This window comes from Schistocerca serialis, chromosome 2 (genome assembly GCF_023864345.2).
Source record: "Schistocerca serialis cubense isolate TAMUIC-IGC-003099 chromosome 2, iqSchSeri2.2, whole genome shotgun sequence".
In the NCBI taxonomy this organism is placed as follows: domain Eukaryota; kingdom Metazoa; phylum Arthropoda; class Insecta; order Orthoptera; family Acrididae; genus Schistocerca; species Schistocerca serialis.
The window spans coordinates 941,967,416-942,255,773 of NC_064639.1; the positions used below are offsets into that span (position 1 = coordinate 941,967,416).

The 288,358-nt window shown below is 42.9% G+C and overlaps 1 protein-coding gene across 1 annotated transcript; it reads left to right on the forward strand.

Annotated features, from left to right (window-relative positions):
* The first annotated feature begins 65,677 nt into the window (after positions 1-65,677).
* On the forward strand, positions 65,678-189,982 carry LOC126456534 (homeobox protein unc-4-like). The gene is made up of 5 exons (XM_050092284.1): positions 65,678-65,860; positions 80,363-80,408; positions 179,706-179,905; positions 189,347-189,636; positions 189,724-189,982. Exons 1-5 carry the CDS (start codon positions 65,678-65,680, stop codon positions 189,980-189,982), a joined length of 978 nt encoding a protein of 325 aa, XP_049948241.1.
* Positions 189,983-288,358: the final 98,376 nt, after the last annotated feature.

The window sequence follows — 288,358 nt, forward strand, 5'->3', positions numbered from 1 at the left end:
TCAGCTACCAATGACAGGCTTTAAAGAGGTGTTCTGCAACTACACTACTAATGGAATTTGTAATGACTTTAAAGAGTAGAAACTGTTTGGTTATTTTATCAACAGACGAAGTATTGAAGGGACACAGCATCTCCAAGGTAGCGATGAAGTGGGGTTTGTCCCGTACGGCCATTTCATGAGTATACCGTAAATATCAGGAATCCAGTAAAACATCAAATCTTCGACATTGTTCCGGTTGGAAAAAGATCCTGCAAGAACAGGCCCAACGATGATTGAAGAGAATCATTCTACGTGACGGAAGTGCAACCCTAGCGCAAACTGCTGCAGAATTCAGTGCTGGGCCATCAAGTGTCAGCTTGTGAATCATTCAACGAAACATCATCGATATGGGCTTTCGGAGTCGAAGGCCCACTCGTGTACCCTTGATGACTGCACGACACAGAGCTTTAGGCCTCACCTGGATCCGTCAACACTGACATTGGATTCTTGACGTCTGGAAACATGCTGCCTGGTTAGACGAATTTCGTTTCAGATTGTATCGAGCAGATGGACGTGTACGGGTATGGAGACAACCTCATGAATCCATGGACCATGCATGTCAGCAGGGGACTGTTCAGGCTGATGGACTCTGACAGGTGACATGTACGTAAACATCCTGTCTGCCCACCTGCATCCATTCATGTCCGTTGTTCATTCCGACGGACTTGCACAATTCCAGCTTGACAATCCAACACCCCAGAAGTCCAGAATTGCTACAGAGTGGTTCCAAGAACGCTCTTCTGAGTTTAAACATTTCCGCTGGCCACCAAACACTCCGGACATGAACATTATTGACCATGTCTGTGATGCCTTGTAATGGGCTGTTCAGAAGAGATCTCCACCCCCTCGTACTCTTACGGATTTATGGTCAGTCCTGCAGGATTCATGGTGTCAGTTCCCTCCAGCACTACTTCAGATCTGGTCACATCGTGTTGTGGTACTCCTCCGTGCTCGCGGGGGCCCTACACGATATTAGGCAGGTGTACCAGTTTCCTTGGCTCTTCAATGTATAACTGACAATTTATTTCAGTGACAATTTTGATTCATTGTAGTTGTTAAAATTAAGCAGTATATGCTGAGACATTCATATAATTACGTTCACTCATTACTCTGAAACTAAGTTGACACTTTACACTGTAAATAAGCTGGCATGTTACGCCATAAATAAGTTCACTTGTTCCACAGTAGCTAAGTTGTCATGTAGCATTGTAACTCAGTTACACTATGCACTGTAACTGTTGTGGCGTAACAAGACAGCTACGCCACACTGAAGTAGCCGAAAGGCACGCGTAATCTCACGTAGGCTAGATAGAGGTCTGAAACAGGATACGTAATGAATGGTAGCAAGAAAAGTACGTAGCTGCTTTAATACTTAACTTTTAATCCTTCATGTGAATACAGCATTCCTTGATGATACAAGTGAGACTCTATCGTAAAATGGTTAATGGCGCCTTGCTAGGTCGTAGCCATTGACTTAGCTGAAGGCTATTCTAACAGTCTCTCGGCAAATGAGAGAAAGGCTTCGTCAGTGTAGTCGCTAGCAAAGTCGTCCTACAACTGGGGCGAGTGCTATTCCGTATCTCGAGACCTGCCTTGTGGTGGCGCTCGGTCTGCGATCACACAGTGGCGACACGCGGGTCCGACATGTACTAAGGGACCGCGGCCGATTTAAGCTACCACCTAGCAAGTGTGGTGTCTGGCGGTGACACCACAGTAACCACGTTGATGAGTTACATTGTAACTAAGTTGACATGTTACACTGCAGCATTACACTGCAACTAAATTGATACTTTACCCTGTGATGAAGTTGACGGTTTACATTGTGACCAAGTTCACGCATTACACTATAACAAACTTTGCATATTACATTGTAACGAAGTTGATTCATTACAGTGTAACTAATTTCAGGCATTGCACTGTAACTAACTTGGTACGTTACTCCACAACTAAGTTGACACTTCACACTATAACTTAGCTGATGTTTCCCACTGTAGCTAAGTTACTGCATTACAACGTAACTAAAGTGACAATTACACTGTAACTAACCTGACTTCATTTGCACTTTAACTGGGTTGAATCGTTACACAGTAACTAAACTGGCACATTAAACTGTTACTAAATTTATGTGTTACAATGCAAGTAAGTTGGCCCTTTAGACTGTAACTAAGTTGGTATTTCATAATGCAGCTAACTTGAGCTTTACGCAGGAACTAAACTGGCGCGTTATACTGTAACTAATTTGATGTATTACACGGTAACTAAGCTGGCGCATTACACCGTAAATAAACTGACACATTACCTTTTAAATAAGCTGACCTTCTACTTTGTAACTAAGTTGAAAAGATCTGAAGATGGCCAAAAATGACTGGATCTGGTAATTGCTTATGCTAAGTTATAACTGTTACTAAATATTTTTATACAGATATGCCATAATACGCCGGCCGTGGTGGCCAAGCGGTTAAAGGCGCTACAGTCTGGAACCGCGCGGCCGCTACGGTCGCAGGTTCGAATCCTGTCTCGGGCATGGATGTGTGTGATGTCCTTAGGTTAGTTAGGATTAAGTAATTCTAAGTTCTAGGGGACTGATGACCTTAGCAGTTAAGTCCCATAGTGCTCAGAGCCATTTTATTTGCCATAATACAGGAACAGAGTAGTGATTATCAGTTGTGTAGAAACTCTATTCACAGCCACAAACACATATGGCATTCAGTTGTTGGAGTTTTCACTTCTGAGCATGCTGTTACAGCTGTGTAAATAGTAACATCACACGCGTCCACTGAGGGAAGCAAGAGGGGTTACTTGAACCCTCCTGGAACCTGGTCACTGACTTATTATTCGTTACAGACTTCTCTCGGAACTCTAATAATCGTTGTCTGCTACTCCACTGAATGCCTGATCCAACATTGCTAACCGCGGCAATAAGCAGCTTTAGCATGCACTATACAGGGTGGACATTAATAAAACCGATGGACTGCAGGGACGGATTCCTGACTGAAATGGGGTAAAAAAGGTCCTGCAAAAATGTGTCCAGAAATAGCGCTGACGAATGAAACATACTCTGACCACGTGCCGTGTGTTCTTGAGTGTTTCTGTGTGACTGACGCAGCGTACTGGCAGCAGCAGAATGGTCCGGTGTTCATATCGAGAACATTCCGATGTGGTGTTTGCGTACGGCCAAGCAGATGGAAACGGCCGAGGGGTAGCACGTCACCAAAACAAGTACTCTCACAGACACCGACCACATCACAAAACATTTCAAGCCCTTTCAGACAGACGAAAGTGCAGGGAGGCGACGGACTGTGCGTACACCAGATTTGGAGGACTGGGTTCTGTAGGAAACTGAGTACAAGCTTTAGGCTCGTGACCCGCCAGTATGGTGTAAACCGAAGTACGGTTATGTGTTTGCTGTATGACAACCCATGATGGGATGTGTGGACGCGTGCGTTGTATCCCATGGAGCGCACTCTTAACATGTGTTGTGACGTGGATGCGATGCAGCTCTGTTCTGTGTTCCGGGACGATTTGTCGTCGTTGCATAGGATCTTTTTTCCTCCATTTCCAGTAAGGAGTCAATCCCTGCAGTTTGTCGGTGTTATTAGTGTTCACCCTGCATATTGTGGTCTTCCTTAATTATCACTATGTTCACGCGAATTACGCCAATTCCTTTGTGCGGCTGCAGTTTCGCTGCTGATTTGCAGCCGGCCGCTGTGGCCGAGCGGTTCTAGGCGCTTCATTCTGGAACCACGCGACCGCTACGGTCGCAGGTTCGAATCCTGCCTCGGGCATGGATGTGTGTGATGTCCTAAGGCTAGTTACGTTTAAGTAGTTCTATGTTGTAGGCGACTGATGACCACAGCCGTTAAGTCCCATAGTGCTCAGAGCCATTTGAACCATTTGCTGACTTGCAATCAAGACGGATACTAACCTGTACGGAACTGCCCTGAAGTAACGCTTGTAGTCTGTCGCTTCCTCGTTCAGCCCTTACCCATCTGCGGAAAGGATCCGGTGTAACACTGTGGTGCATGGATTCCGCCACCGATTCCCAACATATAAACGTGGAAGAGTATACGTGTCACTCATCCGTCCCTAATTCCCATAAGGACACCCTTCCCCCTGATGCACGACGGAATCTCAACAGTAATTTACCATTCGTCTGTGGAAAAAGAAAAACCACGATGACCCGCTGATTCTGCATTCAGGTTTACACAGCAGAGTTGTTGTAATACACTTCATACATTACACCACCTTCACAGTTCTCTATTATTCCAATCTCGTATAGCACGCGGAAATAATGAACACTTATATCTTTCCGTACGAGCTCTGATTTCCCTTATTTTATCGTGGTGACCGTTCATCCCTATGTAGGTCGGTGTCAACGAAATATTTTCGCATTCGGAGGAGAAAGTTGGTGGTAGGAATTTCGTAAGGAGATTCCGTCGCAACGAGAAACGCCTCGCTTTTAATCCCTGTATCATTTATGTGACACTCTCTCCCATATTTCGCGATAACACAAAACGTCCTGCCTTTCTTTGAACTTTTTCGATGTACTCCGTCAATCCTCTCTGGTAAGGATCTCACACCGAGCAGCAGTATTCTAAAAGAGGACGGACAAGCTTAGTGTAGGCAGTCTCTTTGGTAGGTCCGTTACATTTTCTAAGTGTCCTGCCAATAAAACGCAGTCTTTGGTTAGCCTTCCCCACAACATTTTCTATGTGTTTCTTCCAATTTAAGTTGTTCGTAATAGCAATACCTAGGTATTTAGTTGAATTTACAGCTTTTAGATTAGACTGATTTATCATGTAACCGAAGTTTAACGAGTTCCTTTTAGCACTAATGTGGATGACCTCAAACTTTTCGTTAATTAAGGTCAACTGCCACTTTTCGCATCATTCAGATATCTTTTCTAAATCGTTTTTCAGTTTGTTTTGATCTTCTGATGACTTTATTAGTCTATAAACGACAGCGTCATCTGCAAACAACTGAAGACGGTTCCTACGATTGTCCCCAATATCGTTTATATACACTCCTGGAAATTGAAATAAGAACACCGTGAATTCATTGTCCCAGGAAGGGGAAACTTTATTGACACATTCCTGGGGTCAGATACATCACATGATCACACTGACAGAACCACAGGCACATAGACACAGGCAAAAGAGCATGCACAATGTCGGCACTAGTACAGTGTATATCCACCTTTCGCAGCAATGCAGGCTGCTATTCTCCCATGGAGACGATCGTAGAGATGCTGGATGTAGTCCTGTGGAACGGCTTGCCATGCCATTTCCACCTGGCGCCTCAGCTGGACCAGCGTTCGTGCTGGACGTGCAGACCGCGTGAGACGACGCTTCATCCACTCCCAAACATGCTCAATGGGGGACAGATCCGGAGATCTTGCTGGCCAGGGTAGTTGACTTACACCTTCTAGAGCACGTTGGGTGGCACGGGATACATGCGGACGTGCATTGTCCTGTTGGAACAGCAAGTTCCCTTGCCGGTCTAGGAATGGTAGAACGATGGGTTCGATGACGGTTTGGATGTACCGTGCACTATTCAGTGTCCCCTCGACGATCACCAGTGGTGTACGGCCAGTGTAGGAGATCGCTCCCCACACCATGATGCCGTGTGTTGGCCCTGTGTGCCTCGGTCGTATGCAGTCCTGATTGTGGCGCTCACCTGCACGGCGCCAAACACGCATACGACCATCATTGGCACCAAGGCAGAAGCGACTCTCATCGCTGAAGACGACACGTCTCCATTCGTCCCTCCATTCACGCCTGTCGCGACACCACTGGAGGCGGGCTGCACGATGTTGGGGCGTGAGCGGAAGACGGCCTAACGGTGTGCGGGACCGTAGCCCAGCTTCATGGAGACGGTTGCGAATGGTCCTCGCCGATACCCCAGGAGCAACAGTGTCCCTAATTTGCTGGGAAGTGGCGGTGCGGTCCCCTACGGCACTGCGTAGGATCCTACGGTCTTGGCGTGCATCCGTGCGTCGCTGCGGTCCGGTCCCAGGTCGACGGGCACGTGGACCTTTCGCTGACCACTGGCGACAACATCGATGTACTGTGGAGACCTCACGCCCCACGTGTTGAGCAATTCGGCGGTACGTCCACCCGGCCTCCCGCATGCCCACTATACGCCCTCGCTCAAAGTCCGTCAACTGCACATACGGTTCACGTCCACGCTGTCGCGGCATGCTACCAGTGCTAAAGACTGCGATGGAGCTCCGTATGCCACGGCAAACTGGCTGACACTGACGGCGGCGGTGCACAAATGCTGCGCAGCTAGCGCCATTCGACGGCCAACACCGCGGTTCCTGGTGTGTCCGCTGTGCCGTGCGTGTGATCATTGCTTGTACAGCCCTCTCGCAGTGTCCGGAGCAAGTATGGTGGGTCTGACACACCGGTGTCAATGTGTTCTTTTTTCCATTTGCAGGAGTGTATATAAGGAACAGCTAAGGGCCTATAACACTACCTTGAGGAACGCCTGAAATCACTTCTGTTTTACTCCATGACTTTCCGTCAGTTACTACGAACTATGACCTCTCTGACAGGAAATCACAAATCCAGTCACATAACTCAGACGATATTCCATAAGCACGCAATTTCACTACGAGCCGCTTGTGTGGTACAGTGTCAAAAGCCTTCCGGAAATCCAGAAATACGGAATCGATCTGAAATCCCATGTCAATAGCACTCAACACTTCATGTGAATAAGAGCTAGTTGTGTGTCCCAGGAACGATGTTTTCTAAACCCATGTTGACTGTGTGTCAATAGACCGTTTTCTTCGTGGTAATTCATTATGTTCGAGCACAATATATGTTTGAAAATCCTGCTGCATATCGACGTTAACGAAATTTGCCTGTAATTTAGTGGATTACTCCAACTACCTTTCTTGAATATTGGTGAGACCTGTGCAACTTTCCAGTCTTTGGGACGGATCTTCCGTCGAGCGAATGGTTGTGTATGATTGTTAAGTATGGAGCTAATGCATCAACACACTCCGAAAGGAACCTAATTGGTATACAGTCTGGACCAGAAGACTTGCTTTTATTAAGTGATTTAAGTTGATTCACTACTCGGAGGATATTTACTTCTTCGTTACTCATGTTGGCAGCTGTTCTCGATTCGAATTCTGGAATATTTGCTTCGTCTTCTTTTGTGAAGGCATTTCGGAACGCTGTGATTGGTAACTCTGCTTTGGCAGCACTGTCTTCGATAGTATCTCCATTGCTATCGCGCAGAGAAGGCATTGATTGTTTCTTGCCGCTAACATACTTCACATACGACTAGAATCTCTTTGGATTTTCTGCCAGGTTTCGAGACAAAGTTTCGTTGTGGAAACTGTTATAGTCATCTCGCATTGAAGTCCGTGCTAAATTTCGAGCTTCTGTAAAAGATCGCCAATCTGGGTGATTTTGCTTCTGTTTAAATTTGGCATGTTTGTTTCATTGTTTCTGCACTAGTGTTCTAAACCGTTTTGTGTACCAAAGAGGATTAGCTCCGTCGTTTGTTAATTTATTTGGCATAAATCTCTCAATTGCTGAAGATACCATTTCTTTGAATTTAAGCCACATCTGGTCTACACTTATATTATTAATTTGGAATGAATGGAGATTGTCTCTTAGGAAGGCGTCAAGCGAATTTTTATCTGCTTCTTTGAATAGGTATATTTTTCGAGGATTTGGGGATCACAATATTCAATCACGCTCGACAACTCTGTGTTCACTAATCCCTGAATCGGTTCTGATGCTCGTTATTAACTCAGGATTATTTGTTGCTAAGAGGTCAGGTGTGTACAACTATGCTTAATCCCAAACACATCAGACAAAAATGAGATAAATAAATAAATATTTTCAGCACTAAAGAGGGAAAAACGTGTGATATTTCAAGGTCTCCAAGACTGGGAGCTTCTCAATGTCTGTGGGTGCAACAAAGCGCCACATCTAATCATAGAGCTACGAATTCTGCATTCCAGCTGGCATCCTTTGCAATGGTGCGATACACTGGAGAGACGAGGACTGTCTTGGAGCAGCCACTGGTACATTCAACTATGGGTTTGGGAGGAATCTCATGTTCGTTTAATCGTCTATCGATTCTGGTCTATACTTTATCTAGCCAACCCAAAAAATTTAGCTTTCAAAACACATTCTGTTTAACTTCAATTATGCCACTCAGTACTGAAAGGCAATAAATCCAATAACACGAAAAATGTGAAGTTGTAAAAGCTTGCATCAGCGTTGAATGAGCCTTTCTGGAAATTTGTTCCTCCCTTCTCTACTTTCAGAGAGAGTAATGTAGCAGTTTCGTTGATATCCAGCAGGGTTTTCGCAAACATTCTGAACGTTTCTCCTATTTCAGATTTTTAGTTTTCATTTTCAACCTAACATCATGGGTGTATGAATAAATTATTTTTGCGAATATTTTCTATTTTTATTTCATAACCCGTTGGATAACCTTGATTAAATCATATGGGGATGACATTTCAGATCGTTAAATCAAGAAGGTGTCATCCATATCTACATTAACAGCGTAAAAAGATGTACGTTGCATATGCTACTGAAATATATTACATTTCTGTACCTGAGTGAACTACCTGAAAATACTAAGTAGATAACTAACTAGCAATATTTTGAAATACATTTTGTTTACGTATTGTCATACTTAGTTCTTGGGGCATGGCATGTTTTTAAACTCATAGAATGATTTATTATCAAGACTGGCAACCTATGAATCATGCCCCCTCTCGGAAAAATTTCTGCGGATATCCATGAGTACCATGCATTACAATTTTGAGTTACTACACAATGTCTATAACCTTTGTAGATGTAATTTAAATTTCTTATATTGTCCAAGAATGTATATGACACCTACTGAAAATGATACCTTTTTCCTCATTAGTACCGTAGTAAGTGTTTAGCACAATCAGACGTTTTGTGAGATCATCGCGTTCTTTTCTTACGTACGTAATACATATCAGGATCCATCACTCAATTTTTTTTGTCGTAAAAGTGTGCGATTATGCTGCTGTGGGTGGAAACTAAAATAAAAACCGTTAACGTCCCAAGTGAAGTATCTGTGCTGTATGTTTGTACACAGCTTCGTAAAATTAGGAAAGTAAGATTGTCAGTACATTTGCTCTAATGGACTTACCCTATCAACATTTATATTTACATTTAATATTATTTAAAATTGTTTTTCACTGTAGTGGATGACTGCACTAGTGCGCTCAGTGGGAAATTTCATGCAGGTAGTGGCCCGCAGCTGGGAAACATGTATTCTGCAATGTAATTGAGTTTTGCATGTAAATCTGGGTCAATATCAGTTCAGATACGCTTAGTTTATAAGTAAAAGAGGGCAGCACAAACTGTTGGATGGTGATGGAAATGTTCTTAAGCAAGCAAGTTGATTCAGGGACAATTTGTATTTACTGTAGAATGCGGCAGAAAAGCTTCCGTCAAGTTGGATGGCAGTCTGAGAGCGTTCTCACGGCCTGCTCTGAAGTTGAAGCTTCTGGCTTACCTTACGTGCAGCCACAAGGATGGCTTAGCCCGCAAGTGAATACAGCAGATGCAGCAAGTATATATTCAGTACGGATGTTAACAATTCCGCATTTTCTTCCCATGAAACGTGAAAAACTTCGTACCATCTCAATAGTATATCTGTTTTCCCAGTTCTTATTGTATCCCCTAATACACAGTGTGTGTGCTACTTCAGCCAAAGGTAAAAGCCCGTTCGAACTTCGTACCAGCCTAGTAAATAGTTTGCGCACTTTTATACGCCATATCAGGAAACTTTTGGAGTGTTCCGTCTTTATGCTGCGACACTTTCACGTTTGCCGAACTGGCTACAAGCATTCTGTCGCCTCTCCAACAGAGTTTCGATTGAGAAAGGAGATCTTACAATTCTATTGACACGCCTTCTGCCTATCTTCCCTTGCTGACTATGAAGTGTGAAGATGTATCGCCTTTTGCCCTAGCATGAGGTGTTAGTTTCATATCTCAGAGTCTGTACCCTGAGCAACGCGCATTTATCTGTTTGTGCATCTTGGATGTGGAGTGCGTTGGGTTATTTCTCTTGTTTATTTAAAATGTCTGTTTTCGGTGATTTTGTTTTCCAAGAGCCACCCTGCAATAAAAATACATGACAGTTTTGAATTTGAACAAATGTTTGGTAATTGTGATGTCGACTTCCGTTTGTGAATTTTACTTAGTATGACTTCTCCCAAGACTAGGCGAATCTTATTTAACAAATATAATGAGGAATACACTAAGCTGTTGCTACAATGTGAGTTTGTTATCGCTGTGTGCAGCTGTCAAATTATGAGTGGGATGCTGCATTGTATAGAAAGCTGATAACTGTAGAGACGAGTGAGCACGTGAAACCAGTTACTAATGCACGTTTGTTTCAAGCGTTATGGCGATGCTGAACGCACTCAGACACTACAAGAGACGTGTTGCTCGAGATGGAGAAGTCGAAATTTCAAAAGCGTTATTTCCAGGAATATTCGAGAAAAATACTACTTCGTCCTTCATAGGTCTCGCTACGAGAAAATCAAATAAGTTGGAACTAATCCGGAGTTTTACCGACAACCATTCTTCCCACACATATTCATCTACTTCTAAATATACATAGATTATCTGCAAATCACATTTAACTGCCTGGCAGAGGGTTCATCGAACCACATTCACAAAGCTCTATTATTCCAATCTCATACAGAGCGCGGAAAGAAAGAACGAATACCTAAATCTTTCCGTACGAGCTCTGATGTCCCTTATTTTATCTTGGTGATCGTTTCTCCCTATGTAAGTCGGCGCCAACAAAATATTTTCGCAGGCGGAAGAGAAGTTGGTGATTAGAATTTCGTGAGAAGATTCCTCCGCAACGAAAACAAATGGTTCAAATGGCTCTGAGCACTATGGGACTTAACATCTGAGGTCATCGATTCGAACCTGCGACCGTAGCAGCAGCGGGGGTCCGGACTGAAGCGTCTAGAACCTCTCGGCCACAGCGGCCGACCGCAACGAAAAACACCTTCGTTTTAATGATGTTCATCCCAAATCCTGAATCATTTCAGTGACACTCTCTCCCCTATTTTGTGATAATACAAAACGTCCTGCCTTTCTTTGAACTTTTTCGATGTACTCCGTCAGTCCTATCTGGTAAGGATCTCACACCGAGCAGCAGTATTCTAAAAGAGGACGGACAACCTTAGTGTAGGCAGTCTCTTTGGTAGGTCCGTTACATTTTCTAAGTGTCCTGCACAATAAAACGCTGTCCTTGGTTACACTTCCCCACAATATTTTCTATGTGTTCCTTCCAATTTTAGTTGTTCTTAATTGTAATTCCTAGGTATTTAGTTGGATTTATTGCCTTTAGATTTGAGTGATTTATCGTGTAACCGAAGTTTAACGGAGTCCTTTTAGCACTCATGTGGATGATCTCACACTTTTCGTTATTTAGGGTCGATTGCCAATTTCGCACCGTACAGAGATCGTTTCTAAATCGTTTTGCAATTTGTTTTGATCTTCTGATGGCTTTAATAGTCGATAAATGACGACAGTGTCATCTGCAGACAACCTAAGACGGCTCCTCAAATTGTTTCCCAAATCGTTTATATAGATAAGGAACAGCAAACGGCCTATAACACTCCCTTGGGGAACGCCAGAAATCACGTCTGTTTTACTCTATGACTTTCCGTCAATTACTACGAACTGTGACCTCTCTGACAAGAAATCACGAATCCAGTTGCATGACCGAGACGATATTCCATAAGCACGTAATTTCACTTCAGGCCGCTTGTGTGGTACAGTGTCAAAAGCCTTCCGCAAATCAAGAAGTGGTGAGTGGAATAGTGGGGGGAGGGGGAGAACAGATGGTGGTGCAAGAAGTACCAGGTGGCTTGTGGAGTATTTTCTTTTAGCGTCGCACACGTTGTAAATGGGGCAGTGGTCGTAGCTAACTTTACTGCCCTGTTGAGTGTGGAGCTGACACACTGGTACAGTCAGAATATTCTCACGTGTGGTTTATTCTCAACTGTCGTTTCAGCCAGTGAAACCTACACTGTCGAAGATCTTTTAGCTCTATATTCAAGTGCGTGTTCTTCTTTAGGAACGCATTTCCGGCCACATATCCAGTTGGCCTTTGTTTGCTCCTTATACGCTCAAGGTTCGTTTCTTGCAGTTTTTGCCCATTTAGGAAAATCACCCTGTATATATTGTAACATTTATGTCGAGTGTAACGTTTGTGTCTAAAGTAAGGTGTGATGTTTATGTCTAACAAAAAACAGTTATATCAAGTGGTGTGCTGACTGTGTATCTGATTGCGTGTATTTGTACATTTACCTGACCCTGTTTTAAACAGTTTCTCTACTAGCAAGAAAGCAATACCAGTAAAGACAAGCTGATTAAAACATATGCCCGATAATGACAAGTGGGAGGTAAGTGCATTCAAATCTACTCGATCTTACTACGGCCCTGTAACTCTCAATAAGTACAAAAGTGTTCCCCGTGCGGAAATCCATAAACTGTGCGAAATAAATTTCTTGCCCCGTATCGGTGTCGCGTTGGATAATGCGTTTTCGGAGCATCGCGACACGGCCAGCCTCTGGCGCGCTCCCTGCTACTTCTGAATAACAACTGCCTACTACTGGACGACCTAAGTTCTTTGCTGCACATACTCCGCCTCAGCGATAGCTGCCCCGCAGCGTTCTTTCACACGCACATCTTTGTAATCGATATGTACCTTATGCTCTTGGATAATAGGATAAAATTTACAATTTTCATTGTATGTGCCTATTTCAAAATGCACTGACGTGCACAACTTAAGGACGAAAGTGACTTTCATATGATGTATCAATTACAAGTAGCATAGCACGATGAAAAACTTATACCATTCACAGAAAGAACTGCTGTAGTACAGTGTCGTACAGTACAGAAGGTAACACAGAGAAATACTCAATGAGGCGAACAGAAAAGACATTTTTATCAAAGATAGTAATAACACTGAAGTCACAGTGATTTGTAATGATCACTTGCACATAACAAGAGGCTGGACATGGTTCTTAAATAGAATAGGCCACAACGACGCACGGCACTGCATGCTCTACAACCTGCACTCATGCTGGCCACAAGACTGGTAAGGAGTTACCGTGGTGGGACGGTCGTTGGCGGGAGGTGGAACACGTATTGTAAAACGTCCGCGTGCACCAACGACAACCCAACAGTTAACAGCGTGGCAGAGGAGTAGAACAGCCTACCATATGAGCTCCTTACCAACCTTGTGGCCAGTATGGGAGTACGTTAGAGAGTATGTCTTGCCTCCGTGGTAACCCCACACCCTGTTAACAACTACGTCCCCCCTTTTGCCTTGCATAGCGGACCTTCATAAATCGCGGTGACTTCATTGTAACTATTGTCTTTGAATAAAAGTATAATTGTCGTTCGTCACATTGCGTACTTGTTTCAGTTACCTTCTCTACTGTACTATAGCACTTCTTTCTATGTATTGTCGAAGTTTCACCGAGCTGTGTTGCTTGGCAGCGACACATCAAGAGAAAATTACACACATTCTGGAACCTGTAGAGAAAATTGGAACAGAGATGAACGTAAGCATCATTTCTGCCCTTTTTATTACTCATGAAAACCACACATTGCATGTTGTACCACCATACAGCGAGACCTTCAGAGGTGGTGGTCCAGATTGCTGTACACACCGGTACCTCTAATACCCAGTAGCGCGTCCTCTTGCACTGATGCATGCGTGTATTCGTCGTGGCATATTATCAACAAGTTGATCAAGGCACTGTTGGTCCAGATTTTCCCTATCCTCAACGGCGATTCGGCGTAGATCCCTCAGATTGGTTGGTGGGGCAAGTCGTCCATCAACAGCCCTTTTCAATCCATCAAAATCAAGTTCGATAGGAGAACATGCTGGTCAGCGATTTCGTTATCTTGAAGGAACTCATTCAGAAGATGTGCACGATGGGGGCGCTAATTGTCGTCCATGAAGACGAATGCCTCGCCAGTATGCTGCCGATATGGTTGCACTGTCGATCGGAGGATGGCATTCACGTATCGTACAGCCGTTACGGCGCCTTTCATGACCACCAGCGGCGTACGTCGGGCTCACATAAGCCTCCCCAAAACAGCAGGAAACCTCCACCTTGCTGCACTCGCTGGAGAGTGCGACTAAGGCGTTCAGCCTGACCGAGTTGTCTGGTTGAAGGCATGTGCGACAATCATCGGTGAAGAGAATGTGATGCCAATCCTGAGCGGTCCACTCGGCATGTCGTGGGGCCCATCTGATCCGCGCTTCATGGTGTCGTGGTTGCAAAGATGGACCTCGCCATGGACGTCCGTAGGTAGCGGTCATCCACTGCAGTAGTATCCCTTGGGCGGCCTGAGCGAGGGATGACATCGACAGTTCCTGTCTCTTTGTATCTCCCCCATGTCTGAACAACATCGCTTTGGTTCACTCCGAGACGCCTGGTCACTTCCCTTGTTGAGAGTCCTTCCTGGCACAAAGTAACAATGCGGACGCGATCGAAACGCGGTATTGACCGTCTAGGCATGGTTGAACTACAGACAACGCGACCCGTATACCTTATTCCTGGTGGAATGACTGGAACTGATCGGCTGTCGAACCCCTTTCTCTAATAGGCGTTTCTCAAGCATGTTTGCTTACATCTTTGGGCGGGTTTAGTGACATCTCAGAACAGTCAACGTCTGTCTTCGGTTCTGGGAACCGGGGTGATGCAAAACTTTTTTTGATGTGTGTATTTTCGTCCTTAACTTTAACGCTTCATATACATAGTGTCCCAGAAATGTTGCGACACACTTCGCGGGGTTGTGGAGGCGTCTTGAGAAACAAGTCGAGGATAGGAACCCGTGCCTGGAAACATCATCCAACGACGCTGCAGAGCGTCGAAGTTACAGGAGCCAACGCGTGCCACTACGTCACCAATTCGGCAGCAAACGCGACTTTCTATGCTGACGGATCATAGGCGGAAAGTCTCACAGTGTTGTTCATTATTCAGTGATCGCGATTGATTGCCACGATCGCTAGTGGAGAAGATGGAGCTAGCTACTGCGTAGACAGGCCTTGCCTCCTGTGAATCCGATGCTCCGTTACCTTAGTGGATAACCGTTTTGGACACGGATTTCCATTTGCAGTTTATTTTTCTCCTGTATGCCGAAAAACATCTACATCTACATCTACATCTATACTACGCGAGCCACCTTACGGTGTGTGGCGGAGGGTACTTATTGTACCACTATCTGATCCCCCCTTCCCTGTTCCATTCACGAATTGTGCGTGGGAAGAACGACTGCTTGTAAGTCTCCGTATTTGCTCTAATTTCTCGGATCTTTTCGTTGTGATCATTACGCGAGATATATGTGGGCGGTAGTAATATGTTGCCCATCTCTTCCCGGAATGTGCTCTCTCGTAATTTCGATAATAAACCTCTCCGTATTGCGTAACGCCTTTATTGAAGTGTCCGCCACTGGAGCTTGTTCAGCATCTCCGTAACGCTCTCGCGCTGACTAAATGTCCCCATGACGAATTGCGCTGCTTTTCGCTGGATCATGTCTATCTTTTCTATTAATCCAACCTGGTAAGGGTCCCATACTGATGAGCAATACTCAAGAGTCGGACGAACAAGCGTTTTGTAAGCTACTTCTTTCGTCGATGAGTCACATTTTCTTAGAATTCTTCCTATGAATCTCAACCTGGCGCCTGCTTTTCCCACTATTTGTTTTATGTGATCATTCCACTTCAGATCGCTCCGGATAGTAACTCCTAAGTATTTTACGGTCGTTACCGCTTCCAATGATTTACCACCTATGGCATAATCGTACTGGAATGGATTTCTGCCCCTATGTATGCGCATTATATTACATTTATCTACGTTTAGGGAAAGCTGCCAGCTGTCGCACCATGCATTAATCCTCTGCAGGTCCTCCTGGAGTACGTAAGAGTCTTCTGATGTTGCTACTTTCTTGTAGACAACCGTGTCATCTGCAAATAGCCTCACGGAGCTACCGATGTTGTCAACTAAGTCATTTATGTATATTGTAAACAATAAAGGTCCTATCACGCTTCCCTGCGGTACTCCCGAAATTACCTCTACATCTGCAGATTTTGAACCGTTAAGAATGACATGTTGTGTTCTTTCTTCTAGGAAATCCTGAATCCAATCACAAACCTGGTCCGATATTCCGTAAGCTCGTATTTTTTTCACTAAACGTAAGTGCGGAACCGTATCAAATGCCTTCCTGAAGTCCAGGAATACGGCATCAATCTGCTCGCCAGTGTCTACGGCACTGTGAATTTCTTGGGCAAATAGGGCGAGCTGAGTTTCACATGATCTCTGTTTGCGGAATCCATGTTGGTTATGATGAAGGAGATTTTAGAGGGTTCAAGAAGAAAAATTATCTGCCGATGGAAAACTCGTGTCTGAAGCCGTCATCCACTGAGGCAACAGAGCATCGCATACATAGGATACACGCAGCAGCTAGTTCCATCTTCTTCACCGGCGATCATGGGAATCCATCACGATGACTGAATAACAGACAATGCTGCGAGACGTTCCCCCAATAGGCTGTCAGCGTACGGTGCCAAGTTTGCTGCCGAAGGGGTGGACTGGTGGCAGGCGACGGTGCCTATAACTCCGACGCTCTGTAGCATCGTTAGATGACATTTCCGGACGCGGGTTCCTGTTCTCCATTTCTTGCTCAAGACACCCTTTACAAACCCTCGAAGTTCGTCGCAACATTTCTGGGATACCCTACACACAGGGTATAACCCTACCACAACTACTGTAATTTAGTATGCTTTTACCAAAATGACAGAAAACCCTGTCTCTATGCCGCACTTATAACCCCCTTACTAAATTTAGTTTAGTTTCCAAATAAAGTACACTATGGGAGGACTGTTCTGTTAATAGTAAAAGCTAATCAATAGAGTCACCCTTTTTACAGGATTTGGCTGTGTGTAAGTAAATCAGACTATTCACTTCTTTTCCTAAGATCTTACCCAGCGGTCAGACAGAAACGCAGTATGAATTATATTATAATGAAGCTAGGACAGCTCAGTTCCAGTTCCAGTTCATTTAGTGGTTTACAACATGCAATAATCGTCGCCAGCCTATCCAGGCAATGAAACAGTGAAGTATTGGAAAAGCAGAAGTATGTTTTTGCCTACTTTCTTGCTACTGTTTAATTTGGTTCTTCAAATTAATATCACTCCACTGAAACAATGTTGGGCTACACTCTTATATATTTTACGTTTTTAAAGAGAAAAAGCCCAGTAGGTAACTCAAAGGAAGTTAAAAAAATTGGCCAAGTGGGACATTCGGAGAAGCACTTTCCATAATCAACCAAGTTAAATACTAAAATACTTAGCTACTAAAGCACTCACTTTTTATGCTGAACATTTCACTTCAAGAAAACCTCTTTCTTAGTGGAATTTACTTTAAAAAGCTATTACTCTTTGAACTAACTCTGTATATTCATTTAATAGATTTCAGCAACTTTGCTTCACTCTGACTTAATTTTGCGTAAGCAAACTTTAGCTATAACACTCTGCAGTAGTTAAGACAACTTTATCATTATTTACACAAAAACAATTTAAATGGTGCCTCTTTATATTAACTTGGCACTTCATAAGTCTGTAAAACAGGATACTCGGCTTAATTAAACACCAGGAAGGAACCCTATATAAGTGTATGATTAGGATGAAACAACAGGGTGAACCACTTTCTTTAAAGTTCAAGAATGATTATTAAAACACGGTTTAAATTAATAGTTCACGCTGTACAAAAGTAAAATACAAATAAATCTTATCTGGTGGCTGTAGGCTTGGGTGTAGCGAACTATTATGACGGCTACACTACCCACAGTACGGCCTGCTGTATGGGTTCACTTTCTCTTCTTGGCGTCGTTCAGTTTTACATACAGTAGCCCAACAACTAGCAACTACGCCGTAAGCCGTTTGCAGTCTTCATCCTAGGAATTTTTGTGCAAATTTGCAGGCAAATTTTCTCCTTTTACGCCATGGGTGTTACCTCTGTCACTGCTGCCTACAGACCGTGTGACTTACTTCCCGCGCTTGCTCTATGTAGCGGGCCAGTTCGCCCTTGCCACCTTTTCCACTCCCCAGAGCCACTTTCGTTTCAAACAAAAGCACACTGGCTTTTACATAACACCTATTTCTTACGTTGTTCCTAAGCGTGGCCATTTCTTACAATAATTTTAAATACAAAATGTCATCAGAAAATTATTTAATTTAATAAACAATTTACCTAATAATTTACATACATTACTCACATGCAACGCAAAGATTTTCGTCTTCCAGTATAGTTCGCTTTACATATACAGAAAATATAGCACCAATATGCGAAAATTTTAAAGCAAAAAATTATAAAGATTTAGATGAATCATAAACAAATAGTGGTATAAGGGTACCTCTCATACGGGCCATCAGGCCCATTTTCTCTGGTGTTTCAGCAGATATTTGCAATTTCTTTTTTGTATTGTGTAGCTGGAGTCAGCCCAAAAGAATAGTGCTCATCAAATCTTTCTAAGGGTCGTTATCTTACTGCAAGACAAACCCTTCACCAATCTGATTCAAACCAAATATCTTGCAGTCGCTAGAGAATGTCTTGATAATCCTTTCACCAAATTGCCGACTTTATTCCATCCAAAAGCTCCCCATATCCCCATACCAACTCAGAATCCCCTCCATGCTTCACAGTTGCAATTACGCACTTCAAGCGTTCATGAGGTAAACAGCGTGAGAATTGACGGCTTTTACTTCCAGATATTTCTAACTTCAGTTCATCAGCGAATAAGACTTTTTCCCAATTTACTGATCTCCAGTGTTGGTGTGTCGTAGCCCATCGAAGCCTTTTCTTCTTGTCAACAGGAAGCAACAAGGTCTTCTTGCTGCTACATAACCTTGGAGGTTATTCTCTTCCAGGTGCCGTCCCACTGCTGACTCACTCACTGGTGTATCCCTAGTCGTGTTTAGTTCAGCACTCAGTTCGAACCTATTACGTTTACTGATTACTACCAAATACATTTCCTGGCGTTCTGATATAGTCGTGGATGCTCCTGAGCGAGGACGGTCATCATTGGAGTCTGCACCTCGATACCGGTGTATGCTCTTGACAACTCCGCAGACGTAAACCTTCAATTTCTTTGATGTTTGTCGGTCAGTGATGCCTTCTTGGTGCAAAGTGAGTGTCTTTACCGTGAATCATAAGGAATCGCATTTTGCGGCCATTTTTAATTACTTTCACTGCGAGTAGTACCTTCTTTCGTGGCGTGTCCCACCTTCATAAAAATGGAACTAAAATTGAACATAACTGTAAGAAACGTACCTCTGCTCAGTCATACCTTCTACTGACTCCAACTGGCGTTTTTAGTAGAACAGGTAAAGTCAGTTTATATAAAGCTGAGCAATACCAATATCCAATATATATGTGAATGTAGCCTAAAACAGTTATCTATAAAATACCGTACGTGTCCTTATTAATTGTTTAATACTATTCTGTATTCCAGTCACTTATTTCCTTTAGAGCACTCCCTTCCTTCTCCATTGTAATACACAGCACGGTGTTTCCAAACTTAAGGAGGTAGTGTGGATCATTTTCATCAATAAGCCGCGCGGGGTTGTCGCGTGGTCTAGGGCCCTTTCCACCGTTCGTTCGGCTCCCCCATCGGAGGTTCGAGTCCTCCCTCGGGCATGTGTGTGTGTGTGTGTGTGTGTGTTGTGTGTTGTCCTTAGCGTAAGTCAGTTTAAGTTAGATTAAGTAGTGCGCAAGGCTAGGGAGCGATGACATCAGCGGTTTGGTCCCATAGGAACTTACCACAAATTTCCAAATTTTTAATCAATAACTGGGAATAACTCGGAATAGAGGTGAGGTACAGGAAAATGTTTTGGATAAAAGTTGTAGGTGCAAACAGGGTCACGCATTTCTGCTAATGGCCTTGACATTGAGCGTTATTTTCTAGGTGATCTGGAGTAAAGAGATCTTTTTCAAACGGGAACCATAATATTTAATGTAGGATTTGAAAAGTGTGGCACATTTTACGCATAAAATGATACATTATTCAGTCATTTCTAGTTTCAGTGACGGTCAAATAAGCAAATATGTTTTTAGACCTGTTAGGGATTCAGCAAAATACGATGTTAGATACAATTTAGAAGGGCCATCGCGAGGAATGAGAGGTCAGGAGACTCACTCAGCGGCTTGTAAATGAATGATATATTTATGTGTGTCCTGTCTTGCAAATGCTACAATAACATTTATATTTTGTGATCTATTATATTTGCCAATAAAAAAATGGTTCAAATGGCTCTGAGCACTATGGGACTTAACATCTGAGGTCATCAGTCCCCTAGAACGTAGAAATACGTAAACCTAACTAACCTAAGGACATCACACACATCCATGCCCGAGGCAGGGTTCGAACCTGCGACCGTAGCGGTCGCGCGGTTCCAGACTGAAGCGCCTAGAACCGCTCGGCCACAACAGGCGGCATTTGCCAATAAACACCTTAATTAAAACTCAATGTTGAAATCTCTGTTCGTCTTTCCAAATACTACGTCAGAAATAGGGGTTTTCATAAAACAAAACTCAACCTTAGAATGAGCTTCGATAATTACCTTTAATGTCATGGTTTTCTTTCTTTGGGCCTTTGTCCGCTTCAACGCGGGGTCGGCCGTGTTATTCTTGATTTGGCAGTTTTAGTTGCAGAGGGTGCCCGGATGCCCTTCCTTCCACCACCCCAAACCCCCCGGGACAGAATTAGCGTACCCCAGCAGTCTGTGTCTAGTGTAAGCCATGGAATAGTGCAAACGTTTTCAAATGTCTGCGAGTCGTGTAACTGAGGTGGCACGTGGGGACCAGCCCGATATTCAACAAGCGGGATGTGGGAAACCGCCTAAAAACCACATCCGGGCTGGACGGCCTACCGGCCCTCGTCGTTAAGCCGCGGGGCGGATTCGATCCGGGCCGGCGCGCCTACCCGAGTCCAGGAAGCTTCGTATTAGCGCTCTCGGCTACCCTGGCGGGTACTTTTAAGACCATTGTTATTGCTAACGAGATGCGACCCCTTATGCCCCTTCCAATTTATTTCAAACACTGTATTTTGCTGTATCCCTCCTCTATTCCGAGTTAAGCCCTACTAGAACTAAAACTGTATTCGCTTATTTGACCTTCATGACCTTGAGTAATGTATCATTTTAAAAGTAAAATGTGCCGCTATTTTCAGATTTCAGACCAAATATTAGGGTGTCTATTTAAAAAAAAAACATCATTTTAACCTTCAAATCACCTTGAAAATCGCAGTTGATGTCACGGTCACTCGTAGCAATGAGTGACTCTCTTTTCCAACTACAACTATTATCTGAAACATTTTGCTGAATCTCATCTCTATCCCAAGTTAAGCCCCCTTACGGATTGAAAAGGTAAACCCTGTATACAGGGTGTCGCAAAAACCCTGACAAGCTTTAGAGGCAGGTTCCCTACATCAAAACAAGAAAAAATGTCTAGTGAACATGGTCCCTAAGACGCGTACGTCGAGAACTATGAGCACATCTTCGCCTACAAAATGTTCAAATGTGTTTGAATTCCTAAGGGACCAAACTACTGAGGTCATCGGTCCCTAGACTTACACACTACTTAAACTAACTTAAATTAACTTATGCTAACAACAACACAAACACCCATGCCCGAGGGAGTACTCGAACCTCCGGCGGGAGGTCTTCGTCTTCGATACTGTGAAATAGATTTCTTCTACTGCTTTCATTATTTTGTCAGGAGGTAGTATGGACAAAACCAAGAAAAAAAGCCCGTAAACATAGGGCGTAAAACGCGTGCTTTAAGAGCTATGAGTACCTGTTACTCTTCGCTAATGTGAAACACGTCTCTTCTACTGCGATGATCTGAGGATGAGTTGTACTGATTCGAGAAGAACATATGGATAGTGAAAACAGTGTGGAGTTTCATTGCAGAGAACTGTGGATCAACATGGAAGGGAAGGAAAACGGGAGGAGCATCTACACAACCGACAAGCATGCCAGAGATCGATAACAGGGAAGAATAAAGAAAAAGAATAGTGTTAACAATAGAGCAGGCAAGAGAGGTCGAGACTGAACTTGTCGTAATAAGAGTGGGAGAGAAAAGACACGGATGAAGAATTTCTGGGAAGAGAAAGGAAAGGGGACTACCAATGGTCCCACAGAGGCCGCAACTCAAGAAGAAGAAGGCGAAGGAGAAGAAGAAGGTGTATAGAGTCGCTGCCTTCTGGTGTATGTAAATGCGTGTGTGAATTTGAATTTAACTATAAAGAAGGACGTATCGAGAGATCAGATGCTTACGAGTTGGTAGTACATTTTTTATTTTTGTGATTAACTTCTGACTTACACTGTCCTGTTGATTGGCAATACGTTGTTTCTATACTGCAGCGATTTAAAGGCTGTTAGTTCTTTTACAAATTTCTTCTGAGTAAATGTGTTCCGTGCGCTTCTAAGTAGAGAATTTGATAGGAATAATCAGCCAAGAGCTTCAGTAAGTCTTCATTCGTTAGAAGTATGTAGAGCGCTACCTATGGATTCAGGGGCGGTTCGATAACACTTTTCCACATGACAGATATTAGTTGCGTTTCCTTGGGGTATTGCTAAAACCTGTAAAAATTGTAAATCTGGTGATCATGGCTTGATTTCTCTTTTAAAATAAGTGCTACAGGGAAATTCCCCTGTAACAGAAATAAATTTGTAAATCTTATTCCAATGATAAATATTACAAGAAGAAACAATTTATTTCCATTTAAGGTAATCCTGAGCTTTCTAAAAGCTTTTAGTGAAGGCAGAAAGTACTAGACGCATGGTATTGTTCTAGCATCACTGATAATGTGCTATCTATTAAACAGGCTGGAAAGAATGAACAGGTAAAATTTTCATTTTCTTAGTTTAATAACGGAAATTTTTCATTCTATAATTTAATAATTATTTCACTTATCATTGGGAAGTAAGATGGAATTACAAAAAAATTAATTAATTTATAATTTTGTTAAACATAAGGCACTGTTTAACTGCGTAAGTTATGCGTCACCTGTGAAGAAAATTCACTATAAAGACTCTAAATGTTAGAAAGTTTTCCATGAAAGTAGTTGAAAACTGATATACGTGGAGAAAATATTTATATATGCAACTATAAAGAAAAAAACTGTGTGTGTCATACGAAATAAATAGAGTACATTAATAAAGTCACAAATAATCCGCTCAGTTCTTCAGCACTTGTAGGCTACTAACAAATTTTTACATGTGTAGAAACATTACGTCGGCGTATTTCTAGTCTTTGTGTTACATAATATTTCAATATAGAATCTGAACCTATTGCCCGCAAGCTATCGCAGTCAGTGACTTAATGTTGACAGTTCCACGCAATCGGTTTTGATAATATGTCGACCTATTGTGCTTCGTTATGAATTTGAGTTGTGATGAACTACTTTCACCACTAACTACAGATGTAAATAAACTCACGAGGATTCGTAAGCTTAAAAATTATTGTGAAATAATCAGTAAAACTGCTTTGTGTAATATAAGCTAATGACATTTGTGCTGAAGTTACAGCAAAAGGAGTGGGTGCTGCTGAGATCTAAACTTCTTCGTCTGATGAAATTTGAGCGTAATTACGAAGAGAATTAAACGAAAAGTTTGCATTTCAATTTTATTTATAATAACTGAAGTTAGTGTTGGCTGGCAACCGCACATCTGTGTTAACTGGAACCATTTTTTCCTTCTATTTCCTATAGTTCCGGCCTTGTCAGTTCCCTAGAGTAAAACACAGATCTCCTACTGAACAAACCTCTTAAGCTATGCATTTTAGAATCCATATTTACTGGAGCGTAATTACGAAGAGAATTAAACGAAAAGTTTGCATTTCAATTTTATTTATAATAACTGAAGTTAGTGTTGGCTGGCAACCGCACATCTGTGTTAACTGGAACCATTTTTTCCTTCTATTTCCTATAGTTCCGGCCTTGTCAGTTCCCTAGAGTAAAACACAGATCTCCTACTGAACAAACCTCTTAAGCTATGCATTTTAGAATCCATATTTACTGGACTTCTTTCTTTTTTTGCTCCATTCTACCGCCTCTGAAAGTTGTCTAGCAATAACAGTACCGGTACATGAATTCCACTGGCAGAGGTATCAGAAGGTTTCTCTATAATCCCCGAAAGTTTGAAACATCATGACGGGATCAGTCTGTACACTGAGTAACATTATTGTGTGGAAATAAATCAGCTTTTGCCTTCAGCTGCAACACTTACGCAGTAATTAGAAAAAAAAAAAAAACTGACGTCCATTTAGACAGCTTCCGACACATGGACCTCGAAAACAATGTAATATGCTAACTCTATGAAGTATAGTGTTTTAAGCTTCCGTAATGTCAGAAGATTCTGTATACGTCAGCTAATAAAGAGTTCAAGAACGGATAGTGAATATATTTTCGTTACTCTCGTTTCCTTTCCATTCCACTCAACTTTATTTAATGATGCCTTGTTTACATGCTATCAATATTGGTCAGAAATGGTTTCTTTTTATGACATTTGTACGAGGACGAAGGAGCAACGTACGTCTCCTCCTAACACAGAATGCGTCCAAACTGTTTTTAATTCAACAACGCAAACACGAAGAAATAACTTTTATATTAACCTGTCATCAGTATAATTGTTAGCGATACGTCAGTTGCCGATTCTACATCCCCAAAAGGTTATAGATAGTTCGGTTGCGTCAATCAGTATGTGTCACGCTGTCTTAGTTGTCTTTCGAGTAAATTTGTTCATGAATGCCTCTTGAATTTATTCACTTCTCATACACAATTTTCAAACTGTTGTAAGTTTTATTTATATACATGTCGTAATTAAAAAGTGTCAGATATCAAGAATTTTATTCTTGAGCAATTCTCGTCAATTTCATGCTTAAGCCATTATTTTGTTATTTATTAACAGGTATTTCCACTCTGCATTAAACACAATTGTGGTTAATTCCGTTTATCCCCATTTATAAATTTGCTTTTTTAATTAAAAAAGTAGTGGCGTATATTTATTAGTACAAGGACGTGAATTTGGCACCGATTAATCATTCTGTAGTGTCATGTGCGCATCATAATACCCCATCTACGTGGGTGATTAAGGGGGGAAACCACATTACGAGCTTAAAAAAAATCCGATTTTTTACTGCATAAATCGTTAGCTTAACTATCCATGAATACGCTGTCAAAAAGCGAAATTCGCATTCGATTAGATTCGAAGACATATAGATAGTGTGCAAGACATGAAACGGCAATTATGACGACATAGTAGCATATAATTTCTACGGATGAAAATCCTCGACACGAATATTGCCCAAAGAGAAGAAAGCTGGTGCGAGTGGCAGAAACGAACAGCCCTTGGAATGGAAGATGAACCGCACGCTACTCCAATGCATATACTGACGTATAGAAGGAAATTCTTCCAACATACGAAGATTTATCAAGGGATGTTTAGGTGGCCACACACAAAATACGAAGAAAGTTTTAATTCCACTATTTGGCGATTAGCTCCTAAACACTTGCACTCCGGACTAAAAGTCCTTGAATTGGCATAGTATTTAGCAGCGGGCTTATTCAATGAAGAAAATTCATCCCTCCTGAAGGTCATGAAAGAGGCAGGAATTGTAGTAGGCACGCTAAGCTTCAATTATGCCGAACAAGTGGATAACCAGCGCGTGAGGCGGCAGAATCGGCGTAGTTCATTGGAATCGAAGCGAGGTCGGAAAGTACTGCTGCAAGCGGAAAATGAAGTCTATGAGGAAGAAGCAGGATTACTATACGGTGCTGGAATCGCAGATTATTGACTTCCTTGAATTTCTAGTTTCCGAGAATTTATTTTTCAAACGCGTTTATCTGGAAATGACTTCTTTCACATTTGCGTGCGGTCTAACTCAAAAAGTACATAACCTATCATTATGAAATATTGATAGTATGATTCCTATAAAATTACGATTATGAACCAACTTGTGTGATGGTATCATGATGTTAATGGTATTTTTCTTTGCATAATTAGAAAAAAAACGTGAAAATCGAAGTAAATTGTTCCAGTGCCAGAAAAATTTTTAATTTCCATTCTTTTTACCTGCATTGAGGCTGATATTCTTAGAAAATAAGTTACTCATGTAAAATCAAAACCTTTTTGATTCCAGATGAAAATCGTAATGCCTTACACTGCATGCGATTGGAGAACTATAGTCACAACCTTCAGCGGACATCCCAGCGTAACTTTCTTATTTTTGGCTGAAATTAGTAAAAAAAAATTACAAAAACTGTTCGAAATATGAATGAAACGATGTCAAAATTTGATTAAATTCTAATTAATTCTTCCCACCCAAAAATATCCAAAAAAAGATCAAACAGCCTCCTAATATAGGAGACTAAATGCATTTGCAACTTTATTCACAAGTATCCCATCTTGTCATTTCCTGTAGTATCTATCGTAGTTGTTGTACGACTGCACACTCGTGTGAAGTGCAGGTACGAGGTGTGAGGAAGTCTTTCGTAGATAATTAAGAATGAATGCTTTTCTCCTATGAAACTGTCTAACGCCTACCGAATATATTTCAGTTTGTTTCTTCTTTCAAGATATCCTGTTATATGCCGATAGTGTGTGTATCAAAAAAGCTTCAAATGCATTTACTATGGATACATTAATGTTTATTGCCGTACACTATTGTATAAAAATGAACGACAATACTGTTTCAGGCGCAGTTTTCAACTAAGAATATTGCTTTATTAGTGAACAGATATTTTCATGTTACAATCAATATTCATTATCAGGAAGAATATAACAGCATCAGAATATTGAATAACTGAGCAAGTAATTCTGCGGTTCAGTTATAGAATGAGTGAAACGCAAACAACAAAACTAATCTTAAACTACTGACCAAAAGATTAAAGTTTGTATAGAGAAAGTAAACAGGAAGCTAGAGAAAGAACGCAGAGATTGTACGCGGCATGGCTGCCCTTCGATAACGTAACAAAAGTATTCAGAACAGTTGTTTTACGTTAATGCATTCCTTTTCTTAAGTTACGCTTTTTTCTTCTAAAAAGTGATATGTGTCGAGAATGGTTTTGACGAATTTTCATTTTACCAAACGTGAGAAGACACACGTAGCCCCAAATGTCTGATACTTTTTAAAGGTAAAGAAAATGTAATGACAAAAGCATACATTCTACCAGGCATTTCTTCATATTGGTTTCTTATTGATGATAGTTTCTTGCGATATATTGCACGCGAAAGAACTATACACCTCTGCTATTAATTCAAGATTCGTACACACCGAGAGTCATAACAGAATCGTCACTTATTCTCCATGAAAGATTTCACTCTGTGTACGAAAAAGAAGTTTTCGCCGTCTTCGTTCCACTTTTGTATTCTGTAGATGCTTCGGTATATTATACGAATGGCTTGTGTCTGAGAAAATAGGTGTGTTAATTTCGAGGTGTCTGTTTTCGACATTTTGTCTGAACTCAGAAGTGGCCTAGTCTAAAATCTCGCGAGAGACTGAGATATTATGGGGCGGTCAGTTTACGAGCGGAGTTGAGAGTGGAAGTGATTTAGCTGCCACAACGGCCGCCACTTAGCGCGCGATTAAATTATAATTGCAGGTTGTTTTAGGCCCCTCCCAGAACACACACCATTAACATTACTAAACAGCTTCCCTCCCGCCCCTCCACAACAATAATTCCCACTAAAACCGTGCCGCAACAAACACAAACAGGAATAAAAACACGTGTTCGTTCCTCTCTGAAGAAAAGAAAAGAAAAAAAGCAGAGCGAGAAGCGGCAGGCGGGAGAGAGATCGTTTTATTTTGCTGGTACTCTTCTCGTCAATTTCGCGTACTCCCCTCCCGGCGCTGCGGAGGGTGGGGACGGCGAGGTGGGGGGGGTGAGGGGGCGTGGCCCGCACCAGTCCGGGGGCGACGGCCAACGGCGGGCGGGCGCCCCCGCTCGGCGCGCGACGCTATTGGCCGTGACGTCACCGTGGCGACGGCGTGGAGGGGCGGCGCCCCCACGTGACGACGGCGGAGCGGACTCGGCGCAACAATAGGCACTGTGCGGCCGCCTCGCCCGCCGTCGCCACGGCCGCCCACACGCAGGTGAGTCTCCGCCAGGCCGCGCGCGCGAGTGAGTGCCCCCGCTGCACTTCCGCATGGAAGGTTCCGCTGTGACAACGTGAGGGACGAGGTGCGGAGTTTCGAACCGGTGAGGGAATCGCTGTCAGTCGCGCTGAAGCCGGTACTATGCGACGAACGATCGTCTAGACTACGGATGGATAGTACGTCTGGCGTATAAACTGGTCAAAAGGCCATGCACATTTCTTAGAAGGGTATGCGCGTACCAGTTTGCACACCAGGTTTGTTATGTAATTAATGTAACTTTCGTTGCTTTTTTTTTCTCACTCATATGAGTGTAGTAGTAGTGATACGGCAGGCGTTTCCGTCTAGCCAGACAACCTGAGATAAAAATAAAATAAATACTATCCATCGGCGATCTAGACTATCGCTCTCTCGTTCGCTTTGCGGCACAGGCTTCATTTATGAACAGTACGCTGCCTAACAGTCCGATATCTGCGGAAGACATACACAGTAATTCGAAATGTTGTCGAAGTGCTTAGTATATCTGACACGATTATTCGGCCGCCCGGACGAAAATGTACGTCTAGATGAACTGGTGAATCTCGTTCACTCTCCTCCCTTATTTACTTTAGCAGTAGTTACTATCGACTGTAGCCTTGGCGTACGTCTTAAGTCGACTTCGTCCTCTTTTATATTCGTGGAGTGCTTTCTTGAGCATTGCACTGTCAGTGCTAAAACTAATCAGTAGCAAAATTCAGAATAGCGTCACCGTCAATGTGAATAAATACAAGTATTATACAAATAGAACAAAGTGAATAAATCCAGTATCAGTGGTTACGCTCTGGACTCGGTTATGTCGATTCACCTATAGATTGCCTTACAAATGATAGAAAATGCAAGGAACGTCCTTTATCGATTTTATGGAAAAAGATTTCTACTTATTAAATGAATTTAGCGAATTTGTAAATTATTTATAAGATGATCGCGTTCCTTAGTCGTCAGTGCATCAGACAGATATTAAGAAGAAGGAAGGAGAAATGAATGACATTCAGACGTGCTGCCTCAACTGCAACCGTCAGATCTAATTCTGTACGGCATTATTACCAAAGTGCTATGCCAAGCTAGAAGGGTGAATAGTTGGAGGAAAGGATATTTTTTTTCACGAGAAATGCTAGAGTTAGATAAAATGAATCTGCTGGCTCTGTTGTCCTTTTAAAGCAAAATAGAATGCAACCGTTGGCGGACGTGTTGACATCACTTTTACTCCACTCAGTTCGGAAATAATACAGGAGAATAAATGATCAATTGTCGTACGAAATACGCTTTGTCGTTCATCGCAGAATATGTCATATTACTCTTATATACTACGCTGTGACAATTTCTCTGGCAGGACAGGTGAAAATAAATATACGCAAATCAACTTATTTGTATGTATCTTCTGTAACATCGAAACAAAAGTACGCTACTGTCGCCATAAAATGAATACGTTGCGGAAAACCTGCATCACTTGCAAAGACAGAGAATATCGCAAAGTCGAAGTCGATGCATAACTTGAATTCGGGGATGGCACGGTTTAAATAGACGACAACGTTACGGGATGAAATTCTCAATAGACTAAGGACTGGTTTTATTTCCTGTCATCCTGAGGTCTATTTAACCGTGTGACACTTTAAAATAGTAGTTTCTGAATTGCCTCAAAGATGCGAAGTTCTGGAAAACAACCTCAGAACAAGCAAACGTCCGATACATGATTGACAATCGTGCAGTGTTCTGAAACTAATGTATATTTTCATCGTGTTGTTATTTGACTCCTCTTCCTTCATGGTCTCGTTTGTGAATTTCGTTATCTTCGACTCGTACAATTCACGCAGCACGTCAAATTTCTCGTAAAATTGATGGCTAACATTATTTCGCCAAATGATTCACGTGACATACTAACAATGTAATACCTTCGTGCGACCGATGTCGGAGAGAAGAAAGTTTACCGGGGCAAACAGGCTGATACAATTTTGAACTACACCAACAGATAATAGGATGTGCGAGTCAAAAACAAGATAGACCGTAGTGATGCAATTGGAACTAGGCCTATATACTGTTTAGTCTCCTCACTGACGTGGCATCTACGAACATATCTGTCTTTGCGTTTTTCTCTATCCGATATGGTCTTGTGTGTGTATCAGGAGAATTGATGTAGAACTTTACTTCGCCTGGAAATATAATTTTTTCATCAGCGCGGTGGAGACAGGTTTTTGTTTTATCATCTTTTTCTGGAACACAGCTGCATTTAAAGCGATAATGGTACTTATAAGGCATGATATTTTGCTACACTTTCCCACCAGCGCGATACTTTCTTTCTCGAGATAATAACACTGCTATTTTTGCACGTAAATGAAGACTGTGTGGATATTGGCACATGTATGGCTGAGGGTTCTGTGTTAATTACTATTTGTAAGGTACGAACATCATTGCCGGAAACTTCTGGAATAGCACTGGACTGCCCAAGGTCAGCGGTGCAGCAGTCAGAAGATAAAATTTGCTTTAAATTACGTTTAATGAAAAATTACAGCTCCTTTAATTTTATTTGTTGAAAATGTGCTCTACGTTTACTCAGGGCAGTAAACTTTGCACTTGTCTGTTACTCTTTATGGGAATTTAATTACAACACTTGACCACAAATTGTCTGAAAATGCACTGCAACTGGTTTACGTTTAAAAAAAGCGTCTCTTTGTTGTCGGGTTCCGTCATCGACGAAGACCGAGGTCGGAACTCATTGTGATTTTTAAATTATATCTCTGAAAGACACGTAGTTAATAGAAGCGGTCTGTGTTAACTTTTTACTGTACAGCACATTATAGTAACTGGCTTATGACAGCTGTTAATACTAGTGTTTACTACTATGTCGAAAATGCTGTATGAGTTATGACGGAAAATTTTGAATTTCTCTATGGTTATACGTAAAGAAGTAATTACATTCTTTGCATCTGTGTTATTTCCTCGTCAAAATTTATAGTTAAGGCTGATTTTGTATACCTTTGAAAATTTAAATTTTGAGATCGTGTTATTTCGTCTCTTCTATAAAATAATAAAATAGCGGAACTTGAGCCTAAGTCTGAAATTTTTACAATCATAGTCCTTTGGAAAAATGTGTACATGTCATGAAGAGACAAAGTGTTGTATATATACTTTACGATGAATTATTAAGACTTTTCAGTCGATACAACCAAGTTACTGTTTAAAAATTTCATGTAGTCTGCTTTCGTCCATAGAGACCTCATCTATGGCAGAAAATATTGTTCGTTAAACGTATTGTCAATGGAAGTGTTTTGTCCTCAAGTAAATGTTTCAGTGTGAAACAATCCTCTTTGTGTGATTAAAGAAATATCGCTTACGGTACCTGAGTCCTCACAGACAAAATTATATGGAAAGTGGTGAAAATATTTCAAGAGCTCTTAACGATATTTTTATTTATGAATACGCAGTGAGCTTTTTTTGAAGATGGACTGATAGTAACATCGAGGCACTGGTTGTTTATTTCGTGTTGTTACACATTTTTGGTTGCTTAGTGCAGTCTTTAATTTTTTAAACGATGATCTTAGAGTTTTGAGAAATTTTTTGTGTATTACTGATTATATGTGTACTTATGTTTTCGTGTATTTTCAAGAGAAGTGTGGTTGTTAGATGGTTTACGTGTAGTACTAATGACGACTAATTCGGTTCTCTCATTTCCAGTATTTTACTCGATCATTTCAAACATAGTGTGTTGAAAGACTTTTGTAGAACATTTTTGTTTAATTAACATCACTCAGTTAAACGTACTGCACAAGGCAAAACAAATCCTTGAACTATTCTTTTACACTTACGAAAAAAATATTTAAAAAGCGGCAGTAATAATAATAATAATGACAATGTTAATAAAGTTTATTGTTTGAAATATTACACGACACTGCTTCTCCCATTACCTGATATTCGGATTACCAGACAAGACGGTCGCGAATGCACACTATATGACGGTGGTAAACAACCTGGATACATAGAGTAGAGCTCAAAGGTAATGTGAAAAAATTGCAGTGTAAAAAGTATATTTAGCAATGAAAAGATAACACTAACAAATAGATCACTGGGAATTTTCCAACGCGACATTCAAATTTTATATCTATTTTTATAGTTTGTTTATAACCTTACTCTCGTGTTCCTAGACAACAGTCAGTTTTGTTTCTGAGGAATAACAAATAGGAAGACAAACAGATCTTGCAGATTTGCAATTTGTGATCTTGATACATAGACGCGTGACTGTTCTACCAGTGAGCAATGGGAGGATAAAAAAACTGAAAGTTTGGGAATAAATTTGACTATGAATGTTTTCAAATAGCTGTGCTATGCGGTTCAGCCACATAATTGGCCAAGATCAATGTGCGATGTCTCAGTTCACTGATGCACACCGAATTATCGCACCCTTTTATATAGTATTTCTATTAAGACCAGATCGCCTATCGACCAAGTGTGCGTCTACCATATTGTAATACGTTTCTACAAACCAACCCGAATGATAAATCACGCGTTGTTACCTCAAATGGCGATTAGCGACCATTACAATAGTCAGCCTATTTTCCATTGATCTTTGTAGTCTAGTGTCGCTACAGGAAACTCTCTCTTACTGTCATAAACAAAATCTGAAATGCTCGCGATACTGAAACAAGGCTTTCGGCAAATGATAATGCGACCAGGTGCACCTGTTAGACTATTATTATTGTTAATTCCTGTATTGATCGAAATATTAAGCCAAAATTAAACGGTATACATATCTGAATGATACTCGAAGTGTGCGGTGACTTACCTCTTGTTGGCCTCAAAATGTTTCTCAAAAATATGTTCGAAAAGTGTTAATCTGGGAAAGGGTTTCATGTCTGACTGCGTCGTTACATGCTGCGTGTATGAGGGACTAAATATGAAGAAATACATGTATTTCAGGTAGTGTTGCTAATACACTTGTAAGCAGCTAAATGTTGACGTGCGATCTCATTTTTAAAAAAATCGTAGCTGAAACTGTACCTCCGTCGTGTAAACAAGGACCTACAAGAAATACTTCTCAGCAACCTCGACCTATCTTCTTGTTTCAACATAACATAGGAACCACCCGACATTTCTCAGTTACTTTGTTAAAGTTTTCAATGCCAACGTTAACAAGCGTCATTGCACGACTCACCTGAATGTCGCTAAACGTCATGTACCGATCCATTTAAAATTAACATATTCGGTTCAATATGTCACTTGATGCAAAATCGAACGAAGGGCACAACGGTCAAGATAATCGATTAGCATTCTGTTCAAACCTCCGTCGTATCAACATGCTTTACGTTTTCCGCGAGCTCCCATAATCAGACTGAGGCAACTGCAACTATGGTTCGTACGAGAAATGTGCCTATTATACTTCGCCACCTTCCCTAGTGCGAATTTATGCTTTGTGTCTAATGACGTCATCGTCGACTGGCGTCAGATACTAATCTCCTTTCTTGGGTTGATTTAAGAGATAGAGAACGTCCAAAGAAAGAAAATGAGCTAAGTTAGTACTCATGCATACGTTTACCGACAGTCATTCTTCCCCCCATGCACCATTCGCCAGTGAAGCAGGTGTTAAGGAACGGAGGGGGTGGGGGTGGATTATAGAGGTAACGTAAAGAGACTTAGGGAGCATAGATATAAACCGCTTCACTCATAAAATTTTGTTGACTCGAATTATTTAACGGAGCAACATGTTTCGACGTACAAACCTCACAATCGCAACATAAAATACATTTTAGAAAAGCACACATAAATATTAAAAAATTGTTCTTCACAGTCTTGGACTTTTCTGTAGGCATATTTGTGCATATGAAATGGCTGTTTCCAGTGATTTGTTGAGTTAACTCCACTACTATTGCTCCTTGGACCTTGTTAATCACCATCCATTAATTTGCAGAGGACGCATTAAACACTACACAATCAGCTCTACTGTCCACCAGAAACAAGTTGGCTATGACTGGTAGCGGCTTCTGAAAAACCTATTCATATTTTTTATACAGCGAAGGTCAATTAACAGTGAATATGGCTTTAAAGTACTTTATTAACTTAGCTCGAGACGTAGCAAGGGTAAGCTTTTGCCTTTGCGTCACCGTCTAAGAAAATTACATGCCCTTCTGCGCAAAAAGTTTCGTCGAGAATCTCGTACAGATTTAGTGAATCGTATGAGTACGAGGAATAAAAGGAGTGTTGCATCTTAATGAGGATATTTGTACAGATCTGAGGCAAGAGCGTCGTTCTTTAACCCTGACACGTCTCGCTAATTCAACTGGATAAGACGAAGTTTTCCGTATGCTTACTTAGCTCGCGCCTTAGCCAATGTAAACAGATGGCTTTTCGCCGTGTGTTTTGTCTCTACTCAGTGCTACTGGGATTTAAATTACTCTCACAAGTGGCGCCTTATCTGGCGCGAAAAAGGCCTTGTGGAACATATGAGCCGGGTCTCTGCTGGCGTTATCGAATGTTTTGCTTTCGCCACTCCAGCCAAAATAAGGTGCAGATAAATCGTCTCGTGTCATTAATCAGAGAAACAGATGGGTCTCCGTCGCGAGACAATAAACAAAAAAACGGGAGTGCTGAGACACGGATAGTGGGTGGGGGTGCTTTTAATCCGCCCTGGCGGGCTGGTCTTGCTTATCCGTCAGCTCGCGCGCTGGGAACCCGTCCCGGCGTTTATTTTTTTGCTCTCCTGGGAGCCGGCCGTCCCGTTAGCAGGCCGGTTGATAATGACGGCTCATTACGGACACATCGCAGGCTGTGGTCTGCCTAGACGGCCGCTGCAGAGCCATAAGCCGGTAAGCTTTTCGCGGGTCGCGCCTAAGTTGCGAAGTCGTCTGTTCAGGGCTGCGTCCTAGCTTTCTGCAAGCGCATTTACTTGACCAGTTTTGTAATCAATGTCTTCCCGTGATACGAGAATAAATTGTAGAAAATGTTGGACAAAGAAGAAAATTCCCAAGGACTGGTATTAACTGCAAAAATACTTATTTTCAATAAAGAAGACGTAGGTAGGGACAGGAAACCTTCGCGAAAATGATAACGCGAAAAAATATCGCGATGTTGGCGTTTTTTAGCGTAATAATACGAAATCGGCGGTTTCTTCGAAATATCGTGAAATCCGTCTTTTTCCCGAATAAAAATGTTAAAAATCTGGGAATGACAGTTTAACAATATTCGTAGCTGATAGTTACTGAACACTGAAATCGCATTTACCTTCTTTTTTTTCTCAACGCTTAGCTTCATGTGTAGCCTTTTTTAATGAAAGTTTATTTCCCATGTGTCCAAGTTTGATGTGACGTCAAAAGTAGCACCGAGATAGCAAAAAAAGCAATGAAAAGGGTAAAAAATACTACCGAAATTGCCAAAAATAACACCGAAATTGCCAAAAATCACCGAATTCGTGAGTAAATACACCGAATCTGGCAAGAAATAACATCGGATTTAACAAAAAAGTAGCACAAAATTTGGCAGAAAGTAACGCCTATTTTGGCAAAAAGTTGCGCCGAATTTGGAAAAATTAACTCCAAATTCGGCAAAAAGTAACCCGAATTTGGCTGTAAAATAAACCGATTTGTTCCTGTCCCTCGGCATAAGTTATTGCGAAAGCTATAGGGGTATCTCCCTGCTAAACACGGAGTGTAAAATATATTCTAGAATAGTACCACAAAAGTAATTGGTCATTTTTTCCGCTTTTTCATAGTTTCTTAGTTGCTTCAGAATTTATGGAAGTTTGTTTCGTCTTCGCTACTAAATGCAAGGCACTTTGTTTTTTATCACATGCATTTCGCTTCTTTTATTTATGAAGAATCTTCAGTGGCCTGTAATATATGTTTGCTTTATACACATAATTATTGCATTATGTAATACTTCCGAGTATGTCCGTAATTAATTGAAAAAATTCTCTTAGAAGAGCAAACGGGCCTTAAGAAAACACAGAAAATTCTTTTACTTTTAGACAAGTCACTGAGAAACACGGAAACTTCAACAGAGAGACCCATGTGCTACACATAATTTCGATAGAGTAAACAGAGGAAAACAATGCGAGATAACTAGTAAATGAGGAATAACTCTCACATAATAAAGGTAGTTGGAAGTATGTGCAGAATCAAAAATGGTCATTGCAGTAAATGGAAAACCTAAAGCCAAGACAAATTTTGGAGTAGTACAAGAATGCAGTCTGCCTCCGATTCATTTTAATATTTTTACTGACGACATGCTGAGGCAATGCATAAGTAAATTAAGTTTTTGTACCTCTGACTCCAACGAAAGGAATTATTCGATGACATTATTCCTTATCGGTGATCAAATGGTAATTACTGATAGTGAGAACACACTCCAAACAGCTGCTCATATTTTATTCACAACAACTAAATTACATAAACTATTAGTATCTTTAAAGAACACAAAATTTATGGCGTTTAGAGGCAAGGAGCCAATTTCCAGCAATTAATTGATCAGAAAATAGAAAGAGTAAACTCGTCCAGCTTTTCACGGAGTACTATTTCATTCATGACAGAAATGGAAACACAGAAGTAAGCAATGTCCGCAGAAAGACTTGCAGAGGTTAAAAAAAATGGTTCAAATGGCTCTGAGCACTATGGGACTTAACATCTGTGGTCATCAGTCCCCTAGAACTTAGAACTACTTAAACCTAACTAACCTAAGGACATCACACACATCCATGCCCGAGGCAGGATTCGAACTTGCGACCGCAGCAGTCGCGCGGTTCCGGACTGAGCGCCTAGAACCGCTAGACCACCGCGGCCGGCATTGCAGAGGTTCAAGGTTTGTTGCAGTGAGTGGCAACTGTCAGGAACTCTCAGAAACAAATCACCACTTCCACGCTCTAGTTTCAGTAAGCAATGATTTCTTTCTCGGTGACGAGATCTTCTTGCGAAATGCTGTTCATTTCCATATTCTGAAGCCTTGACTCAAGAACTGCTTTCCAACACGGGACAACACGTAGCAACAAGCAATTATAATGTGGGCGTGCGCTTTTGCACTTCCGCGGAAGATCGACGTAGAGCTCAGTTACGCAGTGTTATTTCTTCAGCTAAGGTAGATGTTTTATTAAAATTGTCCTGGCGGCAGTATAATGCCAGAGTTGACGAATTTCGAATGCTAAGCATTCATCGCCAGAACTCTGTCCGGCACTTTACATGGTAACGAGTCAGAGCCATAATGTGTTCTTCTCGGACACACAGTAAATTAGTATTATCTGACCCAGCTATACACACCATGGATGTGGCTCGTTACTCTGTAACACGCGGGACGGAATTCTAGTGATGGAAGCTGAGCAGACGAAAACCGTCAACTTTGTCATTGTACTACCTTTAAGACAATTTTGATAAAAACACATCTGAATAAGTCAGATCGCGTGCTCCAAGTAATTTATTTATTTATTTAATTCTTTATTTCACCTGTCAAGATTAGTTCGTTCAGGCTACCTCTTACATGTCCTACCCAGTCAACATTACAAATGTGCGTAGTACACAGTACACGAACATTTCATGATAACAAATATGCAGAGGAATTTTTGAAACCAGATATTGCCAAAATAGAGAGGGTTAAAAACTTTGAATATTTTGGGGAGATAATCCAAGAAAAAGGTTTGGAAAAAGTCGTTATAGAAGAAAGAATATATAAAATGGAAAGGGCACATCGTACAACAAAAGACCTTTTCAACACGAAACGCCTGAATAAAAATGCAAAAATAACAAATTACTAAGTAGCGAACCCAGAATGTCTATATGCAAACGAATGTCTACCATTAATTTATAACTTAGATGCATTAGAAATACTAGAAACGCTAATTACTAGGAAAATATTAGGTACACGAGAAACTATTCAGAGTTGGAAATTAGGAAGTAACGATGAAATTTATCGAGACACAGAAAACATATCAGAAATAACGAGAAGAAAGAGTGGTATGCTTCCGGGAATTTATATCGAATGAAAGACAGTAGACTAAGCAAAAAGATCTTGAAATATTTACGGAATAATAATCCAACAACAAACTTGAACCACGAAGTAGAAACGTATTTGCAAAAAAAACCTGAAAACACAAATGACAGAGAGGTGTTTAGGGGAAAGGTATTGAATACAGAAGGATTCCAAGGCAGAAACTGATCTGAAGTGATTAACATAGTGAGCACATGAAAGAGTATCGGAAGAAAAGGAAAGAACAACGAATAAGGAAATGATATGTATTGTAATGAATATGTGGAACTTAAGAAATGCAAGCACTGATGAAATGATATGTATTGTAATGTATATGTAGAACTTACGAAGTGCAAGGACTAAGCAATTTCCTCATTACGGTCTTGTGGAATGTCAGCAAAATGTCTGAACCGTAAAGCAGGAACCAATCTGGAGAAGTTGACTGTCAGAGAAAGGGCGAGAAACAAGAGTAAGATCAGGAGATGAGGTGCAGTGGGGTGTCGGATGAGACGCAGATTACAACTTACAGTTACAGTCTGTTCCATAATCATATAACTGAGATGTAGAAGGCGTTGGAAAAAGACTTAGCGTTATGCACGTGAACAGCCAAGATGCTGGGCGTATCGATCTAGTATTGAAGTTATGTTACGATGTAAAGTATTTGATATGTGAGGAGACGAAATATCACGGTCTCTATGTTGTCGCATCCAACCTAAGTATAGGACTTACTTCACTTCTCTGTATCTTCTTTCATCCTAATATTTAGAAATTTCTTACGTTACGGATAGTTCTCCTACAATTCCTCTCTGTCTCACACTTTTTTTATTCAGTATTGTCTACTGTCTTATCGGTTCAATATCGTTCTCGTAAATATTCTCTTAAGGGGGTCTCTCCTTGTGACTATAAGCATTGGCGTTTCCCAGTAATATAAAAAATGCATAATGTTCACATTAGCCCGTTTCATCAAACTATATATAATAACAAACGTGTTCTTCATTTCTACAAAAGCAAAGGCAAAAAAGAAAACATATATTTTCGTTAATTTATAATTTCTACGAGATTTGTTAGTTTAAACGGCTGAAGCTATACTACAGAATTAAAAAAGAGAATCTGCACAAGAGGTACAGTTCTAAATTTGAAATGTTCAGAGATTTTCCTCATTCGCTCTGATGGACTTAGAAAGTGGAATAACCCGGAAATCCTGGATGTGGACAGTCGCATTTATGGAGTGTAGTTTGCTTAGGCTAGGATTCCCGTGTTTTCCCCTTAGTCGATTAGAATCGAATAGCGCGGTGGTTCCTTTAAAAAGCACACAGCTAATTTCCTTCTCTATTCGAGCTTGTGCTCCTCCGTCTCTAGTGACCAGGTCGCCGACCGGATATTAAATCTTAGCATCCCATCAGTCACACGAGTAAAATCAGTGACATACATCGAGCCCGAAAATTTACAAATGCTTATGTTTTAACATGCGTCGTGGTGATAAGTTTCTACATCTCGTATTTATATTATTCAAGAAATTGCCAGCCGGCCACTGTGGCCGAGTGGTCCTAGGCGCTTCAGTCCGGAACCTCGCTGTTGCTACGGTCGCAGGTTCGAATCCTGCCTCGGGCATGGATGTGTGTGATGTACTTAGGTTAGTTAGGTTTAAGTAGTTCTAAGTCTATAGGACTGATGACCTCAGGTGTCAAGTCCCATAATGCTGAGAACCATTTGAACCATTTTGAAGAAATCGCCAATAGCAATGTAGAAGACGTTACTTCCTGCGTTATTTTCCTACGAGTACCCAGGTAGGTAGAAAGTAATACTTGCGCTGTTTGCTTCGAAAACACGTGTCTCGACAGCAATTAATTTCAAATTTTAGGCTTCCATTTTGCAAGTGCATAAAAGACATACAACCCCTCAGTCCAAAAAAAGTTTCGAAATTGAATTAATAAAAAATGGAGAAAGCTAAGGTGGTGGTGTTAATGCTTCAGATGTTTTATACACTCTCCCCCAACTCGAGTGCAACGCACTGAACGTTCACACAATCACGTTAAACTCTCAGAAAAGCCCTTCTTTGGAATGTTGCTCAACTCACGCGTCACATTCTCTTGAAGGTCCATTAGAATTTATGCACTTTGTCGTTGTGTAGTAGGCTCGTAATGATAAAACCAACTGTCGTCAACCGTGATGATTTTTTTCCAAAAAAGTATTGTCCGCATTGTGTATTTCAACCAAGTCGCGGCAGGCGTCCACAAGTCGTTGTTTTCTTTCAAGAGCCAAGGTGTGTGGAACAAACTTTAAACAAACTTTTCTCTGCTTCAAAGCATTCTGGAGAACGATTTGAAAAGTAGATTTAGAAATTTTGCTACATTGCTATTTGTGACGCGAGAACGCTGAAACACTGCGGCTGAACATCCATTACTGAACGCTGCCCCCTCGCAATTACTGAATGGTCGTTTGCACATATGTTGTTTACAGCTGTTACTTGAGGCTTTAGCGTAGTTGCTGGGCTGAGTTCACTCACGAAATTTGTTGGACGCAAGATGTACCACTCAGGAATGTGTGAAACAAACCACCTCAAAGAAAATGTCTGTTATATTGAGCATTGTTTTTAATAAATTGTATGATCATTTTTAGTACATTTGCATCTGTATTCTGCGAATCAGTGACAATTGCGTAGCAAAGACCACTTACATCTCAAGAGTGATTAATTATTATCTTAATTATCTTAATATTCAAGATCTCTACCGGAACAGGCTGAAAATTCGCAGATTCTGTCTCAAAAACCGTTTCTTTGATCTCGCGAAGTATTAGCTGAATTTCTCGGTTTCTAATAGTAGAGACTTTTCAACAATTCCGTTACACTTCCTTGCAGAAAAAACAAACATGTGGCCATACATGATACAGTTCTTTGCATAAGATAAACATCTCTTGTTATTCCGGTCTGATATGGATCACATACATGTGAGTAGGATCCAAGTAAATGCCGAGCAGATGTTTTGTACGCCATCTTTTAGGCAGACACATCTGTTCCTCTGTATATTATCTACAAAATGAAGTTTGCGATTTGATTTGATGCAGGTTTAGGCTACAAAAGAGCCAAAATCGAGATGTATTCTAGAAAATCTAGAATATTGCAATGGTACACCCTCGGGAATGTAGAATTCTACCTGTAGAAGAAGATTCCAATATCTATATACTTCTTCAGTTACGCTTTTTGCCTGTTCTTTTCTACTTTGTCTCTTTTTATCTTTTCTTGTCTCCAGTCGAGGCATCTCTTCCATCATCTGCTCGAATTCATATAATTTATACTCTTTTAAAATTTTTCTCTATCTTACTCTATGCACGCCAATACTTTAAAATTTCCTCTGCTACTGTCGCTTTGTCAGACTTACTTTATGGGCCGGGTAGATAACAATATAATAATAATAACCATAACGTCTGAGACAGGAAAGAGAAATAATAATAATATTGCCACTACGTGTTTCGCTATTGGTACTGTTACTATTATTATGATCCTAAAATAATAACTCTTATTACTAGTATTAGCACCATGGTTGTATCAGTATAAACTGTTTCGTGCTGCATAACGTTCTATTACACAGAAAACCTAATTTTGAAAACAAGAAGAGGTTAAATGGTTCAGGCACAGGAGAAATAACATAGTAAATGAATAATCAATAAATTAGGAAGCGCATGAAACAGTACATAAATATACGCGAATAAATATGATTTTAGAGACCTCAAAACGGAAAAGATTTTAAAAGCAAGGAAAAAAGATTATCATTTAACGCTCCGTTGATGACGAGGTCATGAGAGGCGGGCCAGAAACTAGGATTAGGGAAGGATGAGCAAGGAAATCGTCTGTACCGTTTTAAAGGAACCATCCTGACACTTGCCTTAAGCGATTTAGAAGAAACACTTTAGCTGAAGAACTGAGTCTGCTCAGATAAAAATGTGCGTTCTGTGACGGTAAATGCAGAGGCATAAATGAAATATTGCCGATTTTTTGCTGGAGACGAGAATGTGCAAGAACGTGTTCTGGCTTTCTCTGTAGAAGTGTTGCGGTAAAAATTTTCTCCCTCGTCTCCCCAATTCATGTGTAATCGGCGAACTTAATTTCTCATAATGGCTCCTTACTCGCTCCTTCGAAGATTCTCCCCCGCCCCCAGTCAAGTTCAACTGCTATAAACTGAAATGAGATTCCCCTAACACACAATTATTCAGCTCCGAGGCAATTTTACATTGAACTTTTTTACTTTTTAATGCTGTCTTTCTTCTCGTCCGATTTACATTATTTTACTTCTTGGCAAAGAGAATTATTACTTTACTACTTTTACTACTCACATTCAGATTCCATTATTCATTCGAAAGTTTTTTTTTTTGAGTCGATCCTTATAGATATTTTACGACGATTAGAACCGCAAATCAATTTTTGTTTCTTTAGACAGCAAAATTTTATTCATTCATGTTGGCGTGACTGTTCTATACTCTCTGCCTCAATTTCAGTTTGAGGCGTTTAGGTTTTGCGTTGTTTCCCTAAATCGTTACAAGGAAAGGCACGAAAGGGTCCTTGCTAAAAACTGTAGCAATAACGTCTCATTGGTACTAATCAATATACTGCCATACAATTTTCGTATATATATTATCACTGGCTTGGTGTATATAGACTTTTTACCGACGACAGCGTCACTAAAGCGGTGTTCCTAAATCCCTTCACCAAAGAACAAAGAAGACGAAGTAAATATTCCATAATTATAAACAAGAACTGCTGCCAACATGAATAACTTAGAAGTAGATATCCTCGATGTACCGATACAACTCAAATCACTTAATAAAGGCAAGTTTTGTGGACCAGATTGTACACCAATGAGATTCCTTTCGGAGAACGCTGATATAACAGCTCCATACTTAGCAATCATATATAATCTTTCGCTCGACGAAAGACCCGTAAAAAGGCTGGAAAATTGTACAGGTCAAATCAATACCCAAGAAAGTGAATAGGAGTTATCCGCGGAATTATGGACCCATATCACTGACGTCGATTTCCAGTAGGATTTTGGAACGTGTACTGTATTGTAACATTGTGAATTACTTCTAAGGAAACGACCTATTGAAAAAGTCAGCACGGATTCAGAGAGTATTCTCATGAAGTAATGAGACCTACCGGCAGTTGATCTCAAGTTGATTACATACTTATAGATTTCCAGAAGCTGCATTTAATCACATTGTTTGCCCGTGGAATAGTGTCTCTGTTGTTCCACTGGATTCCCGGTTTCCTGTCAGAAAGGTTACAGTTCGTAGTACTCGACGGAAAAATCATCTAGTAAAACAGAAAAGAAATCTGTTCCCAAGAAAGTATCATGGGCCCTCTGGTGTTTCTAATCTGTATAAATGATTCAGGAGACAACGTGAGGAGGCATCTTAAGTTGTTTCCAGATGATGCTATCATTCATCGACTAGTAAAGTCATCGGAAGATCAACACTAATTATAAAATCATTTAGACAAAATATGTATGTTACCAAAAGTGGCAGTTGGACCTAAATAACGAAACGCTCGAGTTCCTTCATAAGAGAACTAAAAGAGATACGTTAAATTTCAGTTACACGATAAATCACACAATTCAAATAAATAACTCGGGATTACAATTACGAACTACTTAAACTGGAAACATCACATAGATAACATTATGGGTGATGCGAACCAAGGACTGCGGTTTATTGGTAGAACACTTAGAAAATGCAACAGGACTACTAAAGGGATTACCTACTCTATGGTACTATTGGTGGGCTTTGTGGAATCCACGTCACGTAGGAACGACGGAGGACATCGAAAAAATTCAAAGAACGGCGGCTCGGTTTGTTTTGTCACGAAATAGGGAAGAGTGTGCCACGGATATGGTACTCGAATTGGGGTGGCAATCATAAAACAAAGGCAGGATCTCATGAAATTTCAGTCTCCAACTCCATGCCCGGAAATGGAAATGGAAATCCTTAGAAGAAAGACGCCACAGTTCTCACGAAACCGCGTTAAATGTATTTAGAGATCCTATATTCGAAGAACTGCGTCGCAATCGCACACATCGCGTAGGGAGAAGAGAGACTGGGGCGCATACGAATGCTTTTAGGCAGTCATTTTCCTTCCCGCTAAATAAGTGAATAAATCACACAGATAACCGCTAATAACGTTACAAAGTACCCTTCATCATTCACTGCTCAAGGGCTTACTAGTATATAGGTAGATGTAACTGTGGAAGGAACATTAAATGCTAATCTTTCTGCAAATTTCCTTTCTTTACGGTGCAGTTTACACACAGAACGTACTTAGCAACAGCATTGGAGCAAATCGTGTTAGCTCTGTCAGTAAATATTTGCAGTTTTTCTCACTTTATCCCTTGTTCAAAATGAAGTGTTCGTGTGGGATCGTCGTACACAGCGAAATTTACAGCGATGTAGAAGATCGGCTGCCTGCAGAACATGTGTTGTCGTAATTCATTGCCAGGATGCTTGTTCTCCCGGACCGATTCATTTCTTCCAGTCAATATTACTTCGTAAGTGACACGAACAGCATGACTTTTTTGCAAGCTATGTAATCCTAGAGAAGTTACACCGATCTAGAATCATAAGGCGACTGTCAGGCTTCCATATTATCATTTTCAGATTATGATATTCCTATCGTGATATCCGCTCTAAACGGAAAGGGTGCCGGCCGGTGTGGCCGTGCGGTTCTAAGCGCGTCAGTTTGGAACCGCGTGACCACTACGGTCGCAGGTTCGAATCCTGCCTCGGGCATGGATGTGTGTGATGTCCTTAGGTTAGTTAGGTTTAAGTAGTTCTAAGTTCTAGGGGACTGATGACCTCAGTAGTTCAGTCCCATAGTGCTCAGAGCCATTTGAACCATTTTTGAACGGACAGGGTAATATAATTTAAATATGTCGTGCCTATGGTAAATGATCACTGATCACCACAGACATGGACTACTATTGATATTGTATATAGTGTAATATCTACTTGTGTTTGGAGCAGATTGACAATCGCTGCACGGATTACTTCCTCCAAAATCTTCCTGAGTCTCGCAACATGCTTGTATTTCCGGACTACCCGTTTTCTTCCGCACACGATCTTGAAGATGTACTCACACCATCTCCTAATTCGCGTACATTAAGCGTTAGTTTTGGGGTACTCATGATGTTGTTAGAAGTGTTTCGTATCTACATAAGACTTGAATTTTGAACATATGAAGACAGGTTATGTTCTGTTTTCGAACAACGGAAGGTCGAGTGTCAAGGATAAAAACAAGAGAAAGCATGACAAGAACATGGTTGTGCCGCTTCAAAGAGAAGTGCTATTCATTCAAAAAGATCATCTGGCATTCATGAAGATATTCTACACACATTAAAATAAGATGACGACAGATAATAGACCAGTGGAGCATCGGTTAACACCTTACATCAGGTAGAACATTCTGGTACATCAGTACCGAACACTACAGATAAAACTCACGAGAATCAGAAGGACATTATTTAAGCGTACCTACTTGTTCAATACATTATGTAGTCTTCATGTCAAATCCCAAAATAAGAATGGAAGCGCTGACTTCTAATGAAACCCAGAACATAAGTTTATGATCATCCGCAAAAGAGAATGTTACCGGCGTATAGTCATAAAATCTAAAGGCTGTAGCCGAAAAAAGAAAACATCGAAACCTATAACGCTCTATAATAATGCAGCACACATCATTTGAAATTTTAAACCAGCTATCCTGGGACATGGCTAGAAGGTATTCACGTGTTCTAACGTCTTGTCACGGTCCGGGCGGCTGCCCCCGTAGGCGGATCGAGTCCTCCATGAGGCATGAGTGTGTGTGTTGTACTTAGGGTTAGTTAGTTGAAGTTAGATTAAGTAGTGAGTAAGCTTAGGGACCGATGACTTCAACAGTTTGGTCCCATAAGACCTTACCACAAATTTAAATTTTTTGTTCTAACGATTTAAGAACTTATAAAGTTACTTTAAATCCGTCTTGATTGCAAATTTTTTTTTTTATTATTCATATGACCGGTTTCGGTTCATTCAGAACCATCTTCAGATCTGATATTTAAGTTACAGGAGTAACCCGTCCAATTCAGCAACTTTCACATGCTACGTCACATGTGAAAGTTGCTGAATTGGACGGGTTACTCCTGTAACTTAAATATCAGATCTGAAGATGGTTCTGAATGAACCGAAACCGGTCATATGAATAATAAAAAAAAAATTTGCAACCAAGACGGATTTAAAGTAACTTTATAAAATCACTGATTGCTGTTATCCCATAAGACATTATGTCTGTTTTTGCTAAGAACTTATACTTGTCCTTTTGCGATCCTCAGACCATGATTCGCCGAATAAACTCCTTCGAGAACACACAAGATTTTAAAATTTTGCCTGAAAAGTACATGAATAATGTATTAAAAAGATACAGACTAGCCCTGGCGACAAATTAACCCAGGGTATCAGGACATACACAGATAACTGAGGAGACTATTTACCGATTACGTTATGGAGCTCAAAGAAACTTATCACACTCAGAAAACGATAGGAAATTTTGCTTCTCACATTCATTTCCTACGATGGACCGCTATATTGGATAATAATCCAATTTTAATTGCGAAGATATTTTTACTGTAGTCGTATATCCAAACGAATACACCACAATGTGACTTTGCCAAAGCACACTTCTGTACGTGAATGTTCTAGGAAGAGACAATGGGATATATTTAAAGATCTTAATGACATCCCCTCATCTGCAGTGGAGTTACCAGACAATAGCTTTGAGGTCACTTCGAGTACCTAAACACTGACACAAACACACGCACGCATTCATAGACGCAAATAAAATTTTAGCTTTTCTCAGAGACAGTGAACAGTTTGATCCCAGAAATAATTCAGTTTTGACTTCCAAGCCCACAGTTCCGACTGAAGCCAGAACTGGGCGTCCCGTCGCAAACGTTCCCAGTTGGGGTTCCCATCACTCTACTCCATCCCATTTGGAAAACTGGGATGAAACAGCTCCGACTTTTTAATGGAGCGAATATCAAACAACTTTATTTACTCCCAGAGGAAAGAAACAAACAACCAAAAACAAAAGAGAAAAAAGCTATGAAATATCTCTGATCCTCTGTCGCCTGAAGACTCATTCTTGTTTGGTTACACGGTCAGTTTGGTATAATTTGTGGTTTATTACAGCTACATCGCGGTAACAAAAATCATGGGACAGTGATATGTACACATGCAGTTGGCGGCTGTATCGCGTACACAAGGTATGAAGGGGCAGTGAGTGCATTGGCGGAGCTGTCATTTGGCGTTAATAGGCAGTGGAAGTAGCCTTTGCTAACATCACGACATCGCCTGCGGCGCCTCTCATGGGCTCGAGACCTTAGACGAGTGGAAAATTGTGGCCTGGTCAGTTGAGTCCTGATTTCAGTTGGGTTAGAATTAATGGTAGGGTTCGAGTGTGGTGCAGACCCCACGAATCCATCGCCCCAAGTTGACAACAAGGCACCGTACAATTTGGCGCTGCGTTTACATGGAACCGATTCGATCATTGATTGGAAATATTTATTTTCAACTACTTAAAGACCATTTTCAGCCATCCATCGCCTTCATATTCCCAAACAACGATGGAATTTTCATGGTTGCCATGTCGACGGGAAAATGTCGTTCGTAATTGGTTTGAAGAACATTCTGGACAATTCGAGCCAGTGATTTGGCCACCCAGACCGCCCGACATGAAACCCATCGAACATTTATGTGACATAATCGAGATGTCGGTTCGTGGACAAGATCCTGCACCGGTAACACTTCCGCAATTATGGACGGCTCTAGAGGCAGTATGGCGCAATATTTTTTTTTTTAATGAAATTATCGTGAGGCATTGTCGGCCGGGGAAGTTCGGCCACCGAGTGCAAGTCTTATTTTAGTCGACGCTACATTGGGCGTTGCCGGTGGTGAGGATGAAATTATGATGAGGACAACACACCACCCAGTCCACACGAGCGGAGAAAATCTCCAATCCGGCCGGGAATCGAACCTGGGCTCACTGCTTAGAAGGCAAGCACGTTACCACTCGGGGGACATCCAACGACTTGTTGAGTCCATTTCACGTCCAGTTATTACAGTTCGCCGGACAAAAGGAGGTCCGACACGATATTAGGAGGTATTCCATGAGTTTTGTCACATCAATGTATAGTAGTTACAAATCTGAGAATAGCGCATGCTTCGAGCCAAATTAGCCTGTCCTATTAAATGAAAGTCTTGTTTGCAATATATTACGGTTCTGCACTATATTCACTGTAAACTCTATTGCTAGATGTTAGTCTTGTAGGTTCATGAACACATCGCCGAACACTCTCTCCGTCTTTCTCCCGCCCTCTCTCCCTCACTCCTCTCTCTCTCTCTCTCTCTCTCTCTCTCTCTCTATCTCTCTCTTTCTCTCTCCCTCTGTGTCTGTCTCCCCTTCCCATCTAAAAAAAAAAAAAAAGAGCGAAGCTGTCACGACGCGATGAATCAGCAACGTTTTTAACCTTTTTAACTCTCATTAAATCAAAGGTCGCAGAAATATGAGCGGACGTTTCATCCTGAGTAATGATGAACATTTTGCTTCTGCCTTTACAAAGTATATTGCCTGGAAGATAAATGTCGCTGCTTAATTTCCTCTGTATGAGTGCCAACTATACAGAGTCTGCACTACTATAACACCACTAAAACAGTCTAGAAAGTAAAACAGAAGATCTACTCTCGAGTATTACTGTTTGTCCCAAGGCGTTCCTGGACCCTGGGCTTAAGAAACTAATTAGATCAACGGTACACGCATTTTCAGTGTGTGATGGATCGCTCGAAAGACTTCGGTGCCGGCAGCACATCCGAAACCTACGAGACGATATACAGAAAACGACGTCATACATTAATTTAAAAAACCAAAAAAATGTAGGCTACAACTTTTCGTTTACGCTGCTATAGTCTTTACAGAATATCCAGTGAAAACGAACGACCGAAGCAATGTAAATTACAAAGTAACGCAGTTGTCTAAGGACAGGCCCTACGAAAATTCTGATTAATTGCACTTTCAAATTTATGGTATTTTTAAAAGGATAGAAACACTATTTTAATGCTCGTGTGTTACATTTTTGGTGCTTAAAACAAATTCCTCCGGAACAACACACGTGAGATACCACGCGAAACTTTTGACGCTGGCTTATGATACACCATGCTATCTAAGATATTTATCTTTCTATTTGTGTCTAAGTTTCAGGTGGACAGTACGGACAGCGGGAAAAAATTAGTAGCGAAGACAAACATCAAATAACTGAATACCAAAACTTTCGATGACATTGTACGGTTATTTGAGTTTAAAAACCGACTTACTTACAAATGTGAGGTCGTGCTGAAAAGTAAAATCACACTCTTAGAGCTTTTTAAATAAAACAAAGGTTATTAACATTCGACATGTGTACATATTTATTCCTCAACATAATCAACCTGGGGAAGAACACATTTAGCCCAACAACAGAACAGTATGTTGATACCGTCACTGTAGAATGCTTGATTTTGTCGACCGAGCCACAACCTCACCTTTGCCTGCACCGCTTCGCCACTACCAAACTGATGCCCTCGAAGGTGTTCTTTAAGTTCTGGTAACTGAAGGACATCGGATGGGACCAAGTCGGGACTAAATGGAGGACGATGGATGACAGTGATCCCAAGGCGTAGGATTTTTGCGGATGTCGCAGCGTTCGTGTGTGGTCTGGAATTCTCATGCTGAAGGAGATGTTCCATGTGTGGACGAACTCTTCGCATTCGAAACTCGATCACAGCACGCTGTTTCTCATGCACTGACATGGCTAAGTTATACACATCCATGTTACACGTGACAATTCGGAGTCCTCTAGCGGCAAAGGAATGCAAATATGTAGACATGAAGAATAAAGACATAGAATGTTAATTTCGTTTGTGCTGTTTGAAAAGCTTTAAGATTTCTTACATAAAAGTCCGGAGGCACGACTTTTCAGCATGTCCTCTTAGTTTCAGTAAAACGTCCGCTGGTATAAGATTGACAATACTACTATCGATTTTTGCTCTAATGTTCGTAGTCAGCCTTCAAAAAGTACGGAAACACGTATTTAGTACACTAAAAAAACGTTCTTACGCTTTTCTATTTCAGTTTTCTTTATTCCTTTGCGAAACACGAAAGTAAAGCGCTTGACAAGCTGCTGAGAGAAACCGATAATACTGATACAATGGTCCACGGGTATAGTAGTATTTTCCCCAACGTCAAACAGGGCAATAATAGCATGGTTTCTTTGAGAAAGACTCAGTCAGTCTCTTCCGCGGCCAGCACGAAACTATCGTCTACCTGAAAATAATGGTAGCCCTCTTGATATAGTGATACCGTTTTCTGACGGAACCTCGAACACTGACGACAAAAGATGAGTCTGACGGTAAATCATCTTATAACACATGTGCTTCCGGAACAAATACCCTCGGCGTCTCATAAGGGAGGTACACTATGTGATCAAAAGCATCAGGACACTGGCTGAAAATGAGTTACAAGTTCGTGCGCCCTCCATCGGTAATGCTGGAATTCAACATGGTGTTTGCCAACCCTTAGCCTTGATGACAGCTTCCAGTTTCGAAGGGATACGTTCAGTCAGGTGCTGGAAGGTCTCTTGGGAAATGGCAGACCATTCTTCACGGAGTGCTGCACTGAGGAGAGGCACCGATGTCGGTCGGTGACGCCTGGCACGAAGTCGGCGTTCCAAAACATCCCAAAGGTGTTCTGTAGGATTCAGGTCAGGACTCTGGGCAGGCCAGTCCTTTACAGGGATGTTATTGTCGTGTAACCACTCCGCTACAGATTGCGCATTATGAACAGGTGCTCGATTGTGTTGAAAAATGCAATCGCCATCCCCGTATTGCTCTTCAACCGTGGGAAGCAAGAGGTTGCTTAAAACATCAATGTAGGCCTGTGCTGTGATAGTGTCACGCAAAACAACAAGGGGTGCAAGCTCCCTCCATGAAAAACACGTCTACACCGTAACACCACCACCTCCGAATTTTACTGTTGGCACTACACATGCTGGCAGATGACGTTCACCGGGCATTCGTCATACCCACACCCTGCCATCGGATCGCCACATCGTGTACCGTGATTCGTCATTCCACACAACGTTTTTCCGCTGTTCAATCGTCCAATGTTTACGCTGCTTATAACAAGCGAGGCGTCGTTTGGCATTTACCGGCGTGATGTGTGGCTTATGAGCAGCCGCTCGACCATGAAATCCAAGTTCTCTCACCTCCCGCCAACTGTGATAGTACTTGCAGTGGATCCTGATGCAGTTTGGAGTTCCTATGTGATGGTCTGGATAGATGTCTGCTTATTATACATAACGACAGTCTTGAACTGTCGGCGGTCTCTGTCAGTCAACAGAGGTCGGCCTGTACGCTTTTGTGCTGTACGTGTCCCTTCACGTTTCCACTTCATTATCACATCGGGAACAGTGGACCTAGGGATTTTTAGGAGCGTGGAAATCTCACGTACAGAGGTATGACAGAAGTGATACCCGATCACCTGACCACGTCTGAAGTCCATGAGTTTCGCGGAGCGGCCCGTTCTGCTCTCTTACGATGTCTAATGACTACTGAGGTCGCTGATATGGAGTACCTGGCAGTAGGTGGCAGCACAATGCACCTCATATGAAAAACATATGTTTCTGGGTGTGTCCGGATACTTTTGATCACATAGTGTATATGCAGTCGTATGGCTAGCTAAATCGTCGGATGTCATTCCTATCTACTGTTTTCCTTGTAGGATTTTTTCAGTGAATTCGACTGGCGACGCTGAAGTGGGGGTGATTGAGAGGGATCATAGCTGCCTGTCTAATTGTACAACAGCCAACAGCAAAATTTTCCGCGCCATTAGAACGCAATGAAAATTAAGTGCGAGAACTATCACACAAGCAGCTTAACAGCTCATGCACCCAATTTTATGACACGAATAACATACACTAGTGGAAAAAAACACTGACGATCTGTTACGAGACGACCGGTTTGGCTTTCGGAAAGGTAAAGGCACCAGTGAGGCAGTTCTGACGCTGCGCTTGGTGGTGGAAGGAAGACTTAAGAAAACTCAAGAGACGATCATGGGACTTATCGACCGAGAAATTGTGTTAGATAATATAAAATGGTGCAAAATGTATGAAATTGTGAGAAAAATAAAGCTATAGGGGACTACGGGTGATATACAGTACGTACAAGAACCAAGAGGGAATAATGGGAATCAGACATATGTTAGTGAATCAGGGACTGTCGGTAAATCGAGATAAAGGAGAATCGAAGCATTGGGGATGTGCTGTAGAAAGAGCAGAAAATTAGATAGGCTTATAAGATAAGGAATGAGAAACGTCTGTCAAATCGGCGAACATGTGGAAAACACTGACCAGAACGATGGACAGGATAATCGGAGATGTGTTGAGAAAAGAGTGAATAACTTCCATGGCTCTAGAGGGAGCTGCAGAGAGTAGAAACTGTAGGAGAAAGACAGAGGCTAGACTAAATCCAACAACTAATTGACGACGTTGGATGCAAGTGCTACTCTGAGTTGAAGATTTTGGCAAATGAAAAAGAATGCATGCACTGAGACTGGAAGTCGACACACGCTGTGTGATTAAGTTGATGCTGTAAGGCGTAAGTTATTTACATAAATAAAGAAGTACGTATTTATTTCCAACCATTAGTTAGTTATCGGAAGGAGCTGAGATCATCTATGATTCATAGAGTTTTTGACATATAGGATTTGAGGGTCCCTGTACGTCAGGAATGTTACATCATTTTTTACAAATTTAAGAGTACATTCCCTGTAACCAAAAAGAATCTTTTCTCCGAACGAATATTTCACACTGCAGGGCAGTATGCGATGTTGTGAAACTTTCTGCCAGGTTAAAACTGTATGCGTGTAACACTCTATGAAAAGTGCCCAGGGGTGGGCAATTTTTTTGAACCCGCCTCTACGGTGGTGTAGGTTAGGTTTCCCTGCAGCCATTCGCCCTCGTGAACCCTCGTTTGGCAGTAATTGACAAAATCTCAACAGCACTTGTCATTGCCTAGAGGCATGTAATTAGGAGTAATCTCAAAGCGGCTCCTAAGCGAATCGACTAAGTTATTCAATTGGTGTGCTGAAGTTGGAGGTCTGAATCACGTCAGGTATAATCTACTTTTTTTATCGAAACTACCGCTGTCATTGTAATTAATCAATTAGTTGATTTACATATAATTTGTTTCATTTGTAATCCTTTGCAACATCTTTTTAATCACCATAGTGGCTTATTTATTTGTTCTCATTATTTACTTCTTTTTATTCGTTTTTCATTTGGAATCTTTGTCCATATTATTTTATATATCTGTCGTAATATTTATATGCTGGAAAATATCGACCAAATGAAAAACTAAAGAAATAATCTATTTATATTGGATGTGGAATAGTGTCAAATATTTATTTTCGTTGCAAGCCGTCCATTTTTTCCGATGTAATGGATAAAATAACGCAAAATATGATTTCAACGGAGCAAAGCTTATAAATAAAATGAAATTCAAGCAAAATATGTAACAGAAATACGGAGTAGAAATAACGATTATGATAAAATGGACTGAAATGTAAAATGAGGAAAAGAAAGAAATGTTATCGAAGTAAATACATGCAAGTATTTAAAATCACATGGATAAAGAAACAGGTAAAAAGCGAATAAAAAGAAGTAAGAAATGACAGCAAATAAAAAAAAAAATAATACTGTGATTAAAATGATGCGTCAAAAGATTATAAATTAAACAAATAATATTTAAACCAATTAAATTAGCACGTCACCGCCCCCCCCCCTCCCTCACACAGCTGTTCTTCCGCCAGTATCTCATTTACCTTACAAACATCTTAGAGCACCTGCGTCAGTGAGAGGCAAAGGTCTCAGATTCGATAATCGGTCGAGCACACAATGTTAATCAAGCAGGAAGTCTCAAATCAGCGCAAACTCCGCTGCAATGAAAATTCGTCCTGGAAACAACTCCTCAGGCTGTGGCTAAGCCATGTCTCCGCAATATCCTTTCTCCCAGGAGTGCTGGTCCCGCAAGTTCCCCAAGCGAACTTCTGTGAAATCTGGAGGGTATGAGATGGCCTTTATTCGAGGGATCTGTGGAAGACCATGGTTGAAAGAGCGGCTAACACAGTCGGTATAGGTTCTGATAGAAGCTGCCTCAGCATCAGGTTCTGGGATTTTCTTCACTCTTAGTGAAATTTAGCAGCTTTTCAATGCCGTTGGTACTCACCTCTGTGGTGATACAGGAATACACTAGGGCAGTACTCCTCGATTTTACTTCATAAAGAACATTTCAAAATAGGGTTCGACATTTCCGCTATTACTCTGCTGGTCTCGATTTCATTTCCTATGTCATCCTCGAATTTCCGGACACTTTCGTGCCGTTGATAGCATTTAATAAAGTATCCTTGAATTTCTGTCATAAAGCTTTATTAAAATTTATGTCTGGAGTCAGAGCTGAGGACTTATGGAAGTGAGTTTCTTCCGGATCCTAAGGTCACATGCAACTTCCCAGTGATTTACTAGGCGTATATTCATTGGTATACCTATGTCTTACCTAACTCCCGCATCACAGAGTCACATGACTGGGCAATACATTACTGAAAGTAGAAATCAAATTACTCGACAACTATAATATTCTTCACTTTCCTCTATACTATTTCGTTACATCGTACAGGTTGGAAGTTAGGTCAGTCAACTTCAACCATAATATATATCTATAATTAACAGCAATTTTGGGAAATACTTATTCGATAATCTTTATGAAATACAGAAAAATGAGATAAAACAATACAAATACTCTGTATAATATTAGACTATTAGTCCTTGAAGCCGGCCAGGGTGACCGAGCGGTTCTAGGCGCTACAGTCTGAAACCGTGCGACGGCTACGGTCGCAGGTTCGAATCCTGCCTCGGACATGGATGTGTGTGATGTCCTTAGGTTAGTTAGGTTTAAGTAGTTTTAAGTTCTAGGGGACTGATGACCTCAGAAGTGAAGTCCCATAGTGCTCAGAGCCATTTGAACCATTTTTTTAGTCCTTGAAAATTTAATCTTGTATTTTATAGAATATATGTTACGGAATAGCACGTGTTTACCATCTCATATCGATTCATAGCATTACCGCTATACAGGGGTGCACAAAAACGGTGTACGAAAACATTTTGCATCCAGAACAGCTTCCGGATGCCTCGGAGTCAATAAATACAGCTTGGGTATGGTTTTCAAGGGAATCTTTTCACCTCTCTTCCTACAAAATAGTGGAAAGTTCAGTTAACGAAGATGGCGGTGGATAGTGATCACGCACCTTTCCGTGCAAGGTAGACCACAATGCCTCAATAATATTGATATGTGGTTACTATGATGGCCAGGGGAGATGTGACAGTTGATCCTCGTACTCACACAAGAAGTCATGGACGATGCGAGCAGTGTCAACAGGGACACCGTGGTCTTCGGAACGCAGCAACAACGTTGGGGAACAAACACGCGTCATAACACTACCTTGGCATTCCTCAAGGCAATGTTATAGGCCGTCTTTTTTTTTCTCTTATTTACATAATCGACTTAGCAGACAATTTGAGCAGCCCTCTTAGGTTCTTTGCAGGTGATGCTGTCGTTTATCGTCTAGTAAATTCATCAGAAGATTAAAACAAACTGGAAAACGATTTAGAAAAGATATCTGTATGGTGCGAAAACTGGCAATTGACCCTAAATAATGAAAAGTGTAGGGTCATCCATGTGAGTGCCAAAAAGAATCGACTAAACTTCGGTTACACGATAAAGCAATCAAATCTAAAGGACGTACATTCAACCAAATACCTAGGAATTAAATCACGGACAATTTAAGTTGGAAGTAACACATAGAAAATGTTGTAGTTAAGGTGATCCAAAGACAGCGTTTTATTGATAGAACTCTAGAAGATTCAACAAATCTACTGAGCCGCGCGGGATTAGCCGAGCGGTCTAGGCGCTACAGTCATGGACTGTGCGGCTGGTCACGGCGGAAGTTCGAGTCCTCCCTCGGGAGTGGGTGTATGTGTGTTTGTCCTTAGGATAATTTAGGTTAAATAGTGTGTACGCTTAGGGACTCATGACCTTAGTAGTAAAGTCCAGTAAGATTTCACACACATCTGAACATTTTTTTGAAACCTACTGAAAAGACTGCCTACACTACGCCTGTCCGTCCTATTTTGGAGTACTGCTGCGCGGTGTTGATCCTTACCAGATAGGATTAACGGAGTACATCGAGAAAGTTCAAAGAAGAGCAGCACGTTTCATCGAGAAATGGGAGAGAGAGTCACAGATATGGTGCAGGATTTGGGGGTGAGCATCATTTGAAAAAAAGGCGTTCCTCGTTGCGGCGGGGTCTTCTCATGAAATTTCATGTAAAAATATTCTGTTGACGCCGACCTAAAGATGGAGAAACGATCATCATAATAAAATAAGGGAAATTAGAGCGTAGCGGTCGCGCGGTTCCACTGTAGCGCCTAGAACCAATCGGCCACTCCGGCCGGCCCAAAAGTAAGGTCTCCTATTTTGTTATAAGTACAGAACTCTGTTTGTGTGGCAGTTGGTCACACTGTTATGAAGAGTGCTTCACGCGCTGTGTGTAAACATGCGCACGCCGCGCTGAGACGCAAAGTCGTGCCTTGGCAGCCGTTGAGAATGGAGCTCCCGTTGGATGTTACCGCCAAGTGAGAATTGCGTACAGTTATTCGGTTTTTGAACGCAAAGGGCACTGCGCCGATTGAAATCCATCGCCAATTGAGGGAAGTGTATGGTGAGTCGTGCATGGATGTCAAAAATGCTCGTAAATGGTGTAGAGAGTTTGCAGCTGGTCGGACCGAAATTCGCGACGAACAAAGGAGCGGGAGACCATCAATTTCTGAGGAGACAGTGTTGAAGGTTGAGCAAAGCGTGCGTTAAGATCGGCGGATACCCTTTATGATGTCTGCACGTTGGTTCCTGAGGTTTCCCGAAGATCCGCTCAGAGAATTTTAACGGAAACATTGAACTACCGGAAGGTGTGCGCGAGATGGGTCCCACGCGTGCTGGCTGAGGACCACATGCGGCAACGAGTTGATGCTTCCTGCGCATTTCTTCACCGCCTTGCAGTCGAACAGGACAACTTTCTGGACTCAGTTGTCACTAGCGACGAAACCTGGGCATACCACTTTACACCGGAGACCAAGCAACAATAACGCCAGTGGCGGCATCATTCTTCGCCAAAGCCGCGGAGCTGGCAGCGAGCTGGTATGACGTGTGCATGGAAACACTGCCACAGCGTCTACAGAAATGCATCGACAGAAATGGTGATTATGGCGAAAAATAGTTAAATGTTCAAGCTGTAAACTGATGTAAACCATTGTAGAAATAAACAGGTCTATGTGCTTATAAAAAGATAGACCTTACTTTTGGGATTACCTTCGTATAATAAATTAAGATCATCGTGTAATTTTTTTGAACCATACGGATTTGTGAAGGGTGCATTGCCGATGGTGATGCGAGTGTTGCGAGAATTAAACTGTGCTGTGTGATTTTGTTCCACAGTAGGACAACAGTAAGCACGAGTGGTAGATATTAGCACTGCGTAGCTCTGGTCTAGCCTCAGACTTTTTAGCAGCAGTGCGAGGTGACCGGTTTCCTCGCAGACTCACGTTGCTGCGGCTAGTGTGGCGGACAGACCCTGCCTTACGGTAGGGCCCCGCCGCCATGTTGGCCGGCGTAACGAGGCGCCGTGAGTCGGCACTTGCTCTGCGCCTTCCTTTTTGTGTTCGATTGTTCTTGAAATGAAATTCCCGACATGCTCGAGGGCGCGCGTTTGCATCCGCTGCGTGATTTCTGGCCGGAGGGCGGGGACGGGGGGGCGCTGTACACCTGCCGGGCTGCAGCGGCGGGAGATCCGGTTTCTCACAATGCAACTCGCCGAGTAGATAAGGCCCGATAAAAACCTGCAAACGAGCGGAGAAATCATTACACCGTCTGAGAGGCTCGGACAAGGCTCGGCAGCCGTAAATTGTTTTCAGTTTTCCGTACCAGCAAGAGCGGTAGCTTCTTGTAAACCTGTCGGCGCCATCTTGTGAGATGATTCTCCACAGTTTCAGATCGTCCGCGACCCTTCTTGTGTGCTTCAGCATGTTGGGGGCGGCAGCCAATAGAAAGCTTGCACGAGAACTTGACGCCTTGACATCTTACCCCAAAAGACGCACGGCGAAGGGTACTTATACCGTATCTAGTCATTCCATTCGCCAGTGGAGCGAGGGAGAAACTCTACTTATACCCGACTGTACGAGCTCTAATCTTTCAATTGTTTCCTTTCTTTCCATCGGTCTTCTGACTGGTCTGATGCGACCTGTGACTAATACCTCTCCTGCGATAACCTCTTCTACATCTACATTTATACTCCGCAAGCCACCCAACGGTGTGTGGCGGAGGCACTTTACGTGCCACTGTCATTACCTCCCTTTCCTGTTCCAGTCGCGTATGGTTCGCGGGAAGAACGACTGCCGGAAAGCCTCCGTGTGCGCTCGAATCTCTCTAATTTTACATTCGTGATCTCCTCGGGAGGTATAAGTAGGGGGAAGCAATATATTCGATACCTCATCCAGACACGCACCCTCTCGAAACCTGGACAGCAAGCTACACCGCAATGCAGAGCGCCTCTCTTGCAGATTCTGCCACTTGAATTTGCTAAACATCTCCATAACGCTATCACGCTTACCAAATAACCCTGTGACGAAATGCGCCGCTCTTCTTTGGATCTTCTCTATCTCACCTGTCAACCAGACCTGGTACGGACCCCACACTGATGAGCAATACTCAAGTATACGTCGAACGAGTGTTTTGTAAGCCACTTGCAACCTACTTCCTCAATTATTTTTTGAATGTATTCCATTCTTCTTCTTCCTTTACAGATTGTACTCTCTACAGCACCCTCTAGTACCGTGGAGGTATTCCCTGATGTCGAAATACATTTTCTGCCATCCTGACCGTTTTTCTTATGTTTTCCATACATTCCTTTTCTCGCCGATTCTGCGGAGAACCTCCTTATCCTTTATCTTATCAGTCTACGTAATTTTCAACATTCTGATCCAGAAGCACATCTCTACGTATTCACGAAAACCGAACGAGGTGGTGCAGTGGTTAGCACATTGGACTCGGATTCTAGAGGACGACGGTTCAAACCCACGTCCGGCCATCCTCATTTATGTTTTCCGCTGTTTCCCTAAACTGATTCAGCCAAATACCGACATGGTTCTTTTGAAAGGGCACGGCCGACTTCCTTCCCCAATCTTCCCTAATCTGATGAGTTCGATGATCTCACTGTTTGATCCCCTCCCCCAAATCAGCCAATCCATCAATAAATCTTCATCAAAATCATTGCATGTATATATGTATGTATGTATGTACGTACGTTCCTCTTCCTGAACCACTGGATGTGTTTCAACTAAACCAGGAACAAATATCACCGCCTGGAAGAAGATCTGTACAGATGAGAATCACATACTTCCCATAAGTTTCGCGGGAAAGGGGGAGGGGTCGGGAAGAAGGTTACATGCAAGCACAACACAGGATAGTATGGAGCACTATCCACCAAATTTTGTGTACATGTGACGCATTGTTTGTACAATTATTCGAATGTAAACACTGTATGGCACAATATCTTCTGTAACCCCTTGGGGCAGGTGTGGGGATGAGAAACCGTGATATGCAAAGATATTGATAACGACCGATGTCAGTATCGAATCTATAGTTTCCGGGTTCGCAAAGTTTATTGATGACGTCTTCATGATATTTCTTCCCAAACGGGAGAGGGGGATGGTTCGAGTGAAGCAAAGACAGTGGGATATCAGTGTTTCTCTGTAATATCTGACGCGGTCTACCAAATTTGGTACCTGTATCACTGACACAAAGACATCCCTAGCCACCTCCCCACCCCAAGCCCCCTATGGCTGAGGGTTGGGTGAAAAAGGATGACAAAATCATAATTCAGGAACTCCTGGAGAAATTTCAAGCAAATTTGGTGCATACAATGTTGTACAGGGTAATTGCATGATGATGTTCAAACTTTCAGGGTTGATAAAGGAGAATAAATATATCAATTTCAGGTAAGGGGCGCTGGCCCAGAAACTACTGGGTAGAAAATCAGAAGTGAAATCGTTCTGATACTTTGACAGTGTAACGCAAGCAACTTCTGCGGGGGCAATACGGACCAAAACAAGAAAAAAAAGTGCAGTAAACATGGGCTCTACAATGCATACCTTAAGAGCTTGAGCACTTCTTCATCTTAGCTACTGTGAAACACTTCTCTTCTACTGAACAAGTTCCCATAGCTCTTAACATACTCATTTTAGAGGCCATATGTACTGGAAATTCTTTTCCTGTTGTGCTCCATATTACCTCCTCCAATGATATGGGAACCAAAGACCTTGCAGTGGAAGAGATTTGTTTCACAGCAGAGGGGCCGAACAGATGCTCATAGCTCTTAAGGTATGCATTTTAGAGCGCATGTTTACTAGTCGCTTTTTTCTTTTTTCGTCCATAGGTATTTACTCTTCATTCTTAACAGCAACAGCGCAGGTATATGTATTCCAGTGTCAGAGATATCAGCACAATTTTCATTTATAAGTTTCGACTCGGTATGTCGCGGATCAACGTCCTTCACATCAAATACATACATTTACCCTCTCCATCATCTTTGAAAGCTTATAACAACATCAAAGAATCACGCTGTATAAAAATACTGTGGGAGCAAGATGCTCCTACTGACTTCAGGGGTGTTGGTGGAACTAAGAAGGATTGATATGTAGAATTGTTCGAAAACGACCTGTTGCTATTTCACTTCGGTATTTCTTTGACTTGGAACACTTTAAAAGTGTGAAGCACGATCGGCCTTTTATTTGTGTTGCTCAAACTATCAACCAGATCGCGAGAATGAGCAGGGAGGGAATAATTTCGTAAGCATGTTTCCGAGCCAAAGATCATGCCACTGGGCTGAATATGACAGATATATTTAAGGTCCTCTCTGGAGTCGCATGTCAGACAGTTGCCAACGAGTTTTAGCTTACTTCCTACCCGGCCGGAATTACAAGCTTCTTCAGTATTCATATTGAACGGAAGGTCAACTACAGACGAAATACGTGTGCAAATGTGCACGAAATATGGCAAATGTATGTGAAATAAAGGGTGTGTAAAAAAGAATAAGCCGGCCGCTGTGGTCGAGAGGTTCTAGGCGCTTCAGTCTGGAACCACGCGGCTGCTACGGTCGCAGGTTCGAATCCTGCCTCGGGCATGGATGTGTGTGCTGTCCTTAGGTTAGTTAGGTTTAAATAGTTCTAAGTCTAGGGAACTGATGGCCTCAGATGTTAACTCCCATAGTGTATAGAGCCATTTTTGAAAAAAGAATCATCCGATTTGGCATGTCTATATTTCTGAAACTAATAAACATATAAATGAATTTTTGTTTTTTGATGAATGGGAAACTCAAAAAGTTTTTTTTCTTATCTTTTCATAGGTGTTCAGTATGCCCCCCCTCCCCCCCCCCCCCCTTGAGATGCACGGCATATGCCGATGCGGTATTGAAATTATTCCCGCGCTGCAGCGAGCATCTCATGAGTTATAGCTTCCACAGCTGCCGTTACGCGATGTCTCAGTTCATTCACTGTTATTGGTAATGGAGGCACATCAATAGAGTCTTTTATAAACCCCCACAAGAAAAAATCACACACAGTCAGGTCCGGTGACCTTGGAGGCCAGTAATGTAAGGCTGAATCATTTGGTCCAGAGCGACCGATGCATCTTTCAGTAATCCTTTGAATTAAAAATTCCTGCACTTCCAGGTGCTAGTGTGGTGGTGTCCCATCCTGTTGGTAAATGACGTCATTCGAATCAGTGGGGAAAGAAAGTTCTCAGGTATATCGACATACGTGCTTCCTGTGACAGTGTTCTCGGCAAAGAAAAATGGACCACACACCTTTTCCTGAAACTGCGCAAAACACATAAAATTTTGGAGAGTCCCTCTCATGTTGTACCCCATATTCTCACATTATGACGGTTCACCTTCCCATTTAAATGAAATGTTGCCGCATCGCTAAACACTAAGCGTGGAAGAAAACTGTCATTCTCCATCTTCGCAAGAACGAAATTACAGAACTCTACACGTTGTTGTTTGTCTCCTTCACGGAGAACTTGCATTAGCTGAATTTTGTATGGTTTCATGTGTAAAAGTCGACGCAACACGCGCCAGACGGACAATGGGGGCATGTTGAGCTGTCCAGTTGCACGGTGAACGGATTTCTGCGGACTCCTTGGGAAATTACGGTGGATGCGATGGAAGTCCGTATCAGAAACTCGGGGCCGGCCCGGCGATTCACCTGTTTCTCGGTACTGTTCATGCCACCGTCTAATACTCCGTGCTGTAGGAGGATTCACACCATACCTAGAACGAAAGTCATGCTGAACAGTTATTACTGACACGCACTGCGCAAAACGTGCAATACAAAATGCTTTCTGTTGTTCCGAAACCATTTTTACTAGAACTACAAAGGACGCACACTATCGGATGATTCTTTTTAATGCTGTATTTATATATGTGTGAAATATATTAAACATAAGCGTACTAGGGGAAGCCGCGGGCAAAAACTTAATTCAATTTTTTTCTTTTTTATGGTCCTGAAGCGAGAAGAACGTTTGCGGCAGTGTATCATTCTGTGGTCTGTCGCAGGTGCTGGGTCTCTGAACTCCCTGAATAAAGTCTTCTTCCCTCCAAGAATTCCTGTCTGTCACGCTGCATTTCCGTAACACTCGACCACTGATTGAATCGAACTGTAACCAATTTGGCAGCACGGCTTTGAATTGGTTACACGTCTTCCTTTAATAGGATCTGGAGGGTATCCAACACCTGAGGACTGCACAAGAATCGTTTCTGTTCGCGGTCTGCTTTATATGCGGCCTAACATTCCCCACAGTGGCAGCGGACGTTCTTGCGAGGTCAGTGACTGCTACGGTAGCTTACAACAAATAGAATACGGTGTACTGCTTCATCGATCGCTGACGACGAGTTTCGGCAGAACGCTGCTATCCTCAGGTGTCACATTGTAGCCTATCTGCATGCTATGTGCTTGTTTATATGCCGCGTACGATTTTTTGAATCTTAGTATATGCAATCCGGGTCTATTGTCTCAAGGCAGATTGCATATCGCTTTGAAACTGGCAGTAATTAGCGCAGGGCAACGATAAGGCACCTGAAGACGGCAACGTAGTGTCGTAACGCGTCACTGCTATTGGCTGAAACAGCAAACAGCGCATAATTTATTGCAAGTGAAATATGTCGTTAGTTGATCGTCGAGTGTTGTTGGCCTACAGAGGAGTTTAACAGAGAAAGTTTGAAATTAGGTAATGGTAATGGCTCTGAGCACTATGCGACTTAACTTCTGAGGTCATCAGTCGCCTAGAACTTAGAACTAATTAAACCTAACCAACCTAAGGACATCACACACATCCATGCCCGAGGCAGGATTCGAACCTGCGACCGTAGCGGTCGCTCGGTTCCAGACTGCAGCTCCTAGAACCGCGCGGCCAGTCCGGCCGGCTGAAATTAGGTCTGAAAATAAACTACAATAAGAGTAATACAATGTACAATGAACATATCGGAAAGAAAATAACACAAATTAACAATGAAATCTTTGAACCACGCGATATGTTTCCGTAGTTTCGACAGTTGAAAACAAGGACTGAATTGACAGAGAATGAAATTAGCTGAAACGTAAATGCAACACGGAGAACTTTCGGTAAACTACATTTTTTTTTTCAAAACAAAGCTTCCGATTTGCTTAAAAATATGTTACAATCAGTAGGACAGAGGTACAGAAGGCACATACTCAAATGAAAATTGGCAACTCACCAGGGCCTAGAATGTACCAACAGAGTTACCGAGGTATGGTCCAAGTATTCTGCGCGAATATCTAAGCAGATTGCTTAATAAATACGCTGTGTGATCAAAAGCATCCGGACACCACCAGAAACATACGTTTTTCATATTACGTGCATTGTGCTGCCACCTACTGCCAGGTACTCCATATCAGGGAGCTCAGTAGTCATTAGACATCGTGAGAGAGCAGAATCGGACGCTCCGCGGAACTCACGGACTTCGAACGTGGTCAGATGACTGGGTGTCAGTTGTGTCATACCTGTGTACACACTCCTAAACATTCCTAGGACCACTGTTTCCGATGTGATAGTGAAGTGTAAAAGTGAAGGGGCACGTACAGCACAAAAGCGTACAGCCAGACCTCGTCTATTGTCTGATAGAGACCGCCGACAGTTGAAGACGGTCGTAATGTGTAACAGGCAAACATCTATACAGACCACCACACAGGAATTCCAAACTGCTTCAGGATCCACTACAAATACTATGACAGATAGGCGGGAGGTGAGAGAACTTAGATTTCATGGTCGAGCGAGCCAGTAAACGCCAAACGACACCTCGCTTGGTATAAGGAGCGGAAACATTGGACGATTGAACATTGGGAAAACGTTGTGTGGAGTGACGAATCACGGGACTCAGTGTGGCGATCGCATGGCAGAGTGTGGGTATGGCGAACGTCCGGTGAACGTCATCTGCCAGCATGTGTAGTGCCAACAGTAAAATTCGGAGGCTGTGGTATTATGGTGTGGTAGTCTTTTTCAGGGAGGGGGTTTGCACCCCTTGTTGTTTTGCATGGCACTATCACAGCACAGGCCTACATTGATGTTTTAAGCACTTTCTTGCTTCCAACTGTTGAAGAGCAATTCGGGGATGGCGATTGCATCTTTCAACACGAACGAGCACCTGTTCATAATGCACGGCCTGTGTCGGAGTAGTTACACGACAATAACATCCCTGTAATGAACTGGCCTGCACGGGGTCCTGGTCTGAATCCTATAGAACACCTCTGGGATGTTTTGGAACGCTGACTTCCTGCCAGGCCTCACCGACCGACATCGATACCTCTCCTCAGTGCAGCTCTCCGTGAATTACTGGCTGCCATTCCCCAAGAAACCTTCTAGCAGCTGATTGAACATATGCCTGAGAGAGTGGATGCTGTTATCAAGGCTAAGGGTGAGCCAGCACCATATTGAATTCCAACTTTACCCATGGAGGGCGCCACGAACTTGTAAGTCATTTTCTGACAGGTGACCGGATACTTTTGATCACACAGTGTATATGTGGTATGGGGAATAAATTCCAGTAGAGTGGAACTTGGGGTAACTAACCCCATACACAAAGGAGAAAGCAAAAAAATGCGTAACATTTGTCATGGAATAACTGTCTCAAGTTCAATTAGCTGGCTATAAGGGAGGACTGTAATATCAAGAATGGAGAAGGCAATAGCTGATTTGGAGGAACAAAGTGGCTTTTGCCGAGGCAATCCATGTGTAAAAAACATCTTTACCATAAAACAGATCGTGGAGAAGGGACATTTTGTGTTCATAAATCTTGAGAAAGCTCATGACACATTGCTTGAGGTGCTGCGGTCAGCGGAATTGCCAAAAATGTACGTAAGTAGTATCATAGACCTCTACGAGTCAGGAGAATGTGTCATTAAAGTGGGGAAAGAAGGTACTAGAGAGGCATTCAGGATAACATAGGACTGAAGCAAGGATGCTGCCTCTCTCCCACACTCTTCGTGTATGTGCAGGAGGCACCGGATCTGTGGTGTAGCAAGTACTTGGGCATGGCGTACCAGTGCATGTACTCACTTTTCCATGCTAATGATCTTGTCGTTGCAGTAGACGATGAAGAGGACGTATCTTACGTGCTTAGGAACTAGCCGGAAGAATATGAAATGTGGGGTTTGAAAATTAATTTTGAGAACACGAAATATCTGCGTTGCGGAGATCACGGAAGTAACTTGAACGCTGGCGGTAATAAAATTAAAGTGTGTGAAGAGTTTAAGAACCTGAGTAATATCCTCTCTCGCGATGGAAGATGTGACAGATCTATCCGAAATAACCAGAAGTTTATTGCTATTTGTGACTTATGGCAGCTTATAGGATTGTAATGAACAAAAAGCTAATTTCATTTGTGTGGCCATTTTGTCCGTAGTTGCTTTACAATATCGTATTTTAAATCCGTACGTGCAGCTACTGAAAGAGTTTATTTTGTTAATCAAAAGCATTTCGTTTTGTTGATACAGACCATTAATGTCTGTCATGAAACATATTTAAAAATTTTTCTTTCCAGATCTAAGATCAGTTATAAAAGACGTTTAGTTTACTTTTGTGACTTCCTTGTATAGGCTAACATAAATAAAATCTCAGAAGTGGTACAAATTAGCCAGCTATTCTCTACATGACCAAAGGATGAATAAAATTTATACGGTCGGTACATACTCTTAAGTCTAGATTTAGCTTTCGAAGGAGACTGTGGTTACAAAGTCCGATTTTCGTTCACATCAGGTATTGTGTCCGCTTGCTCATTATTGATGAGCTCTTGCAGAAGTGTTCTAAAAATTAAGTGGACACGAAAGTATAGAGATAAGGAGGTGCTCCGAAAAGAAGGCGTATAGAGAAGTTTGTGGAGAACGTTAGAACAAGGAACAGGATGATAGGACGTTCCTTAAGACAGCAGGGAATAACAATCATGTAACTAGAGGGAGGCGACGAAGGCAAAAACCATAGGGGAAACAGAAATTGGATTATATCCAGCAAATAATCGGTCGTGCTACTCTAAAGTGAAGACATTGGCACAGAAGAGGAAGTCGTGGCGGGTTGCATCTAAAAAGTTTTCTGAACCCCTGCTCCCCGCACACACACACACACACACACACACACACACACACACACACACACACACACACATACACTACACACAAAAGATGGATTCGATGTGTAACTCGAGGTCTACAGTAAATCAACTCCAAATACAGAGTAGAGTAAGGGCGCTTTCTTGTTTGATTATTATGGTCGCGTCGACAGCTTCGTCGTTTAACTTTGTAACCACAGTCTCCTTCGAAAGCTAAATCTATACTTAAGAGTATGTACCGACCGTATAAATTTTCTTCATCCTTTGGTCTCGTAGAGAATAGCTGGCTAATTTGACCACTTCTGAGAGTTTATTTATGTTAGCCTATACAAGGAAGTCACAAAAGTAAAACAATACTATCAGACTGTAGGATGTTGTTCTTGGTTCCAGCATCTGATTTCGGGAATGAACATTCTGAGAAAAATAAACACGCAACGATTAATTTTCTAAACGTCTGCAAGTGGTATAAATTACGAATCTGGTTTCCTAAGTGGTATAAATTAGAAATTTGGTTTCCAAATTTGTACCAGTAGACGCATATATAGTACCACCTTTACAAACTTAAAGATGCATGTTAGACTATGTTTGAGGAAATTTTCCGTATTTTAGTTCTTACATCATTATCTGCAGATATTGCAACATAACTTTATCATTCAAGTCCCCACCACTACACACTTTGCATGGATTCACATTTTGTAATTTTTTCGCCATGTGCTGCTCGTCATCTCAGAGGCTCCTTGACGAGGCGCTGGCGGATTGTCAAGTAATCCATTCTACAATATCAAAGTTTTATTTCGTCCGACATGCTTAAACGTTACATCGACTATGTAGATGTAATCATGTGATCTTCCAATTCGTTCTCAACCTGGAAAGCTATTTACTGTGGACACATTCATTTAACCCATGATCCCTATTTAGATATACTGTTACTGCATGATGCAATTCATCTGTGCTCCACATTCCATAACGCCTTTCTGTAGCCACACTGCAATACAAAATAATTGCTTAATTGATTACTTACGATAAAGGACGCACTATAAAATTCTCTACATCAGCTCTAAACGTTATGTTGCATTAATAATACTAAACGCATGTTTTGAACGTCATTATGCAAGGAAGTTTTTTAAATTGCACAGATATAATATTCGAAACTTATAGTAATACATTAGAGGCAACGTCGTCATTTTCTCTTTGTCAGTTTCCTACAAACATACTACAACGAATACAAATACATGACGATATGAAAATTAAGATTATTTCATTTATACTTAGCCATAAAAAAATTATGTTGCTACCTACCTTACAGTTTCCTTATAACGGCAATTCCCTCGCCACGTACACTAAAAGATAGATGAAAACTGCAACAAAATCAATGCTGTCATCAAACGATTTGCTTACAAACAGACGGCACTCATAACTTACTATATGGCTCCAACAAGCAAGTAGTTTACATTGGCTTCACTAAATATAGGGTATTACAAGAGGTACGGATTTTATTCTTGTGTATCGGACATAATCAGAAATCGAAAAACATCTGCTGCAGCTAGGACTCATGGATCAAAATGTTGTACTTGGACAAAGAAAGCAGCGTATATGTGCTTTCTACGAGGGGTGCTGGGTAATACAAGAAGGAAGAGGATAAGGAGTGAAACAATGGGAAACCCTCTGCAGATCAACCCCTGAAAAAACAATGGAGAGAAATAGGCTTAAATGCTTGGTCACATTGAAAGAATGGGACCAGAAGGACTTCCGAGAAGAGCCCTGGAACGGATAGGATCTGGACGAAGATCAATTGGAAGGCCGCGAACAATATGGAGACACCGGCTGCAGGATGATGTGTGCCGAAGGGACTGCAGTTGGAGGAGATGCTAAATGATAAAGTGTGGAAGAAAAGAGACGCTTGCAAGTGGCTCTGGGAACGATCTGCACAAGCAGAAAAGTTTCAAGAAGAGGAATAAGAATAAGAATGAAATGCAAACTTGGAGGCGTTACAGTATGGACATATCTCCCTTAAATTATTTTCTATTAAACGTCTTACGACATTGCGTAAAGCGCTGTTGTTGAGTAAATACAAAGAGCCGGGTATCAGTTCTGCGAATTGTCTGTTATTGCCACCTTACACAGTCCTGCCCATGCACAATTCACACTACTTCTCACTACAGAACATAAGAATCCCCTATGTTCGCTTGGAATAAAGTAAAAAACGATGGCTTCGTTATGAATGTGGTTTACTACTCACAGCACCTCATATCGAGGGAAGCCGCACCAGCTTAAGAACCCGGAAATACGTGCTCGGAATGGACAGTCTATTAGTGGCTTATTCACGTAAGAAAGTGACCACACCACCACCCCTACTTTATCCGTCTTTCCCGCCCTGGTGCTTTCCTGGCGACATCCCTCTTCCAGTTCTACGTTCGTATCAATGTTGTTCTCAACTAAAAACGTGATCACTAAGCGCCCGTGTTATCAAACACTCAGAGTTTACTGTTTACTTGTCCCTTCTAGTACGATAGTACACCGTTTTCTGGTAGATGGACGGTGTCCCTGAATCTTGCGCATGGCGCATTGCAAATAAAGTGAGTAAAGTTCATGCTAGAATTTGAAAACGGATTACTTACGAAAGTAAGGGTATGCCTTGAATTAAATGGTGTGCCCTCTTACAGACAATGTTTAGTCCTATCAAACAAACTAGTAAGGCGATCTGAATGCAAAGAGCTTGTAGAATATTACGACTGTGGTTGAAAAACCTGGTAAAATTCCATAAAAGAATGGAACATTTTTGTTGCCCCTTCATGGGTGGTAAGCTTGATTATTCCAAGAATTGCCTAACGAATTCCAACAATGTACGGCGTACTGTTAATTGTTGATAGTTGTCTAAATTCGTCAGCGTTTGGACTGCGATGGAAAATGGAGGAAACGGAGTTTCGTGCTATTATTAAACATTTTTATTTGAAGGAGTAGACTGCAGCACAAATCGAAACAGAACTGGATGAAGTTTACGCAGGCTCTGCAGCATCGTTGAAGATATTTGAGTTTTGGATTAATGAATTTAAGCGGGGTCAGATCAATTCCGAAGGCGAAGCGTTCTCCGACCGTCCAATTGAGGTCACCACAAAGGGAACCACTGGCATAGTCTATGATGTGGTAATGCAAGGCGACCAAATAAAAAATTATGAGATTGCTGAGACTGTAGGAATCTCAACTGAGGGAGTGCGTAATATCCCGCACCGGGAATTGGCTATGAAGGAGCTGTGCACAAGGTGGGTGTCGCGATTGTTCACAGTTGACCAAAAGTGCATCTGGCACAACATTTCAACACAGTGACTTGTGATGTTTAACTGCAATCCCCAAGACTTTTTGAGCTGACCGTTGATAAAATTTGGATCCATCATTACACACCACAGTCAAAACTACAGCATGAAAAGGCTGGCGATAGTGCAGCGAAGAAGGCAAAGACCATTTTCTCAGCTGATAAGGTGACGGCCATTGTTGTTTGGGATTGCCACGGAATGATTATCATAGATTACTTGGAGAAAGGCAGAACCATAACTGGACCTTGCATTGGCTGAAAAAAAGAATAAGGTTGGTCTTCAATAAGGTGGTATTTCACTAGGATAATGCGCCATCGCACACATCAGTGCTAACAACGGCGAAAGTGCATCAACTGGGCTTTGAATTGGTTCCTCATCCACGCTTTTCACCAGCCTTGGTCACAAGTGACTTCTTCCTGTTCCTTAAACTGAAACTTTGGCTTGCTTAAGACATTTTCATCAAATAAGGACGTGATTTCTACATATACATCTACTTAGATACTCTGCAAATCACATTTAAGTGCCTGCCAGAGGGTCCATCGAACCAGCTTCACAATTTTTTATTATTCCAATCTCGTATAGCGCTCGGAAAGAACGAACACCTATATCTTTCCGTACGAGCTCTGATTCTCCTTATTTTACCGTGGTGATCGTTTCTGCCTATGAAAGTCGGTGTCAAGTCGACGAGTATTCTGAAGAGTTTGACAGAACGTGTCTTCCCAATGGGATGAAAAAGCTGGAAGATCGCTGGACCAATAGTATATCCCTCAAAGGAGAATATGTCGAGAAGTAAAGTTAGTTGTTTAAGAAACAAACATTTTTCTTGCTTTTTTAACCCCCCCCCCTCCCCGATTCCAAACAGGGAACACTCACCACCTTGCGCAACGATTTACAACGTCCTTAGCAAAAAAAAAAGTGGCTTTACATGAATCTGAGCAAGCCTGACAGACATCTCACCATGCACAAAAAACGTGTAAGGGAATGTGCCTTATAGCCACGTGGAGTTCCATGGGCATGTAGGTCTAGTCTCTTGTAACAGCTCACACAAGGCATCAAACAATCACAGATTGACAGATTGTATATAGTGAGATATTACCACTCTGCTAGCCGTCTCTTCTCCAACACCTAACTTTTATGTTGAAATATCATGCTTATAATCGCAAAGTTTAAAAGTCACGTCGAGTGACTTTAATTTGGATAATCATGAAAATCCTACAAGTTGCTGGTGGATAGCTCTACGTTTCGCATCAAATGATCGTTTGCTAACTATTACGTGCAAGTCGGGATGAAATGCGAAAGAAAAAATTGAAAGAACGTTTGGATATAAATGCATGTAATTGTTTCCCAAAAGTAATTAACCATGACAGCGCGTTACCACTTATGTTCAATATACGCATGGCACAAAGCGTTCCAACATGTGAGAAAATCAAACGAAGCAAGATAGACACAACACGTAAATTATTGAAAAGATTCGTTAATAGGGGTATGAGGAAATGAAATATTCTGTGATACGAAAGAATTAGGGAAAAGAAAGCAGATTCTGTACCAAGTGTCAAAACCTACTTTCCTTACAAAAACACAAAGAAGAGATCACCTCATGGGATTCCGAGCCATGAAAGTTTCAGTAAAATTGTCTACCTTCAATTTCGTGTTGCGAACCAACATAGTAATAAACGCGTAAACTACACGATTTCCGAGGACGCATATTACAAACGTTGCCGTCAAAGTACCTCTTACAACAGCGCAAGGCTGCTGGCAGGACGCCGCTCCATCAAAGTACAAAAAAAAAGGTCTCATGCTAACTTGCCAGAACCAAGAGTGACCGTTCACACACGCGACCCAGAATTCACACCGGGGCGTGTAGTGATCTGGTTGGCTAGCTCTGCGGGAACTCAAAAAATACGTCCCGAGAACTTCGCAGGCTGATCCAGAGGTGAACTACGGGCTTCACGACTGATAATTAAGTACAGAATTATATCCTTGCAGAAGACCAGCGTTACCTAAAACCTGACATGATTGAATAGTGAAACCTGCTAACTGCACATCGAAAGTTGCGATTGTAACTGACAACTTTCAAGTGCTACACAATTCTGATGGAGTGTAAATGAGACTGAACACAGTTCATCAAAGTCAGTCACCTGTCTATTGTGGAAGCACCCTTCTAAAACGAAAAGCAGGTGGATAAACAGAAACTTAAAGTAGTATGAGACTGGAGAGAGGCAAAACCTATGAGTCTATGTTACAAATATGTCGGCCATTTTGCATGCCGCCGTCGTGGACGTGGGAAACAAGGAATACACAGTATAAACAACAGCGTCTTTCATTTGAGCATAGCTTTATTCATTCTCGAGTTGTGTCTCATTTTGTGCAGAATCACGCAAATGCTGTTCGTAACACAAAAAGGCTAAAGGGCGTGCTCTTTATGTGCTCCAGCACGTAGTATGGTTGTTGTCATCCGCTTCACCTATTATTCACAGACTTTAACCAACAAATGTACCGGACTGCGGGTACTAGCATAAATTACCAGCTCTCTGAGACATGATCCCTCACCTTCATCGCATACACAGTTGCCTTCGCATGTTCCAACAGATAGAAATCTAAAGGATTGTAATCTGCGGAACGTGGCAGGCTTTCCATCGCACTTCCGCGACATATCCGTCTCCAGAGGAACTGGATATTCAGGTATGCCTGGACGGCTAGTCTGTATGAGATGAGGCGCCATCGTGTTGGGGAAAGTTGGAAATTTCCCGTCTTCAGACAGTAGCAGCAAGAGCACATCTTCGTTTAACAACTGCCGGTAAACAGCTGCTATTAGTGTACTGTAAAAAATAATACAAGAACCCCATATTCCACATCAGACCATCACTTTCAATGCCCTTCTAACTTTTATGGATCCGTACTGTGAGCGGCGATATCTGACCAGTGCCCGTAATTCTGTTTACTTACCTCTCATTTCACAGAGATATTAGCTTCACCTATAAACAGCAGTAGGGGAAAGACAATTTGAGTCCAACTTATGTGTAACCCTTTTTACGAAATGAACCTGACCATCTGAATCGTTCTCGGTTAGATTATAACATTTGCATGTTGTAAGGACGTTAAAATTCTCATTAATTACTTACGGCTGAGTGCAGTTTCCTGCGAGATGCGACCAGTCTTGTGGTATGGACTTTTACTGGACGCTACCGCGGTGGCATGGCGGTTCTAGGCGCTTCAGTCCGGAATTGCGCTACTACTACGGTCGCAGGTTCGATTTCTGCCTCGGGCATGGATGTGTGTGATGTTCTCAGGTTAGTTAGGTTTAAGTAGTTCTAAGTTCTAGGGGACTGATGACCTCAGATGTTAAGTCCCATAGTGCTCAGAGCCATCTGAACCATTTTTGAGCTACCAGAACAGCGTTTGATGTTGCTGCAGCAGTAGTCGTTTGCTATCGTCCATGATTTTGTTGTCTGTTTCAAGAACAGTTTTAGAACCAAACTGCTGGTAACTGGTAGCCTGTCTGGGAAACAGCTAAAATCCTCTGCAATAATACGGATGCAACTCATGCTGATGTGAAGACGATCTGAACGTGCACGGCTTGTGTTGATGCCATCAGCTTTCACATCAGTCACATCAGTCATAGCTCGAAAATGAATATAGATGTTCTCAAATCAACGGCTCCTTTTTTCTTCTTATGCAATTCACTATCTGTCCGCTATGTTACATGACGCCGTTTGGAAAAATTTTTAGTTGTATCGAAGATGGCATCTTCCAAGACAGCCACCATCTTGGTACTGGCGAAGTAATGCTGTGAGGGACGGTCGTGAATCGTGCTTGAGTAGGCCAGTTGGTAGAGCACTTCCTCGCGAAAGTTTCATTTTGGTAACATATATTCACAGGTTTTCCCTCCAATCCGCCTGTTTTAGGGGGGTGGTCACTCGCCTGCGGTTCACCCTGTATAACCTAACTGGTACAGTGCTATGAGTGCATTAATTCTACGATGTCATAGCCCAGTCTGTAGACTGATGGATGACGAGCGCATTCCGAGGAACATCCCGGATCTCTAGAGTACGTTTCTTTTATTCAAATCTATGATTGATTTTTTTCTTTCGTCAGGATATTGATTTCGGTCAGGAGGAACCAACTCCGTATCTAACCAGGAAAGAGAAAACCAGATACAACAATAGAAGGTATACAGCTTAAAACAATAAATTATAACAAAATGAAACGTATTGCTGCCACACATGAAGACTAATAATAAACATAAATTTGAAGAAGCATATCTGTTTAAAACGTGTCCTAATATAATTAAGACAGAGTGGCATATTCAAAAAATACAAAGAAAATCAGCCGGAAATCGTCGAACATACAATACGTTATCAGAAGTATCCAAACATCTAGTCGAAATGACTTACAAGTTCGTGGCGCCCTCCAACGGTAATGCTGGAATTTAATATGGTGTTTGCCCACCCAGCTTTCACTCTCGCAGGCATACGTTCAATCAGGTGCTGGAAGGTTTCTTGGGGAATGGCAGCCCATTCTTCACGGAGTGCTGCTCTGAGGAGAGGTATCGATGTCGGTCGGTGAGGCCTGACACAAAGTCGGCGTTACAGAACAACCGAAAGGTGTTCTATAGGATTCAGGTCAGGACTCTGTGCAGCCTGTCCATTACATTGATGATATTGTCGTGTAACCACTCCGCCACAGGCCGTGGATTATGAACAGGTGCTCGATCGTATTGAAAGATGCGATCGCCATTCCTGAAATGCTCTTTAACAGTGGGAAGCAAGAAGGTGCTTAAAACATCAGTGTAGGCCTGTGCTGCGATAGTGCCATGCAAAACAACAAGGAGTGCAAACCACCTCGCCGGCCGGAGTGGCCGTGCGGTTCTATGCGCTACAGTCTGGAACCGAGCGACCGCTACGGTCGCAGGTTCCAATCCTGCCTCGGGCATGGATGTATGTGATGTCCTTAGGTTAGTTAGGTTTAATTAGTTCTAAGTTATAGGCGACTGATGACCTCAGAAGTTAAGTCGCATAGTGCTCAGAGCCATTTGAACCAAACCACCTCCTTGAAAAACACGACCACACCATACCACCACCGCCTTTGAATTTTATTGTTGGCACTACACACGCTGGCAGGTGACGTTCACCGGGCATTCGATATACCACACCCTGCCATCGGATCGCCACATGGAGTACCGTGATTCGTCATTCGACACGTTTCTCCACTGTTCGATCGTCCAATGTTTACGCTCCTTATACCAAGCGAACGTCGTTTGGCATTTACCGGCGTGATGTGTGGATTATGACCACCGCTGGACCATGAAATCCATGTTTTCTCACCTCCCGCCTAACAGTACTTGCAGTGGATCCTGATGCAGTTCGGAGTGGTCTGGATAGATGTCTGGCTATTACACATTACGACCCTCTTAACTGTCGGCGGTCTCTGTCAATCAACAGACGAGGTCGGCCTGTACGCTTTTGTGCTGTACGTGTCCCTTCACGTTTCCACTTCAGTATCAGATCGGAAACAGTAAACTTAGGGATGTTTAGAAGTGTGGAAATCGGGCGTACAGACGTATGACAGAAGTGACGCCCAATCACTTGATCACGTTAGAAATCCGTGAGTTCCGCGGAGCGCCCCATTCTGTTCTCTCATGGTGCCTAATGACTACTGAGATCACTGATATGGAGTACCTGGCAATAGGTGGCAGCACAATGCACCTAATGTGAAAAACGTATTTTTTGGTCGTGTCCAGATACTTTTCATCACATAGTGTAATTAAAAATATGTAATGTACACTGATCAGCCAGAACATTATGACTACCTCACTAATAGCCGCTATGTCGCACTTTAGCACGGTTAAGAGCGATGACGCGTCTTGGTATGGAAGCAATGAGGCCATGGTAGGTGGCTGCAGGGAGTTGCCACCATATGTACACCCTCAAGTCACCTAATTCCCATAAATTCCGAAGTGGGAGGCAAGGAGCTCCGACGCCATGTTCAGTCACATCCCAGAATTTTTGATGGTGTTCAGATCTGGCGAGTTGCGGGACCAGTACTTCAACTGGATCTCGCCACTGTATTCCTCGAATCACTCCATCACTCTCCTGGCCTTGTGATGTGGCGCATTATCTTGCTGAAAAATGCCACTGCTGTCGGGATACATTATCGTCATGTACGGGTGTACGTGGTCTGCAACCAGTGTACGATACTCCTTGGCGTCATGGTCCCTTACATGACTCCGCAGGACCCATGGATGCCCACGTGAATGTTCCCCAGAGCATAATGGAGCGGCCGCCAGCTTGTCTCCGGCCCGCAGTGCAGGTGTCAAGGAGCTGTTCCCTGGAAGATGACGGATTCGTGCCCTCCCATCGGCACGATGAAGGAGGTATTGCGATTCATCTGACGATGCAACGTTCTGCCGCTGCGCCAACGTCCAGAGCCAATGGTCACGTACCCATTTCAGTCGTAGTTGCCGGTGTCGTGGTGTTAACACTGACGCATGGAGAGGCTGCTTGTGAGGTCCTTGGTTAGGAATGCACTTACCGAAATGCTCGTGCCGAGTCTCCGGGCCATCACAATCTGCCCTCTGTCAAAATCTGCCTTACCCATTCCATACACGGACAGCACGCTCACTGATACTACCTGCTCCGTGCGTCTGTCTAATTAGTAGTCATTCCTCGCCAGGTGACGCTGCTATCGCCTGGGTGGGTTTGTATCGGTAGTAGGATGGCGGTTATAATATTCTGGCTGATCAGTGTACGTGCTCCTTAAGCTTGTACTCGGGTACGTTATTACTGGTTAACTAAAATTATCTCATGTCAGGCCAAAAATAATCTGTGTCACAATCACATACTTTCAACCACCTATTTCTTTTTTAATAATATGAAATTCATTTCCATTTGTATTTTTAATGTATTTATTTTTATTGCTGTAAAAACTTGTGCATATCAAGACCCCAGAGTAATTTTTATCTTATTGTACACAGTGTCGTCCTCTGGAAAGCCTTCTAAAAACCGTAGTAAAAGGTTACGATAACCACAAGTGGACTGTGCAAACACAAATAAAACTGTAGGTGTTTATGCATGTCAATGTGCTGTCAATGATGAAAAATATTATCTGGAACAAGAAAAGTCTCCACATTTGCGTCTTTTAAACATAAAAAATATTAATAAAAACTATATTTTTGTGTAACAAATACAAAAAATAACAAAGACTATGAGTATATCATGTCACAGAATTTCTGTATAACCGTGTCATAAACATTTGGATGAATGAAATAATCACTCTGGTGTCAGCTCTCAAACCTGCTAGACGCTTTTGTACGAGGTTGCTTCTGAATGGTTTTGTCAGTTGTACGTAAGATTTTTCACAATATATGTATAAAAAGGATTTGTCCTTTTAATGTCATTTCGTACCTTTTGCATGTGAACGTAATATAGTGGAAGTAATTAATTGTCTCTAGAATTTAAGTTTTATAACTGGCCATCTGCCGTTCTTATCTGTTATTGTAATGGTGCATTGACAGTCATCAATTGAAATTTAATTAATCACATGATTTTCGGGCTTCACCCACAAAACGACAAGAAAAAATACTTTAAATATTTTGCTATCGGGAAAAGAAAATTTATTTTATAAACGTTTTCATTAAATATACCCCACAAAGCCAATGATAACAAATAATAATACGAGGCTCAGTCTTGATTACGAGGAAATCGCTGCCTGGTAAAAATATTGTGTTCAATGACATAAATATTATTCAGATCATAATTAACAGCATAAACGGTCAGTGTTTTAGTAGTAATTTACGTAACGTTGAGAATAATAATGCAGTTACTTAGGTGTCTCTGTCTGCAACAATATTTATTTATCGGGCATTAACTACTACAGTTTAAAAAAAAAAAGAAAAAAAGCCGCGTAATTTTGAGCTGGCGGTGTGTGTTGACAGCATAAGCAAATCGTTACAACCCAGCTAGTACCTTTATTCGGAATTATATGCCTACGTAGCACCGTTGATGAATGTTCGTGTATATTTTAGCCGCTACTGCGACTGTACGAAATATATGCGACGCTACTTATAAACATTTTCATCCACGGTCCCAAACTAACAAATCGAAGCCTTTGATAAAAAAAAAGGAGAAAGGGAGACGACATAAAGTTTTCTCTTCACTGAATTTTACATAAATATACACTGATTAAACACGTTTACATTAACGACACGTAACCATCTTACGGCACAAACATATATTTTGTGGAAACTTACCCCAGCTTGTTATCAACAGTGGTGCCGTTCACATGATTACTCTACCGGCGCTCTAGCCTAGATCGTAACACAATTTTCATTATGTTCGACGACACCTAGCTGATTTTGTTTGTATTTTTCGATGATTCCATTCTGGGTTTAATATGAGGACATTTTCCTACACAGGTATCCTTCGTCGTATTTCAAGAACATGTATTCCACATGTAGTACGAGGGCGCTCTAATAAATAGTGCCTCCGATTCTCTTATGTCAAAACTATTAAAAACTTTCTAAATAAAACAAACGTTATTAACATTCTACATCTTTATTTTTCATGTCCACTTCTTTGCAGCCCTCTGTCGCAAGAGGGCTCCGAATTGTAGCGTGTAACATGGCAGCGTGTAACGTAGCTATATTGGTCCATGAGAAACAGTGTGCTGTAATCAAGTTTCGAATTCGAAGAGTTCGTCCACACGTGGAGCACCCTCTCTTTCAGCATGACAACGCCAGACCACGCACGAGCGCTGCGACACCTGCGTCAGTCCGACGCACTGGGTTCACTGTTATCGATCGTCCTCCCTGCAGTCCCGACTTGACCCCATCCGACTTTCATCTGTTCTCAAAATTTAAAGAACGCCTTCCTGGACTTCGCTTTGATATTAACGAAGCGGTCCAAGCACAGGTGTTGCGGCACAGTGGACGAAGTGGAACACTCTACAGTGACGGTATCAGCAAACTGGTCTCTCGTTGGGAGAAACCTGTTCGTCTCCAGGGTGAATATGCAGACATGAAGAATAGAGATGTGGAATGTTATTAAAGCTTGTCTTTTTTAAAAAGCCTTAAGAGACTGACTGCACTTAAGACGGAGCCATTTCGTTTCGGCACGCCCTCGAAATAATTTCTTGATATCATACTTTGTTGTTTTAAGATATAGACTGTCTGTTGGTTGTACTCCATTCCCCGCTCCCCCATAAATCATCATCATCATCCATTCCCCACCCCCATGTTTCAGCAGGTCTGAAGATGATCACCACTGGCCGAAATCGATAGTCTGAACGAAAAAATAAACCTTGCTCGCAGACCGGAATGAAAGAAACTGCAATTCCCTGATTACTATTTTTATTACTCGCGACTATGTTCAACTTGTGGCCTCAGATCTTTTCACAGCTCTTTTTGCGCAGTCAACACGTGATCTTTAGTTAGTATAGGGGACAGAGCCCCCACAGCAACATTTGCGGGGGAGCTGTATACTTCAATTGAGCGCAGAAGCATATTTCTATGTAACTTTCCAGCGACCCCAGCGGGCCTGACCAGCTTGAGCCCGTGGGCTCAGATGCTGCGAGTTCCCATGATCGCGACTGCATTCTAATGACCGCAAGACGCCAGGCAGGAAGACGTGACGGAGCGCGCGATTGTCGTGTTGCAGGGCCGGTGCCGCGGCTATGACGCTGCTGATGGACCGCCGCCTGCCGCTGTGCGGACTGCCCGCCCCCGCGCCGCCGCCGCTCTCCGCCCCCGGCCTGTCCGCCTCCGGCCACGCCGCCCCCGGCGCCGGGCCCGGACTGGCCGCGCTGCAGTACGCGCTGCTACTGCAGCACCAGCACTGGCAGCACCACCACCAACAGCACCACAACCACCTGCACCAGCACCAGCACCAGCCGCCGCACCACCACCCCCACCCCCACCACCACCACTGGCCGCTGTTCGCGCCCCCGCAGCAGCAGGAGCCCGCCAGGCCGCCCGCCTCGCACGACAGCGTTGCAGGTAGCGTACCACCAGGGGCAGCCCCCTCTTTGACTTTGTATCATCTCCCGCTTGAAATACGTAAATAAGAAATGCAGTGTAAACAGTTACTAAATGTAAGGTTTTCTTGTTAATTATGCTTAACAAATTGATGGCGCTTACAGTGCTAATCCCAGCTGCACTGATCCTGGGAACCTACGGCTGCGAAATATCTAGAATGTTTTAAGTATAGGACATACTTTACTTAATGTTTTTTATGGATCAGTAAGAAGATATAGTTTGGGACTGATCAGGCATACCTGCCGTACTGTACATCTTCCTTGTACACCTTTCTTCTAAGCACTCGTCTCCAATTTTGTAAAGGCCTACCGCTGTGGAGGCCGAGTTTGTGAGTTCGTGAAACAGCTTCTGCTGCAGTACACCGCTAATACAATTTCTCCCTGCCACTATTACACAGCTCTACCCCACGGTCAGGTAACAGGATGGGAGAACGAAGGTCCTACAACAGTCCTACAAATTAGTAGCAAAGTCACACAAATGAGTTAAAAAGGTTTACTCATCTTTGTGACTTGTCGAATAATGAAGTCTGCAACGCTGCGTGTAAAGGGCCCTCAATGGCTAAGTGCAAATGATCGTAGGTAAACTTCACAGTAAATAGCAAATGCAATTTACAAAAAATGTCTGTTCACTTCCAAGAGACCACTAAACGACATTCCCTGTCCAAGACAGCCCTAGACTATGATCTACAATCAAGTGGGCGAGAGCTGCTCTTCTATCTTCCTAGTAAGGCTTCTGGCGTTGTCGTCCGGTCGTCGGTGGATTGTACTCGTCCGGCAATTGGCCGACACGAAGTCAATATCTTCATCCTCAGCGCTGCCCGTGGCACTCGTGTAACTCGCTCAAGTGTCGAGTCTCTATGGCGCTGGGACCAGCTCGAATCTGTGCGTCTTTGGTGCTTTTGCCCCATATATGTCTTGCTTGGACGACATGGCACTTAGCATATGAACTTTGCACATTCACTGTTCACAAACTTTATCATAATTGTTACAAATACTTAGCGCCTCTTCTCTTACAGAGAGGTTATATGTTTTTATTTCTCCTTGCTAAGCTATCAAAAGCATTTGCGCTTAAAATCATTGTGGTGTGCGTACTGTAAGACCTTCGGTACACACACCATCAGACTGTTTGACTTGTCGCTCTAACGAAGTAGGCGAGTGTCAGCAATATGTCTCGTGGTCTTATCGTGGCGTGTTTATCTTCTGCCGTTAGGTCAGACGATAGAAATTCCACTTGCACGCTTAGAGTAGCAGATTGACGGTGACCAACTTTAAACAGAACTTGATTAATTTTCACACGCATTTATTAAAATAATGAAAATCATAGATATTACGTAACTTGATTCTGGATGCTGTTTACAATTGACAATCTGAAGTTCCTTTGGTCTTGGTACGTTAATCTTATTCTCACAAATCTCTGATACTTGAGAAAGTGTCTACTCATTTATCTTCATGGCTATGTACAGGAATATGGTAATCTTATTAGGCACAGACTGAAACTTGACTACAGACAAATGCAGACAAATGCAGACTGACTAATCGGAGGTCTGTACACTCGTTATAATACCTCGCGCGTTCAGGTACGACTGCGCGAGTGTGATCCGCGACGAGAAAAGGTTCTACGTTAGCAGCAATCTCATTGGCTGCGTTACATATTAATACGCGGATCGGCGGAAGCAGAATTTGGTCTGTCTCTAAGACAGCGTCATCTCGTAGAGCGGAGACGGACGAGCGTTGCGCCTGCGCTGTTGTGCTTGGCGGGGCGCGCTCTAGTGGGAAAGTTGTGTACGCGCTGACTACGCGGAACTAAGTACACAACAATCATAAACTTAAAACGCACTACATACTTCGACGTTACTGGTTCCCTCGTTGCATCTAAGCTGAACACCGAAACGCAACGTAAATACAAATCTTGAAATTTAGTGAATGACAACATTGTGTTTCTTATTTATATTTTCAACAGAAAATAGCCACCAAGACACAGTATGTGAAAATAGCCTTTTAGTGAATACGTATCTTTTGCTACTTCTCTATAGTATTTTCCTGCAACACTAGGGCATATACTATCGTGTTGGACAAGTTTCTGTCTAAGGTCGTCGCACAAATATTCTCCAGTCAACCTGAACACCCCTTCGACTGCTCCTTGAATCCACTCATAATTTAGGAAGCGCTGTTTTTTTTTTTCACCATGAAGTTGGAGGTAATCATTTTTCTATGCACGTTGCTGAATTATGAATTATTTGCTTTGTTGGTCTTGTTTCATAAACTACAGCAGCAGTATGCCTTTTTTGCCGCAAAACAGAAAGACGATGCCCTAAGGAAAGTCTGGAAGCATTTCACATTCCTGACGTCAACGGTAATAAGTACATTTTATATGTTGCTGCTTATCCTGAACTTTAAGACACGTCCAGTCTCCTGTAACAATATGATCGCGGTAACGATCGCTTTCCTCCGCGCATGGCAGGTGGATCGTGAAAACGAACTCTTGCTCTGCGTCTCATGATAGAAAGGATCTGAGCACTCAACGGGCACAAAATTTACTACAATTTAATACATTGCCGTTTCGTACACAACAGTACGCGCAGTATGAAAGCTGTCTCGCAATTACGTAGGTGAATGTACTCTTCAAGTATTTTGTTCATATTCGTATTTGCGGAAAGTCATTGTCATCTAAAATTCTGCACTCCTTGTGTTACATCTACATCTACCTCTCTAGTCCGCAAGACGTATTGTGGTGCATGGCGGAAGGTACTTCGTGTACCGCTGTCACTTCCCCGATTTCCTGTTCTACCTTAGAATGGTCCGCGGGAATAACGAACCTTAGTATCCTCTAATTTTATCTTCATGGTCTTTGCGCGAGGTATACGTCGGAGGAAGCAACGTAGGAAGAACGTATGCTTTCGGAATTTTAACAGTGAAGCACACTATGATGCACGACGCCTCTATCGTAGCCTCTTCCACTGGAGTTGGTTCTGCTTTTTCATGTCGCTTTCGCGTTTACTCAGCGAACCTGTAACGTAACGCGCAGCTCTACTCCGTATCTATTTGCTCTACCAGTGCTGTGCAGTATGGAACCCATACTGACGAGCAATATCGCTTGAACGAAAGTTATGGAAACTAACTGCTTTGTTGGTGGACTACGCATCCTGAATCTCAGTCTGTCATTTGACTTTCCTGATATTAGTTTTTGTCATTGTTCCACTTTAAATCGCTTCGTACGCTTATTCCTAGATACTGAATGGATATTACTGCCTCCAGTGATTGTTCAGCACTTGTGTGATTATAAATAAAGAACGGATCTTTACTCCTATTTATGCGCAACATGTTCCACTCACTTATGCTGACGGCCAACAACCAATACCTGTACCGAGGGTCAGTTCTTTACAAATATTCCTGGGTTTAGCTATTTTTCTGGCGTTGCACACAATAGCATCGTCCGCGAAGAGCTTTATGAACTTCCGACGTTATCCACTAGGTCATTTACCATCAACCCGGCCGCCGATACCTACTGCTTTCTGGACCACAATGAGCGGTGTGAAGCCTGATGGTACATAAAGTAGGAAATGAGCAGCTGAACTAGTCCAGGAAGTTGCCGTTCAGGCTAAAAGATTGACAAATATCTCCCTAAGTGTGTAAACGCAGATTTGAACCGAAGTTCTTGCTATTCCCCGATTGAGCGATTCCATTTTTGTATAATCGTACTGATCAGCTTGCATCACTTAACAACTTCAGCCCCTCTTCTTTCTTTGTTGTTTCCTACTTTTTTCATTATTTGTTCATTTTCTCCCTATGTTGTCCTTTCCATTCTTCTGTCCCTGTTGTTCACCATTTCTTATTGCTTCTACCTTGAAAACCTCCTAAATTTCTCCATTCAGTTCAGTTTACAGCCCATCGTTAAATACTCATATGGATATAAACATTCTGGTCTTACCACTGTAGAGTAGAATTTTAGTTTCCTATTTCTAAATATGCATTTATTGTTGTGCGCAACACTGCTCTTTAAACTTTAAATATTATCGTTTCACATCTAGCGTATGAGTGATAAATGCACTCTGTTATAAATGTAAAGGAAGAAGGAACGTAGGAAGGCCATACTGTAACAGGCAGTCTGCCTAGTACGTGAAGAAGATGTATTGAATCAGTGAAATTCCAGACTGCCAACTTGGTACCATTTTAGGAATTCATGGACGACCTTGAACTTCCTGATCTCTACAACTAGTAACTTCAACTAGTAACTTCATATCGTGAAATGGAAAGTACAGCGTCTTGACCGTAAGTTGGGCTATCAGCTCGCTAGTCCCGAATCGGCAGAAATCGGAAAGCTTCGGCTGGCAGTCATTTTCACCTATCTGACAGTGCTGTTTGCGGTATCCACTGTTGTCTTCTCTGTTTCTGTATTGTACCTGACTGTGTTTCATACTCTTTCTTTTCATGACGATAAGTGTACGGAATTGTTGCTCTGGCCCTCATTCCGTAGCGGTCCATGTGTGGGGCCGGCCAAAGTGGCCGTGCGGTTAAAGGCGCTGCAGTCTGGAACCGCAAGACCGCTACGGTCGCAGGTTCGAATCCTGCTTCGGGCATGGATGTTTGTGATGTCCTTAGGTTAGTTAGGTTTAACTAGTTCGAAGTTCTAGGGGACTAATGACCTCAGTAGTTGAGTCCCATAGTGCTCAGAACCATTTGAACCATTTTTTTGGTCCATGTGTGGGGCCGAGCTCGCTTCCTTTGCTCCTCACAACCCCTTTTGATAATACACTCTGTAAATCGTTTCTTGATTACATTTTTCTTAATACCGAATCTTAATTTTGTAGGGAAACTAAATGACCAGAAAAGTGAAGCGCCCAGAAGAGGAGTGGGAAGCGAAACGAAACTTCACAGACTGAGAGAGTATGTGGTGTAATTTCATTGATTTCAAAATCGAGTCAAATTTGTACAGAGGGTGGTTGTATGAGCCCACTTGACGCTGCACACCCTCTGGTCTGGGTGCCTGCACTGATCCCGTTGGGAAGGCTGTCCTAAAGCCATTGTATTCTCTCCCGAGGCAAACTGGTCCACAGCTGTTATTCGCCACTGCTGGCGCTGGGATGAAGATGACGTCAGACCTAGCCTCACACATGTTTTATCGGAGAAGGATCTTGGGATTTTCCTAGCCACAAGAGTACCCGAACATCACACAGACGGTCTTTAGAGACACACTCCACAAGTGGACGAACATAGTGGTGCTGCAAAATTTCACCACTATATTGTCGCATGAGAGGTAGCACCTGGGTAATGTAGGACGTCCGTTATGTATCACTGTGGCGTCAGAGTTCCCTCAATCACTACCAGCTGTGATCTGAAGTCATACCCAATAGCCAATGGCGTCCCACACTACGATACCAGCAGTAACGCCTCTGTTCCTCACCAAAACATTGAAAGAATGGGACCTTTCCCCTGGTCATAGCCATACTCACTGACGATTGCCATCCGCGACAATGCACAACTGCGATTCACTGCTGAACATAATGCAATACCATTCATCAGCAATCCATTCTTCACGGCCACCGCACCACTCCAAACGCAGCCGTTTCTGTTGTTAACGGCAGCCTGGGCTTAGGACGGTAATCGCTAGTCAGATTGCTGCTAGTCTCCAATGAAGAGCGCGGGATGACAGTCAGTGTTGCAGGGAGACCTTGACTTGTTCCAGGGTGCCACTTGTAAACGTCTAGGGGCTACGAAGCACTTGATGCGCAGTACACCGATCCTCCCTTGCGGTGGACAGGCATGGTCGACCAGAACCTTCACGACGAGAATGTCAGCCCTCACATTGCCATGCAGTCCAGCATCGGACCACTGTTACATCCGAATGTCCCACATATCTGAATACTGCACAATTCGACCAGCCGCCCAAATTCAGAGCCACAATCAGATCTGTTCGAAACTTTGTCATGTGCGGATAGGGTCTCAGACGATCCTTCACAGTGATCACACAAGGTCTGTTGTTGTTCACGCCCCTTATATACCGTACCCAGCCCAGTAACATCACTAAACACAAGCAACACTAAAGCAATCTGGTGGCTATTCCACCTGTCACTGAAAATAGCCACTCAATCATATAGAGACCGTCGATGGTGTGTACGTGTACCAGGCTACAATGACATCGACAGTGTCTTCTCGGTGCTTCACGTTTTCTGTCTGGCAGTGTATACGAACAACACAGCTGTAGAAGGTCGAAAACAAACAAGTGGTGAGAAAGGTAGGAGATGTGCGTGGGGCGGGGTGGGGGGTAGAATCGCTGAGCGGCTCTTGCACACAGACGTTCATATTTGTTCAGTTAACTGTATGCTAGGTTGAGTGTCATCTGAAGAGAGGCAGTAAAGGTCCAATTGAAACTGACAACCGCCAATTCGCGGAGACGTGGTTAGCACGTGACGGACGGCGTGCAGTCTGTTTCGCGACGCCAGTGCCAGGTGCTTCCCCGCGCATGGGTTGGCAGCCCTGCGCGCGCCGCCCAGTAATTGCTTCTCGCGCCGCGGCGGCGCTGCGGTCGCCGTCGCCCCCACCGCACGCAGTCGCTACAAGTCACGCCCGACTGTAACCAATGGAGGCCGACCCTCTTCATCCGCTAACCAACCGTGAACGGACTTGCCTCATGCATAATAAAGGGTTACCAACGACGTTTCTTTTTTAAATCAGTTGGAATATCCTCTTACTTTAACAAGGAGGATTTAAAACTTTCCGCTCATTTCCATAACAACTCCTATAGAATTTTAATTTCCATTGTCTCAAGTATCCGCCCTCCCTGAAGTTCCGTGCGGTGATTTTTGCCTAGAGTCTCACGCTCCCTAATACATTAATGAAACTTCCAACTTCCACAGTTTGCTCATTTAAATTCGGCTCGCGGTGCGGCGCTGCGGACGTGGAAAATTGAATTTCGAATTACTCTCCGAGGCGCAATTTCCCTGTCCTTTGTCCGATACTACTTCCATGTCATCTCCGCGACATTTGAGTTTCTTGATGTTTTCCTTTAGTGTCGTATTTACTAGAATAAGAACGGAAAAGGATGTGGCACAAATGAGAATGATTTCCACGGTGAGAGAAAAAGGAAACGCCGTTATGTTGGAAGCGTAAACAAAGTAGAAAGACAAATACATTGTCTCTCAGATGCATTACTTTCCATCATGTGACAGAGTAAAACGCCTGTGCCTATGCTAAAAGAAACGTCCTGGTGTTTATGTGTGTTGTTAAACTAAGTAAGCATGTTCAGATGGATGTACAGAGTGACAAGTGTTGAACAATATAAAATAAAATGGTCATAACAACTGAACGGTTTGCGTTAGGACGTTCAAATTGCATGATTGGTGGCGGGGCGTCATGAGAATTAATACGCGCATGTATGATTTGGTTTAGTGACGAAGCCCACTTTCATTGGGTGGATTCATCAATAAGCAAAATTGGTGCATTTGGGGGACTGAAAATGCACATTTTGCGATCGAGAAGTCTCTTCTCCCTCAACGGGTGACTGTGTAGTGAGCAATGTTCAGTCACGGAATAATCGGTGCGATATTCCTTGATGGCACGGTGACTACCGAAAGGTACGTGAAGGTTTTGGAAGATGAATTCATCCTCATTATCCAAAGTCACCGTGGTTTTCAAAAAATGTGGTTCATGCAAGACGGAACTCGATCACAGCGAAGCAGGAGGCTGTTTCATGCCCTGGAGGAGCACTTCGGGGATTGCATTCTGGCTCTGGGGTACCCAGAGGCCAGTGGCGTGGGCCTCGATTGGACGTCATATTCTCCGTGTCTGAAGACATGCGACTCCTTTTTTGTGGGGCTATATTAAAGAGAATGTATACAGCGATAAATCCAAAATCATTGCCGAGCTGAAAACAGCCATTCTGGAGGTCACGGACAGCATCGATGTTCCGCGGGTCATGCAGAATTTCGCTATTCGTCTGCGCCCCATATCGGCAATGACGGCAGGCATGTTGAACATGTCATACGCTAAATCAGAATATGTGTAGTGACTTTTACATGTTGAATAAAGTGTGTGCACGCCGTGGTTTGCAACTAATTTACGTTTTTTCATGCAGTCAGTAACTGTCGTGCTGTAAGTTACAGTAGTCATGCAGACAGGAAGAGGCTTGAAAGGATAGCTACTGAGGAGATCTGCATCAAATCTGCTTCGGATTAAGAACCACAACTACAACATTAATATAATTATTAAATATTGTGGGATCAATCTCATTCGTTATATAAACCTCACATAGTTTAAGTACTTCGTATTTGAAATTTTAAAAGCTACTAAATATTAAATAACGAAACCACTAGCGCGTAACACACACACAAAAAAAAAAAAAAATCAAATTGTAAGAAATTCTTGATGGGACTGAAGATGGGAAGCGAGATATAACATATATAAATAATACCTTATATAAAGAATGTAATATATAAATAACACGACATGCGTATGTAAATAATACAATAGTTCACCACTCATCTAGAAAAACAGAAAACCTAAAATTTACCGGAATTAGATTGATACACGGGGTGAATCGCTTAAACTTTTTGTCTCAAGTATTTTCTGAAACGTTCAATGCATCGTGTAGTCCGATTTCAAGTGGACGACATTTGACAAGGAGCAACCTGCATTGCTTCCTCTAGCAATACAAACAACTGGAGCTGTACTCAAATTGTCGGCTCTCACAGCGCCGCCGATTCCAAGGCAGTTCTCATGTTGGAGGCATTTACAGAAGCGTATATTTCGCCTATTTGAAGGAAAAAAAAGAAAAATTACGGATCTTGTCGAAAAGAAGAACAGATTTTTTAGACATTTTATAGAGCTATATCATAACTGTGTGATCAAAACTATCCGACACTCCTATGTAATTTGGGATTGGCTCTAGATGTCACTAGAGGAGGACCAGCCATTATAAAAGGAGGTGGGAGATGGTGTGTTTTGACTAGAGAAGGATTAACAGCAGAACGAGAAGCAGAGCTAAGTGAGTTCGAATGTAGACTAGTCACCGGATGTCACCTTTGTAAAAATCCCAACGAGGTCCTTTCAACCCTTCTGCCTAAGTTATTGTAAAGTGTAAAGACGAAGGAACAGCCATAGCTAAATAAAGACCAGGCGGACCTCATGTACAATATTCAAGCAGCTCCTCATAACGGTGTACCGTAGGTCTCTAGAAGGGCGTAGCGTTCCAAAAGATTGGAAAAGGGCAAAGGTCATCCCCGTTTTGAAGAAGGGGAGTCGAACAGATTTGCAGAACTATAGATCTGTATTTCTAACGTCGATCAATGCATTTTGGAACACTTATTATGTTCGAGTATAATGACTTTTCTGGAGACTAGAAATCTACTCTGTAGGAATCAGCATGGGTTTCGAAAAAGATGATCGTGTGAAACCCAGCTCGCGCTATGCGTCCACGAGACTCAGAGGGCCATAGACACGGGTTCCAGGTAGATGCCGTGTTTCTTCACTTCCGCAAGGCATTTGATACAGTTCCCGACAGTCGTTTAATGAACAAAGTAAGAGCATATGGACTATCAGACCAATTATGTGATTGTATTGAAGAGTTCCTAGATAACAGAACGCAGCACGTCATTCTCAATGGAGAGAAGTCTTCCGAAGTAAGAGTGATTTCAGGTGTGCCGCAAGGGAGTGTCGTAGGACCGTTGATATTCACAATATGTATAAATGACCTTGTGGGTAACATCGGAAGTTCACTGAGGCTTTTTGCGGATGATGCTGTAGTATATCGAGAGGTTGTAACAATGGAAAATTGTACTGAAATGCAGGGGGATCTGCAACGAATTGACGCATGGTGCAGGGAATGGCAATTGAATCTCAATGTAGGCAAGTGTGCTGAGAATACATAGAAAGAAAGATCCTTTATCATTTAGCTACAATATAGCAGGTCAGCAACTGGAAGCAGTTAATTACATAAATTATCTGGGATTTAAAATGGAATGACCATATAAAATTAATCGTCGGTAAAGCAATTGTCAGACTGAGATTCATTAGAAGAATTCTAACGAAATGCAATCCGAAATCAAAGGAAGTAGGACAGTACACTAGTTCGCCCACTGCTCGAATACTGCTCACCGGTGTGGGATCCGTACCAGATAGGGTTGATAGAAGAGATAGAGAAGATCCAACGGAGAGCAGTGCTCTTCGTTACAGCATCATTCAGTAATCGCGAAAGCGTTACGCAGATGATAGATAAACTCCAGTGGAAGACTCTGCAGGAGAGACGCTCAGTAGCTCGGCACGGGCTTTTGTTGAAATTTAGAGAACATACCTTCACCGAGGAGTCAGGCAGTATATTGCTCCCTCGTACGTATATCTCGCGAAAAGGCCATGAGGATAAAATCAGAGAGATTATAGCCCACACAGAGGCATACCGACAATCTTCCTTTCCACGAACAATAGAAGACTGGAATAGAAGGGGGAACCGATATACTCAAAGTACCCTCCGCCACATACCGTCAGGTGGCTTGCGAAGTATGGATGTAGATGTAGATGTAGAAGACACAAATTTCTGTAGTCAGTACTACGCGAAGCTTGAGCTGGTGGAAATAGCGACACCAACTGGACACTGAATGACTGGAAACGAGTGATTTGGAATGACGAATTACTCTATATGGCTCTGAGCACTATGGGGCTTAACATCTGTGGTCATCAGTCCCCTAGAACTTAGAACTACTTAAACCTAACTAAACTAAGGACATCACACACATCCATGCCCGAGGCAGGATTCGAACCTGCGACCGTAGCAGCCGCGCGGTTCCGGACTGCGCGCCTAGAACCGCTAGACCACCGCGGCCGGCAATTACTCTATAAGCGGTGGAAATACGATGGAACAATTTAGATTTGGCGAATACGTGGAGAACGTTATCTGCCAACATGTGTAGTATCAACATTAAAGCAGGGAGGAGGCGGTGTTACGATATAAGGATATTTTCCGTGGTTAGGTTTTTGAGTTCTAGGAAACGCTAAATGCGGAAGGCTTGGAACATATTTTATTTCATTGTGTAGTGTGCACAGCAGAGTAACAGTCCGAAGATGGTGATTGTGTCAGCATGACAGTGCACCCTGTCATAAAGCAACATAAGTGAGGCTATAGTTTCTGGATAGTAACATTCCTGAAATGGGTTGGATTGTCGTGTTAAGAGTCCTTACTTAGCCCCAAACACATCACTGAAAGTGTGCCCAGGGGTATTCTAGACGTCAGAGAGGCAAGTGTAGTACCACAGCATTTTAATGTCCACTAATAGGTGTCCAGATAATTTTGATAAAATCCAACATGAATTCAAGATTTTTTCATGGTTTTTGAAGATACTGAAACCAGGCTTCATACTTGTTACAAGTGTTACTAGTTAAGTAGTGACAAAATAGACAGAAAATATTTTCGAAGCTCGTGCACAATAAATATAATGCCATATGAAACTCGAAAAAACTTCTGTTGAGCGAGGCATTTTGGGTAGCAACGAAAAATAAGTTCTGCAATGAGATCGATAGTTTCGATATGTGGCGTATCACCGACGAGAAAATTTCGTAAGAAAACGAAGCGTAACTGGGACCTACATTAAAACTGAGGACAAATTTTTGACATGGTTAGAAACACTAAAGAGCTCCATAACGTACGTGGAATTCGGGTCCCTTCCGCTATTTTTAATAGGAGAGACCTTTGGCACAAATTCAGATCTAAAACGGCGGATGCCAGCTAGTTTATAGCGACTGCAATTCTATTTACATAAAAGTGAAGTGTAGGAAACCCCTCTATCTGATGTAATCTTGTAACAGCTCTGTTAAAGGTGAAGACATCGGTAAAACTTTGTTTTCTTTTGCTATTTTATTTCATCAAACAGAACTACACTGGTTTCTGCTACAAGTATCGAAGAAATTAGGTTAATGAAATGAAATTTAACTGTCAGAAGGGCAGTTACCAGTTTTGCAGAAATTACGGTATTTAGCACTTAGGCATTCTTTGTTTCTAAAATAAAACTAATTTGTGTATGATGATAAGTCCACTTCCGTAGCTGAGTAGTCAGTGCCACTGATTGCCATGCAGTGGACTCGGATTCAGTTCCCGATAACGATATGCATTTTTCCTATGTATGAAGGCTGGAACGGGATACATTCACGAGGAGAACACGGGTACTGCCATAATCTGATTTCCCATAAGTTTCATTCAGTGGAAGAGGAGTCAAAATATGCGAACGCGTGTTACGGCTTATCCGTAGATATTCGAACGCTCCTGAGAGAACGACAGTCGAAGTTTTCGATGTAGTTTAGATGCCTTTTACAGCGCGCTAATCTCGGCCGAAATAGTGGCACATTGGAACTTCTGTGCCCCGAATTCGAAACCTGATCATTCTTTTTATTTCACTTTGCTTTTTTCTCATTTATCTACTCATATCCGTAGAACGTTACTACATGTATGTTTCATATCACGTTTTGGTATAGAAAGGCGTTTTAATACTTGTAAAATTACATCTGGGCCACACAATAAGTGCCATACATTTATTATATAACATATATATCTTTGTGCTATTGCTGGGGGTCATAATCTTTCAAAATCCTCATATTCTTGTATTTCATTCTTATATTAATTCTCACATTTTATTCTTATGTTTATTCTTCAGGAAGGTTTGGTGCATTCCACTGGATGATAACGATCGTAGAAACAGTCAAAACATAGTTTTGCCACAGTGACATTTGTCCGTACGAATCTCACTCGGGAAAGAAACGTCGATAACATTGCTGAAGACTCCTCGCGTTGGCATTAGTTTCTCGGCAAGTCACACATAACGGACCTCTTCACCGAAAACTAACACTTGTAACATTATGAATCAAGATACACTACAGGAACTCACCAATATGATTTCAAATAATTTTCTCATTCATTTTTTTAAAATTTAGCCACAAGACTTACAATCATTAGATCGAGAAGGACACTGTCATTTCAGTATACATTGCACAATATTCAGATCGACGACATCATGGATCAAGTGAACTGAAACATTCGAAGTGGTCACCGATTGATGACTGGTGGTCTGGCTAGTGAATCCAAAATGTCGCTTGGAACTGAACAGTTCGGATATCACAAACTGTTTGTGAGCTGGGTTCCAAAAGTGCTCACTGGTCATCACATAGAACAAAGAATGGGTAGTGCACAACATTGTTACGGGCGACGAGACGTCGATATCGTACACCAACGCAGAATCAAAACAACAATAAGTACAGTGGCAAAAAATAATGGATACCAGTTTTTGGAACGAAAAGGGAGCGTTTTGATTGATTTCATGGACGGTGTGTCAACAATTACAGCTGACGTATACTGTGTAACGCTAACTAAACTGAGACATACGATCCAAAATCGATGCCATGGGGGATTCTCGTCTGGAATAATGCTCTTTCACGACAACACACGCCTTCATAATGCTGTCACAACCAAGGAGAAGATTTTTCTTGGGAGATTTTTGGTCATGGTCCGTACTGGCCCGACCTTGCACCAAGCGACTATTTCCTCTAGTTGCACTTGAAAAAGTGGCTGTGTGGACAATGATTTCAACTCTACGATGAATACAAGGCTGACGTTACCAATTGGTTCAATTTCCTGGCGGCAGGCTACTACGTAGAGGTGTTTAAAGAAGCTGGCACAGCGCCGCAGAAAATGTGTACATGTGAACGACGATTATTTGGAAAAGTGAAGTAGGTACGTGGGAGAAGTTACTGTCAATAAAAACCTTTTCTCATGAGCTTATTTTTTTTTAAACTGAAAGGACCTTAGTTTTGGAACACGCCTCGTATCTTGCGTGAGGCAGCATGAGTTTTATGTGGAAACGAAAAATTTACAGTTCGAGTCAAGCAAACATGTTACTTCTTTAAAACACATCTCATGCAGTTATGACATACGCTGCTAGAGAGTACAGTTTAAAATGCCGGCATTAAATTCTGATCAAGATAGTATGTACCATTCTCAAGTTGTGTTTCCCGCCAATATGAAAAATAAGGTTTCGAGAAAAAAAGCGTTTAAAGTTTTTCGTTACATTTTTATAGTTAAGTTGAACATACCTCTAGTCAGCTATTCATGGACCACAGAGCAATCTTTTCAGATCCAAAAAGGAGTCCTCCTTTGTCTTTTTCGTCGCCGTGGTGGTCCCGCGAAACTCTTTGGTAGCTTCTTTCCCCACCGCTCTGCTCCTCTATACGCTTTTCTTCGGCTTTTGTACAGAAGTTGTAACAGGATGGTCTGATCTCACGTTCGGACACGTTCATAATTTCCATAGGCCCTAATGCCTGTTAGGTCGTTTTTTAGATTACATACTGCCGCAATGGCCGCGATGTCGACTATTTTTTTCTCACTGTGAACGGTTTTCGCACAAACCACCTGTAGTTCAATAAGAGAGTTTCTGGCGAACTTGGGATGAACACTACAATAAAGCGGACATCTCAGAGACCATTTTAAGGAAAAAAATCGATTTCCTGAAATTTTCAAAGATAGTATCCGTCACAATTTAAATAATTTAAATGTCGGAAAGGTATCTTTGAAAAGGTCACAGGCGACGTCCTTTGGCAATGGGATCTTTGTGCTCCGTCGTTAACGTCCTCGTCGTCGACGGGCCGTTAAACTGTAGCCTTCTTTTCTTGGAAAGGAAAAGAGTGGCGAGGAATGATTTGGCTATCGTTCGGGTCATTGGCTTTCGGCAGGAAGATTAAGATTTAACATTCTGGTTTTATAGACGGCTGACTTTGGGAATATACGAGGGCAACTCTTTTTAAAAGCAAATTTTTGTTGGGAAAACAATATTGCAAGTTCAGACGTCCCTGTAGTGTATTCATCGTTATTATTCTTTATTTTTCTTAACAGCGGGATGTAAATTTCTTCGATTTTATTGAAGTGAGCCCTCTGCTCTATTAGCGTTTGCTCTTTGTGAGGTAACATTTATGATTTGTTGTGTAAAGTAAACTCTGTGGCTATTAGAATATGATACATAAAATGAATTCGCGATTGCGAATGAGGACGAATATCAGCTGTAGAATGGAATGGCAAAAATCAAAAATTTGTGCCGGAGCGGACCTCGAACCCGGTTTCCCGCTTATCCGTGCACCAAACTTACATATGTCGTCAACCATGCGTCAGCCACCTGTACTCGTACATCCATTATGTATATTCACGTGCAGGTCAGATGTTGTACTTGAAAGCCGCTTGCCCGGTATCAGCAGATAAATACGATATTGCAGTGCCTGTGTTATTGTGATTACGATGCTTTTGCACCATAACCAGAATAATGCGGGCGCTGCAATATCGTAGTTATAATATGAAGTTCGATTTCCTTTTGTTGCTGAGTTCTGGAAATTTCGCTTCAAGCAACGGAACAGAAGTACATATTCTCCCACTGTTTTCAGAGTGAGGACGAAGAGTGAAAATACAAATTCTCTGAATGGAATATTGGTTTATGTTAACTACCAGTTTTGTGAGGAATCTGAAATAGTTTTCTTTGGTAAAGCGCAGTCAGGGATTATAGAGAGACGAGTATTGAAATGATCAACCGACAGCAATTGTGCAATATATGTTAAGAATTTATTACATTTCTATTTCTTAAAGCCGTGTGGCAAACAGCAAGTTTTTTACACTCATTAGCTAATAGAGACAAAAGCTGCAATGTCTCAATTTTGGTGCTTGTGGTCTGAAAAAATACAGTAATGTAGAATTTTAATTGAGATTTCAGATTAGTGGCCTATTTTTAAACGCATGTTTAATATGCTTGTGCGCGAGATTTTAACAGAGACCCTGCGCCATTTCCGAGTGTAGCAGGTACTCAACAAAAGTTAAGTCCTGTGGCCAGACTGTACAGCCTATATCGTGGCATCACGTAACCTAACGGTGTGCTGTGTAAAAGAAACAAAAAAAAACAAAAAAAAGCGAACCTCACATTAACAACCACAGTACACAACAAATCATAGCCTACATGATACCTCACTAGCAGTAAAAGCTAACATTTACATCAGAGAGCTATTCTGAACAAAATTACTGAAATTTACGTCCCATTGTTGTCAAAAATAAAGAAAGACAACACTGCAGGGAGTGGCACAACGCTTCAAGGTTGCCAGCTCTGGTGCATTTCAGAGTGACATTATTTCTCAGCATAACCTTCCACAGCCTCCACACACTCGGCCCAAAGGTTCCTAATTCTGTCCTGGAAGAGGCTTTGCGGAGTCGTGCACGTCACTTGTTGTACCGTCTCCACAATCGCGTCATCCGACGAAAACTTGGAAGAATCCAGATACTCCTACATCAGGCCAAAAAGCTGCAAAAATTTGGTGCTAAGTCAAGACTGTACAGTGGATGTCGCTGCACCCCGAATAAGGTTTTGAATGCACCTGAATTGTGTTCAGAGTTGTATGAGGACATACACTATCCTGAATCAAGAATCTTGAAGCTGCCCTCTCCTCTTCCTTTTGATCACGTGTTTGATATCTAGCAGCAGTTCAACGTACTGTGTGTGTGTGGGGGGGGGGGGGGGGGGGGGGCTGTCTAGGTGTAGGTGTGACAGATACATCTGCCCCCCCCCCCCCAAAAAAAAAAAAGATTCGAAACTCCCATCCAGAAAACATCAACTGTTCAGCTGTCCGACATCTTGTTTCTGTAGTTTGTAAACAGTGAACTGAAGGTTGCTTATGACAGGAGTTCACAGTGGAGGATAATGGGGAAACCAGCAACAGTAAGTGAAACACACGCACACACACACACACACACACACACACACACACACAATGTTCCACATAGTATTACTGAACGGTAGGCATAACCATAACATGCCCAGTCATAGATTTTCGAGGTAAATAACTGTTCTGCATTCAGTTCTGTTTGGTTGCAGATAACAAAGTGTGAAACAAAGCAACTGCATTAAATAACATAAAATCCAGGAAATCCACAGCGTGTGGTAACAAGGTATATATAAAAAAATTGCTGGTTTTTCAAATATGTAAATACTGCATTAAAAATTCAGATTTATATGTGTACATGTAGTAAAAGGTATTATTGCTATTTCATAGAAGATAATAAAAGATCCACTGATGAAACTGAAGCTTCAGCAAAGAATGTCTGGGGAGTAAAATTAAAAATTGCGTTTTGCTCAAGGCGGACCATTCCAAAGCAAATCTGTTTGTAAGCAAACACGAACAGAAGGACTTCAACCTCAAGTAGCTGTGTAACTATTCACTGTTTGACCTTTAGGAGTGTAATGTTTCTATTGCACCTTCCATACGTCAAATCGTTGTTATCATCAGCTTTCCTGCGTATGTTTTGGCTACTGAACTTTTCTGTTGTATTCAAACATAGATGGTTCCACACGGTGCTCTGCCTCTTATTCTGTAGTTCGAAATGATGGATCACATCTCGTCATAAGTCACTATGCACTGAAAAAGTCTTTTCCATCCATTTCAAAAAATCTTAATTGCCATTTCGACATATCCAGTCGATGTGGTACCAAACAAGCACAAACCCTGCTTTAGTTTAGTGATTCATGGACAACTGCAAGTGATGAAAACACTGGCGCATGCGCAGTATCATTAATTCTGGCACGACGAAGATCACGAGTCTTTCGCTCAGCCATATCGATGTTACTGTCCGGTTTCGAAGTGGATAACTTACCCGAACACTCTTCTTCGCCGGACATATACGCGTCCACTTTTGAAGTTATTTGTCCGCTCGTGTATTTGTCGTGCACTAAGCTTCTACAGTAGCATTCCGCGAAAAATCCCCGCAGCTTTAGGTTACGGGAAACAAAACACTCCCCTCATTTTTGTCTTGGTGGATACGGACAACGGTGCATTCATAACAAATACCTCTGAAACCATTTCGGAGACAGCTATTCACTGAACTAACAATGCTGAGGTTATTGTTAGGTAAGTTCTGACAATCTATGGTTTAGAGCAAACTCTTGTCTTTACTATTGACGTGGCCTAGTAATTGTAGACGTACACTGAAGACTTATCATCATAATTAATTACTTGCCCCTTCTAACTGCTGGATATAGGACAAATCAGTGTTTTATATTAGTGACACACTATTTGTATTTATTCACTGCATCCATTAAAGAAAATAAACAAATTATCTGTAAACTTTCCAAATTTAGCAGCAGTTTCACGTGCTCAGTGTAAAAATGGCTTCTGCATCTACATCTCTGCTCTGCAAAAACTGTGAAGTGTATGGCAGAGAATACTTTCCACTGTACCAGTTATCAATCTTCTGCATTTTCCATTCACTACGGACTGTAGGAATACTGATTGCTGAAACGTCTCTGGACGCACAGTAATTTAATCTTGCCTAAAAAAGTCCCTACAGGAGTACTCAGGTGCCTCACTTAAAGTTCGTTCTTGAACCACGTAGGCTGTCACGCGAGAGCTGGTATCTATTCATGCTTTTGCCAGTTCAGCTTTATTCGCACCTCCGTGACGCTCTGCCATCTGATGTACGCTGAGGTGAGAAAAGTCATGGGATACCTCCTAATATCGTGTTGAACCTCGTTTTGCCCTGCGCAGTGCAGCGACTCCATGTGACATGGTCTGAAGCAATCGTTGAAAGTCCCCTGCTGCGTCTATAGCCGTCCATAAATGTGAAAGTGTTGCCGGTGCAGGATTTTGTGCACGAATTGACCTCTCGATTATGTCCCATAAATGTTCGATGAGATTCATGTCGGGTGAGCTCATCATTCGCTCGAATTTTCCAGAATGTTCTGACAAGGCGCATTGTCTCCCATGTTGTTTGGGAGCAGGAAGTTCATAAATAGCTGCAAATGGTCCTCAAGTAGCCGAACACAACCATTTCCAGTCAATGAACTGTTCACTTAGACCCAGTCCACGGCATGTAAACACAGCCCAGACCATTCTGGAGAAACCACCCGCTTGCACACTGCCCGTGGATTCGTGGGATGTGTGCCAAAAAATGGCTCTGAGCAGTATGGGACTCAATTTCTGAGGTCATCAGTCCTCTAGAACTTAGAACTACTTAAACCTAACTAACCTAAGGACATCACACGCATCCATGCCCGAGGCAGAATTAGAACCTGCGACCGTAGTGGTCTCGCGGTTCCAGACTGTAGCGCCTAGAACCGCACGGCCACTCCGGCCGGCGATCTGTGCCACACTCGAACCCTGCCATCAGCTCTTAGCAACTGGAAACGAGACTCATCTGTTCAGGTCACGGTTCTCCAGACGTCTAGAGTCCAACCGATGTGGTCACGAGCTCAGGAGAGGCGCTGCGGGCGATATAGCCCTTTAAAGCCAAATTTCGCAGCACTCTCCCAACGGATATGTTCGTCGTACGTCCCACATTGATTTCTGCGGCTATTTCATGCAGTCTTGCTTGTCTGTTAGCATCGACAGCTCTACACAAAGGCCGCTATTCTCGGTCGTTAAGTGACGGCCGTCGGACACTGCGCTGTCCTTGGTGAGTGTTAATGCCTGAAATGTGGCATTTTTGACACACTCATGACACTGTGGATCTAGGAATATTCAATTCCCTAACGATTTCCGAAATGGAATGTCCCACGCATCTAGCTCCAGCTACCATTTTGGGTTAAAAGTCCGTTAATTGCCGTCGTGCGGCAAAAATTACATCGGAAACCTTTTCACACGAATCACCCGAGTCCAAATGACGACTCCGCCAACGCGCTGTCCTTTTATACGTTGTGTACACGATACTACCGCCATCTGTATATGTATGGATGTCGTTATCCCATGACTTATGTCACCCCTTCTTCGTCCCCGTTCAATAACCCCTGTTAGTCTATTCGGTACGAGTCCCACACTCTTGCTATGAAGACCAGCAAATTATTGCTTTCTTTTCTTGACTACTTACAGGGCTATTACAAATGATTGAAGCGATTTCATAAATTCACTGTAGCTCCATTCATTGACATATGGTCACGACACACTACAGATACGTAGAAAAACTCATAAAGTTTTGTTTGGCTGAAGCCGCACTTCAGGTTTCTACCGCCAGAGCGCTCGAGAGCGCAGTGAGACAACATGGCGACAGGAGCCGAGAAAGCGTATGTCGTGCTTGAAATGCACTCACATCAGTCAGTCATAACAGTGCAACGACACTTCAGGACGAAGTTCAACAAAGATCCACCAGCTGCTAACTCCATTCGGCGATGGGATGCGCAGTTTAAAGCTTCTGGATGCCTCGGTAAGGGGAAATCAACGAGTCGGCCTGCAGTGAGCGAAGAAACGGTTGAACGCGTGCGGGCAAGTTTCACGGGTAGTCCGCGGAAGTCGACGAATAAAGCAAGCAGGAAGCTAAACGTACCCCAGCCGACGGTTTGGAAAATCTTACGGAAAAGGCTAAAGCCGAAGCCTTACCGTTTACAATTGCTACAAGCCCTGACACCCGATGACAAAGTCAAACGCTTTGAATTTTCGGCGCGGTTGCAACAGCTCATGGAAGAGGATGCGTTCAGTGCGAAACTTGTTTTCAGTGATGAAGCAACATTTTTTCTTAATGGTGAAGTGAACAGACACAATGTGCGAATCTGGGCGGTAGAGAATCCTCACGCATTCGTGCAGCAAATTCGCAATTCACCAAAAGTTAACGTGTTTTGTGCAATCTCACGGTTTAAAGTTTACGGCCCCTTTTTCTTCTGCGAAAAAAACGTTACAGGACGCGTGTATCTGGACATGCTGGAAAATTGGCTCATGCCACAACTGGAGACCGACAGCGCCGACTTCATCTTTCAACAGGATGGTGCTCCACCGCACTTCCATCATGATGTTCGGCATTTCTTAAACAGGAGATTGGAAAACCGATGGATCGGTCGTGGTGGAGATCATGATCAGCAATTCACGTCATGGCCTCCACGCTCTCCCGACTTAACCCCATGCGATTTCTTTATGTGGGGTTATGTGAAAGATTCAGTGTTTAAACCTCCTCTACCAAGAAACGTGCCAGAACTGCGAGCTCGCATCAACGATGCTTTCGAACTCATTGATGGGGACATGCTGCGCCGAGTGTGGGAGGAACTTGATTATCGGCTTGATGTCTGCCGAATCACTAAAGGGGCACATATCGAACATTTGTGAATGCCTAAAAAACTTTTTGAGTTTTTGTATGTGTGTGCAAAACATTGTGAAAAATCTCAAATAATAAAGTTATTGTAGAGCTGTGAAATCGCTTCAATCATTTGTAATAACCCTGTATATAAGTAGCTCTCAATATGCAGTGGTCCCATTATAGTGCCCTAAGGAATAAACATACCCACTGCTCTCTTGAGACTGAAATTCCTTTGGTGAAACGCTCCTGCATAGCTACGCCGCTAGACGTATATTAATTAAGGAACGCCATAGTGGGATCAAAGGTATACCGTAGGTTGAGCGATACCGAGCCGCTTGAGCAAACTCCCAAAAGAAACTTGCGACGCATAGACTGTGAAGATTTTTAAAAGCCGCCCCAAGTAATTTCCTGGCGGCGCTAGGGACATCTGGCGGGGGTGGGGTTGGCGCGGCAGTAAAATTAGCCACAGAATCCTCCCCTCGCCGGAGGGGGAGGCTTATATAAAACAAGACCTCCCCCGCGCCGGTTATGAATGAACAATAACCGGCCGGCAATCTAGACGGGAAATCGACCCTCTGTTAATGGAGTCGGCTTATCTGACGGGCAGACTTAGTATTTCTGCTGCTCCGCTGTCACACAACACCGTGGGCCGCTGCCGGTCGGCTAGGGTAGGCTTTGCAAACCTCCGTCGTATTTCCAACAAGTGTCCCAAGTTTTCTGCAGCTACATCACACGAGGTTCTTTCCAAAATTACGCGCCTACTTCCTCTGCTTAAACGTGTAGGAACCATAAACGATATATATCAGTACGAACTGCTCTTTCTAACCTTTTTTCCCGAATCCAGTCATCCATGTATCACTTTCAGATTTTCAGCAATTATTTGTGATGTTGTTGTGGTCTTCAGTCCGAAACTGGTGTGATGCAGCTCTCCAGGCAAGTTTACATTGCACAAGTCTCTTCGTGTGTGCGTAATTACTGCAACGTACATCAGTTTGAACCTGCTTGCCGTGTTGAAACTTTGGTCTCCCTCTACAATTTTCCTCCCCCTCCCTCCCTTCCCTCCCTCACCCTCCCCTTCCCCCCCCCCCCCCTCCCGCACACACACTTCCCTGCATTACCAAACTGACGACTTCTTGATGTGTTCTATAAACAGAGCCCTTATTTTAATCATGTTGTGCATAAATTTCCTTTTTCTCAAGTTTGGCTAAGTACCTCCTAATTAGCTACTAGATCTACACAGGTAATCATCAGAATTATTCTTTAGCGCCATATTTCAAAAGCTTCTATTTTCTACTTGTCTGAAATGCTTGTCGTTAACGTTTCACTCCCGCATAAGGCTGCGCTGAAGACAAATATCTACAGAAAGACTTCTAACATTAGCATTAATATTATGTGTTAACAAGTCTCTTTACTTTTAATAAACGTTTTTCTTGCCAGTCTCCAATTTTCTCTATTTCTGTCATCGTCAATAATTTTTCTACTCAAATAGCATAACTCATGTACCGCTTTAGTGACTTATTTCCTAATGTTATTCCCTTAGCATCGCCTGATTTAATTCGACTACTTGTCGTTACGTTTATTTTACTTTTGTGATGTTCATCTTATAATCTCTATTGAAGACACTGTCCATTCCGTGCAACTGCTCTCCAAATCTCTGACAGAGCCTGTCATCAGCAACACTCATCGTTTTTATTTCTTCCTCTGCACTGTGATTGTCTTCCCAAATTTTTCCTTGGTTTCTTACAAAGCTTACTTAATATACAGAATGAATAACATCGGAGACAGGCTACAACTCTGTCTCAGTGCCTTCTCAACTACTGCTTCCGTTTCATTGCCTTCGACCCTTACAAGTACAGATCGAAATTTTTGTTTGTTTCTGTATTTGTTATTTTTTCTTCGGAATATGCTCATACTTTTATTCTTTCATTCGTCACTTTCCATTGTTCCACGGTCAAGGACGTTCTTAGCTTGCTTGCTTCTTTCTCTTAAAAATTCTTAAAATCCTTAACTTTGCAAAAGGTTCTTCCACTCTGTAGCGATATTTACGCTGTTGTGAAAGCTACTGGCAGGCTAAATCTGTACGCCGGACCGAGTCTCAGATCTAGAGCCTTGCTGGTAGGAAAGAAATTTTTGTGCAATTTCGAAGGTAGGAGCCCTGAAATATTGATGGAAGTAAAACTGTCGTGACCTGGGCCTGAATAGTTAAGCGAATAAAAATTTGAACGAGTCATCTACAACAAAACTAAACAAATCAATCATATCATTAACATTAGTATCACATCTTATCTTCATGTACGAGAAATTTTTATTTTAGGATAATGTTTATCCTGTGGAAATTGTTGCATTTTTGCTACCGACGCGAGGCAGTGCAGTGGTTAGCACAAAGGACTCGCACTGAGGAGAACGATTGTTTGAATCCTCGTTTGGCCACCCACATTTAGATTTTCCTTGATTTCTACAAATCACTCCAGGACAAATGTCAGGATGGTTCCTTCGGAAAGGGCAGCACCTATTTCCTTGTCATCCCTCGTCAGGCCGACTTGTTGCTTCATGTCTGATGACCTCGTTGACGATGGGTCGTTAAACTCTAAATATTCCTTCCTTCCTTTGCATTTCTGCTGCTTGATTTCTCAAATTAACATCTAAACCAAGTTCAAACAGTATATCAATATATAAAGAAAATATTCTACAAGAAGTTAAAATGAATTTAAGTGTAAGCTTCCTATGAATTTATCTATATATAAAATACTCAATATTCTTTTTTGGAAAACTTTCTCCTCGTGTAACACGTCCTTAAGATACCGTATGCATCTGCTGTTCAATACTGACTACTAGTTGGCTCTGTATTGCGCTTGTGAACAGAGTCGTGAAACAAAACATTAATCTTATTGAAATACTGAATCTAAAATAATGAATATGAATCTAATTAAATCCCAAAAGAGCTATTTGTGTTCTCACTGAAAACTGTTTAACTGAAACTCAATAGTGAGGTATGTTATGAACATTACGTAACATGAAGTGCAGTGTCTGACTTGAAATAGCTACAAAATAAAATACTATCAACTCGGAATAAAATAACTAAGATTACCTTCACTGTTCACTGTAAATTAATCTGCTTACTTAGCACACCACCTGAAGATTCTGACAAAGTACTGTTTGCTCACAAGAATGCAAAGTCACATCCTCCCTGACAGAAAAGTAACTCGCCTCACGCTCAGCATCCTGCCTTGTGTCTGGTGTACTGACGTTCTCGAAAGGAAATTGAAATCAGCAAATGCTGCAGATAAAGAAAATTGATCTACTCACCACTTGCTCCTCAGATACAATCTGTGGCTGCGTGTGGATTAAGGTGCAAAGCACACACGACAAAATATTTAAAACGTTACTAAGAATGATGGTGAAGGGTTTTACTATAAAGAAAATCATTCTTGAAAAACTTAGCTCTGTTGTAAAAAACGACTGTAGAACGTAAGATGACTCTAACAATTACGAAATTCTCTCATTACAAACATTACAGACACTGCAACCAATTGCGTTATTTGTGACATAATGAAAACAGAGAGATCAAATTAAAACTAATCATGAACATTATTTGTTATGTGAGGGACAAAGATTTCCTTCGATTAATAGCTGTAACAAGCAATCATTTCATTCTTGCGCATGCATTGGTTACCTTCAAATATTTCACCAAATATCTTCTGCATCCATAAAGTCAAGAAAACATTTTTGAAAACAAGTTTTCATCTCCACAATAAAGTATTCCAGATAATTTCATCCGGATTCACAAATATCAGATCTTCTTCTTAAAACTCAACTGCTCGCTACTATGCCTGTAATAAGAACGCCACAACGCCACACAACTGACTAGCGACCAAGTGCACCACAGATTATATTAAACACAGAGCCAACGATCTTATACACTACTCGTGCAGTGCACTCATGCATTTTTGTCCTGGTACAGGAAAAGTAAAAAATTTATAATTGCAGAAAACATATGAAGAACTCGCATAAAATTATATTCTTGTGGATACAAAATGTATACTGTTATTTTGATCTCTTTTTTTTAAATTCCTTGCTTAACGTAAATAATTTGAAGGATGTTTTGATAATGATTAAGATTGCATCAACAACGCTGTACATATTGGTCAGTGGACATAGTACAGTTTGAATTGGTCATCCTGCTAACATGTGAATATGGTTGGTCCATGAACTGCATCTGACCGGACGCACAGAGAATGACATTCAGTTTAGTGTGCAAAGCTGTACGGCTCTCCATCGCGCAGTGTGACGTTGAAGAGGCAACCACTCCTGTGTCCGTGTAGAGGGACAATATCGAGGTGGATAAAACAATGGCGTGAGACGGGTTCTGTAACCAGTGTGAAGCATACCTGAACTGACAGTTAGGCGCTGGAAAATATCCGACGAAGCCCTCAGCGAACTGTCCGTCACCTTTCCAGAACATTAAAAATCCATCGCACATCTTTGTGGAGGATTATTAAGCAGAATTAACATTTCATCCTTATCAGTTGCAATTTTTTATGTGTCTTGTGATGTCTGATGAAGTAATCTTTCATTTGAATGAAAATGTTGTGGGGAAGGTGAACCAAAGACGGTGACTTACTGACAGAACACTTATAAGATACAACAGACCTACTAAAGAGAGTGCCTGCAATTCGCTTGTCCGTTCGTTTTTGAAGTACTGCTGTGCGGTGTGGGATCCTTACCAGGTAGGATTAACGGACTACATCGAGAAATGTCAAAGAAGGGCGGCACGTTTTGTATTATCGAGAAATAGGGGAGAAAGTGTCACGGACATGATACATGATTTAGGGTAGATATCATTGAAATAAAGACGTTGGTCGTTGCAGCCGCATCTTCTCACGAAATTTCAATCCCCTACTTTCTCCTCGGAGTGTGAAAATATTTTGTTGACGTCGACCTACGTAGGGGGAACGATCATCATAATAAAACCAGAGAAATCAGAGCTCGCACGAAAGATATATGTGCTCGATTTTCCCCTTGCTGTTCGAGGCTGGAATAATAGAGAATTTTTGTGAAATATTATAGGAAAAAATTGCTCCGCTTCTAGCAGTTGTTTACCGTATGTCGCCGAAGCAATGAAACATCCCACGCGAGGGCAAAGCGAACGGAGATGTAAGGAAAACGGAAATATAAAACTTTAACAACAAGCAAAAAGGCATTTTGTGTAGCCTGTGAACTGTGTAATGGGCCCGAAGTGTCTGAAGAGGAAGGATTAATTCTCCACTTCTCCAGTACTGCTAGTATTATAAACAAAGAACATTCTGGTAGAGGTTGATTTTTATTTACTGCAATTAATAACTGACAGACGTAAGTTACAACATGGATGCGCTTGTGAAGAAACAACATGTTTATACCTGTCTTACAGATTTTAAAGTTTGCTATTATTGTTCTATTTATAGTCAGTGCATTAAATAACAGGAATTTATTGCTTATAATCGAGCCACTAATGCACATTCCTAATTGTATCCACGATTATATTCCAGTCCCTGTCTTCCCCTATTTTTTTACCCTCTTCAGCTCCCTCAGGTACCATGGGACAAAATGTCTGGTAAGATCTTATGGAACCAAACTGCGTAGGTCATCGGTCCCTAAGCTTACACACTACCTCATCTAACTTAAACTAACTTACGCTAAGGACAACACACACACCCATGCCCGAGGGAGGACTCGAACCTCCGATAGGGGAAGCCGAGTACCATGGAAGTTATTACTTATTTCCTTAACACAGGTGTATGATTCTGTCCCTTCTTCTGGAAAAAGTTTTCTGTAAACTTCGATCCTCGCCGATTCTGCTGAGAACACTATCATTTCTTATCTTATCAGTCAGTCTAATTTTAGTATTCTTATATATATAGCACCACATCTCATAGACTTCGATTCTCTTCCTTATCGACACTTGTCCGTGATTCACTTCCATATAACAGGCCCTACTGAGTTCGATACGTAATCTCGGAGATTTCTACCGAAAATTAATACCGGTGTTAAATTTTCGTAGGCTTATTTTAGCCCGGAATTCCTTTTTTACCTGTGCTAGGATGCTTTTTTGTGCACCTTGCTTCGTTCATCACGTGTAATTTTTCATCCAATGTAGCAGAAAACCTTCGCTTCGTAGTCCTCAGTTTTGATTCTAACTTTATCACTGATCTCACTTTCTGCTAATCCTCCTTCAAATGGTTCAAATGGCTCTGAGCACTATGGGACTTAACTTCTGAGGTCATCAGTCCCCTAGAACTTAGAACTGCTTAAACCTAACTAACCTAAGGACATCACACACATCCATGCCCGAGGCAGGATTCGAACCTGCGACTGTAGCGGTCGCACGGTTCCAGACTGTAGCGCCTAGAACCGCTCGGCCACCCCGGCTAATCCTCCTTACTTTCCTCTGTTTTCGCGTTATTCTTAATCCACATTCTGTTCTCAGTCGACTATTCACATCATTCAGTACGTTCTGCAGTTCTTTCTAGCCACCACGTCATCAGCGAAGTAATCGTTGATATTCTTTCACCCTTAATGTTAATCCCATACCTGAGCCTGTTATTTCTGTCATTGTTTCTTTGATGTATAGATTGAAAGGATTATAACCTTATATAGGAATAAAATATGTTAAAAATACTAAACTAAACTAAGCACCGTCCGAACAGGCCATGAAGGCCCAACGGCACCGACCGGCCGCCGTGTCATCCTCATCCCACAGGCGCCACTGGATGCGGGTATGGAGGGGCAAGTGGTCAGTACACCGTTCTCCCGGCCGTATGTCGGTTTACGAGACCGGAGCCGCTACTTGTCAATCAAGTAGCTCCTCAGTTTGTCTCACAAGGGCTGAGTGCACCCCGCTTGCCAACAGCGTTGTTAAAAATAGTAAAGTAAATAATGAAACCATCGTTTAAAATGCTTTAGTTTGACTATTAATGTTGTGTTGACAGAAGAGCCAACACCGTGTTACTAGTAGACGCCGAAATGCACGCGTTTGAGCTCACGCAGGCTGGCGTGAGGAGGGAAGAACTACACTGACGTGAGGTCTGGAACATGACAAAGAATTAGAATTCAGAAAGCAGTCGTAATTAGTTTGATACTTAACTTTAATCCATTAATGATGAGCGTCGCTCTTGACGGTACATGATTCACAATATTATCTGTTCAGAATACATTCGTAGTAACTGAATATGGCGCCTTGCTAGGTCGTAGCAAATGACGTAGCTGAAGGCTATGCTAAACTGTCGTCTCTGCAAATGAGAGCGTATGTAGTCAGTGAACCATTGCTAGCAAAGTCGGCTGTATAACTGGGGCGAGTGCTAGGGAGCCTCTCTAGACTAGACCTGCCGTGTGGCGGCGCTCGGTCTGCAATCACTGATAGTGGCGACACGCGGGTTCGACGTACACTAACGGATCGCGGCCGATTTAAAGGCTACCACCCAGCAAGTGTGGTGTCTGGCGGTGACACCACAATTAACGTCGGCTAAAGTACTTCAGTTTGGCTATTAAGATACTGTAAAATGTTACTCGAAACCTTAATTAGGTTGTAATAAAAGGATTCTGTCATATAAAAAAGAACAAATACAGTGCTGTATAAAATATAACGTAATTGTCATCGTGTCACTTTGACGTTTCAATACGCACTATCATTTTACGTCTGCCGTGTGAAGCGCTGGTAATCTATAGGACGCCTGTAATTTTATCTTTGGTTAGTGATTGCGTTGTAGTTGCGGAAATGGACGGACCGTGCCGGATGGTCCGGACACGGAGGGCGCGCGTGTAAACGGACGCAGCACGAGAGCGCTTGTTGCTGCTCTAGCGCTGACGCACTTATCATTTCACACCAGCCACTTATCGCCTGTTATCAGGCTATTCCATTAAATCGACAGATGAGTGTGTTTGACCGGCGAGCACTTGTGCCGGCTTAAAGGGCCGGGCGCGCGATACCGGGCCCAAAATAAAACTCAAGTCACGCGCCATCCCGGTCTCGCTGACAGTGGACATTTCGAATTACGACTCAATGGTGCAAGACCGCCTAGTAGTGGTATGGCCTTCGTGACTTTTTTCAGAACCGGTTGATTTCCCGGGACTGATGAATGGAGAAAGAAAAATGCTACTTCCCCCACCCCCCCATCCTCGCAAGTAGCCGAGGGAGGCATGACTTCAGTGTGCAGAGGTCGTGCCACCGGAAATGAAATCATCCCAGACTGGGAGCAGGATGGAGAAAAACTACAGGAAAAAACAAAAAACAAAAAATGAGGCTGTGTTAGTGCACTTGAGGTTACGAGGCCGATACCGCAGTTTTAAACCTTAGTGACGCATTTCGTTTTGCGAGCAGAGATACTGGACGATGGGGCATTTACTGGTAATTTCCATTTCTACGATGAAAGAACTGCGTAGACCACACTATTTATCGTCATCAACTACAGACTGCGTAATTTAGCAGTCAGCCATCATTTGATTCAAGCAGGAAGTAATATCAGTACAAAATGTACCATCGAACAGCGCTTGTAGGTTATGCAATTTCTGACAGAATTTGATGATACATTTTGATTATCAAATAATTTCAATTGCTTCTTTTTACTAATATTTGTTAGTACGAAGTGTTTCGGCAGCAAGCTGCCGTCATCAGTTGCATTGCAGTTACATTTACATTTATCTGATCTAAAATGAGAATTATTTGCTGCAAATTTATTTGTCTGGCATACACAGCACAGTAATAAACTTGTCAAGAATTACATTCAGATGATTTCATCATTCCAGACAAATGGTTCAAATGGCTCTGAGTACTATGGGACTTAACATCTGAGGTCATCAGTCCCCTAGACTTAGAACTACTTCAACCTAACTAAACTAAGGACATCACACACATCCAAGCCCGAGGCAGGATTCGAACCTGCGACCGTAGCAGTCGTGCGGTTCCAGACTGAAGCGCCTAGAACCATTCGGCCACTCTGGCCGGCCATTCCAGACACTCTTAACTGCTGTTTCGGTACGTGACCTCACTGGCACACCGAGAAAATAGCCCTCATCTTACTTTATGTTAATGTACATGTAAGTGCAATCCACCTGACGATGGCAGCGCGCTGCTGAAACTCGTCGTGCTAATAATTAATATTAACAAAAACTTACAGAAACAGCAAAATTTATTTCATAAATTTATAATACAGTCGCAGACCTCAAATAATTTCAGTTAACATTGATGTCCATAAAACATATTTTATTTTTATTATGTCTTTCTTCTTAAACCTGATAATGAAATTCTACTGAAACTCATAATTTATGGTCTAGTAAATAAAGTGCGATCTGGATAATTCCTTCATTGTAGAAAAGCACCCTGAACCCTGAACTCATTAAAGATTTTCTAGCTTTTATGGTTCAAATTCCCCTTCTTCTTCTTCTTCTTCTTCTTCTTCTTCTTCTTCTTCTTCTTCCCCTTTTATCAATCTTCTAACTGATTTGAAGCGGAGTGCCACGAATTTCTCTCCTTTCTCAATATCTTAATCTCACTTTATTTCTTAATATCACATTAGCACCTACATACAGCGTCTCCCGTTATCTATTGCATTATATTCCAGTCAATTCCTCCTTGGCAATTTTTGCCCCTTACGGCTCCCTCTAGTACAACGCAAGATACTCCTTTATCACCTTGTCGCCTTTTCTAGTTAGTGTCTTAAACATATTCTTTTCCTTTCCGATCCTGTGGAGATTGGGATTTCCCAGTGGTCCATGATTCAAACATTGCTGTGCTCCGGAACTACATTCTAAGAAATTTGTGCAATACTAATATACTTGTTTCGGCAAGGTTTACTTTGTGTGTCTGTACTAGCCTGCTTGTTTTGCTCATCATCCGTTTCTTTACGTTCGAGATAGTAGAATTACTTCAATTCGTATAATACGTCGTCTGCAGTTTTGATATATTTGTGGATATCGTATATCTGCCACACATTTCTGTTACGCCTCTTTACTTTAGATTCTGTCGTTTTCTTCCAATCCATATTCTGAACTAAGCAAACTGTTCATTCCATTCAACAGTGCCTATAGTTTTCCCTCACTTTCACTAAGGACGGAAATGTCATCAGCGAATCTTATCTTTTCGCCCACTTTTTTAATCCCATTCCTGAATCTTTTTATATTTCCTTCATTCCTTTAAATAGCTGAGTAGAAAAGCTGCATCCTGCTTTTACGCACTTTTTAATGCGAGCTGTTCTCTCTTTGTCGTCGGTTCACATTTTTCCATCTTCTTTTATGTGTATGTTGTACATTACACGTATTATCGTTTGTACCAATTACTTTGATTTCAATAATCTTGCACCACTTTGCAGTGCTGAACGCCTTTATAGGCAGTCATACCCTACGAACGTGTCTTGATTTTTCTTAAGTGTTGCTACCACTACCAACAGCAACGGCAGAACTGCCCCTCTGGTGATTTAACCTTTCCTGAACTAAACTGTTCACATGTGACATTTTCAGTTTCTTTTCCATTCTTTCGTACCTCGTTCTATTGTCACTTTGGTGCGCGAGTTATCATGCATATAATACGTTAGTTCCTGGGTTTGTGTGTCCTTGATATCTTCGAGAGTGTGTGGGTGAAATTCTCCCTAAATCCCGATAGTGCTCCTCCATACCATCTTGTCTGAATTGCTGAACTATACACTGCACTGAGATATCCTCTACACCTATTAGATGTACCTAGCTCGACCTCTTGATATTTTATGCCGGGGAAAACATCTAAGCAAGAAACAAAAAATAGCTTGGAGCTGACGACTTCTTAAGATGATGAATTCTTCATTTATACGACTAATACCGTTTTCTGGTAGTTTATTTATTAAGTTAAATTTTATCCAATTACAGTTGCACTAGACATTACGAGCTTTTACCGTCTTCAGGAGTAGTGACGACTTAAATTACACGCATATTTGTTATTGAAACAATATTGCAGTGCCAACACTGACCTATAAACAGCAGTAATAGGCTAGTTTAAAACTGTCACTAGAAATAAAGTGTAGTTTTTATATTAAATGTTGGTTTTCTATAGCCTGCAGATCTACTTGTAGTTGAGCGAAAGAGCAAAAAGTGTAGTGAAGCTTAAATTTAACAAATAAACCGACAGGTGCAAGTGATTCTGGATATACACCATCCGTCCGAAAAGTTCCGAGACTGAAGTTATTCCTGGAGTGTAAGCGACGTCAGGGCAGTAATTGCGGTGATAGCTTGAAGTAACAAACGTAAACAAGAGATATGCATTGAACCAGTCAGAAGCGTTAAGTAGCGGACGGTCGGCCGTAGTGTGTCAACGTTGTTGTATCACAAACCGCAGTGGAAAATTACTAAATCAGGTCTTAAAGACGTACTCCAAAATGTTTGGAAGAAGAGACAAGTGTGTGGAAAGTTTTTCCCGCACCCCTTGATTCCTGAATAAAAAAGAAAAGAAAACGACGCATGGACGCCTGCAGCAACCTCATTGAAATCCAAAACACGGATAATTCCTTTCTGGAAAAAATCATCCAGAGTGACGAAACTTGGTGTTACCAGTACAGACCTACTGCAAAACACAAAATGCATAAATTCATATGAAGGGTCAACGCTTTGACGACCTAACCGACATTCAAGCCAATGTAACGTGTGACTTGAGCAACATCCGAAGGAAGGACTTTTTGGACAGTTTCACATGGTAGTATGAAAGTTCTGTGCGTTGTACTCAAGTGGGGGGAAGATTATGTGGAACACCTGAAGCATTAAAACCAACATCTTAACTTTTATCTATTTGTTATTAATCCCGTCTCGAACGGTTTTTGAAAATGGTTGCATATAATATCACCATTCCAACTAGGCAACTGGTCATGACTCAAACTGATTGATTACCTTATTCGTTATGATATCAACTCTTCGATAATGTGTCAGATTTATTTGTTAAATACTTTTAATTTCCAGACAGAATCACATTATTTACTAGCTTTAACCATTTCTTCAGATCTACAGCTGAAACTGCTATTACAATATAGTAAAATATTTTAAGAAGCATTGTAACGACGGTCGTCTCCTTATGACAAAAGATTGCACTTCCTAAGATGATGGAAAACTTGAATGACGCAATGATTGTAACTTCCGGTTACGGCGAATTAGTGGGGATGTCGAAAGCTAGAGTCGTACAATGAAGACAAGTGGTTATTACTTCGCCCAACCTGTTCTGTGCGTCAAGGGACGTTCACCTCAAGTTGCAATAAGAAATACACTATGTGATCAAAAGTATCCGGACACCACCAAAACATACGTTTTTCATATTAGGTGCACTGTGCTGCCACCTACTGCCAGGTACTCCATATCAGCGACCTCAGTAGTCATTAGACATCGAACGTGGTCAGGTGATTGGGTGTCAGTTGTGTCATACGTCCGTAAGCAAGATTTCCACACTCCTAAACATTCCTAGGTGCGCTGCTTACGATATGACAATGAAGTCGAAACGTGAAGGGACAAGTACAACACAAAAGCGTGCAGGCCGACCCCGGCTGTTGACCGACAAAGACTACAGACAGTTGAAGACGGTCGTAATGTGTAATAGGCAGACATCTATCCAGACCATCACACGGGAATTCCAAACTGCATCAGGATCCACTGCAAGTACTATCACAGTTAGGCTGGAGGTGAGACAACTTGGATTTCATGGCCGAGAGGTTGCTCATAAGCCACACATCACGACGGTAAATGCCAAACCACGCCTCGTTTGGTATAAGGAACATAAACATTGGACGACCGAAAAGTGGAAAAATGTTGTGTGAAGTGACGAATCACGGTACACAACTTGGCCATCCGGTGGCAGGGTGTGGGTATGGCAAATGCCCGGTGAATGTCATCTGCCAGCGTGAGTAGTGCCAATTGAAAAATTCGGAGGCGGTGGTATTATGTTGTATTTTTCATGAAGGGGGCTTGCGCCCGTTGTTGTTTTGCGTGGCATTATCACAGCACAGCTCTACATTAAGCACATTATTGCTTCCCACTGTTGAAGAGCAATTCGGGGATGGCGATTGCATCTTTCAACACGATCGAGCGCCTGTTCGTAATGCAAGGCCTGTGGCGGAGTGGTTTCACGACAACATCCCTGTAATGGACTGGCCTGCACAGAGTCCTGTCCTGAAAGCCAACTTCGTGTCAGGCCTCACAACCGACACCGATATCTCTCCTCAGTGCAGCACTCCGTGGCTGCCATTCCCCAAGAAACCTTCCAGCAGCTGATTGAACATATGCCTGCGAGAGCGGAAGCTGTCATGGGCAACACCATACTGAATTCCAGCTTTAGTAATGGAGAGCGCAACAAACTTGTAAGTCATTTTCAGCCAGGTATCCGGATACTTTTGATCACATAGTGTAATGTGGCACCTACTACATCAACGTCGACTATGTACACGGATCAAGCCGCTATTTCGCTATCCTGATTCTTGGTGGTCAGACAGAAAATATTTGCTGAGATAAAATTCTGATTAGTACTTCACTATTACTTCCCATCACGAAATGCTAATGTCAGTTTTCTAACTGTCAGTTTCATTCTCCGTTAATTTATTGTAGGCCTACTGAAATTACATCCTGAGTTTTAGCTCACCTTGTCGCCATCGTCGGCTTACAATTAGATACTGTATTCTCATGTTTCCAGTCGCGAATAGGAAGATAGCCTCGTTGTCGCTTCCCACACAACTCATTCGCTGCTTCCCGAAAATTTAACAACTTAACTAGAGCGGATTCTTTGCTCCATGACATCATACATAGTATACTAGTTAAATCATGGCTGCAGGGCTGGTGCTAATACTAAAATTTTGTTGCTGTATTAGTTTTTGCACTGCAGGTCACATTCTCTAGCAAATATGTGTTTACAGTGACTTGTGAGCTGTACCTGAAGGTGTCCGAAAGATCGAAACGCACAGTGGAATTATAACATACTTAAGTATCAGATACAACTGATCGGCTGTGATCGTGTCTGTGATTACAGATAAATAAGTGCTAAATGGCTACAAACGAAGTAATAACTTTGAGAGGTGGCATGAGCCCCTCTCATATTTCTATCTTACGATTTTTCTCTCTAATTGCATGCAGTGAAAAGTCGCTATTCCTTCACATGCGAACTTCCCACGCAGCGTCTCTCGTCACCCGGGTGGTCCGGTGACAGGCGGGATCTGCTGATCTGGAAAGGGTTAAGCCGACGGGTGTGAGGAAGTCGAGTGAATGCTTTGCAGACGCTGACATTGTCAAAAGACACGCCCGGAGGGGTCTGAAGTAGCGGCTGGGCTAGAGGTTCCGTTACTTCGCAGAAACTTAGCGAAAACACTTTCTGGCGTGCTACCAGTGAGGCGTGGGAATGACTTGTGTACCCAGGCAGTTGTGGCGGGAAAATTCCCGCGCTTTCTGCAAAATAGTAACTGTAATTGGCTTGCTCAGGGCATAGCTCCGTGACATAGCAAAATCATCGCAGAAACTGGCGCCAAGAATCTCCATTGGTGGAATGGTAGTGCTCCGGCAATAGAGTGGAATTTTCCGCCGGTTTTCGAGTTGCTGATTGGAACGTTTAACCACGGCCTGTACGGGTGCTCTAGGTAGTCGGCTCTCGCCTTTCGGTCGAGGATGTCGAAGCAACCAGCCATCGCCTCCGGTACGCCAAATCGTGTTCTTGCAGTTAAGAAGACAGATTGGTAAGGTATGTCCGCAGCACCGGCAGATAGGGATTTTCGTAGGTGATAATCAGAGCTCAGCAGAGCGCGCCTGTTCGTCTTTTTCTAACTTTGTTCTGTCTTGGGTAGTAGCAATTAATGTTGGGTTGGCTATGTGTTTTCTCTTAAGATTTGAGTTGCAAGGAATTGGCTCCACATACCACTTCGTCATAATCCTCACAATCTAGTTTAGGGACAACTTCACATTCACAGCGTTTGTTTGAGTATCCAATTTGAGCCAATTTGATGTATTGTAAATGTTTCATGTGTTTTTGTTTATTATTTTGTGTTTAGTCTTAATAAGTCATATTGTTATTTTGGACAGAACTTTCATTCTGTTAATCGGTAGAGCAACCCTATCATTCCTCACTATGTTAATGAAACCTTCGTTTATTTAACTTATTTATCAACTTAAATTATTGCAGGTGCCAAACTCTCTTCTACTCCACTGGCAGGGTTGATTAGAGTCAGCTCGCGTATTTTTTTTATCCTTGTGCAACAGCAAAAGTCGGAGTTAGAATAGGGGGGGCTTAGAGCATCATTTACATATGTAGATTCTAGAAGAATTTAGTGTTAAAAACACTGCTAGCCCCGGCACCTCGCAACTTTATACGCACTATGACATAGTCTTTGGATCTCAGTGTGGCCCTGCTTCAAAGGAGACGAAGATTTACCCATCGTTATGGAAACAATAATTTTCAGATACACAGCTGGTGTGAATGCACCGGGTAACGTTAGCGCTGATAACATTAAGAAACGCTTTAGTGTTACGCCGATTCAGGAAGAAATGCGCAAATATTTAGCATGATTTAGACATGTACAAGATGGGCTGGTGAGGAAATGCTGCGCCCTGAAGATGATGGAAAGAGACCCAAGGGTCTGTGGTAGTCACACAGGCACATTACACAGGCACCTAAAGATCTTAAAACCTCATGCCAACTTGGCGCAATCCAGTGTAAAAGGGAGACTACGGATGCACAATACGAACCTAACTGTATGACGACAAACGCTATAGACAAAGCACACAACTTAGTACTTTTACCGTACGTAACTGATTATAACACGTCCTACTACACTCCACAGCAAGGTCAGTCAAAATGCACGCGAGCTCCATGTGCTGCACGTGTGCTAGCCTAGGCGTAGCCTTTCTTGGCCTTTCTCGGTTCTTCTCAGAAATATTCGGTGCAGCGTGACATTTCATTTACCATTGCGGTGCGGTATTTTTCAGTTGATACGACATCTTTCATTTCGGCATATTCATGGTGTCAGCATAGTTTATCATTCGCTATTTATTCGTGGTGTAAAGGAAGCTTACAGGTCCAGTGTCCCTGACCAAAGGGTTCTGTTGGTAGGAAACATTTTGAGACATGAAGGAATCACCAATTTAGTACTTGGGGGAAAAATCGTAGAGGTATACTAAGAGATGAATATAGTAAGCAGATTCAGAAAGATGTAGATAGCAATAGTTATTCGGAGACGAAGGGGCTCGAACAGAATAGAGTAACATTGAGAGCTGCATCATATCAGACTTCAGACTAAAAATCGCAACAACAACAAACTATGAGGTATCGTTGGTGATATATCTTTGTCCCTATATTATTGTGATGGGATGGATGGTAGGAAACAGAAAGTGATTAGGAGATTGGAGTGCAGTCATGGTTATAGTAACAGGAGTAAATGCAAAAGGACACATGGAGAGAGTTTGACACACGGCAATAAATGGAGACGGGTAGTAAAGGAAAACTTGGAATTGATCAGATGGATAAATATCGAGGCAGATTTCATTGTCTGGAAGACGAGGAAGTTAAAGTTTCGTTGGGAAATGATATGCGATGTGTCTAGCTGCAGTGTTGGTAGAATGTGTCGTAGAGACGCGACAGTGTACCGGGATTACAAACTAGTGCGGAAGAATGGGGTTGTTAGAGTCTGAGGACTCTGTCCGACATTAGGAAGTGTTCATTACGAGTGAAGAGAGGTACGAATTTGACGAGGTGGCAAGAAATCGTTGTGGTGTGAGGAAAAGAAGCGCGAAAGGTAATGCGGGTTGCATAGCATTGAAGGATCTAAAAGGAGTGATGGACATTTGGTGGAGCGGATATCAAGGAAAAACTGGCTTGGGAGATGATAGGTCGGAACGAGATTTTGTAGGCATGAGCGATAATGGAGGGGTTTAGTTCTCTTGTTCGACTGTTAGTAGTTTGTCTACTGCAGTCGTTCTGTTGGATCGTTAGCGGGTGGAATTTCCTGTTCCGAATGATGAATTTGAAGCAAACAACATCTTATAGTCAGGTAAATACGGTAATACTGCACGACAGTAATAGACAAGATACTGGATGTGATGTGTGGAGCTGTAGCTCACGGCAGCAGGCTGGCGTGGCATTACTGTGGAAGTAACATGGCGGGCGGCTGGCGGGAAGTAGACAGCGGGGAGCGTTTGCGCGCAGCGCCGCTCGGCGCCCAGTTAGCGAACTAATTCGATTAGCGCGGGCAGGCATTATGAAGCTGCGGTAATTGCGTGGGCCAACTTGTCAGGCGGGCGCCGGCGTTGCTGCTGCCGCTGCCGCTGCTGTCCCGCGCAGATTTACCTGCTGAGCAAGTCCTGCGCAGAATTTACCCGCTGAGTAACGGCGTCGCCGGTAAATCGACAGTGATTGCGCGCGCACACGCAGAGACACCGCTGACGGCCACTCGCCGCTAATGCGGCCCAAGATGAGTCACGCAGGCCTTTCACCTGTTGTCAAATTGGCCCTGCACACGTGTGGTAATGTCGGCGGTGACATGCAAATAACTTCACTAGACAGTGCAAATTACGTACTGGAGAGAGTTGTCACCTGTGGATCAACAGTAGAGGCTCGCCAAAAAAAATGTAGAAATTGTCTAATTAGGCGACGACACTTCGAGATCATTTTTAAAAACTGGCATTGTCAAACGGAAGGGTAAGCAATCTTTTAAATGTTTACGTTTCTTATCTCGGTCAATGTCGGCCGCAAATGTGAAATTTTTTTGTGGAACATCGCGGACTATTCTCGTTCCAGTCGCTAAGTGGCAGCGCCTTACGTAGCCTTCCATTTGGCTTCTGTAACGCAGATGCGTTCCTAGCAGAGCTGTCACTTGAGTTTCTTTTGGCGGAAAACTGACAGTATCGCAGATATTCATAGGCGCTTTTTTAAAAAGAGAATGACCCACATCCGGAACATCTGAATAACAACTGATATTCAGAATAACACAGACATTCTGAATATGCATCAGAATACACCGAAATCATATGACTCACTACACCAGCAGTTGGCGCGCCCTTTGTCTATATATAACCTCAGTGTGTACACCAGAAAGTTGTAGAAATCCACAATTTTTGTATTTGCAGTCATTTTCTAATTCAGGCATCAATCATAACAAAAGTAAACATTTTTAGCAACAACTATTTAAATGTTATTAAATGAAAGTTTTTGTTGTTAAAATTAATTTCAAATTTGGAATTGAAAATCCTAGAATTTGTAATTTTCCTTGTTCTGCTAGTTTCCAGAATGAAAAACTTACTATTCTTTTGTTACCTGATAGCAAGATATTTTCATTACAGTACGTGATAGTTATTTCCAGTGTCTTTTGTCTATACAGATGTGGTACATTATTCCACATTGGTTGACATTACAACTTTTTGTTTAAATTACATGTTTACTTTCAAGCTAACTGCGAGGGTTGCCCGGTAAGCAATGCTTCGCATTTTTTTCTCAGCCGAAAACAATGCTACGAATGCGAAACGTTACGTATGAGTGAGCGCGCCAAGTTTCCATCACTTCCGACAGATACCTGAACTGCAGGACAGCTTCAAAACGGCGTTTGTAGGTGATTTACGTTACAAGCAACGTGCCGTCATTGAATTTCCCACTGCAGAGAAAGAAACAGAAGTACAGTTAGTCGCTGGCCACCTAGAGTCATCTGAGGGCGTTCGGCGGAGCTCCAAGATTTGCAGCGGTCGGGGAGACCATCCACGGCTGTCACACCTGACATGTTGCAGCGAGCTGATGTTGTCTGTACCATTATAGGATGCCATTAGTAGAAGATGATTCACACAGTGAAGCATGGCTCCTCCACCACGACAAGGATTGGTACCCATAGGGCATACACGCCTTTCAAATGGTTCAAATGGCTCTAATCACCATGGGACTTAACATCTGAGGTCATCAGTCTCCTAGACTTAGAACTGCTTAAACCTAACTAACCTAAGGACATCACACACATCCATGTCCGATGCAGGATTCGAACCTGACACCGTAGCAGCAGCGCGGTTCCGGACTGAAGCGCCTAGAACCGCTCTGTCACAGCGGCCGGCTTATACGCCCTTGTTTCGCTCTGGAGGAAGGCCATAGAACGGCATGGAGATTACGTGGAAAAATAGGGTGTGTAGATAAAATAGCATTTTTTCATGTATGTAATTCTCATTATGTTCAATAAAGAACTGTTGAAGAAAAAATGCAGTCCATTACTTTCTGGGCAACCCTCGTACGTTTTTTCAAACATGTAAATGAAATATGCATTCTGAATGATGAACCTGAACCTAAATAATTTTGTTGCTCATAAGGAATATAATATAATTTTATAATAGAAAGGTTTAATGATGAACAAATTGTAATCTCCTGGTGTATGTTTCTGTTTGCCTTTTTCTGTTTCAAAATAATCAATGAGATGCCGTTCAAAATAATCAACGAGATGACGAACCTTTACTGGAATATGTTACGCATATACATTGTGCATGACAGTAACTCAGAGGAGATGGTTCTGTTAATCACAAGCCATACTAAATGAAATAATAGCTCTTATGTGGCCAATTATATCGCCTAATACATATTTAAGTTCGCGTCGTAAAGTATAATTGAAACCTGGGATCAACAACTTTATAGAAACTTTGCCTACACGATGATGTAGTTCGACATCAAGATATGTGAAGATGACTGAGACGACGCGCTAATAGAAGATGCTAGAAAACATCCGCTAGTGACATGTAATACACTCCTGGAAATTGAAATAAGAACACCGTGAATTCATTGTCCCAGGAAGGGGAAACTTTATTGACACATTCCTGGGGTCAGATACATCACATGATCACACTGACAGAACCACAGGCACATAGACACAGGCAACAGAGCATGCACAATGTCGGCACTAGTACAGTGTATTTCCACCTTTCGCAGCAATGCAGGCTGCTATTCTCCCATGGAGACGATCGTAGAGATGCTGGATGTAGTCCTGTGGAACGGCTTGCCATGCCATTTCCACCTGGCGCCTCAGTTGGACCAGCGTTCGTGCTGGACGTGCAGACCGCGTGAGACGACGCTTCTTCCAGTCCCAAACATGCTCAATGGGGGACAGATCCGGAGATCTTGCTGGCCAGGGTAGTTGACTTACACCTTCTAGAGCACGTTGGTTGGCACGGGGTACATGCGGACGTGCATTGTCCTGTTGGAACAGCAAGTTCCCTTGCCGGTCTAGGAATGGTAGAACGATGGGTTCGATGACGGTTTGGATGTACCGTGCACTATTCAGTGTCCCCTCGACGATCACCAGTGGTGTACGGCCAGTGTAGGAGATCGCTCCCCACACCATGATGCCGGGTGTCGGCCCTGTGTGCCTCGGTCGTATGCAGTTCTGATTGTGGCGCTCACCTGCACGGCGCCAAACACGCATACGACCATCATTGGCACCAAGGCAGAAGCGACTCTCATCGCTGAAGACGACACGTCTCCATTCGTCCCTCCATTCACGCCTGTCGCGACACCACTGGAGGCGGGCTGCACGATGTTGGGGCGTGAGCGGAAGACGGCCTAACGGTGTGCGGGACCGTAGCCCAGCTTCATGGAGACGGTTGCGAATGGTCCTCGCCGATACCCCAGGAGCAACAGTGTCCCTAATTTGCTGGGAAGTGGCGGTGCGGTCCCCTACGGCACTGCGTAGGATCCTACGGTCTTGGCGTGCATCCGTGCGTCGCTGCGGTCCGGTCCCAGGTCGACGGGCACGTGCACCTTCCGCCGACCACTGGCGACAACATCGATGTACTGTGGAGACCTCACGCCCCACGTGTTGAGCAATTCGGCGGTACGTCCACCAGGCCTCCCGCATGCCCACTATACGCCCTCGCTCAAAGTCCGTCAACTGCTCATACGGTTCACGTCCACGCTGTCGCGGCATGCTACCAGTGTTAAAGACTGCGATGGAGCTCCGTATGCCACGGCAAACTGGCTGACACTGACGGCGGCGGTGCACAAATGCTGCGCAGCTAGCGCCATTCGACGGCCAACACCACGGTTCCTGGTGTGTCCGCTGTGCCGTGCGTGTGATCATTGCTTGTACAGCCCTCTCGCAGTGTCCGGAGCAAGTATGGTGGGTCTGACACACCGGTGTCAATGTGTTCTTTTTTCCATTTCCAGGAGTGTAGTATACTTGAACACCACAATGCTTGAAGAAGTCTAGAGGCCTTTATCCAGATGACGTATCAGAGAATTTTCACTAAACATCTCCATGTAGTCCAGAAATGGCGATGAAAACAGTGGCCTGCACGAAACGTTTGAAAAGGGAGGAATAAAAGCAGAAATGTTGTGTCAAATGCTTCGAGGCGGCAGGATCGTAATAAATGCAGGAGCAATAACCCGTAGGAATGTTGTCTTAACACGATCTGGCACTTTCGTGAATTTAATAGTGAACTACAAAGAAAATAAGACCTCGCCGGAATCTTCCGTCCGGAACTGAGAAATTATGACGAGCACGGCGCTCTTAAATCGTGGAGGCGGCGGCGGCGATGTTTCTCTTGTCTCGGCACACACGAATTTTAACGACGCTATCGGAAATAATAGGCTGTAAACTCCGCCTAGTCTTCACAGCAAATCTCGCGCGATTTCTTCTTATGCAGTGGAAACACGCACGGTTTATCGGGAGTAAATCTCTCTCTTTCTCTCTGTGTCGGCGGGCGCGCGAGAGCGGCGGGCTGTGCCGATGCGTGAGTTATTACGGCGGGAATATATTATGTCAACGGCCGGCAATTGTGGCCGATGCTGGCGCGATAGCGGCCGAGCCGCGGCGGCGCGCCGGCAGACCGCGATTTATGCGGCTGATCTCCGAGCCGGCTGACGAGAGGGCCCGCGGCGATGCTATCACCACAGCGGCACAGGCATGGACACGGAGCAAGTGTCTGCGGGTACCCTCCAGAGCAGTCTGCGTCTCAATTTGTACTCCGGACGCTGTTTCGCCCAGGATACTTACACTACTGGCCATTAAAATTGCTACACCAAGAAGAAATGCAGATGATAAACGGGTACTCATTGGACAAATATATTATACTAGAACTGACATGTGATTACATTTTCATGCAATTTCGATGCATAGATCCTGAGAAATCAGTACCCAGAACAACCACCTCTGGCCGTCGTAACGGCCTTGATACGTCTGGGCATTGCCTCGAAGAGAGCTTGGTTGGGGTGTAGAGGTACAGCTGCCCATGCAGCTTCAACACGATACCACAGTTCATCAAGAGTAGTGACTGGCGTATTGTGACAAGCCAAGTTGCTAGACCACCATTGACCAGACGTTTTCAGTTGGTGAGAGGTCCGGAGAATGTGCTGGCCAGGGCAGCAGTCGAACATTTTCTGTATCCAGAAAGGGCCGTACAGGACCAGCAACATGCGGTCGTGCATTATCCTGCTGAAATGTAGGGTTTCGCAGGGATCGAATGAAGGGTAGAGCCACGGGTCGTAACACATCTGAAATGTAACGTCCACTGTTCAAAGGGCCGTCAATGCGCGAACAAGAGGTGACCGAGACGTGTAACCAATGGCACCCCATACCATCACGCCGGGTGGTACGCCAGTATGGCGATGACGAATACACGCTTCCAATGTGCGTTCACCGCGATGTCGCCAAACACGAATGCGACCACTACGCTGCTGTAAGCAGAACCTGGATTCATCCGAAAAAATGACGTTTTGCCATTCGTGCACACAGGTTCGTCGTTGAGTACACCATCGCAGGCGCTCCTGTTTGTGATGCAGCGTCAAGGGTAACGGCAGCCATGGTCTCCGAGCTGATAGTCCATGCTGCTGCAAACGTCGTCGAACTGTTCGTGCAGATGGTTGTTGTCTTGCAGACGTCCCCATCTGTTGACTCAGAGATCGAGACGTGGCTGCACGATCCGTTACAGCCGTGCGGATAAGATGCCTGTCATCTGGACTGCTAGTGATACGAGGCCGTTGGGATCCAGCACGGCGTTCCGTATTACCCTCCTGAACCCACCGATTCCATATTCTGCTAACAGTCATTGAATCTCGACCAACGCGAGCAGCAATGTCGCGATACGATAAAACCGCAACTCGCGATAGGCTACAATCCGACCTTTATCAAAGTCCCAAACGTGATGGTACGCATTTCTCCTCCTTACACGAGGCATCACAACAACGTTTCACCAGCAAACGCCGGTCAACTGCTGTTTGTGTATGAGAGATCGGTTGTAAACTTTACTCATGTCAACACGTTGTAGGTGTCGCTATCGGCGCCAACCTTGGGTGAATGCTCTGAAAAGCTAATCATTTGCATATCACAGCAACTTCTTCATGTCGGTTAAATTTCGCGTCTGTAGCACGTCATCTTCGTGGTGTAGCAATTTTAATGGCCAGTAATGTGCCTTCCTCTATCTCTTATTCCATTCGTACAGAGCGAAGTGACCCAGCGTCAAGAGGCCTAGTCGCCTACGGATCATACGCTGAGGACCTAAAGAAACTGCTACACCTGTCTAATGTCGTGTAGGGCCTCCGAGAGCACGCACAAGTGCCGCAACACCGTGGCAGCGACTCGACTAATGTCTGAGGTATCACTGGGGGGAAACGACTCCATGAATCATGCAGGACTGTCGATAAATCCGTAAGAGTATGAGAGGGTGGAGATCTCTTCTGAACAGCACGTTGCTAGGCATCCCAGTCAAGCTCAATAATGTTCATGTCTGGGGCGTTTGGAAGCCAGCAGAACTGTTTAAATTCAGAGTAGTGTTGCTGGAGCCACTCTGTAGCAATTCTGGACGTGTGGGGTGTCACATTATCCTGCTGGAATAGCCCAAGTCTGTCGAAATGCACAATGGACATAAATGGATGCAGGTGATCACACAGGATGCTTACATGACGCCCATCAGAGTCGTATCTAGACAGTAGTATATGTGGACACTGTCTGCGACATGCTTTGCGAATAGCGTTAGGGCTAAAGAATTAATAAATTAAAACGTCATGTATGGTGAGGTGTTTATGACGTATCTCCTGAACTATTTCTCGTATATAGATAAATTTTTGCACGTACATTCATTGGTATATGTGAAGTGTGTTGCGAACAGCGCTAGTAAAGAAGTAATATATTAGAACGCCATGCGTGATGTGGCAGCTCTACTGCACGAACAGCGAAAATGTGATTAGCGACAAACTTTTTTCTTTGATCTTTTTGTGGGTGGGGTGTCCAAGTGAAAAAGTCTCGTAAGGGTTTGAAATTACGTGTAGAGTATCTTGCAAGTTGCTGAGTGCTCTCAGCCTCAAGTACTTGATATGTAGAACCTGGCTATTTGCGCATCGTGAGCTAAGCTTCTTTTTAACCCCCATTCCCACCCCTTACAGAGATACCAGGTTCTACCCCCACGGTGGTTCTTTCCAAACAGAAGGAGAATGTGTACCAAGTTTCGTTCAAATCGATCTAATGGTTTAGGAGGAGGTGTGGAACAAACATACTACATACGCACGTAGATCCACTTTTACGGTAGTATGGACTCAGAGATTGGTCAAAAAAGTGGTTGTAGTGAGATCTCCAGATGAACAAGCGTTTTAAAAAAATTAGAAATTTTGGCACCTGTCGGGTGATGCACGAAGCTTGTTGGTTAGCCTTGTATCCAAGCAGCGGTAGGCGCAACGAAAATGGTACATAAGAATAGTCCGAGGGGTCTTGTTTGCGAATTCCTATGGAGGAACTTCCGTATTTTCATTTTCTGCGTTACTTACACTGCAAATGAACCGAAATATGAACAAAGTAACCCACTCAGATACAGCGCTATATGCTACTTCCCTTTCTGGAGAATTACTGCCAACAGTTTATGTATGCCCACAAAGGAGTAATGGTTCCTTTGAGCCGAGGATTCAAAAACCAGTGGATGAGTATGATGCGGAATTTAGGAACGTAGTTATTAGTTCGTCAAAATCTGGAAAACTTACAACAACCGCATACAAAAAGTTTTTCACTGATGTGATGGAGCCCTGCGTCCATGGGAACACATTTCTTATATTAAAAAAAAAATGTCGATGACAGCTCCCTACTTGGAGCGTACCTCCGTTGCAGACATCATTTTGAAGACTACATATAGCCGGGCGAGATTCATCGAAGCTTCATGAAACTGTAGGAGCTGAAGTGAGAATATTCCATAACGTCCTACATCAATTTCCGCATTTTTGCTGCCGAAACTGGCCGAGAAAGAAGAAGTGTTGCATTATTTATTGAACGCTGCTCGTAGATAGCGGGAATGAGAAACTGGGACCACCTGGCGAGAGAGCTCCGTGACAAAATGTACAAACAAAATGTTTGATTGTTTCTTCTGACTAGGTGAAATTGCATTCCTCATTACTGTGTCACTTAAACGAAATATTTTCTGTATCATCGACAATATCTTGTCAAAAGAGGCCGCGCCCATTCTCGCGAAGTTCAGAAATTCCTGCCGATATTCGGGACACAGCTCCTTCATTAATAGGGATGTGACCTTGCCTTCGTCCTTTTTTCCCAACCGGGGTCGATCCAAATCGCGTGTGGCTTTCCATCGTCGTCGTCGTCGTCTTTATCGTCGTCGTATATAAACGTAAACTTAGATGAAAATATCCGTGTGCAGGGAAATGTAATGATGTAAAACGAATAGTTGAGCCCATAATTCAGTACAGCAAAACATTAGGGAACAACAATAGCTTAATAAACAGCTGCATTGTCTCTCAGAAATGTTTCATATGTAAGAACAACGACTTTACATTCACGATCGAGTTTACGCGCCACGAATATCCGCCGTGCATCGTGTAATCATGCGGCTTGCATCAGTTTGTAGTTCCAATCATGTACGCTGTGGGGCGTTGCTGCAGAGGTGTTCACCTTAGGTGCATCATGTAACACGGTCCGCCCCTGGTAGCTGAGTGGTCAGCGCCACAGAATGTCAATATTAAGGGCCCGGGTTCGATTCCCGGCAGGGACCGAAGTTTTCTCCGCTCAGGGACTGGGGGTTGTGTTGTCCTAATCATCATCATTTCATCACCATAGGCGCGCAAGTCGCCGAAGTGGCGTCAGATCGAAAGACTTGCACCCAGCGAACGGTCGTCCCAACGGGAGGCCCTAGTCACACGACATTCACATTCATGTAACACGGGCTTTAAGTTCCAAAGCTCTTCGCAGTGTGTCGTGGAGCGAGAGCATTTGGTATTTATTGTTGGCACACTAATGGCAGTGCGGTCTGTATGGTACGTAAGCCTGGAGCTGTAGACGAAGTGAAATTCAGTGCCCATGTAATAGTTCAAAAAAATGCTTCAAATGGCTCTGAGCACTATGGGACTCAACATCTTAGGTCATAAGTCCCCTAGAACTTAGAACTACTTAAACCTAACTAACCTAAGGACATCACACACACCCATGCCCGAGGCAGGATTCGAACCTGCGACCGTATCGGTCCCGCGGTTCCGGACTGCAGCGCCAGAACCGCACGGCCACCGCGGCCGGCTGTAATAGTTCGATGCACCATTTCGTTTTAGCGTCAGCGATACCTCACTTTCTCGAAAGGTGGGCGTTACGTCGGTTGGCGTTGCCTAAACCGCACAATGCTTCTACAAGGTATCTGCTTTGTCATCTTCAGATGTAACTGTGACTAGCGATCGTGGATCGCCAATTTATGCGCTGGTTCGCTAGAAAAGCGTAGGCGCCCTGAAGCGGGATATAGCGTCATCACACGGCAACCAGAGGCCCCTGACAGAGAATCGAGCCACGGACACCGCATGCTCGGTGGGGCAAAGAGCTTGGTGAGGTTGGCACCCGACTTTCGAGAAATATTTCTTTCAGAGTTTTTGATAGACATCTTGTAGTTCTAGAGTTCTCTGCACAAAATTTGATTATTTCTGCAGAGTTTCACAAAGAAAACATAGTACTTGGGAAACCTTTAATATTGTAAAAACAGCAATTTGAAAAAAAAAAAAATTATCACAGTTCTGAATATCTCCCCAGTAGCTCTATCGAAAACCCTAATGACGTTCTCTTGCGTAGGAAACTGTTTATTATTGCACTAATGAGGAACCCTCTTCCACAACGTAAAAAAAAATAAAATAATTCCTGCAACAGTTCTGATCTCAGATCTGGATAAGACTCCAAGAGTTCTACCGCAAACGGTCAGTTAACTTACTCGAACTCAGAAGACATTGTCCTCAGGTAGCAGGTCAGTCCGACCCCCAACTAGTTAGCCATCTACGATGGCTATTCAGAAAGTAAGGTCACTGTGTAGATACAGCTACTTCTCTAAATAGTCTCCGCTCCTACTTAGACATCTGTCGTAACGTTGTACCAATTTTCCAAAAATTTCGTCATAAAAGGCAGCCGCCTATAGTTTCCGCCAGTTTTCTACGCTGGTCTACAGCTCGTTGTCTTTCCCTAAGTGCTGTCTTCATAGCCAGAGGTTCATGTGACCAGAGATCAAACTCGGGGGTAGCCAATTATTTTCTTATTTTATTTTACACGTCTAGTTACGTAGGACCAAATTGAGGAGCAAATCCCCCATGGTCATGGAACGTGTCAGTACACAAAATTACAATAGAAAATTACAATAGAAAATTAGATTGGATAAAATTAACCGTTTATTAATACTAAAAAGAGACAGGCTATATGTATAAAAGTAGTCAACACAATAACACATGGATCAGCTTAATGTTTCAAGCAACTAATGGTTCAAATGGCTCTGAGCACTATGGGACTTAACATCTGAGGTCATCAGTCCCCTAGAACTTAGAACTATTTGAACCTAACTAACCTAAGGACATCACACACATCCATGCCCGAGGCAGGATTCGAAACTGCGACCGTAGCAGTCGCGCGGTTCCGGTATGAAGCGCCTAGAACCGCTCGGCCACCGCGGCCGGCTTCAAGTAAGTCCTCGTCAGAATAGAAGGGGTGACCCATGAAGAAACTCTTCAGTTTAGATTTGAAAGGCGCGGATTAGTGGTAAGTTTTTTGAGTTCTTGTGGTAACTTATTGAAAATGAGTGCAGTAGAATACTGTATGCCTTTCTGCACGAGTCAAGGCGGTGCGATCCAAATATAGATTGGATTTGTGTCTAGCGAAAGATGCTGATTCTTGCGAATAAACTGATATTGTTAACAAGAAACGACATTAAAGAATATATATATTTCGAGAGGCCAATGTCAGAATTCGCCATTCTAATGTACAGGAGTTGACTAGAGTTTCGCGAACTTACACCACTTGTTGCCCGAACTGCCAGTTTCCGAACTAAATATACGGCTTAAGAATAGCAAGAATTACCTCAAAATATAATACCATACGTCATAATCGAATAAAAATGAGCGAAGAAGACTACTTTTAGCGTCGAGCTATCATTTACTTCAGATACTGTTCTAATAGTAAATATGGCAGCATTAAGTCTTTGAACAAGAACCTGAAAATTCACTTTCCACGACAGTTCACTATCTATCTGAACACCTAGAAATTTGAACTGTTCAGTCTCACTAATCATATGCCCATTCTGTGTAACTGGGAATCAGGTTCTGTTGAGTTGTGTGTAAAAACTGTAGAAACTGAGTCTTGCTGTGATTTCGCGTTAGTTTATTTTCTACAACCCACGAACTTACGTCTTGAACTGCACTATTCGAACCAGTATCAATGTTTCACACAAATCCTTTACTGCCAATTTAGTGTCGTGAGCAAACAGAAATAACATAGAATCACCTGTAGTATTAGAAGGCATGTCATTTATATAAATAAGGAAAAGGAAAGGCCTCAGCACAGATCCCTGGAGCACAAGATGTATTGTGGGTGATCAAACACTTCCCATCGGAAACGCTGCAGGTGCATCTGCATTGCCACTGCAGTGTGCGGCCGCAGATTCTCATGAAGAACGAAATGCACGAAGTTATGTTATGTGGGCTGCATGACATCAGGCGAAATCTCTCACCAGGCCCTCATACTCGGCGGAAGACACTATTCTCCAGGCACCAGGCACCTCACTCATTATAGAGGGATGTTCTCACTCATTACAGAGGGATGCTAACTCACTTTTTCAGGGTAGCAAATGGGAAGCTGCGATACAGAAAATGGCCCAGAGATCACCAATGTGTGTGTGTGTGTGTGTGTGTGTGTGTGTGTGTGTGTGTGTGTGTGTGTGTGTTTTTCTTTGGCCGGACTTGGTGGCCGTGCGGTTCTGGCGCTGCAGTCCGGAACCGCGGGACTGCTACGGTCGCAGGTTCGAATCCTGCCTCGGGCATGGGTGTGTGTGATGTCCTTAGGTTAGTTAGGTTTAAGTAGTTCTAAGTTCTAGGGGACTTATGACCTAAAATGTTGAGTCCCATAGTGCTCAGAGCCATTTGAACCACTTGTGTGTATTTGTTTGTGTGTGTAGTGAGTGAAGTGTTATGAAACAGTGTGTGTATAATGTGTGCAGTGACTGATAGTGAGATATGGATGAGCAGTGTGGCATTACATTATTTAATAATTTATTTGTGAAAGAAGCATTTCACATAAATTTTCTATTTCACATAAATTTTCTCAGCATGTTATAGTCTTAGGTGGAGATTTCAATTTACCAGATATAGACTGGGACACTCAGATGTTTAGGACGGGTGGTAGGGACAGAGCATCGAGTGACATTGTACTGAGTGCACTATCCGAAAATTACCTCGAGCAATTAAACAGAGAATCCACTCGTGGAGATAACATCTTGGACCTACTGATAACAAACAGACCTAAACTTTTCGACTCTGTATGTATAGAACAGGGAATCAGTGATCATAAGGCCGTTGCAGCATCCCTGAATATGGAAGTTAATAGGAATATAAAAAAAGGGAGGAAGGTTTATCTGCTTAGCAAGAGTAATAGAAGGCAGATTTCAGACTACCTAACAGATCAAAACGAAAATTTCTGTTCCGACACTGACAATGTTGAGTGTTTATGGAAAAAGTTCAAGGCAATCGTAAAATGCGTTTTAGACAGGTACGTGCCGAGTAAAACTGTGAGGGACGGGAAAAACCCACCGTGGTACAACAACAAAGTTAGGAAACTACTGCGAAACCAAAGAGAGCTCCACTCCAAGTTTAAACGCAGCCAAAACCTCTCCGACAAACAGAAGCTAAACGATGTCAAAGTTAGCGTAAGGAGGGCTATGCGTAAAGCGTTCAGTGAATTCGAAAGTAAAATTCTATGTACCGACTTGACAGAAAATCCTCGGAAGTTCTGGTCTTACGTTAAATCAGTAAGTGGCTCGAAACAGCATATCCAGACACTACGGGATGAAGTTGGCATTGAAACAGAGGATGACACGCGTAAAGCTGAAATACTAAACACCTTTTTCCAAAGCTGTTTCACAGAGGAAGACCGCACTGCAGTTCCTTCTCTAAATCCTCGCACAAACGAAAAAATGGCTGACATCGAAATAAGTGTCCAAGGAATAGAAAAGCAACTGGAATCACTCAATAGAGGAAAGTCCACTGGACCTGACGGGATACCAATTCGATTCTACACAGAGTACGCGAAAGAACTTGCCCCCCTTCTAACAGCCGTGTACCGCAAGTCTCTAGAGGAACGGAGGGTTCCAAATGATTGGAAAAGAGCACAGATAGTCCCAGTCTTCAAGAAGGGTCGTCGAGCAGATGCGCAAAACTATAGACCTATATCTCTGACGTCGATCTGTTGTAGAATTTTAGAACATGTTTTTTGCTCGAGTATCATGTCGTTTTTGGAAACCCAGAATCTACTATGTAGGAATCAACATGGATTCCGGAAACAGCGATCGTGTGAGACCCAACTCGCTTTATTTGCTCATGAGACCCAGAAAATATTAGATACAGGCTCCCAGGTAGATGCTATTTTTCTTGACTTCCGGAAGGCGTTCGATACAGTTCCGCACTGTCGCCTGATAAACAAAGTAAGAGCCTACGGAATATCAGACCAGCTGTGTGGCTGGATTGAAGAGTTTTTAGCAAACAGAACACAGCATGTTGTTATCAATGGAGAGACGTCTACAGACTTAAAGTAACCTCTGGCGTGCCACAGGGGAGTGTTATGGGACCATTGCTTTTCACAATATATATAAATAACCTAGTAGATAGTGTCGGAAGTTCCATGTGGCTTTTCGCGGATGATGCTGTAGTATACAGAGAAGTTGCAGCATTAGAAAATTGTAGCGAAATGCAGGAAGATCTGCAGCGGATAGGCACTTGGTGCAGGGAGTGGCAACTGACCCTTAACATAGACAAATGTAATGTATTGCGAATACATAGAAAGAAGGATCCTTTATTGTATAATTATATGATAGCGGAACAAACACTGGTAGCAGTTACTTCTGTAAAATATCTGGGAGTATGCGTGCGGAACGATTTGAAGTGGAATGATCATATAAAATTAATTGTTGGTAAGGCGGGTACCAGGTTGAGATTCATTGGGAGAGTGCTTAGAAAATGTAGTCCATCAAGAAAGGAGGTGGCTTACAAAACACTCGTTCGACCTATACTTGAGTATTGCTCATCAGTGTGGGATCCGTACCAGATCGGTCTGACGGAGGAGATAGAGAAGATCCAAAGAAGAGCGGCGCGTTTCGTCACAGGGTTATTTGGTAACCGTGATAGCGTTACAGAGATGTTTAATGAACTCAAGTGGCAGACTCTGCAAGAGAGGCGCTCTGCGTCGCGGTGTCGCTTGCTCGCCAGGTTTCGTGAGGGTGCGTTTCTGGATGAGGTATCGAATATATTGCTTCCCCCTACTTATACCTCCCGAGGAGATCACGAATGTAAAATTAGAGAGATTAGAGCGCGTACGGAGGCTTTCAGACAGTCGTTCTTCCCGCGAACCGTACGCGACTGGAACAGGAAAGTGAGGTAATGACAGTGGCACGTAAAGTGCCCTCCGCCACACACCGATGGGTGGCTTGCGGAGTATAAATGTAGATGTAGATGTAGACGTACGAGGAGTAAATCTAAGGATTGTCTCTAACTAGAAGTCTGTAAATGTATGTGTATACGAATTAGCTTATTTTAGATTGATCCTTGTAAAAAGAGATCTACGGGTGAATAAAGATACTACTAATACTGCTACCACCTTACGCTCTCACTGTGCGCTCAGGTCTAAAGAGAGTGACGTGACGCGAGCGACGGGCATACTAGAGACACTGCCCAACACATCTGAGCAAAGCTTCATCGGATTTTCACTGTGGTTTCCATTTCGCGTCCGATCGGACCTTACTTTCAGAATAACCCTCGTACACAATTTGTCTAATCTTAGTTATACAATTTAAAGTAAAGTTAGGGCAGAGGTAGATTTTGCAGCGTTTTTGAAGAAGATGGTAATGTACATCCAATTTCGTAATGCGTAGCATTCTAAAACCTGAAATACTGTGGAGATGCTGTGGTACGAATTCGCGGTGCTCTTTTAATTTATCTGTTGGAGTCAGCGATAACTTATTCTCACATTTGAAGGACGACCATGGCCACAACCATCTTCTGAATACTTATTCACCAGAAGAAAAGATAAGGTGAAGATTTGGATGGCATGTCTTTAATACTCATTAATAAAGAAGCAGGTAACAATCAGACAGCAAACAACAAGTTAACTAAGAAGGATGTAAGGATTAGACGCAAAAATATTACGCTCGTCTGAACACTATGGTGCTCCCACATTTTTGCAGCTACCTCATAAACAAGTATTGTCACAAATAATTACATTACCGTTTTCAGTAGAACTCTCAGGATGCTACCCAGGACTGTAATCAGAACTATCATCAGAACTCTCATTAGAACTACATTGCGATTTTGTGTATTTTATATAGTGAAAATGCGGCCCTCATTACTGTAATTATCTCATAAACTATTGTCTGCACAAGAAACGTCGTTAGGGTTTTCTGTAGAACTCTTGGTGAGCTATTCAGAATTGTTATCATATTTTTTTCGAAAATTTCAAATACTTTTTTTCCGAAAATTTTCCCGAGCACTATTGTTTTCTTCGCGAAATTCTTCAGAACTATTCGACGTATGTACAGAAAACAGTAGAACTATAGTATTTATTTTAAATTTTCCCGGAAAAAAATGTTTATTTCTCGAAAGTCAGGTGCCAGTTACACATGACTGTGGGAAAGCCGCGGACCCCAGGGAATGCCCGCGAGCAGCGTATTGGCACCCGACTGAGCTCTCTTGTCTTCGAATCCGCGTCGGTAATGCCTTCTTCGTGATCGGAAGATTATGTATCACATAACCGCCACGGCGTCAAGGCAGTGGCTTGCGGAGCAATAGCAACGAGCATGGACAAACCGTGCTTACATTTGTGATACATTAATCAGCCAGAAAATTATGACCACCGACCTACTATCGATATAAACTCGTTCAGGTGGTACCAGCGTCACCCGGCGAGGAAAGCGTGCTGACCATGTGTAGAACAGGCAAAGTGCACGATCTATCTGAGTTTGACCGAGGGCAAATTGTGATGACCCGGAGGCTCGGCACGAGCTTTTTGATAACTGCACGACTCGCTGGGTGTTCGAGGAGTGCTATGATGAGTGCCTTCAATACGCGGTGAAACCAAGCTGAATCACACCCTGAGGAAGGCGCCTTGCAACAGTCGCCGAAACGTCGGAATTTTACAGATGACAATGCGGCCTCAAAAAGAGAATAATTTTATTGACGACGAAGATGAACCACGTCCATACGCCGTGGGGTTGGGCGGCCACCCCTCATTACAGATATCAGATGTCGTAGGCTGGGCAAACTGGTAAAGCAGGACAGGCGACGAACTGTGGCAGGACTAACATTAGAATTTAGTGTTGTGCAGAGTACAAGTGTGTCTAACGATGGACCTCCATAGAAGACGAACCAAGCATGTGGCAACGTTAACACTACTACATCGTCAACTACAGCTGAAATGGGTACGTGACCATTGGCACTGGACGCCGACACAGTGACAGAGCGTTGCATCGTATGATGAATCTTGATACCTTCTTCATCATGCCAATGGGAGGGAGTGAATCCATCATCTTCCACATCTGTACTGTGGGATGGATACAAGCTGGCGGCGGCTCCATTACGGGCATCCATGCGTCCGGAGGAGCTCGTGCAAGGTACCATACACTGGTTACAGACCATGCACGACGGTTCATGCTTCGCGAAGGCGATGGCATTTTTCAGCAAGGTAATGCTCCACGTTACAAGGCCAGGAGTGTGATGCAGTGGTTCAGAGACATGGTGGGGAGTTCTAGTAGATGTGCTGGCCCCCGCAACTCACCAGATTTGAATCCGATCGAAGACATCTGGAATGTGACGCCAGAGGTCATCGCCGCCCTCTCCGGAATTTACAGGGGTTAGGTGACTTGTATGTGCAGATATCGTGCTATCTCCCTCCAGCGACCTACCAAGGCCTCATTGTTTCCATGCCCCGACGCGTCGGCACTGGTATCCGTGCCAAAGCTGGACATACTGCCTAGTAGGTACGTCGTCATAAGGTTCTGCCTGATTAGTAAGTGTATTCATTATCTAATACAACCAATATAGTCGTTTTCCATAGATCCAGCCCACAGGTGGTATCTGGGATGTGCAATTTAACTTAACTGCAATGGAATGACGTGACAACCGCCTCCGTAACCACATGGTTAGCGTCGCTGGCTTCACTGCAGAACCACGTGGGTTCGATTCCCAGTACCATCGCAGGTGTTTTCTGACGTGAGCAGATCTCGTACGGAGTCAACTCTGCCCCTGTGAACACAAATGAGGATCTGAGTGTATACAGAAGTAACGACATCATCGGGATCCAGCTACTGGCAATAATGGTTGGAGGGACTGGCGACATGCCTAGCACACGTCCCACGATCATATATTGCTCCTCGCACTGCCTTTTAGGCAGAAGTCGACGTACTCCGTGACTTTCTTGATGCAATAAATTACCAACAGCGGTATGTATTGTAGAAATTTATTTTCTGAACGTCTTATGTGCTGCCAGTTTCGGCATTACATTGATGCCATCTTCAGGTCCCACACGTCATAGTCGTAATATCGCTATACACGGAAGGAGCCATACAACTGGATCCGTGAATCAAATCGTTATGCAACAGCTCTTGGTGGCCAGACGACACAGACTCACGATTTGATTCACGGATCCAGTTATATGGCTCCTTCCGTGTATAGCGAATTTACGACTATGACGTGTGGGGCCTGAAGATGGCTTCAATGTAATGCCGAAACTGGTAGCACGTAAGTTCATAAAATAAACTTCTACAATACACACAGCTGTTGGTACATTATTGCATCAATAAATACATGCCAGCCGCTGTCCGTGAGTGCTGTTCACTTTACTTTGCAATGAAATGACACCTCGCTTCTGCATTGTGCCCGAATTGTTTCCCGAAAACCCTATGGACAAAAATTCGTTTTTATGACTCTCCACGTCATATTGACCAGAAGCCTACTGAATATCCATCGAGCGAGATGTAGACCTACACGCGTGGGAGCCAACTCCGGCCTGCCCGTGTATGTTGTGGGCGGTGAAAGTTGCTTAGCCCTTGTGAAACGGTGTGGCATGAGGTGAAGAGTTAACCAGTAGGAGCTGCGCTCTGCGCCGGGTTACCGTCGCGAGGTTTACGTGACGCGTCGTCCGTGTCTCGCTTTCAATTAGTGTCCGGCTCGGCGCTGCAGGTAGCGTGGCGCCGGCACCGCATGCATCACGCCGTGCCGGGCCGGGCTGGCGCGTTTATTGTGGCCTAATTACAGCTGCAATTAACACGCCGGCTCCGGGCCTGAGTTATTACTGACAGCTCCGCGGGACAAACCACGGCTCCTAGAGCAGGGCTCCCACACTCTGCACTGCTGGGCGGGACGTCCCAAACGCTTAGGGTCGAAAGTGTGCATATGGTAGAGGATCCTACAGCAAGTACGACCACCTGGGGAAAGAATTGTCGGAAACGAACATTGGATTTTCTACCAACATATTAACATACACCTGACAGCAAGAACATCGTCTTGTAACTGACGTGTTGCGAGCTAGTTTATTTCAAACGGGATTATTGTGAACTACCATTAATCATATACAATCCCATGTCCACAGCCCCCATGGATATAACTACCTAGTGGTCGTTTGTTGGCCTGGTTTGCAGGTCCGTGTCTTCATACAATGCCAAAAAGGTCAGTACATCTTGAAAGACGACTTCGATTTTGATCCGATGACGGCACGTACCACCTGGGGGATATCAGATGTGCTACTAATGATTTCCACGTCGTCCGCCAACATGTAACGCAGTGACAAAACTACGAGAGTGCAATCTGTGGCCCCGCGGGGAGCCGTGCGGTCTACGGGGTCTTGTCACGGTTAGCGCGCCTCCCCCTCCCCCCCCCCCCCCATCTCGTCAGAGGTTCGAGTCCTCCCTCGGGCATGGGTGTGTGTGTTGTCTTTAGCGTAAGTTAAAGTTAGATTAAGTAGTGCGTTAGCGTAGGGACGGATGACCTCAGCAGTTTGGTCCCATAGTCCTTACCGCAAATTTCCAATTTCCGCTATCTGTGTCTGCACTTTAATAGGGAATGCTCACGGCCAGAAGACTCCGTGTGGCGCAGACGTAAGAAGCAAGGAGCCACGGAGACGGACTCGTACTCCCTACAATAGTGGCGGGATTGCCCTTTCGGAGAATTGCCACACAAGCTGGACGTGATGGGTCAGTTATGCAACAGTGTTGGTATCTGTATCACGTGGAAATTCTCATAACCGTAGACAAATTTTTGGACGTCCGTGCAACATAGATGCCCGCCAGGATCGTCGTATCGTAAGGGCAGCAGTGGCAGATCGTACAGCTACCACAGCTTACGAGCCCAGACGTGTCAGTATGCACTGTTGCAAATCGGTTGTTAGCAGTGCAACTACGGTCACGCACACCTCTATCCCGTCTTTCACTCACGCCACAGCATGGACATGCTCGGTTCGACTGGGGACGTCAGAGAATCACACGGACGATGGAATGGAGCGCCGTGGCCCTCAGAAATAAAAGCAGATTCTGCCTGCACGCAGGTGATGATCATTCGTACGTATGACGTAGACCTGGTGAGCCCTGTTTCGTTCGGTGCATTCGTCCAAGACACACTACCCTTGGCCGTATGGTCTCGGGTATTATAAACTACAACTATCGTTCACCTTTTATGTTTCTGGAGGGATGGAACCTGTGCTCGATAAGTGCAGAATGTTGTTATACCCGTTCTTTTGCCGCTGTTACAACAGGAAGGTGACGTTCCAACAGGATAGTGGTCGCCAACACACTGCCTTTGAAACTCAACGTACTGTGGAGGACATGCGGCAATTTCCTTGGCCAGCATGATCTCCAGACTTACCTCCAACCGGGCGCGTGTGGGATATGACGGGACAAGAAGTGACTTGTGCGACTCGTCAACCAACAATTTTCACAAAATTACGTGAACAGGCCGAGCTGGCATGGAATAACATATCCCCAAATGTACGATCGACCGATGCCAGAGTCAGCGCCGGCATTGCCTCTAAGGAGGCTACATCACGTAGCAATATGGATGTTTCAGCAGGAGTCGACACCTTGTACCGCCGTATCGCTTGTGCTATTGACTTTTAAATGTAGTCATTTCATGTACTTCATATGCACTTTTTCAACAATAAATCTTGAGATAATGTGAGACGGTGTACTTATTATTTTCCAGCGGTGTATGCTGAGTTTCAACTTTGTCAGTAACAAACAAAACGTTGCTTAATATGCACAGGGGCTGGACAAATATTTGGAAACGCCGCGAGAAATGCCTACTTGTACACAAATGCAGATACTAGCCACGCCTGCAGGTGGCACTGTTGAATTTGGCTACGAACGGAATCTGTGCAAAGTTCTCAATACGTTAAGAGTATTAATCGTGATCATAACAGTGTTCCGTGTCGCTCTGAGTGTAGTATGTAGAAACTACGTGAATTCGAAAGTGGGCAAATTGTTGGTGCTCGTGTGGAGGGTGTGGTATCAACGTTCGATACCACACTTGTTAGGGGTTGCAGTTATAGACCGCGGTCCGTGTTAGTATCGTTGGACCAGCGAGTCGCGACCAGCGCCGCTAACGACGCTCCGCGGCTTGTATGAAGATTCTAGTCGAGCTCTCGTCCACTCTTGCTCGGGACGTCCAGTAGTAAAGTAGCACAGCCTAAAGCTGATAGGAAGCAACCTCTAACAAGGCGCTTAGTAACGTATGGCCTAAGTGAGGCCTCAATAGCTATCTGTGTATAATTGTATTTATGCAGCCAAGAAGAATCCCGTACAACCAGTTAAGTACAATATATATTATTTTTTACCAACGATTTCTAATTATTTTAGTCGTTGTAGATCCAGATCATCCAGCCAGCACCTTATCTACGTTTCTGACAAACGTGCTGTGATTTATATGTTTCTGTTTAGCATTGACCACCAGTAAACATTGGCGACGACTCGTTCGTCGTCATCATAACAGTGGGAACTTCTGTGACTAAGGGAGTCGAAGCGTTTGGTGTTTCTGTATTTATACCACATACAGAGAAAGCAGAAAAACATCGTCTGCTAAGTTACATCACGGGCGAAAATGCCCGTAGAGTGACGGTGACAAACGGTCATTGAAGATGATTCTGACGGTAAATAAGAGGACGACACCTGCAAAAATCACTGTAGAACTGAATGTTGCACTTGCGACTCTGGTCAGCACCAGAACAACATGAAATGAGCTCCATAAGCAGAGAACTGTAGGACGAACTGGAATTGCAAAGCTATTCTTCAGTGATGCAAATGCGCGTAACGAAAAACGTGGTGCCGAAGGCACAAAACCTAGACCATGGTGCAATGGAACAATGTCGTTTGGTCGGATGAGTCTGGTTTCACACTGTTTCCAACTTCTGGCCGAGATTACACCCATAGATTGAAACATGTCGCGGAATCGGTGTCGGTTTGGATGCCATATCGTGTTATTCCACGCGTCCCATACTTACTCTTCGAGATTGTATTTCTGTCAGGGATTATGTGACCGTTTTTGTTGATGTGGTCCGTCCCAATGGTGATCCTGCTCTCTGCTGGCACAGCTCACGTCGTCCAGGACTGGTTTTGTGAGCACGAGGATGAATTTTCGCTTCTACCATGGCCACCATAATCAGCAGATCTCAATGATATTGAGCCTTTCTTGTCTACTTTAGAGAAATGGATTCGTGATCGCTGTCCATTTCCAGTATTGCTACATGAACCTGCTGCTATTTTGTAGGAGGAATGGTATAAGGTTCTCTTGGAAATATTGCCTGTAATTATCCGTTCCGAGACGACAGGAAGCCGTTTTGAATGGCATCTGTTTTCTTACGCCGAATTAACCATCGTAATGCGTTTTGTTTTTGGTGTTTCCATACTTCTGTTCAACCCCTGTAAGTTTGCAGGCTTTTTTTGACCGTTATCATTGAAGAAAAAATCTTCAAGGTTGTTAGGCTGCGTCAAGTTGATCTCGAATTTCTTGTACACGGTCGACGTTCCGACCCTTGAGCTGCGATCGTCTTCAGAATATTGTGGCCCTCACGGTTAACTGTATACTTAACTATGACGCGGCACTGTGTAAAAGCAATACATCGCCAGCTTGGTACATAGCTTTCTTAGAGTCCCCTTACTCCACCCAACGATGGTTTGCCAAGGGTTTCACCACAATTGCTGCTACTGCCCAAGTGGCAGTCTTCAGCTTCTGTTCCAGTGCCTTGTAATGTCATCATTCTCGTACCGTCAAATAACCCCTACGTCATAATTGTGACGTATTTTAGGAATCAAATTAAGTTTCGTGTACAATGCTCTCCAAAACTTCACGACAAGGTAGACTACTGTTTGGAAAAAAAAAAAAATGTGAAGCACCAAGACCGAGATATGTGATCACAATGAAATTTATTTGACCAATTACGGACGTGACACTAAGGAGTTGGACGTCAATTGGGGTGAGGGCAGCAGTGACTATAGCGACAAACGGGGCTGGCACTGCGACACGAGGCAGTTGAAGCTACATGCAATGCCAATTCGTGTGTCAGTCAGTGAGCAGGCACGGCGCACTCTGGTGGTGTTCTTCATTACAACATGGACCGGAGACAACATCTGGATGACTTCACACGCGAAGAAAGACGAAGTGTGACGAGTGCAGTCCAGGATTTTGGTATTGTTCTCAGTTTTGTCTCCCATCGTGAGGAACGTTCCCATCCACAGGTACTGCTGCCGGAACGAGAAGAGACGATCGACCACTATCAACAAGAGCAGCAGGTGATTGCTACATTGTGCAACGGGCAAGAAGAGACCCATGAAATAGTGCGCGCAACTGCAGCCACATTTAACAGGACAGCAACGCACGCAATATCACGCTCCACAGTGGCAGGCGACTGCATGGAGATTGCCTCTCTGCCCGACGACCAGCACAATATGGAGTATGTCTATCCTTGTGGTTGGAGGTCAGGGGGACTTTGGCCATATATATATATATATATATATATATATATATATATATATATATATATATATATATATATATATATATATCTGAAGACGAAACACCTACAGCCATCCTATCCTGATGACGTCATTTATTGGGTGGCTACCAGTTTCGGTGCTTCAGTGCACCATCTTCAGGCCTTAGCTGTTGCTGAAGGGGTTAACACGATCCATCAGTGGCCACCATCTACAACTGGTTTACGCTGACTAGCTGTAACGGCGATATTGTCTCTCCAACCATCAGTTCTCAACTACCATTTATTGATATTGGTTCTGGCTGTACCCCTCATGCGGCCAGAGATGGGGCAACGTAGTGCACCCAGCAATACAGTCGAAAGTGGTTGGCTTGGTGGTCGAGGTATTATGGCGTTGGGAGTGTACAGAAAGGGGAACGTAGTGCACCCAGAAATACAGTCGAAAGTGGTTGGTTTGGTGGTCGAGGTATTATGGCGTTGGGAGTGTACAGAAAGGAGAACGCAGTGCACCCAGCAATACAGTCGAAAGTGGTTGGTTTGGTGGTCGAGGTATTATGGCGTTGGGAGTGTACAGAAAGGGGAACGTAGTGCACCCAGCAATACAGTCGAAAGTGGTTGGCTTGGTGGTCGAGGTATTATGGCGTTGGGAGTGTACAGAAAGGGGAACGCAGTGCACCCAGCAATACAGTCGAAAGTGGTTGGTTTGGTGGTCGAGGTATTATGGCGTTGGGAGTGTACAGAAAGGGGAACGCAGTGCACCCAGCAATACAGTCGAAAGTGGTTGATTTGGTGGTCGAGGTATTATGGCGTTGGGAGTGTACAGAAAGGGGAACGTAGTGCACCCAGGAATACAGTCGAAAGTGGTTGGCTTGGTGGTCGAGGTATTATGGCGTTGGGAGTGTTCAGATATCAGTCCCGTACCTGACGGATCGAATGTACCCTTACGGTTCTTTGCTACAGCAAACTGCATCATTGACGGGGGTACCTCATAGTTCTAGAAGGGGATTAATTTAGTATCGGGAGAGTTGTTATATCATTGAAAGGCGACCGTACGGTAAGAAATCGGCAACGGTAAACTCTTATAAACTCATGAAAGAAGAGTGACTGCAACTGCAGTGCGATGAGAACAGGAAGGGGTATGATACTTGAAATTAAAGAGAAATAAATTAACTATTCTTAAAGAGTGTTCAAATATTGTAACCTCTTTATTATTATTATTATTAGAATATTTTGGAAGGGAATGAATTATAGGTGGGAGAGTAGATAGGGCATGCGTCGTAGGCTCACGGTCCGAAGTTTAGTTATCGGCGCATGCTCTCGAAGTGCAATGTTCAACATTCACAAAAGGTCATTTCCATCTGAGGGTTGAAAACACTTTAGTTCTGTTCGATGATGCTGACTGCTTCAGCTGAGGTCACGAACTGCTCAGAGCACTTCCATATTTGGCTGTATATTGACCTCCGAACGATGGCGCTGCTGTGCTGAGAGAGAGTGGATGTCTTCTTCAGTCTCTCCTATTCGTCATTGAGCCATCGATAATGTCTGTGACATAAATTCGTGTTGCCGACTTTGGTTACGATCATTGGACGATACCACAAGAATAAAAATCGTATTTCTTTTGTAATTTGTGCAATGCTTTCGAGGTGATTCTCTTATATGGTGAACAAAATAAAAATCCCATAGAAAGTATTTTATGCGAATTAACATAGCCAATGTAAATTACGTCACTTGTACTTGGTATTGCAAGCAAAAGTGGTATCGACAAGTATATACACTCCTGGAAATTGAAATAAGAACACCGTGAATTCATTGTCCCAGGAAGGGGAAACTTTTTGACACATTCCTTGGGTCAGATACATCACATGATCACACTGACAGAACCACAGGCACATAGACACAGGCAACAGAGCATGCACAATGTCGGCACTAGTACAGTGTATATCCACCTTTCGCAGCAATGCAGGCTGCTATTCTCCCATGGAGACGATCGTAGAGATGCTGGATGTAGTCCTGTGGAACTGCTTGCCTTGCCATTTCCACCTGGCGCCTCAGTTGGACCAGCGTTCGTGCTGGACGTGCAGACCACGTGAGACGACGCTTCATCCAGTCCCAAACATGCTCAATGGGGGACAGATCCGGAGATCTTGCTGGCCAGGGTAGTTGACTTACACCTTCTAGAGCACGTTGGGTGGCACGGGATACATGCGGACGTGCATTGTCCTGTTGGAACAGCAAGTTCCCTTGCCGGTCTAGGAATGGTAGAACGATGGGTTCGATGACGGTTTGGATGTACCGTGCACTATTCAGTGTCCCCTCGACGATCACCAGTGTAGGAGATCGCTCTCCACACCATGATGCCGGGTGTTGGCCCTGTGTGCCTCGGTCGTATGCAGTCCTGATTGTGGCGCTCACCTGCACGGCGCCAAACACGCATACGACCATCATTGGCACCAAGGCAGAAGCGACTCTCATCGCTGAAGACGACACGTCTCCATTCGTCCCTCCATTCACGCCTGTCGCGACACCACTGGAGGCGGGCTGCACGATGTTGGGGCGTGAGCGGAAGACGGCCTAACGGTGTGCGGGACCGTAGCCCAGCTTCATGGAGACGGTTGCGAATGGTCCTCGCCGATACCCCAGGAGCAACAGTGTCCCTAATTTGCTGGGAAGTGGCGGTGCGGTCCCCTACGGAACTGCGTATGATCCTACGGTCTTGGCGTGCATCCGTGCGTCGCTGCGGTTCGGTCCCAGGTCGACGGGCACGTGCACCTTCCGCCGACCACTGGCGACAACATCGATGTACTGTGGAGACCTCACGCCCCACGTGTTGAGCAATTCGGCGGTACGTCCACCCGGCCTCCCACATGCCCACTATACGCCCTCGCTCAAAGTCCGTCAACTGCACATACGGTTCACGTCCACGCTGTCGCGGCATGCTACCAGTGTTAAAGACTGCGATGGAGCTCCGTATGCCACGGCAAACTGGCTGACACTGACGGCGGCGGTGCACAAATGCTGCGCAGCTAGCGCCATTCGACGGCCAACACTGCGGTTCGTGGTGTGTCTGCTGTGCCGTGCGTGTGATCATTGCTTGTACAGCCCTCTCGCAGTGTCCGGAGCAAGTATGGTGGGTCTGACACACCGGTGTCAATGTGTTCTTTTTTCCATTTCCAGGAGTGTATTATTGGACGTGAACGTGTGGCAGCATGAACGGAAGAAGGAAAGACCTGCAGTTACTTCCAGCTGCCCATACAGCCGGCCGAACCTTGGCCACATTTACACAATCTTCACGCCTCACACAGTTGTTAGCAGAAGTCATACTGGTCGCGGCCTAGGCTACCTGGTCTGTCAGTTTGCCACTAATTGTGTGGGGGAGCCCTCACATCTAAGGTCTATCACAACAAGAACTGCAGCAGAACATTTAGGATGAGACTGCAGCTATTCCAGCAGTCTATCTTAGATCCGCCTTCAGAAACTCGTTGACCAGGACTAAAAAGTGCCAAGAGATGAATGGTGGTCGCTTTCATCTGCTATAGTCAGGTTAGCACAGTGTAGAGTGTTTCTTTGTACCCTGGAACTCTGTTGTCTGCCCTAACCTGTACCTGCGGCAGGTTATGTAAGAAGGGTTGTCGGTCTTAATGCGGATGGAATATTTTCCGGGCTAATCTTACTTTGCCCATCCTGTACGTGGAGATGTCGAAGACTTATTGAATTCACGCCAGACCTCCGTCTCGAAAAGCCGAATCGCAACTAATTTGACTTGCAATAGCGTTCGGACAGTTCGTTTATCAGGAGATTATGAAAGCCTTCCAGAACAGCCGGGACTACGGAACTCTACCGGATGGGGTCGGCGCGTCCTGACGCGGCAGGAAAGCGTGACACGCAACCTGCAATTTGTGTCGCATTATACACCGTCGTTACCGCCACTTCCTGCACCCCGTCGGTAAAAACGCGGGCATTCCGCTCCTATGGCGCCTTCACGCCAAAAAATCACTCTAATACCCTTCTAATGGGCACCCGCGTGCACCTAATTGCCGGTGTGTGTGTTTTGCCACTTGTCCACTAATGTGTGACGCTCCCCGGAATTACAGGCACATTTACTTTGAGAGGGCGGCCCGCGCCCTCGTGATTGTTTTTAGAGCGCGCCGTACTCCGTACTACAGCTGCAGACTAATCCATACGGCTCGCCATACGATCAGCTAACCTATTCCAGGTCACCTCTAATTCTCCATACCTTAATAAATAATCAAAGGTCAAGTGATTACTGGTTGGCACTAGACACCCGAGCTACTATTGACCCTACTATAGACAGACGACATGCAAGTCGAAGACGCTTTCTATCAGAAGCTGCTGAGGAAGCAACTGTTGAGGGGAACTAAAACAATCAACTTTTTAGCCCAGTTGATGATAAAGAGGTTCTGGAGAGACTCAGCTTACTGCAAAATAATAAATCAGATTCTGATGCCATTCCACGCAAAACATTAAACTACACTACTGGCCATTAAAATTGCTACACCACGAAGATGACGTGCTACAGACGCGAAATTTAACAGACAGGAAGAACATGCTGTGATATGCAAATGATTAGCTTTTCAGAGCATTCACACAGGGTTGGCGTCGGTGCCGACACCTACAACGTGCTGACATGAGGAAAGTTTCCAACAGATTTCTCACACACAAACAGCAGGTGACCGGCGTTGCCTGGTGAAACGTTGTTGTGATGCCTCATGTAAGGAGGAGAAATGCATACCATCACTTTTCCGACTTTGATAAAGGTCGGATTGTAGCCTATCGAGATTGCGATTTATCATATCGCGACATTGCTGCTCGCGTTGGTCGAGATCCAATGACTGTTAGCAGAATATGGAATCGGTGGGTTCAGGAGGGTAATACGGAACGCCGTGCTGGATCCCAACGGCCTCGTGTCACTAGGAGTCGAGATGACAGGCATCTTATTCGCATGGCTGTAGCGGATCGTGCAGCCACGTCTCGATCCCTGAGTCAACAGATGGGAACGTTTGCAAGACAACAACCATCTGCAGGAACAGTTCGACTGCAGGAGCAAGGACTATCAGCTCGGAGACCATGGCTGCCGTTACCCTTGACGCTGCATCACAGACAGGAGCGCCTGCGATGGTGTACTCAACGACGAACCTGGGTGCACGAATGGCAAAACATTCTGTTTACAGATGGTCGCATCCGTGTTTGGCGACATCGCGGTGAACGCACATTGGAAGCGTGTATTCGTCATCGCCTTATTGGCGTATCACCCGGCGTGACGGTATGGGGTGCCATTGGTTACACGTCTCGGTCACCTCTTGTTCGCATTGACGGTACTTTGAACAGTGGACGTTACATTTCAGATATGTTACGACCCGTGGCTCTACCCTTTATTCGATCCCTGCGAAACCCTACAATTCAGCAGGATAATGCACGACCGCATGTTGCAGGTCCTGTACCGGCCTTTCTGGACACAGAAAATGTTCGACTGCTGCTCTGGCCAGCACATTCTCCAGATCTCTCACCAATTGAAAACGTCTGGTCAATGGTGGCCGAGCAACTGGCTCGTCACAATACGCCAGTCACTACTCTTGATGAACTGTGGTATCGTGTTGAAGCAGCAGGGGCAGCTGTACTTGTACACGCCATCCAAGCTCTGTTTGACTCAATGCCCAGGCGTATCAAGGCCGTTATTACGGCCAGAGGTGGCTGTTCTGGGTATTGATTTCTCAGGATCTATGCACCCAAATTGCGTGAAAATGTAATCACATGTCAGTTGCAGTATAATATATTTGTCCAATGAATACCCGTTTTTTTTAATCATCTGCATTTCTTCTTGGTGTAGCAATTTTAATGGCCAGTAGTGTATTTAGATATAGCCACTGCTCCCACTTCAAGAGGATTGTTCGATGCCTTCCCCAAGGCAAATTTCCAAACATATGGGAATCAGCAGAGGTCAAAAACTTGAAAAGGAGTAGGATGAACATCGTACCAAGGCAGAATGTTATAGACCTGTTTGACTGTTTAACGTTCTTCGCAAGCTTCAGAAAGTGCTAAATAAGAGGCTTTACAGAGTGAAATTTTCACTCTGCAGCGGAGTGTGCGCTGACATGAAACTGCCAGGGAAATTAAAACGATATGTCGGACCGAGACTGGAACCCGGGACTTTTGCCTTTCTGGAACAAGTGCTGTTCAGTGTGATCTACCCAAGCGCGACTGATGATCCGTCCTCACAGCTTTACTTCCGTCACTACCTCGTCTTCTACTTTCCAAACTTCACATAAGTTCTCCTGCAAAACTTGTGGAATTAGCTCTCTTGGAAGAAAGGATAATGCAGAATAATGGCTTAGCCACAGTCTGGCGGAAACAGACTGTGGGAAAGGGTCGTGGGTAGTACTTGGGTAGCTCAAGGCCGGCACGGTAGCTCAGCGTGTTCGGTCAGAGGATTAGCTGCCCCCTGTAAAAATAAAAAAATAAAAAAAATAAAAATGAACGGGTTTCATCAGACGTCTGCCCCGACCAAATTCAACGAACTGTATAGAACAGAATGAGATTAAAAAAAAAAAAACTGGTAGAACACTTGCACACGAAAGGCAGAGGTCCCGAGTTCGAGTCTCGATTCCTCACACAGTTTTAATATGCCAGGAAGTTTCAAGACGCTTTACGCTCAAAGGTGTGCAAGCTATATTAAATGGCGACATAACTTCATCTTTAGGAAGAATGTAATAATTCAAAGCTGTTGATAGGTGTGAATACCACCAAACCGTCAACATAACAATTTAATAAGTCGTGGTTTCAAAATATTGACGCGAATTATTTACAAAGGAACGGAAAAATTTGTAAAAGCCGACCTCGAGGAATATGAGTTTGGTTTCCAGAGAAACGTACCACGCGAGGCAATACTGATCCTACTGCTTATCGTGGAAGGTAGGTTGAAGAAAGGCAAACCTACGTTTATAGCAATTTTAGACTTAAAAAGAAGTTTTGAAATTGCTGACTGGAACACCCGCTTTGAAATTCTGAAGCTAGCAGAAATAAAATACGGGGAGCAAAAGGTTGTTTAAAACTTATATAGAAACCATTCTGCAGTTACATGAGTCAAAGGCAGTAAAGAGAAGGAGTGGTTGAGAAAGGGATAAGACGGGGCTGTAGCCTGTTGCCCGATCTTATTCAGTCAGCAGATAAATGGTAAAGGAGACCAAGGAGGATTCTGTAGAAGAATTTGAAATTCAGGGAGAAGAAATCAAAACTTTAAAATATGACAATGACGTAATACTGTAAGAGACGCCAAGGGACTTGGAAGAACAGATGAACGGTATGGATAGTGACAAATAAATAAAAACATCTACAGCTGTTCTTATGATTTTTTTTTATTTGTCGCTACCGGTTTCAACGCTTCAGTGAGTCATCTTCAGGCTGTTTTTGATGCAATATAGGTTGATATGATCCCCATGCATAACACATCAGTTGCCAGAATTCCTGGATACGCAGATAATGCGTCAGCACTCTAACCATCAACTGCCAACTGGCAGCTGATTTGTTATGCATGGGGATCATATTAACCTGTATCGCATCAATAACAGTCTGAAGATGGCGCACTGAAGCGTTGAAACTGGTAGCGACAAAATAAAATAAAATCATAAGAACGGCTGTAGGTGTTTTTATTTATTTTCCACGATAGTAAGCGGCCGTCGTCCCAGAGACCTCCTGCTAAAAGGATGGACATACAAAAGGTATGGATAGTGTCTTGAAAAGAGATTACGAGATGAGCGTTTTATTTTATTTTTTTAAGTTCATATGGGACCAAACTGCTGAGGTCATAGGTTCCTAGGCTTACGCACTGCTTAATCTAACTTAAACTAATTTACGTTAAGGACAACACATACGCCCATGCCCGAGGGAGGACTCGAACCTCCGACGGGGGAAGCCGCGCGAACTGTGGCAAGGCGCCCTAGACCGCGTGGCGAGATGAGCATTAGCAAAAGTAAAACAAGGTTAATGGAATGTAATGTAATTACATAAGTCGATGCTAAGGGGATTAGGAAATGACACACTACAAGTAATAGATGAGATTTGCTATAAGAGCAGGAAAATAACTGATGATGACCAGTGTAAAGAGGATATAAAATGCTGGCAAGCAGTAGCAAGTGTTTCTAAAAATGAGGAATTTCTAACATCTAAAATAAATTTAAGAACTATGAATGCCCCTTCGAAAGTAATATTCAGGAATGCAGCCTTTTAAGGAAGTGAAACGTGCGCGATAATCAGTTCAGAGAAGAGTAGAAGCTTTTTAAATGTGGTTCCAGAGAAGATTGCTGAGTATAGATGGGCGTACCTAATGAGGCGGTAGTACTCGAAATGATGAGAAAGAAATTTATGACACAGCTTGACTAACAGAATTTGTCACATCCTAAGACATCAAAGAATTGTCGATTTCGAGAAGTGCAGGGGCGGGACAGGGGGAAGGACGTTAGAACTGAAGGGGATGAGCAAGACTTAAAGACAACAACCAGGTTCAAATGGATGCAGATAGCGGTAGTTACGCAGAGTTGAAGAGCGTAGCTCAGGATATAGGTTACTAGCACGGAGAGCTGCCTCGGACCAAACTTCTGACTGAAGTTCACAACAACAGCAACGTTCATAGCAGCAGTATTTGAACGAACGACGCTCAGGATGGCTTCAGAAACGGAAAATCTACTTGAGGATGCAATTAATCACTTTCTAAAGCTAGTACAGAAGTCAGAGACCCAGTGTGTCACAGCTCATGTGAATGATGTATGCTGTGTGGAGTCCCAACGAAAATCTGACAAAAATTATTACCAAATGGGGCCATGTGAACGCATATTCGGTAATGTGTTTATCTTTAAATAAGAGTCTTTGAGAAATCACGACAGGAAAAATCTGCAGTACATTGCAAGACTGGTTTGATGCAGCTCTCCGTGCTACTCTATGCTGTGCAAGTGTCTTCATCTCCGAGTAACTACTGGAACCTACATCCTTCTGAATTTGCTTACTGTAATCATCTCTTGGACTCCATATGCGATTTTTACTTCCTATGCTTCGCTCTAGTACTAAATTGGTGATCCCTTGATATCTCAGAATGTGTCCTACCAACCGATCCCGTCGTCTTAAGTCAGGTTGTGCCAGAAATTTCTTTTCTTCCCAATTCTATTCTGTACCTCCTCGTTAGTTATATGATCCACCCATCTGAACTTCAGAATTGTTCTGTAGCGTCACATTTCAAAAGCTTCTATTCTCTTCTTGTCTAATCTGTTTTTCGACCGTGTTTCAATTCCATACATGGCTCTACTCGATACAAATACTTTCAGGAAAAAACTTCCTGACGCTTAAATCTATACCCGATGTTAACAAATTTCTCTTCTTCATAAATGCTTTTCTTGCCATTTCCAGTCTACATTTTTATCCTCTCTACTGTCCCAGGGCCGTTGATGGATGCTGGGACCGACCTTACAACTCTGAGCTATCACTGCAACCATCTTCGGTGTCGCATTTGTGGCAGTCATGGTGCATTGTTGTTTGTTGCTAGGTAGAGTCATGCTTTTCGAAGTAAACTCACACAGGATGTTAGTTAAGCTCAGTATGCACTTAGGCAGAGGTATTGGTGCTTATACGTACTTTTCTGGTTTCGTTTCCTGACTGATTTCAACATCATTGGGGTTTATTTGGATACAGCTAATTGTATCATTCCATTTCCGATTCCACCCCCTGTGCCGAGATCTTCTGTGTTCCTTTTATAGTTCTTTTGGACTTTTGTGCGCTTTGTTATTGTATGTTTTCTGTATTGTAATCCAACTAATTCATTTTAGTAATAAAAATGATTTTATACTGACATTTGCTTTCATATCATAGTTTGATGAAACCCCTCCCTGTTATTATACCTGAGTGAGATATGGTACCCACGTTTAATGTTTGGTTGGGCCACCCCTGTTTTAACTCAGTTGCCTATTAGATTCTGTTGCGCTACTTTTCTCTCAATATTTCGCATGATCATGTAGGGAGTGGGCTGTTAACTATAGTGATCACAGGGTTCAGATATTGTTAGTGTCTTAGAGATATACTACGCTAGTCTCAGAGCTTTTACTCAGTATACCGGTTCTCCACGGTCATGACGGTTTGACTGATACATGACAGTCCACAATTGCATGAGATGTGGATTATCCCCACCTTATGGGAAACAAGATAGTTCTTTACAGGCACTAGAAGGGCCATAATCTTGGTCTGAAAACACATTGTATTTCATCTGAACGCGACGTCGTGTTGGAAATTCTATCTGCTTAAGGCAAACATGAGCATAGATTCAATTGCCACTTCTCTGTTTTCATCACTCACCCATTTCACAATTAGTCGATAGCGCAACATGCATCTCATCCATCTCTGGTAAAAGGTAACCTCAGATGACAAACTTGCAGAGTCTGAGACGATGTGGGCTCTACGAACCAAGGTGCAGAGTATCCTTTACATTGAGCTAGACTGTAACATCACCCAACAGATATAAGTCAGTGTCCTCGGAGTCTTTCACGACGGCATACACGAATAAAACGTTCTCGGTTTTCAAGCCGCGTCAATTCGAATAAAATCCTCGAGCTTTCGATGACCATCTCCACCATCGTCGTCAGGAGTTCACTGAGCGCCGGGGCTGCTACGGTTTCTCGCTTACATAGGCACGATAGCATCATTAGCAGCCAATCAGATAGACCCAATGTGGCGCGCGTGCGCGCGTAAGTCGACCCCGGCAGCTAGCGGAGCTATTGCCCGTGGCAGCACCGGTGCCGACACGTGGCGCCAGGGGCAGGCGCCACGTTTGAAACTGCCGCTCCCGCGTCGCGCATCTGTCTTTGCTTTCTTTCGATGTCCAATTTCCGCCCCCATTCCCTGCTGAGTGTGTACCCATGGTTTCTATTGAAATTGTCGTTGTTTAAACGAATCTCGGCCACTTCCTTTATAACGGAGCCCCAATATGTAGATGCATGAGCCAACGCTTTTGTATTTTCGAACTGTATTTTATGTCCGTTTTCTAGGTAATGCTCCGCTATTGCTGACTTGTCAAGCTCCCTTTGTTTTATATGGCGCTTGTGCTCAGTACAACGCTCCGCAACCGTGCGAATTGTTTGTCCGATATACATGCTGCCACATTCACAGGGTACACAATACACGCCGGACATTCGAAGAGCAATGCCGTCTACAACAGGGCGCAACATATCTCATATCTTCGGGACGGGACGGAAGACAGTGTCAGTTAGATTCTGGTGACGGCATGTCTCAACGTATCATCATCGTTTCTCCTGGCCAAAAAATCAACGAAGGAAAGCCAACCACCCTTTTTGGACTTCATAGTGAAGCATTCGCGTGAATTAAAATTAAAAAAAAAAATAAATAAATACGCTGGTTTTCAATGTTGCGGACTACAGGTCAAGTCCCTCGAAATAATATTCCGTAAAACCTTTAGTAACAATAGAAATTTTGTGTCTGTTCCTTCAGACATGTCCAAAAGAAAAGACACCATGTCCATCCTGCAACCCTTATGGATCAAGACACAAAAGAAATAAAGATATTAGCTGCCAATGGACATTGATTTATGTCAGTGAGGAAAGCTGAAAATTTGTGCCAGATCGGGATTTGATTCATTGTTTCCTGATTACTTGACAGTTGTGCTGAGCACTATGCCGTCTGGTGAGCAGAACCGCACAAACTACCCTAGCACACTTCCCACCTTACTCGCCCGCCGATTTCCATACGAGTTCGAGTTTGCGAGCTGGATGAGCATCTGCACAACAGACACTACACATATATAACTAAGGCGATGGCGGTGACGGCCATGTCCGCAGCTCGTGGTCGTGCGGTAGCGTTGCTTCCCGCGCCCGGGTTCCCGGGCTCGATTCCCGGCGGGGTCAGGGATTTTCTCTACCTCGTGATGACTGGGTGTTGTGTGATGTCCTTAGGTTAGTTGGGTTTAAGTAGTTCTAAGTTCTAGGGGACTGATGACCATAGATGTTAAGTCCCATAGTGCTCAGAGCCATTTGAACCATTTTTTTTATGACGGCCAGTTATTTCTTTAGTGCAGATATACACAAAACTCATACTCTTACAAGAATCAGCGAGATGCCACGAGTAATGAGGCTAAGGAGTAGGGGAACGGCATCAGTAGTGTGTGGTAGTGTGGTATAAGTTGAGATTTGGGTCTGGGGAGGCATGCTATGGGAGTCTGTGCGGTTGTGCCCACTACTGTGTCCAGACGGCACAGTGGTCAGTCCATCTGTCAAGTAAGCCGGAAACCAGGGTTCGAATCCCAGTCTGGTATAAATTTTCAACCTTCCCCATCGATATAAATCAATGCCCACTGGCAGCTAACGTCTTTGACTCCTTTTTGCCTTTAATAACAACAGCTGACGAAGAGATGCAACCTCATCTCTGTGGAAGCAGAGGACATTGAATGAAAAGTAAATGGACGTCAATATAAGGTGATGCTGGTTAGTTAATTTATCACCAAACCTAACCTCATTTAACTGTAAGGAATGGCTCCTCTACCGGGTTCGTTGCGTAACTCTTCTGCAACGCATATACAGTGGTGTGTAAAACTTATTACGAAAGTAACTTTTGAATGATATGTGACTGCCAAGTAACATAGGTCGCTGAACCTTGGACCATACACAAAAGGGCAGGTATGGAATAGTTCAGGTGGTAACTGAAGGAATTGCGCAATCAGAAGAACAGAAGTAACACTTTTATTCAAAAGAAATACTTACACTCAAGTGACCGCGATCCGTAATGGACTCCTGGACACTGAAAAAGCTCTTAATAGCGTGTGTGATCATCACGGAAGGCAACAGACGACCTGCAACGTGCTTCCGTCCTAGTTACAAAGTTGGTATGAAATTCTTGCTCTACCAGTGTGGTTGACAACTGCTGGGTGGTCGCTGGTGCATGTGGACCTGCTGCAATGCGTCTCTCCAAAGTATCCAACACCTCCTCGATGGGATTGACGTGAAGGAGTGGGCAGGCTAGTCCCTTCGCCAAAAATTCATTCCAAGAGCGTCTCCCTTGCGACGTTCGATTTGGTCACGCATTGTCACTTATAAAAATGAAGTCAGGGCCGAACGCACACTTGAAAAGACGCACGTTGGGGAGCAGCACTCTGTCTCAATAAATTCGACCGGTGGTGATGGTCAGTACCCCCATGCAACGTTACGACTGCGCACACCATAAGACCAGAATCACCAAAACGATCATTTTCGACTTTTATAGCCATCATGACTATTATAGCCATCATGGTCAGACAGAGATTCCGAAATCAGATACTGGATTGTAAGGCGTACCCAGGAGCAGATATAGACTCAGATCACAATATAGTAGTGATGAAGAGTAGGCTGAAGTTCAAGACATTAGTCAGGAAGAATCAATACGCCAAGAAGTGGGATACGAAAGTTCTAAGGAATGACGAGATACGTTTGAAGTTCTCTAACGCTATAGATACAGCAATAAGGAATAGCGCAGTAGGCAGTACAGTTGAAGAGGAATGGACATCTCTAAAAAGGGCCATCACAGAAGTTGGGAAGGAAAACATAGGTACAAAGAAGGTAGCTGCGAAGAAACCATGGGTAACAGAAGAAATACTGTAGTTGATTGATGAAAGGAGGAAGTACAAACATGTTCCGGGAAAATCAGGAATTCAGAAATACAAGTCGCTGAGGAATGAAATAAATAGGAAGTGCAGGGAAGCTAAGACGACATGGCTGCAGGAAAAATGTGAAGACATCGAAAAAGATATGATTGTCGGAAGGACAGACTCAGCATACAGGAAAGTCAAAACAACCTTTGGTGACATTAAAAGCAACAAAGAACACATTGAAAGCCTCTATGAGGGTGAAGATTTGTCTGATGTGATAGAAGAAGAAACAGTAGTCGATTTAGAAGAGATAGGGGATCCAGTATTAGAATCGGAATTTAAAAGAGCTTTGGAGGACTTACGGTCAAATAAGGCAGAAGGGATAGATAACATTCCATCAGAATTTCTAAAATCATTGGGGGAAGTGGCAACAAAACGACTATTCACGTCGGTGTGTAGAATATATGAGTCTGGCGATATACCATCTGACTTTCGGAAAAGCATCATCCACACAATTCCGAAGACGGCAAGAGCTGACAAGTGCGAGAATTATCGCACATTCAGCTTAACAGCTCATGCATCGAAGCTGCTTACAAGAATAATATACAGAAGAATGGAAAAGAAAATTGAGAATGCGTTAGGTGACGATCAGTTTGGCTTTAGGAAAAGTAAAGGGACGAGAGAGGCAATTCTGACGTTACAGCTAATAATGGAAGCAAGGCTAAAGAAAAATCAAGACACTTTCATAGGATTTGTCGACCTGGAAAAAGCATTCGACAATATAAAATGGTGCAAGCTGTTAGAGATTCTGAAAAAAGTAGGGGTAAGCTATAGGGAGAGACGGGTCATATACAATATGTACAATAACCATGAAGGAATTAATAATAAGAGTGGACGATCAAGAACGAAGTGCTCGTATTAAGAAGGGTGTAAGACAAGGCTGTAGCCTTTCGCCCCTACTCTTCAATCTGTACATCGAGGAAGCAATGATGGAAATAAAAGAAAGGTTCAGGAGTGGAATTAAAATACAAGGTGAAAGGATATCAATGATACGATTCGCTGATGACATTGCTACCCTGAGTGAAAGTGAAGAAGAATTAAATGATCTGCTGAATGGAATGAACAGTCTAATGAGTACACAGTATGGTTTGAGAGTAAATCGGAGAAAGACGAAGGTAATGAGAAGTAGTAGAAATGAGAACAGCGAGAAACTTAACATCAGGATTGATGGTCACGAAGTCAGTGAAGTTAAGGATTCTGCTACCTAGGCAGTAAAATAACCAATGACGGACGGAGCAAGGAGGACATCAAAAGCAGACTCGCTATGGCAAAAAAGGCATTTCTGGCCAAGAGAAGTCTACTAATATCAAATACCGGCCTTAATTTGAGGAAGAAATTTCTAAGGATGTACGTCTGGAGTACAGTATTGTATGGTAGTGAAACATGGACTGTGGGAAAACCGGAACAGAAGAGAATCGAAGCATTTGAGATGTGGTGCTATAGACGAATGTTGAAAATTAGGTGGACTGATAAGGTAAGGAATGAGGAGAGGAAAGGAATATGTGGAAAACACTGATAAGGAGAAGGGACAGGATGATAGGACATCTGCTAAGACATGAGAGAATGACTTCCATGGTACTAGAGGGAGCTGTAGAGGGCAAAAACTGTAGAGGAAGACAGAGATTGGAATACGTCAAGCAAATAATTGAGGACGTAGGTTGCAAGTGCTACTCTGAGATGAAGAGGTTAGCACAGGAAAGGAATTCGTGGCGGGCCGTATGAAACCAGTCAGTGGACTGATGACCAAAAAAAAGAAGGCCGGCCCGGGTGACCGAGCGGTTCTAGGCTCTACAGTCTGGAACAGCTCGGCCGCTACAGTCGCAGGTTCGAATCCTGCCTCGGGCATGGATGGGTGTGATGTTCTTAGGTTAGTTAGGCTTAAGTAGTTCTAAGTTCTAGGAGACTGTTGACCTCAGAAGTTAAGTCCCATAGTGCTCAGAGCCATTCTAACCATTCGACTATTATAGTTTTCAACATTACCATCAGCTATAATTTCATTATTAATTTATTGGCAACCGTTTTCGACGATTGACTTCGTCACCGTCGTAGTGTTGAAAAACGTAATATTCCTATCGGCTGAGATCCTCGCTTCCTATTTAATAGAGATGGATAAGCCGAGATTTTCGACAACATTCCTGCGAGCATAACGTGCTCCTATCATTCATCATACGTGGCTGAGTCCACATTGCGACGGCTTTAGACAACTTCAATCACACTTCATCATTCCTCAGTAATTCAGTATGGCACTCCTTTGCACGTTGCCTCGTCTTGACGATTCTCTTACACGTCAGCGTATTCTTCACCAAGTATCGCTGCGCCGGCAGCTGAGCCTGTCACATCTGCTGCCCTGGACAGTGGGGCGACATTATGAGCCGGCTTCCTCCCATAGCGCAGCTTCTTGCAGGAGGCGCGGGCATTAGGCGCGCAGGCGGCAATGAAGTTCCATTAATCGAGCGGGCACTACCGCGGTTTTTGTTCGACGCCTCGCCCGGCTCACGCAGCCTCTCCCAGGGATACGTCACCGCGGTCATCTTCTCCCGGCAGCTGCAGAATCTGGCCACTTATTAGCTTTAGAACGTATCTTAATGTCTCGCTTCATGGAACTGAGAAAAAAACTGAGACCCAAGGATAGGTGTTCTACTGGTCACTATAGCTGCCCATTATTAGATAGCCTGTAGTACAGTGCTACAAAAGAATCACATTCCCACAAGATCATTACATCTTTTTGCAGAATCTGTCCAGTGTGTTTCTTATTTACACGTGCCTTCCGGCCTTGGTTGGCAGAACCACCGGGCGTAAGATCGTGTGCTATTTCTCGAAAGCGTAGCACGTCGAGAAACGAGCAAAGCTATTAACAGATTCCTCCTCGTCTGCTTATACAGGGTGGTCCATTGACAGTGACCGGGCCAAATACCTCACGAAATAAGCATCAAACGAAAAAACTACCAAGAACGAAACTCGTCTAGCTTGAAGGGGGAAACCAGATGGCGCTATGGTTGGCCCATTAGATGGCGCTGCCATAGGACAAACGGATATTAACTTCGTTTTTTTAATTAGGAAATCCCATTTTTATTACATATTCGTGTAGTACGTAAAGAAATATGAATATTTTAGTTAGACCACTTTTTTCGCTTTGTAATAGATAGCGCTGTAATAGTCGCAAACGTATAAGTACGTGGTATCACGTAACGTTCCGCCAGTGCGGACGGTATTTGTTTCGTGATACATTACCCGTGTTCAAATGGACCGTTTACCAATTGTGGAAAAGGTCGATATCGTGTTGATGTATGGCTATTGTGATCAAAATCCCAACGGGCGTGTGCTACGTATGCTGCTCGCTATCCTGGACGACATCATCCAATTGTCCGGACCGTTCGCCGGATAGTTACCTCATTTAAGGAAACACGAAGTGTTCAGCCACATGTGAAAGGTCAACCAGGACCTGCAACAAATGATGGTGCCCAAGTAGGTGTTCTAGCTGCTGTCGCGGCTAATCCGCACATCAGTAGGAGACAAATTGCGCGAGAAACGCGAATCTCAAAAACGTCGATGACGAGAATGTTACATCAACATCGATTGCACCCGTACAATATTTCTATGCACCACGAATTACATGGCGACGACTTTGAACGTCGTGTACAGTTCTGCCACTGGGCACAAAAATTACGGGACGATGACAAATTTTTTGCACGCGTTCTATTTAGCGACGAAGCGTCATTCACCAACAGCGATAACGTAAACCGACACAATATGCACTATTGGGCAACGGAAAATCCACGATGGCTCCTACAGGTGGAACATCAGGTGGCAGGTTAATGTATGGTGCGGCATTATGGGAGGAATTGGCCCCCATTTATCGATGGGAATCTAAATGGTGCATTGTATGCTAATTTCCTACGTAATGTTACTACAAGATATTTCACTGCATGAAGAATGGCGATGTACTTCCAACATGATGGATGTCCGGCACATAGCTCGCATGCGGTTGAAGCTGTATTGAATAGCATATTTCATGACAGGTGGATTGGTCATCGAAGCACCATACCATGGCCGGCACGTTCACCGGATCTGACGTCCCCGGATTTCTTTCTGTGTGATAAGTTGAGGGATATTTGCTATCGTGATCCACCGACAACGCCTGGCAACTTGCGCCAGCGTATTGTCAATGCATGTGCGAACATTACGGAAGGCGAACTATTCGCTGTTGAGAGGAATGTTGTTACACGTATTGCCAAATGCATTGAGGTTGACGGACATCATTTTGAGCACTTACTGCATTAATGTGGTATTTACAGGTAATCAAGCTGTTACAGCATGCGTTCTCAGAAATGATAAGCTCACAAACGTCCATGTATCATATTCGAACAACCGAAATAAAATCTTCAAACGTACCTACGTTCTGTATTTTAATTTAAAAAAACCTACCTGTTACCATCTGTTCGTCTAAAATTGTGAGCCATATGTTCGTGACTGTTACAGCGCCATCTATCACAAAGCGAAGAAAGTGATCCAACTAAAACATTCATATTTCTTTACGTACTACACGAATATGTAATAAAAATGGGGGTTCCTATTTAAAAAACGCATTTGATATCCGTTTGACCTATGGCAGCGCTATCTAGCGAGCCAACCATAGCGCCATCTGGTTTCCCCCTTCAAGCTAGACAAGTTTCGTTCTTTGTAGTTTTTTCGTTTGGTGCTTATTTCGTGGGATATTTGGCCCGGTCACGATCAGTGGACTACTCTGTACATATCTGACACAATCCCTGGGCTACTTATCTGTGCAGGATGCGTCAAAATTAATAGCAAAAACTGACATGGGTGACAGTATTTGATAAAAGAAGCGGAACGTTCTAGAAAATTTGAGTCCGCAAACGAGCGGTTCGCAAGATAATTGCGACTGTGTGGTTAGCAACTGCCGCTGATTTCAGCATGAAGTATTTTACGAACTGTAGTATACATGTACAGGGTGGCGCAGAAGTTACTGGACTATGGAAACTGACTCAAATAAAAGGTTGAATTTATGTACAAACAACACTTTCAAACAAAACTTGCATGTTCTAACAGTCTCTTGTCACTGCTTCTTCAAATAAATTTGGTCCATGTACCCCAAATGATGATACTGCCTTACAAACACTCACACTAGGTTGATTTAGTGGTGGTTCTGACAAAAGATTTTGACTGTCAGTATACCAATGCAGCTATGTCTGTTAACTTGTCGGCTTAAATCTCGCCTCGTCGTCAGGCCATACAATTTTATTGATTAGAACAGGATCACGTTTCAGTTGGTCAAGCACCAGTTCACAAAACTGAAGACGTCGATATGGACCAGCTTCAAGTAACCCAGCCGGCCGAAGTGGCCGTGCGGTTAAAGGCGCTGCAGTCTGGAACCGCAAGACCGCTCCGGTCGCAGGTTCGAATCCTGCCTCGGGCATGGATGTTTGTGATGTCCTTAGGTTAGTTAGGTTTAACTAGTTCTAAGTTCTAGGGGACTAATGACCTCAGCAGTTGAGTCCCATAGTGCTCAGAGCCAAGTAACCCACGTCGTAAAAGTAGAATGTAAAGTTTAAACTTCTGTTTGTGCATCATTCTTTGCACTGTGGTTCGTGATAAATCCAGCTCAGTTGCTAATCGTCCGGCTGATTTTCGCAGACTTTGGGTCACAGCTAAACATATCTGCAATTCATTTTCCTCAGCGGTGACTGTCGGCGTTGGGCGGCCAGACGTTGGTGCATCCATAGGAAATCCACGTTCATCAGATCTATCTCGTATGTCGTACACTGTTTGTGGTTTTGACCTAAAGTGTCTTCCCCATTGATTAACAACCGCAGTAGCACCACATTCATAAAATGTTTTTAACGCGAAAATCCTTTCTTGTTTCGTTAACATCGTGACAATTCGGAAAACTACAGCTGTAGACAGGTATCACAGATCACGTTTTCAATACTTCAATAGTTTGATTATTGTGTCTGTTTCGTTTGTCATTGAATTGCATGCCAACTTGGCGAGGTGTCGCGATTTTGTAATAACAACTCAGTTGGTTAAAACTTCCGACTGTACCGTAGTACTTTTACTTTTGTTTCCTTTTAACCAACAGTCCAGTAACTTTTGGGCCACCCTGCATATTCGAGGGGCTATCAATAAGTAAAGCAACACATTTTTTTCTGAAAGCAAGTTAGTTTTATTCAGGATTCTAACACACAATATTATTTCACGGTCTTTTAACTACAAAACACCACGCGACGGCCTTACAACACCTTCCTGGAAGACCCAATATGCCTGCATGGTACCACTTTATTGGCCGACGACGGAGCCAATGCCTCGCTGCATCAATAACTACCCCAACGTTCATGTACTGGTTCCCGCATACTACAAGTTTTGTTGGGCCAGACAGATGGAAGTTGAAATGTGCGAGATCTAGTCTGTAGTGTGGGTGAGGAAGAACACTAAAATCAATTCTCTGAGCTTCTCCCTGGTGCGCAGACCTGTGTGAGGCCTTGTATAGTCATGCAAAAGGAGAAGTCCGTTTCCATTTTTGTGGCGACGAATACGCAGAGGTTATTCCTTTAATTTTCTGAGGGCTGCACAATATAGAGTTGATGGTTGCACCGTGAGGGAGGACATCAAACACAGTAACGCTTCCTGACTCTTATTATCTTTTGTGGATGTGTACAGGTCTTTGTACGGGGAGCTGCTGCTTTGTTCGGGCTAAACCATTCCTTTCTTTTTCTTATGTTAGCACAAAGACAACGTACCGTCACCAGTAACGATGCATGGTAGGAAGGGTCGGTGTTATTCATGAGCCAATTGAAGACGAGCAAGCAGAGATACATGGCCACCTGTTGGTTTTTGTTATTTTTGAGAGCATACTCCCAATTTTTGAACCTTCCCTATTGCATGCAAATGTCGCTCTATGGTCGAATGATCACAGTTCGTCACATTTACCAGTTCTCGAGTACACTGATCGTTGTGGATTAATGCATTTAACCGATCTTCATAAAACTCCGAAGGTTTTCCTGCAGGTGGAGAGTCACTGATGTCGAAACGATCCTCCTTACAACAAGGAAGCCTTTTCTTGCCCTGCTTGCCCCCATTCACTGCGCAAATGTTTGTGGCTGCTGTCACCTCTCTACTGAACTCAGACAGGAGAATGTGTCGGAAACGTTCAAATTTCTCACTTTACCCTCCATTTTCTAACGTCCACAGCTCCACTCACAATCTCCAAATAACAAACTGACAATATGCAAACTGAAGTAGCAACAGTGAAATACAAATAAGAAATGACAACCGATAAATAAACCCATAGCAGTCGGAATAGCAACTTGCAAACCGAAAACGCTACGAACTTATGCACGAGTAAAATGTCAGTGTTTAAGTAAAATATCAGGAAAGTTACATGTAAGCAGCAAAAAACAGAGTTACATCATTTTCTCGACTCTGGAGCGATCTGCTAGGACGAACTTTCATGGAACAATAAGTTACAATAAGATGAACCTGCCACCTTGTGGTCAACTCCTGAATCGAAGACAGTCTATTCAGAAGCCTGGATCGGGTTTTACCCACTCGGAGCTTATTCTCACTTACCCTACCCTGGAATTAGTCGCACAAGTATCTGGTGTACGATTTCCTTTACAGATGCACTGAACTGTCCCAGAACTCTTACAATAAATTCAGTCCTTCCCTGATTTTACGTGACAGTCCTACGAGAGGGTCATAATAAAACTGACTCGGAAAATATTTGTTAGTCTGACGCGTACCTGACTCTTGTTAGTGAACGTTAGTGAAAAGGAGAACTCCCCACCACAGAAAATACTGGGATCTTTGATTTAGGTGCACCAGTCAGTTGATATCACTTTTTGTGGATGCGTATCTCGCGCATAATCCTTCGCTGCGTCGTTGATGTTCTGAGACGAGCAGAGGCGTTTAGTGACCAGTGCAGTGCAACACAAAACGGTGCTCACGATAAAACAGCACGTTTTTGGTGTCGAGTGTTAGCGAAACACAATTCATGGAAGACGTGCATGGAACTGTTTGTTCAAGAGTTTAATGACTAGAAGTGTTTTGGCGAAACATTCAGCAAAGTCTACAACGCAATGCTTTGTGACAAAATGGCGCTCTGTAACGAGTAAAAACCATAATTATCCTAAAAGAGATTGAACACCAGAGAACACTGGTCGAGTGACTCGATCGGGCCGGTTTCATTTTGCCTACTGTATTTATCATATCACTTCTTAGTATTACCATAAATACTTATACAATGTGTGGTACCCAAGACATGGATGGACAGTTAAACGTAGAGTTGTAAAGCAACTGTAGGCTAATGTAGACTATCATAATCAAGCGTGGGCTGTGGTAGTTTTCCTAGTAGCTTTGGTCAGTATTTACAGCGAAACTGAAAATGTCAGTGTTTAATTAACGTTTTATTTGAAAGTTATTGATGTGTGATGCGATACAGATGGGTGTTGTAGTAACAGAAAAGTAAACAGTACAGGTTTAGCGTATAACGCTAGGAAACATAATTTCCCCAACAGAAAGATAAAATGAAAAAACGCAAAAGAAAGACATAGCCAACAATGCTTCATTACTTTGTCGAACGTAGATAAAACAATATTTCTGTTATTCATAAACAAATTCCACAGTCATTAACAATAAAAGGAAACTCTTGGATTTGATCATCACAAGAAAGTTCTGTGGAGTAGGAAATAACTTTATGTGTGTGTGTGTGTGTGTGTGTGTGTGTGTGTGTGTATAATGTTTATGCATGTGAACTTAGTTTACAGACCGCCGACAGTTCATGTGAGTCGTAATGCGTAGTAGGCAGACATCTACCCAGACCATCACACAGGAATTCCGTACTGCATCAGGATCCACTGCAGGTACTATGGGAGTTATGCGTGAGTTCAGAAAACTTGGATTTCATGGTCGAGAGGCTGCTCGTAAGCCTCACATCACGCCGGTAAATGCCTCGCTTGGTATAAGGAGCGTAAGCATTGTACGATTGAAGAGTGGGAAAACGTTGTGTGGAGTGACGAATCACGGTACGCGATGTGGCGGTCCGATGGCAGGGTGTGGGTATGGCGAATGCCCGGTGAACGTCATCTGCCAGCGTGTGTAGTGCCAACAGTAAAATTCGGAGGCGGTGGTGTTACGGTGTGGTTGTTTTTCCGTGGAGGGGACTTGCACCCCTTGTTGTTTAGCGTGGCACTATCACGGCAAAGTCCGTCCCCGGTAGCAGAGTGGTCAGCGCGACAGAATGTCAATCCTAAGGGCGCGGGTTCGATTCCCGGCTGGGTAAGAAATTTTCTTCGCTCAGGGACTGGGTGTTGTGTTGTCCTACTCTTCATCATTTCGTCCCCATCGACGTGCAAGTCGCCGAAGTAGCGACAAGTCCAAAGACTTCCACCAGGCAAACGGTTTACCCGACGGGAGGCCGTCGTCATACGACATTGTTTATCACAACTCAGGCCTACATTGATGTTTTTAAGCACCTTCTTGCTTTCCACTGTTGAAGAACAATTCGAGGATGGCGACTGCATCTTTCGACACGATCGAGAACCCGTTCATAATGCTCGGCCTGTGGCAGTGTGGTTGCACGACAATAACATCCCTGTAATGGACTGGCCTGCACAGAGTCGTCATCTGAATCCTATAGAACACCTTTGGGAAGTTCTGGAACGCCGACTTCGTGCCAGGCCTCACCGACCGACATCGATACTTTCTCCTCAGTGCAGCACTCCGTGAAGAATGGGCTGGCATTTCCCAAGAAACCATCCAGCACCTGAATGAACATATGCCTGCGAGAGTGGAAGCTGTCATGAAGGCTAAGGGTGGTATACACCATTTTGAATACCAGCACCTGCTGGCCGCCTGCCGACCCCCAGTCACTGGAGGACCACTTTACTCAGATACGAAACAATGCTCCGAAATGCAAGAGCAAATAGGTCGACTAAATAAACTGATAAACAAGGAAAGAAGATTACGGTTTAACTAGGTTTGCGCTCTATCAAAGCTACAGTTTAGTAGTAAATGATGAAGTAAATGGCAGCACTATCGGAAATATTGAAAGCAGTGGTAGGGAAAGAAACATACATGAATGTGTAAGAGAGAAACTGGAAGCTGACAAATTTACACTGTTCTTTTTTTCTGTTTGTTTTGCACAGGTTAGAACCAAACATCATTCAGTGTTAATTCGTTGTGTTCTTTATGTACTTGGAGAATATGAACTGCATTTCATTTCTAACAAAAATTAGTTGACCGTGTAACTACTTCGCTTTTATGTAACCAATGCAGGTGCTTTCGTTGCAAGTACAGTTTACATGCACACACACACACACACACACACACACACACACACACACACATATATATATATATATATCATATGTGTGTGTGTGTGTGTGTGTGCATGTAAACTATACTTGCAACGAAAGAACTTCCTTTGGTTACATAAAAGCAAAGGAGTTATACAGCTAACTAATTTTTGTTACAAATGAAATGCAGTTTATATTCTCTAAGTATATAAAGAACACAACGAACTAACTCGCCGGCCGAAGTGGCCGAGCGATTCTAGGTGCTACAGTCTGGAACCGCGAGACCGCTACGGTCGCAGGTTCGAATCCTTCCTCGGGCATGGATGTGTGTGATGTCCTTAGGTTAGTTAGGTTTAAGTAGTTCTAAGTTCCAGGGGACTGATGCCCTCAGTATTTAAGTCCCTTAGTGCTCAGAGCCATTTGAACCATTTCTTTTTTTGAGCTAACACTGAATGATCTATGGTTCTAACCTGTGCAAAACGAACAGAAAAGAAGAACAAGGTGAATTTGTCAGCTTCCAGTTTCTCTCTTACACATTCATTTATGTTTCTATCCCTACCAGTGCTATCAATATTACCGATAATACTGCCATTTACTTCATCATTTATGTAGTGTACTAAGACTAGTAATCTGTAGTTTTGATAGAGCGCAACCCTAGTTACACCGTACTCTTCTTTATTTGTTTATTAGTGTATGTAGTCGACCTATTTGCTCTTGCATTTCGGAGCATTGTTTCGTGTCGGACTAAAGAGGTTCTCGAGTGACAGGGTGTCGGCAGGCGGCCAGCAGCAACAGATGTCCGGCCGCCAGAGACAAAAAGGCGGGCGACGCATTAGGGACACGGTGCACGGCACGGCACAGCCCGCCACCCTGCGCCCCATGTGTCGACCAAATTACACGCCGCCGCCGCCGCCGCCGCCGCCGCCACGCACCGCCACGCCGATCGCGTGTCTGTCCGCATCTGCCGCTGCCAACTGTGCGGCGCGACTCTTTGACAGGGCTCTTCTCGCCGTCGTCTGAAAACGACCACACTCGGCTATCTTCAATAAGAGAGTCCCATCTTGGGTCGCACGGTCGAGTGGGGGCGGAAACGAGAATCCCTAGAAATTACACAATAGATTTTTGTGCGCACTTTCGTAGCCAGACGAAGTCAGAAATGGAAAAATGCGGTATAAAATTACCAGCGTGAGGTCTAGTTTTCTTGGCAAAGAGGGCTTCCATTGCTTGAAACTAATCAGGGTAATTAAGATAAAGAATTGGTTATATCAGGGAAAAAGTATTGTCCGAATATTCATAATCAAAAGGAAAGTAGGAAATGGAAAAATAGGGTTACCGGGTTCACTAGCGTGATGTGTAGTTTTGCAATAAAAAACGAAAAACCTAATTGCTTGAAAGTAATCAGTATAATTAAGAAAAATTTAGTTAGAGATATGAGAAATAATTGAAATATTTCACTAACAGCTGCTGCTAACTATGTAAATGAAGTGTCAAAGAGTTCATCTCTTCGAGACATGACCATTTTCGGCATAAAAAGTTACATTGGTGTAGTAAATGTGGAATTATTTTTTTCATGTTGAAAAAATCAAATAGATATCGATATACAGGATGAATTGGGAGTTCTGTTCTCTGTCTCCCACAATATGGTATATAAAAAACTCACTGGCCCATTTAGACATTTCAGTGCAGATATCTCTGGGACAACAACAGATATCCAAAAACAAATTTCGCACGTATGAACGTAAGGCAGGAGCTCGTGAAAGTAAATACTATGAGACAAAAAAAATGTTCAAATGTGTGTGAAATCTTATGGGACTTAACTGCTAAGGTTATCAGTCCCTAAGCTTACACACTACTTAACCTAAATCATCCTAAGGACAAACACACACACACACATGCCCGAGGGAGGACTCGAACCTCCGCCGGGACCAGCCGCACAGTCCATGACTGCAGCGCCTCAGACCGCTCGGCTAATCCCACGCGGCAGAAGTACTATGAGACATTCTAAAACGTAAGCAAATATTATTTTTACAACAAACTTACGTGCGACTACAAGCTTTCTCGGCGTATTTCAGCTGTGAAATGTTCACGGGTTATCAGCAGAGTGGCGTCGTCTTGTAGCTGCGCTGTATATCCTCCACGTAGAGGTGTGTTATATGCGATTGCAGGCTTTGTCGGCGTATTTCAGCTATGAAATCTTCACGGGTCGAAAGTAATAACACACTACGGAACAGTACCGGTCAGTGTACTAAATCAACAATTTCTAAATGGATGGATAGGACGGGGCAGTCCTGTTCAGATGCTTCCAAGTGCGGTCGCCGGATCTCATACCCATGGACTTTTTTTTCAGAGGGGACGCGTGAAAAATGTGGCGTATCAAAAGTTTCAGACGACAATAAACAACATGAAAGCCCGTATTATTGCTGCATGTGCAGGTGGGATTGACGGAGGACATCGAAAGGGTGCAAAAAAGGGCAGTTCGTTTTGTATTATCACGTAATAGGGGAGAGAGTGTGGCAGATATGGTACGCGAGTTGGGATGGAAGTCATTAAAGCAAAGGCGTTTTTCGTCGCGGCGAGATCTATTTACGAAATTTCAGTTACCAACTTTCTCTTCCGAATGCGAAAATATTTTGTTGAGCCCAACCTACATAGGTAGGAATCATCATCAAAATAAAATAAGAGAAATCAGAGCTCGAACAGAAAGGTTTAGGTGTTCGTTTTTCCCGCGCGCTGTTCGGGAGTGGAATGGTAGAGAGATAGTATGATCGTGCTTCGATGAACCCTCAGCCAAGCACTTAAATGTGAATTGTAGAGTAATCATGTAGATGTAGATATAGACGTAGATGTAGATGCAGTAACACCACAAACACTGACAACAGTGAGTCGAGCGTGCGCAGTAGTGTTGCCAAGTAAATGGCAATGTTGAAATGGCTCTGAGCACTATGGGACTTAACTTCTGAGGTCATCAGTCCCCTAGAACTACTTAAACCTAACTAACCTAAGGACATCACACACATCCATGCCAGAGGCAGGATTCGAACCTGCGACCGTAGCGGTCACGCGGCTCTCGACTGTAGCGCCCAGAACCGCTCGGTCACTCCGGCCGGCAAATGGCAATGTCTTCGAACATACATTGTGGTATTTTTGCCGTCAGAAATGTGACGGCATACCGGCGTGCATTTTATCTGTGTCTGAGAAGACGTATGTTCGTTTTGTAGGTACTATTGCTAATTTGTGTAATCACTTCACCACGTGCAAAAGTTCAATTCCTAACGTAATCATCAAAAATGTTCATTGACATGTCCTGTGCGTGTTATGTACCATTATGTAATTGATGTACAATTACCTACAACAAACATTTACACCTCCGTTAGATCCTAGGTCACTCATTAATTATGTTTACTCTGGCCGATGATATATACTTTATGATCGAAGGCATAAGACATAACAAATGTACGGTACCGAGTAAATTATTAAATCTAATGTAACTTATGTTCTGTTTAGTCACTATTTTTAAAGTTAATTAAAAAGAATGTAGTGGAGATCTAATAATTCATGGTCTAGAATACATATATTTATTAAATTGTAATATACAGGGTGTTACAAAAGGTACGGCCAAACTTTCAGGAAACATTCCTCACACACAAAGAAAGAAAATACGTTACGTGGACATGTGTCCGGAAACACTTACTTTCCATGTTAGAGCTCATTTTATTACTTCTTTTCAAATCACATTAATCATGGAATGGAAACACACAGCAACACAACGTACCAGCGTGACTTCAAACACTTTGTTACAGGAAATGTTCAAAATGTCCTCAGTTAGCGAGGATACATGCATCCATCCTCCGTCGCATGGAATCCCTGATGCGCTGATGCAGCCCTGGAGAATGGCGTATTGTATCACAGCCGTCCACAATACGAGCACGAAGAGTCTCTACTTTTGGTACCGGGGTTGTGTAGACAAGAGCTTTCAAATTCCCGCATAAATGAAAGAGGGTTGAGGTCAGGACAGCGTGGAGGCCATGGAATTGGTCCGCCTCTACCAATACATCGGTCACCGAATCTGTTGTTGAGAAGCGTACGAACACTTCGAGTGAAATGTGCAGGAGCTCCATCGTGCATGAACCACATGTTGTGTCGTACTTGTAAAGGCACATGTTCTAGCAGCACAGGTAGAGTATCCCGTATGAAATCATGATAACGAGCTCCATTGAGCGTACATACTGACGAAACTAAAATGAGCTCTAACATGGAAATTAAGCGTTTCCGGACACATGTCCACATAACATCTTTTCTTTATTTGTGTGTGAGGAATGTTTCCTGAAAGTTTGGCCGTACCTTTTTGTAACACCCTGTATAGATCTATGAAACTTTGAATACGTATTTACGAATCACTCAAGCTCAAATTATCCTTTACCACCGAAACGAACAGCATCACATCGATACTCGAATTCCTCATGTATTCGGGTAACCATGTCCATCGTCTACATCTATATCTACATCCATACTCCGCAAGCCACCTGACGGTGTGTGGCGGAGGGTACCTTGAGTACCTCATCGGTTCTCCCGTCTATTCCAGTCTCGTATTGTTCGTGGAAAGAAGGATTGTCGGTATGCCTCTGTGTGGGCTCTAATCTCTCTGATTTTATCCTCATGGTCTCTTCGCGAGATATACGTAGGAGGGAGCACTATACTGCTTGACTCCTCGGTGAAGGTATGTTATCGAAACTTAACAAAAGCCCGTACCGAGCTACTGAGCGTCTCTCCTGCAGAGTCTTCCACTGGAGTTTATCTATCATCTCCGTAACACTTTCGCGATTGCTAAATGATTCTCTAACGAAGCGCGCTGCTCTCCGTTGGATCTTCTCTATGTCTTCTGTCAACCCTATCTGGTACGGATCCCACACTGCTGAGCAGTATTCAAGCAGTGGACGAAGAAGCGTACTGTAACCGACTTCCTTTGTTTTCGGATTGCGTTTCCCTAGGATTCTTCCAGTGAATCTCAGTCTGGCATCTGCTTTACCGAAAATCAACTTTATATAATCATTCCATTTTAAGTCACTCCTAATGCGTACTCCCAGATAATTTATGGAATTAACTGCTACCAGTTGCTGACCTGCTATATTGTAGCTAAATGATAAGGGATCTTTCTTTATATGTATTTGCAGCATATTACACTTGTCTACATTGAGATTCAATTGCCATTCCCTGCACCATGCGTCAATTCGCTGCAGATCCTCCTGCATTTCAGTACAATTTTCCATTGTTACAACCTCTCGATATACCACAACATCATCTGCTAAAAGCCTCAGTGAACTTCCGATGTCATCCACAAGGTCATTTATGTATATCGTGAATAGCAACGGTCCTACGACACTCCCCTGCGGCACACCTGAAATCAGTCTTACTTCGGAAGACTTCTCTCCATTGAGAATGACATGTTGCGTTATGTTATCTAGGAGCTCTTATCCAATCACACAATTGGTCTGATAGTCCATATGCTCTTACTTTGTTCATTAAACGACTGTGGGGAACTGTATCGAACGCCTTGCGGAAGTCAAGAAACACGGCATCCACCTATGAATCCGTGTCTATGGCGCTCTGAGTCTCGTGGACGAATAGCGCGAGCTGGGTTTCACACGATCGTCTTTTTCGAAACCCATGCTGATTACTACAGAGTAGATTTCTAGTCTCCAGAAAAGTCATGATACTCGAACATAATACGTGTTCCAAAATGCTACAGCCGATCGACGTTAGAGATATAGGTCTATAGTTCTGCACATCTGTTCGACGTCCCTTCTTGATAACGGGGATGACCTGTGCCCTTTTCCAATCCTTTGGAACGCTATGCTCTTCTAGGGACCTACGGTACACCGCTGCAAGAAGGGGAGGGGGGGGGGGGGGGGCAAGTTCCTTCGCGTACTCTGTATAAAATCGAACTGGTATCCCATCAGGTCCAGCGGCTATTCCTCTTTTGAGCGATTTTAACTATTTCTCTATCCCTCTGTCGTCTATTTCGATATCTACCATTTTGTCATCTGTGCGGCAATCTAGAGAAGGAACTACAGTGCAGTCTTCCACTGTGAAACAGCTTTGGAAAAAGACATTTAGTATTTCTGCCTTTAGTCTGTCATCCTCTGTTTCAATACCATTTTGGTCGCAGTGTCTGGACATTTTGTTTTGATCCACCTACCGCTTTGACATAAGGCCAAAATTTCTTAGGATTTTCTGCCAAGTTAGTACATAGAACTTTACTTTCGAATTCATTGAAAGCCTCTCGCATAGCCCTCCTCACACTACATTTCGCTTCGCGTAATTTTTTTTAATCTGCAAGGCTTTGGCTATGTTTATGTTTGCTGTGAAGTTCCCTTTGCTTCCGCAGCAGTTTATAACTCGGTTGTTGTGCCATGGTGCCTCTTTTCCATCTGTTATGATCTTGCTTGGTACACACTCATGTAACGCATATTGTACGATGGTTTTGAACTTCGTTCAATGATCCTCAACACTATCTGTACTTGAGACAAAATTTTTGTGTTGAGCCGTCAGGTACTCTGAAATCTGCTTTTTGTCACTTTTGCTAAACAGAAAAATCTTCCTACCTTTTTAATATTTCTATTTACTGCTGAAATCATCGATCCATTAACCGCTTTATGATCGCTGATTCCTTGTTCTGCGTTAACTGTTTCAAATAGTTCGGGTCTGTTTGTCACCAGAAGGTCTAATATGTTATCGCCATGAGTCGGTTCTCTGTTTAATTGCTCAAGGTAGTTTTCAGATAAAGCACTTAAAAAAGTTTCACTGGATTCTTTATCCCTGCCACCCGTTATGAACTTTTGAGTCTCCCAGTCTATATCCGGCAAATTAAAATCTCCCCCCAAAACTATAACATGGTAGGGAAATCTGCTAGAAATATTTTCCAAATTATCCTTCAGGCGCTCAGCCACAACAGCTGCTGACCCAGGGGGCCTATAGAGACATCCAGTTACCACGTCTGAGTCTGCTTTAACATTGACCTTCACCCAAATTATTTCACATTTTGGATCTCCGTCAATTTCCTTCGATACTATTGCACTTCTTATCGCTATAAACACGCCTCCCCATTCACTGTCCAGCCTATCTCTGCGGTATATATTCCAATCTGAGTTTAGAATTTCATTACTGTTTAGATCTGGTTTCAGCCAACTTCCTGTCCCTAGTACTATGTGGGCATTGTGACCGTTTATTAATGAGAGCAGTTCTGGGACCTTTCTGTAGACGCTCCTGCAGTTTACTATTAGCTCATTAATATTGTTATTCCCTGTTGCATTTTGCCTACTCCTACCTTGCCGTGTCTCAGGAGGCATCTTGTCGGGCCTAGGGAGGGAATTCGTCACTGCTGTTATAGCAGTACGGATCCAGTTCTTCAGCTCTTCTGGGTTCTGTGGTAGTGTTGCTGTATAGAGGTTGTCCTTAATTAAACCCGACAGGAAGAAGTCACAGGGGGGTCAAGTCCGAAGACCGTGGAGACCAGCTGAGAAGCGCTACGTCACCAGCTGTTTGACGACCAATCCAACGCCTCGGTAGAGTTTCATTCGACATTTAAGCACTTTGCGACACCACCGAGGGGGTGCCCCATCTCGCTGAAAAATTAAGTTGTTCTCGTTCAGCCTCGGAAACAACTAGTTTTGTTATATAGCAAGATGCTGCTGACCATTGACTGTGTACTTATAAAAAAAGGATGGACCGTAAACAGATGAGTGCGATATCGCACAAAACACTTTGATTTTGGGTGAATCTCATGTATATCACACTCAGTGTGTGCATGTGCGTTCTGTAGGTCCAAAATTCGTACGCTCAGTTTGTTTTCCTTCCCACTATGGCGGAAAGACGGTTCATGGAAGAGGTGGAGATTAGTTTTTAACGTCCCGTCGACAATTTCATTACAAACGGAGCGCAAACTCTGATTAAGGAAAATGGGGAAGGAAATGGCCGTGCCCTTTTCAAGGGAACCATTCCAGCATTTGCCTTATGTATTTTAGGGAAATCACGGGAAACCTAAATCAGGCTGGCCGGACGCTGGTTTGAACCGTCGACCTCCCGAATTCGACTCCAGTGTGCTAACCACTGCGCTGTCTCACTCGGTAAAGACGGTTCATCCCTAAACAGATGCGTTGTGTGAAAGTGTTATCATTGTCAATAGAATTCTGTAGCTCGTCAGAAAATGCCACACGTTTGCGATGGTCGTCATGACGTAGAGCCTGTAACAGCGTAACTCGTACGGCTACATAGGACAATGTGGCCGAGCGGTTCTGGGCGCTTCAGTGTGGAACCGCGCTGCTGCTACGGTCGCAGGTTCGAATCCTGCCTGGGGCATGGATGTGTGTGATGTCATTAGGTTAGTTAGGTTTAAGTAGTTCTACGTCTAGGCGACTGATGAGCTCAGTCCCACAGTGCTCAGAGCCATCTGAACGGCTTCATAACCAACTAACGTCTCAAATAGGCCAAGTTAATGTTGTTGTACGAATTCGTGAGACATTTTCGTCAGATTCATGAGGGCGGCCAGTACTCTTCTTCTTTACATACACAAGCTGTATCTACAAACTGTGGATAGCATCTACGAATCCATTCGGAGGAACGTTTTTGTACTGTAATCACGGAATTACACTTCGCAAACTCGAGAACACAAAAGGATTTCTGCTACGGTGTAGCCATACTGAAACATGCCAGGGAAATAAAGCGAACTGAAAACAGCCGACATCTAGCGGTAGTACATATAATCTAGACAATTACTCGTTTCGCCAATAACCGATCTGTGGCGCAGAGATCGATAGTTTTGAGAACATAATACTTTTTGAAACGTCCCGTATTTTATTTAAAGAACTCTTCTAAAAGCGCATGTCAAGCTAGGGTAAGACCGAAATTCGACATCAGTACAAAAATAAAATGAAAAATAACAGCTGCAGCTGTCGTGAAGTCATTCAAACAAAGAAAAAGTCATCGGATCCGTATAGGCGTTCTCTCCTACAGCTAAGATTATTTGTCCGCTCAAGGCTTCAGTGGAGAGGTTGGCTGTGCATAAAATGACCTGATTCGTACTTGCGCAGACAACAGGAGACATATTAATCGCATGGTAAGTTTACCGTCTGGCCATTGGAACTTCAAGAAACATTTGTACACAATGCGAGTAGAAAAATAAGTCCGTTCGTGTTCTGTGGTGTGGTGTGTGGGATGAAACCGCACCATAATAAATTTCAGTTCGAAGCACTAGAGGCCAAAAGACACAAAATACACTAAAAATGTATCATGAAAGAGTTATCCGAATTGGACGGAAATCGCTAGATATGATGTGCATGTACAGTCGTGGACAAAACGAGCGCGACCCCTCGCCTTTTAGTTATGCTAATCCGCACAGCTTTAAAGTATGCTACACAGCATAACAGGCAAGGCGACGAAGTGCTACCAACATACTATGCACCGGCGTGAAATTGGAAAACTATACGAACTTAGACATGATTGAAAACAGTCTGACAAAGACTATAATAATGCAGATTAGTGTGTTAAATACACCACGTAATTATAAGATGTAAATGAAAGAAGCAACGCTAGTTAATATGAACTATACTAATAAAAATGAATTTTAGCTTATCGAGATAACATAACTGTTTTAGTAAGACAAATTACCCCAGATCGTTACGAATTAGCAAAATATTATGCACATTCGATCGCGAAACGGTCTGTGTCAACGTTAAGACCGATCATACTGGATTACCGTTGCGCAAATTTTCCTTACATAAACAGCCGTATCTTTAGATTGCATTCGCATAGATGCTCACTTTTTTACACCAACAAGGGCCGTATACCGCAGTAAGTGCGATACATTTCCGCTTATTATGTCTACCCGTACTCGAGGTAAACGGGTTTTAAGGATTGGGTAGAGAGATAGACGGTCAAGAAAGTGAGACTAGTAGGGTTCCATTTTTACCTATTTAGGTGACTAAATCCAAACAACGAAAATAGCTACGACAGTTACTGAAGATAAGGGCCGCGTAAATAATTCCCCCTACTCTTTATTCGAGATGTTCTAGTTGCAGTCGATACAGCAGCATCTCAATCGTAGCTACGCTTTTGATCCAAATCACGTTTACAGGAAAGCAAATAAAATCCATTTCCCTATACACGTGGTAATTCAGATCCTAGTATTAATGCCACCGCGTTTTAGAAGTGCGATCATTCCCATAGCTTAAGAAACACTTCGGCTAATGAACGTTTCCTGGCTGTGGCGAGTCGAATTGAGAATTCGAAACATTGTAGAAAACGTTTGGCAGCTATGTCGCCGTTTATTTCCTGGGGTGGTGTTGAATAATACTACTAAATTTACTCGCTAATAACAGTGCTCGGTGATGTGTCGACAGAATTGCCGACACAGTGTGATTTGAGGGGACCGCAATGCACGCTATAAACACACGAAGGATGGCGTGAGGTCTGAAACAGGATACGTAATGAATGCTATAAAGAAAAGTACGTAGCTTTTAGAATACTTTAATCCATCCTTGTTGTATATATCGTTCTTGATGAGTCATGCTTTATACGATAAGTATCAATTGCTATGTAAAGCTAATGGCGCCTTGCTAGGTCGTAGCCATGGACTTAGCTGAAGGCTATTCTAACTATCTGCTCGGCAAAGGAGCGAGGCTTCGTCAGTGTAGTCGCTAGCAAAGTCGTCCGTACAACTGCAGCGAGTGCTAGTCCGTATTTCGAGACCTGCCTTGTGGTGGCGCTCGGTCTGCGATCACACAGTGGCGACACACGGGTCCGACATGTACTAATGGACCGCGGCCGATTTAAAACTACCACCTAGCAAGTGTGGTGTCTGGCGGTGACACCACACTTGGTATTTCGATAAGGCCGGCCGGTGTGGCCGTGCGGTTAAAGACGCTTCAGTCTGGAACCGCGTGACCTCTACGGTCGCAGGTTCGAATCCTGCCTCGGGCATGGATGTGTGTGATGTCTTTAGGTTAGTTAGGTTTAAGTAGTTCTAAGTTCTAGGGGACTTATGACCACAGATGTTGAGTCCCTTAGTGCTCAGAGCCATTTGAACCATTTTTTTTATTTCGATAAACATCCCGAATGATTGTCACATAAGCGGTGACGTAAAGGTAGAAAATTCATGTTTTTGAATCTAGAAAGCTCAATGCAACAGAAACTGTAGATCATTTTGCCATTTCCATTGCGAAATTGCCGGCTTATTCATGTCTGGGGTAATAATAAAGGGCTGTTTGCCTGGGCTGGCTGGTAGCGTAGTGAAAGCTTTTTGCTTCTGCAAGGGATGTCTGGTTTGTTTTCGGTTCTAATCTCGATGGAGGCAGATAGACTATCAATAAAGCAATTTTAAGAATTTCTCGCGCTTCCAATACGTTTCTTTGCTACCTTTATTCTGTCCTGGCGCCCTGTGGATGTCAATATGAATCTTTTGTAGAATTTCATACTTGTTACTGCCTACTTTTTCCGTTTCTGTCAATAATTGAATTGATTTTTAAATGAATTTCGCTAAGAATATTCATGCATTGCTAAATTTGCACATTTTCGTGGTAGGTCAGCAACGGTAATCCAGTATGACTGGTCTGAACGTTGACACAGACCGTTTCGCGGCTAAATGTGCATGATATTTTGCAAATTCGTATCGATCTGGGGTACTTTGTCTTACTAAAACGGTTATGTTATCTCGCTAAGCTGAAATTCATTTTTATTAGCACAGTTCATACTAATTAGAGTTTCTTCTTTCATTTATATCTTATATTTACGTGTTGCGTTTAACACACTAATCAGCATTAATATAGTCTTAGACATGATTGAAAACAGTCTGACAAAGTTCGGATAGTTTTTCAATTTCACGCCTGTGCATAGTATGTTGGTAGCACTTCGTCGCCTTGCCTGCTATACTGTGTAGCAGACTTTAAAGCTGTGCGTGTCAGCATAACGAAAAAGCGAGGGGTCTCGCTCGTTTTGTCCACGACTGTACAAACACTTGATGACAATTTCAGAAAAATTGGATGATTCATTCAGGAGGAAGAGGTTCACAAATTGAACAAGTCAGTAACGTATTGGTCCACCTCTGGCCCTTAAGCAAGCAGTTATTCGGCTTGGCATTGAACGACAGAGTTGTTGGTGACCTCTTGAGGGATATCATACTGAATTCTGCTAGCGAATCTGTGACCGGTCGTATTAACAGATTATACAAGTAGAGCAAATTACTCAACATATCAGTACCCTTGAACTACAGAACTCAATAAGAAAATCAGTGCATAAAGTAATGAGACGGACGCTTCTAACAGACAAACCACACAGCTCAGGGGGCGATAGTGAGGGCCGTCACTTGCAGTCCGAGCATTCTGTGAGGGTCAATTATTACCTGGAAACAAAAAATATGAATCTATAGGAAATTAAATTTTTAATGGAGTTCCTTTTCCATAAAATTCTAACAAAGATGGCGAAAATGGCCAAAAAAATCCGCCAAGTTGCAAAAAGTTGTTTTCCTAAATAAGAAAACCGTAGTTGAGATCGAAAAAAATATCGAAAGAACAGTTGAAGCTTGTTACTATTCACGTTCTCCTATTTGCTGTTATAGTAACAGTAGTACAATTCGCGGTAAGCCAAAACAGCACTTCTTTAAAAATTAAAACAATTAATAATTTTTCGACATATATCGATGTTTTGAAAACAGGAGATCTCGATAATTGTCTAGAGTTCCCCTGAGGATGGCTCTACAGTAACGACTGTAGGCTTATTTTCTTCGCAAAGAGATGTGCTTTCACACTATTTAATAATTTTTACGAATTTATTAATTGTTAAGACCAAAAAATGACTCGAAAAACTTGCGCTTTTGTTGGGTGCGTTTCTAGTAATTGTCTCAATTTTTGTACATGAAAATAATTTTTAATGAAAGAAATTTCTGTCTTTTTTACGAATTTATAAAATAATTTAATTTCTTGAAAAAAGTCAGCAACGTCTTTCCTTAAGAGCTATTTCCACACAATAATAATTGAGACAGTAAATAAAAATAACACACTCAACGAAAGTGCAAGTTTTTGCAAGTCTTTTTTGATTCTTAGTATAAATAAAACTGTAAAAGTTATTTAATAGCGTGGTAGCACAACTATTTAACAAGAAAATAAACTTAAAACCGCTACTGTAGAGCCATCCACTGAAATAGTCTAGCGAAATATCTAGAGTGCCATAAAAAATCGATAAGTCTCGAAAAATTATTAACATTCTTTTACTTTTTCAGGAAGTACTGTTTTTGACATACAGCTGGCTATATTTACAATAAATAGCAAGTGAGGGAACGTGAGCGCTGACGAGTTATCCAATGCCCAATTTTTAACGGTTTTTTAGATACATCTCGAAATCTGACAAAGCAAACGATAGTTATGAAAAAGCAATCGATAACTCACTTTAACCCCTAAAACTTTCTGCTTTAACATTTTTCTATCGGAGCTATAGTTTGTTTGTAGGAAAAACCGTTCCTTGCCTCTTTGCGGAGTTTCATGAAAAAGAAACTGTGTTTCCGCCCATAATTTTTTCATTTTAGGTAATCATTTCTGCACTCACTTATCTATACTGCTTGGAGTGTTCGGAAAGAGGGAGAGGCGTCACTCAGCGCTCAGCAAGAGAAAGTGATTTTGCGTATGTGCCAAGATAATATGTGTGAGCTTCTACAGCACGTTTTCGTACTGTTAACCTGTTGTCAGTGTTGCCAACTTGTGAGTGATTTATGGCACACTTGGGAACGGACTGGTGCATCTGTTGGCAGGCGGCAGCTCCAGCGGCGGAGACGCGGCTGACGATGGCAGCGGAGGCGGCGGCGGCAGCAAGCGGCGGCGGTCGCGCACCAACTTCAACAGCTGGCAGCTGGAGGAGCTGGAGAGGGCCTTCCTCGCCTCTCACTACCCGGACGTCTTCATGCGGGAGGCGCTCGCCATGCGCCTCGACCTCAAGGAGTCGCGCGTCGCCGTAAGTCCCTGTCCTGTTACTGCAAACGCTGGTCTTCGTGAACTACCGAAGAACTAAAAATAAGGGCCTCCTAATATAAATATGGAACTTACATACAGACAAATGTGTATGGTATGGGTACACTATTTCTAATAAAGAAAGCTTAAAAACATGTTACTTATAATCCCTGGTAAAAAGAGTGAAGCACCCGGAACTCATGACGTAACTTATGGGTACATTATTATTAATAAATAAAGGCTAAAATTGTATTATTTAACTCCCTAATGAAAGGTATGAATCACCCATACCTCGTGGTTGGATGTCCACAAACACAACATCGATGGGTATATAACTGACGAGAGATGCAATTCTCTGTGACGGGTAGAATGGCCAGCACAGTGCATTAGTGTGGTTCGTGTGTGGTGTTGTTACCACGCGTCGTACATGGTATACACTGATAAGCCGAAACTTTATGATCACGCACCCTGCGATGTTGGATACCGCCTGATGGCGTTGCTGGTACATGACTCGGTAGCAAAAGTATATAAGCGGAGCAGAAACGGACAGGGGATCGCCCTAGCGAAGATGTTGTTGTTGTTGTGGTCTTCAGTCCTGAGACTGGTTTGATGCAGCTCTCCATGCTACTCTATCCTGTGCAAGCTTTTTCATCTCCCAGTACCTACTGCAACCTACATCCTTCTGAATCTGCTTAGTGTATTCATCTCTTGGTCTCCCCCTACGATTTTTACCCTCCACGCTGCCCTCCAACACTAAATTGGTGATCCTTTGATGCCTCAGAACATGTCCTACCAACCGATCCCTTCTTCTGGTCAATTTGTGCCACAAACTTCTCTTCTCCCCAATCCTATTCAATACTTCCTCATTAGTTATGTGATCTACCCATCTAATCTTCAGCATTCTTCTGTAGCACCACATTTCGAAAGCTTCTATTCTATTCTTGTCCAAACTATTTATCGTCCATGTTTCACTTGCATACATGGCTACACTCCATACAAATACTTTCAGAAATGACTTCCTGACTCTTAAATCAATACTGGATGTTAACCAATTTCTCTTCTTCAGAAACGCTTTCCTTGCCATTGCCAGCCTACATTTTATATCCTCTCTACTTCGACCATCATCAGTTATTTTGCTCCCCAAATAGCAAAACTCCTTTACTATTTTAAGTGCCTCATTTCCTAATCTAATTCCCTCAGCATCACCTGACTTAATTAGACTACATTCCATTATCCTTGTTTTGCTTTTGTTGATGTTCATCTTATATCCTCCTTTCAAGACACTGTCCATTCCATTCAACTGCTCTTCTAGGTCCTTTGCTGTCTCTGACAGAATTACAATGTCATCGGCGAACGTCAAAGTTTTTATTTCTTCTCCATGAATTTTAATACCTACTCCGAATTTTTCTTTTGTTTCCTTTACTGCTTACTCAATATACAGATTGAACAACATCGGGGAGAGGCTACAACCCTGTCTTACTCCCTTCCCAACCACTGCTTCCCTTTCATGTCCCTCGACTCTTATAACTGCCATCTGGTTTCTGTACAAATTGTAAATAGCCTTTCGCTCCCTGTATTTTACCCCTGCCACCTTTAGAATTTGAAAGAGAGTATTCCAGTCAACATTGTCAAAAGCTTTCTCTAAGTCTACAAATGCTAGAAACGTAGGTTTGCCTTTCCTTAATCTTTCTTCTAAGATAAGTCGTAAGGTCAGTATTGCCTCACGTGTTCCAGTGTTTCTACGGAATCCAAACTGATCTTCCCCGAGGTTGGCTTCTACTAGTTTTTCCATTCGTCTGTAAAGAATTCGTGTTAGTATTTTGCAGCTGTGACTTATTAAGCTGATAGTTCGGTAATTTTCACATCTGTCAACACCTGCTTTCTTTGGGATTGGAATTATTATATTCTTCTTGAAGTCTGAGGGTATTTCGCCTGTTTCATACATCTTGCTCACCAGATGGTAGAGTTTTGTCAGGACTGGCTCTCCCACGGCCGTCAGTATTTCCAATGGAATATTGTCTACTCCGGGGGCCTTGTTTCGACTCAGGTCTTTCAGTGCTCTGTCAAACTCTTCACGCAGTATCATATCTCCCATTTCATCTTCATCTACATCCTCTTCCATTTCCATAATATTGTCCTCAAGTACATCGCCCTTGTATAGACCCTCTATATACTCCTTCCACCTTTCTGCTTTCCCTTCTTTGCTTAGAACTGGGTTTCCATCTGAGCTCTTGATATTCATACAAGTCGTTCTCTTATCTCCAAAGGTCTCTTTAATTTTCCTGTAGGCGGTATCTATCTTACCCCTAGAAGATATGAGCTGGAAATGGCGATATACGTTGAGATAGGCAACTTTCACAAAGGGGAACTTATTATAACTTAGAGCCTGTCAACGGGTGTGTGGGGAAACTGCAAAGCTGGTCGAATGTTCACTTGCTACTGAAATGAGCATCTACAGAAAGAGGTAGAAAGACAGCGAAACAACTACCAGGCGCTAAATGGTTGGACGTCCACGACTCTTTACAGAACGTGTGGGGTTTGGAATCTTGTAAGCTCTGTAAAGTGGGCTGTGACATCTCTGCCGAAGGAGCTGGTGCATGCATAAATATTTCGGAGCACACCAGTCGTCGTACACTGTTGAACAACGAGCTCCGCAGCAGACCACCTCTACGTGTTCACATGGTGAGCCAACGACATCGCCAGGTACGACTGCAGGGGGCACGGGACCATCGAGATTCAATGCAAACGTGTCGGTTCTTCGGGCAAATCATACGAGGTGTGGCTAGAAAAAAACTGGACTGATGCTGGAAAAAACATTTATTTACAATTATTTACAATTTCATGTTATCTCCTTCAATGTACTCTCCTCCTCGGTCTCTACACCGCTCCATACGAATTTTCCACTGTTCATAGCAATGCTGCAGATCATTTTCGGTAAGTCCATACATTACTTCCGTCGCTTTTTCTTTTACTGCTTCAACAGTCTCAAATCTAGTTCCTTTCAATGCTGACTTGACTTTAGGGAAAAGAAAAAAGTCACAGGGGGCCAAATCAGGTGAGTAGGGTGGATGATCTAAGATGGGAATATTGTGTTTTGCCAAAAACGTCTTCACTGACAACGCACTGTGAGCTGGGGCATTGTCTTGGTGAAGGATCCATGACTTTTTTCTCCACAAATCGTTCCGTTTTCTCCGTACTCGCTGACGTAGGGTAGCCAGGACGCTAATGTAGTAATGCTGATTCACTGTTTGTCCCTCTGGTACCCAATCAATGTGCACAATCCCTTTGATGTCAAAAAAAAAACAATCATCATTGCCTTGAATTTCGATTTTGACATTCGTGCTTTTTTTTGTCGTGGAGAACCAGGAGTTTTCCAATGCATCGATTGGCGTTTAGTTTCGGGATCGTAAGTAAAAAACCACGATTCATCGCAAGTAATAACATTTTGTAAGAAGGTGGGATCACTTTCAATGTTTTTCAGGATGTCAGAACAAATCATTCTTCGGCGTTCCTTCTGTTCAATTGTGAGACACTTTGGAACCATTTTGGAACACACTTTGTTCATGTTGAAACTTTCATGAAGAATCTGCCTAACACTTTCCTTGTCAACTCCTGTTAACTCAGACACTGCTCTGATTGTTAAACGGCGATCTTGTCGAACAAGTTTACCGATTTTTTCAATGTTTGCATCAGTTTTTGCTGACAATGGTCTGCCAGTGCGAGTGTCATCACTGGTGTCTTCGCGGCCATCTTTAAATCGTTTAAACCACTCAAACACTTGTGTTCGCGATAAACAATCATCGCCGTACACTTGTTGTAACATTACAAACGTTTCACTTGCAGATTTTCCTAGTTTTAAACAAAATTTGATGTTAACACGCTGTTCTTTCTGTACACTCAACATTTTCCGACGCACAGACAACTACTTAAAACAGACGCCACGGGCAGACTGAGTGCAGGAGGCAGATGAAACTCGAGCAGTAGGCGGAGCGAGAGTCACGTGACAGGCCACGCGACTTTCAGCCTTATTGCATTCGTTTTATTGTTTCACCAGTACTAGTCCGGTTTTTTTCTAGCCACACCTCGTATTTTGCTACAATAGGTCGATGGTCGTCTCCACTAACGGCGTCATCGAGGTGAATAGCGGTCCGAAACGTGCAGCGCGCCATGGACGCAGGCTGGTGGGAGGCGTATTATGCTGTGGCAGACATTCTCCTTCGCTTGCATGGGGCTAATGGTGCTAATCAAAGATACGCTGACAGCTGCGAACCACCTGCATGCCTTCATTCTTGATGTCTTCCCCGATGGAGGTGTTATCTCCCAGCAGTGTAACTGTCCGTGTCTCGGAGTCAGAACCATGCTACAGCGCTTTGAGGAGCATTATAGTGAACTCACGTTTATGTCTCGGGGACCAGATACGCCTGATGTAAGTACTATGGAACCCATCTTGGTCAGTATCGGGCGCCATCACCGCGTACACATAATCAGAGGCCCGTTATTTACGCGAAGTACGTGAGCTGTGCGTCGACATCTAATGGTAGATACCTCCACAAACCTACCAACAAACTGTCGGATCCCTGATACGCAGATTCAGTGATGTATTTCGCCCCAAAGACGGACAAACAAGCTATTACGCAGATGGTCTTAATCTTTTGGCTCGTCATTCGGTACCCCAGACCGCATGGCATGTTCATTTGGAAAGAATGGTTCATTATCTTAATTTCCCCATTCTGGTTCCTGTGCAGCTTTCACAAATTTTTATCTAATTTTCAATTAAAACATTCTAATTTTATATTTTAAGAAGTGCTTCTAACATATTAAATTTACTGTATTATGTTTAATTGAATATTTCCCAAGTATACTTAATTAGTATTAATTTATTATTTTCATACTTGTCAGACGTTGTAGTAGTTAATAATCATGCCGGTCCTGCGACGATGTCAGACGAAGGCACAAGAAAAAGGAGGATACTAGAGGGGTGCATTTCCTACGTTCAACCCTTTAGTAGTTTTACTCATTTGTCATCTATTCTGTTGCATGGATAGCGTGAATCTATTCTCGTTAACTGCTGGTCAAGAATTAGTCGAGATACACTATGTGATTAAAAGTATCCGGATACCTGGCTGAAAATGACTTACAAGTTCGTGGTGCCCTCCATCGGTAATTCTGGAATTCAATATGGTGTTGACCCACCCTTAGCCTTGATGACAGCTTCCACTCTCGCAGGCATACGTGGTGCTGGAAGGTTTCTTGGGGAATGGCAGCCCATTCTTGACGGAGTGCTGCACTGAGGAGAGGTATCGATGTCGGTCGGTGAGATCTGGCACAAAGTCGACTCCCAAAACAACACAAAGGTGCTCTATAGGATTCAACTCAGGACCCTGTGCAGGGCAGTCCATTACAGGGATGTCATTGCCGTGTAACCACACCACCACGGGTCGTGCATTATGAACAGGTGCTCGATCGTGTTGAAAGATGCAATTACCATCCCCGAATTGCTCTTCAACAGTAGGAAACAAGAAGGTGCTTAAAACATCAATGGAGGCCTGTGCTGTGATAGTGCCACCCAAAACAACAACGGGTGCAAGCCCCCCCCCCCCCCCTCCTGAAAGAAACGACCACACCATAACACCGCCGTCTCCGAATTTTACTTTTGACACTACACACACTGGCAGATTACGTTCACCGGGCACTCGCCATACCCACAACCTGCCATCGGATCGCCACATTATGTACCGTGATTCGTCACTACACCCAACGTTTTTCCACTGTTCAATTGTCCAATGTTTACGCTCCTTACGACAAGTGAGGCGTCGTTTGGCATTTACCGGCGTGATGTGTGGCTTATGAGCAGCCGCTCGACCATGAAATCCAAGTTTTCTCGCCTCCCGCCTAACTGTCATACTACTTGCAGTGGATCCTGATGCAGTTTGGAATTCCCGTGTCTCTGTCACTCGACAGACGAGGTCGGCCTGTACGCTTTTGTGCCGTACGTTTCCACTTCACTATCACATCGGAATCAGTGGACGTAGGGATGTTTAGGAGTGCGGAAATCTCGCGAGCACACATATGACACAAGTGACACCCAATTGCCAGCCGCGGTGGCCGAGCGGTTCTAGGAGCCTCAGTCCGCAACCGCGCGACCGCAGGTTCGAATCCTGCCTCGGGCGTGGATGTGTGTGACGTCCTTAGATTAGTTAGGTTTAAGTAGTTCTAAGTCCTAGGGGACTGATGACCTCCGATGTTAAGTCCCATAGTGCTCAGAGCCACTTGAACCGTTTGACACGCAATCACCTGGCCTTGTTCGAAGTCCGTGAGTTCCGCGGAGAGCCCCATTCTGCTCTCTCATGTGTCTAATGACTACTGAGGTCCCTAATATAAAGGACCTGGCAGCACAATGCACCTAATATGAAAAACGTATGTTTTTGGGGTGTCTGGATACTTTTGATCACATAGTGTATTTCTGTTGGTTGCTTCTTCGGATGAAATGTTTGCATGAAAGAACGAGAATGAATATCTCATATTTAAAAGGATGTTGGGGGGGATGCAGCCTTTCTACCCTACTATTCAGTCTGTAAATCGAAGAAAGAATGTCGGAAATAAAAATGGTTCAGGAGTAGGATCGAAGTTGATGGTCAGTGATAAGATTCACTGTGTTATTGGTATCCTCGATGAAAGTGAGGAAAGATTACACCACATACTGAATGGAATGAACAGTCTGCTAAGCGCAGGTAAAAGACTGAGAGAAAAATGAAGGAAGACAGGAGTTAAGAACTGGAATATGCAACACAGCTGAAACGGCATATTTAATTAGAGATGATCGATGTTGGTCTAGACTCAGACTATCAATGGTCCAAAAACTATCTCAGCTGTGCATTTGCGCAATTGGCGTAAGAGTCATCAATTATGCAAATGCATAGACTGAAATCGGTCGTCTCTGATAAAATATACCGTTACAGCTGTGTATTGTGTTATATAGTTCTTAACATTCATTACATCTGTACAACATCACCTCCATAAAATATTTCTAAAGACAAAAGTAATATGGAGTATCAGAAATGGCGCTATTGAGAAAATTAACATCAAACTGGGGACTGCGAAATAGACAAGGTGAATGAATTCCACTACTTGGAAGCAAAGATGATGTAATAAGCAGACTGGCACAAGGCAAAGAGGACATTCGTGGCCGAAAGAAGTCTAGCAGTATCAAAAATTGCTCTTAATTTGAGGAAAAGTTTCTGAGACACAGGCAAGTATCGAAGCGAATCATGGATTGTGAGGAAACCAGAAGAGAATCGAAAAATTTGAAATATGGAGTTAGAGAACAATTATGAAAATCAGGTAGACTAATAAGGTAAGATACGAAAATGTTCTTCACGTAATGACAATGAAAAGAAATGCTTGGAAAACACAGAACGATGGGACAAGTTGTAAGGAGTTGCGTTTAGTCATCAGGGAATAAGTTCGATGGTACTACAGGGGTGGGAGGGGGGGAGGGGTGGGGGGTAGAAACAGTTGTGGAAGACACAGGTTAGAATCTGCTTTCCTGGCCATACCCATTATTCTGTTGAGGTCGGCTTGTTACTCTGGATTTGGCAATGTTAGTGTTAGAGGGTGGCTCGGTACCCTCCCAGCCACCATCCCTCTCGCCCTGTGGCAGAATATATATACCTCGACTGCCTGCGTCTAGTGTATGCCGTGTGAAACTGTGATAACATTATAGAAATGTTTTTTAATCCTGTAACTCAGGCGGGACGTGGGTACCAGCCAAGTATTCAGCTATCAGATGCGGGAAAACACCAACAAAGCATATCCAGATTGGCAAGCAAATTTGCCCTTGTTGTGCTATTTGGGTGGGGCATGACAGAGACTTGAATATTTAGAGAAACTTATAGGGAAATTCGGCTGTGAGCGCTACTCAGTGATGAAGAGGTTAGCACAGGAGAGAAATCGTGACAAGTCGTGTCAAAACAGTCAGTAGAATGATGACAAGAAAAAGAAGAACAGATGGGATGGTCATAATTGGTTAGGTAGATGTATGGGAATAGAGCCAGCAGGGGGTTCATCCTACACTCATTCCTTGACTTTTGGGAAGGTTCGTTTTGAGGAGCCATTGGTAGACCAGGAGGCAAATTAATTAAGGGGGTTCTGAAGGGATCGTTATGATTTCTGGAGGATGGTGGGGGAGTTGTGTTGTGACGGAACTGTAATAAGGTTATTAAGGTGTTTAGTTGTACTGGGCGTTTATAATTAATGTGCAGATACCCATAGACTTTCAGTGTGAGCTGCAGTTATCATACGGCAGCGGGACATGGTAGATACGCTAATAAGTTAATGTGGAAACGATTACAGCTGCAAAAAATAGTTCCAATATGGCCACCAGGTGCATATCTGGCACTGTGAATGCGAGAGGACGTATAGAAATGTTTCCTCATGTAATGGCTTAGGAACGGGACATGGGCCGCTGCCACATTTAGTTCAGTATGAGCACCAGAGAAGGCGGCGAGACGCCGTACAGCGCCAATGTTACACCTGGTGGCCATACTTGGAAGTACTTATTCCAGTGTAAATCGGTTCCACATTAACGCATTTGGCATAGCTACCAAGATTCGCTGCCATACGATAACTGCGGCGCCACATTGGACCTCCGTGAATAGTTGCACTTTAAGTATAACCACCCGGTACTGTAAGAGGACGGAGACTGGAACCTTCTCTTGTTACCTCGCCTTTCCCGTATTTTCACGAGGTCATCATGTCACTGTGGGTTTGACAGTGTTAATAGTAGATGGTGGATGAATGTCCTTCCTGTCCCCACTCCTTGTTCCCTGGAATGGAGTCTGTATATTTCATCTGTCTTCATCTAGAGTTCATCCATGTGAAAGTGCGAGAACATTTCCGAAAAAATTTCAAGTTTTGTAACTGAGATGGAGCATGGGTCCCAGTCCAGTATTCAGCTAGCCGGACACAGGAAGCTGCCTAAAAACATCAAGGCTGGGTGGCACACCAGCCCTCGTCATTGATCCAGTGGCCAATGCGGGTCGTGACAGAGACTGGAACATATCCAACAAATGATAGAGAAGCTTGCGTGTAAGCTCTACTCTAAGATGAAGTTGGCATAGCAGAGAGGTCGTGGCACGCTGCATCAAACCATCCAGAGGAATGATGACCCAAAAACAGAAAAAAGGCTGGCATGGTCGTAAATGGTTAGGAAGAGGTCATGAGAATGGAAACAACAGGTGGCTCGATCTACAGTCTTTCCTTCAGCTTTGGGAGCCATTGGTTACGCCAAGAGGTAAACTGGTCGAGGGGGATTTGTTGAGGTCGCGGGGCTTTCTGGAGGGTCGGAACAAGGTGTCGTGTTGCGACAGAATTGTCATAAGGTTATTGAGAATGGTAGCTGTCGAGAGCACTGGTCACCTCTGACAGTGGGGACGCGATGTTGCAGGTGTGGTTCCAGAACCGGCGCGCCAAGTGGCGCAAGAAGGAGCACACGAAGAAGGGCCCGGGCCGGCCGGCGCACAACGCTCACCCGCAGACGTGCAGCGGGGAGCCCATCCCGGAGGAGGAGCTGCGGCGCAAGGAGCGCGAGCGGCGCGAGAAGAAGCTGCTCAAGTCGCTGGAGCGCCAGCAGCGCAAGCTGGCCGCCAAGGGCGTCGCCGTCGACCTGGACACGCTGCGCCGCCAGTGGGAGGCCAAGCACCGCGCCCACGCGCCCGCCCACCAGCAGACCCAGCCGCCGCCGCCGCCCCTGCAGCAGCAGCAGCAGCAGCAGCCGCCGCCGCCGTCGCCGCCCCCGGCAGCCGACCCTCCGGAAGACCGGAGCCTGTCCCAGCCCAACGACGACGAGGAGGATATCAACATCGTCTCGGACGACGAGGCCATCTCCAACTGCGGCCGAGTATCGCCTACGCCGCCTCCGCAGCCGCCGCCTCCACCCCCGCCACCCCCGCCCACGGACGTCGGCCAGCAGGTCTCCGCGCCGCTCCCGCGCCGGTCCAACCCCTTCAGTATCGAGAGTCTGCTGTCGCACGACGTGGACCACAGGAGACAGACTGTGTCGTCCTCGATGACGCTCAAGTGACCTTACACTCACCTGCTGTCGCAGTTGTTAAACCACCGCTAGAAACAGTTGCCGTATGGTGAAGGATGAGTGATTCGTAGTCTGTTTCACAAGTAGCTACGGCGGCGAAAACAAAAGCTCCCCATTCTTGCTTTCCATCGTCACTATCGAGTTCGTAGCAAATTAGCTCACCGTTACGGTAGGTCCCAATTGTGGGACTGGTGTCGTCGGTCACTGTCATATAAAATACGCGGTCTACCATAGACGAGATGTTTCAGGTGCAGAGCAACTTCACACCAATTCCAGGGGGTACGTAGAGTAGCAAACAGATGCCACACTGGGCACGAGTACCATCGTTTTATGTCCATACCACGTGCTTAAGTAAGTGAATCGGAGTACGGCACGAGATCAGCTCACTGCAGCTGCATCAGACACTAGCTGTAAGCCAGATTTTTCCAGAGATGCTAGGTTTGGATCTACGGAACTTTCGTGTAGTATATGATCATCCAGAAGAAGCTCGATGCACGAATTAATTCCTATTTTATGACGAAACATGTACCAGAATCACTAAAAAAATAATTGATTTAACCGGTGTTCGAGATAGATTCCTCTTTCCGCTAACAGTAGCAGACCAGTTTTCCGGGATTTTGATTGTTACAGAGGTAACTGAGTGAAAGTAATGGCACACATATCCTCCCAGCGTACAAGAAGACACCTTGTGTCCTCCTGACGCTGTTCAGTTTCTGGGCGGATCCATTAAAGGAGATGAATCGAGGCCCGCTAGTGCCGACTGCCACACAAATGACTCTACAGAAGATTTTCTCTATAGATCGAATAAATGCGAAATGTTTTGAGGGGAGGTACAGCTATTTACGTATAATGACGGTGACAAATGTTTCTCTTTTATGATAAGTACAATAAAAACAGTCCGACGATAACTGTTAGGAAGAATGAAACAATCAGTATTTCATCAGATGCAAAGAAAATTCTCATCAGTGACTTGTAACCCACATCTTTCCAACTTTCTTGTAAGAATGATTCATGCCAATCAATGATCTATCCAAACGAGAAAGATCCTTATCATCTAATTACCCTTCTATGAACGACCTTCTTCCTCTCAGAGCATCCAGAAAACGTCTTTAGCAAATGTTACTTAACTTCACCGATTTCCTTCATGGTTACACCCTAAAAGAGCCGGCACCGGCCGCGAGATGTGTTAGAGATACGCTATCATTGTCTAATAGTTGGTTTTCCCCTTAATCACTCATTGGTTTTATAACCGATGCTGATCAAATTGTAATCACATCTGAGTTGGAAAAATTTCTCGAAACTTGAGACAATTTCACGAGGAATAATGTCACTAAAATTTCAGTTTACTTACGTGGTAGAAACGAAAATCGTGTGAGACAATTGCGTACATTCCTATTAAGAATATCAATAATTTACATTCATTGTATGTTTTATATGCGATTAGTAACTAATAATGGAAAACAGAATTTTCAGCATCATCGTCAACTAAAGGCGATTAGCAACTAGTGATGAAAAACAGAACTTCCAGAATTGTCGTCAACTAATTAACTATTGATTTATTTGCCTTAACGTTCGGATTGGGGTGGTCGATATCTACTTAGAGAAATAGCGGACGACTGATGAAGATCATGACAAAAGTTCGTAGTCCACAAAAAAAGGAGCTATATTATATGACATTATCCACAAAGTTTCCCTTACCAAGCGAGATTCATCCTTTAAAAAGTCTTGATAGCAGAGTTACTGATGAAGTTGTTTTAACATCTTCCACTTGATAGAACAGCCACAACTGTTCTACATGTTATTCACGGTTGCTAACATCCGTATACAGATGTATTACATTTTTTCTTCCAGTAAAAGAGAAGCGCATTTTAATTTTATTGGAAAAGAAAACTTAGTACAACTGCATGCTGATGTTATCAATCACGAATGTTTCAACATTGCAAAGTGTTACTGGCAAATAAAGAAAATGTCCACCATCGCCAAACTGTAGTTTGTTTGATCGTATGTGAGCAATCAGACGATGTTAAGTGTGACTTAGCAGCAATGGTTATGCATTTCCTGTCACGAAAGGTAGATCCAGTTCATTCGTGAAATCAGAAAATTGACGTACTTATCACTGTAAGAACATAGTTAAAAATATATATTGATGACAACAGCGCAAATGGGTAAAGGTGACAGCGTGAAGTACATGATAAAAGAAAATGAAAATAGAAATGATAGATCTTTTGACGATCGTATTCAGTGATGAATGTTTATCGCATATTGACTATATAACAGACATTTCATGGACTTCATACTGGCGGTTAGTGCAATGCGTTAGCAGCTATGCATATCATATTATGAGAAAATTGAAAATGGTTCTGTTGGTACTATGTTTTAAATGTTGTATTAGAGAGTTTATTATTACCTATGTATTTTACAACTATTGTAAATAAACCAGTAAATTAATAAATATGTAAATTATTGACGTTACTTCAAATTTTCGCATTTTAATTTATCCCACTGACAATAAATTCATTTCGACCATAGATTAATTACGAAAATAATAAACATTCATTTAAATAGTCATTCTTCCCGCGATCCATATCCCAATGGTACAGAATGAAACTCTAAATATATTTACAGGTAGACATTCAGGTTGCGAAATCGTTTAGGTAAACAAATTTCGCGAAACCCTATCACATGTGGCAGTAGAGAGAGCGACACCAATGTGCACATGAAGTTGTTTTGTGTGCGCCAGAGTCGCCTCTGACATGAAGGTTTTGGCAGCTGCAACAGTGGTCGCGACCTTAACACTTGCGTGCATCAAATCGCTGCATAACAAAAGAAATAAAAAAACGAGGTTTGACTCGCGATTAGATCAAAAACAGACATCAGATGAACTGCTGAGAGACCTTGCGGGAATAAATTATTGTGGCAGACCCAAGAAGTTCTTTAAGCTATCCGGGAATTTGACGAAAACAGTATATGTAACAAGGAGGGAACATACTATTACGCTTGTAGTACTGCAGCCCGAACTGAAACTACAGATCACATTGCGTTTTTTTGGGAAGAGGACATTCATATTCGACTGTACGGGATTTATTTCTTCTTCCAGAATCAATAATTGACAAATTTGTTCCAAATATTTGTGATGCCATTACTACAATTCGCGAATGTGATGCATTGCTGGGACGTTCCGTGGATGAATACTGAATAAATAATTCACGTTACCAAGTTTGTGTAGCTTTTCCTGCGCAGCGTAAAAGAACTCACCAACAGGAACCACAGGATTTTTGTAGATGTTGTCTGTTTCACAGCCGGATGTTTTACTTGCTTGTATTTTTCGAAATTTATTTGAGTTTGTGTTTCCAATGTTATGAATTTCGCTCTGTAGTTCAGATATCGTCAATCAATGCGTGTTCAGGTCGCTTAGGACGGCCTCAAATGCAGCGGTACATCGCTATTTGTTTATGTAGTTCACATAATTGAAATCGCACAAACACTTGTGCACAGCGTAGATGTCCAAGAACTGAATAATTTCCCCCATTTCTTACTTTATGTTTAACTTCTTTAACAGGCTATTGACAGAACACATTGCTCCCTGCCACGCGCAGCTACTAGTTTCGTGTCGCCGAAGTCGGAACAAGCGGAAACTGTAATTTAGACAGCTACATAAGCGGCCACACTCTGCTAATGCGCAGTGGGTCTTAGCGCAGATCCAAAACTTGGTTTCGCCATTAATGAGGTGTAAAACAGCCTTAGTTGATGGTATAATGATAAGTGCCCTCAGCCGTGCGCTTTACAGTGGTTTGCAGAATATGGACACAATCGTAGACTCCATCAAAGTAATATCAAAGGTATACTGTCTGCCACGACGTAGCGAATGGAATTGGGGAGAAGAGGAATTTGTGGCACAACTTGACTAGAAGAAGGGATCGTTTGGTAGGAGACGTTCTGAGGCATCAAGGGATCACCAATTTCGTACTGGAGGGAAGCGTGGAGGGTGAAAATCGTAGAGGAAGACCAAGAGATGAATACACTAAGCAGATTCAGAGGGATAAGGGTTGCAATAGTTACTCGGAGATGAAGAGGCTTGCACAGGATAGAGTAGCATGGAGAGCTGCGTCAAATCAGTCTTTGGACGAAGATACAAGAACAACTCTCTGCCACAGGTAGGTACCATGGACTATTGAAGCGAGAGAACTAACAATGAGAACGATTTTTTATTTTGATCCAATATACCCTCTCTGTCAGCCACTTATTGGAAAAAATCTGCAAGTAAGAAGTGATGCCAACTGAGTGGTCGGAAACTTCGGCTTGCTGAAGAATACCTGCGTGTCTTTACGTCAATCAATGAGTGACAAGTAAAACCATGCTCATTTTTAAAACACTGCTCACACGGACAAAGACCATCGTCCGTTACATTACATCCACATTTCTCCATATATAACAGACTGTCAAAAACCGAAACACCCAGAAGATAAGGTCAAATGTCAATGCAACTTCGTCCAGGTACACACAATTGGCAGGTTTTAAATGATTAAGGTTGCAGTTCGCGTCAAATTTCGAAAGACTTATGTGCCCACTTATCGCCCACTCTGGCCTGGACGCACACACTGATTTCTTTGGGAACTTGGTACAGATCTGGGGATCTCTCTGGCCACAGGCATCACACGGACAGTTCATAGAGAAACGTGCCATATGTGGACGAGCATTGTCCTGTTGAACAATGGCTCCTCGATCATGTCGGATGAGAGAACACACGAGGATGCAATATGTCCGTCTCCAGTCACTACCAGCCATGACGTGGAGTTATACCCGATGGCTCCCCACACTACAATGAGGTGACTAATGTCATGGGATAGCGATATACATGTATACAGTTAGTGGTAGTATCATGTGCATTAGACATAAAAGGGCAGTGCATTGACGAAGCTGCCCGCCGGAGTGGCCTATCGGTTCTAGGCGCTACAGTCTGGAACTGCGGGACCGCTACGGTCGCAGGTTCGAATCCTGCCTCGGGCATGGGTGTGTGTGATGTCCTTAGGTTAGTTAGGTTTAAGTAGTTCTAAGTTCTAGGGGACTGATGACCTCAGAAGTTAAGTCCGATAGTGCTCAGAGCCATTTGAACCATTGACGAAGCTGTCATTTGTATTCAGGTGAGTCATGTGAAGTGGTTACCGACGTGGCCGCAAGACGGAAATTAATAGGCTCTGAATGCGAAATGACAGATGGAGCTGGACACATGTTGTTGAATTCTGCCTGCTCGTCAAATATGGGGTGCCTAGGAAACCTGCTTTCTCGGGTCGCTGGACAACAATTCAAGTAAATCGTATTAATGAATCTTTTACAAGAGAAAATTCTTTGCCATGTGTTAAAGAGATGTGTCGCAAGCAATGGGCGACAGACAAAATAAAATACCCCTTCAGTATAGACAATGCTACATACTAGAAGCGAAATGACTAGTCTTGATGCTCTTCTTGAACTCGCTGCTGTAGAACTGGGCCGCGACCAGTCGGCGCGGCGCTTATGTCCACTCCGCGTAGAGGTCGCTGCCGTCACGTTGTTGTCCTAGAGAGGGGTCGGTCAGCGTGCTCTTGGTAAACGTCTTATCACAGCCCTCTTTGCGCTATCGTTCCCGACTGACGTTCCGGCGCTAGAGTTTACGCCGCAACATATGCGACATTCCATTTCGGAAACCGTTAGGGAATTTAATATTCCGAGGTCCACAGTGTCAAGATTGTGCCGAGAAAAACAAATTTCATGCATTATCTCGCACCACAGACACTTAACGATCGAGACCAGCGGAGCCTGCGTAGAGTTGTCAGTGCTAAAAGAAAAGTAACAATGCGTCAAATAATCGGAGCGTATCCGTTGGGACAGTATGGTCAAATCTGGCTTTCATGGGCTATGGCAGCAGACGACCGACGCGAGTGTCTTTGTTAACAGCGGACATCGCCTGCAGCATCTTGCTTCTCCATATCGGTTGGACCCTAGACGATTGGAAAATCGTGGCCTGGTCAGATGAGTCCCGATTCCAGTTAGTAAGAGGTGATGGTAAGGTTCGAGTGTGACACTGACTCCACGAAGCCGTGGACCCAAGTTGTCAACAAGGCACTGTACATACAAGCTGGTGGTGTCTCCATAATGGTGTGGACTGTGTTTGCATGGTCCACTTGAACCGATCACTGACTGATGATGGTTATATTCGATTACTTGGAGACAACTCGCTGTCATTCATGGACTTGCTGCACTACATGCTAATACTCCTTCCGGACAGGACACAGTGGAATCTTGGCGACTAGTATGCCTGCGCTCAGGTTCCCATGCAGTCCAACAGTTGGGCCCACAAATCTGGATATTGCACTATTCGACCAGCCGGCCAAATGGAGACCCAAAAATTCTGTCTGGTTCTGACACTGTCTTACATGCATATGTGGCATTTCCGTGTTCTTAGTAGTGATCACTCAATATGGTTCTTACGGCTTTAAGCCCTATGGGACTTAACACGTGAGGTCATCAGACCCCTAGACGTAGAACTACTTAAACCTAACAAACCTAAGGACATCACACACATCCACGCCCGAGGCAGGATTCGAATCTGCAACCGTTGCAGCAGCGCGGTTCCGGACTGAAGCGCCTAGAACCCCTCGGCTACAGCGGCCGGCGATCACTCAATATCTTACGCTGTTCACGCCTCTTACAAAATCTACCAGGGCTGGCTGCAACACTAAACATAAACAATACTAGTGCTATATATTGGACATACTACTTGTTACAGGGAACTGCGACTCTAGCGACTCTAGTAATTTATATACTCTCCGATAATGCGTAAGTGTATGAAGTTACATTGACACCCCACCATGTATTGTAGTCCGTCTCCTTGATTGAGTGGTCAGTGTGTGTGAACCACGTAATGGGCCCGGATTCGAGTCATGGCTAGGGCAGAGATTTTCTCTGCTCGGGGACTGGATATTGCGTTTACTTACCATCATTTCATCATCATCGATACTGAAATCACCCTTTGTAAGTCAACTGTAAAGAACTGCAACTCGGCAACCAAATTTCCCCAGGTGGGGACTCACGGCCATCAACGCCATACCAGTGGTTAGCACACTGGACTCGCATTCGGGAGGACGACGGTTCAATCCCGTCTCCGGCCATCCTGATTTAGGTTTTCCGTGATTTCCCTAAATCGCTTCAGGCAAATGCCGGGATGGTTCCTTTGAAAGGGCACGGCCGATTTCCTTCCTCATCCTTCCGTCACCCGAGCTTGCGCTCCGTCTCTAATGACCTCGTTGTCGACGGGACGTTAAACACTAATATCCTCCTCCTCCTCTCAACGCCATATAATCCTTTCGCTTCGATTCATGTCTTGTGGGTGCTTCAAGTTTTTTATCAGGCAGTGTATATAAACGACTTAGAAGACAATCTGAACAGCCGTCTTAGATTGTTCGCAAATGATGCTGTCGCTTACCGTTTGGTAAAGTCCTCAGAAGATCGAAATGAATTAGAAAATGTGTTAAACATGACATGAAAGTGGCGTTTGAAACCAAGCAGTGAATATGTCAGGTCTCCGACATGAATATTAAAATATTCCTTTATATTTAGGTTACACCATATATCACACAAATTTAAAGGTTGTCGACTGAACTAAATCAATAGGGATTACAGTTACGAACAACTTAAATTGGAACCATCACGTAGATAATGGCCTGGGGCAGGCGATCGAAACACACTCTTTTCATCGACGGAGTACTTACAAAAAGCAACAGCTCTGTCATAGAGGTTGCATGCACTACACTTACTCAACGGTCAAGCATTTTTTTTTTTTTTTGTGTCATGTATGTTCAAATGTTCAAATGTGTGTGAAATCTTATGGGACTTTACTGCGAAGGTCATCAGTCCCTAAGCTTACAAACTACTTAACCTAAATTATCCTAAGGACAAACACTGTCATGGCTTCATGACAGCGGAAGACAAAGACGAATCTCGTAATAAAATGAAAAACATACAGCCGTCGTTTTGATGTTATATTATTATATTACAACTGGTTTCGGCGACTCAGCACATCATCTTCAGGCCTTAACTGACGCTGAGAGCTGAATTCCAATCATGTTCACGATCCAATCAATGGCCTACATTTGTGACCTAGTTGCAGACACAACATCGCATCTACAGTATTCAGTGGAAGCGAGATCATCGATATAGGGCACTAATGGGATCATGTAAACGATTGGAATTCACCAACTGATTTGGTATTTGAAGGCTACAGATACATCACTTTTAAGGTATGCAGTGGAACCCAGTTCGCAGATGTAGGCCACTGATGGGATCCTGTATACGATTCTGTCTAAACAATAGAGTTGCTGGTTGGTGGTTGCAGACACAAGACTGCTTTCTTAGTATTCTGTGGAAGTCAGTTCACAGGTATAGGCCATTGATGGGATCGAATATACGATAAAAGTTCACCAACTGAGTCCGTAGTTGATGGTTGGGGACACTATATCAGCTTTATGGTATTTAGTGGAAGCCAATACATATGCGTAGGACACTGATGAGGTCGTGTATATGATTACAGTTCACTAACTGAGTTGGCAGTTGATGGTTGCTGATATAACATCGCCTTTACAGTATTCTACAGAAGCCAGTTCACAGATATAGGCCACTGATGGGATCATGAATACGATTAGAATCCAAAAACTGAGTTGGTAATTGAAGCTTGCAAACATTGCGTTTACTGTTTCAGTGGAGGTCAGTTCGTAGATGTAGGCCACAGAAAGGATCCTGTATACGATTACAGTTCACCAAATGAGTTGGTAGTTGATGGTTGGACACACGAAATTGCTTTTACAGTATTCTACAGAAGCCATTTCATAGAGGTAGGCCGCTGATATGATTGAGTATACGAGTACAGTTCCCAACTGATTTGGTAGTTGACGGCTACAGACACAACATCGCCTTTACAGTATCCAGTGGAAGCAAGATTATAGATGGAGGCCACTGCAGGGATTCTGCATACGTTTATAGTTCACCAACTGTGTTGGTAGTTGATGGCTGCAGACACATGTATACGACTGGAGTTCACCAACTGAGTTGATATTTGATGGCTGCATACACAACATCGCCTTTACAGTACTCAATGGAAGACAGTTCATAGATAAAGGTATAGATACAAATAAAAATATAGATATAGGTATAGATATAATTCATTGATATAGTATATTCTATGGAAGCCATTTCATAGATGTAGGCCACTGAAGGGATGCTGTATACGATTATAGTTGACCAACTGAGTTGGTAGTTGATGGTTGCAGACATAACACCGCTTTCACAATATTCTACAGAAGCCAGTTCATAGATGTAGGCACTGATGAGATTGTGCAGCCATCATTCCTGACATTTATTGTCAACAGCTGCAGATGCAAAATAAGAACAACGACCAGGACGACTCAGGCAAGTGATGGAACTCCACGATAACGCCGCCCGCATTCTGCGAGACTGACAAAAACATTATACACGGGTTGGTTGAGAAGACATTCCGCATCCACGTCATTCACCTTTTCCGCTCACAATCTAACAGTCTTCAAGGAATTTCGTTTCCGGATGAAAGTGCATTCCGAGATTGCTCGATGAGTTCTTCGCCCCAAAACCTCGTGATTTCTGCTGTCTCGTTATCGAAAAGTTACCCCAGCACTGACACACTGTTGTAAATAGTGAAGGAAAATATTTTACGAATGACTAAAGCGTCTGTTATGTGTATCTGTTGTGTTTATGAAACTTATGGAAATACTCTACGAACTTACGAACCAACCCAATAAATTGGATGTTTTCTCATTTTCCTACTGTTCCGGCTTTTCATTTTTAAAAGACCGTTCGCCGGGTGCAAATCTTTCGATTTGACGCCACTTCGGTGACTTGCGCGTCGGTGGTGATGAAATGATGATGATTAGGACAACATTACACCCAGTCCCTGAGCGGAGAAAATCGCCGAGCCAGCCGGGAATCGAATCCGGGCCCTTAGGATTGGCATTCTGTCGCGCTGACCACTCAGCTACCGGGGGCGGCCTAAAAGAAGAGTGAGGAGAAGTAGCTCTTTATATGTCATCATTCTCTCAACTGAATATTTTCCAATGAAATGTGAGCTGTTTTTAAAAAGTGGCACCACTAGTTGCCTGGTCCATAATACCTCTGCTAGGGTGCCACTCGCGACATAATATCTTGAACAGAATGGCCTTCTCAGCGCCAACCAGCATGGATTTCGAAAATATCGATTATACTTTTCTCACATGACATACTGAAAGCTTTGGATCAAGGATAGATGCAGTGTTTCTTGATTTCCTAGAGCCATTTGACTCGGTACGGAACCTGTGCTTATTATCAAAAGTACAATCATATGGGGTTTCAAGTGAAATCTGCGACTGGTTTGAGGACTTTTTGCTAGGGAGGACACAACACGTTATCTTGGATGGAGAATTATCGTCATATGTAGAGCCGGCCGCTGTGGCCGAGCGGTTCTAGGCCCTTCAGTCCGAAACCGCGCTGCTGCTACAGTCGCAGGTTCGAATCCTGCCTCTGGCATGGATGTGTGTGATTTCCTTAGGTTAGTTAGGTTTAGGTAGTTCTAACAAGGGAAACTCCCTATCGCACCCCCCTCAGATTTAGTTATAAGTTGGCACAGTGGATAGGCCTTGAAAATCTGAACACGGATCAATCGAGAAAACAGGAAGAAGTTGTGTAGAACTGTGAAAAATAAATAAGCAAAATATACAAACTGAGTAGTCCGTGTCCAAGACAGGCAACATCAAGGAAAGTGTGAGCGCAGGAGCGCCGTGGTCCCGTGGTCCCTTGGTTAGCGTGAGCGGTTGTGGAACGAGGGGTGCTTGGTTCTAGTCTTCCCTGGAGTGAAAAGTTTAATTTTTTGTATAATTAACTTCGCTCTCCAAAATTCCAGGACATGTTCAGATGTGCTTGGACATATGCAGGATTTGACGGTCTACACAAGGAAAAATTTGAAAACGTTAATGTTTTGACAGAGCACAGGGAAAACTGTGTGACTGTTAAACTGTTGCGTTCATTTGTTCCAAAAAATGGTTCAAATGGCTCTGAGCACTATGGGACTCAACTGCTGAGGTCATTAGTCCCCTAGAACTTAGAACTAGTTAAACCTAACTAACCTAAGGACATCACAAACACCCATGCCCGAGGCAGGATTCGAACCTGCGACCGTAGCGGTCTTGCGGTTCCAGACTGCAGCGCCTTTAACCGCACGGCCACTTAGGCCGGCTCATTTGTTCCAGTTTGTGTGACAATTCTTATGTTTTCATCACTTTATTGGAATTGATTATCACATCCAAAAGAAAACCTAAATCGGGCAAGGTAGAAGAATCTTTTCACCCATTCGCCAAGTGTACAAGTTAAGTGGGTCGACAACATATTCCTGTCATGTGACGCACATGCCGTCACCAGTGTCGTATACAATATATCAGACGTGTTTTCCTGTGGAGGAATCGGTTGACCTACGACCTTGCGATCAAATGTTTTCGGTTCCCATTCGAGGGGCACGTCCTTTCGTCTACGGTTTTGCGGTGCGGTCTCAAAACACAGACACTAAAGTTATTGCAGTGAACAGAGACGTCAGTGAACGACCGGACAGATCATAACTTTGGGAAAATAAAGAAAGTAAAATTTTCAGTCGAGGGAAGACTTGAACCAAGGACCTCTCGTTCTGCAGCTACTCACGCTAACCACGGGACCACGGCGCTCCTGAGCTCACATTTTCCTTGATGTTGCCTATCTTGCGCATGGACTACACAATTTCTATATTTTTCTAATTTTTTTCACAGTTCCACACAACTTCTTCCTGTTTTCTCGATTGATCTGTGTTCACTTTTTCAAGGTCTATCCACTGTGGCAACTTATAACTAAATCTGAGGGGGGTGTGATGGGGAGGTTCCGTTGTAAGGACTAATGACCTCAGATGTTAAATCCCACAGCGCTTGGAGCCATTTGATCTTTTATCAGATGTAGAAGTAACTTCGGGTGTGCCCTAGGGGAGTGTGTTGGGATCCTTGCTGTCCATGTTACACATTAATGACCTTGCATACAATATTAATAGTAAAATCAGGCTTTTCGCAGATGATGCAGTTATCTATAATGAAGTATTATCTGAGAGAAGCTGCCTAAACATTCATTCAGACCTTGATAAGATTTCAACGTGATGCAGAGATTGGTAACTTGCTCTAAATGTTCAGAAATGTAAAATTTTGCACTTCACAAAACGAGAAAAGTAGTTTCAAGGAGTCACTGTTGTAATCGGCCAAGTCGTACAAATACCTGGATGTAACACTATACAGGGATATGAAATGGAATGATCACATGTGTTCAGTCGTGAGTAAAGCGGGTGGTAGACTTCGGTTTATTGGTAGACTTCTGGGGAAGCGCAATCAGCCTACAGAAGAAATTGCCTAGACATCACTCTTGCGACCCATCCTAAAATATTGCTCACGTGTGAGGGGTACATACCAAATATGACTAACAGGGGATATTGTACCTATACAGAGAAGGAGAGTGTCACAGAGTGTAACCTCCCCACAAAATTTTTGAAAGAAAAGACATTACTCAATAGAAATGGGAACCAAGTGTAACCTCGCCCACAAAAATGTGCTGACAATGGCAACCAAAAACGTGAAATTCGCAATCTGACTCAAATATAAATTCCTCATGAAAAATTAAAGTCCATTCAGTGATAAGGAAATTCAATTAAACCGAAATATCGGTCTTTGGCCCTGTGTAAAACAATCAGAATTAAAGTCTTACCTCAGAATAAATCGATGTCACATATCTGCTCTTGTTGTTGCGCACCGCTTGGAGGAACTGCATTGCAAATAATAACATTCCCTTTTTTTTTGTGATTCTAGTGAAATTTTTCTTCAAAAGAAGTGGAATGAAATGGGAAGTGCAACGAAATCTTTAGTTCAATAAAAAATTAAATTTTCGAGAAAATGCTTTTGAAATAAAAATTATTATTGGGGAACTTGTTGGAGAATAGTTACAATAAATAAAATTTTTCATTATCTAATAATTATATTAATTAACAGTATACCTTATTCACCATCTTGACCAGTGTTGCCGACCGCTCTCCATGACGACTATTGGCGTAGAGCACGCGACGACTACTGACAGAGTACTGCCCTCAACTAGAGAGAGCTACAGACTCGCAACGACTGACTGACAGACTGAGCAACGACTACTCGACAGACTCGCAAAGACTGACTACTAACACACTGAGAACCGCTCGCAACACTCGCGCGGTCAAGCGCATACTCTCTGGTCACAGATGCTACAATGCCTCGCCATCGCTGCTGCGTTACATACGTGTTTCATAACCCTCCACTGGGGGGGCAAAAATTTGGCAGCGATGGTGAGTCATTTGGACTTGCCAAGCGCGGCAAAATTTTTCTTTAACTAACAAAATTCTACAACTTACAGAATATTTAAATGTTGTGCACACGCACTAAGTACAAAATATATCAGACAAAGACAAAATGTGAATACTAAACATAGTAGCAAATCAGAAAAAAGTATGTACAAATTTTTTGACAGATAAAGTGCACAGGCACTGAAAAAATTCTTTAGCATATGCAGAACAAATAAACAGACTGGCAAGAATAATTAGATGTAGTACATAAAGTAAATGTTGTGCACACGCACTAAGTACAAAATATATCAGACAAAGACAAAATGTGAGTACAAAACATAGTAGCAAATCAGAAAAGTATATACAAATTATTTGACAGATAATAAAGTGCACAGGCACTGAAAAAATCCTTTAGCATATTCAGAACAAATGAACAGACTGGCAAAAATATTATATTGACAAGTGACATAAGTGTATTCGCATTGGAGTTCAGCGAATCGAAAAATGTATAACCTATGAACATAAATGATGTTACCAAAAAATTTTTTCTTTATGTGACAAGAATCAGGATAGGAAAGGGAAGGATTGCATCATGGTTGTAGCACTTTAGATTGCACACAGCTGCTCTGAAAGTCCATATCTTTCCACAGAAGTACAACACCAAGTGACACAACTTCAAGATCTTTTCCCATCAGAATTTATCAGTGTAGCAAAGACACTGAACTGTCGTAGTAATGTTCCATGTTTTCATTTTGGCAGTACATTAGGTACACCAAACAGTGGGACCATAATAATGTCTTCATCGCTCATGGTGGTGGACAGCATGTCGTGTCAACACCACACTCTTACAAGGCACACCAACGTAGAATTAGTGCAAAACCAAAGATAGTGCTCCATGATCACTAGGATAAACAGGACAAATGGACATTGCAGTAATTCAGGGTAGTCAGCTTATGAGGTGAAGGACATCAAGTCACATAATATTGACAATTACAGACTTAATTAGTAGTTTGTGGCATTCATAGCCCAGTTATTGAACATTTCTGTACCAAGTATGTAGTATTACAGAAAAATGTTCATTAATTGTTGTACATAGGATCAGTAGCCTTCTTTTCCTGGTTACAAAGTATTATGAAATAATCGCATTCTTTTAAGTTACAGAGTATAATTAAGAATCATTAACCTTCTCCTAATTACAGTTAATTAATCATTTGTCATTCCAATAATCATTAGCCTTTTCCTAATTACAGTTAATTAATCATTTGTCGTTAATTAATCATTTGTCTAATTACAGTTAATTAATCATTGTCGTTAATTAATCGTTTGTCTAATTACAGTTAATTTATCATTTGTCGTTAATTAATCATTTGTCTAATTACAGTTAATTAATTGATCATTTGTCATTTCAATATAGTAAGAATTATTAGCCTTAATTAATTACAAATCATTATTAAACAGTACCATAGTTAATTAATTATGTGTCATTCCAATCTATTAAGAATCATTAGTCTTTTCCTAATTACAAAGCATTATGAAACAGTCACATTCATTTCCAATAACAAAGTATGGCATCGTTAATTAATCATTTGAAATTCCAATATAGTAAGAATTATTAGCCTTCTCCTAATTACAAAGCATTATTAAACAGTCACATTCATTTCAAATTACAAAGTATCAACATTGGAAACAAGAGCTAATCAATGGCATAATTAATCACAATTCGTGGAGTGACATTAATTATTGGCACTCAGTGGCCAGCAAGTATTGAATAGAATCATCATTCAGCATTATTCAGATTATTACGAAGTCATTATTAAAAATCAGTTAATTACAGTCAAATCATTAATAATCACAGGCATTATAAGTGGTAACATTACAATAAACAGTGTTCCTCCTTCAGTAGTATTCAGACCATTACAAAGTCATTATTAAAATCAGTTAATTACAGTCAAATCATTAATAATCACAGGCATTATAAGTGGTAACATTACAATAAACAGTGTTCCTCCTTCAGTAGTATTCAGACCATTACAAAGTCATTATTAAAATCAGTTAATTACAGTCAAATCATTAATAATCACAGGCATTATACGTGGTATCATTACAATAAACAGTGGCAGTTATTAGCTAGTGACAAAGCATCATTTTGAATATAGTCTCATTAAGAGGTCATTAATCAAGTGCCATGCTATTCAGAGTTGATCAGTATTATTCAGAATTTTCTCAAGCTGGTATCACTATTTGGGACTGTTAACACATTTTATTTTTTTTTTTTTTGTCAGCAATGCATTGCGTTGGGATCGATAATTAATTGCTGAAACATAACACTATTTGCTTTTGACCTATTGCAGCAAATGAGGATAGGTAACGTCATTCGTCATGAGTCAGCTGTAGCAAGATTATGTAACAAGGCAGTACATGTGATCACATTTATAAACGATAGACACAAATGGGTAAAAAATATAAAAATGCAAGTACTAGAACAGGTATAATAAGTAACAGGTTTAGTAAGTGTCATGAAAAACTTCTCCTGGAAAAAATACAAAAACGGATTATTGACCTGAAAGAAGAAACGCACACTATGCTGAAAAGTAGTGAACTTCGAATTAACAGGCAGTGAAGTGTGTATAAAAATGTGTTCCATAGCTGTCCTTTCCAAAACTTTCAGTCATCCTACTATGCAATGTAACACCTGCTGTCAAAGCAAACTGCAACAAATACTTAAATAACTACGTAGCATAAATACATTACTTCAACATTATCCTCATCTGTAAAGAAAAAACTTCATTATCCATATTATCATAACTTCATTATTATCATCACCTGTAAAGAAAAACTTCATTATTCATAACAGCATATCCTTCATCATTATTCATCAGTATTCATTATCATCTGCAAAAAATCACTTCATTACTCATTATTCAACTATTCCTTATCTCTAGCATATTTCATCACTAAAACTAAGATGTGTAGTTCTCTCTGACAGCCTGCATCAATCACCTTGTATTCTGAAAGAAAAAATTAGTTAAGACTGCTATTCTGTGATGAGTATAGTATATTCTTGTTAATGTTTGTTAATCCTGATCCATTTACTCTTCCTCATAAAGTTATTGCATCTCCTTTCGTTTATTCCGTAGGTGAAATTCCCATTTATGTTGAATTTATCTCTTACACGCATTATTCTTTCTGAAATTGATGAACAAAGATTAATGTCTTGCATTTAAATCATATACCCACTAAATAATGACTGGTTTATGGTAACATAATTAACCCTACAGCATAACATGACAGAAAACGTAATATGTCAAAAACATTGACAGAGTTCAGATGCAAAAATGTACACAGAATAATACAATGCAGTAGCAAAACAAAATGTAAAACAGTCACGATGTTGAGATGTCATAAGGCAAAAAAAAAATGTCAAAGTCGACTGTTGTGTGTTATATCTTAACTATTTCACAATACATACAAACAAAACTGGAGTACAATCATATACACAAAAAAAAGTGGAAAATGTGCACGGTCTGATGTGTAACGACAAGAAAAGCGACCTGCTAACCTTACCTTGCCGGGCACTTGCCAAGAAAAAATACGATAATCATCAATAAGTAGTCACATAAATATAATTGCAGAAATAGTCATAAATGTGTAAATTCATCTGGAAAAATATGCATGGTCTGATGTGTAACGACAAGAAGAGCGACCTGCTAACCTTACCTTGCCGGGCACTTGCCAAGAAAAAAGACGATAATCATCAGTAATTAGTCAGGTGAATTAATTGCATTAGTAAATGGCATCATAGTGTGTTGAATCATACAGTGGTTTCACTCAATAAACGGTTTAATGTTTGAGATATGGTGATTGCCTTTCGATTTTCTGGTTCTCAAAGTTTCGACATGTACAACATTGGGGTGAGGGATGCTGCGAATCCGATATGGACCTGCGTATAGAAGTTCAAATTTACTGCACTTACCTTTTAATTTGCTGGATAAATAGTGTGTACGTATTAATATCTTCTGTCCAACGTGAAAGTCGCGGCGTGTACAAACCTGTTTTTGCTGTCTTCTCCGGCGCTCTGCGGCACGTTTGATGTTGTTCAGCGCAATGTTAATTATTTCGTGGTGTCGTAGGCGCCGACTTTTGGGGAATATTACTAATTCTTTAATTTTGTTTGGTGGTTCAACGTTTTTCAGTATAACAGACGGAGATAGCATAGTGGATTCATTTGGAATGGAATTAATTACATCTTGGAATGAGAGTATGTGTGTATCCCAATCAATATGTCTTTTGTGGCAGTATATTCTACACAGTTTACCAATTTCTTTCATTAATCTTTCACAAGGGTTCGAAGAAGCGTGGTACTTGGATATATAGATCGGAGAAATGTTTCTAGCTCGTAACATGCGTGTCCATACGCTACTACGAAATTGAGATCCATTGTCAGAAATTACTTTCATTACATGCCCTACATGAGATAGAAAATGTTTTACAAATGCATTTGAAACAGTTTTAGCAGTAGCTTTGCGTAACGGAGTGAAAGTAACAAATTTTGAAGTGAGCTCAACAGCGACAAATATGTAGCAAAAACCTCTGTTAGTTCTGGGAATCGGACCAAAAATATCTACTGCGGCCATGTGTCTTAATTTGACAGGTATAATGGGATATAAAGGAGGAATATGTGAAGTGGTGTCTGATTTAGCTTTCTGGCAAATTTTACAAGACGCTAAAACTCGTCGTATACGTTTTTCCATGTTAGTAAAATAACAGTTCTGTCTCAGTATAAGAAAACATTTTCTTGCTCCGTAATGTGCGTAGCTTAAATGAGTGTACCAAATTAATTTGTTGACCAGTTCGTCAGGAATGCATAATAACCAATTGTTGCTGTCAGGATGAGAGCGGCGAAACAGAACGTCATTGCGTACAGTGTAATGGTTTCTAATCGTAACATTTTTTCTATCTTGCCAAAGGTGTTTAATTTCTTTCCACACATTGTCTTTATTTTGTTCTCGTGCTATGTCCTGTAATGACGATGAAATAAAGTTTTCAAATGCAACTTGCTGAATGTACATGACACTGAAATTTGTTTTGCAGAAGTTGGTTGCTACGTCTTGCTGATTGTTGCCGAGAGAACGCGATAGTGCGTCTGCTATAACATTTTGTGTGCCGGGAATGTGAACTATTGTAAAATTAAATTCCTGTAAATATAGTTTCCATCTGCTTAACCTGTCGTGAGTGAATTTAGCTGAAAGTAAAAATTGTATCGCTCTGTGGTCTGTGTAAACGGTGGTATGTCTGCCATAAAGAAAGTGCCTAAATCTCGTAAAAGCCCATACAACACATAATGTTTCAAGTTCTGTAACAGAATAATTTCGCTCAGCAGGTGACAGAATGCGGCTTGCAAATGCGATGTTTTTAATTACTATAGAGCCATCTTCTTCTATTTCCTGGAAAATGTGTACGCCTAAAGCGGTGTTGGAACTGTCGGTAGCAATGGAAAAATTTCTGGTAAGATCTGGGTGCGATAAAAGTGGTGCATTCAACAAAGCATGTTTCAGGTTCATGAATTCAGAGTGTGCTTGCTTATCCCAAGACCAAATACTGTTTTTACCTGTTAATTGGCATAGTCTAGGCGTGTCTAAAGCAGAATGATGAATAAATTTGCGAAAAAAGTTAATTAAGCCCAAAAAACTGCGTAATTGCTTTTTTGTTGTAGGAACAGTAATGTCACGTAGAGCTTGAAGTTTTTCCGGATCAGGTGCAATGCCTTCTGCTGAAATTACGTGTCCAAGAAATTTTATGGAAGTTTTGCCAAAGTGCGATTTACTAAGATTAACTGTAAGTCCTTGTGCATGAAAAGTTTGTAACAGTTGTTCAAGAATCAGATTGTGTTCGGACCAGTTAGCTTCTGCGATAAGAATGTCGTCTACATACGTCGTGATTCTGTCTCTAAGTTCTGTCGGAAGTATTGTGTTCAAACCGCGAATAAAAGCTGCAGAAGAAATAGTTAAGCCGAACGGTAATTTGCAAAATTGATAACAGTCGCCGAAACAGAGAAAAGCTGTATATTTTCTACAATTCGGATGAAGTTGAATTTGCCAAAATCCCGATTTCAAATCTAGTGTAGAATAAATAGCTGTACCGTGAAATTTCTGTAGAAGTTCCTCTAATGTCTGTGGTCGATCTGTTTCATTAATAATAATGTCATTAATGTGACGTGAATCAAGTACAAGGCGAAGTGAGCCATCTTTTTTCTTAACAATATGTAGCGGGTTTATGTACGGACTAACTGCTGGTTCAATAATTCCTTGATCAAGCATATCCTGCAATTCTTTTTTAACTTGTTCTCTGTGAATATATGGAATGGGATAATGCTTTGCTTTAAATGTGTCGTGCGGTTTGACTTGAAATTCATACATAAAGCCGGACATAGTACCAGGAATGTTGTCGAAAACTGGAGCTTGCTGTAAAAGAATTTTGTGTAATTGCGTTCGTTCGTCGTCTGTACTTGCACTGCTCTCTTTAACCTTATCAGAAATCAATTGCATTACGTCGTAGTCAGCTTCGTCTGGAGTATTATAGTTGTGTACGTACGTATCCGTGAACAATGTGGGATTACAGTCTATGTTACGTGTTGCGGAAATGACCTCTGTGCGGTTAATTGTTTGTTCTTCCGTAGATAAAGAGTGCTGAAATTCTAAAGCAAGTTGTACATTTTCATCCTTTAACATTAAATAAGAATTCTGAAAATCAATAACTGCGTCGTGTTGTACCAGAAAATTCGTACCTAAAATAACGTCTGTTGTCAATAAAGGCACAATCCAAAAGTTAGAGTGAAAAGTATGACCTCCAATACAAAATGATAAATGCGTCTGTAATTTGACGTCTACACCTTTACTCGATACTGCTCCTTTCACTTTTGTTTTGCCTAAAGGTAACGTCGGATAAGTATTCTCTTTGTTGCACTCGTTGAAAGTCTCCTCATTAATTACTGATATAGGTGATCCGGAATCGATTACTGCTGAAAATTTCGATGAACCAATTTTAATTTCGATAACAGGATGTGAAATGGTTTTCTGAATAACTGGTCTTTCCTGTAAAAGAGTGTCTCTGATGTCGTCAAAAGTAATTACATTTTCGTGAACAACATTTTGCGTGTCTAAGGTAGTGCTTGTGTTATTAGAAGATGCGTCCTGTGCAGTATTTAGTCAGATTCTATCTGACGTGTTATTATTATTAGGAGGATTCTGTGGCATTTCGACTATTTGAACAGTTCTATTACTTCTTCCAGACATGTTACGCTCTGGATGGTACCTACTGTCGGGTTCGTTCACGAGAATAGGTTCTTGCGGATAATTCTGCTGTTGGTATGACCGACTGTTGTTAGATGTACGCTGATAATTGTGCTCATCGTTTTTACGTCTGTCGTGAAAGTCATTCCTATACGGTGCATTACGATAGGAATTGAAATACTGTCTTCTTTGTACGTAGTTGTTTCCTTGCTGACGTACGTTACTATTTGTTGGACCAGGGGCTATACGTCCACGCGACGAAACATTAAAGCCTGGTTGACCTTGTGTATTCCATTGTTGGTTAGGTATGTTAATCGGCTGGTTTTGATGTTGTTGTTGTGAAACACCTCTATTGTTACTAAAGTGTTGTTCCTGTTGCTGAAAATTTTGACGGTATTGATAATTAGAATTTTGCCTGTTATTAAAGTTTTGGTAGTTGTTGTTCCTAAAGCGTCTGCTATCTTTCCGATTGGAATTACGTCCCTGATCATAATTGCAGTACTGTTGTTGACCTTGGTTGTTACTCGAAAAGTTTTTGTTTACAAAAGAATAATCGGATTGCTGTACTTCCAAGAGCTGTAAAAGATCTCTGAATGCTGAAATGTTTTCTTTTTGCTGGCCCGTTAGAAGTGACACTCGTAATGACCGTGGTAATTTAGAGATGCATAGTTGTATAAGTGCAGATTCACTGTACGGTTCACTTAGGTACTGGTTTTGTTGTACCATGTGCTCAAAAAATTGCGTTACACTGGGAAAATTTGAGTTCTCGTAGTTTGGCAAACTAATTAGTTGGTCTTTAATTCCGCGCTGTGTCGTCTTCGACCAGTATGCTGACAGAAAAGCATTCTGAAATTCCTCTACCGAGTAACACTGTCTCGCGATCGGTCTCATACGAGTTGCCGGTTCGCCTTCCAAAAAACTGCAAATAAATTCAAGTTTATGTGTTACAGGCCAAGTCGGTGGAAGAGCAAAACTAAACTGTTGAATCCAATCCAGTGGGTGAATCTGCGTTCTATCGTTTTTAAATATTTTGAACTTTCTTACTGACAGAAAATGTTTATAGTCGAAATTATCATCTCTGTGTAATGAAACAGGTTCAGGATCGTAAGAGAATCTATTGAACTGCGGTTGATCGGAATCTAAGTCCCGTACTCTCTGTAGATTACCCAAATTATACGCGCTGCGTGAGTCTGACACATGTTCATAAAGTGGCGTCTGTTGCGGTATGTTATTAACTGAAATGTTTTTGATCTCTGTTACTTCTTGTTGTAAGTTTGACAACTTCCTCCGTAACGTATTGTTAGATGAATCGATCTCATTAATTGTCTGCTGTAAATTTTGAAATTCAGGCGTTTGGATAAATGAAACCGGTGCAGTATCGTCTGATTTATTGTCATTAGTATTTTCGATAGCATCAATACGACTGGCCAATTCATCACATTTTTCAGTCAGTATTTTAACCTGATCATCGGTTTTAGAATCAGACGCATTAATCTGTTTTTGCAACTTGCGCGTAGTTTCGCTCAATTTTTTAACATCACCTTTGATAACATCACAATCCTGTGTTAGATCTAATTGTTCGAATCTATCTGTCACTGTTTGAATATTTACTGTGTGTGTATCTGTTTTTGATTTAAGGTCAGAAATTTCATCCCGTAATTCCGCGTTCAATTGTTCTATGGTATTAATTTTGTCGGACACTGTAGTAATATTACTGTCTACATACGTCTTCGCTTTCGCGAATATTTTACGTTTGTCCTCTTGTCTTTGTGCAGTGATTGTTTCCATGACTTGTCGTTTTACTTTGTTTTGATCCTGAATAAATCTGCGGAAACGCGTATCACTGTTCTGTATGTGCTGATTAAAGCGCTCGTTAATCTGAGTGTTCTGCTGTTCGAATTTCGCGTCTATCTTTGCGTCCATAGTGCGCGAAAGTTCTACCGTCATTGCTCTAAACTCGTCCCGTAATTGTGTAGCTTTTTCAGAGCATTGTTTAGCGACTCCGCTAATTTCGTCTCTGAGTGTTTCTGTTGCGGCTGTTTGCATTTCTCTTAATTCTTGCGAAACAGATTTAATTTCTTCGCTATTTTTTCGTGAACAAGCTTCAATTTCCGCGCGCAGCTGTTCCTTAGTGTCATGGCACTGCGCGGCAACGTCTCTAATTTGTTCACTAAGCTGTCTGTTATCTTCCCTAAGTTGTTTGAAATTTTCACTCTGTTGTTTATTATCTTCCCTAAGTTGTTTGAGATTTTCACTCTGTTGTTTATTATCTTCCCTAAGTTGTATCAATATTGCCATAATTGGATCCGAGCCAAAATTACCATTTCTATTATCTGTACTGTTCAATAGTGGATCTGGAATTGTTTCACTTTCTGTAACCATTTGGTCATTCTGAAATTTACAAAAAGGTTTGTCAGTCAAATGTATACTATCAGTCATTGTTTCGGAATTAAATAAATCCGTCCTACTTTGTGTGATCTGTTCATCTTCATTAGACAAATTTGTCTGCTCGTCACGTGAATTTACTAAATCGGTTATGTTAAGCTCGGCAGCACTCATTACTATAGATCGCTCCGCGTCATCAATTGTCGTCAAGTTAACAGACGAGACAATTGAGTTCGTTTGTTCATCATTAAGGTAAAAGTCATCATTAGTGGTTGGAATGCACTGATTGTTAGTGAACGCAGGATTGTCATCATTACGCTGCGTATCACAATTACTATCGGTCACGTTGTTTAAGTCGGTAATTTCATTCACAATACTTCGCGATACACTATTCACAGTCTTTCGCGGCATTTTTACAATAGTCAAAATTTTTCACAAAACAAATCAACACAATGCAAAAGCAACACACAAATACAACAAAGCAACAAATTGCCGTTGACCTGTAGAGAGAAAGTCACAATATTATTAAAAGCGTTGCGCTAAATCCTAATTATATCTAAGCAAACAAGAGCAGATATCTGACTGTTGTTCAAAAGACTCTCAACGAAATACGATCCTGGACTGGGTGTCGCCAAGTGTAACCTCCCCACAAAATTTTTGAAAGAAAAGACATTACTCAATAGAAATGGGAACCAAGTGTAACCTCGCCCACAAAAATGTGCTGACAATGGCAACCAAAAACGTGAAATTCGCAATCTGACTCAAATATAAATTCCTCATGAAAAATTAAAGTCCATTCAGTGATAAGGAAATTCAATTAAACCGAAATATCGGTCTTTGGCCCTGTGTAAAACAATCAGAATTAAAGTCTTACCTCAGAATAAATCGATGTCACATATCTGCTCTTGTTGTTGCGCACCGCTTGGAGGAACTGCATTGCAAATAATAACATTCCCTTTTTTTTTTGTGATTCTAGTGAAATTTTTCTTCAAAAGAAGTGGAATGAAATGGGAAGTGCAACGAAATCTTTAGTTCAATAAAAAATTAAATTTTCGAGAAAATGCTTTTGAAATAAAAATTATTATTGGGGAACTTGTTGGAGAATAGTTACAATAAATAAAATTTTTCATTATCTAATAATTATATTAATTAACAGTATACCTTATTCACCATCTTGACCAGTGTTGCCGACCGCTCTCCATGACGACTATTGGCGTAGAGCACGCGACGACTACTGACAGAGTACTGCCCTCAACTAGAGAGAGCTACAGACTCGCAACGACTGACTGACAGACTGAGCAACGACTACTCGACAGACTCGCAAAGACTGACTACTAACACACTGAGAACCGCTCGCAACACTCGCGCGGTCAAGCGCATACTCTCTGGTCACAGATGCTACAATGCCTCGCCATCGCTGCTGCGTTACATACGTGTTTCAAGAGATACTGCAGCAACTGAAGTGGCAGACTCTTGAAGACAGTAGTAAACTATTTCGAGAAAATCGGTTAACAAAGTTGCAAGAACAGTTTTTAAATGATTACTCTAGGGATATACTAAAATCTCCTACGTATCGCTCACACAGGGAACGTGAGGATAAGATCAGAATGACACTTGAGCAGCCGCTGGTGAAGTATCAGTGCAGCAGCAGTGCAGTAGCGAGTCGCATATTTAGCTTTCTTATTTGTTTTGTAGTTTGATTCTTAATTTCTTTCCGAGTGTTTGTGCGCTTGCATATTTAATTACATAAAATCCTTGCGTATTCTCGTATTTGAGAGGAGCAATATTGCTTATTGATAGCTGTAAAGTTTAAATTCGCGGAGTCGTTAGTCAGTTGTTTGTTTTGGACAGCCAGTGCTTTCTGTTTATTTCGTAGAGTCAGTTAGCAGCAGACAGAGGCCAGTGCAGTTTCATCTGTGCTTGCATAGTGACGTGTGCGAGCAGCAGTAGCAGGAACTAGTCGTATATTCAGTTTTTCGTATTAGTTCCGCAGGTTTAATTCAAATTACTTTGTGTCTTTGTGTGCTTGTGTGGTGAAATTTTTAGGATCTTTGCGTATTTTCGAATTAGAAAGGGGTAGTATCAAATTTTAATAACGGTAGAGTGTAACATCGCGTAGGGGTAGGATCGCATTGTAATATCTGTATAGTCGCGTAGTCGTGGTCATTTGATTGCTTAGTTCGTAAGTAACTGTTCATATATCGCAGCTCAATCTGGCGCTGGTGACGCAACTGTGCAGTCGCATACTGCTGTTTTATTTGTCGCAGCGCTATACGTCCAGATATCAGCCGCAGGATGGATAGGGTGTGTGCGTGCTGTGTGCGGGCGCAGGAGGAACTGGCCGCAGTTCGCGAGCAGCTGAGCGTGCTGTTGGCCACGGTCACCCGCCTTCAGGCTGCTGTCTCGAGGTGCAGCGACGGCGGAGGGTCTGGCGCTTCGCTTGAGACACCCCTGGTGTCGCTTGCTGCGTCCGATGACGCAGCCGCCGAGGCACCTTCTAGTGTACCCGGCGCGTTGGGGCCGCCCTCACCTCAGGGCTAGTGGCGGACTGCAACGCGTTCGCGTGGCTCGAAGTGGATGGTAAATGTGGAGGCTGGCCGGCTGGCCTCGCCCGTTCATCCTGTCAGTGGGCAAGTGGCCGCTCCTTCAGCAGGGCCCGAGTAGGCACTCGGGGGGCAAAGGCTTGCTGGTTATTGGGAGCTCCAACGTTAGGCGGGTGATGGAGCCCCTTAGGGAAATGGCGAACAGGGCTGGAAATAATTCCAACGTGCACTCGGTTTGCCTGCCGGGGGACCTCATCCAAGATGCGGAGGCGGCCTTGCCTGCGGCTATCGAGCGTACGGAGTGCAGTCGTCTGCAAGTAGTTGCTCACGTCGGCACCAATGATGCCTGTCGCTTGGGTTCTGAGGCGATCCTCAGTTCGTACAGGCGGCTGGCGGATTTGGTGAAGACCGCGGGCTCGCACGCGGGGTGCAAGCAGAGCTCTCTATTTGCAGCATCGTTCCCAGAGTGGATCGGGGTCCTTTGGTTTGGAGCCTAGTTGAGGGTCTCAACCAGAGGCTTCGTCGACTCTGTGACGGTCTTGGCTATTGCGCTATTGGGCGGGGAATTGTAGGACGCCCCTAGATAGGTCAGGGGTGCACTACACAAAGGAAGCGGCTACTCGGGTAGTAGAGTACTTCTGGCGTGCACATGTGGTTTTTTAGGCTAGGCAGTAGTGCGAGGTGTCCTGATGAACACTCACCAGTCGACGTGCAAGCAGGGAAATCAGGACGCGCTCAGTGCAAAGACACTTCAGTTATCAAGATTTTTTTTTTGGTCATCAGTCTACTGACTGGTTTGATACGGCCCGCCACGAATTCCTTTCCTGTGCTAACCCCTTCATCTCAGAGTAGCACTTGCAACCTACGTCCTCAATTATTTGCTTGACGTATTCCAATCTCTGTCTTCCTCTACAGTTTTTGCCCTCTACAGCTCCCTCTAGTACCATGGAAGACATTCCCTCATGTCTTAGCAGATGTCCTATCGTCTTGTCCCTTCTCCTTATCAGTGTTTTCCACATATTCCTTTCCTCTCCGATTCTGCGTAGAACCTCCTCATTCCTTACCTTATCAGTCCACCTAATTTTCAACATTAGTCTATAGTACCACATCTCAAATGCTTCGATTCTCTTCTGTTCCGGTTTTCCCACAGTCCATGTTTCACTACCATACAATGCTGTACTCCAGACGTACCTCCTCAGAAATTTCTTCCTCAAATTAAGGCCGGTATTTGATATTAGTAGACTTCTCTTGGCCAGAAATGATTTTTTTGCCATAGCGAGTCTGCTTTTGATGTCCTCCTTGCTCCGTCCGTCATTGGTTATTTTACTGCCTATGTAGCAGAATTCCTTAACTTCATTGACTTCGTGATCATCAATCCTGATGTTACGTTTCTCGCTGTTCTCATTTCTACTACTTCCCATTACCTTCGTCTTCCTCCGATTTACTCTCAAACCATACTGTGTACTCATTAGACTGTTCATTCCGTTCAGCAGATCATTTAATTCTTCTTCACTTTCACTCAGGATAGCAATGTCATCAGCGAATCGTATCATTGATATCCTTTCACCTTGTATTTTAATTCCACTCCTGAATCTTTCTTTTATTTCCATCATTGCTTCCTGGATGTACAGATTGAAGAGTAGGGGCGAAAGGCTACAGCCTTGTCTTACACCCTTCTTAATACGAGCACTCCGTTCTTGATCGTCCACTCTTATTATTCCCTCTTGGTTGTTGTACATATTGTATATGACCCGTCTCTCCCTATAGCTTACCCCTACTTTTTTCAGAATCTCTAACAGCTTGCACCATTTTATATTGTCGAACGCTTTTTCCAGGTCGACAAATCCTATGAAAGTGTCTTGATTTTTCCTTAGCCTTGCTTCCATTGTTAGCCGTAACGTCAGAATTGCCTCTCTCGTCCCTTTACTTTTCCTAAAGCCAAACTGATTGTCACCTAGCGCATTCTCAATTTTCTTTTCCATTCTTCTGTATGTTATTCTTGTAAGCAGCTTCGATGCATGAGCTGTTAAGCTGATTGTGCGATAATTCTCACACTTGTCAGCTCTTGCCGTCTTCGGAATTGTGTGGATGATGCTTTTCCGAAAGTTAGATGGTATGTCGCCAGACTCATATATTCTACACACCAACGTGAGTAGTCATTTTGTTGCCACTTCCCCCAATGATTTTAGAAATTCTGATGGAATGTTATCTATCCCTTCTGTCTTATTTGACCGTAAGTCCTCCAAAGCTCTTTTAAATTCCGATTCTAATACTGGATCCCCTATCTCTTCTAAATCGACTCTTGTTTCTTCTTCTATCACATCAGACAAATCTTCACCCTCATAGAGGCTTTCAATGTATTCTTTCCACCTATCTGCTATCTCCTCTGCATTTAACAGTGGAATTACCGTTGCACTCTTAATGTTACCACCGTTGCTTTTAATGTCACCAAAGGTTGTTTTGACTTTCCTGTATGCTGAGTCTGTCCTTCCGACAATCATATCTTTTTCGATGTCTTCACATTTTTCCTGCAGCCATTTCGTCTTAGCTTCCCTGCACTTCCTATTTATTTCATTCCTCAGCGACTTGTATTTCTGTATTCCTGATTTTCCCGGAACATGTTTGTACTTCCTCCTTTCATCAATCAACTGAAGTATTTCTTCTGTTACCCATGGTTTCTACGCAGCTACCTTGTTTGTACCTATGTTTTCCTTCCCAACTTCTGTGATGGCCCTTTTTAGAGATGTCCATTCCTCTTCAACTGTACTGCCTACTGCGCTATTCCTTATTGCTGTATCTATAGCGTTAGAGAGCTTCAAACGTATCTCGTCATTCCTTAGTACTTCCGTATCCCACTTCTTTGCGTATTGATTCTTCCTGACTAATGTATTGAACTTCAGCCTACTCTTCATCACTACTATATTGTGATCTGAGTATATATCTGCTCCTGGGTACGCCTTACAATCCAGTATCTGATTTCGGAATCTCTGTCTGACCATGATGTAATCTAATTGAAATCTTCCCGTATCTCCCGGCCTTTTTCAAGTATACCTCCTCCTCTTGTGATTCTTGAACAGGGTATTCGCTATTACTAGCTGAAACTTGTTACAGAACTGAATTAGTCTTTCTCCTCTTTCATTCCTTGTCCCAACCCCATATTCTCCTGTAACCTTTTCTTCTACTCCTTCCCCTACAACTGCATTCCAGTCGCCCATGACTATTAGATTTTCGTCCCCCTTTACATACTCCATTACCCTTTCAATATCCTCATACACTTTCTCTATCTGTTCATCTTCAGCTTGCGACGTCGGCATGTATACCTGAACTATCGTTGTCGGTGTTGGTTTGCTGTCGATTCTGATTAGAACAACCCGGTCACTGAACTGTTCACAGTAACACATCCTCTGCCCTACCTTCCTATTCATAACGAATCCTACACCTGTTATACCATTTTCTGCTGCTGTTGATATTACCCGATGCTCATCTGACCAGAAATCCTTGTCTTCCTTCCACTGACCCCTACTATATCTAGATTGAGCCTTTGCATTTCCCTTTTCAGATTTTCTAGTTTCCCTACCACGTTCAAGCTTCTGTTATTCCACGCCCCGACTCGTAGAACGTTATCCTTTCGTTGATTATTCAATCTTTTTCTCATGGTAACCTCCCCCTTGGCTGTCCCCTCCCGGAGATCCGAATGGGGGACTATTCCGGAATCTTTTGCCGATGGAGAGATCATCATGACACTTCTTCAAATACAGGCCACATGTCCTGTGGATACACGTTACGTGTCTTTAATGCAGTGGTTTCCATTGCCTTCTGCATCCTTATGTCGTTGATCATTGCTGATTCTTCCGTCTTTAGGGGCAATTTCCCACCCCTAGGACAAGAGAGTGCCCTGAACCTCTATCCGCTCCTCCGCCCTCTTTGACAAGGTCGTTGGCAGAATGAGGCTGACTTCTTATGCCGGAAGTCTTCGGCCTCCAATGCTGATTATTTATCAAAATTTAGACAGTGGCGGGGATCGAACCCGCGACGGAAGACATTTCTGATTATGAATTAAAGACGCTACCCCTAGACCACGGGTACTATCAAGATATTAGAAGTAAGTTTTCAGTGTGTTCGGAATAAAGTTCCTGAATTTACTGCCCTCCAGGAAGTGTGTGGCGCGCAAATTATTCTCGGGACTGAGACCTGGCTGAACCCTGAGATAAGAAGTTCTGATATATTTAGTGAGGGTTGGAACGTGTATCGGAAAGACAGATTATACACTGTAGGAGGTGGTGTCTTCATTGCGGCTGACAAAAATATTGTGTCTACTGAGGTCGAAGTAGAGTGTGATTGTGAAGTTATCTGGACACGTTTAACGGGGCTAGGAGAAATAAAGTTAATTGTTGGGTGTTATTACCAGCCTCCAGGTTCCACTGTGACAGTTCTAGAATCATTCAAAGGGAGTCTACACTCTGTATCGCAGAAGTACCCGGATCATGCTATATTAGTCGGAGGCGACTTCAACATAACTAGTATAGACTGGGATGTCTATGGATTCATTACAGGTGGTAAAGATAACCCGTCGTGTGAATTACTTTTGAACACATTATCCGAAAACTATCTTGAGCAGCTAAATCGACAGCCAATGCGTAATGGAAATATTTTAGATCTGGTAGCCACGAACAGACCAGACCTCATCGACGGTGTCAATGTTGAGACAGGAATATAATGATGTTGTCATTACGACTATGGTTACGAAAATTAAAAAGTCGGTCAAGAAGGCTAGGAGAGTATTCTTACTAGAAAGAGCAGATAAGCAGTTGTTAGCATCCCACTTAGTAAATGAATCGACTTCATTTACTTCCGGTACGATGGACGTGGAAGAATTATGGGCAAATTTTAAACACATTGTAAATCACGCATTGGACAAGTATGTGCCGACTAAGTAGATTACAGACGGAAAAGACCCACCGTGGTTTAACAGCGCAATTCGGAGAATGCTCAGGAAGCAAAGACAGTTGCACTCGCGATACAAGAAAGATCGGGAGAATGAGGACAGGCAAAAGTTAGTAGAGATTCGTGCTGCTGTAAAAAGAGCGACGCGCGAAGCATACAGCCACTACCACCGATATACCTTAGTAAATATCTTGCTAAAAACGCAAGGAAATTCTGGTCTTACGTAAAATCGGTAAGCGGGTCGAAGACTTCCGTCCAGTCACTCACTGATCAGTCTGGCCTGGCAACGGAAGACAGGAAAACGAAAGCTGAAATTTTAAATTAAGCATTTGAGAAATCTTTCACGCAGGAGGACCGTACAAACATACCGCCGTTTGAGTCTCGTACAGATTCCCGTATGGAGGACATAGTGATAGACATCCCTGGGGTTTTGAAGCAGCGGAATGGGTTGAATATAAGGAAATCGCCAGGTCCTGATGGGATTCCTATTCGGTTTTACAGAGAGTACTCTACTGCATTGGCTCCTTTTACTTAGCTTGCATTTATCGCGAATCTCTTGTCCAACGTAAAGTCTCGAGCGACTGGAAAAAAGCGCAGGTGACGCCTGTATATAAGAAGGGTAGAAGGACGGATCCTCAAAATTACAGACCAATATCCTTAACATCGGTTTGTTGCAGGATTCTCGAAAATATTCTCAGTTCGAATATAATGAATTTCCTTGAGACAGAGAAGTTGCTGTCCATGCATCAGCACGGCTTTAGAAAGCATCGCTCCTGCGAAACGCAACTCGTCCTGTTTTCACATGATATCTTGCGAACCATGGATGAAGGGTATCAGATGGATGCCATATTCCTTGACTTCCGGAAAGCTTTTGATTCGGTGCCCCACTGTAGTCCCTAACTACGGTACGAGCATATGGGATTGGTTCCCAAATATGTGAGTGGCTCGAAGACTTCTTAAGTAATAGAACCCAGTACGTTGCCCTCGATGGTGAGTGTTCATCGAAGGTGAGGGTATCATCTGGAGTGCCCCAGGGAAGTGTGGTAGGTCCGCTGTTATTTTCTATCTACATAAATGATCTTTTTGATATGGTGGATAGCAATATGCGGCTGTTTGCTGATGATGCTGTGATGTATGGGAAGGTGTCGTCGTTGAGTGACTGTAGGAGGATACAAGATGACTTGGACAGGGTTTGTGATTGTTGTAAAGAATGGCAGCTAACTCTAAATATAGATAAATGTAAATTAATGCAGATGAATAGCAAAAAGAATCCCGTAATGTTAATACTCCATTAGTAGTGTAGCGCTTGACACAGTCACGTCGATTAAATATTTGGGCGTAACATTGCAGAGCGATAGGAAGTGGGACAAGCATGTAATGGCAGTTGTGGGGAAGGCGGATAGTAATCATCGCTTCATTGGTAGAATTTTGGGAAGATGTGGTTAATCTGTAAAGGATACCGCTTATAAAACACTAATACGACCTATTCTTGAGTACTGCTCGAGAGTTTGGGATCCCTATCAGGTCGAATTGAAGGAGGACATAGAAGCAATTGAGAGGCGGGCTGCTAGAGTTGTTACAGGTAGGTTTGATCATCACGTGAGTGTTACGGAAATGCTTCAGGAAGTCGTGTGGGAGTCACTAGAGGAAAGGAAGCGTTCTTTTCGTGAATCGCTACTGAGGAAATTTAGAGAACCAGCATTTGAGGCTGACTGCAGTACAATTATACTGCCGCCAACTTGTATTTCTCGGAAAGACCACAAAGATAAGATAAGAGAGATTAGGGCTCGTACAGAGGCATATAGGCAGTCATTTTTCCCTCGTTCCTTTTGGGAGTGGAACAGGGAGAGAAGATGCTAGTTGTGGTACGAGGTACTCTCCGTCACGCACCGTATGGTGGATTGCGGAGTATGTATGTAGATGTAGATGTAGAATAATTACTGCACTCATAGAGGCATTCAAATAATCGTTCTCCCCACGCTCCATACGTGAATGGAACAGGGAGAAACCCAAATAACTGGTACAACGGGATGTACCCTCTGCCATGCATTTCATCGTGGTATGCAGAGTATAGATGTAGATCATGAGTGGCGTCACAGGTGTCCCTCGGCCAATAGAGGAAAACTAGGTATCAAACAAAGCAGAAGGAATTGATAACACTGCTTTGGAATTTCTGAAATCATTGTGCGAAGTGGCAACCAAAAGATTACTAAAGCCAGAGCCCTCTGCCTTTCTTGCAGCATCAAAACACTTCACTCCTGCCATTAATAATCTTCGACACGTAACTTCTTACGTAACAAATACCCACTTCCCACCCTCAACATTAATATTGTGTACGAATGGTAGAATAACAATGCTGGAATACAAATCTTGACTTCACAGAAGAAAGTAAGCCCACCTCATACACTACCAACAGCTTTCGCTGGCTTTCACACTACTATTAACTCTGAGAAAAATGCCAATGAGAGTAATGACGGCTCCAGGAAGAAGCAACTGAATCATAAAAGTGACAGAACATGCCTACAGCTAGAATATTGTTAAGGTTCGTCTGCTTTTCGTCATCTTCAGGATGCAGCTCTTACATCGATGCCCTAGATCGCTCGCCGCTTAACGGACAGCTATCACTGTCGAAAATCCTCCTATGTCTTTAAAGCGGTTCGTCATTTGCAACTTCCGTATCATCGCTGCCTCCAAGCCTCACCTCATTGGTTAGTTCCTTTGGCCTACTGTTTGTGTACATACATAAAAAAAAAGTTTTGCAGCACCCCGTTTCCCAGAACTCCTGAAGATAGACGTTGACTGTTCAGAGATGTCACTAAACCCGCCCAAAGATGTAAACAACCATTCGTGAGCAGCGCCTATTAGGCGGAGGGGGTCCGACAGCCGATCAGTTCCTGTCATTCCACCAGGAACGAGGTACACGGCTCGTGTTGTCTGCAGTTCAACCAAGCCTAGACGGTCAATACCGCAGTTTGTGCCAGGGAGGGCCCTCAACAAGGGAATTGTCCAGGCGTCTCGGAGTGAACCAAAGCGATGTTGTTCGGACATGGAGGAGATACAGAAAGACAGGAACTGTCGATGACATGCCTCGCTCAGGCAGCCCAAAGGCTACTACTGCAGTGGATGACCGCCACCTACGGCTTATGGCCACCATGTTGAATAATGCTTTTCCTGCAGCCACAGGACATCGAGTTACGATTCAAACTGTGCGCAATCGGCTGCATGACACGCAACTTCACATCCACGCCGGGGTCCATCTTTGCAACCACGAAACCATGCATCGCGGCACAGATGGGCCCAGCAACATGCCAAATTGACCGCTCAGGATTGGATCACGTTCTCTTCACCGATTAGTGTCGCATATGCCTTCAACCAAACAATCATCGGAGACGTGTGTGGAGGCAACCCGGTCAGGTTGAACGCCTTCGAGACACCGTCCAGCGAGTGCATCAAGATGGAGATTCCCTGATGTTTTAGGGTGCCATTATGTGGGGTCGACATACACCGCTGGTGGTAACAGAAGGCGCCGAAACGGCTGTACGATACGTGAATGCCATTCTCTGACCGACAGTGCAACCATATCGGCAGCATATTGGTGAAGCATTCGTCTTCATGGACGACAGTTCGCGCTCCCAACGCGCACATCTTGTGAAGGACTTCCTTCACGATAACGCTCGACCAGCATGTTCTCCAGACATGAACCCTATCGAAAAATGCCTGGGATAGATTGAAAAGGGCTGTTTATGGACGACGTGACCCACCAACCACTCTAAGGAATCTACGCCGAATCGCCGTTGCGGAGATGGACAATCTGGAGCAAAAGTGCCTTGATGAACTTGTGATAGAATGCCACGACGAATACAGGCCCAGAGAAGCATTCCTGTGTTATAAAGCAACGTTCAGGTTGAAGAAACTTTTATCTATTTTACTATCTGCGGTAGCACGACACACAGTTTTAACCCCACGTTGTGCTCGCAGTGAATTGCTGAATATGCTCCCATTGTTGTGTACTGTCCGCTTCTTTACAGCGGCGGTTCTGTCTTCGCATCTCTGTCGTAACAGTGAGCCACGCCATGTCATGTTACGGAAATCCCTTTCTGGGAAATTAACTTTTCGGTCCGTTCCAACTCACACCGTGCTGGTCTTGCGTCGTTTGCTGTCGGCGAAGCCTGTTGGCATTTGCGTTCCCATTTCATCTTCGTTTCAACACACATCACTAAGGGAGTTTGGTGCAACGCTGACCTCCGAAGCACGACAAGAGAGGGCGCCGCTCTTCCTTCATGTGAGTAATTTGTCTGGAACTTTAAACACTTACTGCAGATAAGCTAGTCTGCAATCCTTCCTGTGTTTGGGTTCATTTAGATTGTAGACCATATTTTTTGATGTTGAGATTTGTGATAGTTTACTAATTCCATATTTTTACAAGTATCAACTACATTTTCATTCACACTACTTTTCACCTCGTGCCTTAATGGGAAAGGCGGCTCTGAACTTTGAGTTGAAACTCGGCAATTGTTCCAAATTTCAACTGGGAATGTTTGAGAGGCGATCTATATTTCATGCATTTTTGTTACAACCAACAAAAATGCTTACTGGTATTATTTTTAATGTTTATGGGCAACAGTGTGACTGTCGCTGTTTTGTGTGCACACGTTAACTATAAGATCGATGATATCTACCACGTGAACTGAACTGACTTTGCTGACAACCAACTCTCTAGTACTTCTTAAATTTTACGTGTCTTTCAACTATTTTTGTAGCGTGAATGAAACTCTAGCAGGTATTCGTAGAAAAAATTTGGTGTTTGTGGTGTCACCGCCAGACACCACACTTGCTAGGTGGTAGTTTTAAATCGGCCGCGGTCCATTAGTACATGTCGGAACCGCGTGTCGCCACTGTGTGATCGCAGACCGAGCGCCACCACAAGGCAGCTCTCGAGATACGGACTAGCACTCGCCCCAGTTGTACGGACGACGTAGCTAGCGACTACACTGACGAAGCCTCGCTCCTTTGCCGAGCAGATAGTTAGAATAGCCTTCAGCTAAGTCCATGGCTACGACCTAGCAAGGCGCCATTAGCCTTACATAGCTTGTATCTAAAGAGTCTCACTTGTATCGTCAAGAGCGATGTATACAACAAGGATGGATTAAAGTTAAGTATTCCAGAAGCTACGTACTTTTCTTTATAGCATTCATTACGTATCCTGTTACAGACCTATCTCTTGCCTGCGTGAACTAAACGCGTGCCTTTCGGCTACTTCCGTGGCGTGGCTGTCTTGCTACGCCACAACAGTGTTAATACATTAACATAAGAGGAAATAGCAACATCAAAATACGTGATCTGAAATCGAGGCCTTTTCAAAAAAATTACGGGACTTTGTCCACAAAATTTTTCTACTTGTTGTGCATGGTCTCCTTCGAAATACTCTCCTCCACAACTGATGCACTGATCCCAAAACCGTATCCACGCAGTCTTACTACTGCTCTTGTTAGATAGCGCGAACCGTCTTCTCCTAATTCTCTTTTAACCCTTTATCGTTACAAATCTTCGTCCTGTCAACGGGGTTTTCAACTTTGGAAATTAAAAATGCCGCAGCGGCCAGGTCTGGAGAGTACGGAGGATGAGGCTGCACAGTGATTTCGTTTTTTGTGCGATAGTCACGCACCAACAGGGACGAATGTGCGGGTGCGTTACCGTGATGCAAAAACGGTGATTTCTCTCGCTGCATTTCAGGCCGTTTCTTTCTCCACTTTTCTCCCAGGCGTCGCAATACGCTCCGACAGTACCATCGATTAACAGTTTGGCCCTGTCGCACGAATTCATGAGGAACTAATCGTTCAAAGTCCAAGAAAACTATCAGCATAGCTTTGACATTTGGCATGACCTGAAGAGCTCATTTGGTCTTGGAGAACCTTTCCCGACCCATTGTGAAGATTGAACCTTGGTTTCGGCATCATAACCATAGACCCACGTTAATCACCAGTTACGAGTCTCTTAAGCAACATCTCGTTCTCATTTGCGCGGTCCAACCGCTCTTCACAGATTGCGAGGCGAAGTATTTCACTTGGCAGCAACGCTATGCATTCCTAGATGCTGCGTTAGCATTTCACGACATGATCGAACTGAAATGTTACATTTTTCTGCAATCTCTCGGACAGTCAGTATTCGATTGACACGCACTGTTTCGTTGGCGTTCCTGACATGAGTGTCGTCAGTATACGTCGAGGGGTGTCCTGAACGAGGGTCACATTTAAATTCCGCCCGTCCATTTTTAAACGATGTGAACCATTCGTAACACTGAGTACGGCATAAGCACTCATCACCGTAGGCTTCCTGCATCATTTGGTGTGTCTCTATAAGGTTTCTCTTGAGTTTCACGCAAAATTTAATGCAGGCGCGTTGCTCCTCTATATCTGCCCTCCCAAAATTCGCGAACTATGTGACCCAGCGTTCTAGTCACTACAGCACTGAACAATAGCTAACAGACATACAACAATGAAACTTCCGGCAGTCACACATTAAGCATAGGAGTGTGCTGGGATGCCAACCGCATTTCGTTCCAACACGCCATTGGCGCGAAATTATGACTGTTCAGGAATTTTTTGAACCGACCTCGTACTCTCTAAATTATGGGTGTCCAACCTGCGGCCTGCGGTCCGTATACGGCCCAAAGCAAGTATCAGTGGGGTCCAAGAAGTAAGAATGTATCACACGATCGAGGAAAAAAAAAAAATACACAAAATTCCACTGCAAAGTTATGATAGATTGAATATTTTGAATCAGAAACTGCCGCTATACGATGCTATTCTCTCATTAGTTCATCCTGTTCGTAACATTGTGGCCCGTGCTATACTTGAAACACCAGAGTCTCGTTCTTATGACTGGCCAGTCCGTCAGACGCGCTGATTCGTTATTGTACGGCTATTTCATATATTAGTAGTAGTGTTGTTGTTGTTGTGGTCTTCAGTCCTGAGACTGGTTTGATGCAGCTCTCCATGCTACTCTATCCTGTGCAAGCTTTTTCATCTCCCAGTACCTACTGCAACCTACATCCTTCTGAATCTGCTTAGTGTATTCATCTCTTGGTCTCCCTCTACGATTTTTACCCTCCACGCTGCCCTCCAATACTAAATTGGTGATCCCTTGATGCCTCAGAACATGTCCTACCAACCGATCCCTTCTTCTGGTCAAGTTGTGCCACAAACTTCTCTTCTCCCCAATCCTATTCAATACTTCCTCATTAGTTATGTGATCTACCCATCTAATCTTCAGCATTCTTCTGTAGCACCACATTTCGAAAGCTTCTATTCTCTTCTTGTCCAAACTATTTATCGTCCATGTTTCACTTCCATACATGGCTACACTCCATACGAATACTTTCAGAAATGACTTCCTGACACTTAAATCAATACTGGATGTTAACAAATTTCTCTTCTTCAGAAACGCTTTCCTTGCCATTGCCAGCCTACATTTTATATCCTCTCTACTTCGACCATCATCAGTTATTTTGCTCCCCAAATAGCAAAACTCCTTTACTACTTTAAGTGCCTCGTTTCCTAATCTAATTCCCTCAGCATCACCCGACTTAATTAGACTACATTCCATTATCCTTGTTTTGCTTTTGTTGATGTTCATCTTATATCCTCCTTTCAAGACACTGTCCATTCCATTCAACTGCTCTTCCAAGTCCTTTGCTGTCTCTGACAGAATTACAATGTCATCGGCGAACCTCAAAGTTTTTATTTCTTCTCCATGAATTTTAATACCTACTCCGAATTTTTCTTTTGTTTCCTTTACTGCTTGCTCAATATACAGATTGAACAACATCGGGAAGAGGCTACAACCCTGTCTTACTCCCTTCCCAACCACTGCTTCCCTTTCATGTCCCTCGACTCTTATAACTGCCATCTGGTTTCTGTACAAATTGTAAATAGCCTTTCGCTCCCTGTATTTTACCCCTGCCACCTTTAGAATTTGAAAGAGAGTATTCCAGTCAACATTGTCAAAAGCTTTCTCTAAGTCTACAAATGCTAGAAACGTAGGTTTGCCTTTCCTTAATCTTTCTTCTAAGATAAGTCGTAAGGTCAGTATTGCCTCACGTGTTCCAGTGTTTCTACGGAATCCAAACTGATCTTCCCCGAGGTTGGCTTCTACTAGTTTTTCCATTCGTCTGTAAAGAATTCGTGTTAGTATTTTGCAGCTGTGACTTATTAAGCTGATAGTTCGGTAATTTTCACATCTGTCAACACCTGCTTTCTTCGGGATTGGAATTATTATATTCTTCTTGAAGTCTGAGGGTATTTCGCCTGTTTCATACATCTTGCTCACCAGATGGTAGAGTTTTGTCAGGACTGGCTCTCCCACGGCCGTCAGTAGTTCCAATGGAATATTGTCTACTCCGGGGGCCTTGTTTCGACTCAGGTCTTTCAGTGCTCTGTCAAACTCTTCACGCAGTATCGTATCTCCCATTTCATCTTCATCTACATCCTCTTCCATTTCCATAATATTGTCCTCAAGTACATCGCCCTTGTATAGACCCTCTATATACTCCTTCCACCTTTCTGCTTTCCCTTCTTTGCTTAGAACTGGGTTTCCATCTGAGCTCTTGATATTCATACAAGTCGTTCTCTGATCTCCAAAGGTCTCTTTAATTTTCCTGTAGGCGGTATCTATCTTACCCCTAGTGAGATAGGCCTCTACATCCTTACATTTGTCCTCTAGCCATCCCTGCTTAGCCATTTTGCACTTCCTGTCGATCTCATTTTTGAGACATTTGTATTCCTTTTTGCCTGTTTCACTTACTGCATTTTTATATTTTCTCCTTTCATCAATTAAATTCAATATTTCTTCTGTTACCCAAGGATTTCTACTAGCCCTCGTCTTTTTACCTACCTGATCCTCTGCTGCCTTCACTACTTCATCCCTCAAAGCTACCCATTCTTCTTCTACTGTATTTATTTCCCCCATTCCTGTCAATTGTTCCCTTATGCTCTCCCTGAATCTCTGTACAACCTCTGGTTCTTTCAGTTTATCCAGGTCCCATCTCCTTAAATTCCCACCTTTTTGCAGTTTCTTCAGTTTTAATCTACAGGTCATAACCAATAGATTGTGGTCAGAGTCCACATCTGCCCCTGGAAATGTCTTACAATTTAAAACCTGGTTCCTAAATCTCTGTCTTACCATTATATAATCTATCTGATACCTTTTAGTATCTCCAGGGTTCTTCCATGTATACAACCTTCTTTCATGATTCTTAAACCAAGTGTTAGTTATGATTAAGTTATGCTCTATGCAAAATTCTACCAGGCGGCTTCCTCTTTCATTTCTGTCCCCCAATCCATATTCACCTACTATGTTTCCTTCTCTCCCTTTTCCTACACTCGAATTCCAGTCACCCATGACTATTAAATTTTCGTCTCCCTTCACAATCTGAATAATTTCTTTTATTTCATCATACATTCCTTCAATTTCTTCGTCATCTGCAGAGCTAGTTGGCATATAAACTTGTACTACTGTAGTAGGTGTGGGCTTCGTATCTATCTTGGCCACAATAATGCGTTCACTATGCTGTTTGTAGTAGCTTACCCGCATTCCTATTTTCCTATTCATTATTAAACCTACTCCTGCATTACCCCTATTTGATTTTGTGTTTATAACCCTGTAGTCACCTGACCAGAAATCTTGTTCCTCTTGCCACCGAACTTCACTAATTCCCACTATATCTAACTTCAACCTATCCATTTCCCTTTTTAAATTTTCTAACCTACCTGCCCGATTAAGGGATCTGACATTCCACGCTCCGATCCGTAGAACGCCAGTTTTCTTTCTCCTGATAACGACATCCTCTTGAGTAGTCCCCGCCCGGAGATCCGAATGGGGGACTATTTTACCTCCGGAATATTTTACCCAAGAGGACGCCATCATCATGTAATCATACAGTAAAGCTGCATGCCCTTGGGAAAAATTACGGCTGTAGTTTCCCCTTGCTTTCAGCCGTTCGCAGTACCAGCACAGCAAGGCCGTTTTGGTTATTGTTACAAGGCCAGATCAGTCAATCATCCAGACTGTTGCCCTTGCAACTACTGAAAAGGCTGCTGCCCCTCTTCAGGAACCACACGTTTGTCTGGCCTCTCAACAGATACCCCTCCGTTGTGGTTGCACCTACGGTACGGCTATCTGTATCGCTGAGGCACGCAAGCCTCCCCACCAACGGCAAGGTCCATGGTTCATGGGGGGGCATTAGTAATAGTAGTATGGTATTCTGCCTTACGGCAGGTCTTGTCATGGGTTAAGCCTCTTCTACTTTTGTCTGTCCATAGCCAGTCTTTTCATTTCTGAATATTTGCCTCCTTTGATATTGTCCAGCATTTGATATGTTCTTTTTCCTCTTCCCCTTTTACCCTCCACCATTCCTTCTTTCAATAAACAGTCCCTCCTCAAACAATGTCCAATCCAGTTCCGTTTTCTCTTTCTGATAACTTTCAGCATGTCTTCTCCAACTCTTAATATTGTTCTCTTAGCCTCTCTCACCTCAAATCTCCACAATCCTACCTACACGTGGTGCCTCCGTTAAGCTGAGCAAAAGTGTGGAATGTTGGGTAACCAACCCCAGCGGGAAACTGGGTCAGCGAGCCGACAAGATGTGAACGACAGTGGAAGGCAACGGGAAACCACCACTGGAATTACTTCCCTAGACGTTCATGGGATGGACCTCTTTCTACAATTTCATATATAAAATGTCAAATTAATTCCATCATGCTTTTTTAGAGTAGATAATCACAAATTAATAATTTTTTGGTCTGCTGTTATTGTTGGTGGTAAGTATGCAATGTGCGGCCCAAAAGCCCTCGATTTCTTCCAGTGTGGCCCAAGTAAGATTAAAGGTCGGTCACCCCTGCTCCAAATAAGCCCAAAGGCTGGGAGGACGACTTGCAAATTGCATCAGCAGTAATTGATTAAATTTCCTTAAGAATGACGTATTACCACAACAGATGGGGACTACAAATGAGTCAAGCAAAAACAGAGCATCAGGTGGTGAGTAGTGATTCATGAATCAATGACAAAGCAGTTATGAGACAGGTAGAGAAATTTAAATATCTCGGGGCACATATTGATAAAAATGAATTGGGCCATATAGAAGTAAAATATAGAATACACCAAAGCAGAAAAGTGGTAGGGTGTATGAATTCTTTTTGCTGGCATAAGAATATTTCCAACAGCAATAAGAAAAGAGAAGGTAAGATAATGGTTGAATCAGTGCTATGCTATGTATCAGAATTATGGATCTTAAAAGCGGATCTCAAAAGAAGACTAAAAGCTGTAGAAATGGATTATTTGCATAGGAATGCCAGAATATCAAGAATAGAAAGAGAAACTAATAATGAAGTAAGAGCTAGAATGAAGGCAAATGATACGGTGATAGATAGGTTTGAAAGAAAATCATTGAAATGGTAGGGACATATGATGAGAATGCCAGATCGTCGGTGATAAAAGAAGGTTTATGAATGGAAACCACCCGGCAGGCGTAAGCGCGGAAGACCACGGCGTTCTTGGACAGACCGTATAAATGGATTAATGGAACATCGCAGCATCGACAAGGAAGATGAGTTGGATAAAGAGGCTTGGCGGAGGATATCAGGAATACAACAAAATGGTATTAATTAATCATTGTATTGATTAACCCTGTAATAATAATAATAACGTATTACCAATTGTGCCGGCCTCTGTGGCCGAGCGGTTCTAGGCGCTTCAGTCTGGAACCCGCGCGACCGCTACGGTCTCAGGTTCGAATCCTGCCTCGGACATGGATGTGTGTGATGTCCTTAGGTCAGTTAGGTTTCAGTAGTTCTAAGTTCTAGGGGACTGATGACCTCAGATGTTGAGTCCCATAGTGGGCAGAGCCATTTGAACCATTTACCAATTGGGGAAGATAGTTTTTGACTTCTGTGGTCGAAGGTTATGTGTGTGTGTGTGTGTGTGTGTGTGTGTGTGTGTGTGTATGTACCACAGTTGGCAAAACTACATAATTCTAAAATAGTTAACAGGCACAACAGTAGCCTCACCAGCAGCAGACCAAGAGCTCATACAGAACAGCAAGAACACACAAAGTAAATGCTAACTCGTATATTGAGTAAAAGGTACTTAGAACTTTTGGTAAATGACAACAGAAAAATATGAATGTTTAAACTGATGCATACGAATGGAAAATATATGTGTATTTCGGGCCACTGAAGATGCCTAAATAAATTCATCCAAACACGTTTGACAAAACAAATGTTGCCTTTGTTCAAAAAAATGTTCAAACGTGTGTGAAATCTTATGGGACTTAACTGCTAAGGTCATCAGTCCCTAAGCTTACACACTACTTAACCTAAATTATCCTAAGGACAAACACACACACCCATGCCCAAGGGAGGTTCAAAATGGCTCTGAGCACTATGGGACTCAACATCTCAGGTCATCAGTCCCCTAGAACTTAGAACTACTTAAACCTAACTAACCTAAGGACATGACACACACATCCATGCCCGAAGCAGGATTCGAACCTGCGCCCGTAGCGGTCGCGCGGTTCCAGACTGAAGCGCCTAGAACCGCTCGGTCACACCGGCCGGCCCCGAGGGAGGACTCGAACCTTTGCCGTGATCAGCTGCACAGTCCATGACTGCAGCGCCTGAGACCGCTCGGCTAATCCCGCGCTTGCCTTTGTTCAGTTGCACACAAACGGACCTAAGATAAAAATCGTTAGTATAATATTAATAGTACCTGAAGGTTGACAGATCAAGAAGATTAACGGTTGATCTGGTTTCTTTACTCTGTGCTACTCACAATGCCGTTGTTCGTTAAACTAGCATCAAGAAATACTTACGCACACGCAGGGAAACACATGTTTGGTTGGTTGATTTGGAGGAGGGGACCACACAGCGAGGTCATCGGTCCCATCGGAGTAGGGAAGGAAGTCGGCCGTGCACTTTCAAAGGAACCATCCCAGCATTTGCCTTAAGGGGCTCCGGAACGCCCTATACTTGCAGTGTTAAAATAACGCTTATAAATTACATCTTTCCTCACAAAGTATTTGAGGTAGGAAGTTGAAATTTTTACAGATTATTTATTGGAATGTGGGCTACAACTTAACACAAGGATTTTACAAAATTTTAGTTCAGTTATTAAAGATGATTTTTTTCAATTGTAATGAAAATTCACAACATGTTTTTGCAATTTTTTATTTTTATATTCAAAAATATACAGTTTTTTGGAAAAGGCTGTGTTAAATTATGCAGAAGGTACTGTGTAACATTTACTGAAAGTTTGAAACAAATATGTTTGGAAGATCCTTAGAAAACATGTAATTAGTATGAGAAAATAAAAGTTTTGGGAATCGAGCGACAAAGATTGGATTAACTTTTTAGTGCATTCCAGGTCCATAGGATGGCTTATCTTCATCCTCTGCAAACTCCTCCTCCAGCTTCCTCTTGTTCCTCCTCCTGTTTACTCTTGCTTGTATTTCTAGACTCTTTACAGCCCTGTCTGCAGCCCGAAGGCGTTCCTTGTCTAAAGCAAGCATCGCTCGTCGTTGTGTTCGTAGATTTTGCTACCATTTTCTTCAGTGGCAGTTACTGCAACACTGTTCCAAAAGGTGGTCATGTATGAACACTTATCACATTTCAGTTGTATTTCACTAGCAAGTCCTACGTGCTTTATTATGGAGAGTTCCAGACCAACTTCACTACAATGAATACATCTTACACAGTTTGAAAAAATTTCTTTGAGAACCGACATATCAAATATTTCATTCACATCCGATTCGCCCATAAAACATTCATAGTTTTCACTCATTGAACCAAGCTTCTTCTGTGAAGTATTTTCTTTCCCACTTTGACTGCTATGGGCAGGTGTACTTGAGAGGTTAGGTTCACTATTTTGGTTATCGTCTTTATTGTTTACAGTAATAACACATACCTTTGGCTTTCCAACATTTCTCCTTTTCTTAAAAGCCTTCAGAGGATTTCTAATAACTTTACATTTACTCATTATTATACTTCAACAAAACAGAGACTCAAGAAACAGAATTAATTACGAATATTTTCGAGATAACGACAGAGTAAATAAACATGAAACAATCGACAATCACACCAGCGATATATACTGAACCATCACAGGTTAGCCACAACACATACTTTATCTCACATCACTAAAATGTACCTGATGAACACGGACGTTAATAATAACACCATTTGACAGCAGTTTAACAGCGCCACAGTGGGTCACGCCCATGTAGAACACATTTCAAAAAAAATTTAAAAATAATTGTAGCCTTCGGAATTCAATAAATTATATATCTATTAAAAGGTAATAGTCTGCAGATTCAGAAAAGGCAAAAAAGTAAAAATTGAACTTTTCATGATTTTGAGCCTTTCCGGAGCTCCTTAAGCGATTTAGAGAAATCACGGAGAAGCTAAATCAGGATGGCCGGACGCGGGTTTGAACTGTCGTCCTCTCGAATGCGAGTCTAGTGTGCTAACCACTACGCCACCTCGCTCGGTCCATGATTGGTAAAACAGAGTGGAAGAAAAGAAGAGAGATGGTCGTTTTTCCGCACTTCCACAATGCAGAAATCTGTTCATTTATTTTTATCGTTGTTCCTTTGCCAGGCGACCCGTAAATGTTATAAAAGAGTCCAGCTTGTGCGACAGCCGAGAAAGGAAAGGAACGCGGTTTGCCGATATTAAATCAGCGGCGGCTCTCTTGTTTACCAGCGAAAAGGCCGCGCAGTGAAAGCGGGAATAGGAGGTCCCCGAGCGAACAAAACGCGCCAGCGAAATGGAAGAGTAGAGGAGCGCGAATCGAACGAAAGCAGTTGGCGGGGGGGAGGAGGGGGGGAGGAGGGGAGGGGAGAAAGCTGGAACCGCGAGGCGACGGAGCGCAGATGGGAGGATATCAACACACACGTCGCTCCCGCCTCCTGCGGACGCCCGAGGGCTGTAAATAAACGCCGGATTGCCTCCCCTCGGCGTAGAGTTAAACAAAGGCGCGCAACAATGGAGCGCGAAATGGAACAGCTTGGCGGCGCTTTACTGGCTGGTCGGCCGGCGGTAATGGCGGCCACTCACTTCCGGTGCGCCGCGGCGGCCTTTTTGATGGAGAGGCCCGTAGCGCGGCCGGAATTGCTTCCGATCAATCGAAATTGCTCCGCGCAGAGGGCGCCGGCCGGGCCCGGGGCTCGCCACCCCGCTGTAGCAACAGCACAGCCGGCACCTGGGCAAGGTAGGCGCTTCGTGGTTGGCGTGTCACAATTATCGAATATAGGAGCAGTCTGTCCACAGTTGCCAATCTTAGGGGCATGTTCCTACGCGTAGCGACTTTTGGGCTCTTTTTTCCAAAATGTAGGACATAAGGACAGATTTCTGATTCCTCTGTAAAACGTGGGGACTTTCTGTACACGAAATAAAAATTACAAAATAAGAAATTAAAAAAGAAAAAGTTGCCAGACTATGCAAATTTTAGACATTGTATACTTCTGTCGCCATTGCGGACGGGAAGTTAGCCTATAATAGCCTACCTCAGGGACGAGGTGCAGAAAAGGAGTATTTTACTTACTGTCGGGAGAGGGCACGTGATAAGGTAATACTGACGTGTTTGTTGGTTAGTGGTTCTCGTGCCAGCGAGCTGCTTGTTGCCTCCCAAGTCACATATTTCGCACGGAGGTGACAGATTCGAGAATGAGCTCTACGAGATAATCATCACCAAATGCAGTATTTACTTGTAGCAAACAACGGGTAAATTAAAGTTGTTGCAATACAACGCAATGGTTAGAAGAAAAATGGCCATTTTAGTGTTCCGAATGAGGACGATATGCGTCGACCGAAACCAGGGGTCCATCAGGGAACTTTTAGCGCGTGTATTGTAGTCTCTGCACCATTGTTACTTCCACAGTTAAATTCTTCACCTGTTGTGTTTCTGTTTTTGTGCATTCACATGTTGAAAATAAAGGATGAACAGCTCCTATAGATCACTTCAGTTTCTTTAGCAGTAATATAAGCTTGTAAAGTGTCTTTTTTGGGGAGGATAACTTAAGTACCACATGGTTCAAATGGCTCTAAGCACTATGGTACTTAACATCTGAGGTCATCAGTCCCCTAGAACTTAGAACTACTTAAGCCCAACTAACCTAAGGACATCACACACATCCGTGCCCGAGGCAGGAATCGAACCTGCGACCGTAGCAATCGCGTGGTTCCGGACTGAAGCGCCTAGAACTGCTCGGCCTCGGCGGCCGGCTCTTAAGTACCAGCATTTTTTTATATGGCTTCAGCAACGAAAAAGAGTGTTACAAAACAGTGTCAGTCCAAGCCCAAACATAAATTTAGGGAAGTTTGGCAAGAAGGGGAACAGTGACAGGGTGGTTAACTGCATATCCAAAGAACTGTTATTGTGCTCATTGCAGGGCGTGTGATAATAGTTTACGTTCTGAAAGAAGCGAACTTTTGCAACTTTCAAAATGGAAATTCGCCCAGAGTCTAGTGCTACTCTTCAATAAACAATCAATGCTTTCATTGTGGGTGCATCAACCTACTACAAGTACCGCAAGTCGTAATCTCGTAGAGGACACGAAAGCTGCTGAAATAAGATTAGCTACAGCATTGTCGAGCACTCATTGTTCATATGTACAATAGATTAAATAGATTATATGAGTGAGCTCACAACACATTTTTCTCGATTGTTCAAAACCAAAACACAAGCAACAGCAAGCTATAGTGATCGCAGTGGGGGGGGGGGGGGGGGGGGTTACGGGCAGGTGTTGTAGGGGAAATTACTGGAGCTTGAGGGGAAGTGCCGTTCTAAACTCAAGGCTACGCTCACATTGACAGTAAACACTAAGCAAAGTCCCTCCATGCCCACACTTGCATGGTGACCATTAAAAAAATCTACTGTCAGCTCCGCTTTGGTCAGTATCTAAAAAGAAATTCACTGAAAATTCAGCGATTTATTTTCGCCTGGCTTGTTAACCATTTGTAACTCCCACAGAAGCGCCCCTAGCGGCGAATTTTGAGTAAAACATACACATATAAAATCTTTGAACATAGCTGCTAAGGTTCAGTGACCGTGTCAGAATTAAATTGTAACAAATAAGCCCTCGGTCACAAATATTAAGTCAAAACTGACCTGGTTTCGACGCTACTAGGCGACCGTCTTCAGAATTAGACTAACTGTACTAAAACATTAGGTATATAGTACATTAATAAAATTAAAGTTTGTACTGACTCGAAACGATGCAGTACTTACAAGTCACATATTAAAAAAGATCTCGGCCGGAAAGGCGACGTCATGAACACTTGTCAGATGGCGAGCCGCTAAGGGCTGCTCGTACTGTGGACAGGGGTTGCAACAAGGCTGAGGTGCCCACTTGAGAAAGTGTGGGCAAGTAAACATGGTGTTGCTACGAGCGCCATCTAGTAGCCGCAGAAACAACTACGCTACTGTACATTCAAAATTAGACACATGACATTGTGATGCAGCTGATTCAGGCATAACGTAAGCATTAATAATAACAGGATGAAGTTACATATTTATCTGCTTTAAATAGAGATACATTTTGTAACGTAAAAACGTTAGTTATGACATACAAGAAAACAGCAAAGATGTGACAGGAAAACAACATTTCGGTAAACTGCATGAGGAAATCTGAATCAAAGATCAAGCAATGGCTTTATACAGTCAAAAACGTTTTTATTTCGCAGCTGCAGCTGTTCGTTGAGAATGAGGCCATCATGACGAGTGAGATGTTTGAAAATCTCCAATTCCTCTAAGACATCTAACCTACGCCCCTTCTTTTCGGTATGCAGAATATTGTTATCGCCTATGGCTTTAAGCACATGTCCAGTAATTAAGAGATGATCGGCAAAGGATGAATTTAGGTGACTGGTGCCGTTCTTTCTCAAAAGATGTTCTTTATATCTGACGGTGAAAGCACAAATCTCTGGTTTGCACCTTAAAATTTGTTTCTTTTGCCAGAACACAGCGGAGTTTACATAGTCTCACCCCAGTAACATGTTGTGCAGACGCTGATGAAAAGACATATGAAAAAAAAGTGGTTTATTACGTGAAAAAGTGAGGAATTGTAAGGTCAGTAGCTTATGAAAAAACACATTCTCGGTACAAAATAAACGTGCAATGTTGCACTTCTGTTGTTCCACAACCCATAGCATTTCTCGTTTCACCGCCCTTAAAAATTACATTCTTTCATCCAAAAAGTTGAAACGTCCCCTTTTTGAAGAATTATACAAGACTGTGCTTAAACTGACACACAATATTTTTAGCGCAACGCAATCTGACTTTCAAAAATCCCTACAAAAGAATGGCCCTGACTAACATTAACCTAAACGTTTCACAAATCACTTACCTCACAAAAATCTTGGTTACTCGAGCTACTGCAATAAAGCGAGCGCCACTACTGCCAGCTAAATAAAAGATTCAAACTACAGAAGGCACTAACTACTGATAGGCATAGTTAGCAAATGAAAGAATTTAATACAGAACAAACACTGTATTTACCTTAATAGTCATAATATATATAGCAGTTCATGACAGTCTTACAAATTTCAAAACTCCGCCATCTCTCTCCCCGCATCCATCACTGCTGGCGGCTCACCGCCAACTGCGCAACGCTACGCGCTGTTAATATCCAGCTGCCGCTGCCCAACACTGCAATGGCAGACAACAATGCAAACTAGCCACAGACTGCACACAGCACAGCCAGTGATTTTCATACAGAGCGCTACGTAACGTTGCCAAAAAGAAAACATAAACAGCCTACTTACAAAGTCTGTAGTTGATGGAATAACACGATAGATAACAAACTTTTTCGTAATAACTATATGACGAAATACTGTGCTCCTTGTGTGGTATCATTTGCGAAAATCTCATTTCGATATATCAGACTGTTTATGGAATATGAGGAATGTTGTAAATACACTCCTGGAAATTGAAATAAGAACACCGTGAATTCATTGTCCCAGGAAGGGGAAACTTTATTGACACATTCCTGGGGTCAGATACATCACATGATCACACTGACAGAACCACAGGCACATAGACACAGGCAACAGAGCATGCACAATGTCGGCACTAATACAGTGTATATCCACCTTTCGCAGCAATGCAGGCTGCTATTCTCCCATGGAGACGATCGTAGAGATGCTGGATGTAGTCCTGTGGAACGGCTTGCCATGCCATTTCCACCTGGCGCCTCAGTTGGACCAGCGTTCGTGCTGGACGTGCAGACCGCGTGAGACGACGCTTCATCCAGTCCCAAACATGCTCAATGGGGGACAGATCCGGAGATCTTGCTGGCCAGGGTAGTTGACTTACACCTTCTAGAGCACGTTGGGTGGCACGGGATACATGCGGACGTGCATTGTCCTGTTGGAACAGCAAGTTCCCTTGCCGGTCTAGCAATGGTAGAACGATGGGTTCGATGACGGTTTGGATGTACCGTGCACTATTCAGTGTCCCCTCGACGATCACCAGTGGTGTACGGCCAGTGTAGGAGATCGCTCCCCACACCATGATGCCGGGTGTTGGCCCTGTGTACCTCGGTCGTATGCAGTCCTGATTGTGGCGCTCACCTGCACGGCGCCAAACACGCATACGACCATCATTGGCACCAAGGCAGAAGCGACTCTCATCGCTGAAGACGACACGTCTCCATTCGTCCCTCCATTCACGCCTGTCGCGACACCACTAGAGGCGGGCTGCACGATGTTGTGGCGTGAGCAGAAGACGGCCTAACGGTGTGCGGGACCGTAGCCCAGCTTCATGGAGACGGTTGCGAATGGTCCTCGCCGATACCCCAGGAGCAACAGTGTCCCTAATTTGCTGGGAAGTGGCGGTGCGGTCCCCTACGGCACTGCGTAGGATCCTACGGTCTTAGCGTGCATCCGTGCGTCGCTGCGGTCCGGTCCCAGGTCGACGGGCACTTGCACCTTCCGCCGACCACTGGCGACAACATCGATGTACTGTGGAGACCTCACGCCCCACGTGTTGAGCAATTCGGCGGTACGTCCACCCGGCCTCCCGCATGCCCACTATACGCCCTCGCTCAAAGTCCGTCAACTGCACATACGGTTCACGTCCACGCTGTCGCGGCATGCTACCAGTGTTAAAGACTGCGATGGAGCTCCGTATGCCACGGCAAACTGGCTGACACTGACGGCGGCGGTGCACAAATGCTGCGCAGCTAGAGCCATTCGACGGCCAACACCGCGGTTCCTGGTGTGTCCGCTGTGCCGTGCGTGTGATCATTGCTTGTACAACCCTCTCGCAGTGTCCGGAGCAAATATGGTGGGTCTGACACACCGGTGTCAATGTGTTCTTTTTTCCATTTCCAGGAGTGTATTTCACTCTGGCTTTATCGCTGGCGTGGCGCGATCGCAAATGAATGTGCTGCATCAGATCAATTTTCTCGAGATTGGTGACAGGTAGAGACCTCCACCCAAGTGTAAAGAAAAATTCAGTATGTTAGCTAAGTTTCATGTTGTGCAACACATTACGTAATAAGCACCAAACACACAGTCATAGCGACCTCTGTTTTTCGTTGCAAATTTTTTCGAATTTCGCTCAGTGTCTCACTTCCACGTAAGTATCACAGTAACTGTGACCATTAACGAAATGTTCGACACGTCATCACGAACTTGACAACTAAAGCAAAAATGATTTTTTTGACAGATAGTTTCCGTAAAATCGTTCAAGAAACATTGCAGGGCGTGCGTCTCGATTCTGTCATTGTCGATCGTCCGAAAGGTTTCAGACACTGTCGGCTCCCTTTCCGAACAAACGTCCAGGGCTTTGGACGAAAATTGGTCACTCCTCTTCGGCCACCATATCTTGCGCGAGCTATACCCAAATAACATCATGAATATTTCGTTTGCAGTGGTCGTACGGAGTACAAAATTGTTAATGAAGGGGAAATATTACTATCCTATACGTGATTAGCTCCTTTTTTTTCTTTTTAACGTCGCCAGTCTAGAATTTTTTGCGTCCTTAGGGACTTTCAAGGTGAAGGTAGGAACTTTTCAGATGTCGTGTAAGGACATGGTCGAAAATGAGTTGGCAACACTGATTCTGTCTTTTAAGCGGAAGAGCGAGCAGCGCCCGTGCTGGGCCAACTCGCTATTCACGGAAGAGCGCAATAACTACCACGTAGGTACACTAGAGTCGGAATCGCATCTACAGGTATAAAGGGTATTTGTGGTACAACCGACTGATCCCCCATTTACTGTTCCTTTCGTAAATGACATGTGGAGAAGAATGACTGACTGTAGATCCCTGCATTAGCTCTAATTTTTCACATTTTCTAGATGTGATCATTACACGAGACGTATGTAGCAGAAATTAGTGTGTAGTCCTACTCTTCTCGGAACACAGTCTCTCGACATTTCAGTGGTAAACCTCTCCGTGATGCATAGTGATTCTCTTGTAGCGTCTGCTGGAGTTTGGAGTTATCTAAGCATCTCCGTAACACTCTCGCGCCGTCTTTTGGTTGAATCTCGTTTGTTGCTTCTGTTAATCGAACCTGGAAAGTGTGTAAGTCTCATGACCAATACTCTTTTATGTTCAATGATTTTTCTTGGACTATCTCTCCTACCTCTCCTCTCCTTGAGCCCTCCCCCCCCCCCCCCCCCCCCCCACCCTTCGTTCCCTCCTAGGTTGGTTCAATCTAGTGGTGGCACATACAGTTCAAAGAAACTGGGACGTAAGGCCTGGTTTAAAAAATCGCCAGCACAAGAACATAAAAGTCGGGACACGAAGAGAGAGAGAGAGAGAGAGAGAGAGAGAGAGAGAGAGAGCGAGAGAGAGAGAGAGAGAGGAGGGAGAAGAAACGTAAATTCTCAATCATTAGATTAGCATTTCCTTTTAATTACAGAAGAAATTGGTGCACTTGTACTCCTAAATATTACTCCAAGAAATCTCATGAAATTACTTTTAGTCCACAATACGCCACGTTCTGTATTTACGAAGTTTCAGTACGGGGTGTTCAAGAAGTCTCTCCGCAGTGCCGTATGATTGTTAGCCGCGCGTGCCGTATGCCGCAGTGAATATACCGAAATGAAACCCAGTAAAATACAAGTTATTAATTTATTGAAGATCCATTTTTACTTACAAATTTTCACTTTAAATGTTGAAATGTTCCCCCTGTTGTTGAATACACAATTCAATTCGTCTAATCATGTTTCCAAACACAAGCTGTTACCATTTCTTCTGTAACAGAAGCAGTGGGAGTGGATATTACCGTTTTAATTCATCGATGGATTTTGGACTGTTTTTATAGACAGTTGCTTTCGCTGCACACCGGTGGTGTTAGGCCAGGCGATCGTGGACGCCAAAGTCCCTGTGAAATTATGCGATCACCAAAAACATCAGCAAGCAGTGACATTGAAACGCGAGCTGTATGTGCGGTTACACCATCCTGTTGAAAATAACCGTTCAGTATTTCACTTAACACAAAAATGGCTCTGAGCACTATGGGACTTAACTTCTGAGGTCATCAGTCCCCTAGAACTTAGAACTTCTAAAACCTAACTAACCTAAGGACATCACACACATACATGCCCGAGGCAGGATTCGAATCTGTGACAGTAGCGGTCGCGCGGTTCCAGACTATAGCGCCTAGAACCTCTCGACGTCACTTAACACAAGTTCTCCTATTAATGGGTACAGAATATCGCTGCAGTATCGTTGTGCGTTTATTGTTTCGTTGAAAAATATGGGACCCACAATCCGACGTCTAGAAATTGCAATCCAAACTCCTATTTTCACAGAATGAAGTGGTTCCTCTGTCATATACAATGGATTTGCAGTACTCCACATTCCAGAGTTTTTCGAGTTCATGTAGCCGGATAAATGAAACCATGCCTCATCAGTGAAAAACGTTTCATGAAGAATGTCCCTTCCATTTTGTTGAACGAAATATTTGAACCATAGACAATAATGCAGTCTCTCAGTTCCTCCACGACTGTCACTTGGTATGGGAGAAGTTCTAATTTTTTCCTTACAGCTGTGTGGTCCGTTCCTACACAAACATCGATTTCCTAGGCGAGTTTTCCCACTGACTTGTTCGGACTCATGGACATTTTATCGGAAATATCGAGTAGTTTACCCTCAGACAAAACGCTAGGACGACCACTTCTCGGTGCATCTGTCACTGAACCGGTACTTCGAAATCTGTTAATCAAATCTCGCACAGTATCGCGATGTGGGAGTGTTATCTCCAGGAAAACTGAATTAAATGTTTGACGAACCGATACTGTGTATTTACCGCCAGCTTTGAACACTTGTTCGACTACAAACACAGTTATTCAATGGTTAGCATTTTAACAGTGACAAAAACGAAACAAACGAGCAGAGAAACTAAACTTAAACGTTCACGTCAACACGTAACGACACACACCAAAGATACTTCTGACCCTGGCTGAGATAAACGAAACAGTGGAATGTTGGGAGAGTCCACTTGAAGGGAAGTAACCCAGGCAGGCGAACAATAATCGGCAAGCGCGGCTAACAAACATGCGGCACTGCCAAGGTTATTTAAAAGGGGGCACTGCGGAGAGACTTTTTGAACACCCCGTATATACATAGGTAACGTTGCGCAACGATGGTGGCGCATTGTCAGAAGACTACGGCCGGCCGCACACGGAGCAGCTGAAAAGGAACGTAATGGAAAGGCGATCTACATCGGCAACTGGTCACCGATTGACTGACAACGCCGTTCTACAAGCGGCGCAACTCTGAAATGAGAAATGCGATTGCCTTGTGCGAGCGAGGAGGAAGGGGAGTCGCAACTGAGCATCTTTTTGTGTAAGTCTGCAGGTTTTCGTGGCCGTTGTCACTGAAGTTAAAATCTTCTGGGTTATTAGGCCGCGTCATGTTCCTTCTAAAATGTTCGACGTTTCGACCCAACTGCTGGAATCTTCCCCAGGATCTTTTGGTGTCCACTACTGCTAGAACACTTCAGATCCAATACAAAGTAAAACTAAATTTTTACCGAGTAATATTTACAATAAGTAGAAAAAAGAACTGTACACAATGTAGCATTTACCTAAGTAGTTGCCTCAGCATCCTGTCTTCTCTGCTCGGAACCATATAACAGAGGTGTGTGTTTCGCAACTGCGGTCAATGTTTCAAAGAGTTATATGTTGGAGGAAGAGTTGCGCGGAGGTGGGTGGGAAGGGAAAGGGAAATAGAGTGATGCTGCTTTGGGGAGGGTAAAGGAAGCAGGAAGGTGGTAGTAGGAGTGTCATGAGATTAACAACAGAGGTCCATCTAAAGTTATAGAACTTATAATTGTGTAAAACTTGCCGTTAAAACAGTAATATTGTAGAACAAGGATAGCCGGCCGAGGTGGCCGAGCGGTTCTAGGCGCTACAGTCTGGAACAGCGCGACCGCTACGGTCGCAGGCTCGAATCCTGCCTCGGGCATGGATGTGTGTGATGTCCTTAGGTTTAAGTAGTTCTAAGTTCTAGGGGACTGATGACCTCAGAAGTTAAGTCCCATAGTGCTCAGAGCCATTTGAACCATTTGATTTTGAACAAGGATATGTCAGATGTAAATGGCATTAAATAGTGAAATTATAAGGTCAAGCGAGAGGAGTTGAGAGCGAGCAATGTAGACAAAGGATGCAGGAGGATGGGGGAGGGCGGGGGCGTAGGGAAGGATAGTGGAGGGATGCAATGGGTTTCCAAGGGAGGATCTTACACTGAAACAGCGAAATGTTAATTATGGAAAAGCTTTCTGCTAAAATACTACAATGGGTGTGTGAAACTGTAAAAGAGGGATGAAATAGAAGATTCTAAAAGTGAAAATAAAGTAGCAAAAACTGAATTAGCGTATTAAAATATTAAACGTCTACGAGTATAAAAGTGTCATACTCTGAAAGTACAGTAGAGTCACATTAATCTGAACTAATTGGGAACGGACCTTGTACGGATTACCGATATGTTCGGATTTGCCGGAATTAGGGTGACGAGTGTCCGCCTCCGGTAGCTGAGTGGTCAGCGCGGCAGAATGTCAATCCTAGGGGCCCGGATTCGATTCCCTGCTGCGTCGGAGATTTTCTCCGCCCAGGGATTGGGTGTTGTGTTGTCCTAATCATCATCATTTCATCCCCATCGACGCGCAATCGCCGAGGTGGCGTCAAATCGAAAGACTTGCACCCGACGGGAGGCCTTAGTCATACGACATCACATCACACGATGACGAGTTTCTAGAATGAAGTATACCAAGCAGGTAAGCAGGTACACCATGGTAACAAATGTGGGAACAATGGCTCACTCTGACTCCCTGCCCTTGTTGTTGTGCATTGTTGAGACCTTTGAAGTGTCTGAGTCAGTGCACTGCCAGTTGGCTTGCAAAGCGCTTGGCTATGTTAGTTATCAGTCGCCGGCACGCGTAACAGTTATATTGTATTCGTTCAGGTGTGATGGTGTACGTATTTTCGTCATGAGTAAACGGAAACCTACAACGTTAACTCTCAAAGAAAAACTGAATGCTTTGAAGCGGATGGACAATGGTGAGCATGTATCTAAACTGACAACGCAACTGGGTGTTGGTAAAGCAAGCATTTGTGATTGGAAGAAGAACCGAGTGAAGCTTGAACAGTGCTGTGCAACGTCTTTGGGAACAAAACTCGAAATTTGGCAGACTTTGAAACAGTCCCAGTACGATAAATTGGATAGAACTCTTTTCCTTTGGTTTACGCAGGAAAGAAAAGGGGAACTCCTTTGAGTGGAGCACTGGTTCAGGAGAAGGCTGTTTACCTGAACAAGTTAATGAATGGTGGTGAGTCTTTTAGTGCGAGTACGGGTTGGTTGGACAGATTCAAAAAACGTCTTGGAATCCGTCAGCTAACAATTACTGGAGATAAGCTTTCTTCTAACAGTGATGCAGCGAAGGAATACTTGGATGAGTTTGAAAAAATAAGAGAGGAAAATTATTCTTCCCTAAAAAATTATAACGCTGACGACACTGGCCTTAATTTTAGGGCATTGCCAACAAAAAGCTTGGCATCAAAAGCAGAAGGCCACGCTGCTGGTTTTAAAATGTGCAAAGATCGTGTGACTTTATTAGCGTGCGGGAACGCTGCTGGTGATCACAAGCTGACTTTAATGCTGATCGGCAAATCTGCTACGCCCAGAGCTTTTTAAAACTGCTACATGAAGTCTATGCCCGTATATTATCGCAACCAGAAGAAAGTTTGGATGGATGGTAAGCTGTTCAAAGAATGGTTCCACGGCCAGTTTGTTCCCTCTGTTCGACAGTTTTGCAAGGAAAATCATTTATTTCTCCGTGCAATCCTTTTGATTGATAACGCGCCATCTCACCCCAGCACTGAAGAATTATGTGATGTAGAAATTGTTGCGAAGTTTTTGTCGCCGAATGTTACAGCACTTCTACAGCCGATGGGCCAGGACGTACTGCAAACATTAAAAGTGATTTACAGCAAACAGTTTTTAAGAATGCTGATCCAAGCTGATAGCATTCCTTTAGTGGACAAAATAAAAAAGACCAATGTGAAGGATGTTGTTTATTGGGCCGCTGAGGCGTGGCAGAATGTTTCAGAAAATACTCTGAAAAACTCGTGGAGAAAACTGTGGATATCTCTTGAATTTCAAGACAATCTAGTTGAAAATGAAGAGGAAAATCTACTACTGGATGTGAAGAAGCTAGTGAAGGAGGCGTAGATGAGTGGATGGCAGCGGATGGGGCATGTGTGGAGAACCTTACTGACGCTGACCTAGTTCCTGCTGTGACTCAAGACCAGGAAGAAGTGGACTGACAAGGAGCCTGAATGCGACGGAGGGGAGCTGGTGCCACACTGTGACGCAGCAGGAGCCCCTGACCTCGCACTACGTCATTTGGAGCAATAGCCCACTGCTACACTGCTTGATTTGATGTTTATGAGACGATGGCGCAACTATGCGTCATATAACAGACTGTCTTCATTACGCCAAAGAACAATGACTGAGCCTTTGTCTTCTAAAAAGTAGGTGTAAAATGTCTGCTGTATTTTAGTAAGTTCGACAGCTTTTGTTTCATTGTTATGCATTGTTAAACCTAATGTTTTCTTGCCAATTTTTCTAATACATGTTTACTGTACTGTGTAAATTAAAATATTTTGTATGTGCAGCAGTTTATCGCACAGTTTTCCATACTTAGACTAACATTTTTCATGTTCGGATTAACCGAACGTTCCGATTACCGGGGCTCTGCTGTATAAAGATAAAACTGTATAATTTTTTTTTGTTAAAATATGAAAAGTGTAGGCCTAGAACAATGGATATGTAAATAGTGAAAGAGATAAAGATTGTAAAATTACAGAAGTGGAATTAAGTAGACAACCTAGAGCTGCATGGAGTATCATTTAATATTAAAACCTTTTAAAAACGTTGAATGCGTAAAACCGTAAAAAGTATAAAACAATAAATTATAACAGTGAAACTATGTGCAGCAACTGAAGTTACAGGGAACAGCGTGTGACAGTTACGGTTAACTGTATTTGTATCTGCTTGGTGGCGTCGTATGGCGGGAACTTGTACAGTATGTACGGTTGCCAGTCTGCACGCCGGTCAGCTGCTAGGACGGTGTGTGAGCCGGTGCGCTGCCGCTGCCGCTGCCTCCTCTCGGTGAGTGGGGTTGGTGATCATTCGCTCGCCTCACTAGAGGTGGACGATTACAAGAAGCTTTCAGAGTTTCTAATAAAACAGTTCTGTTGCCAGGCTCTTGCAGACGGTGCGTAAAAATTTCAATTTCTTCCAGCGTTGTCAGCAATGTCCTTAGGTTTATTCTATAGTACATCCAAATGCCTATCAATAGTTCCAACAGCATACTTCGACGTAATAAGATGCTCACCTAAGGCGTTTTTATTACTGTGAAATGAAGCATGCCCTTTGAAGTCCATTTCAAACGTCCTGCTTGTCCGACCTACATAAGTGAACAGCTAAACGGTGCTACAGTGGTTTGACGCAATTGATTTCTTCCGTCAGAGGCTGAGACGGTTCTGCGACCGTGTGGGCTGCAGATTCCTCGACTTGCGCCGTGGGGTGGTGGGGTTTCGGGTTCAGCTGGATAGGTGAGGAGTCCACTACACGCAACAAGCGGCTACACGGGTAGCAGGGGTTGTGTGGCGTGGGCTGGGCGGCTTTTTAGGTTAGATGGCCTTGGGCAAGTACAGAATAGGCAACAGCCTCAACGGGTGCAGGGCAAAGTCAGGACATGCGGGGACCAAGCAGCAATCGGTATTGTATTTGTAAACTGTCGAAGCTGCGTTGGTAAAGTACCGGAACTTCAAGCGCTGATAGAAAGCACCGAAGCCGAAATCGTTATAGGTACAGAAAGCTGGTTGAAGCCAGAGATAACTTCTGCCGAAATTTTTACAAAGGTACAGACGGTGTTTAGAAAGGATAGAGTGCTTACAACCGGTGGTGGAGTGTTCGTCGCTGTTAGTAGTAGTTTATCCTGTAGTGAAATAGAAGTGGATAGTTCCTGTGAATTTTTATGGGTGGAGGTTACACTCAACAACCGAGCTATGTTAATAATTGGCTCCTTTTACCGACCTCCCGACTCAGCAGCATTAGTGGCAGAACAACTGAGAGAAAATTTGGAATACATTTCACATAAATTTTCTCAGCGTGTCTTAGGTGGAGATTTCAATTTACCAGGTATAGACTGGGACACTCAGATGTTTAGGACGGGTGGTAGGGACAGAGCATCGAGTGACATTATACTGAGTGCACTATCCGAAAATTACCTCGAGCAATTAAATAGAGAACCGACTCGTGGAGATAACATCTTGGACCTATTGATAACAAACAGACCCGAACTTTTCGACTCTGTATGTACAGAACAGGGAATCAGTGATCATAAGGCCGTTGCAGCATCCCTCAATATGGAAGTTAGTAGGAATAAAAAAAAGGGAGGAAGGTTTATCTGTTTAGCAAGAGTAATAGAAGGCAGATTTCAGACTACCTAACAGATCAAAACGAAAAATTCTGTTCCGACACTGACAATGTTGAGTGTTTATGGAAAAAGTTCAAGGCAATCGTAAAATGCGTTTTAGACAGGTACGTGCCGAGTAAAACTGTGAGGGACGGGAAAAACCCACCGTGGTACAACAACAAAGTTAGGAAACTACTGCGAAAGCAAAGAGAGCTTCACTCTAAGTTTAAACGCAGCCAAAACCTTTCAGACAAACAGAAGCTAAACGATGTCAAAGTTAGCGTAAGGAGGGCTATGCGTGAAGCGTTCAGTGAATTCGAAAGTAAAATTCTATGTACCGACTTGACAGAAAATTCTAGGAAGTTCTGGTCTTACGTTAAATCAGTTGGTTGGTTGGTTGGTTTTGGGGAAGGAGACCAAACAGCGAGGTCATCGGTCTCATCGGATTAGGGAAGGACGGGGAAGGAAGTCGGCCGTGCCCTTTGAAAGGAACCATCCCGGCATTTGCCTGGAGCGATTTTAGGGAAATCACGGAAAACCTAAATCAGGATGGTCGAACGCGGGATTGAACCGTCGTCCTCCCGAATGCGAGTCCAGTGTCTAACCACTGCGCCACCTCGCTCGGACGTTAAATCAGTAAGTGGCTCGAAACAGCATATCCAGACACTCCGGGATGATGATGGCATTGAAACAGAGGATGACACGCGTAAAGCTGAAATGCTAAACACCTTTTTCCAAAGCTGTTTCACAGAGGAAGACCGCACTGCAGTTCCTTCTCTAAATCCTCGCACAAACGAAAAAATGGCTGACATCGAAATAAGTGTCCAAGGAATAGAAAAGCAACTGGAATCACTCAACAGAGGAAAGGCCACTGGACCTGACGGGATACCAATTCGATTCTACACAGAGTACGGGAAAGAACTTGCCCCCCTTCTAACAGCCACGTACCGCAAGTCTCTAGAGGAACAGAAGGTTCCAAATGATTGGAAAAGAGCACAGGTAGTCCCAGTCTTCAAGAAGGGTCGTCGAGCAGATGCGCAAAACTATAGACCTATATCTCTGACGTCGATCTGTTGTAGAATTTTAGAACATGTTTTTTGCTCGAGTATCATGTCGTTTTTGGAAACCCAGAATCTACTATGTAGGAATCAACATGGATTCCGGAAACAGCGATCGTGTGAGACCCAACTCGCTTTATTTGTTCATGAGACCCAGAAAATATTAGATACAGGCTCCCAGGTAGATGCTATTTTTCTTGACTTCCGGAAGGCGTTCGATACAGTTCCGCACTGTCGCCTGATAAACAAAGTAAGAGCCTACGGAATATCAGACCAGCTGTGTGGCTGGATTGAAGAGTTTTTAGCAATCAGAACACAGCATGTTGTTATCAATGGAGAGACGTCTACAGACGTTAAAGTAACCTCTGGCGTGCCACAGGGGAGTGTTATGGGACCATTGTTTTTCACAATATATATAAATGACCTAGTAGATAGTGTCGGAAGTCCCATGCGGCTTTTCGCGGATGATGCTGTAGTATACAGAGAAGTTGCAGCATTAGAAAATTGTAGCGAAATGCAGGAAGATCTGCAGCGGATAGGCACTTGGTGCAGGGAGTGGCAACTGACCCTTAACATAGACAAATGTAATGTATTGCGAATACATAGAAAGAAGGATCCTTTATTGTATGATTATATGATAGCGGAACAAACACTGGTAGCAGTTACTTCTGTAAAATATCTGGGAGTATGCGTGCGGAACGATTTGAAGTGGAATGATCATATAAAATTAATTGTTGGTAAGGCGGGTACCAGGTTGAGATTCATTGGGAGAGTCCTTAGAAAATGTAGTCCATCAACAAGGGAGGTGGCTTACAAAACACTCGTTCGACCTATACTTGAGTATTGCTCATCAGTGTGGGATCCGTAGCAGATCGGGTTGACGGAGGAGATAGAGAAGATCCAAAGAAGAGCGGCGCGTTTCGTCACGGGGTTATTTGGTAACCGTGATAGCGTTACAGAGATGTTTAACAAACTGAAGTGGCAGACTCTGCAAGAGAGGCGCTCTGCATCGCGGTGTAGCTTGCTCGCCAGGTTTCGAGAGGGTGCGTTTCTGGATGAGGTATCGAATATATTGCTTCCCCCTACTTATACCTCCCGAGGAGATCACGAATGTAAAATTAGAGAGATAGAGCGCGCACGGAGGCTTTCAGACAGTCGTTCTTCCCGCGAACCATACGCGACTGGAACAGGAAAGGGAGGTAATGACAGTGGCACGTAAAGTGCCCTCCGCCACACACCGTTGGGTGGCTTGCGGAGTATAAATGTAGATGTAGATGTAGTGGTTCTTGAATTGCTCCGTGACCATGAAGCAGATGTCTGTCGTCGAATATATATGTTTTATACGGCTATGGGCATCAAGGTTGTGTTCCTCAATTACAACGCTTTTCTCGTAGCAGACACTGTCGTGGCTACCCAGAGGGTAGTTTGCTGAAGTCATGCCTCTTTCCAAATTTGTGGAAACACAACTAATGGGAGGAACGACGGGAGTTGAAAGATCCGTTCCGTTTATCGTTCTAATGTGTAACACGGCAAGGAAATTCATTATTATGAGCGTCTTTCACATGCGGACTCATTTAATACTTTCCAATAAATAAATGGATGTATTTGGATTTTGCATTAGTCTTCATGGCACCTAAGAGTCATAGTCTTGAAAATACGTTTGTCAGCCAGAACATTATGACCACCGGCCCACTACCGATATAAATCCGTCCAGGCGACGGCAGCGTCACCTGGCAAGGACAGAACGCTAGTCAGACACTCGCCCGGAGCATGTAATATCAGTATACGGAGCTGTCCGTATGTTGAATGGAGAAGGCACGCGATCTGTCTGAGCCTGACTGAGGACAGATTTTGATGGCCCGGAGGCTCGGCACGAGCATTTCGGAAACTGCACGACTTGTCGGGTGTTCTAGGAGTGCTGTTGTGAGTGTCTTCAACACGTGGCGAAACCAAGGTGAAACCAAGTCCAGACGCCGTGGGGTTGGGTGGTCACCACTCATTACATATGTCTGATGTTGTATGCTGGGCAGACTGATAAAACAGGACAGGCGGAGAACTAACAACAGACTTTAATAGTGGGTAGAGTACAAGTGTGTCTGAACACTCCTAACGGTGAGCCTCCACAGCCTACGAACCACGAATGTGTCTTTGTTTTTAACACCACGACATCGGTGACTACGACTGCAATTGGCACGTGACCATCGGCACTGGATGTTGGCCCAGTGGCAGAGCGTTGTATGGTTTGATGAAACCCGATGCCTACTTCATCATGCCTACGGAAGGGGGGGGGGGGGGGAGGGCTCGAATCCGTCGTCTTTCATGGGAAACAGCTCCTTGACAACAGCACTGCAGGACGGAGACGAGCTGGCGGCGACTCCATTACACTCTGTGGAACATTCACATGGGCATCTATGTGCTCAGTATAACTCTTGAAAGGCACCATGAAGGCCAAGGACTATCGTAAACTGGTTCTCAGACCACGTACACCACTTCATGACGTTCATGATTCCCGGTGTCAGTGGCATTTTTTAACAAGATAACGCGCCTTGTCTCAAGGTCAGGAGTGTGATGGTGTGTTTCGAGGTACACAGTGGCCAGCTTCAATTGATGTGAACGCCCCCCAAATTCGCCAGATCTGAAACTGATCGGACACAGCTTGGGTGTGACTGAACGTGGTGTCAGAGCTTCCTTCCCTGGAATTTAAGAGAATTAGGTTTCTTTTGTGTCCAAATGTGGTGCTAACTCCCTCCAGCGACCTATCAAGGCCTCATTACTTTCATGCCACTATGCGTCGCCGCTGCCATCCGTATCAAAAGTGGACCTACCGGTTATTAGGTAGATGGTCATAATGTTCTGGCTAATCGGTGTATTCTTGACATAAAAAGAACGTTAATGGGTTAAGTACGAAGAATACTAATTAAGCATTAAAATGTTTGATGGGCAGAGGTTTAGGCCTGTTAGTATAGTTACTTAATGTATTTAAATAGCAATTCAAGTTACTTGTTTGGAAATAAATATTTTAGAACTTACTTACCAGTCGTATTTCCCTTGACTGAATGAACTAAGAACGACGATAGGCATAATGCACACACCTAAAAAAGCCACCTGCCCCCCGCATTTTGTTTCTCACTGCAAACGAAACCAAGAAATAAGAAAATGGGTGGGCACGGAATGGAAGTTCTAATTGGTACACAAAGGCAAGTCGTGGACAGTCAACAGGTGATGGTGGAGAGGGCGGGGGCGGGGGCGGGGGGGGGGGGGGGTGAGAAGTTAAAACATAGTTCAGAATGCAGCGGATTGGCGATAATAATAGAATGGTAGAAGCCACGTGGCTGAGTCTGTTGGAAGCGTACCGTTCCGGCAACTGCTGAGGCATCTCTTTAGTTCATCGGCTGTTTGCGACCTCCAAATGTATTCTGACCCTCTTGATTACCACCATTAAGAGTTCAGAAATTCAAGTATACAATTTTTTACGTGCACACGCATTGTAAAGGGTGTTTCTAAAATAACTTTAAAACTTTGAAAATTCATATTGAATTATTCGTTTATTTGTTCTGGTGTCATTTTATAACAAAGTATATCAGCTTTATTATGTTACACCGAAACAACTTGAATGTGACTTCCATTCGTTATGCAGCACACATCCCGTCTGAAGTAGATTTCTTGCCAAACTCCCTGCAGCATGTCAGGTGTGACTTGTTCAATTACGGCATAGATTCTGGCTTTGAGCTCCGGTAGAGCAGTCGGTAAGGGCGTAACAAACACTGTACCCCAAAACAAAAAGGCAAGAGGTGAATGTAAGGGCCATGCAGTGGCTCACCTTCCCATCTACGTACCTGGAAAGCAGACGTTTAGAAAATCCTGGACGTCAGAGAGGTAGGGCGGCAGCGCGCCATCTTGCATGGACTGTACGCTGCGTTATTAGTCTCTAACGTCAGTCTTAGGAATTAAAAAGCTTTCCAGAATATCTAAGTATACTATTCCGTTTATGGTTTTCTCTTTGAATCAGAAGCCCTTAAATATTGGGCTATCATATTCATTTTAAAGGGATTTTCATGGATTTTCACTGCCCAAAAGTACTCCCATTACTAAATATAATGTTTCCAATGACATCTTCCTCTTTATCTAACCGACGTAACATCTCCATACAAATACCCTTAAAAGCAATCCTTTGTGTCATCAGCCCTTGCAAAGCGTAAACCTGTGTGGCTCCAGCGCAACTGTTTTCTTAACAAACACCAAACAGTTATATTCAGGACGCCAAGCTCTAGAGAACCACACTGGGTCTATTTCGTAGGACTATTCACGACGGTTTTCTCACTTGCTCTGCTACGTCGTCAGATGCATGGAGATGGTCTGAGAATTTATAATGTCGTTCTGAACGTCCAGTTTCAATAAAATACTTATGCCACTCATAAAAAGTAGGCCAACTGGGAGGATCTCTATCATTCTCCGAACGAAAAGTACATTCGACAGTTGTCAACTACTTCGACGCTTCAAACCGCAACACACAGCGAGCACCTCCGAATTCGTAAAGGAAGCCATCTTTGCTGTAACTGCCGCTAGCACTTGTGGTGGCTTGATTCGGTACTAGCGTACCAAGCGAGTCAAAACTTGATCAACACAGATGTAACAAAAGTCATGTTATAGAGATGTGCACGTTTACAGATGGCGGCACTACCATTACATCGATACAAAAGGGCAGTGCCTTGGCGGAGCTGTCATTGGTACCCAGTTTATTCAAGTAGGTAGTGGTAGGTCGTAAGTTCCTATGGGACCAAAGTGCTGAGGTCATCGGTCCCTAGGCATACACACTACTTAATCTAACTTAAACTAACTTACGCTAAGGACAACACACACATACACACACACCCATGCCCGAGGGAGGGCTTGAACCTCCGACGGGGGGAGCCGCGCGAACCGTGGCGAGAGACCCTAGGCCGCGCGGATATCCCGCGCGGCTAGTGATTTGTGTGAAAGGTTTCCGACGTGATTATTTTCGCACGACGGAATTAACAGACTTTTAACGCGGAATGGTAGTTGGAGCTAAGCGCATGGGAAATTTTTTTTGGAAACCGTTAATGAATCAGTACTCCGAGATCCACAGTCTAAGTGTGTGCCGAGAATACCAGACCATTACTTCTTACCACGGACAATGCGGTGGGCCACGGCCTTCACTTAAAAGCTGAGAGCAGTGGCTGCGTAGAATTGTGCTAACAGACAAGCAACACTGGTCGAAATAACGGCCGAAATCAGTGCGGGACATGCGACGAACGTATCCGTTACGACAATGTGGCGAAATTTGGCGTTAATGGGCTATGACATGAGGCTAGTACCTTTGCTAATAGCATGATATCGCCTGCAGCGCCTCTCCTGGGCTCGTGGCGATATCGTTCGGACCCTATATGACTGGAAAACCGCGGCCTGGTCAGATGAGTCCCGATTTCAGTTGTTAAGTGCTGATGGCAGGACACGAGTAGTGGGGCAGACCCCACGAAGCCGTGGATCCAAGTTGTTAACAAGGCAGTATGCAAGTTGGTGGTGCTCTATAATGGTGTAGGCTATTGTTTACATGGAACAGACTGGGTCTTCTGATGCAACTGAACCGGTCATTGACTGCATATGATTATGTTCGGATACTTGGAGCCCCATTTGCAGCCAGTCGTGGAATCCATGTTCCCATACGACGATGATATTTTTATGGATGACAATGCGCAGTGTCACTCGCCCATAATCGTTCATGACTGGTTGGAATAAAATTCTGGAAAATTCAAGCGAACGATATGGCCATCCCGATCGCTAGACATGAATCGCATCGAACATTTATGGGACATAATCGAGAGGTCAGTTCGTGCACAACACCCTGCACCGGTAATACTCTCGTAAATATGGACGGCTATAGACACAGCATGGCTCAGTATTTCTGAAGGGGACTTCCAACGACTTGTTGAGTCCACGCCACGTCGTGTTGCTGCAGTAAGCCGGGCAAAAGGGGTCCGATACCATATTAGGAAGTATCCCATGACCTCTTGCACCTTAGTATATTTTGCTTCAAACAAGGTTAAGTCTGTAAGTCTTGAGAATAAGTTTGTACCAGTTTTCAGAAGTGTAAAGTCCTTTTTGAGACACGCTGCATTTAGAATTGTTAGCGATGCCCAGAAGACGGGACATACGGCGTCCTGCTCAAGGTTTACGTGCGATGCTTCATGACATCACCAAAAATTAGGACATCCCACGAAAATCGTGACGTCTGGCAATACTAGTTGCATGCCTCGTACAAGTGAGCTATGTGATATTTGGACTCAACAGGATAAAATGAAGAAGTGCTATGGAGTTTCTTCAACCTGTCCTCCTGCGGATGTTATTAAATCGCTAATCTTGTATTTAGGTGACGAATTCCCTCTCATATGGGGCCAGTCGTAGTACGTCTGCTTCTAACAAGTAGTTATGATCGTCATGACAACTTGAGCTGCCAGTCAAAGTTAGTGTTTGGATTCCATATGTTAAGAATGCCCACACGATTTTAACAGTGAGCCTAGGCACGTTACAAAAATGAAAATGAAAATCACTTCGCGCTGCACGAACAGTGCAGTGAAATATATCGATATAAAACAGCAAGCAAATGAAAAGTATGTTTCATTCTGAATAACAGTAGTCTGCAACATCTGTGAGGATAAAAAGAACCACTGCGCAAAAAATCAGCGTAAATGGAATAAAATTCTCTCAGAACCATTAAACATGTGAAATTGAAATGTAAGTGTGTTGTGTGTACAAAATTGCACGTAATTTCCAGCGGTTCACTCTCTAAACAATACAATGCTGTCTCTTCTCTACTATGTTTTCTAGAAACATCAGTCATAGACGATGTACATGTGATTCCACGTCACTGGGAAGAAAAGAGAAGAATAATTCCTCACCACATTTTGAGTTGATTTCCAACGGATAAATCGCTCGCCGGTGGTGAATGGAATACGCCATAAAAAAGAAAAGTGATTTTCGCAAAAGAAAGCAAATTCAGTAAACATACACTAATTGTGAAACAAATTGCAGCACTGTTTCATGTTTATTTTGAAATGGCAAAGGAATCACCAGTGCTAACAAATAGATTTTAAGCGTACTTCTGCTAACTCCTGAATTGCGACTGAGATATTGAAAGTTTATTCTTTAATGGCTAACAAACTGCCAATACTGTTGCAAATGGCCATTACTCTTCATTATGAATAGCCTTGTAGTGATTGCCGTTACATTCTACGACAATTTTTTAAATTATAAGCCCGCCTTAGTAACAGTAGACAGAAATTACAGTTGGTTGTCGTCTTTGCATAAACACCTGAGTCGCTTTTGTCCACAGTCCAATTCACACCTTGTCCACATCGTCTGTTTTCGTTGGAGAATTAGTTACCAGTTGTATACATCATTATATGAATCCGTGGAGTCTTGGGGATCTCAGAGTAGCGAGCATGGAGAAAATGGAAGGGGACTCCAGATAAGTGGCGCTCGGTGTGAATGTGCATCGGCCTTGAGGTGTGCCGAGATAGTCCTTGCGGTTGTGACAACACTGTGTCCTGGCTGGCGCAGTGGTTAACGCACCTGGCTAGTAAGCCGAAGGTCCGGGTTTCGAATCCCGATCTAGTACAGATTTTCACCAGTCGCCAATGTCCCGATACAGCTAACGTCAGTGATACCTTACTTTTCCCTCTTGCCCGACCCCCCCCCCCCCCTTACCTTCAATTTACATATAAAGTTATTCATTGTTCAGTCGTACAACATCCTTGAGTTACTCTCGTTATCTCACCAGCTACCCATGTACACCGTCTTCAATGGCTCCTTACTTTCTTACTTTACCAACAATACCTGTCAATAAGTACCTTAGCTTCTGCACCAGTACACTATTATTACATACATATACGGTGTTCTTACGATTCAGAGATAGTGCTTCAGTTAATTTCTTAACACTAATTTATAAACATAAATACAAAACAGAAAATAATGATTTGTATTAATGTTGATTACCGGTACTTAAATTGATAAGACACATTCACATTCGTCACTATCGAAGCTAAATTTCACTTATCGATGTTGTTACATGAATTCATGCTTGCCCAGTGTGGAGTGTCTACACCTCCTGTCGATACTTCTTTTTGTGCCACTTGTCAAAAATACAACTATACGTCTCAGTTCTTGTGGGACTTCAAAATCCAGACGAAAAGGTAATGTTGAGCCTCGCAAAATACAACTTCTGGATGAGATGCTCATCTATTACCCAACAGAGACATGCTTTTTACTGTCGTCTGCTTAACTGAATGCATTCTCATTTCACAGATCACACTAGTCAGATACGTGACCGGTCACTGACCGCGAGGCTGGTAGACGTAAGAACCAGCCAAGCAATTCCTTTTTACGACCTCACCACAGTCGTTTTTCACTGAGAGATGGTAGCCGTCGTATCACATATAACGCATTGATCTGCAGTTCGTTTAAGGGGAAATTTTTATTGCTCGGATATCACCAGTACGAAATTAGTGGAAGAAGCAATATGTCAGACAAATATTGATACTTTTCTTCTGCAGTTTACGGTTACGTAACTTAAACGTGCTAGTGGTGATGAGTATGAACTGTGGAGGCAAGTACAAAAAGCATCTGAATTGTTTGTGTTAATTGCAATATTTCTTGGTGGAGAATCTTATTCCACTGCTGAATCTAAAATAAAACGATCAATGCATAGAATTGTGGGACTGAATCATCAGAAAAAAGAATTATATAGGTTCGAGCAGAAATCAAATAAATCGGATTCAGCCATTCATGTCAGATATGACAAGACTATTTTTTACCGGATTTTGACTTCAGTCACAACTTCTTTACGACAGATCCTATGCTATGGTATGAAACGGAAAATTTCGTCAACGACCTATATCTAGTAAGCAAATTAAATGTTGTAAATGACTAGACAGAGACAGTTTTGTCAAGCTCATGAAGAACTGCTCCGAATTATTTACGAGAAACAGGATTATGGGTTTCAGGCTATATTTGAGTATCGTCATAAATTTCCAGGACCTCAAGAAGAATTTTATCAACGAATAAAGATTTTCAACAGAAAACGTACCGAGCGAGGTGGCGCAGTGGTTAGCACACTGGACTCGCATTCGGGAGGACGACGGTTCAATCCCGCGTCCGGCCATCCTGATTTAGGTTTTCCGTGATTTCCCTAAATCGCTCCAGGCAAATGCCGGGATGGTTCCTTTCAAAGGGCACGGCCGACTTCCTTCCCCATCCGCCCCTAATCCGATGAGACCGATGACCTCGCTGTCTGGTCTCCTCCCCCAAAAACCAACCACCCAGAAAACATACTTCTCTGACGGTATTACTCTCATAACCGTTGTGTATGGCAGCGTTATGTAGTTGCTTAAGTTAATATATTAATGTTACTACTGAACTTGAAAATAATATTGTTTCGCTAATCAGCTAGTTCTTTAGAATACTTTTTGAGATAAAAATAAATGAGATTATATGTAATGTTTCGTTTCTTTTCCAATTACAGGGAACGTGGGGCGGTAATTTCCCTATGGAGCCGAAATTGCTTACGGGGACTGTTAGAAAAGTAGAGGGTGTATCAAAAAGAATCATCTGATTTTTTAAAACATCGCAACTATTATGTTATCTGAGATACGTGCGTGAAAAGCGCTGTTGGAAAGAGCAGACTCTCGAGTTATACATGGTTCCCGCTAGGCAGCAGTAGTGTGCGTCCGCATCAGTTCTCGTAAAAATGGTGTCGGGACAATAAAAAGCGTTTTGTGTTCTACGTTTTCCGCAATGCAGGTCAGTAATAACTGTTCAGTGTAACTTTCGTACTAGGTAAGGTGTGGATCGTTCTACAGCACAGAGCGTTAGACGATGGCATGAACAATTCCGAGAAACAGGTTGTTCGTGTAAAGACAAATCGCCGGGCCGTCCCCGAGCGTCAGACACAGATGTCGAACGAGTCCGCCGTAGTTTCACAAGGAGTCCGCAGAAATCCGCTCGCCGTACAGCTCGACAGCTCAACATGCCCTCGATGTTCGTCTGGTGTGTGTTGCGTCGACGTTTTGCACATGAAACCATGCAAAATTAAGCTACTGCCCTTCGTGAAGGTGACAACTTGTGGAGACCTGTTCCACTTGCTATACCAGGATACGTCCAGCATTGTCTACCTGCCACAAGAACTTCTCACCAACCTTGGGGCCAGCTCGTTGCATAGCATACACTGACGTCTATGGTGATTACACGCCCTATTAAGAACCATGTCCCGCTTTTGTAGTGAATCTTGGCAACTAAAGTCATTTCTGTTCTTATTAAGGATGTTATTTGGCACTGACACATCATGCGAAAGTTAATTTCATCCTTACGTCTTATACACCATGATATATATATATATATATATATATATATATATATATATATATATATATATATTCTCTCCGACACCCCGCACTTTACGTGAAATCAGTCAGATTCAGATTTCTTCCCATTTTATTGACGCTGGGAAACAAACTTCTGCTTAACAATTTCCAAATATGAAACGAACTATTGTTCAGCCTTTCCCCTAACTCCCATAAGGTTCCCATTTATGTAAAAACGTGTGCTATTATTGCACAAAATTCGCTTCAACAAACGTTGCTTCTAATATTCTAGAAAGCAACCTCTAAGGTGGTACCGCGTCGCTTTCACGTAAGATGCTGCTCTATGTGGTTCACAACACCACCTTCCGCTGTTTTCTCATGATTATCTTACAGACTGTGAACATTGGATGACGATGAAAAGTTGTTTTCTGGGCCACAACGTACACAACACGGATAATATAATACGCGGTAGGTAGAAATTAAGGTTTGTGTGCATTTCATCATATTTCCAGAGCACAGATTAGTTCAGAAAATAATACTATATTTATTTGTGTAGCTAGTTTCAACATTAAAGAAGTACCAGTGAATTGTTCAGTACATGTTCTTTATTCTCACTACTGTAAACCTGTTATATTTTGACCGCCGTCGTTATTTCGATCACTCATAAACCAAAAGTTTTACAGTTCTCTGATGGCTCTTAGTTGGGTGTTTGGTATATACATTTTGGTGACAAAGTTCCATCAATATATTGTAGATGGCGCCATGCAGTGCCGTTTTTCTTACTCGACGGTTGGCGGAAGTATTGCGACTTACAGCTGTATAGAAAAACAGTGTGTTAAAATCTGGTTGTGCAGAACTCACCGATATCATTTACCTGAAAAGCCATCGATGTTTTCAACTATATCATGTATATTGCGCAATTAATTCTCAAAACAGATCACTGATTAGTCTATTGTTCACGTGTGTATATGTGCCAGTATATTATGATTTCTGAGGTCATATGCAAGATTTCACTGTTTCGGGGTTACTTTGACGACTATCATTGCTATGCCAGGATTACAGATACACATTGTACTAAACAGTGTTGATGATAATGACAGTGTGGAACTGGCGATTACAAACATTAACCGTTGATGTAAGACAAAAGTTAATTTGTAATATTGTTAATGTGCCTAAAACTAAGAAAAACAAATGTCAGTCATATATTGTCCAAATTGTGAGCTATTGTGGCTTAGGCAGTGATTGAGGCATAAAGTGTAATGCTAAATATCTCCGGAAACAAGAAATGTAGTTTGTCTGGCTACAAATGCCAGATATTGACTCAGTACATGAAGAACAGATAGCCTTAGCTCTAACAGCATTGGATCTTTCGAAACTAGGATTTAGGTCTAAGATGTGTGAAATTGAAGGTATGCTCAACTAAATTTGGGGCTATGTGTGTCGTACTTCACCCTAGTATCTTTCATTATATTTATTATTTTGATTATGGGTCACGCTGTGTGACGTATATATCGGACTAGTTTTTTTTTCTTTATGAGGCTTAATGAAGCACTTAAGAAAACTTTACATCAGTGCATTTGTTTCTGGGTCGCCAAAGTTTAATTGTGTTGTTAAAATATTGACCTAAAATGGAATGGTAGTTGACAGTTGTGGTCGAAGTGCAGGCCGGTCAATGTATCCCCAGATGCATGATAACTTTGACCGCCCACAATTTTTTTCCTTTAATTCCACTACGGTTTATAAAATGTTTTATATTCATTTGTATGTAACCGTTTCATACAAGCCCCTTTGTTCACTATACTTTATATCACAGAAGTTAAAAAACAGTCATGATAATCACACCTGAATCTGAAAATCAGTCAAAGTATAACTGGTTTACTGTACTTCATTCTCTCGCTTCTCTCGTTTTTCTTTTTTTTCCTGAAGTACTGTTTTATATGGAATTTTTTCCCAGTTGCGTTCCATGTTTTTCTTGATCAACATGCCGTCATCCATTCTCATGATGTGCCCTGCAAATATTCTATTCCGTATCATACTTAGGAATTGTTCAGTAATCTCGTACAGCCATTGCAATGGTCAATGTGTGCAAAACATCACCTTGCTTTTTTAGCCCTCACCTGTATCTCATAGTTTTTTCTTCGTCTCCAAAGGGATCCAGTCTTTGTTATCGAAGCTACACATTTCCGTAGGGATATACTCCTGATTTTCTAACATACAATGCCTCATTTTGTTTTTGGTGGAAAGATTCTGCCAAACAAAGTGGCGCAATGGCTAACTTACTGCATAAACAAGCGGGAGGACGTCGGTTCGAATCCGCTCCCAGCCACCCATTTTTATATTTTCCGCGAGTTCCCTAAGTCGCTCCAGGAAAATGCAGGGATGGTTTGTTTGAAAGGGCACGACCGACTTCCTTGCCCATCCTGGAAACATTCCGAGCTTGTGCTCCATCTCTGGTGACATCGATATCGGCGGTACGTTAAACCATAATCTTCCTTCCTTTTTAGGATTCCGTAACTCAATCGGTAAAAACGGAATATTTACAGGATCACTTTGTTGTCTTCTGTCTGTCTGTCGGTCCGCGTGTTGAAAACTCTATTTCTCGGGTGCGGACAGACATATCAAGTCGAAATTTATGTCACATACTGTCTACGGTGTCTTGACGATGTAAAAAAATTGAAGCATCTAAATCAGTACATTCAAAAGTTACGTACATTAATGTTACGTACTTCGATACTCGCGAACTGTCTTATCAAAATATTTAGGGTACACCTCCTGTTGGCCCAGAATCGTCGAGTTTGGCAAGAATTAAGGTCTCACAGTAAAAGAAAGGAAAAAATCCAAACTGTGAACTTGTAATTATATCACACGAAAAGAAATGTATTTTCTCATTTGTTATCCGACTTCAAAATTAGAATTAAAACATTCTCGAAAGTCAGAAAATTCGCAGTATCGACATCTTGCGATTGTCAATTACAACAGGCAAAAGCATCTAGATTTTCAATTCCCATCCTGGATGAACTGTCAAAATACATAACTAAGTTTGTACGAAACCCTCAGAGCGGCAGTCCTAATCGCACCTGGCCAATTTTTTCAATAGGTTATCTTTTACAAAGTTCGTCTCTACAGCATATCGCAGTTTTCGAAGTATCTGGGGTCTCTATATTACGTTCTTGTTGGTTTCTGCTTACCTGTTACGTTTCCCCATATGCGGGAAGCTGTGTGCATTATTTATGTACTTGACGTCCAACATTCGAGACGGTCTCTTCACTAAATGCATTCTGTCTTGAGGCCAACCTTAGTAGTAATTTAAGCGATACGCTACCGCATTATGTGTGCACACGTGTGGGAAAAAGACCAAGCTAAGAGAGATTAATAATTTTTTGTTCGAAAAAAAAAAAAATACCTAACAGTAAAGGAAGTGTCTGGGACAAGATTATGAAGACATTGTTGAAAAGACGAGCACGGTTAACTTAGTTATTTAAGACAAGACCTTTTTATAACCTGCGTTTCGAAGGAGCAGTTTGCATTTGATTTAGTGCGAGGATGAAAACACTTTGCAGAGGCGTCGCCAGCCTCGCTACGGGAAAGGCAAGGAGGGCTATTTCCATTTTCGTGCCAGATTAATAACGTCTACGGGAAATCCAGATGGCTTTTTCCCGTCCGATTTGAAATGGATATTACACCGGATGGAAGCGGGAATATTAATGAGAGACGGAATGAATCGAGATCCCGTAGCCGATAAGGCCGGGACCTACCCCAAAGGCGGGCTCGTCCATAATTTACACATTCAGATCGGGCTGTGGCGTGGCCGCCGTAATTACTGCTGGCCCCGGCGTTCTTGCGAGCGCAGGTTACACAATCAGCCGCGGCGCGGGGGCGGCGGGGCGGCGGGGGGTGGCGGGGGCGGCGGGGGCGGAAGCCCGGCGCCCGGAGCCGCGTGATGGACGACGTGCGGCCGTGACGACATTAATTCACGTTATTGATGGCGTTATTGTTTCAGTGGGACGCGGGCGTGTCCGGCCGGCACGGAAGGCTGCGACGCGACGCGCAACTGCCGCCGCTCGCTGGCTCAGCATCGCTTCATTGCCACGTCAGAGATAATCGTGCGGGGCGGTGTACTCTGGCGCAAAGTAGCATTAAATTCACTAGATACAAGGGGCGACAGTGGAGTTTAAGGCATCTGCATCCACACTGTGTTCGAATTTCCATTCTTGTACCATACTACGCATGAAGACGTCCCTTTTTCAGTGAAAATATAAGGCTCTTCGGAAAGTAAAGTCTGATAGATCGCGAAATGAAAACGACGGTGAAAATCTGGTGAAGCTTTGCGCATATATTTTGGGCAGTGTCTCTAGTTTGCTTATCGATCGCGTCACGTCACTCGTTTCAGTTCTGAGCACACAGTGAGCACATAAAGGTGCCTAGAACAATAGTGCCTCCCGCCAAATATGGGTGCCCTCTGCGAGGTTTCGCCTGATTTCATGCAACCCACACAACGTACCCGTCACCCATTTCCTTCTTCTCGGTCGTACACTACAGAGGCAAAGAGGACGCCCCTGCAGTGTTTCCGATGGGAAGCCTTTGATCACCCACCTTACAGCCCGAACTTGGCTCCCTCTGATGTTCATTTCCACTCACATGAACTGCTGGTTATGAAGACAACACTGTGGCGCACTCAACGAACTGCAGACGAGAGTAGAGAAGTACGATAGCGCAGTAACTGTGTTAGTACGAATTACGAAGAAATGTTCCTTCTGATTGCATGCACGTCCGAAGGAACAGGCACTGTTGCGACTACAGCAGTTATGAAATACAGAAAATGTATTCGCAGTTTCGAATTCGTACAACCATCAGTTGTTTAATCAAACGACAACAGAGAAAATTTGTGCCAGACCGGGGCTAGAGCACGGATTTCTCGCTTATCGCCAGCGATCGCCTTACCACTGGCTATCCGAGAACTACTCAGAGCAAGACGCGAACTTCCATATGTCGGCAGCCAGTTGTCTACAACCAGTACTCATACATCTGTTGTATACATTTCCGTACAGTGGCGACATTTTACTTGGAAGTTGCTTGCCCGGTGTCGTCTAATAAATACAACACTGCATCATAATTCGGAGTAATACAAGTACTGAAACATCGTATTTATCCGCCGCCACCGGGCTCGTAACATTCAAGTAAAATGAAATTGGAACTGCATTAATACCTTCAGCTGTTGACGGGCGTTGATATATATCAACGGGGACAGGTGAAAATGTGTGCCCCTAGCGGGACTCGAATCCGTGATTTCCTACTTGCATGGCAGACGCTCTATCCTTCTGAGCCACCGAGGCGACAGAGGAGAGTCTGACTGCAGGGACTATCTCGCGCACGCCTCTCGCGAGACCTACATTCTCTCCTAGTATGTCCATACACTACATTCGCAGTGTCTCGCCCCAACATAGCCATTACAAGTGGAAGACATTCTTACCAAGTCCCGTAAGAGTTCGGGGAATATGTGTGCATACGCACAGAAGAAGAAGGTCATGGCCAGTATTGCCATGTCCGAAAGAACAGTCACCATATCCGTATAAGTATTCAAGTAAAAATGTCTCCCCTGTGAGGAAATATACATAACGGATATATGGGTACAGCTTGTATACACATGGTTGACGACATATGGAAGTTTGGTGTTGGCCATGAGTCGTGTTTGAATAGCTAAATGGTAAGGCGACCGTTCGCGTTAAGAAGGAAATCCGGGTTCGAGTTCCGGTTCAAATGGTTCAAATGGCTCTGAGCACTGTGGGACTTAACATCAGTAGTCATCAGTCCCCTAGAACTTAGAACTACTTAAACCTAACTAACCTAAGGACATCACACACATCCGTGCCCGAGGCAGGATTCGAACCTGCGACCGTAGCAGTCGCGCGGTTTCCGACTGAGCGCCTTAACCGCGAGACCACCGCGGCCGGCTTCGAGTTCCGGTGCGGCAGAAATTTTCACTGTCGACGTTCCATATTCGCAACTGCGAATACGTTTCATATAGAATAGAGAAGTGATGTAAAGCGTAGTTGGCTGCCTTCTGTGACGAGGGTGTCGGAAAGTGGGTACATAGCTCGACAAACGTCTAAGTTGGAGTGGTGACTATGTAGAGAAGTAGCTGGAAGGTGTAGCAAACTATTGTAGATAAAACATTTTTTTTATTTTCAGTGTGATTTCACACAGTCTCGGATGATATACGACTTAACAGTGCAGTGTAGACAACACGAAACAATAGACTAAAACTGTGTGCCGGACCAAGACTCGATCTCGGAACTTTAGCACTCGCAATGTTCAAACCACCGGAACACTTTTGTTGCCTCCTATTTCACTAAATGATTTTCCACGAAAAGGGACGGAAAAAAAGTGAGTAGAAGCAGAACAGATTCATCGCTCAATATGTTGTTTTACTGCCAAACTCAAGGACAATCTGATATCCTCTTAGTAAATAATACTAAAGTATTCCAGGCTTCTTGCGCGGATTATATTTTATAGATATATGATGGAAATGAAAATTCTTTCTGAACTAAAATTTCTTGCAATAGCCAAATTATCTTCAAATGTAGCGTCTTACCTCGTGGCCGCCCTTAATAACAAAGCTACCTGGCACGACTATTCTTGAAAAAATAAACCTTCTCGGCCATAAAATTGGACCTGTTTCAGAACACTGAATGAAAGGCACATGCTTTTGAGAAGTCAAAGTAGTCCCACACTTCTTCTCTCTGATGAACTATCGCCGTCGGGGACAACATACTGGTTTCTATAACTTAATAAATCTTCGAGCCCGTCAGGTATTTGGGGACGATTTCCATTTGGTCATACCTTCGTTGGGTGTGCAGTGGGGCACCACGTCAAATGCTTTCCGGAAGTCTAGAAATATGGAATCTGCCTTTTGACCTTAATCCATAGTTCGCAGTGAATCACTTGAGAAAAGGTTTAGCTAAGATTTGTACGAGCAATGCTTTCTAAAACCACACTCATTATTGGACATAAGCTTCTCGGTATCAAGAATTTTTTTATATTCGAACTCAGAATATTTTCAAGAATTCTGCAGCAAACCAGCGTTAGGAATATTGGTCTGTAAAGGTACTGGTCCGTTCTTGTAGTCTTCTAATTTTCAGGAGTCACTTGCATTTTTTCCCTGTCGCTTGGGACTCAGCGCGAAATGCGCTCTAGGTAACGGACCAATACCGTAGGGACTCCTCGTAAAACCGAATTGACATTCCATCAGGAGCTGTAGACTTGTTTTCAGCACTTTCAGTTCGTTATCTACGTAGGTGATGCTTATTACTATGTCGCCTATACGGAACTCTCTGCGATGGGCAAACGATGGTATGTTTGTGTGTGTGTAAATTTCTAAGGGACCAAACTGCTGAGGTCATCGGTCCCTAAACTTACACACTACTTAAACTAACTTATGCTAAGAACAACACACACATCCATTCCCGAGGGAGGACTCGAACTTCCGACGGGAGGGACCGCGCAGTCAGCGACATGGCGCCTCTAACCGCACGGCCACTCAAAGCTGCTGACGGTATGTTCGAACGATTCTCCTGCGTAAACGATTTCTTGAGCGTATAATTTAAAACTTCAGCTTTCGTTTTACTGTCTTCAACTGCCCTACCAGTCTGGTCAACGAGTGACTGGATGGAAGTCTTAGACTCGATTAGTGATTTTACATAGGACCAGAATTTTCATGGATTCTCTGACAAATTTTTTGCTAAAGGTAGTTGATTCATGCTTTGTGGATATATCTTTTCTGTTGTCATTTGAGCTTTCTCTTTTGAACCGAGAGTGAGAGGCATTGGGTGAGCACAGGTGTCATGCTGTGGGATCATCACGACCCATCCGCCAATCAGGAAATGTCATTCAGCACAGTTCGCACTTTGACACTCCAGTGTGGATGTGCACTACCACGCTGCTCTCCTATCAGTGGTAGCAATGACGGTACGAGCATGTTCAGGTAAACACATTCCCGTTGTGGTTTTCTCCGCGAAGAAAAATGGACAGCATTATGCTTATTTTTGCCGGTGGTGCCCTCTCATAATGGCGTCGATAATTCCTCAGCACCGTTGTCACAGATCTGGATACTGTTTACCAGGTGACACGTCGCACTCTCTACTGGTCTGCCGCATTTTGTCGCACTTTAAAGGCAAAGGAAAGACTCTGAGAGCTGCTAAACGCTTTACATGGAACAAAGGTTTTCTATCTCTAATTGTTCTGAGTTATGGTTTTTTTTAAAATGATAGCTAAAACTTGAGAAAATAATCAAGGAAGGAGAGATCGAGGGCAAGAGACCGAGGGGAAGGGCGGCAAGCAGGAGGACAGAACTAAACGAAAAGATCTCTGGTCTATCCTCTTCAGCAGGTGTGCAAGAGAAACTGGTAAGCGTCCATTATGGATTCACGGTGCTCAACAATGAGCACAACGACTTGTGATGATGATGAGCGAGACTTTATGGACACCTTATATTATTAGCTGTACCCATTTGGCTCGAAGACTTCTTAAGTGACATAACCCAGTATGTTGTCGTCGACGGCGAGTGTTCATCAGAGACAAGGGTCTCGTCAGGAATGCTCCAGGGAAATGTGGTAGGACCGCTGTAGTTCTCTATATACATACGAGGTGTGGCTAGAAAAAAACCGGACTAGTACTGGTGAAACAATAAAACGAATGCAATAAGGCTGAAAGTCACGTGGCCTGTCACGTGACTCTCGCTCCGCCTACTGCTCGAGTTTCATCTGCCTCCTGCACTCAGTCTGCCCGTGGCATCTGTTTTAAGTAGTTGTCTGTGCGTCGGAAAATGTTGAGTGTACAGAAAGAACAGCGTGTTAACATCAAATTTTGTTTCAAACTAGGAAAATCTGCAAGTGAAACGTTTGTAATGTTACAACAAGTGTACGGCGATGATTGTTTATCGCGAACACAAGTGTTTGAGTGGTTTAAACGATTTAAAGATGGCCGCGACGACACCACTGATGACACTCGCACTGGCAGACCATTGTCAGCAAAAACTGATGCAAACATTGAAAAAATCGGTAAACTTGTTCGACAAGATCGCCGTTTAACAATCAGAGCAGTGTCTGAGTTAACAGGAGTTGACAAGGAAAGTGTTAGGCAGATTCTTCATGAAAGTGTGTTCAAAAATGGTTCCAAAGTGTCTCACAATTGAACAGAAGGAACGCCGAAGAATGATTTGTTCTGACATCCTGGAAAACATTGAAAGTGATTCCACCTTCTTACAAAATGTTATTACTTGCGATGAATCGTGGTGTTTTACTTACGATCCCGAGACTAAACGCCAATCGATGCATTGGAAAACTCCTGGTTCTCCACGACAAAAACAGCACGAATGTCAAAATCGAAATTCAAGGCAATGATGATTGTTTTTTTTTTGACGTCAAAGGGATTGTGCACATTGATTGGGTACCAGAGGGACAAACAGTGAATCAGCATTTCTACATTAGCGTCCTGGCTACCCTACGTGAGCGAGTATGGAGAAAACGGAACGATTTGTGGAGAAAAAAGTCATGGATCCATCACCAAGACAATGCCCCAGCTCACAGTGCGTTGTCAGTGAAGACGTTTTTGGCAAAACACAACATTCCCATCTTAGATCATCCACCCTACTCACCTGATTTGGCCCCCTGTGACTTTTTTCTTTTCCCTAAAGTCAAGTCAGCTTTGAATGGAGCTAGATTTGAGACTGTTGAAGCAGTAAAAGAAAAAGCGACGGAAGTAATGTATGGACTTACCGAAAATGATCTGCAGCATTGCTATGAACAGTGGAAAATTCGTATGGAGCGGTGTAGAGACCGAGGAGGAGAGTACATTGAAGGAGATAACATGAAATTGTAAATAATTGTAAATAAATGTTTTTTCCAGCATCAGCCCGGTTTTTTTCTAGCCGCACCTCGTAAATGATCTGGCAGACAGGGTGGTCAGCATCTGCGGTTGTTTGCTGATGATGCCGTGTCGAAGTTGAGTGGCTATAGGAAGATACACGACGACTTAGACAAAATTTCCAGGTGGTGCGAGGAATGGCAGCTAGCACCAAATGTGGAAAAATGTGAGTTAATGAGGATGAGTAGGACGATCAGATCTGTAATGTTCGGATACAGTATTAGTAGTGTACTACTTGACACAGCCGAGTCGTTTAAACATTTGGGCGTAACGTTGCAAAGCGATATGAGATGGAACGAGCATGTGAGAATTGTGGTACAGTAGGTGAACGGTCGCCTTCGGTTTATTGGGAGAATCCTAGGAAAGTGTCGTTCATCCGTGAAGGAGACCGCATATAGGCGGCCTATTCTTGAGCATTGCTCGAGTGTTCGGGATCCGTACCGGGTCGGATAAAAGGAAGACATCACAGAAATTCAGAGATTTGTTACCGGTAGGTTCGAACAACACACGAGTGTTACGCAGATGCTTCGGGAACTCAAATGGGAACTCGTTGGGGGAGGGCGACGTTCTCATCGAGAAAGACTATTGAGGAAAATTAGGGAACCGGCGTTTGAAGCTGACTGCCTATCGATTCTACTGCAGCCAACACACGTTACGCGTAAGGACCACGAAGATAAGGTACGAGAAATTAGGGCTAATACTGAGGTATATAGACAGTCGTTTTTCCGCTGCTCTGCAAGTGGAACAGGAAAGGTAATGACTAGCAGTGGTATAGGGTGCCCTCTGCCACGTTTGTACGGTGGCTTACGGAGTATCGATGTAGATGTAGATGTTGATCTATATATTGTAAAAATGAAATTTCTAATATCTGTTGGAAAGACAAAGAAAATGCGTCTGACGACAACTAGGAGAGATACCTGGTATTTTACTTACAAGGGAACCTCCCCATCGCACCTCCCTCAGATTTAGTTATAAGTTGGCGCAGGGATAGGCCTTGAAAAACTGAACACAGATCAATCGAGAAAACAGGAAGAAGTTGTGTGGAACTATGAAAAATATAAGCAAAATATACAAACTGAGTAGTCCATGCGCAAGGTAGGCAACATCAAGGTGAGAACTATCTTGCGAGCGCCGTGGTCCCGTGGTGAGTGTGAGCAGCTGTGGAACGACAGGTCCTTGGTTCAAATCTCCTCTCGGGTGAAAATTTTAATTTTTTATTTTCAGATAATTATCAAAGTTCAGGCATTCAACTTCGCTCTCCAAAATTCCAGGACATGTTCAGATTTGCTTGGACATATACAGAATTTGACGGTCTACACACGGAAACATTTGAAAACGTAAAAAAACATATGTTTTGACAGAGCACAGGGAAAACTGTGCGACTCTGAAACTGGTGCATTCATTTGATACAGTTTATGTGACAAACTCTTATGTTTTCATCACTTTTTTTGAAGTGATTATCACATCCACAAGAAAACCTAAATCGGGCAAGGTAGAATAACCTTTTTACCCATTCGCCAAGTGTGCAAGTTAGGTGGGTCGACAACATATTCCTGTCATGTGACGCACATGCGTCACCAGTGCCGTAAAGAATATATCAGACGTGTTTTCCTGTAGAGGAATCGGTTGACCTATGACTTTGCGATCAAATGTTTTCGGTTCCTATTGGAGAGGCACGTCCTTTCGTCTACCAATCGCACGGTTTTGCGGTGCGGTCGCAAAACACAGACACTAAACTTATTAAAGTGAACAGAGACGTCAATGAATGAACGGACATATCGTAACTTTGCGAAAATAAAGAAAGTAAAATTTTCACTCGAGGGAGGACTCGAACCAACGACCTTTCGCTCCGCAGTTGCTCACTCTAACCACGAGACCACGGCGCTCATCAGCTAACAATGTCATTTATATTGCTTATCTTGCGCATGGACTACTCAGGTTGTATATTTTGCTTATTTTTTCATAGTTCCACACAACTTCTTCCTGTTTTCTCGATTGATCTGTGTTCAGTTTTTCAAGGCCTATAACTAAATCTGAGGGGGGTGCGATGGGGAGGTTCCCTTGTTAGAAATAAGTATGAATTCAACCTTGTGACGTTTTACCATAACTAGTAATGGGAAATACGGAAGCGTCCGATCTAACCCGTCGGCTTTGACCCATGACGTCACAAATATAGCGGAAACGACAATTCCAATATGGCGGATATAGAAACGTTGCATACGTATCACAAAGACGAAAACACATAGAAAAACAACACACACAAAGGTTTCACAAGAACAATCTGCTAACATTGATAGCAAACAAAGATAATAATAAACAAGTGGTACTCAAGGCCAGGCAGGGGGGGGCTGCGCCCCCCATTACCCCCCCCCCCCCCCCGCCAAAAAGAAACTCCCTACCTAACCTCGTATTCAGGGCTACGCTACAGATCAAAAGATAAAAAAAAGAAACAAATAATAAAAAAAGAAAAAAACAATATTGATTCATTAGACATAACGAGTAGCGACAAGACATATAGACCATAAAGATTGAACAATCTAATGGCAAACTGATAAAAGCCTCATAGACGACGTTAAAACAAAAAGTACAGTAAAAAGGTAAACTATATATTACAGGCCCTAAAACTCCTACTAAGGTAACGTCAACGAGGCAACATCTACACCCTAAAACTCCTACTAAGGTAACGTCAACGAGGCAACATCTACAAACACGCCACACTCACAAACCAAACTCCGCGCCGTAATGACGTCACACACCACAACACCCTTACGTCACGGGTCAAAGCCGACGCGTGAGATCGGATGTTTCTGTTGACCCCTAGTAATGCTACTGGTCAGTTTTAACGTCAAAAATATTTACATACTGGTTATACAAACCATACGCTTTGCAGTCACAAAGAATGTGTGTGGAACGTGTAGTACAGTGGATAAGCAACGGTGACAGTAGTGTTTTGAAGTACCGATGTCAATGTACAAAGTGAGGGAACGGCGCAGCACGACTAACATTCTAGCGACGAAAAATCATTCTCAAATGACTGGAGGTTTGCAGTTTGAACACTTGTTGTAATTGTTTCACTTTGAGTCATTGTAATATTTATAAAAATATATAAGCTTACCTTTATCAAACTGTATATACACTTTTTTGCTCTATCTTGTATATAAATAATATCGCTTTCGAAAGTGCGAGTCTTAGGATGTCGTCTATTATTCAAGACAGGATAAGACGCCCGCTGTCTTATGTCACTGTCACCTGCATGTCCCTTCACCGAAAACTTTCCACCCACTGCAAATCTTCGAACACCCTAGATTATGCCCCACCTTCTGTATTCGTCCCTTATTATATCCATGACAGCCTCTCCCGTGTTTTATGGTAATGCAAAACGAGCTGCCATTCTTTGAACTCTTTCGCTGTTTCCCATCAGTCCTGTCTGGTAAGGATCCAACAGCGCACGCTCTTACTGCGGAAGAAGACGGACAGTTCTTTAGTAGATTTGTTGTGTCTTTGAAGGGTTCTGACGGTACAATAGGCAGTCTTTGGTCGCTTACATCATTTTTATGTGGTGCTTCCAATATAAGTTGTTTATAATTTTAATCTCGAGGTATTTAGTTCAGCCTAAAACGTTTAATTTGGAGTTTTCATAATGTAAAAAGAAATTTAACAGAATCCTTGTAGGAGGACATCGAACGGTTTACTGTTTAGCGTCACTCATCGCTTTTCGCACCATACTGATATCTGATCTGAATCGTTTTGCAGTTCGTTGTGATTTTTTGGCAACTTAACTACACGGCAAACGACAGCGTCATTTCCATACAAAAGGGAGGACTGCTCATAAGTACTGACAACCACAGGGGGCTATTCAGCCTACAATACTTCCTTGGGGGATTCCAGATATCACGTTGGTATCACAAGATAATTTCCCGTCAATTACTAGGAACTGTGAACACACACACACACACACACACACACACACACACACACACACATATATATATATATATATATATATATATATAGGGTGGTCCATTGATCGTGACCGGGCCAAACATCTCACGAAATAAGCGTCAAACGAAAAAACTACAAAGCACGAAACTTGTCTAGCTTGGATGGGAGAACCAGATGGCGCTATGCGCCATGGTTGGCCCGCTAGGTGGCGCTGCCATAGATCAAACGGATATCAACTGCGTTTTTTTTAAATAGGAACCCCCATTTTTATTACATATTCGTGTAGTACGTAAAGAAATATGAATGTTGTAGTAGGACCACTATTTTCGCTTTGTGACAGATGGCGCTGCAATAGTCACAAACATATTGCTCACAATTTTAGACGAACCGTTGGTAACAGGTAGATTTTTTAAATTAAAATACGGAACGTAGGTATGTTTGAACATTTTATTTCGGTTGTTCCAATGTGATACATGTACCTTTGCGAACTTATTATTTCTGAGAACTCATACTGCTACAGCGTGATTACCTGTAAATACCACATTAATGCAATAAATGCTCAAAATGATGTCCGTCAACCTCAATGCGTTTGGCAATACGTGTAACGACATTCCTCTCAACAGCGAGTAGTTCGCCTTCCGTAATGTTCGCATATGCATTGACAATGCGCTGACGCATGTTGTCAGGCGTTGTTGGTGGATCACGATAGCAAATATCCTTCAACTTCCCCCACAGAAAGAAATCCAGGGACGTCAGATCCGGTGAACGTGAGGGCCATGGTATGGTGCTTCGACGACCAATCCACCTGTCATGAAATATGCTATTCAGTACAGCTTCAACCGAACGCGAGCTATGTGCCGGATATCCATTATGTTGGAAGTACCTCGCCATTCTGTCATGCAGTAAAACATCTTGTAGTAACATTGGTAGAACATTACGTTGGAAATCAGCATACATTGCACCATTTAAATTGTCATCGATAAAATGGGGGCCAATTATCCTTACTCCCATAACGCCACACCATACATTAACCCGCCAAGGTCGCTGATGTTCCACTTGTCGCAGCTATCGTGGATTTTCCGGTGCCCAATGGTGCATATTATGCCGGTTTATGTTACCGCTGTTGGTGAATGACGTTTCGTCGCTAAGTAGAACGCGTGCAAAAAATCTGTCATCGTCCCGTAATTGCTCTTGTGCCCAGTGGCAGAACTGTACACGACGTTCAAATTCGTCGCTATGCAATTCCTGGTGCATAGAAATATGGTACGGGTGCAGTCGATGTTGATGTAGCATTGCCAACACCGACGTTTTTGAAATTCCCGTTTCTCGCACAATTTGTCTGCTACTGATGTGCGGATTAGCCGCTACAGCAGCTACAACACCTACTTGGGCATCATAATTTGTTGCAGGTCGTGGTTGACGCTTCACATGTGGCTGAACACTTCCTGTTTCCTTAAATAATGTAACTATCCGGCGAACGGTCCGGACACTTGGATGATGTCGTCCAGGATACCGAGCAGCATACATAGCACACGACCGTTGGGAATTTTGATCACAATAGCCATACATCAACACAATATCGACCTTTTCCGCAATTGGTAAAAGGTCCATCTTAACACGGGTAATGTATCACGAAGCAAATACCGTCCGCACTGGCGGAATGTTACGTGATACCAAGTGCTTAGACGTTTGTGACTATTACAGCGCCATCTATCACAAAGCGAAAAAAGTGGTCCAACTAAAACATTCATATTTCTTTACGTACTACACGAATATGTAATAAAAATGGGGGGTTCCTATTTTTTGAAAAACGCAGTTGATATCCGTTTGACCTACGGCAGCGCCATCTAGCGGGGCAACCATAGCACCATCTGGTTTCCCCCTTCAAGCTAGACAAGTTTCGTTCTTTGTAGTTTTTTCATTTGATGCTTATTTCTTGAGATATTTGGCCCGGTCACGATCAATGGACCACCCTGTATATAGTGCTTGTATCGAGAAATTCTTTCAGCTAAAGAGTAGCAGTCTACTGCGACAAGACTACCCTTACCTTGACTGGCGAGGGAAATGAATAATAACGTAGAAAAAAAGAGGCCAACATGTTATTATTTGCCGTCACAGACTTTCTTATTCGCGTCATAATTTAAGTTTATTGTACTTAGCTTAAGGCCGAAATCGTTCACTGGTACTGAGAATAAACCAAAAAGTTAGCAGTAGCAGTTGATCATGTATTACTAATGAAGTATACGTAATACAGCACACAATCGTGGCAGTGAAAATCTGCATTAGACAAATAAATGTTCCACCCAGACTGCCTTATAACTCTCTTTCATGTCGGTACCGTCTTCTTTCGTCCAACTATAATGGACTTGGAAGGGTACTCACGCCACGAAAAAAAAAAAAAAAAAAAATTGTATCTGTTTTGCGACGTGCCAGAGATGGGTCAACATATTACTGGAGGGAGTTTTTAATGTATCGGAGACAGTTCCAAGAAGTTTGATGCCAGACTGCCTAAAACGGGAATATCATTTGAGACCTTTTCTTTTTGCAGCGTTTAGCGACAGGCGGAGACTGGGGCATCCGCCCGTGTCTGCTGGCAGCGAACGCAGCTGGTGCGTGACCCGGGGTCACCGTGATAACGCGCAGGCCGCACCGCAGCTGTCCGGAAGAGGCGCCCACTAGGCCGGGAGAACAGAGCAGGAAGGCCTGCAGTTGCACGGACGTCGCAGGACAAGGCTGCGTGGCGGACTCTTAGGACTGCCAGGTAGTACGAGGACTTTCGGTCCTGGTGGTAAAGGAAGGAATATTCCAATGGGCACTTAACCTTGCCTCCACAGCTCACTGATGTGAGGATTAGACAGGAACGACCTGTGGTTCTGATGACACGTTAAACTGTGGATCCCTTTTGCTCGGTAGGATTATTCGCGTGGATTAGGGACCCGCACGCCGCCAAAGTTGAAAGACTTGCACCAGACAGGTACACCACACGGAATTTTTTATGAGGAGGGTGTGTATGCAAACGTCACATCCAGAAAGTACAGGTAACTTGCGGACGAAAAGTCATTTTTGCGATGTTATAAGTTGAGTGTGGCATTAAAGGCAGACGTACGGCAAAATGCAGTCTTGTACTTAAACATATATATCTCTAAAAATATTACACCTAAAATAGTAAAACTTGAGACTATTATGTATAGCATAATGCTTGGTTTCTGTGCAATTTTTGTTTGAAAATGCTCATTGACGTAAATTTTATAAGGATTTGAATTTTGATTACCATAGTTTCTGTAATGTACCTTTTCACATAAACTAATCAAGCAATAAAATGGAAATTCACAGTTTACATCTGCATAAGAGGCTAATAAAACGTGTGGGACAGATTTTTTTTGTAATGTCACAGTTGCTTTGAAATTAATTTTTCAGTTCTGCATTTCCCGGGATTGCTCAATTTTTCTTAAATTTTAAATTTGTCTCAGAGAAAAGATAACGGAAAAGTACTGCACAGTATTATTCAGTAAGTAATTCTTAAGAACTATGCCAGATTTCAGGATGTGTGCTGTTATAGTTCCTGAAAAGTACATTATAGCTCAAAAAAGTCAGTTTATGGCAATTAGCATTTAAGGTGTTTATTCCAATACTGCCCATGTCAATAACGTTTATTCTCTTCCTTGTCTTTCTGGAGTAATCTGTTCCCCTGCCTCCTTCGCATAGTCAACTTTTGCATTTTTTCTTCTGCTGCCTGAGCTTTGTCCAGTCGCACTTCGCCGATGCTTCTGAGTGTCTTCAGTGTGAATGCACCTGCATGGAAACCTGGTCTCTGCAGGCACTTAATTCTACGTACATTTTCACTATTGACCACTAGACGTACATCACATGCAGCTATCTTCACAACAACTGAGAACACAAATACTTTTTTGGACTACGCGTTCATATAAGGTAATTGTAGCTCTCATTTGTACTCTGTGTTTTTCCATATACACATTTTTTCAGCAGCTCAGGATTGTCTTGGTACCTGAAAGTTGGTTTTATAACATCTATAACAGCAAGTGGCAAAATCTGGCTCCTTTGTCGAAAATTATTCTTCGCACTTAGGAGCAGCATCTGTAACACTGCTATTTAAATTTCCTGTATCCTTTACACAGGAAATTCAACATTCCCTCACTTTTTTGAATATGGGTCCACTGTTAAGACCCATTTCGAGCAAAACAGGTTGATATCTGCCAAACTAAAAACTGAAATAATTTTGTAGCACGTACTATTAAAAATAATTGCGTTGTAAATAAACAAGCAAAGATAATCTTTCTCAAAGCCTTCTAGACTTATCTTCAGATATTTTCGATTCCCTGTACGAAAAATTAACCCACAAAAAATTTCTAGCGCAGAGAAAGTGTGCATCACAGCTTAGAAAGAGGGGGCTTGGCAAGCGCAGACCCCCCCTCTTAAATAATGTCTAATGAATTACCCAATAAAAAATCAAATTTCTTCGCAATTTTGTCCTACATCTACGATTAAGGGGTTCAGAATGTTATTACTGCGCTGTCAGTGAGTGCAGAGTCTGTGACGTGTGAACACAGTGCACCGAGATCTGCTATGTAATGCTCCACCACCGCTGTTGCTCTTATTACGATGATCATTTCTCCCTATGATGGGGTAGTCAGGATAAATTTTGGCATTCCGAGGAGAAAGTTCGAGACTTATGTTTCGTGAAAAAATTCCTCCGCAATGAAAAAATGTTTTAGATTTTTCTTTTCAGGAGGTGGATCCCCTAACTCCTATATATTTGAAAATATCATATTACCGCCCTGAAATGCTGGCATAATACTTTGTTTGTACAGGCGGTTTCAGTCCTCTGAGGATCATCAAGTTCATAACAGTATTCATAGCGTCATGTAAGGTGAAACACAAAATCGTTACCGTCACGTAATAAAACCACGAATATTGTAGTATAAATTACGTCATCAGTCTTTTGTCCTCCTGCTAGGTTGACGTCACAGTCGTTTGAAACGATAGTTAAATATTTATTCGAAATCATCCTTCGTTTTTCTTGTGCAGTCTTAGATACATCAACTGCAAGAAAACGTAAGATTCTGTACAAGTACCTCATTTCTGAATGAATGTAGCATTTCTCGTTACCACGAGTAGATACTGAAAATTCCAAGTGTTTGAAGTTGTTTGCGTGCATCTCGAGTAATTATATTCAAATACCCTTAAGGCAACCATCAAAGTTGTGTGTCATTTTAATTACTTGCCGACTAGTCTCTGTATCATTAATTTAGTTACTATTCTCAGGGGTTTCACAGTATTAATTACGCATTTAACCCTCGAATGAATTAGCATTAACGCTTAACATGCTTCTACGTGTCTCTCAATTTGTTTTGCTGTATTATTTTGTTTGACGGCAGCGACTTCAAAGAATCGTCGTTCTTGGAACTTTGATGAGATATTCCACTATATAAACACAGAAGCAGCAGAGAATTGTTCCTACCTCTGTCGCCCGCGTAATTTCTTCAGTACTGCGAATACATGGAAGTGCTTTTGTTGAAGAGGGTGTCAAGTTCCGCGCTTTCCATTTAGGATATGTTGCGCTGTCGCAGTTAATGGTTGCAAGAGTTGGACATTGTTTTAAATACCATAAATATCAAAACATATTTCAACTGATTCTTTGCAAATATGAAAATTACTTTACACTGCATCATTGAGGCATTTTTAAACTGAAGTTTAACACTAAAGGTTGTCACAGAAGAAATCTTTCCCTATATGTTAATCGTGTTAACGCTTTCACGTGTTTCTGAGTTGTTTTGTGCTCAGTCATCTATTTAAAAAAAAAAGGCGGGTTAAGGATATTGCAGCTGAATTTTACGGTTAATCTTTCGTGAGACGTGTTTCGCTTTTAATTCATAAAAGCCTCATTAGTAGCATTAGTTATACTACGAGATATGAAACAATAAATACCTATGCACGCTTTTGCAAAAAGGCTAAAGACAGCATTGTCAATGGACAATTCAGCGGTGACCAATGCTAAACTATATTTTCCGTTTTCCTCCTTAACCACATTTTAAAAAGTTTTTTGTGTTTCGTTTCAACTCTTTCTGTCATACAATAGTCAGTCTGGATAAACTGAACGAAATTTGAACCTTTATAAGCTGATAAAAGTTCACTTGATTCGTTAATTTTTTATCTAATGACTGACACCCCAATTCGCTAATCACATCCGTGACTGTCTTACGTTTATTTCATGATAATGTAAAACGAACTGTCCTTTGAACTTTTCCAAAGTCCTCCGTCAATCCTATCCGATAAGGATGCCATAATCCGCAGCACCGCTCCACAAAAGAACGGACAGGGGTAGTGTAGGCACTCTTATTGTTGCACCTTGTAAGTGTTTCAGCTCTGTGCCCTGTCGCACAACGGATACTCCAGACATGCTGCATTTATGCATATGCTACCTGCAACAACATCAGCAGAATTAATAAAGCACCGTGGTCGCCACTGAGTCGCAACTTGAAATAATGCTAAAACTAATGCCACATTTACAGTACAATCTTGATATCCCTTTAGAAACCGGAAATTAAATCTTACTCTAATTATTTACACTAATAAGGATATACCATAAAATGATATTAGATAGGGAAAACAACTGCCATTGCAGCAACTTAACTGTTATTAATCTCATCATGTACTCAAAGCTAGCAGCCACTCACAAGTCCCCAGGAAGAAGTCAAATTTTGGCCCTGTATCGTGTCCAGACTAGCCAACCAGTCAGGCGCCGGTACCTCCCTACGCGCTACTTTGTTACTATATTATAGTAACTGCGGCTTGGATTTGTTAATTCGTTTAGTGTATGGTGTAGTACATAATACACTGAAGTGCCAAAGAAAATGGTATAGGCATGCGTATTCAAATACAGATACCTTGTATGTAAACAGACAGAATACGACGCTACGGTCGGCAACGCCTATGTAAGACAAATGTCTGGCTGTAAATCTATGTACTGGTCACAGCAAAGTGTTTCTTATATTCCTATCAAAGTCTGTATTTTTCGCTCATCTAATCACTACTGAATCCATCTTTATTCGCTACAAACCAATATATAAGTGTAGACGTTTTCATTACATTTTATGTTCAGGTTCACTGTTAACTCTGTGTTTGACTATAGTGATCAAGTGTTAATACAACGCTAGTTTTGTATTAATTTTTGTGCAATTTGAAAATAAGTTATAGGATATGGGGTCCGCACCTCTGTGCGACCATCAGTGGGTTTTTTGTTGCTTGAAGAACTGTAAAAACAGAAAATATTTTAGGCTATAATTGATTTAAGAAAGTGAGGCGGAAAGAAAGTTTTTGTTAGTTTTGCTTCTTACCGAGATCTTTACTTTAGGTGGTTCCGCAGTACCAACTGTACGGTTTGCTGCACTGATAACTTGTCATCTGCAAGCAAACGATATAAATGTAAATTTCATAGTCGATTTAACGCATCCCATGATTTTTAGAAACGTCATTTTTGGCGTGTCAAAATGTTTTACGTATATATTTGTTACTAGCCACGTTTTGTTGTGACTGATCCAACTTCTTTTGAACTCCAAGAACATTGCACACACATATTAATGTAATTTATTTCTTTATAAACGCCTTTTTACTTCGCAAGAAACGGTGAGGACTTGGTTGTGTTTCGTAATCCCGTCGGCGTTCATTTGTTCCCGTGAGAGTTTGGCGCCGAATTTGAATCTTGTTTACTTTTTCTCTTTCTTTCTTTCTTTCTGTGTGTGTGTGTGTGTGTGTGTGTATGTGTGTGTGTGTGTAAGCTCATTTAGCTGGTTGTGTTGCCTTTTCTGCAAAGTTCCGTTAATGTGTTAAATAATGTGCCTTTACAAAGTGTAATGTTTTCATTTAAAACAAGTTTACCTTCTGTATGTGGAAGTTCTCTTCTATTGTCAGTTTGTGGTGTAGGCTGTAGCTGGATTTCGTTATCTTTTTAAGTCTGTTTCTCTTGTAGTTGTGTGGTGGTTATGGGCTATTAGGTGGTCAGCCAATGTACTATAGGTGCGGTTGCTTTTTAGGGCTCTGTGGTCTTCTGAGTATCTTGTTTTAAAATTCCTGCATGTTAGTTCTATATATACTGACTGACGAGTGTCACATGTGACATATATTCTGATCAGTTCAATTGATCTCTGGCGCTTCCTATGTTCCGAGCTTCTTCTGTGTTGTGCTATCTGTCCTTTATCCTATTTGAAGCCCTTGTTTCTTCATTATGTTGCCTATTTGTGAACAATTTTGTTATTGTATGTGAGAATGTGTCATTTTGTTTTGCCTTGCTTGTGGTCATTGTTTTGTGTTGTGTTGCTCTCTGTTGTGTAAGGTTTTTGTGTGTGTTGTGCTTTCATTCCTCTTCTGTTCACAAATTTGTTGGTTTAATTTCTCTGCCATGTGGGGCTTGTAACCATTTTCCTCTGCTACCTGCTTTATTGTGTTTAGCTCGTGTGTGTAATTCCGTTTGCTTACGGGTGTTGTTTTCAATATGTTGAATATGTATGCGAACCTTCCTCGCTTGTGTGCCACCGAGCGGTTTGACAGATGGTGAATGGTGGTGGTTGTGGGTGTCGGTTTCCTGAATATTGTGAAATCATGGGTTTGTTCATTTTTCCTATGGTGAGGTCCAGGAAATTTAGTGTGTTGTCTGTGTCTGTTTATAATGTGAAGTTTTGGGTGTAAGTTGTTCATTTCCTTCTGTAGCTGTTCTACATATGTGTGTGGCTCATCATAGCACATTTCCTGACTACCTGATAGTCCATAGCAACCACCCAACTACAATAGCAACAGATTTAAAAATACTGAAATCCAGCTACAATCTGACAATAGAAGAGAACTTCGACATACTGAAGGCAATAGTAGAAGGCAAATAAGTTTTAAATGAAAACACTACGCTTTATAAAGGCACATTACTTAACACAATAAAGGAACTTTACAGAGAGGACAACACAACCACCTAAAGGAGCTTACATACACACACAGAAAGAGAGAGAAAAAATTAAACAAATTTCAAACCAGAGCCAAACTCTCTCAGGAACAAATGAACGCCGATGGGGTTACGAAACGCAACATAGTGCTCACCGTTTCTTCTGAAGTAAGCAGGTATTTATAAGGAACAAATTACATAAATATGTGCGAGCAGTGTTCTCGGAATTCGAAAGAAGAAGGATTAGTCACAACAAAACGTGAGTAGTAACAAATATATACGCAAAACATTTTGACACACCAAAAATCACGTTTTTAAAAATCATGGTATGTGTGAACTCGACGATGAAATTTACATTTACATCGTTTGGTTTGCAGATGACAAGCTATCACCGAAGCAGACCATACAGTTGCTTCTGCAAAATCACATAAAGTAAAAGTTGGTAAGAAGCAAAACTAACAAAAACTTTCTTTAGGTCTCACTTTGTTAAATCAATTCTAGCCTAAAACATTTTGTATTTTCGCAGTTTCTCAATAAACAAAACACCCACTGATGATGGCACGAGGTGCTGAAACATGTCTGTGTAAAAATAGAAAGCAGAGTGTTAGCAATAATGCGGAACCCATATCCTACAATTTAATTACAAATGCGGAAAGAACGGACGAGAGCTGTAGATCCAAAAGATGAATATTGAACATTAAGTGTTAATATTCCCTCAAATGGCTTGCATAACCATGTGTGTATTTCACTGGACATAACACTCGAAAATTTGCGTAACTGCTAAACACTCTGGCTAGTTTAGTGTGAGATCCACTGTACTCGTTATTACTCTTCAACTGACAGAGCCACGCTCGTGTTTCGCTGGTTGAACTTAATGAATATAAATGTATCTATTTATCCACCTTTCCATAAATTCACACACAATCACAATTATACATATCTTATACACTAAGATGAAGGGGTGGCCATTTTATTTGGTGACTTCCACCTCCAATTAAATCTTTTCACCAAGCTGGATGTGCTACTGTGCGTCATTCCCCACAAAACTGTTATTCTACATAACTTCTTAATGATGCATTACTGTTCATAGGCCAGTTCGCATGTTCGTTCACACACAGAGTACCACTTGTCAATTTAATATTTTTACTAATAACATTTCGTCTTCATACTTCTCAGAGTACATGTTCATAAATATTTATTATTTCCTTATGCGCTCCTCTACAGTGATATGCCTGTTACATTGTGTTTAGGTAAATAACGCTTATTTACAGTAATGAACCTGAAGTTGCTTTTACGCTTGTAGTTGCTAGCTATGCAACGTTTTTGCCATTTGAATCACATGAAACTAATTTCGTTTATCTTTTTCTTGTATATAGTACATTCGCGTTTCTCATTCACTTTAATGTACGGGTAATTTTCGATAGAATAGTGTGAAGTATTGTATAACCGTCATAGCTTAATCAGTTGTAATTTTATATAAATAACGTAGTTCTTTCTTACTGTAAGTAGCTGCAGATAGTGTAATATAAATCACACTTAATTTTAGTAGCGTCTCTACAATCATTAGTCTGCTCCTCTTCATCCTTGCATGTTAACGTTTGCTTTATTTATTACGTTAGTATAATCGTAACCTTTCTGTAAACAGTTCATTCCTAGTTCATGACCCTAGCTCTTTTAGTGTTAATAATCCCTTTTGTATATAGCTTCTTACTCTGATATATCTTTCTTCTTGTACATAGTTCTACATTTACATGTGGTTGTATGTGTGAAGTTGGTTTTGAAGTTTGCCATATAATGACGTGGAGAAATGGACTTGTCATTAGATAAAAAATTTCATACAAGCAAAATCTTTATAGAAAATACAGTTCGCAGTAGGAATACTCATTATATACGTATATACGTTTGTTTTTATGGTTAATACAATGGTCGTAATATGTACTCTTTGTTCCTATAACTAGTTGTATTCATAAGATGGAAAAATTAGCTGCTTCACTTGTTCGAATTTCCTGTAATTTGGTCTTACATATGTGTCAATGTTTGCCTAATGCGGTTTATTAATGGTATTTCTTTTACGCAATTAAGTCTTCTTCTGTCATGTTCACTAGTTGATGTTTGAATAACGTGCTGTGTCTCTTACATTGACTCATTGTTCGTTAAGCGGTGCATGTGTGAATATGGCTACTGCAGACTATGTACGCTGAAGAGCCATAGAAACTGGTACATCTGCCTATTATCGTGTAGGACCCCCGCGGACACGCAGAAGTGCCGCAATACGATGTAGAATGGACTCGACTAATGTCTGAAGTACTGCTGGAGGAAAACCGCAGGTCTGTCCATAAATCCGTAAGAGTACGAGGGGTTGGAGGCATCCCAGATATGCTCAATAATGTACAGTCGTGCTCAAAAGTATCCGAACGAACTGAATTGCATTTCGCCTGATTCGCATGCAACCCACATAACGCAGCTGTCTGGCAGGTCCTCTAATCGCTCCTTGGTACAGTCGCTTGACTATTGAAAATTGTTCCAACAAGTCACCACCAGAAAACACTGCTCCGTATCGCAATAACTCAAGATGTAAAGTAATACCACAATACTAGAAATATCAGGGAACACCTTATCACAGATAAGGCTGTCCTGAAGGCTTGTAAGCTCATATTTATTGCAATAAATGACATACCTAAATTATTACCACTCTCATAAGTTATTGACGAGCAGCTAGTTGCGAATATGTATGAACATCAAATGACACGACGAACCGTCTCGTTCTGCAGATGGATTCAAACCCAGGTCGTGCAAACTAAGATTTCATGACTGACGGAAGCTAACAGTCATTCCTGACTAGGCATACAGAGAGGGATATATCTCGATTTTAGACAGTATCAGTTAGCAAATATCAACTTTACATTACATAACGTAAACATTTTTAAAGGACGCGAATTCCTACCCAGCATCTATTGTCCCTGTTAAAGATCTATTAGAGATGTTAAATATTGCGTCTTCACAAGTAACTTATTTCAAATGCCGTGAGGTAAAGCCTTGTGTTGGACATGGATTCGAACCCAGAACCTCATCGGATTGTTATCGAAGCACAATCCACTGTGACATATCGGATTTTCTCGGCAGTAGCTAGATGTTTTAACTGAAATGACGAAAGAAAAATTAATTTTTTTCTTCCCAGGACTCCAACCTGGCACCTATCGCTGTTATATTCTAGAGAAAACGAACGTTAAATACGGGTTTGTTACACCAGCAGCGACATGTGAACATGTTTGAACTAGAAATAATGTGACGAAGAGTTCAGTGCTGACTGGGAATCGAACCCCACACATATCGTTGTTGACTACACACAAACAGACGTCAGCTACCGAATTTTTCTCCACCAGCAGCTCGGAATAACATCCTTGAACTTACAGTGATCTCGTAAATACTTCTATGTCTGACTGGGAGTAAAAAACGTCAGATATCGTTAGTGTTGACAACGAATGAAAATGCATTAAAAATCAAAATTATTATCCACCAGCAGATAGGTGTTCTCATGCTAGAGCTTGGTAATTCATAATGAAAACCTTAGTGCCCGGCCAAGATTCGAACCCATTCACGCGCAATATGTGGAGATGTTAAGGAATCTGCAGTTTTGAACAAACATCAAATTGTAGTCGAGCTGTATTGTCACGAAGGGATCAAATTCCGCGATAAGGGCGGTCTGAGCTGCATTCCCATTTCAGAACCAATTTTATCGGCATACAGAAGCTCAAATAAAAGATAGAATAAGTGGCTTAACCTAAAGTCTACTTGGTAGAGAAGGAATATGTGAGATGTGTACTGTAAGACCTTCGGTACACACACCATCAGATTATTTGACTTGTCGCTCTAACGAAGTAGGCGAGTGTCAGCAATATGTCTCATGGTCTGATCGTGGCGTGTTTGTCTTCTGCCTTTAGATCAGACGATAGAAATGCCACCTGCACGCTTAGAGTAGCAGATTGACGGTGACAAACTTTAAACAGAACTTGATTAATTTTCACACACATTTATTAAAATAATAACAAGCATAAAAATAAAATAACTTGGTTCTGGATGCTATTTACAATTGACAATCTGAAGTTCCCTTGGTCTTGGTACGTTAATCTTATTCTCACATATCTCTGATACTTGACAAAGTGTCTATACATTTATCTTCATGGCTATGTACAGGAATATGGTAATCTTATTAGGCACAGACTGAACTTGACTACAGACTAATGCAGACTGACTAATCGGAGGTCTATACACTCGTTATAATAGCTCGCGCGTTCAGGTATCACTGCGCGAGTGTGATCCGCGAGGAGAAAAGGTTCCACGTTAGCAGCAATCTCATTGGCTGCGTTACATATTAATACGCGGATCGGCGGAAGCAGAATTTGGTCCGTCTCTAAGACAGCGCTATCTCGTGGTGCGGAGACGGATGAGCGCTGCGCCTGCGCTGTTGTGCTTAGCGGGGCGCGCTCCATTGGGAAAGTTGTGTACGCGCTGACGACGCAGAACTAGGTACACAACAGAATATCATGTTTAATGTGAATTTCAGACCACAATT

What these genes read in the sequence shown, in the direction of transcription:
- LOC126456534 (XM_050092284.1), top strand. Translation starts at nt 65,678, where the DNA reads ATGGAGAAGGCAATAGCTGATTTGGAGGAACAAAGTGGCTTTTGCCGA. An exon ending in CTCGCACGACAGCGTTGCAG is followed by an intron (nt 80,409 to 179,705) that starts GTAGCGTACCAC and finishes ATCTGTTGGCAG; the next exon opens with GCGGCAGCTCCAGCGGCGGA. An exon ending in TCAAGGAGTCGCGCGTCGCC is followed by an intron (nt 179,906 to 189,346) that starts GTAAGTCCCTGT and finishes GCGATGTTGCAG; the next exon opens with GTGTGGTTCCAGAACCGGCG.